Genomic DNA, 288,358 nt, shown 5'->3' with positions numbered 1-288,358 from the left:
TCATTTTACTGAGTGTTTATAGACTAGAGATGACATGGACCCAGGTGTTAGACTGGGTATAGGATATAGTAAGGTCTTAAGAGTTGAAATGACGAAAAGATCATATATTTCACCTTCAGTTTTGAAATAACGAAATCAGGCCATAGTGAAGTCTGTTATCTGTAACAGACTTACCAAAATGAGTGCATAGCCTACTGCTTTTTTCCATACCAAGTTGTAAGATCTTTAAAGTACCCGAATTGTGGGGGCACCTTGGTGGCTCAAGTCAGTTGAGCATCTGACTTCTGCTCAGGTCATGAACTCGCAGTTCGTGAGTTTGAGCCCCGTGTTGGGCTCTGTGCTGACAGCTCAGAGATGGAGCTGCTTTGGATTCTGTGTCTTCCTCTCTCTATATTCCTCCCCTGCTCGTACTCTTTCGCTCGCGTGCTTGCTCTCTCTCTCAGTCTCTCTCTCTCTGTCAAAAATAAATAAAGATTTAAAAAAAATTTTTTTTTAATATTTGAGTTATAGAACACATTGTGAAGTGATCAATACTTATATATTCTCATCTGTAAAATGGGCATAATACTTTCCTCACTGAGCTGTTGGAAAGATTAAGTATGATCTCACACATTGCACACATGTATATGTTCTCTTCAGAAAATGAAATCTCTCATTTCAGTTTTGTGGGGTTTTGTCCTTGACTAGAGTCTGAAAGATTAGTGAAGCCACATGTTTGTCTTTGTCACACATAAGTCCACCTGATGCCTTTTCCTGGCATTTGGTCCCATAGGGGCTTCAGTTATTAAAGCTGGTGGGAAATTTTTTATATCTTTTAGATTAGCAAAAAATCAGTAGAGTTGATAGTACACAGTGCTGGGAGGACACAGTGAGATATGTAAAAAAAAAAAATTTAAATCCATGTAATCTTTGATTCACAAATTCTAATTCTAAAAGTTCTTCCTGTAGATATAAACCTTGAATTGTGCAAAAAGACATTGATACAGAGATCATCATTGCAGCCTTGTTTACAGTAGTGAAAGACTGGAAATAAGTGTCCATTAAACAGATGAGATAAGTAAATCATGGTACATCCAAAAAGTGAATGACTTGTTATGTGTTCTTTAAGGAGGCAAGAGTGATATATAGATATAGTTATTGGTATCAACATGGGTCAGTCTCCATGGTATAATGCTAAATGAAAAATGCAACATGCAGAATAGCATATATTGTATGCATAAAATTTCTGGAAAGATGTAAATAAGAAATAGGCTGCTATTAAAACCCTCGAGGAGAAAGCAGGCAAAAACCTCTTTGACCTTGGCTGCAGCAACTTTTTACTCAACGCTCTCTGGAGGCAAGGGAAACAAAAGCAAAAATGAACTGTTGGGACCTCATCAAAATAAAAAGCTGCAAAGCGAAGGAAACAATCAGCAAAACTAAAAGGCAACCGATGGAATGGGAGAAGATATTTGCAAATGACATATCAGATAAAGGGTTAGTATCCAAGATCTATAAAGAACCTATCAAACTCAACACCCAAAAAACAAATAATCCAGTGAAGAAATGGGCAAAAGATATGAACAGACACTTCTCCAAAGAAGACATCCAGATGGCCAACAGACACATGAAAAATGCTCAACATCACTCATCATCTGGGAAATACAGATCAAAACCTCAATGCGATATACTACCTCATACCTGTCAGAATGGCTAACATTAACAATTCAGGCAACCACAGATGTTGGCGAGGAGCAGAGAAAGGATCTCTTTTGCCCTGCTTGTGGGAATGCAAACTAGTGCACCCACTCTGGAAAACAGTACGGAGTTTCCTCAAAAAATTAAAAATAGAACTACTCTACAACCCAGCAGTTGCACTACTAAGTATTTATCCAAGGGATACAGGTGTGCTGTTTCGAAGGGGCACATGCACCCCAATGTTTACAGCAGCACTATTGACAATAGCCAAAGTATGGAAAGAGCCCAAATGCCCATCGATGGATGAATGGATAAAGAAGGTGTGGTATAGGGGCGCCTGGGTGGCGCAGTCGGTTAAGCGTCCGACTTCAGCCAGGTCACGATCTCGCGGTCTGTGAGTTCGAGCCCCACGTCAGACTCTGGGCTGATGGCTCAGAGCCTGGAGCCTGTTTCTGATTCTGTGTCTCCCTCTCTCTCTGCCCCTCCCCCGTTCATGCTCTGTCTCTCTCTGTCCCAAAAATAAATAAACGTTGAAAAAAAAAAAAAGTTTAAAAAAAAAAAAAAAGAAGGTGTGGTATATATACACAATGGAGCATTACTCGGCAATCAAAAAGAATGAAATCTTGCCATTTGCAACTACATGGATGGAACTAGAGGGTATTATGCTAAGTGAAATTAGAGAAAGACAAATATCATACAACTTCACTCATATGAGGACTTTAAGATACAAAACAGATGAACATAAGGGAAGGGGCAAAAATAATATCAAAACAGGGCAGGGGACCAAAACATAAGAGACTCTTAAATATGGAGAACAAACAAGGTTGCTAGAGGGGTTGTGGGAGGGGGGATGGGCTAAATGGGTAAGGGGCATTAAGGAATCTACTCCTGAAATCATTGTTGCACTATATGCTAACTAGGATGTAAATTAAAAAAATTTTTAAACAGAAATAGGCTGCTTTTGGGGCACCTGGGTGGCTCAGTCTGTAAAGCATTGGACTCTCGATTTCAGCTCAGGTCATGATCTCTTGGTTTGAGAGTTTGAGCCCCACTCTGCACTGTCAGTGCAGATCCTGCTTGGGATTCTCTCTCTCTGCACCTCCCCTGCTTGCTCTCTTTCTCTCCCAAAATAAATAAACTTTAAAAAGAACAAAATAGACTTGGGAGATGGGAGATGTCAAGATGACAGGGTGACTTTTCACTGTAAACCTTTCTGTGCTATTTTGTTTACTGTGCCATAGTTTACCTTAAAAATGTTTTACTTAAAAACAGTAGAAAGCATAAAGCTGAGCATGATATAGTCAGGTTTTGTATAGATATTTTCTGATTAGGAATGAGAGATACCCTTCCAGGTTTTCTGGGTACTAGTCTGCATTTCTCCTGTATCGTATCCTTTCTCAGGTATTTGAGTACAGCATCCCAGACAAACAGTATACAGAGTGGAGCCGGACCATCCAGAAGCAAGGGTTTCATTACCTTTGGCTCCAAAGGGACACTCCCATCACACACATCAGTTTTCATCCCAAGAGACCAATGCACATCCTTCTCCATGATGCCTATATGTTCTGCATCATAGACAAGTCATTGGTGAGTTCTCCACTACTACTACCTGTGCTCACACTGATTCATCTGTACTTAGGAATTTTCAAGTTCTAAAAGCAACAAGTATGAGTTAAGAGAAGGAAGAATCAATAAAATGTATTGACATATTCTTTGGATGAGAGGAACTTCTGTTTTGCAGAGTTCTTTATTTTCATTCTGAGGTCTGTGAGCCTCCCAGGGTAGAAGGAGGCCTTTGTGCACTGGTTTTTGCTGACTTTGACCATTTCTCTGCTTTGTGTATGAACATATAAACCTAAGGAGGAAAGTGATTAGGTCAGTGTTCAGAAGGTAACTGTCATGGGGAATACCATTGATTTGGCTGAATCACTTACACCTTTGCACCCTGGGGTGAGTGAATAAATAGCACAGTTTTATTAAAGGAGACACAGGCTGAGGTCTTGACCACTTTTACCCCTTGCCTGAATGTGCTGAAACACTGTAAGCTTGAAGAGTTGGTCTTAATGTCTTGAAAAAAGTCCATCCAGGAAAATTCTGTTCTTTATGGCTAGGATGCAGGTGGGATGTGAGCATTTTTTTCAGTTCTAGATTCCACCCTCTGCCAGCTGCTATTTTGATTCACCCCAAATTTAAATATCTTCTCTGGGCAGATACTTTATTCCTAGGAGCCCTATGAGCTGTGGCCATGCCTGTAATGCACTTTGGGCCTAGGTTACACCTAACGCACAGTGTTTTGGTGTATCTGTAAAGGTGGGGGTGGAAGGAACCATGGGGAAAGCAACAGATGGCTCTAAAGGAGATGTGCATGATGTGTCACTGGAACTCATTTCGTGGACCCTGTATCCTCTGGGCGTGGGAAACAGAGCTGGCTGACAAGTGCCTTCTGCAGGATGAGTGATACAGGAAGGGCCTCTCCCACTCACTTGCCTCTTTGTAACTCAGCCCAGGGCTGTCCATATTTTTTGTCAAGCATTGGTGATAAGTCCATCACTTCCTCATGCTGGGCAGAGCTATTTCCCAAGGAAGTCAGAGATGAAATATCACTTGCTTGGCCAGACACCATCTCTTGAGGTGTCCGTGACATCAGGGGTGGGTGGTTTGTGTTTCAGTTTTGGCCTGGGGAGAACTTTAGTCACTTGGCCTGTCCATGATCTGGTTGGGGGAAGAGTCTAGAAAGCAGAGCCTGTATGGGCTGAGCTCCTGTACATGCCAGTTTGTTCCTGTCTCACAAAGTGTTATTGACAAGACTGGCCAGAATCCCCAGCTGGGCCCTTTGATCTTGCTGGTATAGAATACCATGCTCTTTGCTTCATACTCCCACCCTCTACAGTATACCTGGAAGAGTGGCTACAGCTTTCTTACTGAAGTAAGGAGAGCCAGGAAGGTAGAAAATGTCTAATATAAAGGTTGGGAGGTGGTGTTTTCCTGAAAAGTCACTATAGTCCTTTGTTCTGTAGAAGCCCAATAAAATGACGATTTAAACAGTATGTCTTTGTCTTTTTAGCCTCTTCCAAATGACAAAACCTTACTGTACAATCCTCTTCCTCCCACGAACGAATCAGATGTCATCAGGAGGCGTACCGCCCATGCCTTTAAAATTTCTAAGATATATAAGGTAAAACATCTTGCATTATATTGTAGACGGTTGGTTCCTTGTGATATTATCAAAATGTAATAAGCTCCACATTAAGCAGACAAGAGCACCTTCATTTTATATGCAGAATACCTGATTTGGGGAGACAGGTACCTTTCTGAGGGTGTCTGTTCCTTACGTTTGTATTTCATTATCTTTGAGGTGATTAGAGGCATGCACATCATACTTCCCCAAAATGAAATACGTAGGTGGTGAAAAATTATGTTGAATCTTAGGTGGTGTTTTTGTGTTAAAGCTGGCCTTGAAAGGTTGTTACTACTACTCCTTCTTCTCAGTTTCCTTCTCCCTGTCCCGCTCCCTCCCCCCTCCTCCTCCCTCTCCCCCCCCCCCTTCTTTTTCTTCTTCTTCTAATGTGACTTCTAATTGGAGAATGATCCACAAGATAAATTTCAGGCAAGTGGAAGTCATTGAATTTAGTCATCGTGACTTTTACTTTCTGGGCTAAGCTTTTCACTGTATATGAAACAAATATTCATTGAACTTACGATACTACAACTATTTGTGCCAACTCCAAAGTTCCATTTTCATGCTTCTCAGATTAGAGTTCCTTGGGTGTCCTGGAACATTTTCTCAGGGGTCTGTAGGAATTTTTTTTTAAGAGGGACATCTGTAAATTATTTAAGTATGATTAGTTTCTTGATGCATTTGTAACTTGCTGTTTGCCAAGACTCTAGGCTCCAAAGCCGTCGCTTAACATTGATTCCTAAGAAATTATGGAACAGATGTTCTGTATAGAAAAACATGAAAAATCTTGTTGAAGTCTTTTATTATTAACAAACTCAGTTAAAAGTTCCCAACCTTGGTGTGCCTAGCTGGCTCAGTCAGAAGAGCATATGACTCTTGATCTTGAGGTCGTGAGTTGGAACCCCACGTTGGGTATAGAGATTACTTTTAAAAAATAAAAAATAAAGTTCCCAACTTCACCAACTACTTTGAGTCCTAAGGCAGGAAGGATTGTCAGAGATTTCAATTACTCCAGCCTTGAACGAGGCTGACCTTTTACCTCTAGTTAGTCTGTTCAGGACTAGCCCTGGTGCCTAACTCCTGGTAGAGTCATTGTCATCTCTCTACAGCCTCTGCTCTTCATGGATCTTTTGGATGAAAGAACACTGGTGGCAGTAGAACGGCCTCTGGATGACATCATCGCTCAGCTCCCACCACCCATCAAAAAGAAGAAATTTGGGACCTAAAATAGGGCACGGTCTGTGCCCTTCCTTGAACTGTCTGCCCTGTTTGTTTTCACAAATCATGATAATAAAGCAAAGTTATTCTTTAGGACTAGTCATTATGAATGTTATCTTCCAAAATAATGGACAGTAATTTCCCTTCATTGACTCAAGTGAATGGGAATTCCAAGGTATTTGTAGTTGGGATAATGTTCTAAGCAGCTACAACTTCGTCCTGTTTGTTCTTTAGACCACAATCTCAGGGAAAAAAGATGGTTCTTATCTTCTCTTTCCTAACGCCTGCCTGAGGCTTGCTTCAGAGGGCTGATGACCTTCACTGTCTGCCAGCCTCCTGCCTGCAGCCAATGCAGAGGTGTGGGGACCTGCCCAGCATTGCCCTAGAGGGCAGGGGAGCTATGCGTGTTTGCTCAAGATAGCTTAACTACCGATAGTGATAATCAGCCTTATGTTTCAAGGAAGAATTTTAACGCAATGCCCCATCTCAAAAACTGATGCCTTTGGCCTCTGACAGTCAGCCATTTATTTTATTTAAAGGGAAAAAAATCAGGGGTGCCTGGGCGGCTCATTCAGTTAAGCGTCCTACTTGGGATCAGGTCACGGTCTCACAGTTCATGGGTTTGAACCCACACTGGGCTTGCTGCTGTCAACACAGAGCCCGCTTTGGATCCTTTGCACCCCCTCCCTTGCACCTCCCCCACTCTCTCTTGCTGTCCCTCAAAAAAAAAAAAATACCAATAAAGGGAAAAAAATCAGGCTTGGGATACTAATTTCATTAACCATCTTTCACCTGATAAATACACATATGTAAATGTATATAATATAGATATACATACATAATATGTATACAAAAATGTATACATATATATCATATACTGTATTTTATATGTTAAAATTAATATATACTGTATACATTTATATGTTAATATTTATATATTAATATGGACTGTATTTTCTGTTAATGTTAATAATTTTAAATGTTAATATTAGTGTTAATATGTTGATATTAAATTAACATATAAATATTAATATTTTATGTTAATATTTATATATTAATGTTGATGTTTACATATTAAAATTAATATGTAATATGTTAATATGCCAGTTTCAAAGATTAAGGAAACACTGGGCAGGGATTTTTGTTGAGAGTAGATGTGGAGGGTGGGACCAGAAAGCTTGCCATATATCTTACCTTTTCCATCTTCTACTGCTTTCACATTGTTACTCCCATGGGTATTATCAACTGACTAGTTTTAATGTCTTTTAAACTAGAAAGTGAAGAACTCACGTTAACCTGAACTGAGCAGATCGATTTCCTTCCCATCTCAGTGGATGTATTCTGTTGCATGCTTGTGGAAATCCAGAATGTGTGGTTTTGTTTGTTTGGTTTTTGGTTGGAGGGTTGTGGTACAGGCAGAGAAGGATATGGGTTCTGATGACATCACGAATAAAATGCTGGTGAGAAACATTTTTGTTAAGATGAAGCCCATCCTCCACCCTGGAAAGGGAAATTAAAAAAGTGAGAATTTGGGGCGCCTGGGTGGCGCAGTCGGTTAAGCCTCCGACTTCAGCCAGGTCACGATCTCGCAGTCCGTGAGTTCGAGCCCCGCGTTGGGCTCTGGGCTGATGGCTCAGAGCCTGGAGCCTGTTTCCGATTCTGTGTCTCCCTCTCTGTCTCTGCCCCTCCCCCGTTCATGCTCTGTCTCTCTCTGTCCCAAAAAAATAAATAAATGTTGAAAAAAAAATTAAAAAAAAAAAAGTGAGAATTTAAGGTAGATAGGTGGGAAGAGAATTAATAGAGAAGTAATAAGAGAGAAGCAAAGCCCAGTACTTTATACCATAAAGGACAGCCTATTTCAGGTTTGCTAAGAGGAAGTAGATAAAACAGGTTTATAATGGATGCCACTTCTCTGCCTGTTCAGGTTTTTTTGGTTTTACAGAAATAGGAGTTCTTTATTTTTTAGCAAGAGAAAATCACATTAAGTAGCAGATACACAGGGAATCCACATAGACATGGAAATTCCCACAATAGTAATTTTTTTTCAGTTTTTTTAATATGTATTTATTTTTGAGAGAGAGAAACAGAGTGCAAACAGGGGAGGGGCAGAGAGAGAGAGATACACAGAATCTGAAGCAGGCTCCAAGCTCTGAGCTGTCAGCACAGAGCCTGACGTGGGGCTCGAACCCATGAACAGTGAGATCATGACCTGAGCTGAAGTCAGACGCTTAACTGACTGAGCCACCCAGGTGCCCCTAGAAGTAATTTAAACAAATACCTGCAAGCTTTTAGGCCCTCTGTATAAAATAATTTTCCTTTCTTCTTACTTGAATAGATTTCCTGAGGCATCCTGTCTTGGTCTGCTTTAGACTGGATCAGTAGACTGTAAGATCCTGCCCTTCTTAAGAAGTGTTCAGGTCTTCTTTTGTGTGGTTGAAACCAAAGTTCCAGTCACTGGTGTTCATTGAGTATGACCAGAAGGAGGCTAGGATGCCTTAAATATTAACTCACTTGCTTTTCACTGACTCTAGAGCTGTAAATTCAGAGAGTATGAACTGGAGTCTAGTTTAAGACTTGATTTAGTTAACCTTAAACATATTCTGGAATCTCGTAAGGATTATGGAGGGTGTAATTCTGACAGAAAGGGCTCACAGATCATGAGTGAAGAAGTAAAAGTTTTGAAAGTAGAAAGCATTCCTTTGCAACATTTCCAGTCAGTGATTTGGATTTCCATAAATGGTATGGGAAGTAAGATCTTTGGGTCTTGAAATTCTTCCTAAGTAGAGAACTTTGAATACCAATGAAGCAGAAACTGATTGGGGCAAGTTAAGAGAAATCAGGGGAAGGGAAGGCAAAGCAGTTTTAAATAAGAGGAACACTTCAGTGCATGTGTGGTGTTCCAGGGTGACTCTATCTTCAGGGATCTGTGAAACCTAGAAGCAGCCTGTTTCTGTTCTGGGCATTTTGCAGACTATGGCTCCTACTTGGATTCTACAGAAAAATTTTTATCTGAGAACTAACCTAGAAAAGGTCTTTTTTGCCAACTTAAATGCTTTAAAAGTTCACTTTTCTTACATAGTTGGTAATCTGATCTCTAGATGGATAATGTACCCTTTAGCCTGGAGATTTATAGCAAATTAGACAGAAACTAAAATCTTGGAATATTGGAGGCAAGAAGCATAGCGTGGAGGTTTTTTTAAGCTTTTTTTTTTTAAGCATCAAAACTTTTTTCAAACAGTACTCTGAACCATAATATACAGATAAAAGTGAAGCTGTTCTGACTGTTGTTACGGTTGAGGGTAGAAGAAACAAGCTTTGCGAAAGAAACTGCCTCATGGCCTCCTTTTTATACTTATGGAAATAGAGACCAAGAGGGGAAGTTATTTTTCCCATGGTGACACAACAGTTCATGAGAGGCCAAGGTGGCATCCTTACAGTTGTTACCCTACTGTCTCTTGGTTGTAGGGACCCAATTGTAAATATGATTAGCAAGCATGATACACCAAAGATTTTCCATCTCACAGGCTGCAGGGAAGGTGTTTAAGCACTTCTTGGTCTGAGTGAGTGCTTGATTTAGCTCGATTTAGCTTGATTTAACTTGATTTATTGAGTGCTTTGGGCAGTCTTGTGTGTAAATCATACAGAGTGTTGTAGTGGGGTAGTGTTCCTTGGGGGTGTTTCTCTGGGGAGTGAAATGGCTAGCTCATATAGTGTTCGTTTTCTTTCACTTTTCATTGCCCTTTGGAGTGGCTAGATTTCTATCCACAGTGTTTTAAAGTACTCATTTCTTTACACTCTGCCAGTGTAGTGAAAGACTTCAGTTTCAGTTCATCTAATTGATGAAAAATCATATCTCATTTTATTTTGCATTTGTTTACTAAAGAGATTGCTCACTTTTTTAAAATGTGTTTTGGCTGTTGAGCTAACTAAATTACATATTCATAACCTCTTCTTTTTCCCTAATGTGTTGGGTTTTTTTCTTTCATATTCTAAGGTGTTTTAAGGTACAGATCAGTTATCTGTGGTGGTGGAAATGTTCTGTTTGTGCCGTACAATAAGATAGTTACTATCCCATGTGGCTATTGAGCACTTCAAAAAAAAAATATATATATATATATATATTTTAAATATTTATTTTTGAGAGAGAGAGCACACGCAGGGAAGGGGCAGGGGCGGGGGGGGGGGGGGGCGGGGCAGAGGATCCAAAGTGGGCTCTGTGTTGACAGCAGCAAGCCCAATGTGGGGCATGAACCCATGAACCATGAGATCATGACCTGAGCCGAAGTTGGATGCCCAACCAATTGAGCCACCTACTATTGAGCACTTAAAAATGTAGCTAGTGCAGCAAAGGGACAGAATTTTTATTTTTATTTGATTTTTAATTTAAATAGCCGCATGTGGCTAGTAGCTTTCATATATGGACAGCAAAGATGCAGATATGAAGGCTTAGCTTTGTGTCCTTTGTCTTTAGGAAGTTACAGAACTGAAATTTTATTGAGTGCCTACTATATGATGTCTACCCATAACAGATAAAAGATGTTCTCAGCTCTCAAGAACATCATAGCCTAGCTGGAAGGGGATAAACAAGTAAATCAACAATGCTACATTAGAGATGAGCACAGATAAGGGGCACCTAACTAGTAGAGTTAGCAGGTCAGGTGAAGGTAGCAGATGGTCCTTGAGCTAATAACTCTTGGAATTGGGTGGTAATGATTAAGGGGGAAGAGAGAAGAAAAGAGGCATTCCTAGATCATTCTCAGTACAAAGGCATGAAGCAAGAGAGAGCATAGCCTGGTTCAGGGACTACCAGTAGTTCCACATGGTTGAAACACAGCGTATATATTGGGAATGGAGAAAAATAAGGCCAAAATGGCAGGCAGACCCTACCAAAGTAATGAGAGCATGCATGTCTTATTTAGGAAAGCTTGCCCCGTAGGGTGACAGCTTCCCTTGCGTATGGTAGCTAAGAAGCAGGTGAGGTTCCTATAAAAGCTAAGAGTAGAGCAATTTCCACAGAGGAAAGCTAAGCAGTTTAGAAAAGTGTGTAGAAAAGATAAATAAACTTTGGATAAAGAACCCTTAAGCCAACAGGTAGTGAGAAATAAGACCAGGTATGAGTGGGCCTTGAAGTCTGTAGTTAAGAATTTTCATCCAGAGGCCCCTGGGTGGCTCAGTCGGTTGAGTATTCAACTCTTGGTTTTGGCTCAGGTCATAGTCTCACGGTTTGTGAGTTCAGGCCCTATGTTGGGCTCTGTGCCGACAGTGCGGAGCCTGCGTGGGATTGTCTTTCCCCCTCCCCCCATCTCAAATAAATAAAAAGAATTTTCATTCAGTAGAAAACACAGTTGTGAACTACTCAAATTCAAAGTAATGACACAGTAAACATGCCCATTTGTGTAAGTAAGGGCCAGAAGAGACTGGCAGTTAGGGAGGCAAAAAACCAGGCTATTGTGTAGGTTCTTAATGTGGGTTCTGTATGTGTCCTCTGAAGTTGCCATAAAAGTAATACAGGCTGGGGGGCCTAAACAACAGAGATTTATTTTCTCACAGTTCTGGAGGCCAGAAGTCTGAGATCAAGGTATTATTAGCAGCATTGTTTCCTTCTAAGGCCTTTTCTTGGCTTGTGGATGCCCATCTTTTTGACTTCCCTATGTATGTGTATGTGTCCTGTCCTCCTCATAAGGACAACAGTCATGTTGGATTAGGGTCCACCCTAATGACCTCATTTCAACTTAATTACCTCTTTAAAACTCTATCTCCAAATACACTCACAGTCTGAGGTACTGTGGGTTCACCTCAACCTATCAACCTTGAGGGGACACAATTCAGCCCATGAAAGAGTCCATGGAAGGGCTTTAGAGGCTTCCTGAGCCCCTGAGCTTGAATGCTGTATTTTGCCTTAGTGAATACTTGTCTGAGGTGTGTCCACGGCATACAGCTGATTTTCAAAGGGGTCTAGGATCCCTCTAATGGGCCATTGTGTTAACTGACTGAAGAAGGAATTGAAGCTGTGAGATGAAAGCCTAAATACACCATGTGCCTCAGTAAACATGATATGGAGCTCGGTGACCTAGCAAAGAAGAGGTGAAGCTGACTGCAAGACTTATGGTGAGGCACTGGAAATTCTGTTGGAACTGGTATTGAGGGAATGGGGATTTTTATTTGAGGAACTTACTTAAATTTCATGGCAAATTGTGCAATTTCTATGACTGTCACTTAAAAACACTGGTGATTTTCCAGGGCGCTTGGGTGGCTCAGTCGACTGGTCAAGTGCCTGACTCTTGATATCAGCTCAGGTCATGATCTCACGGTTCATGAAATGGAGCCCTGTGTTGGGCTCTGCGTGGACAGCATGGAGCCTGCTTGGGATTCTTTCTCCCCCTCTCTCTCCCCCTTCCCTGCTTGCGCTCTCTCTCTCTCTCAAAATAAACTCTTCCCCCTTCCTGCTTGCTCTCTCTCTCAAAATAAACATTAAACAACAACAACAAAAAACTACTGATGATTTTCCATAAGTAAGTGGATTCAATGAAACTAACCTTCTGCTTAGTATGTCCTTACGAATATTTTCCTAAAAAGAAAGTCACAGAGCTACAAAACTGTCACCAGCTGCTGCTCATTAAGAATGTGGTTAGCAGATGTGGGTTTTCATAGTCATAACGCATGAGATAGTTAATACATTTTTGTGGGTTTCAGATAAATAGTGGTTTATCTTGGTGGGATGAATTTTAAAATGTGCTTGCATCAGCTAAAGGATATATGCACCTTTCCCTCTTTTCACATCATGTTTGTGCTGGAAAGAAAAACACATTTTAGGATATTTCTCCTGGAAGGCAAAGGAGTACTGCCTATTGAAAGGGACAATTGATCTCACTGTCTTATAACTGGGAAAGAGTTACGCATGGATAAATTTTCAAAGTTGCATGTTGGATTGGTTTTCTTACAAGCTTCATTCTTCCTTTGGTCTCTTCTTTAGTAGTAATTGAGCAGCTCTTGTTTTTGCTCCTCTGGCATCTGGCCGCCTTTGTGGTGGTGACCTTCAGGCTTGCTAAGGGCTGCAATTTTGCCTGGGGCCCTCCTTCCTTATGAAATTACACAACACTCAAACCTTGGAACAAACCCCAGATCCACTAATTCTTTCCTTTGACGGACTCTTGGCAATATGTACTCCCTTTCAACCAAACTGTAGCTTTATACAAGATCTGTTTGTCACCAAAATTAATTTGGCCATTTGTTTTTTAATCCTGGAATCAAATGGTATTATGGCAGACACATTCCTAGATAAAGTATAGACTCTTAATTTGAGACTTCTTACCAAAGGCTGTATTTTTGCTGCTGCTTAAGGTCAACAGGTAACAATATCAGGAGCAGGTACTTTTTATGGAATTCTTAAAGGGTGGAAGGTACAGTATTGTAAAACAGCATACGACATCCCAGTTAACCCTTACAACCCCCAGTAGAGGCAGAAGGTATCTGAATTTTTCTGAATAGGAAACAGGTTCATGGGGCGCCTGGGTGCTCAGTCGGTTAAGTGTCCAACTTCGACTCAGGTCACGATCTCACGGTCAACTGGCTCAACTGAGCCACCCAGGCGCCCCTTAACCCCCTCATTTTAAAGGAGTAATAAAAAATAGGGGTGCCTGGATGGCTCAGTCGGTTAAGTGTCCGACTTCAGCTCAGGTCATGACCACTCTGTTTGTGAGTTCCAGCCCCACGTCAGGCTTTGCACTGATAGTGCGGAGCCTGCTTAGGATTCTCTGTCTCCCTCTCTTTCTGTTCCACCTATGCCTCTCTCTCCCTCTCTCTCTCTCTCTCTCTCTCTCTAAGATAAACATTAGAAAAATATATAAAGGAGTAATAAAAAATAAAGTAGCAATGATCCATTCCTTGTTCTGAGAAACAGAATAGTAATAACAGCCTGTTATTACATATTGATAGGTGACAGGAATGAAAGCTTATTAGGAATTATCTCAGCCATTTCCTTTTTTAGAGGTAGATAAAATAACATATTCAAAGAATTATCTAATCTTGTCTCACTGTCCCTAAGAAACCGTGGAAACAGATGTGTACTCTTTTTGTTTCAGATTTCATTATCCACAGTAAGTAGATTCCCACTACTTGAGATTTCCTAGATGGTAATTTTCACTCTGCAAGGAACCAGTAAACCTTCAGAGGGATTATTTGAAATGACTACAGCACAGGAGGCACTGAATTTCAATCAATCACATATTTAATGAGTTTCTTCTCAGCAAGGCAATATTTTTGGAATAGAAGGAAATGAAGTCAGTGGGTGGTCCCTGCCCTTCTGTATTTTATAACCTACTTGGGCAAAACAGGCAGGTATACAACAAAATTGTTTAGAGGAAAAATCCCCCCAAAATTGGGTAGACAGTGAAAACTACGATGAGATCTTGCTAGGTGGGAAAGTAGTTGAGAGAGGCAAGGAGGTGTTTGGAAGGATGCCTCAGTGGGGAACATGCAGGACATCATTGGGAGACACTGACTGGATGAGTTTGGCTAATCTGAAAGTAGTGATGAGAGAGAACACTGAAATTTAGATTCTGATGGAGGACCTTGTGAAAGCAGTTCAATAAATTTGGAATTTTAAATGGATATATTTACAAATAATTTTTTAAATGTTTATTTTGAAAGAGCACCAGCAGGGGAGGGGCAGAGAAAGAGGGACATAGAGAATCCCAAGCGGGTTCCATGCTGTTTTTGCAAAACCCTACTCTGGGCTAGATCTCAGATCATGACCTGAGGCAAAATCAAGAGTCAGAGGCTTAACCCACTGAGCCACCCAGGTGTCCCTAAAAATACCTTAAGTAAAAACTCCCAAATAATCCAAATAGCAATCTTCATTACCTTCTCTGTTCCTAGAGCTAAATATTTTGTTACATAACTTACTATCTTATGTAAGTGCCTTTACTATTTAGTTGGAAGATCTATGACTTCCTCCAGCTCTATTGATCAAAAGGTATTGATACTTTTAGAAATAATTTATAGCACTTCTCTTTTGCTAATAAAGGTGTCTTCAAGTGCCCAACCTCTGGATAATTATGCATGTAAAAGTGTTCAAAATAATGCTTATACTCTAAGGAATCAGCTGTCAAGTGCTCTCTCAAAAGCAGAAATTTCATGTAACTCAGGCCTCTGGGGGCTCACACCTCAGCTGGAGCAAAGCCAGAAACGTCTGTGACTGCAGATGCACTTAGGCACATTGGGACCTGCTGGAACGGGGAACTGGCCTCACTACAATTGATTTAGGAGAGGATTGGAGGTTTGAGCTTCTGCTGACATTTGCAGCTTGGAAAATCCTGCTCCACTAATTGCAAAGAGGATTCTGCTGTAACGATTTTTTTAGTAAGATACTTTTATCATTTGGAATTCTTTCTTCATTTGGGCTCTGGGTACTTTCCAGTCTCCATTTTTATTGTTTTAACTCCTGGTATAGGAGGCTCTTTGAAAGTTCCTGCCCACACATGAATGTGCATTCATAGAGAGGTGCAAGAACATGGCTCACGAGCTGCAACATGTACTTCATGAGCAAGCAGGTATACAGACCCTTTTACAGGAATCGGTGCACATTCCCTCTGCTTGTAGCCCTACTCCCAACAAGTGAAAACATGGGGATTGTGCTTTTAGGGCTGAAGGGAAGTTAGAGGGCACCTTGACCTCATGTTTTTGCTGAGATCTGTCTCAGCAGTGTGATTTCTGGATCCTCATTTTCGAGGCTTGAGGTATGTAGTCATGCCCAGGAATCTGGGAGACCTGAGTTTTTTCTCCTTCCTCACTGTGGACTTCGGACCAGAGTCTTTGGCTCTCTGGGCCTCAGTTTCCTCAGCTCTCCCAGCCCATGAAGCTGCAAGGGGGTGGACTACACCACCTTTATCTTTGGATAAAAGCCACTGCAGGCTCTGCAGTGTGCATACAGTTTCTGGGGACACCCACCAACATTTGCCACAGCAAAAGGCCATGACCTCCAGGGCAAGAAGGTTAGATCTATAAGCCAAGTCCAAACTCTTCCATGTTTAATTATATGAAACTTTTCACAGTCCTATCCTTTTACCTCCACTGACCCTATGCTCTGTTCACATTGGATTTCTGACATCTTCCTAAGTAACCATCATCCTGTAAATATCTTTGAGGCCTACCTGTAGTGGCTGCAGGGCTGAAAAAGAAACCTGTCACTCTAGGCAAGCAAATGGGTGATTACAAAGCAGAGTAACAAATGCCTGTATTCTTGTCTCCAGACCTTTCCTTATACAATTCCCTCTGCTACATCTACTCACCTTCTATACCTCTGTGAAGCTGACCCCAAGGCCAAACGAATGTTTCTTTTACTCTGCTCTCAGGGCGTTTTCTACATGTTACTTAACAACACAGTATCACACCAGGATGGTTGGTTCTCCACTCTCCTCCCCCACTAGACCGCCAGCTCTCAACTGTGGTACATTTTATTCAGCTCATCTCCAGGCATCAAAAGGAGCACAGGGCTGAGCACTCAGTAAATACATAATGAACCAATCAATGCAAGAGTGAACGTGCAACCCAGTCTTGCAGATTTGCAAAGTGCTTCTTGAAGCTGATTTTGCTCTCCATGCCGGGGCTGCTCCCTTGAGCTACGCGGTGGAGGTCAGGAGCTTCGGGGGTGGCCCTTGGAGACGAAACGAAGGAGGAGAACCTGAGATGGAGCCCCAAAGCGCTCAGGCTGTCCACATCCAGCGAGCTGCAAAGAACCAGCCTAGGCGCTGCAACTTAACCTTCCGGAAGCAGCTCCGCCCGCCGCTCCCCGCCCCTCCGGACGATGGGCGTGGCCCCTCATGAATAATAAACGACCGCGGGTCGGGGGGGGGGGGGCCGGGCCCGCCCCCTCGGGCGGGAAGGGGGAAGCGCCGAGGCTGCCTGACTGGAATGAGGGTAGCTGCGGCGACTGCGGCGGCGGGAGCGGGGCAGGCCATGGCGGTGTGGACGCGGGCCACCAAAGCGGGGCTTGTGGAGCTGCTCCTAAGGGAGCGCTGGGTTCGGGTGGTGGCCGAGCTCAGCGGAGAGAGCCTAAGCCTCACCGGCGACGCAGCGGCGGCTGAGTCCGAGCCCTCTCTAGGGCCGGCGGCGGCCGCCTTCAACGGCCTCCCGAACGGCGGTGGCGCCGGCGACTCGCTGCCTGGGAGTCCCAGCCGCGGCCTGGGTCCCCCGAGCCCGCCCGCGCCGCCGCGGGGCCCGGCGGGCGAGGCGGGCGCGTCGCCGCCCGTGCGCCGGGTGCGGGTAGTGAAGCAGGAGGCGGGCGGCCTGGGCATCAGCATCAAGGGCGGCCGCGAGAACCGGATGCCCATCCTCATCTCCAAGATCTTCCCGGGGCTGGCGGCCGACCAGAGCCGAGCGTTGCGGCTGGGCGACGCCATCCTGTCGGTGAACGGCACCGACCTGCGCCAGGCCACCCACGACCAGGCCGTGCAGGCGCTGAAGCGCGCGGGCAAGGAGGTGCTGCTGGAGGGTGAGCGGGGCCGACGGGCGGCGGGCGGGCGGCCGGGCGGGCGGCGCTGGGCCGGCCGGCGCTCACTTTGTTTCTTCTATCCTGCCCTTTACGGAGCGGGTCCGGTCCCTCCCCCTCCGCGTCCTCGGCTCCTTGCGCTAGTGGCCCGGCTCCTCCTTGACTCTGCTTGCTAGGGCTTTGAGTATGGAAAAACTGATGGTCCTTGCAGGAGAAGTTGGCTTTCAGTCCCTAAGGAAGACTCGGTTGAGATTTAGTAAAAAGCAGCCGCGCTTGAAGCCCCGCCTCTGCACGATAAGCTGACACTAAGAACTAGGGGGAAACTGAAGGGCTCGAGTCCTGGAGGTCTCGGTTTGCCTCCCGAGAAGTGCCCGGTTGGCGCTTTCTTCATTCACATCTGGCTTCCTCGGGCGAGAGGGTCTGTTAAAATAAATAAATAAATCACCCACACCCATGCCAGTGGTATGCTTGGGCAAACCACCAAAACTACTGGTTAATTTATGGGAATTTAACCCATCATTGGCTCTCAACAATAACCAAAAGAGATCATAGCACTTCATTGAAGACGGAAAGCTGAAACAGCAAGTTCGTGTGGCTAATGAGCCTTGTTTAACAGTGGAGGCTCACGTGTTTGAACATTTACTGCCAACTAGAGTTTTGCCCCTTTTGCACGAGACCGGTGCCAGCTTCCTACCATTCACAGGCATGCTGCTTCAAGGCTTTAAATGAAGCCTGAAATGTTAAATCTCAAGATAGGTTTGAATAGCCACTACTTTTACTTTAAGTGTATAGTGATCCATAACCTGGATCCTTCGTGATGATTTATGGCAGGCCAAATTAAATCTCATTTCTTTGAAGGACCCATGCATATTGGAGGTGGTGGAGTATTGTAAATGTGATCTGAAAAGCCAGTTGGCTTACTTCAGAAATTGGTGAGCAATTGGCTTTCTTTCACTGGTGATTCAGTCATTCAAGAAGCATTTATTACTGGCTATGTAGATGAGGATATAACAGATAATGTTTCTGTATTTGGTCTCTAGTTGGGGACATGATGGAAAAATGCAAAACAACTTACAAGTTACTGATTATGTAATGCAAACTATATATAAATGCCAAGGAAATGCAAAGTTAGGAAGCAGTGGAAATCAGGATTCGTCAGGGAGGCCTTTTTCAAGGAGCTGAATCTTGAGCCAGGTCTCCAAGGAAGTAATGGACATAGACGGGCAGAGATGAGTCAGGAGGGTATTCCTGGCAGAGGAAGAACAGAAGGGACTTGGGGAATGGGAGGCCAGTCACAAACTGAGAGGTCAGAAGTCCAGCTTGGCAAAGTGATTTTCACTTTTTTTTTTTTTTTTCCAAATCTGCTTGTAAATATTTGGGAAAATGTTAGTTTGTATGTGCTCCAAGTGTGAAATTTCCGTGTCCCATCTTTATAATATTCTATTTACAAGTATTATTTATATCTCACTATAGGTGGGACCAGACACTTCTCAGAAATTAGTGTTAATAAATGGAGTAAAATTGTAGACTGTGGCTTGGGTAGTGGGTATATTAAAAAAAAAATTGTAACCGGGATGCCTGGGTGGCTCAGTTGGTTAAGCGGTCAAGTCTTGATTTCAGCTCGGGTCATGCATGATCTCATGGTTGGTGAGTTTGAGCCCCATATCGGGCTCCATGCTGACAATGTGGAGCCTGCTTTGGATTCTGTCTCTGCCCCTCCTGTGCTCTCTGTTTCTCAAAATGAGTAAAAGGAACTTAAAAAAATTATTTTAAAAATTGTAACCTTAAATATGTACCTTGAAATTGGTCTCGATGTGCATTTGGTTATAAATTCTTAGAGCCAGAATTTTTTTTAATGTTTATTTTAGTTTTGAGGGGGGGAGGGGCAGAAAGAGAGGAAGACACAGAATACAAACCAGGCTCCAGGGTCTGAGCTGTCAGCAGAGAGCCGGACTCGGGGCTGGAACCCACAAACCATGAGATCGTGACCTGAGCCAAAGTCAGCGCTCAACTGAGTCAGCCAGGAGCCCCAGAGCCAGAATATTGAAGTAGTACTGTTTATGTAGTACTCGGTGGTAACGGACAGATATTTCATCTCTTTACACCACATATTTTTATTTTTTATTTTATTTTGTAGACAGAAAGCACGAGCTGGGGAGGGTCAGAGAGAGAGGGAGACAGGAAGCAAAAGTGGACCTCACACTGACAGCAGAAGGCCGGCCGAAGCAGGGCTCAAACTCAGGAGCAGTGAGGTCGTGACCTGAGCTGAAGTCAGAGGCTTAGCCGACTGAGCCACCCAGGTGCCCCTACACCATATATTTTTTTAAAAACACAGCTTTTGTTTAGGTATATTTTGAACCTGGTATTCATACCAGTTAAATGAAAATCATCTAGTAAATGTTTCCCAGTATTCATTAGTCTAAAATAGGCCACATGTGTTTTTAGAAGGAGGATTTACAAACAGCAGCATAATAACATATTTATTGAGTGCCTTTTTACCTAACACACAGGTTCTACTTTATTTTCCTAATTTGTAAAAGACAAGTAGTTTTTGGAAAAAAAAAAAAAAAAAGGGCAAGTAGTTTTTGTCCTTATATGTGTGTGGAAGTATGCAATTGCACTTTCAAGACAAAGAGATATAAAAATAAAATTATTTAGAATATGCAAAATCACTGAAAACAGTCATTTAATTGAAGCAAACATTATTTAAAATCGAGAGCTATTGTTCCATCCAGGTAGGCCACTTCTAAAAGATAGATTTTATGCTTAGCCCTTCCAAGTTTTGGAACCGTAGCGTTCCTCCATTAGATGTCTCAAAACTTGAAAAGCTGTCTTAAGCAGCACGGTGATACTCTTTTGTGGTGTGGGCAGGGAATCTTAGGCATGCCCTTGCCACCCCCTGGTAAAGGAAAGCAGTAGTCTCTGGTTGCCTGTGGTTAGGGAACTGAGCTAAAGGGCTCCTTATTATCCCATGGATTTGTCAGGATTATTCATTCATACATCAAACATTACTCAACTCTGCCATGTGTCAGAGGCGCTTGAAGTTCCCTGATTCCTGCCCTCAGGAAGTTTGGAGTTGACATAAGAAAGAGAGGGGAGAAATAACCGCAGCAAAGGGCTAAAGTGATGTTATAATAGAACTCTGGAGAGGACACAAAGGAAGGAGAGATGTATAGAAGACCTTAATGGGGATCAGAGGTTGAGGATGCCTGGAAAAAGGTTGATGGTGAAGCTAAAGTTTCCCCTAAGAGAAAGCTGCCACCAGAAAATACACACAAATGAGAAACATTAGGAAGTTATTCTGCCCGGTGAGGGTAAATACAAGTGAGGACTTTGTGGTCAGACAGACGTGGGTCTGTTTCTGAGTAGTGGTTTGTAACCCCTAGGCAAGTTACTCAACCTTGCTAAGCCTTGGTTTCCTCATGTGAAAAACCAGGATGATAATACCTCCTTCAAAGGGTTGTTATTCATTTGATAGTTTTTGTGCTGGATGCTTTTTTGGGGACTGGGAATATGGCAGTAATCTACAATAACAAAAACAAAACTCTGAATGAGGAAGGTAGGACTGGGTCATGAAGGTATGCTCTGAATTAACATGAGCACTCTCAGAGTAGCCAGGATAACAAGTTAAAATCCAAGGTTCCATTTTACTTGAAAAGAAAAACATGGTAAGAAAAAGAATTACTTTAGGCGAACAGGTTAAGAAATGAGTTTGCGGGGCACCTGTGTGGCTCGGTTGGTTAAGCGTCCAGCTTCGGCTCAGGCCATGATCTCATGGTTCATGGGTTCGAGCCCCGTGTCGGGCTCTATGCTGGCAGCTCGGAGCCTGGAGCCTGCTTCGGATTCTGTGTCTCCCTCTCCCTCTCTGTCCTTCCCCTGCTTGCTTTCTGTCTCTCTCTCAAAAATAAATAGACATTAAAAAAAAAAAAAAGAACGAAAGAAAGAAATGAGTTTGCATTTCTTAGAAGCAAAGATTCTTGTTTTCCTATTTTCCTAACATCTCTTGTATAGGCCAACATTTTTATTTTTAAATTTGCATTTAGGGGCACCTAGGTGGCTCAGTCGGTTAAGTGTCCAGCTCTTGATTTCAGCTCAGGTCATGATATCATGGCTCTTGAATTTGTGCCCCGCACTGAGCTCCGCCCTGGGCTCTGCGCTGGCAGCGCGGAGACCGATTGAGATTCTTTATCTTTTCTGCCTCTCTCTCCGTCCTTCCTCTGCTCATCTTTTCTCCCTCTCTCTCTATCCCTCCTCTGCTCATGTGTTCTCTCTCTTAAAGTAAATAAATAAACTTAAAAAATTTTGCATTTAGTTTCCTCTTCCTCTGATTTTTTCTTCTTCACATTTACCATTCAGAACATTACCCTTGATTTTTTTCTAATTTTTTTGTTTTCTTTTTCTTTTTTATTTTATTTATTGTTATTGTATATATTTATTTATCGTAGAATCTTACCCTTGATTTTAAATTTTTTTTATTGTTTTATTTTTGAGACAGCATGAGTGGGGAAGGGGCAGGGAGAGGGGAGACATAGAATCCTTAGAAGGCTCCAAGCTCTGAGCTGTCAGCACAGAGTTCGACGCGGGGCTCAAACCCACAAACCGTGAGATCATGACCTGAGCTGAAGTTGGACACTTAACCAACAGAACCGCCCAGGCACCCCCATACCTTACCCTTGATTTTAGCCAAAAGGTCAAGAAGTGATTTTATCACTCAGAACCTTAAAATTTGCTACTCACTGTGTACTTGCAGTTTTAGCTAGTGACTGTTAGCATTGATACTAAGATATGCCATGCAGAGTTATTCAGATTTTAAGCATAAAGAGGTGACTACTCACCTGTCAGATATTAGATGTTGAATTTAGTGTATCCTGAGTGCTAAAAATAGGGTCTAAGTAGCTTCTAGCATTTATATTTTTTAGGGCTATGAAATAAACTAAGTGAACATAAATTAGACTATACATTGGAAAATGTTCCAGAAGAGGTTAGGGAAGACAGTTTTAAAGTGTTCAACTTAAGGTTTGATATTTTAAGGATGCCTAGATAGCTCACTTGGTTAAGAATGTGACTTTTGATTTCAGTTCAGGTCATGATCTCAGGATTTGTGAGTTTGAGCCCCACCTAAGTCTCTGTGCTGACAGCACAGAGCCTGCTTAGGATTCTCTCTCTCCCTCTCTCTGCCCCTTCCCTGCTGGCATACACACACTCTCCTGCACTCAAAATAAATAAACATTAAAAAAAAGTTTGATAATTTGAGAAATGATCAGTACTTTTGAAGCAATTCTCGTTGGAATATTGTTGGAAAGTCATTTATTGCCTAAATGTAATTCTAAGTTTTGTTATCAAATCTACTGAAAAGAAAATGGTTAAGTGTATAGAGGAAGTGGACTGGCATGAAACGTATCTTGAAAATTGAAAATAATTTTTGTATCCAGAATGGCTTGAGATTTTCAGTGTTCTATATAATATGGTTCTTTGTGTGTGTTAGGGGACATGTAACATATTGCTGACATTACTAGGCTGCTAAGTTAAAGAAGCTAGTTTGGATTCCTATACTGCCAGTTTCTTCAGTGTATGTTGGACAAGTTGGGAGTCTTCTAAGGAAAACATTCTACATTTTCTTTGAGATTTTGTGTGTGTAGTCATTAATTTATCTCTACAAGAACATCTAAATTGTCAGGAAGTTTGTGTTTCTGTGTTCCTTTCTTTTTGTTTAACTAGCCTCATCATGTTTCACTTGAATGATTAGACATGTTTATATGAGAAACTATGTTTTTGTAACCAGTTTACTTCTCATAGAGTCTCGTGCTAAAATATGTCCCCCAAATTATTATCAAAATATGAGAATTTTATTGATTCTAACATAGAGTGGTTATGAAAATTCTAAGAACATTTTTAGAAACCAAAACCAGGCTTTAATTTAGATCTTAACTGATAACTCAGTAACTTTAATATATTACCTGCTGTGTAATTCTTCCGGGATAAAGGTTGCTTTACTTTGTGATCAAATGTGTGTCTTTGTACATAAGGAATGAGGTACAGCCTGTGGCTGTGGAAGTGTCCAGCTGTTCTGAGCTGACTGACTATTCAAGGATCCTGGTTAGGTTTACATCCTATCCTAATTGAACAACAAATAATGCCACTTGCTTGCATTTTCCCCTAAATAATATAACAGTGCCTTACGTTTTTATTAACATTTTTAAATTATCTATGCACTTTTATCTGTATTTTCTCATTTGACCTTTACACAGTCCTTGGAAGTGATGGGCATTTTATCTTTGTTCTACAAATGATTACGCTAAAGTTCATTAAAGTTAAGTGAGTTACTAAAGGTCTCAGAATTTCCCTTGATTTTTAGAGGAAAAATTTTAATGTTCTTTGGGCAAAAGGAAAAATCTTACCAGGATTTTTTAAAGTTGTAAAGTCTCATCTTCTGGATGAGGAATTAATGACCAGAGAAGTTAAACGACACGTTTGAGGTCAACCAGCTAATTAGTGGTGGAACTTGGACTAAAACCCAGGTCATTGCTTTCTGCCTTGTTCTGTGCTACGTACAGCCAGTCACTCAGGTCTCTTAGGATCTCCTGAACATTATCATGTTGCAATGTGTTGTGAGAGGTCAGCGTGCAAAATAAGTTGAAGGTAGTCCCTGGTGTCTAAGAGCTGACACTGAAACTGGAAAGAGAAAACTGCCACACAGAAATTGATCAAATGGGTAGTACTCCCTCTTCAAGAGTTCCCTGAGGGGAATGATCAGTTATAGGGTGGAAGAGCAGAGTGTGCTGTCATGGGGAAAGGACCATTTGATCTGAGGCTTGAGGGACAGGTTGCTTCCCTGTAGATGGAAGTCCTTCCAAATTGAGGGGATAACCTGAGCAAAAGCCAAAATGAACTTGACACGTGATAGGAAGTGAGGAGAATAGGATTGAACTTGGAAGAAAATAAAGCTGGGAAGATAAATTGGAGCCAGATTATGCAAGGCCTTGAAAGCCAGCCAGAGGAACTTGGACCTTTTTCATTCTGTCAGTCAACATTTATTAAGTACCTACTGCAAACAAGGTGTTGTGGTAGATGCCGGGAATTAAAAATTGGGAGTAATCCCCACCCTTTAGGCTAGGAAGGAAATAGTTATAATAGGTTTGTGATAAGTGCTTTAAAAGAGGTGAGAATTTGGTGCCCTAGAGGAGAGAAAGAAGTGCAAAGGAGACAGCGTGTCAAAGGTTGGAAAGTGATAAGTAGCTGGTGTGTTGGGAGAAGTAAAGCGTGGTAAGTAAGGTACGGAAAGTGTGTACTTGGGAAGATGGGCGGAGGCCAGAGATCATCAAGTGCCTTGTGTGCAGTGCAAGCAATGGTCTCTCAGTGGGGCTTATATTTGCTTTTCAACCCGAAAAAAGAATTTGAGCTTTATTAATATTTAATGTATTGGTGACACTTGTTCTCTTAGTCTTACAAGACAGGGCCATTACACATTTGGTACACAAGGTGAAATCTCAAGGGAAGAGTGGAAGCTTCACAAAGCAAAGGGATTGCTAGTGGCGACCTTACTAATTTGTCTGCTCTTGTTTTATTTGTTTGTTTGTTTGTTTGTTTGTTTAGTCTGCTATTATACCGCGACTTACTGCAGTTTTCTTGAGCATGATTGAATGTATATATTGCATGTGCTTTTAACTAAATTAGTCTTCACAAAATAAATGCCTTAAGATTTGCACAAAGAAACCATGGATTGAAGGCAATTATAACACTATAAACAATAACAAAAAGGCAAAGCCAACATTTCTCCTAATAGGAGCTCTTTGTCACATCTCAAGGTAACCGTATTGTCAAGAAGTCAGCCTAAAAAATGAAATTGCCAAGAAGACTTATTTGAAATGTGGATTAATACATTGTCATTATTAATGAACTTGACCCTAAGAGTATATTCTAGTTTGAATAATGTAGTAACAATGATAGTATGACATCATCAGAAATATGTTAGTGTTTTTATTTCATCTTCATCTCATTCTTTCTTGATTTCTGTATTTTATGGATGTTTAATAATATGCATGTATTAGACAATATTCACAGATTGAGAGTGTAGGCTCACGCTTTTCCTAATGGTGTGTGCTGTCAGAAGTTTTAGGCCTAGGAGCCACCAGGTTAATTTAAAGGGCTTTAAATGAGGTAGTGATGGGGTGCCTTGGTAGCCCAGTCATTTAAGTGTCCGACTCTTGATTTCAGCTCAGGCCATGATGTCACGTTCATGTGTTTGAGCCCCACATCAGGCTCTGTATTGACAGTGTGGAGCCTGCTTGGAGTCTCTCTCTCTGCCCCTCCCCATTCATGTTTTTTTCCTCTCTTTCTCTCAAAATAAATAAACATTAAATAGAAAATACTAAAAATAAGTGAGGGAGTGATGTCTTAGGAAGTTCAGAGGGGCAGATGGAGTGTAGGCGCTCAAGACATGAGGTAAGGGAAAGCAGTTAGGAAGCTGTTGTGACACCATAAGGATATTGAGACTGAAAAATATTGAGATAGAAACAGCAGGTCTAAATGATCGGTTTGGGGACCGAGGGAAAAAGGGAAGTGGAGGAAACTCCTAGATTTCTGGCTTAGGAAACCAGATAACAAAATTGACAGGGGAGGAACTCTGTTTTGGGTGAAGATAAGTTTGGTTTTGGACGTGTTGAATTTGAGTTACCTGTGTGACATTCTGGCACAAAAGTCCAATAGCAGGTCTGGAGTGTGGTCTATAGTGAAGAGAAATGTGAGAACTGAATGAAGACTTAGGAGATGTTAGGGTAAGGTGGTAATTGATGCCATGAGGATAGATATAATCATCAAGAGAGGATGCAAATAAAAAAGGGAGGTAGAACCAGGATGGAACCCTGCAGAACCCCTACATTTGAAGCAAGGAGTGGGAGGAGAAGAATCTGGAAAGAAATGGTCCAGGAGGTAGGGAGAGAGCCAGGAGAAAATGGTGCTGTGGAAGTCAGTGAGGCAAGAATCTGAAAAGGAGGATGTGATCAGCATCAGAAGCCAAGAAAGTAAAGAACAAAAATGAAATCTGTTGGATTTGGTAATTAGAGAACCGGATCATTAAAGTTCTCATAAGAGCAATTTCAGCAGAATGACAGGAGCAGAAGGCAGTGAATAGACTATGCTTTTTAAAAGTTCTCAGAAAAATCAAAGAAGCAAAGATGGTAACTAGAGTTGAATGAAGTGTCCAAAGAACGTTTTAGTTTTGTAGTTGGTTGTTCTTTATTTTGTTTCACATGGGAAATAATTGGGACATATTTGTAGAGCAAGGAAACAAGGCCAACAGGCAAGGGAAGAGGCTGAAGAGATAGAAGGGGTGGGGAACTGATGCAATCCATTTTTGAGCCAGGAAGTGACATGATGGGAACAGAATTTTGGGTTGGCAGCAGTGGATGATCTGGATCCAATGCAAAGAGGAAAGACAAAAGGTAGGGAAAACTACAGCTGTTAGAGTAAAAAGCAACCCAAAGCAGAGATGATAATCATTGAATGGGGTAGTGGTGGTAGCAGGGAATAGATACAAAGATGCAATTCAGGAAACATATTAAAGCAGATGATTTTTGCCAGGGGTCAGCAGAATCCGCCGGGGACCAGAAAGCCTCCTTCTCACTGCCTGTGCTCCCAAAGATTTGACACGTGTGGAGAATCTCTGGCAGTGCGCTTCTGTTGCTAGCCAGGCATTTGATCCATCAGAGACGTTGGGTGGAAAATTGAGAGCCACTGTTTTCAAGGATGAAATGATGGGCTGCGGGTACAGATTGGATATCATCAATTAGCCCTGAGATTTCTCTCCGGGGATAATAGGAAAATGGTTGTTGACAGTGGGAAAAAATGGAATACTTTGGGAGGGTGTTAAGCTTATACCATTTAGCTTTGTGATAAAGCACTTAGGTGATATAACTGCTGGCTCTGGGCACTGAGAAGAAAAATTTTAGTTTTATAAACAGTACTTTACATCTGGTCACACAGCATGAGAGCATATTCTTCCTTTAAAGGTTTCCCCCATAGATTAGAGAAAGGAGCTTTTAGCTTCAGAGAAATGATTGTATGTTCTGGTACACTTAATGTTTTGTGTCTGGAGAAATAGAGTTGATTTAGTCACTTTATGTGAGTGCCATTCTAAGGAAGCTACGCTGATTTCTTCATACAATTTGTGTTTGATTTCATTTTAAAAACAAATCTCATGAAATGATGTTGTATAGGAACAAAGTGCCAGTGATTATGGTGTCAGTAGATTGGCTTTTTGGAAAGAGTAAAATAGTTACTAAACTCCAACTTGGTTTTTGTTTCTGTAATCTGGCTCGCTAGAAGTTGCTAGAATGCTTTGACATATAACTACAGTTAAGAATAATCTGTCATGTATATAAAATGTTATACTTCACACTCAGAAAATGGGAAGCTTTGATTTGAAAGGGATTCAGAAAAGTCATAGACTGGGGCACCTGGGTGTCTCAGTTAGTTAAGTGTCTGAATCTTGATTTAGGCTCGGGTCACGATTTCATAGTTTGTGAGATCAAGCCCCACAGGGGCCATCATTGCAGAGTGTGTTTGGGATTCTCTCTCTCCCTGTTTCTCTGCCCCTCCCCTGCTCATGCATGCTCTCTTTCTTTCTCTCACTCTCTCATTTAAAATTTTTTAAGTGTTTATTTTTGCGAGACAGAGCATGAGTGGGAGATGGGGAGAGAGAAGGAGACACAGAATCTGAAGCAGGTTCAGGCTCTAAGCTGTCAGCACAGAGCCCAACACGGGGCTCTGTGTTTTGGAACACAAGATCACAACCTGAGCTGAAGTTGGACACTCAATCAACTGAGCCACCCAGGTGCCCTCTTATTTAAAAAAAAAAAATCATAAACTTCTTTATTAGTAGTAAAAGGAGTTGATCAACAAAAAAATTTCTGAAAGAAAGTATATATGCCTTATTTAATGTGCTTTTGGTTTTAAAGCACAGAAGGCTATTTAAACTAGTTTAAGTAAAATGGTGGTGGTATAGATACAGACAAGTCTCAGGACTCCAGAAAAAACTAAGCAGCCCTGCGTCAGTGATGTCAAGAACCAAGGCATTGCTGAGGACCACTGCTCCATCACTCCCTCTCACATTTCCTCATCTCAGAGCTTATGCTTCTCTCTGAGAATATCTTTTGCAAAAGCTTTGTTCTAGTCTTTTTATGGTCTCATTTTTTTACATTTAACTCTAATCTACGTAGAATTTATTTTGGCATATGGTCTGCCATAGAGGTTTAACTTTATTTTTCCAAACAGTTAACTGATTATCTTAGCATTATTTGTCAAATAATGCTCTTGCATGAGTTGTCTAATAGATTGATGGGGCTGCCTGGAGTGCCATGTAGGGAAAGATTCCAAAGCCATACCTGGGTCCAGCAGGAAAGCATGCTCTGCTTAATTAGTGATGTCTGCAATGAGTGTGCCGCACGGGTGAGGTATAGTACACATGCTGTGTATCTGTCACCGTAGGCATGACCTGGCCTTTCCTCATTGATTTGAAATGGACCCTTTTATATAATTAATTTGTTGTATTCTGCAGTCTGATTCTGGATTTTGTATTATATTCTATTTGAGTGTTTTGTAACATACTAAACTATAACATACTAAACCTTTTAACATTTAATATCTGATCATTCAAGTGAGCTATACCAGTCAAGAAAATTTTGAAAAATAACAGTAAACAATTGCAGGGTGGGATGAGAGTATACTTAATTCTCTGGGTAAATTTTAGAATGATTTTATCATTAAAAAATCCTTTAGGATTTTGATTAAAATTGTATTAAATTCATAAATTCATTTGAAGAAAACTAATGTCTTTGTAACACCTATTTCCCAATCATTCTGCCAGGAGTACTGGACCTCACTCATCCATGTTCCAGTCATGTGCAAGGAGTTCTGATTGGCCAGGCCCAGATCATGTACTCACCTTGGAGTCAGGGAATAGGGTAATTCCCCTGGTTCTATGTGGACTGAAAGTGGGGTGTCTCCAAGGATAGTCAACATGGTGTTACTAGAAGAAAGGAAAATGGATACCAGGCAGACATAAACAACAGTGATCTACTATGATGTTCTAAAAACATCAGAAGATGGTCTTAATTACTCTGTTAGTTGAGGGATTTAGAAACTTTATAGACAGATATAAAAGGAACACAAGAAGAATACACTTGGGTACAGATGAGCTAGTTGGAAATTTTCAAAAACTTTTGACACTCTGAAGTGACTAATAAATCATTCCCAGCATTTATTTGAGTTTTTGAACATTACTTTTGTATGAATTTCAAACAACTTCACAAGTATGCATCATGACTGCATTATAACAGGGACAACAAAAATGTATAGCTAGAGCTTAGGGGCAGGCCTTGAAGGTAGAGGTAGGTTGGGATAGAGAAAAATCTTTGTCTATCGAAATAGATGCATACAGTTTTTAGTAAGAAGTATTTTTGTTGCAGAAATCCACACCAAACTGAGCAGAAGTGGAACGTATTGCCTCACATAGTTCTTAAGACTGGGGGCGGATCTAGGTTTAGGTCCAGAGGGATCCAAAGGCTCAGATTATCTTGGCTGCAACATCTCCTGCTGTGGAGTCTGATTCTGCCTAGTCAGCTAAAATGGCATTGGCAGTCTAGGAATATATCACCCTAACTTAATAACCCCTGTTAAAAAAGAAACATTTTTCTTCTGGCACCTGCATTTCAGTCTCTGGCAAGGACTCTGATTAGCTCTGCTTTGTCCACCTCTTCAAACTAGCACTATTTCTAAGGTGATGGAGACTGTGATCTAGACCTGGGTCATGTGCCCAACGCTGTTATATCGAGATTGGCATCCTCGCCATACTGAAATGTGGAATGGGGTGGTTTCTAGGCAAACTTGCTTCTCCTATTACAGTGCAGATGTTGAAGCTATAGAGTTAAAAAACATTTTTTTTTTTAAGGTATCTGTATGCCCAGCGCAGGGCTCGAATTTATGACCCCTTAGATCAAGAGTCATATGCTGTACTGACTGAGCCAGCCAGGTGCCTCAAAATATTTTATAACTAAATTGTAAATTAAAAATTAAAACAATGGAAATAATAATGATGTTATTGAGAGCTCACTCTGCTAAGCTCTTTTAATTTTTTTTAAGTTTATTTATTTATTTTTTAGACAGATATGGGGCTCGAATTCATGAACCATGAGATCGTGACCTGAGCCGAAATCAGATGCTCAACCAACTGAGCCACCCAGGCACCCCGTAGCCAAACTTTTTTGGTGCTCTTCCATTTTTGGTATATTACTATGTTAGTTTACTGTTGTTGTTGTTGTTGTTGTTTTAAGTGTTTATTTATTCTTGAGACAGAGACAGCGTGTGAACAGGGGAGGGGCAGAGAGAGAGAGGGAGACACAGAATCTGAAACAGCCTCCAGGCGCTGAGCTGTCAGCATGAGCCTGACACGGGGCTCAAACCCACGAACTGTGAGATCATGACCTGAGCTGAAGTCGGACACTTAACCGACTGAGCCACCCAGGCGCCCCTATGTTAGTTTACTTTTGAAAAACATCTCTAAACCATATTTACTTTTACAAATAAATATTTGCCCAAATGAAATACAATCTGTTTCACTGAACACTAAGCGTCTTGGATTTACCTCCTTATTCTGCTGTAATTGGTGGACAGTAGAAGTATTTAAATTGTTAGCTGTTTTCATTGCAATAAGGGCTATCTATATTTTTAAAGACCCTAGTAAACAGGACTATATTTTAGGTGCTAAGGATAAATGTTTGCCATTAGTCTCTTCAAAGATTATTAATTACATTGTAGAATAAAACTGCATTTGTTTTTCAATGAACATAAAGTAAAAGTAATTGAAAAAAATTAAGCTGGCTCTGGGCAAATATAAATTCTGCCAAAAAATAAGACAAAGACTAAAGTGATATTTCTGAAAGTCACCGCTTACCACAGATGTTCTAATATTGATCTGCTTTGTCTACTAGAGTTGATTTTTGTACTTGTTAATTTCATTTCTGGATATGGAGTAATAATATTACAAGATTAGTCTATGGCATTGATATTGGTAAATAAAGAAATAAAATAATTTTAAATGCTGCCGAGATGTTTTTTAGTAGCCAGGTCTGGCAGATTTATAAATATATTCATATATATTTGTATATATATTTTCATATGTATATTTTGACAAGAAAAATGTTTTCCCTCTGCTTCTCTCTAGGGAGATTGTGGTTGCGAGAAGGATCTGGTCCACTCTTGTTATTCTTCAGCCAACCAGTTTCCTCCCGCTCTTATCTTTTTGTTTTGGGGTTTTTTTCTTATATTTTCTTCTATTTCTTTTGTGCTTGGGTCTCAAAAGAAGTCTTTGGGATCTTTAAGATATCTCCAGTCCTTGGGACGTGATCGTTACAGAAACTACCTGAGTCTTCTGACACCAAAAATACTTCTAAACCCAAGCACAAGAGGACAAGATACTTGGGAGAAAAATAAAGCAAAGCATTTCTGATAGCCATTAGCATTCTATGTAACCTTGGAAAAAATAATTTCAGTATTACAGGCATTATATTTCTTATCTATTAAAAATAGGATGCCTTCTAGTTCTCATATTTTATCACTCTAAATATAAGATAGAGAATGAAGAGTTGTTGTTAAAATAAGCTGATTGTAGGGGGCGCCTGGGTGGCTCAGTTGGTTGAGCGTCTGACTTTGGCTCAGGTCATGATCTCGCAGTTCGTGGGTTCGAGTCCCACAGCAGGCTCTGTGCTGACAGCTTGGAGCCTGGAGCCTGCTTCAGATTCTGTGTCTCCCTCTCTCTCTCTCCCCCTCCCCCACTTGTGCTCTGTCTCTCAAGAATAAATAAATGTAAAAAGAATTTTTTTTAAATAAACTGATTGTGTACAAATACATCATGGATTGTCAGAGAGTTAAAATATAATCAAATTATTCTTAACACTAAAAATACCCTAAATACAATTTAATCTCTTTTTGATCATTCAGATGGAGCCTCAGGATTTGTAATACCTTATTGTGAACTTTATTGTTGTGATAGAGATAAACACAAGTGTCAGATAAGAGATTTTATGTTGTAGATCTGCAGATAAATCAGCCTTTGCTTTTCCATCTTTCATTGTAACTAATCTCCTTTGGACCAACACAGGCAGCATTTATAAAGCTGTCTTCTTCAAGCAGAAAAGAATCACTTAGGAAGAAGGAATATTGAGTGATCTAGATTGCAATTAATTTTGCCACTGATTATTGTGTAACTTGAGATTTCTTCATTGTTCTTTAGTGAATGAGGGCAAGACTCTCTTAATGAATTTTGGCAAAGAAAGACCAAACTCTAGGACTTAGATGCCAAATAATTCCTTTCTCTTTGCCCTGTTTAGTGTGAAAAATCAAGAGAAAGGGGGAAATTATTTGCAATAAATATTACATTTGTGTTGGCCTTTGTTGTCAAGCAAATCTACTCATAATGATTTAGATGTTTGGAATATTTTGATTAGGTAAGGAATCAACATCTTTTGAAAAAGTTTTATGTATTCTCTATTAGCATTAGCACACTGGCATGAAATTATTTTTATGCCAGGCATTCTCCTGTAGACTGTGTCCTTGGCACCTAGCAAAACATCACTCATATCACTGTTACCATGTATGTTTGCTAAATGAAAGAAGGATGGAATATACAGAGCATCAGATCTCAAATATAAAAAGGTTATTTAAAATACAGGTCCCTAAACATGCTCTTTCAGTGAAGTTTATTTTTTAGGTCTCTGGAGTTGAAATAAAAGAAAAATAATGAACTTGTTATACACCAAATTCAGGATATGATTACTACTAGGGCATGAGAAGATGAATGGAGTCAAAGAGAGGTTCATGGGGCTTTTTGTGAGGAAATAAACCTGAACAAATATGACAGAATGTTTAAGATTGATCAAGTTGAGTTATATGAATGTTCATGATATTGACACTACATTTTTTTAGCATATTTTTTTCAATTTTTTTAATTCTTTATTTATTTTTGAGAGAGAGACAGAGCATGTGCAGGGGAGGGGCAGAGAGAGAGGGAGACACAGAAGCAGAAGCAGGCTCCAGGCTCTGAGCTGTCAGCACAGAGCCCAACGCAGGGCTCGAACTCACGAACCGTGAGATCATGACCTGAGCCGAAGTCAGATGCCTAACCGACTGAGCCACCCAGGCGCCCCTTTAGCATATTTTAAATATTTCACAGTCTTGAAAATTCAGATGAAATTAAAAAGCTGTCAGATTTTTCTTTGTGCTGGACTATTTAAGTATCACTTGGATTAATTCTGATTCCTTAACATTTTTGAAAATTGGAATATAATGAATACAATAATATGTTCTTAGGTGTTCAGCTCAATGAGTTGTGGCAATTATATATACCTGTGTAACCACAACAGAAGCTGTTGAACATTTCTATCACCCCCAGAAGGTTCTCTTTGCTCTTTCAAATCAATTTCTTTCCCTATCTTCAGCCCAGATAACTACTTTCTGATTTCTTTTACCAGTTTTGTTCTTGAAATTTATGTGGGAATGGAGCCATACAGTAGGCACTGTCTTGCATAAGGCTTCTTTCACTTGTCATCATGCTTTTGAGATTCATAGTTTTTATCTGTATCAATTTTTTTTTTTAGTAAGCTCTATGCCCAACGTGGGGCACGATCTTATGACCCCCAAGATCAAGAGTCATATGCCCTAGGGGTGTCTGGATGGCTTAGTTGGTTAAGCATCTCACTCTTGGTTTCAGCTCAGGTCATGATCTCATGGTTTGTGAAATTGAGGAAGTGAGGCTCTGCACTGCTTGGGATTCTTTCTCTCCCCCTCTCTCTGCTCCTCCCCTGCTCTCACTCTCTCTCAAAATAAATAAACGTGAAAAAAAAAAAAACATTAAAAGAAACTGCAGAACAATCCCCTAGAGTAAATGTACCATCTTACACTCCTAACAACAATGTATGAGAGTTCCAATTGCTTCATATCCTTGCTAACATCAGATGTTATTCATCTTACTATTTTAGCCCTTGTAATAGTTATGAAATGGTATTTTGTTGTGGTTTTTAATTTCCATTTCCCTGGTGAATAAAGAAAAAGCACCTTTCCACGTGTTTATTGACCATTCATGTATCTTTAAAAGTGTCTGTTCAAGTCTTTTAGATATATTTTTTACTCGGTTGTTTAGTTATTCTTATAGAACTCTGTATTCCAGGTACAAGTTGGTTGTCAGAAGAGTGTGTTGTGAATTTTTTTTCTAATCTGTAGCTTGTCTACTTGTTTCCATTAAGGATATTTAGCTGAGCTGCAATTTTTTCTTCACGGTTGGTGTTGTGTGTCCTGTCTAAGAAATCTTTGCTGACTTCAAGGTCACGAAGATATTCCGTGTTTTCTCCTAGAAGTTTTATGGTGGCATTTCAAGTTTAGACCTATGATCCATCCTGAAATAATTTTTTCATATTGACTGTTTTTCTTTGCTATCACTTTGTCCTCAACTGATTGACAAGGTTCTTTTACCCTAAAGATCTTCATTCTTTCTCTTTGTGGGATGATGGCAGAAGACTGCTGTGTAACTTTTAGCAAACACTTTGCTCTACACTGCTGACCTATTTATGTGTGTTTCCTCTTCAGCAACGTATCACTGAAATATCAGACAAATGGAGTCCTCTCTCTCTGTTTTATTATAATTACTCCCTATCACACTTGTAGGGTCTGGTTTTGAAGCGGAATATTCAGGAAAGCCATAGGAAAACAGCATCCTGGCCTAGAAGTTGCTACCTGGAATAATGAAGTATTATCTGTGAATGCATGATTATTTAAAAGATCTTGATGCCTCCTTTACCTTTTGTTTAAGCATCTTGTACAGTTGTAGCATTGTAATGGTATTAATGCCACAAAACTAGGAGGACTACTCATTAACGCGAATAAATGGGAGAGAATGCAGTGAGCCAAAAGTTGCAGTCTTGAACTTGTAAGACTGTCTCAAATGCAGGTCTGTACTTAAAATACCAGGCTAACTTATTTTTGCCAAGTTGATATGCTGAATGGGGAGGGGAGGATGTGGTGAAATAGGAAGGATTAAAAAGGCATGGACATAAAACCCTTTAATACTGCTTAGTAAGGTATTCATTATATCCATTTGAAGAAATCTAAAATTATTTATGGGAGAAATGTATTTTTAGGTTGGGGGCGGGGACTGTTAGTAAATCATTGGGTATTAACCAGTTTGGGAACAAAGTGCATCTGAAAGGAATGTTTAACCCTGTTAGATTGTGTTTTTGTGTTTATTGTCAACAGCAACACATCTCCTTCTCTGCCTCCCAGGAGACTCCCCTGAGAAGCTATTCCCAGATTTTCGGAAAAAAGTTTGAAAAGTTATTTTGGATTTCTTATTTAGGGGATAATAATCTTAAATTTGGTTAAAACATTCTCTTTCTTTTTTCCTTCTTGTGTTTTAAGTTTTATTTTTCATATTTAAGTTTGTACTGCACCCGGAATTTATTTTTGTATAAATTGGTTTTGTTTTGTTTTATGTTTGGTTAAAACGTTTTCTGTGAGCAATCAGCTCTTAATGATTCTTTAAGATGGATCAGTTTTGCTACTTATTTTCCTAGAATATTTCATCTCCATCAGGTTTCTTTTGTCCTGTTTCCGGGTGGAGCGTTGAATTGCCACAATCTGCTGCATTTACTCTGAGACAGAAGATGAATTTTAATATTTGCTTGAGCACAGTGTAATTAGAGAGGTAAAGCTGCTGCTACAAAACAACAACAAATAGTGAAGATTTAAATTATTTGTGAAATATCCACTATTGTGGACTGTTTCCTTATCCTTTCCACTAGTGAGAATGATAGAATTAGAAGTCTTGACCCTGGTAGAATTCTGCTTCTTACGTGTTTTTTAACTTACCAGCAGTTCACGCATGCCTTTTCCATGACATTGTCTCTGCAGCATCTCCTCAGCAGTAGGAGTAAGCTGAACAGCTGTCATGAACCAGTCGAGGCACAGCCTGAGAGCCATAATTAAGGCAAGAGCTAGAGAATCAGTGGCTTATTATGACCCAGTAAGGTGACGAGAACAGGCCAGGGCTGCCTCTCTTCCAGGGAAAGAGAAAGTACTGTTGAGCAGAATATACCCAAGTGAATTTGTGCTGATGATTGTGTTATATTATAGAAATAGCATTGGCTTTGGAGCCAAGGAGACCTAGTGTTCTGCATGATGTCAGGAAAATAACTTTAAGCCTCAGTTTCTTTCTCAGTCAAATGATTGTGAAGGTTATGTCAAGTTTTTTTTATATAACCTAGCACATGATAGGTGTTCAAAAAATGTTAACCTCACTTCCTTTCTGTACTTCATATCTGGATGGAAAATTGTTTCAGGATCTCATTCTGCCGAGAAACTGGTGCTGGCTAGTTTAGGAGGTCACTGAAGCAGTAGAAGGTGATAGGATCCCCATTCATCTCCTTTGTATACAACCTATGTTTAGGTCATTTGCTCCTATAATTTCAGCTATTACCTGAGTATCTGTGATGTTTAGTTACATCTTTTTGTTACCAGCCTTTCTGTGATCCCTTACAGGCATATCAAATTTAACCTTGAGCGAGGCACACTTTTTTGCAGCTTCATATTATACGATCAAGGGGCTACAGCCTCTGGCCCTGTCTCCTCTGTTCTCTTTGGCTAGGAGGCTTTTTCATTGTTTTTGTCCTTGCCAATTTTCACTCAAGGCTAATGAAGAAAGCAGGAGTAACTCCTCACATCTTCCCAGTTAGAAGGCATTATTTTGAACAAACAAAAGTTCGTACCTTTTTTTTTTTTTTTTTTTTTTTTTTTTTTATTATTAAAATTTTTTTTTTTTTTCAAAGTTTATTCATTTTTGGGACAGACAGAGACAGAGCATGAACAGGGGAGGGGCAGAGAGAGAGGGAGACACAGAATCGGAAACAGGCTCCAGGCTCTGAGCCATCAGCCCAGAGCCTGACGCGGGGCTCGAACTCACGGACCGCAAGATCGTGACCTGGCTGAAGTCGGACGCTTAACCGACTGCGCCACCCAGGCGCCCCAAAAGTTCGTACCTTTAAAGAGCTTATGGGGTACCTGGGGGCTCAGTCAGTTGAGTGTCCAACTCTTGATTTCAGCTCAGGTCATAATCTCAGGGTCATGGGTTCAAGCCCTACGTTGGGCTCTGGACTGAGCCTGGAGTCCGCTTAAGATTTTCTCTGTCTCTCTCCCCTGCTTGCACTTTCTGTCTCTCTGAATTAAAGATAGATAGATAGATAGATAGATAGATAGATAGATAGATAGAGCTTATAACAAATATAATATGATGGTTGCTATTCATACTAAATGCAGGTCGTGAATTTTATGCACTATTTTTTAAAATAATTTTACTTTTAAAAATAATGTTCATCTTTGGATTTTTGCTGTTTCTTTTCCATTTAAAGCAGCTTCCTTAAGTCCTTTCCTTCCCTTTTTGGGGGAAGTTGGTTGGGCATCCGACTTTGGCTAAGGTCATGATCTCACGGTTTGTGAGTTCAAGCCCTGTGTCAGACTCTGTGCTGAGCCTGCTTCAGATTCTGTGTCTCCTCCCCTCTCTGTCCATCCCATGCTTGTGCTCTGTCTCTGTCTCTCAATAATAAATAAATGTTAAAAAAAAGTTTTAAAGTTTTTACTTTTTTATTTGGAATAGTATTTTTTTAATGTTTTTGAGAGAGAGAGAGAGACAGAGCATGAGCAGGGGAGGGGCAAACAGAGAGGGAGACAGAATCTGAAGCAGGCTCCAGGCTCCTAGCTGTCAGCACAGAACCTGATGCTGGGATCAAACCCACAAAGCATGGGTTCATGACCTGAGCCGAAGGTGGGACACTTAACCAACTGAGCCACCCAAGCACCCCTTTAATTTATGTATTTTGAAAAAGAGAGAGAAAGCAGGGGAGGTGCAGAGAGAGGGAGAGAGAGAGAATCCCAAGCAGGCTCTGCAGTGTCAGCATGGAGTCCAGTGCGAGGCTCAAACTCACCAACCATGAGATGATCATGACTTGAGCCAAAATCAAGAGTCAGACACTTAAATGACTGAGCCACCCAGGCATCTCACATCAAGTCTTATATCATATATGGAATTTTATTGCTCCTAAGAAGAAAAACATGTTGAGACAGCAGTTTCTAAGAAGTGAGACTTTGCCACAATTCCTCCTTTTAGACCTACTACCTCAGGCCTTTCCTAACATAGATTTAAAATTCTTTCAGAAGCACAAATTCTTTACAGGACAGATGATTGATTAATTTTGGTTTGTGGAAAGAAAGGATCTTAAGTTAGTGCATTGCCCACAAACTAAATGAACTGACTGCTGATTTAAGCTTTGGGAAACTTAAAACATTTAAGAATATCCTGTTTTAAACCGAAGCCAGATATTTTCAGATGATATACCAGCATAAGGAAATCTACAGCATGGGCCCCTTCAATGATCCATCTCAGATGAATAGTCTGTGGCTTAAGCAAGTATTTTTCCACTCTCCAGTTTACCACATCTTTCTTGGCATCAAATTACCTTTCTGCTTAATTTAAATTGTTTAACTGTTGAGTTGAATTCAGTTATGGAAGTAGTAATGGAAATTATTCAGTGATGTTACCCCTGCATCATTCACATATGTTCAGTTTTTATGTACTGATAATCTTGTTTTGTTTCCCTGAAGTTGTATTTTAAATTGGCTGTGTACAGAGTGGCACCCTTAGCAAAGGGGAATCCACATATGCATGACCCAGTTTACTCTCAAGGGAAGAAATATTCAATAATTTCTCTGTAATTGCCCTCAGTTCTATCCCAGGGAAGAGGTCGTTACTGGAATTCAAATTTCACAGATAATTCTTGTGATCCCTCATAAGGCAGGGAGAAAGACCAGCAGTTTTGTCTTCCTTCTTTCCTTCTCCCTCTCCCCATTGATCCTTGGGTGTGTGTTGTGGCATCTTGTTTGGTGTGTGTGACATAATGGCTTTTTCTTTTTTCTTTTTTTTTTTAAAGTTCTATTTTAATTCCAGTTAGTTAACATACGGTGTAATATTAGTTTCAGGTGTATAATATAGTAATTCAACAATTTCATACTTCACTCGGTGCTCACTACATCCCCAACACTTATTTAACCCATCTCCCCCCACCCCCCACCCCCCCTGCTCCTGATACCTCCCTTCTGTTAACCATCAGTTTATTCTATATAATTAAGGATCTACAGGGGCCTCTGGGTGCTCAGTTGATTAAGGGTCTGACTTTGGGTCAGGTCATGATCTCACAGTCCGTGGGTTTGAGTCCCACATCAGGCTCTGTGCTAACAGCTCAGAGCCTGGAGCCTGCTTGGGATTCTGTGTCTCCCTCTCTCTCTGCCCCTCCCCCATTCGTGAGCACTCTATCTCTCTCAAAAATAAATAAACATTAAAAAAAAAAGAATCTACATCTTGATTTCTCTCTCTCATATGTTTTTCCCTTTGTCTGTTTGTTTCTTAAATTCCACATATGAGTGAAATCATATGGTATTTGGCTTTCTCTAACTTATTTCACTTAGCATTATACTCTCTAGCTCCATTCATGTTATTGCAAATGGCAAGATTTCATTTTTTTTTATGGCTGAATAATATTCCGTTACATGTGTGTGTGTGTGTGCCATATCTTCAATGACCCTTGAGTTGCTTCCATATCTTGGCTAATGTAAATAATGCTGCTATAAACATAGGGGTGCATGTATCCCTTTGAATTAGTGGGCTTTTTCTTTTAATTGGATAATACTATCTTTCCCATTTTTTCTTTCCTACATCTAACATTTACAGTCTACTACTTTGACATTTCACACACATGATCCCCTAGTGATCCCAAACACAATTTCAGGGTTCTGGTAACTTTAGATGAACTTGAGAGAGGAAAAAGGTAAGTAACTTTTCCTCAAATAAAAAGATTTTATTGTAGAGGCGCCTGAGTGGCTCAGTAGGTTAAGTGTCTGCTCCTAATTCCAACTTGGGTCATGATCCCAGAGTTGTGGGATTGAGCCCTGTGTCAGGCTCTGCACTGAGTGTGGAGCCTGCTTAAGATTCTTTCTCCCTCCCTTTGCCCCTCTGCTCTCTCTCTCTCTAACAAAACAAAACAAAACAAAAAAAGAGAGAATCTGTTGTATATTCATGAAATCCTGCCTTTCTATTCAGGCCCTTTGCATAGTTATGCTATTAGGAAGTGTTAATGAATATGGGAAGCCACTCTTGGCTCCTACCTTTTAACTTTTTGTTTAGCTGTCATTACTCATGTCTCCAGTAAATACACTATTTGGGCAAAATGTAGGTAATTAATCTCCAGTTTCCCTGCAAGAGGAATACCTTCTGTGAGCCGTATTTATTTATTTATTCATTCATTCATTCATTTAAATTTTACTTATTTTGAGAGAGAGAGCACGAGTGGGGAGGGGCAGAGAGAAAGGAGAGAGAATCCCAAGCAGTCTCTGCACTGTCAGTGTGGAGGCCGATGTGAGGCTCTATCTCACGAACCAAACCATGAGATCTTGACCTAAACTGAAATCAAGAGTCAGACACTTAACCGACTGAGCCACCCAGTCACCCCAATATCTGGCATATTTTTAAAAAATTAATACTACTACTGTTAAGAGAATGGGTAGCAATTATAATAGCTAACATTTATTGAGCAATTACAGTGTTCCAGATACTGTTCTAAGTGCTTTGCCTCATTTAACTAATTAGCATAACAACTCCATGAAGGAGGGACTGTTTTCCCTTATTTTAAGGGTAACTAACTTGAAGTATTGAGATATGCCCAAGTATGAATAGCTAGCAAGTAGAGAAGGTGTGATAGGAACCCAGGCTATCTGGCTCCAGAGCCTACAGTTTTACTAATTATGATCAAAATTCATTCCAAATGTTGATTCTTATGTAACTAGATAGTTACGTAACTAGGAAAATGTACAACTTTAGAGGACAAACCCTAAAAGTTTAGCAAGATAGTTATATACACAGATATACACAGCAAAATTCTGGAGATCTCTATTTTGTAATTTCCTCAGTTTTTGGTAAATTCGACATTTTCATTAATTAAAAAAATTTTTTTTAATGTTTATTTATTTTAGAGACAGAGAGACAGAGCACAAGCCAGGGGCGGGGGTGGGGGTGGGGGGTGGGGGTGGGGTTTGCCGCAGGGAGAGCCCGAGACAGAATTTGAAGCAGGCTGCAGGCTCTGGGCCATCAGCACAGAGCCCGATGCAGGGCTTGAACCCATGAGCCATGAGATCATGACCTGAGCCGAAGTCGAACACTCAATCAACTGAGCCACCCAGGTGCCCCATTATTTAATTTTTTTTTTTATATGCAATATACGCTCAGAGGGGAATGTTCTGTTTCCCCCACAGCATCTGCATTTTATTATTTTTTTAAAAAATTTTTTTCAACGTTTATTTATTTTTGGGACAGAGAGAGACAGAGCATGAACAGGGGAGGGGCAGAGAGAGAGGGAGACACAGAATCGGAAACAGGCTCCAGGCTCTGAGCCATCAGCCCAGAGCCTGACGCGGGGCTCGAACTCACGGACTGCGAGATCGTGACCTGGCTGAAGTCGGACGCTTAACCGACTGCGCCACCCAGGCGCCCCTAATTTTTAAAAATAACTTTGTCACAACATAATTGAGTATTTTTAAAAATGCAATCAATAGGAAAGTGTATAAATTAAAGATTCCCCTTTCCCCAGATTTCTTCTGTTTATAGTTTATTTTGGATCATTTTATAAGATAAGAGAATATATTATTCTTATAGATGGACCTACATGATTTATTATAATAGTGGTAAGCAGTTTGTGTTCTCACGATGATCGTTTAGGGAAGTTTCACAGAGCCATCTCATCTACTATATTATGTGCTTCTGTGATATTAAAATGTTTACAGGGTGACCAATTACTTTTGTGATTCAAAAAAAGGGGGGAGATGAAATTGTAAAGCAATGAAAGGAAAAAGGAAATCTTATATTTATTGGACTGAGGCTTAGGGCAAAATTCCGTAGTACTTTTGGGCATGTACTTAAAAAAACTTGTGTTGTGTGTATATATTTAAGGCTGCTTAATTAACCATTATAAATGTCAAGATTCTAATGCTATTTAATCATTCTTTAGCTATTCTTCAGTATAAACTTGAAATAAAAAAGAAGCAAGTTATATTGAAAAGGTTTTCCCATGTAGCCTCTGTTGTTGGGGTTTGTTTTACTTGGATTTGTGGATTAAGGCTAAAGCTAAATTTGGGATAACCTGTGCAGGTATCTTTGGAGTGCACAGAGACAATCCCTTTACCTGATTATATGTTATTACTTGAGGGCAGGAACACTGTAGTATGTGTCTTATAATGTCCTGCTCACAACTCATGTGACATGTTTGATGCATGATTAAAATCTATTTGTGGACTTTCTTTAACTCACTTATTTTTAAATTTTAATTTTTTAGGGGCGCCTGGGTGGCGCAGTCGGTTAAGCGTCCGACTTCAGCCGGGTCACGATCTCGCGGTCCGTGAGTTCGAGCCCCGCGTCGGGCTCTGGGCTGATGGCTCGGAGCCTGGAGCCTGTTTCCGATTCTTGTCTCCCTCTCTCTCTGCCCCTCCCCTGTTCATGCTCTGTCTCTCTCTGTCCCAAAAATAAATAAACGTTGAAAAAAAAATTTAATTTTTTATTAGAGAGAGAGAGAAAAAAAAAAAAAACTAGCAGGAGAGGGGCAGAGGGGAAGTGAGAAGAGAATCTTAAGCAGGCTTCATGTTCACCTCAGTGCCAAACCCCACTCAGGGCTGGATCCCATGAACCTGGGAGCCAAAATCAAGAGTCAGACTCTTAACTGACTGAGCCACCCAGACATACCTAACTTAATTCTTATAAAATATACATTTATGCATTATCTGAGGAAGTTTGTGATCTGTGTTTTTGTAGTGATCTCAGACTCTGCTTTGAAAGAAAATTCTTTTGTAGTTTTTAGAGCCCTTCTTTCCTTTTGTACACTTGCCTTGGTAGCTCTTTAAGGAGGAATAATCCTTAACAGCCAGGACTACGTTTCATGGTGGCTGATAACCCTTAACCAATCTTTTTCTTTCTTTCTTTCTTTCTTTCTTTCTTTCTTTCTTTCTTTCTTTCTTTCTTTCTATTTATTTAATGTTTTTTAAAAAAAATTTTTAATGTTTATTCATTTTTGAAAGACAGAGAGAGAACACAAGCAGGGTTGGGGCGGAGAGAGAGGGGGACACAGAATCTGAAGCAGGCTCCAGGCTCTGAGCTGTCAGCACAGAGCCCGACATGGGGCTTGAACTCACGAACCACGAGATCATGACCTGAGCTGAAGTCAGACGCTCAACCGGTGGAGCCGCCCAGGTGCCCCTAATGTTTATTTATTTATTTTTGAGAGAGAGAGAGAGAGAGAGAGAGAGAGTGAGTGCAAAGCAGGGGAGGGGCAGAGAGAGAGGAAGACACAGAATCCGCAGGCTCCAGGCTCCGAGCTGTCAGCATAGAGCCCCACAACAGGGCCCTAATCCACAAGCTGTGAGATCATGACCTGAGCTGAAGTCAGATGCTTAACTGACTGAACCACCCAGGCGCCCCTAACCAATCTTTCTTTCTTTCTTTCTTTTTTTTTTAACCAGGGGAAAGCGCGAGCGCAGTCCCTAGCCAATCTTTCAATAGCAGATCACTGCTTTCCACCTTGAAGCCTCTACTCTAGCCTTTCCTACCTACTTACATTTCTCTGAATGTTTCATGTTCCTCCTTGCCTCTATGCTGTAACCCCAGCCATGATCACTCATTTCTACCCTGTCTGCCTGAGGCATTTCTGCTTATCTTTCAGAGATCAAAGTGTCCTATGTGAAACCTTTCCTGACTGGCTCCATCCTATCTTCTGTCTTCAAAGTAAAGTGTTCTTTTAGGTTACCTTTTTTACTTTGTATAATACATTTTATATATATTTCTATAATCATGCTTAATTATTTGTTCATTGGTAAAATATAAGAGTACTAACTAGTTATGTGCTTGGTCTTTCTTTCCATCTTTGCTATTTAATGGCAGAGTGGCATGTTGTTTTGTTTTGTTTTACCTTCTCTAAGATGTTGGTTTCCATTTGTAAAGTGGGGGTAATGTGACCCCAACTTGTTGTGAGATTAAATGAGATTATACACATAAAACACGTAACTCTTTTTGGCACATACAACATAGATGAGTAGTGAGGATGGTGATTGTGTAATTATGTCTTCTATTGTATTTTGAGCTTCTTGAAGACATGGAATGTCATGTTTCATCTTATGTTTCCCAGTATTTTGCCTCTAATAGGTTTGATCTGTAAATGCTGAGTCAGTGAGAAACTAACACCATGAGAGCTTTATATCTATTTTCTTTTATATTCCTACTTATGTACTTCTTGTCTTCTTCCTTATTCCAATAGGCTATACTATGAGAAATACTATTATTTTAAGATTTTTGTACAGTGTGTTGTGCCTTCAGCACAAATAAAACTCTAAAAAAATATTGATTTTAACCCTTAGTAAGAATTACTTACCAATAATTATAAATTCAAATATGCTTCAGAGGCCTTGGGTGGCTCAGTTAAGCGTCTGACTTCGCTCAGGTCATTATCTCGAGGTTCAGGAGTTTGAGCCCCACATCAGGCTCTCTGCTGACAGCTCAGAGCCTGGAGCCTGCTTTGGATTCTGTATCTCCCTCTCTCTTTGCCCCTCCCCCACTCACACTCTGTTTCCATCTCTCACTCTCAAAAAAATAAACATTAAACCATTTTTAAAAAATAAATTCAAATATGCTGTGTTCAGGGTTAGAATAGGATTTCATGACCTCAGGGTCTCAGGAGTTCAGTATTTTACCACAGTTTTGGATCTATGAAGTGCATTTGTAAGTTCTTGTAGAGTGAGGGTTATTTTATGTGAGAACAAGGAGCCACATTATTGTCTCTTGGGGAGGGTGCAGATTATTGAGAAAGAAGACAAGAGAAAAGTAACTGGACACTTCTAATTTTACATGAGGCTGGGGAGCCCGACATATGTGTTGTCAGAGATTTCCAGGTTATTTTTTTTTATTTAAAAACGAGTTAGTTAACATACAGCGTAATTTTAGTTTCAGGTATACAAAATAGTTATTCAACCCCTCCATACATCACCTGTGCTCCGCACAAGTGCCCTCCTTAATCCCCATCCCCTGTTTAACCCATCCCCCCACCCACCTCCGCTCTGCTAACCATCAGTTTGTTCTCTATAGTTAAGAGTCTGTTTCTTGGTTGCCTCTCTCTTTTCCCTTTGCTTGTTTATTTTCTTTCTTAAATTCCACATATGAGTGAAATCATATGGTATTTCTCTTTCACTGACTTATTTCGCTTAGCATAATACTGTAGCTCCATCCATGTTGTTGGAAATGGCAAAATTTCATTCTTTTTTTATGGCTGAGTAATATTGTCGTGTGTGTGTGTGTGTGTGTGTGTGTGTGTGTGTGTGTGTGTGCGTGCGTGTGTGTGTGTGTGTAACACGTCTTCTTTATCCATTAATCAATCAATGGACCCTTGGCTGTTTCAGAATTTGGCTCTTGTAAATAATGCTGCTATGGACATCAGGGTGCATATATCCTTTTGAGTTAGTATTTTTGTATTCTTCCAGTTCTTATTTTTAACCCACATAAAAAAGGGAGACATTTCCTATTAAAGATCCCATTATGGTTCATATGTGTATGCTTTCCTACTCATTCTAGGCATCCTCTTTGCATTATTGCTGAGATAATATTTCACACTTTGTACTTTTGGGATTTCTACCAACAGAAAATAAAAATATAATTGTAAAATTAGAGCACTGAGGCATTTTTAAAAATTAGTATGTATGGTATCAAAACATTTTATCCAGTCACTGAACATTTCAGCAGAATAATCCAAGTTTAAGAATTATTCAATTTTGTCTTCTTTTAAGAGGCTTGTATTCCACTTAAATTTTCAGCTTTATTTTGCTCTATGTCCTTTGTGTGATGTGATGGGCTTATACATTCAAGAACACAGGTACTGAGAGGACCCTTTTTTTCTCAGAGCCCTAGTCTCCTTTGTGAACTTTATCTCCTTAGCTCTCACAGTTCTCTGATGTGTATAGGTCAGACTCAGAAAGGCACTGCGGTCATTGTTCTGAATTCCCATCACATGTAATCCATTATGTTCTATGATAATGCCCTTGGGAGGAGGTCTTAGCCAGGTTTGTTCACTATTCATTTAATAAACACTGAGCACCTGCATTTTGCCAGATACCATGCTAACTTCTGAACCTGGTGGAAATGATTGTCAAGTTCTGTATTAGGTAATAACAGTAATTTCTCAAATTTGTGTGGCTTTTATAATTTCTGAAATCATTTTCCATACTTTAATTTACTTAATCTTCACAATAACCCCTTAAGGATAGGCTTTACAGGGGCGCCTGGGTGGCTCAGTCGGTTAAGCGTCCGACTTTGGCTCAGGTCATGATCTCACGGTCCGTGAGTTCGAGCCCCGCGTCTGGCTCTGTGCTGACAGCTCAGAGCCTGGTACCCATTTCAGATTCTGTGTCTCCCTCTCTCTCTGCCCCTCCCCTGTTCATGCTCTGTCTCTCTTTGTCTTAAAAATAAATAAACGTTAAAAGAAAAAAAGGATAGGTTTTACATATAAAGAAACTGAAATCTAAAGAAACGTCATTAAGACACTTATGGAGATATAGGTTCTAAAGGGATGGTCACGTGGAAGCACAATCTTTTCCAAAAAGGAATAGCTTTCTTTTGAAAACTTGTATTATTTTTTGTTAATGTTTATTTATTTTTGAGAGGGAGAGCACGCACAAGCAGGGGAGGGGCAGAGAGAGAGAGGGAGAGAGAGAATCCCAAACAGCCTTGTCTGAGCTATCAGCACAGAGCCCGACATGGGGCTTGAACTCACAAACTGTGAGATCATGACCTGAGCCGAAATCAAGAGCTGGATGCTTTTAACCGACTGAGCCACCCAGGTGCCCCTGAAAAATTGTATTCTTACCTCATGATTTTTATTTAGTTTTCACTTGGCTGGGGCTACTGTGCCACTATTCTAACTACCCTCTCCCCTGCCATTGCTGCCATGGTCATGACAAGGAAGGAGACAGTGTCTGTGACTCTTCCAGCCCCACTGTGCTTCTGATGGCTCAGAAAGCACCATTTGTATCAGAGTGGGTGTACTAGTGAGTTAAACATTGATCTCTGATTATTTTTTTTAAAGTCTTATGTCTCATGTAGAAAAGGTGAATTATAACAAGGTGAAAGGACTCTGGCTGAATCTTTAAAATATATTAACGGTAAAGTAGTAGTAATAAAATTACCTTTCTGCAAGATTGTTAGCCAGCTAGTTATGATTTTACACTATCTAAAAAACCAGAGGCGCCTGGATGGCTCAGTTGGTTGCATGTCCAACCTCAGCTCAGTCATGATCTCCCAGTTCGTGAGTTCTAGCGACCAAATGGGCTTGCTGCTCTCAGCACAGAACCTGCTTCAGATCTTCTGTTGCCTTCTCTCTCTCTCTGCTCCTCCCCCACGTGCACTCTCTCTCTTTTTATGTGCACTCTCTCTTAAAAAAACAAAACAAAACATTAAACAAAAATTTAAAAAAATAAAAATAAAAAGATAAAAAGGCAAACTGAAAGCTGAGGATATATTCGGGAAAAGATGACATGGGTTTTTAGCCATGGCTTTGCCACAGATTGTATGTCTTTGAAGAAGTTTTCTTTTTTCTCAGCCTCATTTTTCTAGGCTTTTAGTTTAATTCAACTAATTACAATTAATTTTAATTTTAGTTTAAAAATGAACAGGTTGGACTGAATTATCACTAAGGTGTCTGCTAGCCCTACAATTTGTAAGTTATCTATTTTTAGATTAGTATTTGTCCCCAAGACACTGGACAAATGTGAGTGAGTGAGTAAGAAAGACAGAGAGAGAGAGAGAAGGGGCCAAACATAATACACTTGAAATTGATAGCTATTTCATTAATCTCTAAGTATAGTAATTTATTTAGGCTATATTGAGTGTACCTCTGTAATTCATGTGTACTTACACTGGTGAGTCTTTCTTCTTTCCTAGCATAATCTCCAGGAGAGAGAGAGAGAGAGAGAGAGAGAGAGAGAGAGAGAGAGAGGAGGATTTAGCATGCATAAAGATAAATATAATCTCAAGATAAGCCCTCTTACTGATTATAGGAACCTACTATTAACACAGATTGACTGTCAGTTGCAAGGGCAAACCCTCAAATGTCCAAAGCTGCTCTGTAATAGTACCTTAATGGAATTTTGGAATTAAATATAGATGCCTTTAGAATGACGGTATTTTTTGCTTTTGTCATTATTCTCACACCTCAAATTTACTCTGGCTCATTAAGAATGAAGTAAAAGTGGGTGGGGGGAATGGGAAAATGTTGATCAAAGGCTACAAACTTCCAACTATAAGGTGAATAAGTTCTGGGGATCTATTATTCAGCATGAGGACTATAGTTAACAATACTGTGTTATATATACTTGAAATGTGCCATGAGAGTAGATCTTAAATTTTCTCACCACACAAAAAAATTCTAATTATGTAAGATGATAGATTTGCTAACTAACCCTATGTGGTATTCAGTTTCAAATCATTTAAGTCATTTTGTAGAATGTCAATTTCAATTTGTCTGGTTTTATCATGAATAGACTGAGCTTATTAGGTGTTTATAGCAAGAATGCCACAGAGGTGATACTTCCTTTTCAGTGTATATGAGAACATAGGGCCCATGACATCAATATGTCTCAATACCAGTGTTGTAAATTTTGATTACTGTCAGGTTTCTCCACATAATGTTACATTTTCCCCTGTGTAATTAACAGATATCTTGGGGGAGATTAATTGAAACTGCAAATATCCTGTTACTCTTTAAACTTTCACCCTTTACTCTCTTTAAACTTTTCAGTAATTTTAGCATTCATCAACGGGTCATGCCTGTCACAATTATTATTATAGTGGTCTAATGATGATTTTCCATTTCTCTCATTCTTTTACACTTATTAATTGGAATTGTTCTCTAGGAGCTGTCCCTTCTCCCCCCATTTATTTATTTGTTCAATTATTTATATCAATATGGACTCATGGCTATTTTCTTTATTTTATAGGTTATAATTCCATGCCACTATGATTTATTTTGATGTTCAAGTGTTCCAGCTTTTGTCTTCATTACTTTTTAATTTAAAAAATTAGTAAAAAATTATCAGGGAATACATTTGTTTGATGTGGACTGAGTAATGGATTGCACTTCAGCTCAGCGTTCACCAGTTGATTCCTATGAACTCTGACAATTCTCAGGCTACTAAAACCGACTCCTTAGCTGTTTGTTACATAAGAATGAGGGGGAAGAGAACATGAACACATCTTTGTCTCTTCTCCTCTTCCTGAACTCAGTTAATTCTGCCAATTTGGTCAGAAAATCCCTAATGACAACAAAAGCTTGGCAGTTACGGATAGCAGTTCTTTTGTACAATAAAAAAAATTACCAAGTGTTTAAAGATATGGAAACTTGGATGGCATTCTCCTTCCCCACTGGTAACTCTGACTGGATGTGCAGGATGGAGTGCTTGCTGACCCCTTGAACACAGCTATTGTGCTTGCTTAATATTGTGTTTCCGTCTATAGTTATCACTTAGGTGCTGATCTAAACGAACCATCCGGTGTGTCCAGCTAGTCCAGGACACATCCACTTAGCAACAAAAATAAGGATAAGGATTTCCTTGAAGCTTAAACAGCTAAAAAAAAATTTTTTGGTCTAATGGGAAAATGTTACTCTATTAGCATTTTTATTAAGTATTTTTCAATTGTTTTATTTGCTTTTGTTATATCCAATTGTATATAACATTTTATTTCTATTTCTCTTATAGCATTTATCACATTTTGTCTTTTTTTTTTTTAAGTTTTTTTAACGTTTATTTATTTTTGAGACAGAGAGAGACAGAGCATGAACGGGGGAGGGGCAGAGAGAGAGAGGGAGACACAGAATTGGAAGCAGGCTCCAGGCTCTGAGCCATCAGCCCAGAGTCCCACATGGGGCTCGAACTCATGGACCGTGAGATCGTGACCTGAGCTGAAGTTGGACGCTTAACCGACTGAGCCACCCAGGCGCCCCACATTTTGTCTTTTATAATTTCTACTTTATTACTTGGTCTTTTTGAGGGTACATGTTTTCTTTTTCCTTCTCAACTACACAACATGAGGACAGAATATATATATCAGACATTGTAAATATCCTATATGCTTAATACATAAGAGAGAGTTCTTTGTTGATGAAAGAGGGAAACATAGTTTTTAAGAGTAAGAAATTATTTCTTATCATTTATGTTAGGAATAGATGAAAGCCTACTGAGTTTATTGAGGAAAGGATTTTCTTATAAAGGAATTTTTTAATCCATTACTGACCTCTCGTAATAGGATTAAATTTTTATGTCACTGCGAGAACTGTGTATCCATAAGCCATGTGTTTAAGTAGATAATAGTTTATTAAGGAGAGTTTTGTTCTAATGGCAGATTTGTTCAAATAGCAAATTTAGCTGAGGAGAACCTCAACAAAGATGATACATACAGAAGTTATGTGATAACCTATAGTATATGGAAGGAGTGACCTGGTCCCACATATCCAAAAGGCACCTAACAGTGTTGAGCAATAATCCTTTATCCAAATATTTGCAAAAACTTTATATCTATTAACAACCTTTATTTATTTATTTTTTTTGTGTGTGAGAGAGAGAATGTGTGTGAGCAGGGGGCAGGGGCAGAGGGAAAGAGAGAGAGAATCCCAAGCAGGCTCCGCTCACAGAGCCCCCACCTGGGGCTTGACCTCATGAACTGTGAGATCATGATCTGAGCTGAAATCTCGAGTCAGACGCTTAACTGACTGAGCCACTCAGGTGCCCTGCAACTTTTTTTTTTTTTTTTTAAGTAATCTCTCTATCCATCACAGGTCTTGAACTCGCAGCCCTGAGATTAAGAGTTACATGCCTCATCAAATGAGCCAGCCAGACGACCCATTATTAGCAACACTTTTTAACTGGATTTTATTACTCATGCCATAAATACTTTTCATGATTCACCAGGACAGGGAAATTAGGACTACAAAAATATATCTATATTTGTGACAGAATTTCTCATACTTCATCTAACCACTATTTACAGCACATCTTCTGTGTGTTAGTGATCGCTGCTACGAACACTATTGATAATATTGCCAAATTTTGACTAATGGATAAAATTCATTTGTGTAGTAACTAAGCATACATATATTTTTTTAACATTTATTTATTTTTGAAAGGCAGAGACAGAGCATGAATGGGGTAGAGGCAGAGAGAGAGGCAGACACAGGAGCAGGCTCCAGGCTCCAATCTGTCAGCACAGAGCCCGATACGGGGCTCGAACTCATGGACTGCGAGATCATGACCTGAGCTGAAGTCGGCTGCTTCTGAGCCACCCAGGCGCCCTCTAAGCATGCATATTGTTATAATGATGTCATATGGAGTGGGGTACAACTTACTCTAAAGGGTTAGAAGCAAATGTAATGTCAAGCCAGGGTCACAAGAAAGATTGTGTGCATACTAGAAAAACACATGGATTTTGCCTCATGAATGTGCAAGAGAATGTATTCAGGGCCCTAAATAGTCCTGCACAAATTGCAACATAGCTCTGACAAGTGACTAGAAGGAAAAAGTAAAAGAACCACAGATAGATAAACACTATAGAAGCGATGTATTGTAATTATGGTGGACTTTTATGGTGTCTTGAGTTTAATCCCTTCAGTGTACCTTGGTCAAGTGGAAGAGATGGGCAAAACAGAAACTGTTGACACATGACAAGTACCATTACAGTGATAAGGGGAGTGTTACAGGAATATAAATGAAGAAGGCTATGTGCTGTCAAAATTGGTCTTTTTGTGAAAGGGGAGACAAAGAACAATTGCTGTTTTTCTGGAGATATCGTCACTACCATCTCCAGATTTTCATTAAATAATTAACATTAAAGTTGCATGATAATCCCATTCTGTAAATCATTTTTGTTCAACACCTACTATTTTCCAGGCTCTCAAACAGTTTACTTTTATTTTATTAGTTAACCTTATTTAATCCTCTCATTTACTCAGTAAAACTGGCATTAGGATTAATATTAGAGTTTTATAGATTAGAAATTGGAAAAATGAAATTATTTGTCCAAATCACAAAGTTTGTAATTGGCAGAACTGAACTTCGAATCTGGTCAGTTCAAACTCAAATCTTAGACTCTATCTACTATACTCCTTTCAAAGTATGTTGTAATAATTGCACGCACACGTACACACTAGTATTCAGTACCTACGACACTCAAGCACAGGCCTAGGTACCTTTCGTCCATTATCTCATTTAATACCTACAATAGCCCTTTAGGAATGGTATTTTATGTTTTATAAATGAGGAAACTGAGGCTCAGAGAGGTTAATTTGTGCTTCAAACGTCCCCGAAAGCAAATGTGATATCAAGACTTGAACTGAGAGTCACTTGACTTTAAAGTTTGTTGCTCTGCTTTTATACTTTAATGATTTTATAAAAATGATGCAAAGGGCATCGATTATAGGTTAATGCAAGTACATTATAGGATGTGAGCTGTGGGTCTAAGACAGTTCGATACTGATACTCCATTTTTTTCAGCATTTATTGAATAGTGACTTTCCTGCCACTATTGCCTAATTTCTGCTATTGAATCTATTTCTGAAATTACTTTTCTAATTCATTTTTATTAACTGGCAGCATGTGTTTTAAAGTTAACTTTAATAGAACATGTGCTTATTATAAAAAGCTTAAACATTATAGGAACAGTTAACTTCAAAAATAGAAGTCCCCGGAGCACCTGGGTGGCTTAGTTGGTTAAACATCTGATTCTTAATTTTGGCTCAAACCATGATCTCACCTTGGTGAGATTGAGGCCTGTGTCCAGCTCCTCACTGGGCGTGGAGTCTACTTAAGCTATTCTCTCTCTCTCTTTCTGTCTCTCTCTCTCTCTCTCTCTCTCTCTCTCTCTCAAAAACAAAACAAAAATAGAAGTCCCTATAATTGCAGTGCAAATATAACTGCTATTAGCAAATTGGCATATTTTCTTGGTCACCGTATGGACATACTAACTATATAATTTTGGGGGGGATGTAAAACTGAGAACTCGCTTTTGGCACTTGGAAACTCTGATACCCTTAGTCTGGTCCTTAGTTTTATAGTGTATGAGTCATTTTATGGTATTTTATAAAATATGGTAGGGTTCATTTTTTTCCCACAAAAAACTAGCCTCTATTTTAATATTTCAGCAGGAGACTAAGAAGCAGTATCAATTATTCCTAACCAGTCTCCTCCTTCTTATGCAGCTTACTTTTCAAATTGCCTCTGCTTCAATGAAAATGAAATTAAATGAAGTCCTATCTTTCTATTTTTTCTAATCCTGTTAGGTGGTCAAGACTTTTCTACTGTTGTCAATTTTCCTCCCTCTCTGCTTTGTACGTTTTGAAGTAAGCAGAATGGTCTGAAACAGATTGGAAGGCTGTTTCTCATAAAGTGATACTTCTTTTTATTAGGAGAAAGAGAAGTACTAAAAGTGGAATTGACTCATAACAACAGAGATAGAACATAGAAAATAAATACAAATCTCAACACCAAAAGGAAAAGAGAAATATGTGCTACACTTGATGTTAGCCAAAAGGCCGAGAAGCAATTAGGAAAAGAAAAATATGTAATTTGAAGTCATTTTTCAGATGCAGTGTTTCTCAGTTGTTGGATTAGTTATATATAGGATTTTAAACACACATACTTAACGTATGGCACTTTCCACAGGGAAGTTTGCTGGTAGCTGTCTTCCTTACAGAAACATTTAAAAATGCAAACCTAAGATGTTTAAAACTTTTTTTAATAAAAAGTTGAAAAGCTTGCATGTTTTTTCCAGTTTGAGGAAACATGCTAAAGAAAATCACCTTTTAAATTCACTTAAAATATATTTACTTTATAAATGACCCACAGCTAATTTTACCATGTAAGATTAGTAGTTAAAGACTACCAAGAAGAAATTATACAGTAAAGAGTCCAAAGACCCAAATTATTTCAATCTAGCGTTTTGTTCTATGCTTGTACATATCAAAGTGTGAAAGCTAATACTTTTGTACAAAAGTAATAGATATCCATGTTAGAATTTGATTGAGGCCTAAAAACTATATCATTTTTTTTGCCAGTTTGCATACGTGTATTATAAAAGGCTATACTTCAAAAATCCTGAAATTTTAATTACTGGGAACAAATGTCAGAGCTACCTTGTTTCTGTCTTATTTAGACTCATCCCACTATTGCTCAGAGTAGTTTCCAAAAGAAACTTGATTCTCCTTGTCTTTCTAAGAGTAATTTGAGATGCTTGAAAAGGATATATCTCCTATTTTTATTGACTTAGAAAGGGCTTGGATTGAATGGAGAAGGAAAGATGGGTAATGAAATGAATTGAAAATCGCAGGACCAACATGAACTATAGTTATTTGTTTTAACTTGAATGTAGAAATTGTATCTTACAAGCACATGAACTGCTTCTGAGGACATGCTTGGGTTCTGTACTGGGAATTTTTCCCTCCTGGTGACTAGCAAGAAGGAATGAGCTAACTTCACAGGGTTAAATGATAAGGCAATAATGAGAAAGTAAGTATGACTTTGGAAATGATGGTACAGCAAATCCAAAGTATTATAAATCAAATTTGTATTAGATCTGAGGTTCAGGTGATCATCTTGTTATTCCTCACTGTTACAGCCTCACAAATCATTCCTCCCATGTCTTCAGACAAAGAAAATATAAAGAAACATGAATTTCCTGCCTTTTTCTCTTTTATTTCTTTAATGTTTATTTATTTTTTTTTTTTTGAAAGAGAGAGACAGAGCACCAGTGGGGCAGGGCAGAGAGAGAAGGAGACACAGAATCCCATGCAGGCTCTAGGCTCTGAGCTGTCAGCACAGAGCCGGACATGGGGCTTGAATCCACGAACTGTGAGATCATGACCTGAGCCGAAATCGGACACTCAACCGACTGAGTCACCCAGATGCCCCTATTTTTTTATTTAGTTTTTGGAAATGTTTATTTATTTTTGAGAAAGAGGGGGAGGGACAGAGAGAGAGGGAGAGAGAGGATCCCAAGTAGGCTCTGCGCTATCAGCTCAGAGCCCGATGCAGGGCTCGAACCCGAGAACTGTGAGATCATGATCTGAGCCGAAGTTGGATGTTTAACCAACTGAGTCACCCAGGTGCCCCTCATATTTTCTTTATCCATTCATCTATCAATGGACATTTGGGTTGCTTCCATATCTTAGCGATTGTAAATAATGCTGCAGTAAAAATGGGGGTGCATATATCTTTTCAAATTAGTGTTTTTACTGTTTTAGTTTTCTTTGGTAAATAGTAGTGGAATTATTGGATCATACGGTATTTCTGTTTTTAAATTTTTGAGGAACCTCCATACTGTTTTCCACAGTGGCTATACTAATTTACATTACTTCCAGTAGTGCCTGAGGGTTCCTTTTTCTGCACGGTCTCGCCAACACTTGTTATTTCTTGTCCTTTTGATTCTAGCCATTCTGATGGGTGTAAGGTGTTATCTCACTCTGGTGTTGATTTGCATTTTCCTGATGATAAGTGCTGTTGAGCATCTTATCATGTGGCTGTTGGCCATCTATATGTCTTCTTTGGAAAAATGTCTATTCAGGTCCTCTGCCCGTTTTTAATTGGATTATTTGGGGTGTGTGTGTGTGTGTGTGTTGAGTTTTGTAAGTTCTTTATATGTCTCCTATATTAACCCCTTATTAAATATATCAGTTGGAAATATCTTCTCCCCTCCCATTCAGTAGGTTGCTTTTTCATTTTGTTAATTGTTTCCTTCACTGTGCAAAAACTTTCAATTTTGGTGTAATCCCAGTAGTTTATTTTTGCTTTTGTTTCCCTAGCCTCAGGAGACATAGCTAGAAAATTGTTGCTTTGGTTGATGTCAAAGAAATAACTTCTTACGTTCTTCTAGGAGTTTTATGGTTTCAGGTCTCACATTTAGGTCTTTAATCCAAAATAAGATACAGATTATTGGGCTTTAACTAAACTTTCTATACTACTGGTTTAGATACTGGATGGCTAGAAAAATGCTTATGCTAATGCTAGCAATGAAAACAATGCACACAGGAGAGGATTAAGGATAATGAAGATTAGTTCACAGTTGGATATGTTGTTGTTGAAGGGCTGGGACAGCATCCAAGTGGCAGGAATTGGGACCAACAAGAGAAACTGGTTCTAGAGATCCATGTTAAATTTGGGGATCTAGCATTGAAAGTTGCTAGGGACTAGAGGACAAAGTGCGAACAATGCGCTAAAATTGGAGCCTTGGGGAGCAGCTACATTGCAGGTATGTGAGGAGAAACAAGGCTTTTGAAAATAAAGGCATAGAAAGGAGGAATAAAAACAGTTGATGGAGCACACCGTCACATGTTGAAATGGGCAAGATTAAGGATTGAGAAATTTGGATTGAGTGAGTAAGAAAACATTAGTAACTCTTTCAAATGCAGTTTTATTCAGGAAAGGTTAAAGAGCAAAAGGAGAAAATAGAAACAAGCATAAACTTTTTTTTTTTTTTTTTTTTCCCAAAAGGTGGTAAAGAGAGGAAGGAACCAAGTCAGGGCTAGTAAGATCAGAGCATGGCTTTTTCAGTTTGGGTGAACTTGGAACTATTGTAGGCCAGTATTTTCATGGAGTTCTTTTGTCTCACCAGTCTCCTGTCTCTTTTGCTGCTCATTCTCTTCTCCCTCGTCCTTTAATAGTAGAGAGTCCTCTTCCACATCTATGCTTACTTCCTTGGTGGTCGTGCTGGAAGTCTTCCATTTGCCCCTCTGGGTTCACTCTTCCTTCTCTACCTGCTTTCTTTCCCAGGAGGCTGACCTGCATGAATTACATCAACAAGCTGCTTTGCCCTTTGGCTTTTGTTGAGTTTGGTCAATGTAGAGTCCCAACAGGAGGGCCTGGAGGGAAAGAAGGATGAAAGTGAAATTGGAGCATTTATCCCCTTGGCTCCCAATCTAGCTGAATTGACTGAAGGTCACTTAGTCAGCCCCCTACAGTACTCCCTGGGTCTGGTAACCACTTCCACTCCTGGTTCCTTTAGGCCTAGGTATGTAAACAAGATATCACACTCTGTTTTCCCTTGTGTTTTCCTGAACTCTTGCCCACAACTTTATAAAATTGTCTCTTTATTAAATCCTGTGCCATTCATTCATTTGCTGCTGGGACCCTGACTTATACTGTAATCTTTTCCAGTTTTATGACTTAAAGTATCAGCCATATGCCAGTTGTCCCCAAATTTAGAGCTCGGGTTTACATCTCTCTCCTGAACTTCAGACTCATGTATCTGGCTGCTAGTTAGATTTGGTTGTTTAATACAGGTATCAACTCACTAATCTTTCTTCCTGAACCTGCTGATGGCAACTCTGTCCTTCCAGTTGTTTAGGGCAAAAATCTGAAAATTATTCTCCATTTCTCCCTTTTTCTCACCCCCCCCCCCCCCGACTCCTGCCCCATCCTATCTGTCACGATATGTAAGTAGGTCTACCTTTAGTAGAGAATCTCACCATTTCTCACCACATTCATTCCTGTCCCCTGGGTCCCCCTACCATAATCTTTCACTTTTTTTTTTAATGTTTATTTATTTTTGAGAGACATAGAATCTGAAGCAGGCCCTAGGCTCCAAGCTGTCAGCACAGAGCCTGAGGTGGGGCTTGAACTCACAGACCACGAGATCATGACCTGAGCCAAAGTTGGATGCTCAACCGACTGAGCCACCCAGGCGCCCCATTCCTTCCTTCCTTCCTTCCTTCCTTCCTTCCTTCCTTCCTTCCTTCCTTCCGTCCCTCCTTCCCTCCCTCCTTCCTTCCTTCCTTCCTTCCTTCCTTTTTCTTTCTTTCTTTTTTTCTTTCTTTCTTTCTTTCTGAGAGAGAGAGAGAGAGAGTGTGAGTAGGGGAGAGGGTCAGAGAAAGAAAGAGAGTGAATCTCAAGCAGGCTCCACACCCAGCACAAGCCTGTTGCGGGGCTCAATCTCATGGCCGCAAGATCACAACCTGAGCCGATATCAAGTCAATGCTTAACTGGGTGAGCCACTCAGGTGCCTCGGTAATCTGTCACTAATAATTGATCTCCCTCCTTTTGCCTTTTTCCTCTTTCATTCTATTTTCAGTATACTAGTGAGAACGATTAAAATACAAGTTAAATCATGTCACTCCTTTGCTTCAAACCTCCCTATGCATTACCATTTCAGAATAAAAGCCAAAAGTACTTACAGTGAACCTAAAAGTCACTACATGATCTGCCTCCCACTCCCACTGTCTCTGTGACCCCAGTTTCTACTCTTTCTCCCTCCATTACCCTGTACTAGTCACACTGACTTTCCTTACTGCTTTGACACTGTTCTCCCTATGAAATGCTTCTCCCAGATATCTGCATAACTAACTCCCCCACCTCCTTTAAGTCTTTGTTCAAATGTCTTCTTAATGAGGCTTACCCTAACCACCTTATTTAAAATTGCAAATTGAAAAAAATAAAATAAAATTGCAAATGGACCCCCCTTGCAGCATTCCTGATCTGCCTTCTCTTACTGTTTTTTTTCCCCGTAACACCTAACATCTTAAAACATACTATATAATTTACTTTTTTTTCTTATCTTTTAATTATCATGCAGTAAAACTGCCTTTTTTCCCCCTCTCATGGTATACAGTTCTGAGTTTTAACACACGTGTAAATTATAATGACCACCACAGTCATAATACAGAACAGTTCCATCCTCCAAAAAATGAATCACATCTTTCCCATTCCTAACCCTGGCAACCACTCATCTGTTCTTAGTCACATATTTTTGTCTTTTCAATAATGGGAACATTAGAATGTAACCTTTCAACACTGGCTTCTTTTACTCAGCATAATATCTTTGCGATTCATCTAAGTTGCTCAGTGTATCACTAGTTCATTACTTTTTATCACCAAGTAGTATTCTACTTATTAATTACATTTATCCTTTTTTTTTTTTTGTATGTCTTGTTCATGGATTTATTATTCTAAGTTGCTAAAACAGTTCCTGGCATATACCAGGAGTGCAGTGAATTAGTGAATATGCAATGTTGCTTTAAAATAGAAAGGTATAGTGGAACCATTATCACTCAATATGTTTAGGGTTTATAGTGCCAATCCCTAGATTGTGCAGTCTACTCAAACCCCAGATGACAGGATACTTGAGCTGAAAGACACCAGCAAGTTGAGAATGTAAAAGACTTTTTACTGAAAGTAAATAATTCCTCCCTAATGTTTCCGGTGGCCATCTAGGAAAATAATGGCACCATTCTGCCCGCATTGTCTGATTCATTGGTTTCACTTAAACTCATAGTAAAGGTCACCAGGTTAGGTAAGAAAAGGATAAGTGTTAGAGATAAAGAGGAAGATAATTACGGTATGAGAGATGTTTGGAAGAAAAGGTGTTTGGAGGAGAAGGTGATTGATTTACTAGAACACTGGTGTTTACAGAGGTAAGTTATGTCTGTATTATGAAAAAAAAATAATAAAATGGCATTCAGCTCGAAATCTGATGTTGCCTAATGCCCCAAAGCAGGAAAGCAGAGTACCTCATTAAAATACATGGGCCTCCTTTAAACCCGAGCATGGAATTAAGTAAGAATCAGTTGGATCTTGGATCCCATCCAATGCATTATAGTTTTTGAAGCTCATCAAGATTTTAATTTAAGGTGGTTCCATGTTTAAAGTTTGAGCCAAGTTTCAGAATAAATTATCTTCATTTCTTAAGTTTTATAAATTATATGGATTCATAAGAATGTCAAATATATAGAACTATATTATAAAAAGAAGGCAGTCTTACACCTATATATAAGCACTGTTTGTATTTTGATGAAAATCTTTCCAGACATCTCTCCAGAGGCATATACAGTACATGTATATGTTTTTGTCACTCTAATGACAAAAGGGTTATAATGATGCTCTTAGGGTGCAGGGAAGCCTCTTTCATTTTCAGTAAGTGTGATAAACATCTAAACACCTAAAACACTACAAATAGTGTTTAATCAAACATTTTGAGGATGATTTTCAGCTATCAGGCAAAATGAGATAATTGTGAAATATATTGAGTTCTGAGTCGACCTGACTGCCATGAAGGGGTGTAGAGTCTTTACTTATCTAGCCAGGTGTCCATTTTATTTTTTTTTTAATTTTTTTTAAACGTTTATTTATTTTTGGGACAGAGAGAGACAGAGCATGAACGGGGGAAGGGCAGAGAGAGAGGGAGACACAGAATCGGAAGCAGGCTCCAGGCTCTGAGCCGTCAGCCCAGAGCCCGATGCGGGGCTCGAACTCACGGACCGCGAGATCGTGACCTGAGCTGAAGTCGGACGCTTAACCGACTGAGCCACCCAGGCGCCCCCAGGTGTCCATTTTAAAGTACTGTGGTAACTGGAGAGGTCTAATAAGACTAAAACAGAACACTGTTAACTCCCCACCTTTCCCAAATCTCAGGTAAATTAGAAACAGATGTCTAGGGGTACATGTTTGGCTCTGTCTGTTAAGTGTCCAACTCTTGATTTTGGCTCAGGTCATGGTCTCACAGTTGGTAAGATCAAGCCCTGCGTCAGGTTCCGTGCTGTTAATGCTTGGGATTCTCTTTCTTTCCCCCTCTCTTTCTACCCCTCCCCCTCCTAAGTAAATAAATAAACTTAAAAAAAAAAAAAGAAAGAAAGAAAAGAAACAGTTCTTTACCCATTATGGATGACCAGTTAGATTGGGATATGGGCATGATTGTCATCAACTCAAGTGAAACTACTGCTCTTTCATAAGGCCATGAAATAGGCTCTTTACGTATGTCAGTTTAAACATACGTGCAGTCATCAGTTCAGTGATCGACTGTGTTACTGAATAAACTTCTGAGTATATCGTGAAGGGTCCTTTTCCAGCCACTATAATATTCAAGAGTAGTCATTTAGAATGCCTATAATTTCCTTTCATTGGTAGCCCAATAGTGGTTATACTGTCTTAAATGTTCAGAAAACAAGTCTCTACCATTGGCAGTGACTGGAAACTTAGGAATTTCTGCTAAAGTTCTTGTGATCTAATTCTTTCTTGAAAGCATAAAACTAAAAAATGTACTGAAATGCCTGAGTCAGCCACTCAAGGGATATACTGGCTGCACCTCTGCTCATTTTTCTAGGATGAAAAAATCTCCTTGGTGACCCGAGGCAGCTAGCTTTTACCTTCTCCACCTGGAAATGCACATATTATAACTATGCATAGAAAGCACCCACACACATACAGAAACACCCATAAACTATATCTACCTGCTGGCATTAACATTGTTACATTTTCTAGGATTATGCTTAATTTCAGCAGATCTTGTTTAATAATTTACAAGAAAATAATTTCATTTTTCTACTGATGGCTGTTACAATTTTTTAACTTTTCTAACTGTTCAATTTAGAGAAGGAAAAGAAAGGCATGTATTATTTATTGAATTTTTAGTATATGCCTGAAGTTTTTACTTGTTTAGTGTTGCTTCCATTTTATAGGTGAGGACCTTAGAACAGTCAAGTGAAGTCTAGTAACTGAGTTGGAAAACACAGTTGGTATTTGATCCAGGTCCATCTGAGTCCAAAGCATGCTGTAGAATGAGCTGTAGAATGGGCTTATAGAAGACTTACCAATATTATTAAATGAAAAAAGCAAGGCGCAGAACAGTAGTTATTATACACTACCATTATGTGAAGTAATGTACACGTGTGTGTGTTTATTTTTACATACGCTTAGCATATCTAGCATATCCCTCAAAGACCATATGGTTGCCTCAAGGGATGGGAACTGGGCTGCTAGAAATCTAGACTTTTTACTATAAAACCTTTTATACTTTTTGAATTTTGTTTTGTGTGTGTATATTGTTCAAAAAACAAAATATTTTAAATACTGTTAAGCATGTTTTTAGAAACATCTGAAATTATTTTTGAGGTTTAGTAATCTATTTGTTATTAGTTTCTTAGGCTTGTAAAGCTTCTAATGCTGTAGAATATTAATACTGACTATTATGATATTGATAAACATTGATAATGATCATCTTTCTAGTTTTTTGATTCCCATGATACTACTTTGATGACCTACCACATTAGAATTTGAGAGGGAAGTAGAATACTGATAGATCGTGATAGCAGAGGTAATGATAACTGATGCGTCTGCATTCAACTATTTACATTTTTAATGCGATTTGAAATTTTAATAAACTGCGGTTTATCTGGTTTTTGAAACAAGAACCCTATGCCTCAAATGACAGCAGTCGCCAGTCATGACTGAGGTAAAAGAAGTATTTTATGAGTCCTAAAAATGAACTTAAAAAGAAAAAAGTTTTCCATCTACTAAAAGCTGTGTTTTAATTTGGGGCTACCATTAATCAAAATACCTTATCTTGAATACACTTTATTTTTGTACTTGTTTGTACTTGTTTTCAAATCTGTAGTGATGTTTACATAGCTGTCTCCCTTACTAGATGGGGCATTCTGTGAGGGCAGGGTTCTTGCTTCATTTGTTACTGTATTTTTTAGTGGCTAGCCTAATTACTGACACATGGTACGTAGCTAAAGATATTCATTGTGTTGAATTGAATTGAACTAGAGATACTTAACTTAGTTGGGAGAAGAGAGAGAAAAATAATCTCAGTCTTTAGATAATTGAAGGATCCTCATGTGGAAGAGATTAGGTTTTTTTCTTTTAAAAAAAAAATTTTTTTTAATGTTTATTTTTGACAGAAAGAGAGAGAGAGAGAGACAGAGCATGAGCGGGGGAGGGGAAGAGAGAGAGGGAGACACAGAATCTGAAACAGGCTCCAGGCTTCGAGCTGTCAGCACAGAGCCCGACACGGGGATCAAACTCACAGACCGCGAGATCATGACCTGAGCCGAAGTCGGACGCTCAACCGACTGAGCCACCCAGGCGCCCCAAGATTAAGTTTTTTTCTGTATGGCTTCAGTGGGTAGGCAAACCAATGGTGGAAGTTTCAAGAAGTTTGTAAATGTTGAGTTGTCTAAAGCTAGGTAGCACTGTCTCAGGAGGTACTGAATCTATCACCAGAAGATTCATTTGTGGCTGGTTAACTATGGAAATAATTCAAGTATTTAATTGTTCATTTATTTCTTTACTTATTTATTCAAACATATATTGAGCACACACTGCTCTAGGTGTTGGATATTAAGACAGAATAAATCATAATTCCGCCCTTAGGGAACTCAGACCCAGCAAGCAAACGGAAGTATTAGCAAGGATTACAACCCAGGGTGCCAAGAGGTTGTTATAGAGGTGTAATGGTAATACCCTGCAGAGAGTTGACAGGAAAGGTTGCCGAGGAGGTGACTTTGGAGTAGAGTTGACCAGACAGACAGAAAGAGAGGAGTCCTAAGCAGAAGGAACAATACATGCAAAAGCTCAAAAGTTAAACTTTTTAGAACACAGTAGTGGTATTTCATTTGGATTATGTGGCCTCAAAATACCCTCCAATCCTAAGATTCTGTGTGCTAGCTCTTTAACTTAGTGTTTTTTTTTCACTTTCTGGCAGATATTATGTGTATGTGTGTGTTTCAGTTGTCAAAAAACAGTAACCTTCTTCTTTGATTTTTGTTCATAGTCAAGTTCATCCGAGAAGTAACACCATATATCAAGAAGCCATCATTAGTATCAGATCTACCGTGGGAAGGTGCATCTCCTCAGTCACCAAGCTTTAGTGGCAGTGAGGACTCTGGTTCTCCAAAACACCAGAACAGCACCAAGGACAGGAAGGTCATCCCTCTCAAAATGTGCTTTGCTGCTAGAAACCTAAGCATGCCGGATCTGGAAAACAGGTGAGCTGTACCTAAGAAGAACATCATTTACAGCTTTATAAACTTAAGGACATGTTGCAATATAACTTATGTATATTTTTAATAATATGACTGTTGACTAAATTATACAGAGGAAAACATCAGCCTGAGATGAGTGAATAATCTTTGGAGTTCCATATTTAAATTACTTCACACACATTATGTACATGTACTTATATAGAAATATTTTGGAAAAACAGGCAGGAAATTTAATGGTGGTTACTACCAGGGAGTGAAATAGGATTAGAAGGTAGGAGAGGAAGGGCTTCTGCTCTTCATTTTATATTTTCTGGAGTGTTAGTACTTCTCTCACTATGAAATTACTTTATAATTTTAAAAAATCTTGTTAAATTTTTTTAAATGTCCCCTTAGATGGAAACTCCTTTTATAGTGGCTAGTGTATAGAGTCAGAGATCTGATCATAGGTATGGCTGCATCAACTAGCAATGTCACCCTGGCAAGTTAATGTCTCTTCAGTTTCCATATTATTTTTTTAAAGTTTATTTATTTTTGAGAGAGAGAGAGTGCAATTGAGGGAGGGACAGAGAGAGAGGGAGACAGAGGATGCAGAGCTGGCTCTGTGTTGATAGCACAGAGCCTGATGTGGGGCTCGAACTCATGAACTGAACTGTGAGATCATGATGTGAGCTGAAGTTGGATACCCAACTGACTGAGCCACCCAGGCGCCCCTTGAGTTTCCTTATTTGTAAAAAGAGAGAGCTGGATTGAATAATTTTTTTTAAGATTTTATTTTCAGGTAATCTCCACACCAAATGTGGGGCTCACACAGCCCCAAGACCAAGAGTTACATGCTTCACTGCCCAAGCCAGTCAGTGCCCCCAATCTAATTTTAAAGCAACCAATGTAATTACTGATTCAGTATCAATGTTAATTTATTTATTTTTTGAGAGAGAGAGAGAGAGCAGAGGAGTGGTGGGGGGGGGGGGGTGGACAGAGGATCTGAAGCAAGCTCTGTTCCACACTGATGGCAGAGAACCCCATATGGGGCTCGAACTCACAAACTGTGAGATCATGACCTGAGCTGAGGTTGGACGCTTAACAGACTGAGCCACCCAGGCACCTCTGGATTGGATAATTTCTTTTTTCTTTTTTTTAAATTTATTTATTTTTAAGAGAAAGAGAGAGAGAACAAGGGGGGGAGGGACAGAGAGAAAGGGGGACAGAGGATCCTAAGCAGACTCTGCACAGACCGCAGAGAGGCCTGATGGGGAGCTTGAACCCACAAACTGTGAAATCATGACCTGAGCCGAAGGCAGCTGCTTAACCGACTGAGCCACCCAGGCTCAGTTTGCTTTCTCTTAAAAGTTCAAGATATTATAGAAATTGTTTCGAGTTACATATAGGTTTATTTTTGAAAGATTGTGTGCATGTTAAATCATATCTAAATACAGTAAACGTTAGTCTCTACTGAAATGCTCTATTTTTTTCATAAAGTAAGAATTTAATTTGTAAAGAATCACTTCTGCCTCTTAAGCCAAAATTAATTTTTTTCTTCAAATGAGATATACTTATATAGAGCCTTTGGTTAATCATGGACCTAAAAAAATTAGTAGGGACCACAAAGAAGGAACTAGAATAGAGAAACATTGTGATAAAGAGCGAACAGCAACTAAATTTATCAACTGGTTGTCAGGCTGACCAAAGTTTTCAGGCTAAGTCTCTTCATTGTAAATCGTTTCTGAGAATGAGAATAGACATTTGTTGTCTTAGTCTGTTTTGGCTGCTGTAACAAAATACCATAGACTGAATGGCTTATAAACAACAGAAATTTATTTTTCACATTTCTGGGACAGGATAGGAATCTAAGATAAGGCGCTGGCAGATTCAGTGTCTGGTGAGGGCCAGCTTCCTGATTCATAGGTGGCTATCTTCCTGCTATGTCCTCACACGGCGGAAGAGTCTAGAGAGCTCTCTGGGTTCTCTCTTATAAGAACACTTATCCCATTCGTGAAGTCTCTGCTGTCATGAACTTATCACCTCCCAAAGGCCCCAAGTCCTAATATTATCACATTGAGGGTTACGGTATTAACATATGAATGTGGGGGGCACAAGCATTCAGTCTATAGCACCCTTAGTGCTGCTGATATAGCTGGATATTAGAGAAAAAAATAAAGTATTATAAAGTTTCTGTAGAACTCTGTGGTGTCGGGAGTGGGGAGAAAAAGAAGGAGGAAGGTGATGTGACTTGGCTGTATTATTGAAGGTTGTGCTACTTTATCTTCTACCTAGACATCTTTTTTTTTTAAATTTTTTTTTCAATGTTTATTTATTTTTTTTTGGGACAGAGAGAGACAGAGCATGAACGGGGGAGGGGCAGAGAGAGAGGGAGACACAGAATCGGAAACAGGCTCCAGGCTCTGAGCCATCAGCCCAGAGCCTGACGCGGGGCTCGAACTCACGGACCGCGAGATCATGACCTGGCTGAAGTCGGACGCTTAACCGACTGCGCCACCCAGGCACCCCTACCTAGACATCTTTTAGAGCTCATTAAAACTTGGGGCTACATTCTCTGTAGCATAAATGGTAAATGCTAAAGACATTGGGTGCATGATCAAGTTTGAAATAGGCCTTCAGAACCAATTGGAGAGGGCAGTTTGGGATACAAGAATTGTATTACACCTTGCTCTTCAGTAAAATGTGTCAGTCTTCTGAACCGTGTTATAAAATACAAGGAAAGGTCTTAAAAGATTCAGGCGATTGCAGATTCTCAGTCTTAATGCTGCAAAGTAATTTGTTTTTCATATTACTTGAAATACTAAAATTTGTAGATAGTTTGCTTTTTATAAAATATAAATTGGAAGAGATTCAAAGTTATTTCTATATCACTCTTACTTGCATTTCAGTGTGTGCTGTCTAGACAAAAAGAGAAGAAGTAGAATTACAAGTACCTGGCAAGATTATGCATAACTTCAGTTATGTCCACAAGAATGTGAACATCTATCTTGTATGTCTTAGCAGTCAGAACTGCTAAGTGTTCAGAACCCATTAACTAATTAGATAGAAGTTAGGATGATGGGCTTTGTAACTTTAGCCAAGCTATTTGTTTTCTGTAAACCTTGGTTTCCTCCTATATAAAATGAAAGCTTATGTGCAGATTAAATAAGAGAATGATTGTAAAATTGACATAGTAAGCTTTCAGTATACTATTATTATAGGGGCCATGTCCTTAGGACCTTAAATACATCCCTTAATTCCCCTGTCTTGTTTTCTCTGTCTGTAAAATTGACATAATAACGCTTGCTCAACTAGAGTCTTTTAGAACTACTTCAAGGATAAATAAGATAATATCTATAAAATCACTTGAAGCCCTTTGATCCTTAAGTTTATCTTAGCTCTGTCACAGGAAAATGTCATGACAAGTAACATAGCTGCAACATTTAAAGGCATGTTAAAAAATAGTCCATTGTGGTAACAGTAAAAACAGGTCTCGTTAGGACATCTGTGAGCAAAACATTTATCAAGTTGCAGTTTTATATAACTGACCATATTTCTGTTTGAAAACTTTAATCTTCAACACAGTCTCTTGTAAAACTCAGAGCAAGAAATAGGCCTGAATGTTCCTAATGTGGAAAATACTTAATATGGTTTTTAAACCCTTGGTAGGAATGTGGTTTCCCATCTTTTTTTTTTTTTTTTTTTTTTTTTTTTTTTTTTACTAACATTTTATTGTGGAAAATCTTCCAGCATGTAGCAAGGTCAGAAGAATTCTATAGTCAACATTCATTTTCCCACCACCTAGATTCTCCATGAACATTTTACTATACTTGCTTTAGCACAGATTGACCCATCTATCCATCTATTACTCCCTCTTACTTTTTTTTGGATACACTTCAAAGTGAATTGCAGATAATATATTTCCCTCCTAAATACTGAAGCATGAATATAAATAAGTAGTTGGGTGATTCATTGTAGTTTTTTTTTTCCTTTTGAGGAAATATTTACATATAATAAAAGGCACAAGTCATAAACTTTGACAAGTGGATATAGTTTTGTAACCCAAGCATATCAGGATAAAGAACATCGCCATCACCCTGGAAAGTCTTCTTGTGCCCCTTCTCAGTCAATTCTTTCTCCTACCTTTGAAGGTTACCACTGTTCTGACTTTCTAGTATAGATCAGTTTTAACTATTCTAAAACTTTGTATAAATGTAATTATATGTACTCTTGTGGTAGAATTATTTTACTCAGCCTAAAGTTTTTGAGATTCATTTATCGTGTTGCATATATCAAAAATTTTTTATCCTTTATTGCTGAATGATATGGTGTTATATGAATATATCACAGTTTCGTTGTCTATTTTCCCATTGATGGGAGTTAATGTTAATAAAGTTAGAGTTTAGCAGTTAACTCCAGTTCAGAGTTAATGTTAATTAATATTAATAGTTACTGTGAATATTTTTGTACACCCCTTTATAGACGTATATTTTCATTTTTCTTGAGTAAATTCCTAGGTGTGGAATTGCAGGGTCTAAGAGTTTAGTTTTGGGGGTGCCTGGCTAGCTCAGATGGTAGAGCATACGACTCTTGGTCTTGGGGTTATAGGTTCAAGTGTCACACTGGGTGTAGAGATTATTAAAAATAAAATCTTTAAAAGAAACAGGTTTAGTTTTCTAAGAACTGCTAGACTTTTTTCCCAAAGTGATTGTGCCATTTAAATGAATACTATTATCAATAAATTAATACTGTATTAACAAATTAAATACACCAGCAGTATATGAGAGGTTTTGTTGTTCCACATCCTCACCAACATTGGTGGAGTCAGTCTTTTTAATATTAACTGTTCTGGTGGTATGTAGTGGAATCTCTTTTTGGATCATCTTTCATTTCGGCATAAAGTTTATTTGACATGAGAGGGGAAACATCCTTTTTTTCTGTTTTACTACCTTGATTTAGTTTCAACATCTAGACCTGAAAAAAGTGCTGATCATCAGAATGAGTAAATAAGGAGGAGGAAGTTTGTTCTCAAGACCTCACTAGATGCTTCTGATAGTTTTAGGCAGTTCATTTTGGGAAGTGAAAGCTAAATAAATAATGATAAAGTCCAGAGAGAGAACACGAGCCCATTCTTTCACAAACGGCATTGTGGGCAGTACGGAGTTCAGCACGGACAAGATGTTCTCAAATGCTGCTCTTCAGGGAACCTGGGTGGCTCAATCAGTTGAGCGTCCAACTCTGGGTTTTGGCTCAGGTCACAGTTCTTGAGTTCAAGCCCCGTGTGGGGCTCTGTGCTGGCAGTGTGGAGCCTGCTTGGGATTCTCGGTCTTCCTCTTTTCTGCCCCTCCCCCACTTGCGCTTGCTCTTTCTCTCTGAAAAATAAAATAAAATAAACATTTTTTTTAAATGCTACTTTTCAGAAATATAAATCTTTAACCTTGAGTTGTTTCACAAAGTCTTGGTCATCTTCACATTGGCTATTTTCCATGTAAAAGCTAAATTTTGGCTTTATGACCTATAAAACAATATGATTGTTACTGAATAAAATATGTTATCTCCAAGACTTTACTAAAAGAAGAAATAGGCAGGCTAGACTTACAGAATCCTATGTTCCGGTGTACCTAAACATTGATTTGATTCATCTGATCGAAATGTACTTGCATTTCTCAGGAAATCCTCAGTGGTTTGATTAGAAGCCAAAACTTTTCACACTGTAGCTGTCTCCTCCTCTCTCCTGCAGGCTGAACAATTACTGGCAGACTGCCTTCAAATTTTTATTAGCAGAGTTTTCATTCGAGTTTTTCTTTTCTTTTTTTTTTTTTTAAATTTGTTTTTTTCCAACGTTTATTTATTTTTGGGACAGAGAGAGACAGAGCATGAACGGGGGAGGGGCAGAGAGAGAGGGAGACACAGAATCGGAAACAGGCTCCAGGCTCTGAGCCATCAGCCCAGAGCCCAGAGCCCGCGGGGCTCAAACTCACGGACTGCGAGATCGTGACCTGGCTGAAGTCGGACACTTAACCGACTGCACCACCCAGGCGCCCCTCGAGTTTTTCTTTTAAAACAGTAGTAGACTTTCTGAAATACTTTGTCTCCTTTATCAGTTCTGGGGCTCCTTTTCCAAAGACAAAGTCTTCTGCATCCTAGAATCCTCAGTCCTGTTTTGGAGTCTCTTTTCAGTTTCTTGTAAGTTAATTTTCTATTTCACAATCTGTTCTTAAGAAACACTTAGGTTTCAGGGACACCTGGGTGGCTCAGTCAGTTGAGTGTCTGACTTTGGCTCAGGTCATGAACTTGCGGTTTGTGGGTTTGAGCCCCACATTGGGCTCTCTGCTCACAGCTCAGAGCCTGGAGCCTGCTTCAGATTCTGTGTCTCCCTTTCTCTCTGCCACTCCCCTCCCCTGCTCGCTCTCTCTCTCTCTCTCTCTCTCTCTCTCTCCAAAATAAATAAACATTTAAAAAAATACAAAAAAAAAAAAACCCCACTTAGATTTCTCTTTTCATGAAAAATTGGTGCTCCTGCCTTATAAACTAATGTACTGTCTGTTTTCATCTTTTTCCAGCCTAGTGGGCCTAGTATCTTATCCTGTTTAATCAGGTTTAGTTTTATTTTATAACAGATTTATTTTCCATTCTTCCAGTTATTAATAACTAGGATCTTTGGCATCAGGATTTTTAGAGTTTAGACTGTGTCGAAGGAGTCTGAGAGACTGTCCCAGAAACAGTATGAAGTGTAAAGGCTTTTTCAGAAGGTGAACATTTTGTGCCTAGAGAAGGATGAACAGATTCCTATCTTTAGTACTAAGTAGGTCAGTAGGAGGAGTGAAATTTCTCGTCATGGTTTTGCGACCAAACTTTTTAGCATGTGTTTAAAGGATGTTAAGCTGGTTACAGTGTCAAAGCAGCCAGGTGGAAATAAATGGCCCTGAACAACCGACCTGACAGAAGGACTGAATTAGGGACATCACTGGCTCTTCTACCAGTTGAGTGGGATGAGAGCGGATATGAATCTTTTGCTGGGTTGAGGGTGGGGCAGTCACTGGCTGCTGGGTGTGGGAAATGCTGGAAGAGACTTTCAGCCAGCCTCTTCATTTTAGTTGTGTGTTTTACTCCCACTCCCAGAGGTAACTGGTGCCTCTAATTTGTTCCTCCTCTTCAGTGTTCTGTAATATGGATTGGCTGGGATTTTACTCTCCCCATTTTTCTTAAGTCTGCTAAGTCATTTCACTCCTCTTTCTGTTTGCCAGCCTCCAAAATTTTGTTGTAGTTGCTCTTCCCTGTTCTTTCTTGTAGGATTATGCTCTTTATTTTTATTTATTTTTATTTTTAAGTGTATTTATTTACTTGAGAGAGACAGAGACAGCATGAGTAGGGGAGGGGCAGAGAGGGAGAGAGAGAGAATCCCAAGGACGCTCCGTACTGCTAGTACAGAGCCTGACGCAGGGCTTGAACTCACGAAACCATGAGATCATGACATGAGCCAAAACCCAAGAGTCAGACGCATAACTGACTGAGCCACTCAGGCACCCCAGGATTATGCTTTTTATTTATTAAAAACATTTTTAATGTTTGTTTATTTACTATTAAAATTTTTTTTAATGTTTATTTTTGAGAGAGAGAGAGAGAGAGAGAGAGAGAGAGAGACGGAGTGTGAGTGGACAAGGGGCAGAGAGAGAGGGAGACGCAGAATCTGAAGCAGGCTCCAGGCTCTGAGATGTCAGCACAGAGCCCGATGTGGGGCTTGAACCCACGAACCGTGAGATTATGACCTGAGCCAAAGTCAGATGCTTAACTGACTGAGCCACCCCGGTGCTCCTCTTTATTTATTTTGAGAGAGAGAGAGAGAGAGAGAGAGAGAGAGAGAGTGCACACAAGCAGGGGAGGGGCAGAGACAGAGAGAAGGACAGAGAGAATCCCAAGTAGGCTCCACACAGTCAGCGCACACCCTGACATGGGGCTTGAACCCATGAAATATGAGATCATGACCTAAGCTGAAACCAAGAGTTGGATGCTCAACTGACTGAGCCACCCAGGTGCCCCAGGATTATGCTGTTTAAAAGTCCCCTTTAGAGTCTCCTGGCTGGCTCAGTCAGTAGAGCATGTGACTCTTGATCTTGGGGTCGTGAGTTCGAGCCCCACAGTGGGGGTAGAGATTACTTACAATCAGTCTATCAATCACTCCCCTTTAAAGTTTGCTGATGACTTCTTAGATACAGCACCAAGAGCACAATACAGAAAACAAAAAAAATTGATAAGTTGAACTGCATGAAAATTAAAAACTTCTGCTCTGAAAAAAGACACTTGTAATCGGGTCTCCAGGAAAACAGAAATAGTAGGATAGATGATGGGTGGATAGATGGATAGGTAGATGGATGGATGGTTGGGTGGTTGGTTAGATGAATGGATGGTTGGATGGATAGAGAGGTAGATAGATTATAGGAATTGGCTTAGTGCACTATGAAGGCCAGTCCTATGATCTGGTGTCTACAAGCTGAAGAACCAGGAAAGCCATTGGTGTAATTCAGTCTGAGTCCAAAGGCCCAAGAACCCAGAGTGCAAGTGTGCAAGAGCAGGAGAAGATGGATGTCCCAATTCAAGCAGAAAGCAAATTCACCCTTCTTCCACATTTTTGTTCTATTCATGCCCTGACTGGATTGGATGATGCCTACTCATGTTAGTAAGGGCCATTTTCTTTCTTTTTTAAAAAATATTTATTTATTTATTAATGTTTATTTTATTTATTTATTTTTTTTTTTGAGAAACAGAGACAGGGCGTGAGTGGGGGAGGGACAGAGAGAGAGGCAGACACAGAATCCGAAGTAGGTTCCAGGCTCTTAAGCCATCAGTACAGAGCCTGATGTGGGGCTCAAACCCATGAACTGAGATCATGACTTGAGCCAAAGTCAGATGCTTAACCAACTGAACCCCCCAGTCACCCCTTATTTTTTTTAAGAGAGCACAAGCAGGGGAGGGACAGGGAACGTAAGGACAGAAGCTCCAAAGTGGGCTCTGTGCTGACATCAGACAGCCTGATGCAGGGCTCAAACTCATGAACCACAAGATTATGACATAAGTTGAAATTGGACACTTAACCCACTGAGTTACCCAGGCACCCAAGGCCATTTTCTATTGATAATGCTACTTTCTTCCAGAAAAATCCTCACAGACACACCCAGAAATAATGTTTTGCCAGAAATCTGGGCATCCTTTAGCCCAGTTAAGGTGACACATAAAACTAATCTTCACCCACTGTTAAGAGAATGAAAAGATAAGCCACAGATTAGGAGAAAATCTTTTGTGAAATACGTATCAGATAAAGGACTGGTATCCAAAATATACAAATAATTCTTTTTTTTAATGTTTTTTATTTATTTTGAGAGAGAGAGAGAGAGAGAGAGAGAGAGAGAGAGAGAGAGAATGTACAAGCAGGGGAAGGGCAGAGAGAGAGAGAGGGAGAATCCTAGGCAGGCTCCACGCATCAGACGTGGGGCTTGAACTCACAAATCATGAGATCATGACCTGAGCCAAAATCAAGAGTCAGACTCTAACTGACTGAGCCACCCATGTGCCCCTCAAAGAATTCTTAGAACTCAACAGTAAGAAACCAACCCAATTAAAAATGGGCAACAGATCTGAACAGACACCTCACAAAGAAAAAATGCAGATGGCAAATAAGAATATGAAAGGTGCTGGGGCTCCTGGGTGGCTCAGCTGGTTGAGCATCCAACTTTGTCTCAGGTCACAATCTCACAGTTCATGGGTTCAAGCCCTGCATCAGGCTCTGTGCTGACAGCTCAGAGACTGGAGCCTGCTTCATATTCGGTGTCTCCCTCTCTCACTGCCCCTCCCTCTCTCTCTCTCTGTCTCTTTCTCTCAAAATAAATAAACATGGGGGCGCCTGGGTGGCGCAGTCGGTTAAGTGTCCGACTTCAGCCAGGTCACGATCTCGCGGTCCGTGAGTTCGAGCCCCGCGTCAGGCTCTGGGCTGATGGCTCAGAGCCTGGAGCCTGTTTCCGATTCTGTGTCTCCCTCTCTCTCTGCCCCTCCCCTGTTCATGCTCTGTCTCTCTCTGTCCCAAAAATAAATAAACGTTGAAAAAAAAAATTAAAAAAAATAAATAAATAAACATGAAAAAAATTTTTTTAAAGAATATGAAAGGTGCTCAACTTCCTATGTGATCAGGGAATTGCAAATTAAAACAAGGAGATACCACAATACGCATAAAATCCGAAACACTGACCAGTACCAAATGCTGGAGAGAAATGTAGAGCAATGGGAACTCATTCATTGTTGGCAGGAATAAAAAATGGTACAGAGACTTTGGAAGACAGTTGGCAGTTTTGTACAAAGCTAAACATAGTCTTACTCTATGACCTAGCAGTTGTGCTCCTTGGTATTTACCCAAAGGAGTTGAAAACTTATGTTCTCACAAAGACCTGCACACAGATGTTTATAGAAACTTTATTCATAATTGCCAAAACTTGAAAGCAACCAAGAAGTCTTTCAGTAAGTGAATGGATAAAAAAAATTGTGGTACATCCAGACATTGAAATATTATTCAGCAATAAAACAAAAACAATAAGCCCTTAAGCCAAAAAAGACATGGTGAAACCTTAAATGCATATTGCTAAGTGAAAGAAGCCAGTCTGAAAAAGCAACATACTGTGTGATTCCATGGAGATGGTAAAATGATTAGTGGTTGCTGGAAGTCAGGGCCAGGGCCTGAATGATGGAGGAATCAATAGGTGGAGCAAAGGGGATTTTTAGAGGAGTGAAATTATTCTCTATCAGTAATGGTAGAGATATGCCATACATTTGTCAAAACTCACAATATACAACACAAGGAGTGAACTGGGATTTTAGTTCCTAATATTGTATCTGTATTGAGGGGCGCCTAACTAACAATTCTTAGGGGCACCTGGGTGGTCCAGTCAGTTGAATGTCTGATTTTGGTTTAGGTCATGATCTCATGGTCTGTGAATTCAAGTCAAGTCCCTCCTCGGGCTCTGTGCTGACAGCTCAGAACCTGGAGCCTGCTTCGGATTTTGTATCTCCCTCTTTCTCTGCCCCTCCCCCTCTTGTGCTTTGTTTCTCTGTCTCTCTCTTTCTCAAAAAATAAATAACATTAAAAAAATTTTTTTGAAGGAATATTGTATCAGAATTGACTCATCATTTGTAACAAACGTACCCTACTAATGCAAGATGTTAATATTAAGGTATATTATGGAGAGGCAAAGAGGGGTATTTGGGAGTTCTCTATACTTCTTATTCATTTTTTTATGTAAACCTACTACTGCTAAAAGAAAAAGTCCGTTAAGTTTTTCAGAAATCCCCTTTAATTGTATTTAGTGGGATTTCAGGAAGGAATAGACTAAATGTGTGTGCTGCTCAATTGCTGTGGTATATAGGGAGTTCTAGAAATACTGGAAATACTTTTTTTTTTTTAAGATTAGTATAAGTAATAAAGAAAATATAAAACAGCTTGCTTTGCATTTATATTCACACATTAATAATCTAGGATTGTATTTTATAGATAACTACTTGTCATTAAGTAAATTTACTCTAAAATAAGTTTGGCTACTTTAATGATTAGACGAGCAGTTTCTCTGAATAATACAATTATTAACTCATCCAAAGAAGTAAAATAGAAATTATTCTACCTTTTAGTGTAATAGTTTATTGCTATTGAGTATAATGTACTGTTTTAGATCTTCGTCCCATAACAGATGTATAGCTATTTTTCTTCTAGAGAATATAATCCATTTTTTAGACAATAAATATCTTGAAGGGGTCCCTGGGTGGGTCAGTCGGTTGAGCGTCCGACTTCGGCTCATGTCATGATCTCGTGGTTCGTGAGTTCAAGCCCCATGTTGGGCTCTGTGCTGACAGCTGGGAGCCTGGAGCCTGCTTCAGATTCGGTGTCTTCCTCTCTCTGCCCCTCCCTGCTTGTGCTCTCTCTCTCTCTCTCTCTCAAAAATGAAGAAACATTAAAAAAACATTTTTTTAATAAAAAATAAATAAATACCTTAAATACCATGACAGCAACAATTGATATCGTGAAAAATAACATCAAAAATAATAAATAATAAATAATAAATATGATAAAATAACGTGAAGTACTAGATAAAGGTCAATATGAATACTAAGGTATTTGTTTATCTTCCTCTTTCTACTTTTGCTGCCTTTTAGGATGGATGAATTCCTCCTATCTAGGAGTCTGTCCTCCTGGTGAGCTCTGTGTAGATTTTCTTGGGTCCAGTTAAATCTCCCCAGGCCATTTCTCTCTCTACTGTAATCCATCTTACATGCTACCATAAGATTATTTCTGATTAATTTATTTTACAGTTTTTAATTGTGGGAAAATACACATAACATAAAATTTACCATCTTAACCATTTTTTTGAAGTTTATTTATTTTTGAGAGAGAAAGAATATGAGTGGGGGAGGGGCAGAGAAAGAGAGGGGAGAGAGGGGATCCCAAGGAGGCTCCACACTGTCAGCATGGAGCTGTACATGGGGCTCGAACTCAAGAACCACGAGATCATGACTTGAGCTGAAATCAAGAGTTGGACTCTTAACTGACTGAGCCTCCCAAACTCCTCCCCTCTTAACCATTTTAAGTGTATATATAGTACCACAATCTCAAGAACTTTTTCATCTTGCAAAACTAAAACTCTATACCTATTAATTAGACAACAACTTCCTATTCCCCCCTCTTCTAGCAACTACCATTCTAGTTTTTGTTTCTATGAGTTTGACTACTATAGATACTTCATATAAAGTGCACTCATACAATGTTTCTCCCGTAGTGGCTGGCATATTTCATTTAGCACAATGTCCTCAAGGTTCACCCATGTGGTAGCTTATGTCAGAAGTTCCTTCCTTTTTCAGGCTGCATAATATTCCATTGTTTATATAATACCACATTTTGTTTATCCTTCCCATCGGTGGACATTTGGGTTGTTTTTACCTTTTGGCTATATGAATGATGCTGCTATAAACATGGATGTACAGATACCTCATAAAATTATTTTTTAATTGTTTTGATATGTTGAGGATTCCACATTGTTTACCTATTAGTATCCAGACTTAACCTACTACTCAAACCCCCTAAATTTTGGTCTCAAGCTACTTCTCACTGTATGTAGTTATAGGATAGGAAATCAAATAAATAAATTCATTAAAACTGTAACTAAAAGAAAAGCAAATAGCTTATGACTTGCTATCTAAAGATTTTTTTTCTGACGAGTATGAAGTTTCTAGTATGGGCTTAAGTGAAGTTTTGATTGTTCCCAGATTTTATGTTGTGGCTATTTTCTAGAACTTCTTGGTCTTTTGGCTATTGCCCTAGAACTTTGAAGGCATATAAAACATGGATAGACTGATAACTAGATGACTAACTCTAGTGGGAGGGCAAGTGAATAGATAGGTGAATAGGTAATATAAGGTAGATGTGTTTAAAACCTGCTTCAGGGGCACCTGGGTGGCTCAGGCGATTAAGCACCCAACTTCAGCTCGGGTCATGACCTCATGGTCAGTGAGTTCGAGCCCCATGTTGGGCTCTGTGCTGACAGCTCAGAGCCTGGAGCCTGCTTCAGATTCTGTGTCTCCCTCTCTCTCCTCTCCTCTCCTCTCCCGCTCACACTCTGTCTGTCTCTCTCTCTCTCTCAAAAATAAATAAACATTAAAAAAAATAATAAACAAATAAAACCTGCTTCAAAGCAGGACACTAGCTCAGTAAGTGTGCCTCAGAGGTATAGAGTCCTCCCCTGCAGTCCTGTTTCACCCCTACCATCTTGCCTCTTTTAAACAAGAACTTCATAGTAATCACAGTCCTTTATAGGAGCACTTTTTGTAACCTGTAATTTCTACCTTCCCCATTAGACAATAAGTCCAACGAGGATAGAGACTATTTTTTTTCTTTTTCACCACTGTGTCTCCAATGTCAGTGTCTCACACTAACTGACATATAGTAGGTGCTCAATAAATGTTTACTTAAGAAAGGACAGACTGACCAATTGACAGTGAATATTTGCCATATTAACTATGTCAAATTAAAATATTTGTAATCATAAAGGGTTTAGAAATGTGGCAAAAGAGAGGGGCGCAAACTTCAAGGCAGGAATGCTAGTATCATGTAAACTGCTTATCTTTGACAGGTGGTGTAGGATCTCATGACAGTGCTTCAAGGCAGGAAAAACTGTCTTCAGAAAGATGAAAGAATAAAAAGATCTGTCCTTGGTCAGTAGCAGTTGGTCAGTTTCTAACCCACCAAGAAGAACACTCCTAAGAGCTTTTTCTTTTTCCCATTTTGAAAGGTACATATGTTCCCCCATTAGAGCACAACGTTTATTTGGCTTTTAAAACTCATCTTGGCAAAAACTTTGACCAAACAGAAGAAAGCACTCAATAAGTTGCTTTCTAAGAAATTTGACCAATGTACTTGTAAAAAAATTTAGCAAATTCCTAAAGGTTACTTTTGAAGTATAGACTGTTCTCAGTTGAGCACTGACAAGTAATAGTCGTAGAGTTGAAGATATCTTAACTGGTTTTCTACTATGACTCAGTGGCTGATTTAATCATATAGTGTTACCCAGACACTAAAAAACAGTTTCAGATTTTCATAAAGATTCATATTCTTCAGTTATTTTCTCTTTTCTTTATTCCACATGGTGGAAATTTCAGTTCACTATTTGGCAGTCAGATGTATTTACCAAGCAATACCTTATACCAGAATTTTCTACATATTTAAAAAAATATCAATTCCTTCTTTACAATGTGCCTATGACATTCAACAAGCATGGTTTCCATTTCTTTGACATGGAAATTAAAGCAAAGTGAGGTGTTTTACTATAGGCCATACAATAGATTCCTTCATTTTAGGTCATTACGTTAACACACTAAAACAACAGACCCAGCAGTTAGTCTTTCTGATGATTATCTTTCCATATGTAGTTTTCTCTGGAATTGGGCCCTAAGGAATTAAGAGAAAGTATCTTTATTCTGGGATTTAAAATTAAAATAGATTTCCAGTTATGTATTTTGCACTCTGGCAGGTTTGATGACTTCTGATCTAGCTTACTGTTTGTTTTTTTTTTTCTTTTTCCACACAGATTGATAGAACTACATTCTCCTGATAGCAGGAACACGTTGATCCTACGCTGCAAGGATACAGCCACGGCACACTCCTGGTTCGTAGCTATCCACACCAACATAATGGCTCTCCTCCCACAGGTATTGGCTGAACTCAATGCCATGCTTGGTGCAACCAGTACAGCAGGAGGCAGCAAGGAGGTCAAGCACATTGCCTGGCTGGCAGAACAGGTGGGTTGACAGGCAGGGCAGGGTCGCCCTGGGTCACCATTCGGAGCCAAAGTATTTCCCCCATTTCATATATCTGTAATATTTATCATGCAGTCAGGTCCTGGATATCTAGCTTGCAGATCTTTTGTTTGTAGGTCTTGTGTTTCTCCTCCCTATCATTTAGTTATTTGTTGCTAATTATCACCTGCACCAGAAGAACTGACTGTCATGATAATCATCATTACAACATAACTAAAAAGATAGTCTTATTACCATCTCTGTCCTTAATGACAGAGGGTAATTTTCATGATTTTAGAGTAGGATCAGCAAAATTTTTCTGCAAAGGGCCAGACAATGTCACAACTACTTGACTCTGCAGTTGCAGCAAGAAAACAGTAGTAGACAGTATGAAAATGGAGAGGTGTGGCTCTGTTTCAATAAAACTTTATTTACAGAAACAGGTACTCAGCTGCATTTGGCCCATAGGCCCTAGTTTCACAACCCCTGTTCTAGTCTACTATCAGAGTTTCAGGGCCAGGAAGCTTACTCCCCTGATCTGAGAAAAGCATAAAATATGCAAATTATCTTATAAGCCATTCGACACAAATGTACAGTTGTCTTCCACAACTGCAAAATGAAAAAAGGAGAAACAAAACCTAAGGGGACATTGAGTAAAGGGAAAGGAAAAACTTAATCCAAGTTAGATTAAATCCCATTTTGACAAAAGGGAGACTCTGAGTATACATGATGTTACAGTACATCCTTCTTCTTTTGAGTCTTTCACTGTCAGCTGGGGCAAAAGTTGTTGAAAAAGGAAGACTGGACTAAGGGTTCCAAGATGAGTGTTCAAGTGGTAGTTCTGGCTTTCACTGGTTTTAGATCTTTTTAAAGGTTTCTTCATCACTTTGAATCCTAAATCCCTCATGTGTGTCCAGGGGGGCAGGGATTATGTCAATATCAGCCCAGGAATATTTTGTTCTTTTGTTTTTGTTTTGTTTTAACTACAGTTTGTGAGGTCTGGCTTTCCACCTCAACAGGGTTCTGATTTGATAGATCTTTGGTGGGGCCTAGCAGTCTTGTTTGATAGCTTCCCAGGAGATTGTATAGAGACCAACTTTGGACTCTACTAATCTGTTTTTCTTATGACTCTAAAATTTTATAAACATTTCAGATAATAATTTATAATATATTAGAACACAGAATTAACACCGTGATAATTTTGAGGAAGTATAATTAGGATAACTAAGAAGAGAAGAAACTAATGAAAGTCATGGTATAAGTACTTTTGACTTTGAAAGTTTTAGTATTTTAGTTATGTTTATCATTGTTTCTAAAATTTTTTTAAGTTTTTTATTTTAATTTCAGTATAGTTAACATACAGTGTTATATTAGTTTCAGGTGTACAATATGGTGATTCAGCAATTCTATACATTACTCACTGCTCTTCATGGTAAGTGTACCCTTTAAACCCCATCACCTATTTCACCCATACCTCCATCTACCTCCTTTCTGATAACCATCAGTTTGTTCTCTATAGTTAAGAGTCTGTTTCTTGGAAAATTAATACCTACTCTTCTTAAATTATTCCAAAAAAGAGAAAAGGAAGGAAAACTTCCAAATTCATTCTATGAGATCAGCATTACCCTGATACCAAAACCAGATAAAGACACCATTAAAAAAGAGAACTGCAGGCCAATATCCCTGATGAGCATAGATGCAAAACTTCTTAATGAAATACTAGCAAACCAAATTCAACAATATTATTAAAAAAAATTATTCCCCACAGTCAAGTGGGATTTATTCTGGGGTTTTAAGATGATTCAGTATTTGCCGAAAATCAATCAATGTGATACATCACATCAGTAAGAGAAAGAATAAGAACCATACGATCATTTTAGTAGATGCAGAAAAAGCGCTTGACAGGTACAACATCCATTCATGATAAAAGCCCTCAACAAAGTGGTTTTAGAAGGAACATACCTCAACATGATAAAGGCTGTATATGAAAAACCCACACTGAACGTCATACTCAATGGGGAAAAACTGAAAGCTTTCCCCCTGAGGTCAGGAACAAGATGAGGATGTGCACTCTCACCACTTTTATTCAACATAGTACTGGAAGTCCTAGCCATAGACATAAGACAACAAAAAGAAATAAAGGCATCCAAATTGGTAAGGAAAAATAAAACTGTCACTGTTTCCAGATGACGTGATACTCTATGTAGAAAACACAAAAGACTCCACCAAAAAACTGCTAGAATAAGCGAATTCAGTAAAATCGCGGTCTACAAAATCAACGTGCAGAAATCTGTTGCATTTTGGGGAGCCTGGGTGGCTCAGTCGGTTGGACATCCAACTTCGGCTCAGGTCATTATCTCACAGCCCCACGTCAAGCTCTGTGTGGGCAGCTCAGAGCCTGGAGTCTGCTTCAGATTCTTTGTCTCTCTCTTTCTCTCTCTCTCTCTGCCCGCTCATGCTCGCTCACTCTCTCTTGCTCTCAAAAATAAACATTAGGGGCGCCTGGGTGGCGCAGTCGGTTAAGCCTCCGACTTCAGCCAGGTCACGATCTCGCGGTCCGTGAGTTCGAGCCCCGCGTCAGGCTCTGGGCTGATGGCTCAGAGCCTGGAGCCTGTTTCCGATTCTGTGTCTCCCTCTCTCTCTGCCCCTCCCCCGTTCATGCTCTGTCTCTCTCTGTCCCAAATAAATAAATAAACGTTGAAAAAAAAAATAAAATAAATAAAATTAAAAAATAAACATTAAAAAAAAGTTATAGAAATCTATTGTATTTCTATACACTAAACAATCCCATTTATACTTGCACCCAAAGTAATAAGATACCTAGGAATAAACCTAACCAAAGAGGTCAAGGACCTGTACTCTGAAAACTTTAAAACACTGATGAAAGATTGAAGATGACACCAAGATATGGAAAGACGTTCCATGCTTGTGGATTGGAAGAACAAATATTGTTAAAATGTCTATACTACCCAAGACAGTCTACACATTTAATGTAATCCCTATCAAAATATCAACATCATTTTTCACAGAACTCAAACAAAGAAAACTAAAATATGTATGGAACTGCAAAAGACCCCAAATAGCCAAAACAGTCTTGAAAAAGAAAAGCAAAGCTGGAGGCATCACAATTCCGGACTTCAAGTTATAATGCAAAGCTGTAGTCATCAAAACAGTATGGTACTGGGACAAAAGTAGACCTATAGATCAATGGAACAGAAGTGAAAAATCAGAAATAAACCCACAATTATATGGCCAATTAATCTTCACCAAAGGCAGAAAGAATGTCCAGCGGGAAAGAGAATGTCTTTTCAATAAACGGTGCTGGGAAAACTGGACAGCAACATGAAAAAAATGAAACTGGACTACTTTATTACACCATACACAAAAATAAATTCAAAATGGATTAAAGACCTAAATGTGAGACATGAAACCATAGAAGTCCTAGAAGAGAGCACAGGCAGTAATTTCTCTGACATTGACCATAGCAACACCTTTCTAAATATGTCTCCTGAAGCAAGGGAAGCAAAAAGAAAAACAAACTCTTGGGACTATATCAAAATAAAAAGCTTCTGCACTGGGGCACCTGGGTGGCTCAGTCAGTTAGGTATCTGACTGCTGATTTCAGCTTAGGTCATGATCTCACTGTTGGTGAGATTGAGCCCCACATTGGGCTTCATGCTGACAGTATAGAGCCTGCTTGGGATCCTCTCTCCTTCTTTCTCTGCCCTTCCCCTGTTCATGCTCGCTCGCATGCTCTCTCTCTCTCTCTCAAAATAAATAAATAAAGTTAAAAAAAATAGCTTCCGTACAGCAGAGTAAACAATCAACAAATCTAAAAAGTAGCCAAATGGGAGAAGGTATTTGCAAATGACATATTTGATAAAGGGTTAGTATCCAAAATATAAAGGAACTTCTAAAACTCAACACCCAAAAAGCAAATAATCCAATTTAAAAATGGAGAGAAGACATGATCGGTCGTTTCTCCAAAGACCAACAGCAGACACATGAAAAGATGGTCAACATCACTCAACACCAGGGAAATGCAAATCAAAGCTACAATGAGATATAACACCCACACCTGTCAGAATGGCTAAAATAAAAAACGTAGGAAACAACAGGTGTTGGCAAGGGTGTGGAGAGAAAGGGGACCACTTGTGCAGTTGGTAGGAATGCAAACTGGTGCAGCCACTGTGGAAAACAGTATGGAGGTTCCTCATAAAGTTAAAAATAGAACTACCTTATGATCAGACTACTGGGTATTTACCCAAAGAATACAAAAACACTAATTCAAAAGTATACATGCACTGTTATGTTTATAGCAGCATTATTGACAGTAGCCAAGGTATGGAAGCAGCCCAAGCATCCATCAATAGATGAATGTCTGAAGAAAATGTGGTATATAGATACAGTGGAATATTATTGAGCCATAAAAAAGAATGAAACCTTACCATTTACAATGACATGAATGGGGCTAGAGAGTATAAGGCTAAGTGAAATAAGCCAGTTAGAGAAAGACAAATCACCATATAATTTCATTCATGTGGAATTTAAGAAACAAAATAAACAAGCAAAGGAAAAAAACTAAGAGAAATCAAGAAACAGACTCTTAACTATAGAGAACAAACTGATGGTTACTGGAGGGAAAGTGAGGGAGGGGTGGGTAAAATAAGTAATGAGGATTAACGAGTGCACTGGTTGTAATGACCACAGGGGTCATGTATGAAATTGTTTGAATTACACCTGAAACATAATACTGTTTGTTAACTAACTGGAATTAAAATAAAAACTTTAAAAAAAAATAAAATGCGCTTTTTATCCTCAAAAAAAAAAGTGTTTCTTGATTTGTCTCTCTCTTTTTTTTCCCCTTTGTTTATTTGTTTTATTTTTTAAATTCCACATATGAGTGAAATCCTATGGTATTTGTCTTTTTCTGACTTATTTCACCTAGCATAGTAATATACTCAGGGTCCATCCATGTCATTGCAAATGGCATGATTTCATTGTTTTTATGGCTGAATAATATTCCGTGTGTGTGTGTGTGTGTGTACACATATGTATATGTATATATATGTATGTGTATACATGTGTGTGTGTGTGTATATATATATATATATATATATATATATATATATACACACAACATCTGTTTTTTTAAGATTTTATTTTTAAGTAATCTCTACACCCAGCGTGGGGCTCAAACCACTAGATCAAGAGTTGTACACTTTACTGACTGAGCCAGTCAGGCACCCCTGTACCACATCTTCTTTAATCAGTTATCTGTCAATGGACACTTGGGCTGCTTCCATAGATTGGCTATTGTAAATAATGCTGCTGTAAACATAGGGGTGTGTGTATCTTTTTGAATTAGGATTTTTGTATTCTTTGGGTAAATACCCAGTAGTATTACAATCCTACTGGATTGTGGGGTAGTTCTATTTTTAATTTTTTTAAGACCCTCCATACTTTTCCACAGTGGCTTCACCAGTTTGCATTTCCACCAACAGTGCATGAAGGTTCCTTTCTCCCCCACATCCTTGCCAACACTTGTTGTTTCTTGTGTTTTTTATTTTAGCCATTCTGACAGGTATGAGGTGATATCTCATTGTAGTTTTGATTTGCACTCTCCTGATAATGAGTGATGTTGAGCATCTTTTTTATGTCTGTTGGCGATCTGAATGTCTTCTTTGGAGAAGTGTCTGTTCATGTCTTCTCTCCATTTTTTAATTGAGTTATTTGTTTTTTGGGTGTTGAGTTACATAAGTTCATTGCTTCTAAATTTTTATATGCTGAGGGGCGCCTGGGTGGCTCAGTCGTTGAGCGTCCGACTTCGGCTCAGGTCATCATCTCACAGTTCGTGGGTTTGAGCCCCGCGTCGGGCTCTGTGCTGACAGCCCGGAGCCTGCTTCAGATTCTCTGTCTCCCTCTCTCTCTGCCCCTTCCCCACTCTCATTCTGTCTGAATATCTCTCAAAAATAAATAAACATTTTAAATAAATAAATAAATAAATAAATAAATAAATAAATAAATAAAATTTTATATGCTGATTGAAAAACTCAATTGAGTAGTAATTGTGCTGTGCTTTCAGCCATGTTAGAAATGTTCATGATTTTAAAAGGTAATACATTCACATGGTTCAAAGGTCAGAATAAAAAGTTAATAGGTGAAAAGTCTTACTTTCCTTTCTGTCCCCCATCTAGCCAACTCCCACCCTTTTCCCCTAGAGAGGTAATCACTTTCATTCCCTTCCAGACAATCACTTGAGAGTGTCTTTATGCAAATAAAAGCAAATATGAACACATATTCTTTTTTTCTATAAAAGAAGACAACATATTATGCATACTACTTTATACCTTGTTTTTTTTTTTCATTAATATATCATGGCAATCTTTCCGTATCAATGCAGAGAGAGCATTCTTTCTCATAACTGTATAGTTTTCTATTGTGTGGCCATAATTAAACAAGCACTCCTCCCAGTTTTGTTACAATCTTTTGCCATTATAGACGATGGTACTGTGAATGACCTTGTAGTTTATCCTTCCATATGCGATCCATGGTCTTTGGTTTCCAAGTTCATATATACCAGATAATAAGGGAACCTGTATTATCTGAATATATTTGGTTCTTAAGTTTACAGTGAGTAGTAAAACTTTAGTTAGTAAGGGATTTATCCAAAAATGTAACTGATGCAACAGTTCCTGTATTTGGATATTGAGAGCTTAGAAATTAGGGGATATTTCTATACCTGGAGAAGAAATCTCCAGAAGTGCTGGGTCCCAGGGTGTGTGAATTATCTATCACTGTATGAAAAATGACTCCAAAACTTAGTGGCTTTAAAATAAATATTTACTTCATATAGTTTCTAAAAATCAGGAATAGGGGAGTGGTATAACTGGGTGATTTTGGCTTGGGATCCCTTGTGACATTGCAGTCAAACTGTTAGTGAGGGAGCAGTCATCTGACAGCTTGACTGGGGTGTTGGCAGGTCCGCTTCTAGTATGATTCATTCACGTGGCTGTTGGCAGAAGGCCTCAGTTATCTGCCATGGAGGCCTTGGTGCAGGGCCTCCTGAGTGTCCTTAAGACATAGCTACTAGTTTTCCTCAGAGTGAGTGATCTGAGAGAAAGAACAAGATAGAAGCCACAGTGCCATTTTTTGACCTAGTTTCTTCTGCTTTTTTTCTTTTCATTAGCAGCGAGTTACTAAGTTCACTCTACACCCAAAGTTTCCACCTCTTAAAGGGAAGAGTAGTAAGGAATTTGCGGATGTAATGTTTTAAAAAGGGTATATGCATTTGTAATTTTGATAAATGTTGCCAAATTGCCTTCCATCAGATTCCCACCAGCAATACATGAGAGCTGTCAGACTTTCAAAGTGAAATTAATTTAGTTTATGCTACACAAAGACTAGTAGAAAGGAGAAAAATAAAGCCACCAGTTCATTACAGTATGTACTTTATGGGCCGTATTTATGTGGTGAGTCTTCCGATCAATTTTGAGCTCTTAGAACACAGGAGCACATTTTTTCCCCAAATCTTTCCTGCTTCCAAAGAACTTAGCCTAATGCTATGTATACTGTAGATGCTCAGTAATTTTTTTGTGTATGTTTATACATATGTATAAGAAAAGCAGAGAAGTCACTAACTATAAAATATTATCCAAGAACACAAGCTCAGGTTTGGGAAATAATACTAAGTGAGAAAGTTTAATCACTTTGAAAAATCGTACCACTGAACTAATTCCAAGTACTATTTCTAAAATACTCTTGATTTTTACTTTTTTGGGGGGTTACCCAAATCAGAGTATAGGGTGTTCAAGCAAGACTGGATACGTTTCTCAGAAGTGTTATTGAGTTTATGTATCTGATAAAGGTTGGACTAAGCAAGTGCCAAAACTTTTCTAATTGGAACATTGTTTAATTCTTTGAGTGTGAAAATGGTCAAAATAATTTTATATTATATAATCTTTTCAATATAGATAAGCATTTCTTTTGGCATGAGATATATTTATTGAAAATCTTGTATACATGAAGTTGTTCCAGTTGTACTTAGAAAAGATAGTCATTTTACAGGGATAAATTTAGGAAGGATCATTAATTTAACTTTAAATAGTCTCTCATTTATCTGTTTTGTTATTTCACATTGTTAAAAACTCGGTTTGCTTAAAACAGGGAAAACCTATAATACAGGTAGTTGATAACCGATAAGCTCTTCTCTGCATAGGGACTTCTGTCTCTTCATTGATACTGATTTTTATGTGACTGATAGTTTACTTTTAAGTTGGTTATAGTCTTAAAAGAGAATTTTATTTAAGTCCACCAAATGGGGGACGTATTAACCTTTAAGACCAGTAGTTTTTAGGCTTTTGAGTATTCATTAGAAAAGACAAGACAGCCAAAGAAAGCTTTGTTTCCACAGCTTTGTTCCTGATCATTCTCAAAATGTGTAAAGACTCAAATTAGAGCATACACACTAAATCAGCATTACTGGAATGGTTTATTTAGTTTCTTCTCTGTTTTCTATCCTAATAACAAAATAAAGAACAGAAGTACATCACCTGTCAAAAAGATTGATTTATAAGATTAAGGATTTAGGGAATGAATAGTAACCATTAGTTTTTCATGTTAGTGCTCTACAACTTTATTAAAAAATAAAATCTGGAGAAGGCGGTTGTTTGGCCAGGTGTGTGTATGTGTGGGTGCTGAAACCCAAACAGACCAGAACCCTAACATTAGTATCCCTTTTTTCTCTGGCCAAAACCTTATTAGTGGAGCCCCAAGGCTGCTTGGACTGCTACCACAACAAAAATACATGCTGTCTATAGCAGGCAGCATTTTGACTCCAGTGAGAGCAAATAGTATCCTTATAACTTCAGGCAAATAGGCAAACAGAATGACTTAAATTGACGTTTCTTTTTTCTACAATGGTAAGTAGAAGAGGAAAAAGAAGTTCTCCAAACACTGACTCCAAAGGTCCAAAGAATAGTTTTGAAAAATTGTGGGTCTTTTAAAATATTTTTTTAATGCTTATTCATTTTTTGAGAGAGAGAGAGACAGAGAGGGAAACAGAATCCAAAGCAGGTTCCAAGCTCTGAGCTGTCAGCACAGAGCCCAAGGCGGGGCTCGCGCTCACAAACCATGAGATCATGACCTGAGCCAAAGTCAGACACTTAACCGCCTGAGCCACCCAGGTGCCCCTAAAAGTTGTTAGTTGAACAAAAAGTTCTATCTTAAAAGTGGATATTGTTTCTATTGATAATAGCGATTTTCCTTTATTGCCTAAAATATCTTCTATGGGAAGAAATGCATTTAATTTGGGTTTTCCAGCTGCATATACTCTGATCGAGCCTTTAAAATCTCTCTTGTAACTGAGAGGAAAAGTTAATTTTAAAAAGGTTGCTATTTTAACCTCTTTGAAAGATAGATTTTATGTTATAGTAGTTCCCCTTCTGTATGGGGGATATATTTCTTCTTTTTTTTATGTTAATGTTTATTTATTTTTGAGAGAGAGAGAGCACACAAGCTGGGAAGGGGCAAAGAGAGGGAGACAGTGGATCTGAAGTGGGCTCTACACTGACAGCACAGAGCCTGCTGTGGGACTTGAACTCATGAACTGTGAGATCAGGACCTGAGCCAAAGTCAGACACTTAACAGACTGAGCCACCCAGGCACCCCAGGTGAGGGGATCTGTTTCAGGACCCCCAGTGGATGGCTGAAACCACAGGTAGCACTGAATGTAAAATATATATAATGTTTTTTCCTATTCTTATGTACATGTAATAAAATTTAATTTATAAATTAGGCACAGTAAGAGGTTAACAATAGCTAATAATGAAAAAGAAGAATTATAACAGTATACTATAATAAAGGCTATATGAATGTGGTTTCTTTCTCTCACAATATCTCATTGTACTGTATTAGCCCTTTTTGTGATGATGTGAGATGATAAAATGCCTGTGTGATGAGGTGAAGTGAGGTGAATGATGTAGGCATCATGACATAGCATTAGGCAATGATTGACCTTCTGACCATACATCAGAAGGAGGATTATCTGTTTCCTGACCATGGTTGACTGTAGGTTTTGAAATCGTGAAAAGCAAAACCATGCCTAGGGAAGACTACCATATCTTTCCTACTGCAGTATTATCCATAACAATCTCAGAGACAAAGACTTAGAAATCCCTTTGGGTTATCTTGACCCAAAAATGTAAGAATCCAAGACAACCTCTTTAGAACTGATATTTTCCCTTCAGAATTACCCATAGACTAAATATAGAATCTTAGAAAGCTTGGGTTCACTGTCCAGAGAAGTATAACTATTTCTACAGTACTTTGCTGGAATCTCAGAGTTGGGTCATACCTTTTGTGCTTTCAGCACATCCAAGAACATGAGGCATTTCCCTGGATAGAATTCATTTCCAACTCCTGGAATTAGCTGATGGCTGTAACTATGAGGGGAAATTTCTGGTAAATAGATGTTATAACACAGAACCGAACCACTCAGGCCACTTTTCAGATTATAGATACATTCTTAAGGTGCTCTGACATGTCCAAATTACCTTCAGAAATCATTAAGGAAGAAAAAATAAGAAGTAGCTTTAAAGATAACTCTTTGAGAGATAAGTGATTCATCAGTTCGATATCTCCTTGAAGCCACCAGTGATAGCTGAAGGATCGTTGTTAAAATAACACTATCATTAAGCATTCACTGTTCCTCATCTCATGGGGGAAATTTTTTGATATACCAGGGCTTTTCTTGAGCATCGTCTTTTGCTTTTTGGCTTTGGGTCCTTGACAGTATGGATAAAGAGTAGTTGTTTTCCCACATTTTTAAGCCCTCACAGAGTTAACTGAACTTTATGTACGTAAATGCAATGGTACATTTAAAACAGAAACAGAAACTTCCTAAAATATAATGGGCAACTCTGTAAAAACAGAGTCCTATCACTAGATAATGTCTGTAACTCTGGGAGAGCTTTTTTCAGATTGCATAGTCCACCTCACACTCCTATTGGAGAATCCCAGCCAGTGGAAAGGAACCTGATGGGATGTTTCCTGTTCCTCAAGTCTGTTAGGATCAGGGAACAAAATGGAGACCCACAATGTTAGACTATCACTGAAGGGACTTTTACAGCTATATATCATTATAGTTAGCTCTGCTTTCTGGATTTTACCATTGTAACAGGCAAAGCTAGATGGTGGAAGACAACAGTGGAGACCTGTCCTTATGGCTGTGACTGAGAAGGATTTGCTGCTTTATGACTGTATGCCATGGACAAGGGATGCCTGGGCATCACCATGTCATAGCTACCCCCTTGTTGCTACAAGGTAAGTCTGATGACAAAAAAAAAAAAAAAAAAAATAGCTATCCTACTCTAAATCTAAAAAAAAAATGTAAGGTGAATTCTATTATCTTCGTTATTTAAAATAGCATTTAAGTTGTTGGTTGAGATATAGTTGGTTGAGACAAAAACTTATCTTTCACAACCTTATTATTTTGCGGCTCCTAGCTCAGAATACATGTTTTCTTTCATTAGCATTTTTTTTAAGTTGTTGAAGCAGATTCCTAATTGCTCCCTTCAAATCTTGCTTAGTCATGAAGATAAATAGTAGGGTTTTTTTCTTCCTTTACTTTATTGACTGTGACTAGAAAACCACTGAAATTGTGGCAGCCTTTTGACTGAGTGATGAAATCATTTAAACCAGAATGTGGTACTGTGGATAAACCACATAACTCAGCCAAAATATTCTTCAATTCTGTCTCTGGCATAAGAGCACACAGTTTTGGTGCCAGCAAATAAACATTGATTTGACCTGAAGCAACAGGATGTTTCTAGCATGCCAGATGTGGAAGTTGGAAGGGAAAAGAATAGAGATATGTAGATTCGGGGGCCAAGATATCTTCAGATGTAACTGGAAACTAGTGTGAGACTAGAAAACATATTCACATTCAGCTTTATTTGGGCTTAAAAAAAATAATCCAGTTTTGAAGTAACTCAAAAATTACACATTAAGAAGGAGCTCCACAGAAAAGTATTGGGTAGAAAAAAAAAAAAAAGCTAAATGATAGAGTCACCCCTGGTATGTCCCCCAGGGAGCAGTGTGGTTGTGGGGTCAGGGGGATGATGGGGTTCCTGCTTTGAGTAGACAAAGATTCATGTGAAGAAGAATATTCTTTAAATTATAGGAAGACTTGCACGTTTTATAGGATTTCCTTCAATTTGCCAAGTTCTTTTATATATGCCATTTTCATAAAAATATAATTAAAAAAATTTTTTTTAACATTTATTTATTTTTGAGAGACAGAGACAGACAGAGCATGAGCAGGGGAGGGGCAAAGAGAGAGAAGGAGACACAGAATCTGAAGCAGGCTGCAGGCTCTGAGCAAGCTGTCAGCACAGAGCCTGATGCAGGGCTCGAACCCACAAACTGTGAGATCATGACCTGAGCCGAAGTCGGATGCTCAACCTATTGAGCCACCCAGGTGCCCCTCATAAAAATATAATTTTTATATAGCTTTTAGGAATTTCTCTGTAATTTAGAGCTGGAGCACCTAGATCACAGAATAGTGATAAAAGATTTGTTGAGCCTCAGAATTAGGCAGGTGCGCCCTCATTAATTCCTTGAGGACATAAGAGTCCTGCAGAAAGACTGAATTTATCAGTTTCTCTGGTTTTGTTCTCCCCCCTCCAGATTTTTTTAATCCCCACTAAATTATACCTTTTGAGGTCAAGAAGTATGACTTTGTCATCTCAGCACTCCCATGATGCTTTGCATATAGTGGGCCCTCAATAAATCTTAATTGAGTTCAATTCTATTACTTAAATTATAGTTTCTTGGTCATGGTTACATTGGGAGTCTGACAGGAATCCTATGAAAACATGTAGACCTATCAGTAGTTATAATTATATCAATTAAATCTGTATTTCCCAAAATTTAGAGTTTATGAATATGACTATCAAGATTTCTTAAGTTTAAATTTTATGGAAGAAGCTTCTACTTCAGTTATGATCATGCAACGCAAGGAGGGTAGCTTTATCCTTACACATTTCCCTAATTATGTGTCACTGGAGGCATGGAGCAGAAATCTGTGACATCCCATAGATGAGTTCAATACTAGAAGGTACAGTCCTATAAACAGATAAGTTCTGGCCATTGACATACAGGGCCTAGATCCCCAAAGTACTTCGTACTAAAGAAGGAAATGGGGTGGTTCTGTGTATACTATCAGTGTGGCATTAACTTGCCAATAGGGAAAAGAGATAAGTAAGTTTTAAGAGCTAAAACTCTAAAACTCTTAGGAGAAAATACAGGAGTATATCTTCATGACCTTGGTTTAGGCAGAGCCTTCTTGGATAGGACACCGAAAGCATAAGGAACAAGAGAAAAAATAAATTGGTCTTAATTAAAATTAGAAACTTTTGTGCTTCAAATGTCACCATCAAGAAAGTGAAAAAACCCACAGAATGGGGGAAAATATTTGTAAATCATCTAATTTGGGACTTGTATCTAGAAAATAAAAGGATGGTTACAACTCAATAATAAAAATGTAAATTACCAATTAAAAATGGGGAAAGGATGCGAATAGACATTTGTCCAAAGAAAATATTCAAATGGGCAATAAGCACATGAAAAGATGCTCAACATGAGGGAAATGCAAATTGAAACTACATTGAGATACCACTTCCTACCCACAAGATGGCTATAATTATAAAACAAGTGTAGACCAGGCTGTGGAGAAAATGGAACCCTCATACACTGCTGATGGGATTGTAAGATGGTGCAATTGATGTAGAAAACAGTCTGACAGTTCCTCGCAAGGCTAAACATTGAGTCACCAAAAGGAATGAAAACTTATGTCCACTCAAAAACTTATACAGGAATGTTCATAACAGCATTATACATACCACCCAAACAATGAAAATGACCCAAGTGTCTACCAAGTGGTAAACAAACGTGGTATACCCATACAATGAAATATTATTCATCAGTAAAAAAGAATACACTGCAATGTGGATGAACCTTGAAAACATGCTAAGTGAAAGTAGCCAGACACAAAAGACCACATATTGCATGACTTAGTTTATATGAAATGGCCCAAATAGGCAAATCTATAGAAACAGAAAGTTGATTATTCATTACCAGGGAAGGGGCAGGGGTTGGGAGAAATAGGAAGTGATGGCTAATGGGTATAGGACTTCTTTTTGGGGTAACGAAAATGTGCTAAAACTTGAGTGTGGTGATGACTGCACAATTCTGAAAATACTGAAAGCCATTGATTATATCTCAGTAAAGCTGTTATAATTAAAACAACTCCTCCCCCTGCCCCCCAAATCCAAAGATGTAATAGAAGAGACTAAGACCAATCCTTAATAAATTGAGTTTGAGTCCCTATTCTGCCATGTATAGTGGGTAATTGGCAGCGTGTTACTTAACCTTTTTGTGCTGTAGAATTTTAATTTATTAAGTGAATCCTAATGAGATAGGGTAGGTGTGAGTATTAGATGAGTTAATACTTGTAAAATGCCTACAATGGTACCTGACACATTGTAAATGCTCAAGTCAATGTTAGCTGCTTTAATTATAATTATTATTTATTATTGAGTGAAAATCTGTCAAAGAGAAATTCTGTGTAAAATGTATAAATGGTTTCTTTCCATTGTTAAAAGAGGAACTTAGTTTGTGTAAGTAGTGAAAGTTTCATGTTAAACTTAAGGAACTAAAATGTATTATTTGGATCAACCTAGACATGCAAATTGAACTTGGCCATCATTTAAATGGGTGGAGCCTGTAGCTCTCTGAACATGTTGTTTCTTAAGAGGTTTAATTAATTTAACAGTAGGGATTCTTTCCTCCTTGTTCAGGAGGTACCAGGGGATTAGGAACTAAGATGGCAGGCAGATGAGAGGTTTATTTTTTCCATGTGGCCTTGTCAGCCAGGTGGAACTGGTTGAAGTCACTGCAAGATAGAATTAAGTGGGGCTTAATCATCCTCTGCCTCCCAGAGCGGGTAGAATTTGGCCACTGAGAGAAACCAAAGGCTGGAACCAGACCAGGAGGTATCCCGCAGAGAGAAGCAAGGCCAGAAAGTGGTATGTTTATGTCTTTTTAGTGTGGGGGGAAAGAGAGGGTTTGAGATTTATGAGTAATGAGAAAGGGCTGAATATTCACTTTCACTAATTCTAATACTTTGGAAAATGTTCTTATGAGTAGATGAGACAAAGAAAAAAAGATAGTATAAAGACATAGGACAGGAAAAGAAATCAAGGACCTTGATTACCCACAAAGGTAGGTGGTCCCTGATAAGAGTTAATTGTGGTTTAAAAATCAAAGAATGTTGCTAGAGTAATATAAATTAACATCATTTATTGGCTTGCACATTTACAGATTCCTAGAAACCAAGGTGTGTGTATGTGTATTGTGTACCTAATAGCTAGTACTTCACATTGGTGACGAATTAAATAAAATATGAGAGTGATAAATGAAGAGAATTTTTATTTAATTTATTTAATTTTATTTTACTTATTTCTAGAGAGTAAGTCAGAAACGTGACACAGGTAGAAAAACACAATGGTTTTAAAAAGGCTGTGGATTTTGCAGGATGTGCATTTTGTAGTCTTTTCCTATAAACTTTGATCTTTGACTGAAAGAGAAAAAGATCCAAAGAAAGTGTGGCTACTTTACAGTGTGGAAAATTGAAGTGGTGTTGTGCTTATGGGACTTAGGGGACAAAAGCTGCTAAAACGCCTTTGCATGAGCTCATCTGGCCTCCCCACTAAAGGGGGCCTTTTGGCAGTATGTTCTAACCAACTGCTGCTCAGCAAGAGTCCGCAGCTGGTTTGAATTAGATTTCTTCTGCCAGATATTTCATAATCAAAACCTGTAGGAAAATTTCTCCTAGACTTTATATTTTTTAACGTCTGTCATGGGATTAACAATCAAACTGAATGTGGTAGAATCCACCCTGGCACTTTCCCCATGCTCTATCTTACTTGGATCATATGTGGAGTAATTTTGAAACCTACGTAACTCTTGCTGAGATAATTCATGTTTAATTGGCATGTTGGTTCTATAGGAACCACTCAGGGAGGCAGCTCTCTAAGCATATTTTCATGGACCTCTAAGGATCCCCTCTTCAGGGGGTCTGTGAGTTGAAAACTGTTTTCATAGTAATACTAAGATATTATTTGCTTTTTTCCCTGTTGATATTTGTACTGAGAGTTGGTAAAATTGCTGGTGTCTTAGCATGAATCAAGGCAGTTGGCACCAAACTGTATAGATTTGCGGGAGGAGATGGGGAATGCCAGTTTAACCTCAAAGTGCCTTTGTTGGAGCAGTATGAATTATGAGTTTATTTAATCTTAACCCTTGAATATTCATATTTTTAATATTCTGTAAGATGAGGTGGGAAGTACTCACAAAGCACCTCTGCTGTGTACTGTAGTATGATAGTTGTCTCAAAGAAAAACAAGCGTGTGGTGGAGTTGCTGGTTTAAGTACCTATGTTTTTTCATGGACTGCCATTTTTTACTTGAAAAAAACAACTTATGGAGAGATGGCAGAGTGGGAGTATCCTAAGCTTACCTCATCCCACAGATACAACTAGATAACACATCAATGTAGATAACACAGAAAACGACCCAAGGGCTTGCAGAACAAACCCCACAACTAAAGGTAGAGAAGAGGCTACACTGAAGAGAGTAGAAAGGGCAGAGACATGGTGGGGAGCTAAAAGGACCCTGGCTGTCTGCAGTAGAGAGGGAGCCACAGGCACAGAGAAGGGCAAGAAACAGACTATCACGTCAGGAAGCCTGCACAGGAAAGGCAAATCCCCGTAACATTTGGCTTTGAAACTGAGGGGCTAAATTTCACGAGTTCTTATAACCAGCCGTGCTTAAAGTCTGGAATTTTGAAAATCTGTGGGCTTGGCTCTGGGAGAGCCCCAAGGGCTGTAGGAAGCTGAGACCCCACCCTTATAGAGACAGCACAAGAAACACCCAAGGAGATCCAGTGTAGAAGCAGCAGTTTGAAAAACACCTGGGTCATATGGGAGGGAGAGTAATTTACTTATCTCCAAGCAGGTCCCAGAGAGGCAGGGATTGCAGAGAGACCCCCTCCAGGAACAAAGGAGCTTATAGGTGCCATTTCTCCATTTCCTTCCCCTGCCCCTCAGCATAAACACACGGCCATCACTACTCACTACCTAACTTGCTTATAACAAGCCACCCCTTCACCCTGTGCTTCGGTGGATCCACCCTTTTCTTTTTTAATAAAAAGAATTTTTGAGAGGGAGAGAGAGTGTGAGCCGCAGAGAGGCAGGGAGAGAGAGAGGGAGAGAAAGAATCCCAAACAAGCTCTGCACTGTTAGCATGGAGTCCAATGGAGGGCTCAATCTCATGAACTAAATCATGAGATCATGACCTGAGCCAAAATCAAGAGTCAGACACAACTGACTGAGCCACCTATCCACCCTTTCCTGTCACACTTGCCTTTGGGTCCCCTTCTGTAGAAGACCTGCATAAACTTCAACACCATGTCTCCCAACCTGCTCATTTTATTGGGCCTTGGTCCTGGTGGTGGCAGTTGGCCACCTTCCAGGGAGGTTGCATGCACCTTGTTAAACCTTAATCCTCCAACCACACAGGCTTGAGGTGGCCCCCACTGGCCCCAGTGTCCTCAATGGCTGCACATCCTCTGTGGAAGAGGACTGGTGCCACCTTGTTAAATGTACATGCCCCACCCACTACTTTGAAGAGCATCTCTGGCTTTTCTAACACAGAGAAACAGACCCAGAGAGTTAGACAAAATGAGGAGACTTAGGGGGGCACCTGGGTGGCTCAGTCGGTTAAGCATCTGACTTCGGCTCAGGTCATGATCTCGTGGTTCATGGGTTGGAGCCCTGCATCAGGCTCTATGCTACAGCTCAGAACCTGGAGACTGCTTCAGAGTCTGTGTTTCCCTCTCTCTCTCTCCCCCTCCCCTGCTCACACTCTGTCTCTGTCTCTCAAAAATGAATAAACATTAAAAAAAAAAATGAGACTGAGGATTATGTCCCCAATGAAAGAACAGGACAAAATCACAGCAAGACAGTTAAATGAAATGGAGATCAATAATATGCCTCATAGAGAATTTAAGGTAATGGTCATAAAGATAGACAATGGACTTGAGAAAAGAGTGGAGGACATGAGTGAGACCATTAACAAAGAGATAAAAAAGAACCAGAGTTGAAGAACACAATAAATGAAATGAAAATTCATTAGATGGAATAAACAGCAAGCTAGAGGAAGCAGAGGAACAAATGAATGACCGTGAAGACAGAGTAATGAATGTAATCAAGTTGAGCAGGTTAGAGAAAAAAAAAAGATTATGTAAAATGAGAATAGACTTAGGGAATTCAGTGATTCCATCAAGCACAATAGCATTCACATTATAGTGATCCCAGAAGAAGAGAAAGAAAAGGGTGCAGAAAGTTTATTTGAACAAATAATAGCTAAAAACTTACCAGACCTGGGGAAGGAAACAGATATGGAGATCCAGGAGCCACAGAGATCCCCCAACAAAATCAACCCAATGAGGTTCATGCAAAACACATAGTAATTAAAGTGGCAAAAAGTAATGATAAAGAAAAAAATTTTTAAAGCAATAAGAGAAAAGAAGATAGTTACATACTAGGGGACACCCCATTTTTCAGCAGAAACTTTGCTAGCTAGAAAGGAGTGGCATGATATATTCAAAGTCCTGAAAGGGAAAAATCTGCAGCCACAATACTCTATCCAGGAAGGCTATCATTCAGAATAGAAGGAGAGATAAACAGTTTCTCAGACAAACAAAAACTAAAGGAGGTCATGACCACTAAACCAGCCCTCAAGAAATGTTAAAGGGGATTCTTTGAGAGGAAAGGAAAGACTATGAATATGAAAAGTAAGAAACACAAAAGCAGTAAAAATAGGTATATCTGTAAAAATCGGTCAAGGCATTCACAAAATAAAAGGATGTAAAAAAATATGTCACCATATACCTAACACGTTGCAGTGGGAGTCAAGAGTGTGGTCAAGCTTAAGTGACAATCAACTTAATATAGACTGCTATATACAGAAGATATTATATACAAATTGAATGGTAACCACAAATCAAAAACCAGTAATTGATATGTAAAGAATAAAGAGAAAGAAATCCAAGTATATCACCAAAGAAAGCCAGCAAACCATGAAAGAGAGCAAGAGAAGAAAAGATCAGGGAAAAACTATCAGAACAACCACAAAACAAGTGACAAAATGGCAGTAAATACGTATCTATCAATTATTACTTTGGTTTTTTTTAATATAGAATTTATTGTCAAATTGGGTTCCATATAACACCCAGTGCTTATCCCAACAGGTGCCCTTCTCAATGCCCATCACCCACTTTACTTTGAATGTAAGGGGACTAAATGCCTCATTCCAAAAACATAGCATGACAGAATAAGTAAAAAAAACAAGACCCATCTATATGCTGCCTACAAGAGACTCATTTCAGACCTAAAGATATCTACAAATTAAAAGCGACAGGTTGGAGAAACACTTGTTGAGCAAATGGATGTCAAAATAAAGCCAGGGTAGCAATACTTATATTGGATGCAATAGACTCTAAAACAAAGATTGTAGCAAGAGACAAGTCTGTCAGTATATTAACAAAGTATATAACAAAGTATATGCTATATAATAATAAAGAGGACAATCCAACAAGAAGAAATAACGGTTGTAAATATTTATGCACCCAACATGGAAGCATGCAAACACATAAAATAGTTAATAACAAACATAAAGAACTAATCAACAGTAACACTATAATAGTAGGGAGCTTTAATACCCTACTTATATCAATGGACAGATCATCCAAACAGAAAATCAATAAGGAAAGAGTGACTTTGAATGATATACTGGACCAGATTGATGTAACATTTATATTTGGAACATTTCATCCTAAAACAACAGAATACACATTATTTTCAAGTACACATAGACCATTTCCAGATTAGATCGCATATTAGGCCACAAAACAAGACTCAACAAATTAAAAAAATCACAGTCATACCATGAATCTTTAATGATCACACTGGTATGAAACTACAACCACAGGAAAATATCTGGAAAGAGCACAAGCAAATGGAGGTTAAATAACATGGTACTAAACAATGAATGGGTCAGCCAGGAAATTAAAGAAGAAATAAAAAATTACATGGTGACAAATGAAAATGAAAACACGATGGTCCAGAATCTCTGGGATGCAGCAAAAGTGGTTCTAAGAGGGAGGTTTATAGCAAGAAAAATCTCAAACAACCTAACCTTACAGTCAGAGGAACTAGAAAAAGAAGAACAAACAAAACCTTAAATCAGCAGAAGAGCAAACAAAACCTTAAATCAGAAATAATAAAGATTAGAGCAGAAATAAGTGATATAGAAACCAAAAAACAACAGAACACATCGATGAAACTAGGAGCGATTTGTTAAAAAGATCAACAAAATTGATAAACCTCTAGCCAGACTTATAAAAAGAGAGAAAGGACTCAAACAAAATCACAAATGAAAGAGGAGAAATAACAACCAACACCACAGCAATACAAATAATTGTAAGAGAATATAAGAAAAACTATATGCTAAAAAAATTAGACAACCTAGAAGAAATGGATAAATTTCCAGAAACACATAACCTACCAAAACTGAAGGAAGAAGAAATGGAAAAATTGAACAGACCAGTTACCAGCAAGGAGACTGAATCAGTAATCAAAAACTCCCAACAAACAAAAGTCCAAGACCAGATGCCTTCCTGGACGATTTCTAGCAGACATTTAAAAAAGAGTTAATAACTGTTATTCTCAAACTATTCCAAGAAATAGAAGAAAAAAAACTTCCAAATTTATTCTATGAATCCATTATCACCCTGATATCAAAACCAGACAGGGGCGCCTGGGTGGCTCAGTCAGTTGGGCATCCGACTTCAGCTCAGGTCATGATCTCGTGGGTTGTGAGTTCGAGCCCTGTGTCGGGTTCTGTGCTGACAGCTTAGAGCCTGGAGCCTGCTTTGGATTCTCTGTCTCCCTCTCTCTCTGCCCCTCCCCTGCTCATTCTCTGTCTCTCTCTGTCTCAAAAATAAATAAAACATTAAAAAAAATTAAAAAAAGAACAAAGACACCACACACACACGCCCACACACACACACACACACACACACACACACACACACACAAAGTAATGCAGGCCAATATCTCTGATGAACAAAGATGGATAAATCCTCAACAACATACTAGCAATCCAACTTAAACAATACATTTTTAAAAATCACTCACCATGATCAAATGGGATTTATTCCTGGGTTGCTAGGGTGTTTCAACATTTGCAAGTCAATCAATATGATACATCACGTCTGTAAGAGGAAGGATGAAAGCCATATGATCATTTTAGTAGATGCAGAAAAAGCACTGGACAAAGTATAACATCCATTCGTGATAAAAGCCGTCAACAGAGTAGTTTTAGAGGGAACATACCTCAACATAATAAGACTTTATGTGAAAAACACACAGCGAACATCATACTCAATGGGGAAAAACTGAAAGCTTTCCCCTAAGGTCAGGAACAAGAGAAGGATGTTCATTCTCACCACTTTTATTTGACATAGTATTGAAAGTCCTAGCCATAGCAATAAGAACAAAAAGAAATAAAGGCATCCAAATTGGTAAGAAAGATGTAAAACTTTCACTGTTTGCAGATGATGTGCTACTCTATGCAGCCAACCCAAAAGACTCCACCAAAAAACTGCTAGAACTAATAAACGAATTTAGTAAAATCACAGTCCACAAAAATCAATGTGCAGAAATCTGTTGCATTTCTATATACTAATAATGAAGTAGCAGAAAGAGAAATTAAGAAAACAGTCCCATTTACACTTGCAACCAAAACAATAAGATACCTAGGAATAAACCTAACCAAAAAGGTCAAAGACCTGTACTCTAAAAACTGTAAAACACTGATGAAAGAGATTGAAGACGATACCAAGAAATGGAAAGATGTTCCATGCTTGTGGATTGGAAGAACAAATATTGTTAAAATGTCTATACTACTCAAATAATCTACACATTTAATGCAATCCCTATCAAAATATCAACAGCATCTTTTACAGAACTAGAAGAAAGAATACTAAAATATGTATGGAACTGTAAAAGACCCCAAATAGCCAAAGCAGTCTTGAAAAAGAAAAGCAAAGCTGAAGGCATCACAGTTCTGGATTTCAAGTTATATTATAAAGCTGTAGTAATCAAAACAGTATGGTATTGGGATAAAAGTAGACTTATAGATCAATGGAACAGAAGAGAAAAATCAGAAATAAACCCACAATTATTTGGCCAATTAATCTTCAACAAGGTGGAAAGAATATCCAGTGGGAAAAAGAATGTCTTTTCAACAAATGGTGATGGAAAAACTGGAGAGCAACACACAAGAAGAATGAAACTGGATCACTTTATTACACCATACACAAAAATAAATTCAAAATGGATTAAAGACCTAAATGTGAGACATGAAACCACTTAGAGTAGAATTCAGTGATTAACCACTTATATACAACACCCAGTGCTCATCACAAGTGCCCTTTTTATTTTATGTCATTTTATTTTGTTTTATTTTATTTATTTTTTAGTGTTTATTTACTTTTGAGAGAAAGAGAGACACAGAGGCGTGAGTGGGGTAAGGGCAGAGAGAGGGAGACACAGAATCTGAAGCAGGCTCCAGGCTCTGAGCTGTCAGCACAGATCCCAATGTGGGGCTGGAACTCACAGACTGCTAGACCATGACCTGAGCTCAAGTCAGATGCTTAACCGACTGAGCCACCCAGGCACCCCAACAAGTGCCCTTTTTATTTTTATTTATTTAAAAAAATTTTAATGTTTTTATTTAGTTTTGAGAGAGAGAGCAGGCAGAGGAGGGGCAGAGAGAGAGGGAGACACAGAATCCAAAGCAGGCTCCAGGCTCCGAGCCATCAGCACAGAGCCTGATGCAGGGCTCAAACCCACGAACCGTGAGATCATGACCTGAGCCAAAGTCGGACACCTAACCAACTGAGCCACCCAGGCACCCCAACAGTGCCTGTTTTAATACCCATCACCCATCTAGCCCATCTCCCACCCATCTCCCTCTGTCAACCCTCAGTTTATTCTCCATCCTTAAGAGTCTCTTGGGGTTTGTTTCCCTCTCTTCTCTCCCCCCCCTTTCCCATGTGTTCTTCCGTTCTGTTTCTTAAATTCCATATATGAGTGGAATCATATGGTATTTGTCTTTCTCTGATTGACTTATTTCGCTTAGCATGATACATTGTAGCTCATCCTCATGGTTTTAAGTTGCATTTCCCTAATAGCTAATGATGTTGAGCATCTTTTCATGTACTTATTGGGCATGTGTGTATTTTATTTGGGGTAATATCTATTCAAATCCTTGATCCTCTAACTGGGTTGCTTTTTTATTATTCATTTGTAAGAATTCTTTATATATTCTGTAGACAAATACCTTATTAAATATATGACTTGCAAATGTTTTTCCCATTCGGTGGGTTGTCTTTCACTTTCTTGATAGTGTCATTTGAAACACAAAAGCTTTTGGTGCACCTGGGTGACTCAGTTGGTTAAGCGTCTGACTTTGGCTCAGGTCATGATCTTGCGCTTTGTGAGTTCAGGCCGTGCATTGGGCTCTGTGCTGACAGCTCAGAGCCTGGAGCCTGCTTCAGATTCTGTGTCTCCCTCTCTCTGCCCTTACCCCACTCATGCCTCAGTGTCTCTCTCTCTTTCTCTCATAAGTAAATAAACATTTTAAAAAAATGTTGAAGCAGAAAAACTTTTAACTTTGATAAAGTCCAATTTCTCAGTCTTCTCATATGTTGTGTCTCATTGTTGTGTCTTAATCTGAGAAGGCTTTCCCTAATCCAGGGTTACAAAAATTTACTCGTTTGTGTTCTTCTAAAAGCTTTATAACTCTTACACTTAATTCTTAGAGTCAATTTTTGTGTATAGTATGAAGTAGTGGTCAAATATCATTGTTTTGCTTGGGAATATCCAGTTATCATAGTACCATTTGTTGAAAAGACTATTCTTTTTCCATTGCACTCTCTTGGCAAAAATCAATTGATCATAACTGTAAGTGTTTTTTTTTTTTTCTGGACTATCAGTTATATACCTGTGGTAAGTTTTGAAATCAGAAGTATGAATCCTTCAATTTTGTTTTTTCAAAATTATTTTGGTGATTGTGAATCCCTTGCATTTTAATTTGGATGTTAGTATCAGCTTGTTAATTTCTGCAAAAAAGAAGACATGGAATTTGGTAGAGATCACATTGAATCTGTTCATCAATTTAGGGAATATTGCCATCTTAAAAATATTATCTTCTAGTCTGTGACACAGTGTATCTTTTTATTTATTTAGGTTTTTAATTTCTTTTAGCAATGCTTTGTAGTTTTCTGAGTATAAGTTTTATATTTCATTTGCTAAATTTATTTCCTAAATGGATTGTTTCTTTTAAAATTTTTTAAGTTTATTTATTTATTTTTGAGAGAGAGACACAGAGTCTACAACCATACCACCCTGAACGCACCCGATCTTATCTGATCTCAGAAGCTAAGCAGGGTTGGACCTGATTAGTACTTGGATGGGAGAAAGAGAGAGAAAGACTGGGGTGGGGGGGCGTGGGGAGGGAGGGAGGCTAAGAGAGAGAGAGAGAGAGAGAGAGAGAGAGAGAGAGAGAGAATCCCAAGCAGGCTCCACACAGTGGCACAGAGCCCAATGTGGGGCTCGAACTCTAACCATGAGAGCGTGACCTGAGCCAAAACCAAGAGTCAGACACTTAATCAACTGAGTCACCCAGGCACCTCGGATTGTTTTGTTAATTTCCTTTTTAGATTGTTTGGTGGTAGTGTATATAATCAAGACATTAATTTTTATATCTTGATCTGCATTCTTGTTCAACTTATTAGCTTAATAGGTTTTTAGTGGATTCCTTGGGACTTTCTATGTACAAGATCATATCATCTTCAAATAAGAGGTAGTTGTACTACTTTCTATTCTGGGTGCCTGTTATTTCATTTTCTTGCCTCGTTGCTCTGGCTAAAATCTCCAGTAAATGTTGAATAGAAGTGGCAAAAACAGACATCTTTGTTTCCCAATCTTAATGGGAAAGCATTCAGTCTTTTACCATTAAGTGTGATGTTAGCTATGGGCTTTTCATAGATGCCCTTTATCAGGTTGAATAAATTCTCTTCCATGTTTTTGGGGTATTTTCTTCATGAAAGGGTTTGGGGTTTGTCAAATGCTTTTTCCATGTCTAATAACAATGATCATGTGGGTTTGTCCTTTATCTGTTTATATGGTATATTATTACCATATTGATTTTCAGGTGTTAAACCAACCTTGCACTTACAGGATAGATCTTACTTGGTTATGCTAGATTGAATTTGCTAGTATTTTAATGAGGATATTTGCATGGTATTGGAGTACTACTGGCTTCATAGAATGAGTTGGGAAGTGTTCCTTTGTCTTTTTTTTTTTTTTTTGAAGAGTTCATAAAGATTGGCATTAATTATTATTATTATTTTTTTAATATTTGGTAGAATTCACCAGCAATGCCATCTGGGCTTGAGATTTTTTCTTCATGGGAAGTTTTTCACTGTTAGTTGAAGGGATTTTTAAAATATATTTTGTTAACACTCAGTACTTTCTTAGACAATATTCTGCTCTTTCCCTTGTATCTAAAAATAGTTTTTAGTTCATGAATGTTACATGTCTTTGTCCTTGAAACTCTGTTCTTAAGAAATCTCATGGGGGGCACCTGGGTGGCTCAATCAGTTGAGTGTCCGACTTCAGCTCAGGTCATGATCTCACTGTTCATGGGTTCAAGCCCCACATCAGGCTCTGTACTGACAGCTCAGAGCCTGGAGCCTGCTTTGGATTCTTTGTCTCCCTCTCTCTCTGCCCCTCCCCACTTGCAGTCTGTCTCTCTTTCAAAAATAAACATTAAAAAAAAAAAGTATGGGACAGAGTATATACAATGTATGATAGAAACTCTAGGGTTTTTTGCTAATTGTTTCTCCGTATTTTCTCTTCTGTACTTTGTTTCATTGCTGCCTCATACTTGATTTGAACCTTCTCCCCAAAACATTAGTTAAGGCTCTCATTTTGTTACATCTAAAAGTATTTCAAGAGCATCACTACCTAGCCCCCCACAAATGAGTTTGAACTCACTTTTTAAAGCAAAAAGATGGGGGCAGCTAGGTGGCTCAGTTGGTTAAGCATCCAGCTTAACCAGGTCATGATCACATGGTTGGTGAGTTCAAGCCCCACATTACTATCAGCACAGAGCTTACTTTGGATCCTCTGTCTCCCTTTCTCTCTCCCCTCTCCACCCCCCCCCCGCCCCCACTGCTCACACTCACACTCTCTCTCAAAAAGAAATAAACATTTAAAAACAAACAAAAAGGTGTGTCTGGGTGACTCAGTCAGTTAAGCGTCCAACTTTGGCTCGGGTCACGATCTCATGGTTCATAGGTTCGAGCCCCACGTCGGGCTCTGTGCTGACAGCTCAGAGCCTGGAGCCTGCTTTGGATTCTATGTCTCCCTCTCTGTCTCTGTCCCTCCCCTGCTGTGCTCTCTCTCTCTCTCTCTCTCTCTCTCTCTTTCAAAAGTAAATAAACATTTTAAAAAATAATAAAAATAAAAACAAGCAAAAAAGTAAAAAGATGGCACATCATTTTTTTGTTTTTTTAATATAATGGAACAGTATCACATTTCAAGTGAATGGAAGTGAAGAGTTATAGTCGAGTAGCTTCAAAATTTAGAAAATCAGTTTTCACTGGCTATTTACTTTAGGAACAGAAATTAATTATGTCTCATTCTTATCATAATGTGCACAGCCTAAAAAATATACGCTCTCTGAACAGACTGAAGTTCAAAGTCCCCAGGCACAACATTTATCAGAAATAATGGTCCCTGCTCCAGTCAACCAGGAGTTAGATGAAGAAATGTTCACGTAAGCATTTCATTGAAACCCTTGAGATGCACAGTAGTTGATACGACTTACTGGCTTCAACTCACCATTCTACTTTGTTTCTGAGTTGTACCCCTTTAGATACCTAATGTAAGTAGAGTCAGGCAGTATTTGTCTTTTTGTGACTAGCTTATTTCACTTAGTATAATATCTAAAAGGTTCTTGTGTGTTATAGTATATGACAGGATTTCCTTCTTCTTAAGGCTGAATAATAATCTATTGTATGTAAATGCCACATTTTTCTTCAGTCATTCATCTGTCAGTAAACATTTAGGTTGCTTCCACCTCTTGGCTATTATGGATAATGTTGCAGTGAACATAGATGTAAAATATCTCAGGAATCTGATTTCACTTCTTTTGGATATATACTAAGAAGTGAGTCTTTTGCCCATTTTTCACCTGGGTTTTTTTGTTTTCTTATTGTTGAATTTTAAGAGTTCATTGTTTATTGTGGATATTAGTCCTTTATCAGGTATTTGTTTTCCATATATTTTTTCCTACTCTGGCTTGTCTTTTCATTCTTTTAGCAGTGTCTTTCAAAGAGCAGTTTTTAATTTATGAAGTCAAACTTAACACCTTTTTTCTTTTGTGGATCATGTTTTTGGTGTTGTATCTTTTAAAGTTTTTTTTTTTTAATGTTTATTCATTTTGAGAGAGAGAGAGGCAGAGAGAGAGGGAGACACAGAATCCGAAGCAGGCTCCAGGGTCCAAGCTGTCAGCACAGAGCCCAACGCAGGGCTCGAAATCATGAATCGTGAGATCGTGACCTGAGCCGAAGTCGGACACTCAACCAACTGAGCCACCCAGGCGCCCCTGGTGTTGTATCTTTTTAGATCACCTAGATTTTCTCTTTTAATGTCTTCTGGAAATTTTATACTTTTACATTTCACATTTAGATCTAACATCCATTTTTAATTAATATTTGTGAAAGGTGTAGGGTCTTCCAAACAGAAAGCACCAAGCCTACATGGGTTCATTGATAAATTCTACCAAACATTTAAGAAAGAAATTCCGGGGCACATGGGTGGTTCAGTCGGTTGAGTGTCCTGACTTCAGCTCAGGTCATGATCTTGCAGTTTGTGAGTTCGAGCCCCACATCGGGCTCACTGCTGTCAGCCTGTCAGTGCAGAGCCTGCTTCAGATCCTCTGTCCCCCCCACCTGCCCCTCCCCCACTTATGCGCCTTCCCAAAATAAATAAATATAAAAAAAAAATTCCCTACAATCCCTTTCCGAGTATAGAAGCAGAGGGAATACTTCCTAACTCATTCTGTGAGGCTCACATTACCCTAATATCAACACCAGACAAAGATATTATAAGAAAACTGTAGACCAGTATCTCTCATGAACATAAATGCAAAAGTCCTCAACAAAATATTAGCAAAATGAATTAAAAAAAGTATAAAAAAAATTATACACCATGACCAAATGAGATTTATCCCACATATGCAAGACTGATTCATTATTCGAAAATCAATTAAAGTAATCCATCATATCAACAAGGTAAATAAGAAAAATCATATGACTCTATCAAGAGATGCAGAAAAGGCATTTGACAAAATCCAACACCCACTCATAGTAAAAAAAGTAAACTAGGAATAGAGAAGAACATTCTCTACTTGATAAAGACTATCTACAAAAAATCTATTGCTAACATCATACTTAATGGGAAGAAACAGGAAGTTTCCCCACTAAGGTCAGGAACATGGCAAGGATGTCCTGTCCCCTCTTGCCACTCCTTTTCAACATCACACCGGCAATGCTTAGTTGCTAATGCAACTAAGAAAGGAAGGTAAAAGGTATACAGATAAGTGATTGCCAGGAGGAGAGGTGGATGAATAGGCATAGCACAGAGGATTTTTAGAGCATTGAAAATACTCTGCATATTATAATGATGGATATATGTCATTACACATTTGTCCAAACCTATAGAATGTACAACACCAAGAGTCACCCCTAAAGTAAACTGTGGACTTTGGATGATTATGATGTGTTAGTGCAGGTTCATTCTTGGTTTAAAAAAAAAAATTACCGTCAAGTGAGTGATGGTAATAGGGGAGGCTGTGCATGTGTGGGGCTTAACACTTCCTAACCAAAACTGAATCTTTTTTTTTTTTTTTTTGGTATGTATAGCCTTTTGAGAGCATAAAAAAGCCAGTGGAAAATTGGGCATTAGCCCATCCAGCCCAGTGTTCTGCCTGTGACAATAGGGGTCATTTTATGGGAAAACAGAATAGTATATACTTCAAAGACTATATAATATTGTTTTGAAATGTACTTTTCCAATAACTCCTGAGGGCTTTTATAATTTTTTGCTTATTTTTCAGTATAAATTGCTGACATGTTCCTGTAACGATACATTAATTACTTTTTGATGTTTGCCCTTTTTGTGATCCTAGGTTGGTTCATTCTGGCTCTGGATGTCGATCACCCTCACTTGGATCTGACCTGACATTTGCTACTCGGACGGGCTCTCGGCAGGGCATTGAGATGCATCTCTTCAGAGTGGAGACACATCGGGATCTGTCAACCTGGACCAGGATACTTGTTCAGGGTTGTCATGCTGCTGCTGAACTAATTAAGGAAGTCTCTCTAGGTATAGATCCTGATGTATCACTTCTAGCAGTAGTTAAATGGAACTGTTATACTTTATTTTAAAGTAAAAACTATTAACATATGTGCCAGACTTAAAAATATTCCAAAATATGGCAGCTTAAAATTATCATGATAGAAAGAAACCTGGTTTTTCTGTTTCAGTAGTAGCCTTGTACGTGGCTCATTCATAACACCGTATGTACAACATGGCAGTTTTGCTGTTCCTCATATTAATCTGTATGTGATAGTATAAAGATTCATTAATGAAGTACTAGATGCACTAACCCTCTATTTCAGAAGATTTGGTGTCTAAGATATGGATAGACATCCTTAAAATATAAGCATCTGGCAAAGCCTACGGCTGTAGAAAAATGAGGAATTTTAAGTAGGAATTTGTCTTCAAAAGTTTGAAAGTGTGTGCTCAGTACTTACTGAACTAAGCATCTAAAGGAAAGAAGCCTGGTGGTGTCTTTTCATTGTTGAAACGCCCTCTTGTGGCTAGTCTATATGGTTTCTTTTTTTTAATGTTTTTGACAGAAAGAGAGAGAGAGAGAGAGAAAACGAGGGAGGGGCAGAGAGAGAGGGAGACAGAGGATCCAAAGCAGGTTCTGCACTGATGAGCAGAGACCCTGATGTGGGGCTCAAACTTAACAAACTGTGAGATCACGACCTAAGCCAAAGTTGGATGCTTGACTGACTGAGCCACCTAGGCACCCTCATGGTTTCATTTGTATATATTTGTGTGTATGTACACATATACATCTGTATAGATATTTCCAGATTACTTTCCATTTTAGCAAGAACAAAGAATAGTCAAAATGTTTGAGTTTCTAATAGGGTTTGAATTACTTTGATTATCTTGACTGCAAAGTCAGTTTATTTGATTTTGCCCCTCTTCTCTATGCATTTTATTTTATAAACATAGCTTTATAGGATTTTTTAGAAAGAGAAAATGTGTGAAGAGCAGAATGTCTTGTGATACTTATCTTTCTTTCCATTGCTTTTGGAAAGTGAGGGATCTCCATGGCTTTAGAATTTGCATAGGCAGCATTTCTGTGGGTCATCTTCTAAAACTGGCACAGCGACAGTTTTTTAAGTGTTGTCAAAATGACCTAATTCTTCAACTCTTTAGGACCTGCTTGGTACTTTCCTCACAACCACAATGATGATTCAAGTAATGACTAGTAAGACCCCACATTGGATTTTGACGAAGGCTACCATATCCACATTGTGTTTCTCACTTGTCTGTCTCCTGCCCATTTTCTCTTTGGAGATGTTAGTCACCCCATTAAGGGCTGCAGGACTCTGGTTTTTGTCTTGGCCACAGAATGTGCTTTCTGGGTTGTGTCCTCAGTGTGAAGGTCTACAATGCCCCGTGTTCCTTTGGGGAGCCCAAGAACACTCTTTAGGCCCTTGACTGGCATCTGGGATCACCATATCCTCTTCAAGGATCCAGAGAGATATGTTTCCCAAAACAAAGAATGCAACTTGGATTTTTAACATTTTTTTTAGTTTCATGTTGTTTTGTGTCTGACAGCTAAACTTGTGGCAGGAAATAAAAATCTGTCCAGTCCCTGGCTCACAGTTGTTTAAATGCAGATGGCTTGGGGAGAGAGAATAAGGACTGGTTGGGTCCTTATACTTTAAAATAGACAAAAGAAACATTTTTTGGTAATCTTGAACTTTTTTATTCTCATTCACAGCTGTATTTTAATCTTACCTTGGTAATACTTTCATTTCCACAATTCAGGTCAACAAACGTACTTGTTCATTACTGTATTTAGAGCTCTGTCAGATATATTAAACTGGCTGAAGGTGAACTGCTTTGATGAGAGCCCGAATTCCTTTCAGATGTGTTTTTGTATGTGCGTGCATGCACACACCTGATCTGTTATGTCTTAATATGTGTATGCTTACTGTGCACATCCACCTTCACGTATACACACACATACATACGTAAGCCAGCATGTCCTTCAGATGCACGTTACCCCTTTATGTTAAATTGTTGGGAGATTCAGAAAGGTTTATTTAAAATTATAATTATGGAACATTGTACTACATATTCAGATATCTGTGGCCTAAAGAAAGGAAGTTGACAAGAAGAAATCATTTAAGTTCTGTTTCTTTGTCTCATGTGTTTCATTATGTTTTATTTATTTATTTATTATATGGTTTACTCATTTAGGAAAATGTTAGGGACTACCTATGAGATTTTACTAGTGAATGCAATACATGAACTTCATAATGTTCATTTAGCTTTAAACCTTTATTAGATTACAGTAGAATTGACCAGTAATCCTTCTGATACACAAAGACTTTCTCCTTCTAGCAAATGTGAACTTCAGGATCACTAGGCAGAGCACACAGTTATTTCCCTCGGGTGCATTAAGCTTTATCATTTTCCATCCTGTGAATTCCACAGGAATTCAAAATATGAAAATACATATATGTGTATAATTGTTTGAGCTTTAAGAAGTATGCTTTTATTTTATTTTATTTTTTTTAATTTTTTTTTTCAACGTTTATTTATTTTTGGGACAGAGAGAGACAGAGCATGAACGGGGGAGGGGCAGAGAGAGAGGGAGACACAGAATCGGAAACAGGCTCCAGGCCCTGAGCCATCAGCCCAGAGCCTGACGCGGGGCTCGAACTCATGGACCGCGAGATCGTGACCTGGCTGAAGTCAGACGCTTAACCGACTGCGCCACCCAGGCGCCCCAGAAGTATTCTTTTAAAGGCTAATTTCATCATACGAATTACCTAAGCTTATTAAAATTTTTAAATCAAACAAGAACTACTAAGAAGTAGTAGACGTGGGAAGAGTTGCATTAGTAAATATGTAGAAAATCTGCAAGAGGAGAAGAAAAATGAGCATAAAAAATGTTTTATTTATTTTTAAATAAATAGAGAGCAGATAGAACAGACAGAGGGGGACAGAGGATCCAAAGCAGGCTCCATGCTGACAGCAGAGAGCCTGATGTGGGGCTCAAACTCACAAACCATGAGATCATGACCTGACCCGAAGTCGAACGCTCAACCGACTGAGCCACCCAGGCGCCCCAGAAAAATGAGCATTTTAAAGTATTTATATTGTTAGGACATATGACCAAAGAGTTTGCTTTATCCATGTTCTCAGTTTTATAAAATCGTCTTGAATCCCTTTTTATTCATCTACTGGGTAAATACTGATTGAGTATATACTCTGCTTTTACTGGCTATACTAAAATGGATACTGTAGGCATAGCCCCTGCCTGTGAATAATGAGAAGCAGAAAGAATAATGAGTACATATCAGAGTTGTTAGAAGTCATGAGTGGAATGCATGTTTCCTGTAACCCTAACACACACCCTTCTAAGGCAAGTTTTATCACCTCCATTTTTAAGATGAAGGAACTGGAGGGGTGCCTGGATGGTTCAGTTGGTTAAGCGGTTAAACCTTTGACTCTTGATTTCAGCTCAGGTCATGATCTCACAGTTCGTGGGTTCGAGCCCCACATTAGGCTCTGTGCCGACCGTGTGGAGCCTGCTTGGGATTCTCTCTCTGCCTCCCTGTCTCTCTTTTTGACCCTTCCCTACTTGTGCACATGCTCTCTCTCAAAATAAACTTAAAAAAGATGAAGAACTGGGGTTAATGTAGGTAGGGCTTGAATTGGGTCTCTTCTGACTCCAAAACCAGTGCCTTAAGCCCCTGAATTTCCCCCCTCAATGACTCGTTCTTATGCCCAGATTAAACTCCTGGGGGACATATACAGTATCAGTTTCTCTTAATTCGCTAAATCAACAAATATTTACTGTTTTATTAATTACAAAGTGCTATGTTTTGTAATGAGAGAAATAAAAATAAGTAAGACCTACTTCATGCCTTTGACCAAATAGCTATAAGAAAGGAACAAGGGGCACCTGGTTGGCTCAGTCCATGAAGCATGCAACTCTTGATCTTGGGATTGTGAATTCGAGCCCCACACTGGGTGTAGAGATTACTTAAAAAGAAAATCTTTTAAAAAGAGAGAGAGAAAGAGGAAGGTAAGGAGTCAAGTGATGGCATTTCTTCCAATAATGAGAGAAACCTGAAGTTTTAAAAAGGTTAATGGGAGAGATCTAGTTTAAAGGGAAATGTTGAAAATGCAGAGGAAGAAGGAATAATCAACCTTGGACAGTTTCTGAGAAGGTGGGAGTGGATGGGATCCAAAGCACAGATGGAGGGATTGGCCTTGTCCCTGGAAGAGGGACAAACGGACAGAGAGAGGAGAGAATGGGTGGGTGTGTACATCCACATCCTAGCTGTTGAGGAAGATACTGTCTTATACACCTGACATCCCTGACTTTTACTCCATACCTAACTCCAAGTGCAACAATAGGCTACTTTTATGTCTCACTTCTTAAAGTTATATCATACTTGTATAATAATGGGAAAAAAACAGTAATTTTTATTTTTTTTCCTAAGGAGCCATGAGTTAACCTCATCACCACAACATCACTTTAAAGAATTTTACAATATAATATTCACCGAGAAGCTAGAAGAAACATTAGAATTTTAGTTTGAGGATTTTCTGTGAAGTCTAGGACTGAGAATAATGGAGTATTACTGGCCCTCTCGTCCCAATCCCAATGTCTTATATTTACTTATTTAAATAAGGTTAGCCTAATCATCAGGAATTGTGCCCAAAAAACAGTATTAATGCTCTGTGCACAGTGGAATAGCTGGAGAGTTGTGCTTTTTTTAAGTTTATTTATTTATTTTGAGAGAACATGTGCAAGTGGGAAAGGGGCAGAGAGAGGGGGTGAGACAGAATCTCAAGCAGGTTCCATGCTGTCAGCGCAGAGCCCAAAGCAGGGCCTGATCTCAAGAACCCAAGAGATCATGACCCGAGCCAAAATCAAGAATCAGATGCTTAACCCATTGAGCCTCCCAGGTGCCCCCAGGAGAGTTTTTTTTAACAATACTGATGCCCAAGTTCTACCTCCAGAGATTATTTTTCTTAGTTGATTTATTTTTTTGAGAGAGAGAGCAGGGGAGGGGCAGAGAGAGAGGGACACAGAGAATCCTAAGCAAGCTCTGTACTGTCAGTGCAGAGTCTGACTCGGGACTTGAACTGACAAACTGCTATGTGAATTCCCAGGTCTCAGAGGGCCTCACGCTTGTAGCACCAACAACACTGCACTAACAACAAAACTGTGCTCAGGTGTTAATGGAACAGAAACTTTACCAGTGTTGAGAGAAGACATTTATTTGCCAATCTTGATGACCAAAATTTTTTTTGTCCTGTCAATTCAGATCAACCCTTTGAATTTTATCTTTGATAGGTCCGACTGTATGACTTTTGCCAACTATAGCCTTTGCCTTTGATAATACACACTATCTTTGTCCTCTTCCTAGATACCAACCAAACCATGTTACTGCCCCTGAAAGGCATTTCTGCCTTTGCTCCTTTGGTGGTTCCTTCTTGCTCACTTGAAACCTTCCCATACTTCACTGCCTATGCAGTTTGACCTATTCTTTTTTTTTTTTTTTTAATTTTTTTTTTTAACGTTTATTTATTCTTGAGACAGAGAGAGACAGAGCATGAACGGGGGAGGGGCAGAGAGAGAGGGAGACACAGAATTGGAAGCAGGCTCCAGGCTCTGAGCCCTCAGCCCAGAGCCTGATGCGGGGCTTGAACTCACAGACTGCGAGTTCGTGACCCGGGCTGAAGTCGGACGCTTAACCGACTGAGCCACCCAGGCGCCCCAAGTTTGACCTATTCTTTAGGGTCTATCTGAAGTGCCATCTCCTCCAGGAAACATTTCCTTGACTTTGGCCTTATTCATTCTATTGTTAGTCGTGTTCTATCTATTCTACCTCATGTGGTTAGGGATTTCATGTTTATGCCTTTCATTTATGAAGTCCTGGAGAGCAGGGACCATGCTTGTTACTTCTCCGGTACCTCACACAGCCTACTTTCAGCACAGGTGTTTAATTGATACTCTCACTGAATTAAACTGAATCAAATCAGATGTCGTGGAGAGTTATGGCCATCTCTTTCTCATCTCCATCAAGATGTGGATGCAAGCAACCAGAAAAAGATTTACTTGACGGAGTTCCAAGTAGGTTAGGTATTGCACATTCTCAAAAGAAGATTCTTTTTCCTTTTTTTTGCAGTCAGAAGAATTCTTTTCCACTTGATAACTGAAGCAGTAACTTTACTAATGATGGCTTTTGCTTGTCTTCAACAGGCTGCACATTAAATGGCCAAGAAGTAAGACTCACTGTCCACTATGAAAATGGGTTCACTGTCTCCAAGGAAAATGGAGGTTCCAGCAGCATACTGTACCGTTACCCCTTTGAAAGGCTGAAAATGTCTGCTGATGATGGCATCAGAAATCTGTATTTGGATTTTGGTGGTCCTGAGGGAGAACTGGTAAGAGTGTCACAGAAAACCATGTCTACTCTAATAGATATTCTTTTGTTTTCTCATTGCTTCTTACCTTTTGTATAGAAAATTATGGACTGATAGTCCATTTGCAATCAGAAAATTGTTCTTCAAGATGTGTTGGGTTTGGGCTTGGGGGGTTGTGTGTGTGTGTTTTCTGTTCCCCACATTAGGAAATCATTCCCTTTTTAAAAAAAATTTTTTTAACATTTATTTATTTTTGAGAGAGAGAGAGAGAGACAGTGTGAGCAGAGGAGGGGCAGAGAGAGAGAGAGACACAGAATCCAAAACAGGTTCCAGGCTCTGAGCTGTCAGCACAGAGCCCGATGCGGGGCTCGAACCCATGAAACATGAGACGATGACCTGAGACGAAGTTGGATGCTTAACCGACTGAGCCACCCAGGTGCCCAAAAATCATTCCCTTTTTAAAAAGTTTTGTTTGGGGGAAGCTGGGTGGCTCAGTTACTTTAGCATCTGACTCTTGATTTTGGTTCAGGTCATGATGTCATGGTTTGTGGGTTTGAACCCTGTGCTGGGCTCACTGTTGCCAGCATGGAGCCTGCTTGAGATGGTCTCTCTCCCTGTCTCTCTGCCCCTCACTCATATTCTCTCTCTCTCTCTCTCAAAATAATAAACTTAAAAGAAAAAAGTTTTGTTTGAATGGTATAAAAAAAATACAGCCCTTTTAAGAAACAGGCTTTTATCGAATATGAGATATAAAGTGCAAAAGCTGGTAAACTATAATAAATAAATTCTATCCATTGCTATTATTAGCAGTTGGTTGAGATAAGAGTTAAAAGTAACAGAGTGACTTGGTCGCTACAGAAATTGTGATGATCAGAAAAAAAGATACATGGGTATCTCCATACAGTTATGCTCTTTTTTTGATATCCTTGTCTTTAAAAAAAAAAAATGTCAATAGGAATTCATGATTTCCCTTAGTGAACTACAGAGTGTGTTGAGTATACTTCAGAAATCATAAGTTAATATAAAGGAGTAAAATAATACCTTGTCTCTCTTATCAGTTTTCAGCCAGTAGTTCAGATTTTATACATGAACTATTATGTCTCTTGACACAATCACCATAGGTGGAAATTTGCAAAACAGAATCTTGAAATTTTATAACTGAAAGAGATCTTAGAGATAATGTAGTTCAATCTCCAAATAAGAAATTATGTCTAAAAATCTTATTTTCAAAGATAAACCTTTAGGAGACTATGATTGGGGCGTGGACCAGGGCTTTTCAAAAGCCTGAAGCATTAGAGAAAGTTAAATGCTTCTATTAAATTAACCTATTAAATTATTATTAGCAGTTGTCATTTAGCAAGCCAGGTGTTAGAGCAATCCTGGCTATATAGTTTGAAATTTTTTTTTAATGTTTATTTATTTTTGAGACAGAGAGGGACAGAGCATGAGCAGGGAAGGGGCAGAGAGAGAGGGAGACACAGAATGTGAAGCAGGCTCCAGGCTCCGAGCTGTCAGCACAGAGCCCGACGTGGGGCTCTAACTCACGAACTGTGAGATCATGACCTGAGCCGAAGTCGGACACTCAACCGACTGAGTCACCCAGGCGCCCCTGGCTATATAGTTTTAATTCCTGTTTTATACTTCATATATACAAAGTTTAATGATGAAATTAGTGCTCTGTAATTTATATTTTGAATCAGGTTTTACTTTTCTTTAAAAGGCATAGTTAACGAGGTCCAATTCCTAGTCTATGTATCAGCGCCAATGATTGACGAATCACTCGTTTCACTCAGCCTGACGCCAGGTCTCCTTGTTCATCTGGTGTCAGCCATCCAGATTAGACACTTGTGCTTAGGAGGGTATAGCTAGCCCTTCTAACGAGCCTTGGGAGCTCTCATTCCCATTACAAACCTATGAGGGATGTCAAAAATCATACCCATCCATAGTCACATTTCAGTTGAGTTCACCGTGATTTCCTCCTGGGAATATAACCATAATGAATGGTTTCCATATAGGATATTCCTCTTTCTTTTACATCTTCTACTTTTTGGTTCTCTCTACCAGGCATAGTGGGATCTGGTACACCACCAGTTGTATTCTAATTGTGATGTGGGAGCTCACACCAGTATTTAATTCCTCCACTGAATGATCTTACTTCAGAGTATACTTGCATTTGTGGCTTTAAGAAACTCCCAAGAATTTCTATAGATCTGGGACATTCTTAATCCAAATTCTTTTTAAAAAGTAGAACATCACGTCCAAATTTGCTTATTTTGTGTCTGTTTATTAAAGCTTTTGGGTAGGAGCGGCTAGGTGGCGCGGTCAGTTAAACATCCGACCCTTGGTTTCTGCTTGGGTTATGATCTCACAGTTTGTGGGATCGAGTCCTGTGTCAGGCTCTGCGTTGACATTGCAGAGCCTGCTTGGGATTCTGTCTTTCCCTCTCTCTGCCCCTCCCCCAACACACACTGTCTCTGAAAATAAACCTTAAATTTTTTTTTTTTTTTCAAATAAAGCTTCTGTGTATGGTAGTGCTAACTGATGCGCTTTCTCCACAGACCATGGACCTGCACTCTTGTCCCAAGCCGATTGTATTTGTGTTGCACACGTTCTTGTCAGCCAAAGTCACTCGTATGGGACTGCTTGTATGAGCAGCAAAAAATCAGAAAAGAGTCTTGAATGTCACAAGAAGTATTTCCACCTCAAAAAAAAAGAAAAAAAGAAAAAAAGCACAAAAAGAAAGCTCTCTCTCCTCCAGCACAGTGCCTTGACAAGGACCTGCAAATCACTGCTGAACAGTAACCATGTTTAAAGAAGAGCCTGCCTTTCACAAGCTACCTTGGCCAGAAATTCTAGTACTCTAATAAGCTCCAACATGAAGCTGTTGATTGACTGTATAGTTTCCTAATGTGGTTTCTAAGTAACTAGGTTTATTTCCCCTGTTAAGAAGGATGGCTCATTGTGGGGTTTCTTTTGGGACGTAATCAAATATCGAAGAGTTGTTTTCGTTTTCTTCTTCCTACAGGATTTGTTTCAAGCTTAGCCTTGGTCTCTTGCTTTACTTGACCATCTCTTCCCAGGTGCTAGTTGGCAGCAGCCTGTGCTTCTTGGCCATTCCAGATAGGTCGTACATTCTGTTGGAGCTGGCTGTCATTTATTCCTTCCACCCTAGGAAGTCCTGGAATTGCACACCCAAGTGTTCTTCCATGTGTCCTGGCTCTCCTGCATCCCACCCTGGCCATCACTTCCCACCACATCACAAGCTTTGCCACTCATAAGTGCTAACTTTAGGACTTAGAACTTGCAAATTTTTATTTGCCTTGCCTTCCACTTCTTTTCTAGTGGTAACCAAGTTGGAAGCCACTGATTTGAAAGAAGAGTTTTGCTTGTTTTAGATTTTTCTGATTTATCTTTGGTAGGAGCCAGGGAATAAGATTTATTTTAAAAGAAAGTCCTCATTTTAGCCTAAGCCATTTTTTATTGCTTACCAAATGTGCCTTTGGTTAGGGTTAGTGGAGCTTTATTAGTCACTATATGAATAACTGGATATCACTGCCATTCCAGGGAGATAATCCATCCTAGTTTTGAGGAATAGTCTTTAAGATGGATTTCCTGAGTAGTATCTTTTCTAGTGGGCAGATCTCATTGGGGAAGATAAATTCTGGAGAGCCTGCTTGTTTAAAGAGTAGACTATAAAGGCAGCTCTTCACAAACATCATGTTGAGTTGCTTTGGGTTTTGTGAGCCCATGCAGGGCCCTGGCCCTGGCCCTTTGTGGAAGCAGATTGGTACAGACAGGCAGCTGCTAATTCAAGACTCACTGTTGGTGTAGTAATGTGTTCGACAGCGGGCAGGGTGACGAGACCATGGAATAGCTACCTGGGTTTTGCTAAGCATTGCCAGACATCATCTTTAGGACATAGTAGCAGTAAGATTGCTGATTTTGTAGTATTAGAGAAACACATTCAGCTTGTTTTTCCTAATTATGAAGGAGGTATATATCTGAAAACATTCAAAATAATATAAGAGCTGTCTAAAATGTCAAGATTACCACAGTCCCCAGATCTGAAAGAGAAGGTAATATTGACTTGGATGTTCTCTGTGTTCTCCGAAGAAAAGTCTATGCCGAGCTCTCACTAGATTTATGAGGTATGCCGTAAGAGGGTGTGAGCTCTTTGGAGAGTGGAGGAAGGTAGCACTCCAAATAGGAAGGAAAAAAACCCCACAATCGTATGGAAAACACAAGCTATTTGGTGTGAGTGCCGACTGACCTAGGTAGGACATTTGAAAGAGCAGACTCATGAACAGAGTTTGAGTTAGACATTGTAACCCCACTGTTTTCCCTGTGCCCATAAGTCGGTCCTCCTTCCCCTTGTGTACGGTGAGAATAACCACATGCACAGGCTGGGGAGAGAGAACTGTTCTCCCCCCAGCTACAGTTCCAACAATGAATGATGTGGTCCACTTAAAACTGGAAATTGACATCTACACTAGAATATGTGTTTCAAGGGCTTTTTTTTTTTACGTTTTAAAGGTTCATAAACCTGTATTTGGCTCCAGCTGAAGTAAATTTGCAAATAGGGAAGGAAAAAAAATATCTTGAAGGTCCAGCTATGATTTCTGGAAGCAGAATTTCAACACATAATACCCTCAGATAAGGGAGCTTAGACACTTTGCAGTGAGAGCATTATTAATCTGAAACGTTGCACATGCAGTCACAGACTTTGCAGCGAAGCCATTTGGTGGAGGTTTTCTTTGTTAGTGTGAAAGGCTAAGCCACTGAGAATATTTTCAGGGGGAACTTCTGAGCCACCCTGCTCATCACTTACATGAAAAAGAACTCTAAAAAAGGTGTGATGAAAATGTGGGCAGGAGAAGGAAAAGCATGTGAGCCATTTTGGCTCATTTTGTTCCAGCTTAAATTGTCACCAAGGTCCATAAGGTTTTTAAATCTTTTGAGTCTTAATGTGAAATGAAAATGTGTGGGAGATTTCCTTTGACCACTAGCACCCCCGAGAGCAAGAGCCTTTAAGCTGCTTGTTTAACATCAGCAGCTTTCCACTGTGTGTTTGTGGAACTTTCAAACCACAGATGAAGAGCTTTTTACGGATGGGACAGCCTTGATTAATATGTATTTTGTATTAAGATGCCAAAACATGGCAAATTATTTTCAAATGATAACTAAAAATGGGCATTTTTGATATTTCACATCTTTTATAGAACAGCTTTTCATTTCTTTTTCATTTCGAATTAGGAAAATTGTTGAGAATGTTGTGGGCTTGCCTGTGTAGAACGGAAAGGAACCTGCAGAGTAGTGTGTGCGCCTTGTTCCAGTGGATCGCTTCCTGTGCCCCTCGACCCCCCGCCTCCCCCCCCCCCCCCAGACCTGGGGCTTAGACGTCTTCTCCATATTCCACACAGAAGCCTAGAAGTAGCCACCTGGTGTGTGAAAATTCTTCCTTCTCATTCCTTAAAATTTCTCCCTTTCCTCTCCAAAAAACGAAAGAAAAGGAAAGAAAAAGAAAAGGCTCAGTCATTCTTATTCTGAAAAAGGTAAGTCCTTTCCTGAAGTTACCGAACAAACCTTACCTAGAAATTAGTATCTGTTATTTTATATGAAGTAATACTTAAATGTATGTTTATACAGTATTTATTAGATAGTTCGAACTGCAAACTCACCTACCTAGTAGACAGGTTCAGATTACATATTGGGACCTGTACAGGCAATCAAAAATATTACCTTGTTTGTCATTCACCTATTTTAAAGCCATGTTTGAGCACTTTTTAGGCTAGGTGAAGTCTGATAGTGCATGTTTTTATCAGCTATACCCTCACAGACTTTGTTATTGAACATTATTGGATGGCAGGAGAGATTGAATTATTTATTTCTTCTCTAATCTAACCTACCAATCTAATCTAACCAACAAATGATTAAAGTTGTCCCTGATTGTTTTCCTAATTTATCTTCCTAGGCAGGATGGTAACCAAGCTTTTTTCAGTTGATTAGATGCACTTAGCTAATAAACTAGAATTTATTCTTAAAAATAAAATTAAGCTGTGTGGAATCTGGACAAGATTATGTTTCTCCCAGAAGAAGTTTTCGCTGTAAATGGTTTTGATGGACAAAAGTGTGACCACTTTGAGAAAAGGTTATGATGAACTTTTTTTTTTAATTTTGTGAGAACCTCCAGGTCTTCTTGTTTATTAATTTATATGCACGTGGATATATTTGTATGTTTTCAGAAACATGGAAGAATCTCCATATTTTTTAATGCAAATTTTATTGTACGCTGCTATGCAAATTCTATTAAAAGCCCTACCTACTTAAAAGTTAAACATTTTTGAAGCTTTCAGGGAAGACCTGTAGACTTAAGCACTTTCTCTGCTGTTTTGTATCTTGGACACTTACGCTGAACTGTTCTTATTTTCACTGGTTATAAGCTATTGATTGTACATAATATTTAAACTGTCCAAATATCCAGCATACATTTCCTTGTCGCTGCCATCCACCATTGATGGCATGAATGAATGGCTGGTTAGAAAGCCAAAGGTCATCTTTTTTCAGTTGATCATGAAGAAGTGAAATGTCAGATCTCTTTGGTCTCAAAGCAAATTGCTCCGGTCAGATCAAACATCTACCCAAGGAAAAAAGACTTCTTTAAATTGGGGATTCTGCTTAAACTTTAAGTTCAATTTGACCATAATCCGATTCATTCTTTTTGTATGTAGATCTCGATCAGGTCTATAATATGCCAGGTGCTATTATATTTTATCTTAAGTTGGGAAATCTCTTTGAGTTAAATTTAAGATGTTATTGCGGTTTCCCCCCAACCCCCTCCTGAAGATGAAAGCATAAGAATCTGCCATTTGCTGCTGTTCTCTCTCTCGAGATTGCTTGGTAATCTAGAATTAGTTTGACTTTCTGCATGCTGTCTTTTAATACTGACAGCAGCAGTCCCCCCCTCCCTCTTTTTTAAAGCTGTCTCCTTCCCTGTGCTGGGTGTATAGACAATAAATGTGTGATGGCAGACAGTTATAAAATAATCATGTTGTATTTCAGGATTCTGTGGTTTTGAGCAATTTAGCTACTCCTATGGTGTACTGATAACTGAAATTTACTTTATGCTGGTAATAGACTACTTAGTGGCAGATTTGAAACCATTTCTCTACAACACACACAACACATCTGGCAGATCAATGATACAAGTTCATTCTATCAAAGATAGAATTTCAAGTTAAAGTAAGGTAACCAAAACTAGGCTCATGGGGCACACCTGTACATCTGTTGTCTTTTTTTTTTTTTTTTTACACTAGCTAAACCACCAACTAGAAGAATGGTTGTTATATATTAACTCAACAAAATATGTTAACGAGATTTCTTCTTTTGTTTCAAACTGATAAACTTGAACATAAACTTCTTGCCACCTCTTATTCTTCCCACTTCAGGTGACTGAACCAAAGTATATTTAAGTTTTAAAAGTGAATCTAAATTTGATGTAATTCATAAAGAAGGCCGTTTGCAAATGATTGCTTGCTCTCTAATGAATATTTGATTATATTCAACAAAATCCACCATCTGAATTATAATTCTTGAATTGCTCCAAAATAGATTGGTTGAAGCTAAAAAGGTATGCTAGAGAAGCAATACTTTATTATATTGTAAGATTAGCTACCCTGATAGATTTCTAACTTCTGAGTCCTCTAAGTACCTTACTCAGTTCTGTTGTAATCTTAGCTCCATGCGGTTGACGCAAATGCTTTGTTTTAGTTTTTGAGCCCCTCTTTATGCCAGTCACATATACACCTTTGGAACCTGAATGTTCTGTCACTTCTTCCAAAGTAATAGAAGTCTTTTATGCATAGACAAAAGGTTCTTTGGGGGCCTAGGGAAATTCTGACACTGCAAGGCTAATTAACGACACATTAATTCACGTATTCCATGTACTAAGCAGTTATTAACACACAACTCTTCACAGGCTCTCTTCAGGGTCCAAAAGAAAGTTCCTGCCTGCAAGTAGCACATAATCCATTATTTCTCAATTACACCCTGCCATCTGTTTATCAATCAGTGGTTAAGTAATTAACCACTTCATACTTTTACCAAAGTACATCTGCAGTCCAGCTACTCTGGCTAACTGGAAAATGTTTAAAATGATGCTTGGTCTTTGGTCCATGCCAACATGAAAGAACTCCAAGCACACTTAAGTAGGTTAGTCTTTTCATTATGCCTAGTTTTTTAATGCAAAATTAGACTTTAGTGGGGCGCCTGGCTGGATCATTCAGTGGAACATGCTACTCTGAATCTCGGAGTTGTGAGTTTGAACCCCATGTTGGGTGTAGAGATTACTTAAAAATAAAAATCTTAAAAAAAAATAGACTTTAGTTTGGGAAGAACAGTGTAGAACATCCTTAGGAAGATAAATCTCAACAACAACAACAATTAAGCTCTATTACCCAAAGTGGATCAACAGGAAAGCCTTTTTAAAGAAATGCTTCTTGGGGCACCAGCGTGACTTAGTTGGTTAAGCATCTGACTGTTGATCTGGGCTCAGGTCATAATAATCTCACGGTTCGTGAGTTCAAACCCCACGTCACGCTCTGCACTGATGGTGTGGAGCCTGCTTGAGATTCTGTCTCTCCCCATATCTGCGCCTCTCTCTCTCTCTCTCTCTCTCTCTCTCAAAATAAACTTTAAAGAAATGTTTCTTTTAACTATAAATAGCAAAGCTGAATATCTATTTCATCTACCCCTATTTCTAAATTGTGCTGACCCATTCATTTCCACACTTACACCCTTTAAATGTCTCATTTGTTGGAAGTCCTTACACATGGTAGATGGTGTGTCCAATTGAAGATATTTTAAACCTGGCAAAATTCCACTTATTCTAGAACACTCTGGCATTCAAACTCAATAAAAAGGACACCTTAAGGAAACGAGAGGTTAATTGAATTTTTTCATAATTTTCATACAGTAACAGTCCCTTCCATCCAGCTTGCCTTCAGTGTGATGGCCTTTACTCTAAACCTACACTTCGACAATCAGGTGCTAACGATTATATGGAATTGGAACCAGCACATAAGTATTGTGGTGTAAGGGTCTATTCCTCCTAAGTTGGAAGAATTGCTTGCCTTCTATCTTAGTCCTGTTCTAATGGGTGTCGGTTATGTTTTTCACCTCTGTTTTGTGAATTACCTGAATTTGGGAGAGAGGAAATGATTTCAACTAAGTTTTGGGTTTGGCACAATCATCATTCTCAGTGATATTCTTCACACCTATAGCAAATCTACCCTTATTACAAGAACCCATTTTAGTTTTGTACTTTTTTCTCCGGCATAAGACTCCAGTATTATGTTTACAATCTGTTGGATGTCTTCAGCATGATAAGACCTTGGTGCCCAAAGAATATTTCCCTTTTGGTACCGGATCCAAGATCTTCTAGAAGATAATGTGGCAAACCACTACCTATGAAGGCCTATTATGGCTAATCTGTGCAAATTCTGATTATACTCCCTTGTGTGTATTTTGTTCCACACAACTTTAATTTTTGTTAAGTATTAAGACTTAGAAGGCTCGAGTAATGCTTCTACAAAAAATTAAAAGTATGTGATATTCTGTTTTTTTCTTCTTTTTAGAACACTGTATTTAAACAGGACTTCTTTTTAAGTGTTGTTTAAGATTTAGTTCTCAAATCATCTGGTATCACCAGGCTACCAAATCAAAACTTATGGCATAAAACAGGGCAGTATTTGTGTTCTTAATAATAATTAAAAAAGCTTTATGTGTACTCAATAAATATAAATGCATAGACAACACTTCCCCTTGAGTTGCACATCAACATATATAGCGTTGTACATTACAATGAAAATTTGTAACTTAAGGGTATTATATATATAAATACATATATACCTTTGTAACCTTTATACTGTAAATAAAAAATGCTTTTAGACTTGTATTTTTTTTTTTCTGTTTTATGTTAAAATGGTTTCAAACCTACAGGAACATTTCAAGAGCGGTACGAAACAAAGATCTACATCCTCTTCACCCAAATTTCCCAATTGTTAACATTTTATATTTGTTCCATTATCATCTCTTGTCTTTTCTGACATGATGCTCTATCACCCTTAAATTCTCAGTGTGTACCTCCCAAACATAATGACACCGTCCTGTATTGCCACCGTCCAACCCTCCCCACCAGGAAATCAACACTGGCACAACACTACCCCCCAATCCGCAGACCCCATTCACATTGTGCCCATCGTCCCAGCAACCTCTCCTTTTCCTTTCTGGCAAAGGATCCTATCCAGTATCACATGTGGCGTTTGATGGTCATGTCTCATCAGTCTCTTCTGGTGCCATTTTTAAGCAGATTTAGGGCAACTCCAAATTCCTAAAAACCTAGTTGTGGTTCTAGTTCCATCACTGACTTTCACTGACAGGAGCTTAATCATTGGATCAGTCTGAGCTTTATTATACTTGGAGTCACACAGAGGAGGGGAGATGGTTTCGCAGGAATCATATTAGGAATCATCAGTGCTCCATTTATTTGGGTGTCCATTACTCACTTTGCTTGAGATTTTGGCCTGGCCCTACCTTCCCAAACTGTTATTCACCTGAACTCAGTGTTTGTTCCTCTTCTTCCACACCACTCTCGGCCCCCATCCAAGGGCTCCTTAACCAAGTTAAGAATCTACTCCTTGGCATGAGCCCTAGAATGCTGACGTTTGTATAGTCTGATCTTACTAGGCTGTATTAGCTAAGCAAAGTTGACTCACTGGTCCAAGCTCAGGTTTACCACAAGGGCCACATTGTCAGCATCAGCAGAATCCTATCTGGAAAAGTGCTGTGCAAGAAAGTGGAACTGTGTATTTGCAAGTCAATGACTCTCTACCTGAAGTGTGGGAGCTCTAATGTGTGGGAGCTGAGAATCTGATTTCTGCTCTAGGGAGAAAGTTAGAATAGGAAGTTCTTGATCTGATTCAGATTTAGGAAGCCTCAACATCTTCCATGTGCCAGCCCACAAATAAATGTAATGCCTTTATTTCCCCTTTCCCTCTTCCACTGACTCCCCCAGCCCCAGCAATGGCCACACCACTGCAGCACTGAGGGGTTCTCAGAGTCTGTTTTCAAGGTATCCTTTAAGGAGAAATGGGTGACCAAGCTGCCGTTGGAAGCAGCTTCCCTCCAGGATGGGGAGCTTCCCCTGAGAAACTCTGCTTTGTCGGCAGGGTCAGTCTGTGTACTTCAGGCTCTTGGAACACAGCAGCTAAGCAAGAGTCCCAAGAAAGCTGAGTAGGCAGAGCAAAGAGAACGTGAGCACAGAGCCAGTGGGTCTCAAACCCAGCTCTTGCCATGGGCTGAATGTGTCCCACCAAATTCAAATGCTGAACCCAACCCCCCACGCCTCAGAATGTGACTGTAGTTGGAGATAGGGCCTTGAAAGAGGTGATTCGGTTAAAATTAGGCCGTTGGGGTGGGCCCTAGTCCAATCTGACTGGTGTCCTTATAAAAAAAGGGAAGCTTGGCCAAAGATAAGGGATGCCTGTGCATACAGTAAAGACCATGCAAGGACACAACAAAAGCATCGCCATCCATAAGCCAAGAAAAAAGACCTCAGAAGAAGCCAACCCTGCTAACACCTTGATCTTGGACTTCCAGCCTCCAGAACCATGGAGAAAATGAGTTTTTATTGTTTAAGCCACCCGCCCTGTGGTATTTTGTTATGGCAGCCTTAGCAGACTAACACGGCCCTCCTTAATTGTAGGGACTTGTGTTTTGATTCTGTCTTCCAACTTGTGCAGCCCTGTCTAGTGTGGGAGGTTAGTATGTTCTCAACTCTGCCTCACTCTCATCTGTCAGTTAGGGTCCCTTATTTCTTCTTAATGAATTCATTATTAATACATCCAGCAAATATGAAGTGAGTCCCCTATCAAGCCCTGAAAAAGACCCAGCCCTGCCCTCTCAATGATTTATTTTATTTTTTTAAAATTTTTTTTCAACGTTTATTTATTTTTGGGACAGAGAGAGACAGAGCATGAACGGGGGAGGGGCAGAGAGAGAGGGAGACACAGAATCGGAAACAGGCTCCAGGCTCTGAGCCATCAGCCCAGAGCCCGACGCGGGGCTCGAACTCCCGGACCGCGAGATCGTGACCTGGCTGAAGTCGGACGCCTAACCGACTGCGCCACCCAGGCGCCCCTCTCAATGATTTAAAAAGTCTGGGCCTTGGGGCACCTGGATGGCTCAGTCGGTTAAGCCTCCAACTGCTGGTTTCGTCTCAGGTCACGATCTTACGGTTTGTGGGTTCGAGCCCAACATTGGGCTCTGTGCTGACAGCACGGTGCCTGCTTGGGATTCTCTCCCTCTCTGTCTACTTCCCAGCTCATGTGCGCATTCTCTCTAAATAAACAAACTTTTAAAAATTTAAATAAATAAAAGGGCAGTGCCTTTGTCAGGTGCATATCAGCAAATAAAAGCCTCCTCACTCAGCTCTGTTAGTGTCTGAAAGAGCAGTGTTCAGGGTAGAAGCTGAGGAGCCATGACTTGTACGTGTGTGTGTCTCCCTGTGTCACCCAGGCTCACCAAACCCTGTCCTGCCACTCCTGCCATTATCCTGACTCCACCGTCCACAGACACGCTCAGCACCTTGCTTGGCCTTTTGGTTCCTCAACCTCCTCGTGTATGACGATGGCCCTTTCACCCCAGCTCACCCATCCTCCCACTCCCACCGCCGCCCCCTAGACTGTTAGTGCTGGAACAGAGCATCTTCCGAAATCACTAACTGAAGCATCTCTCTCCAGTGCGTCCCCACTGTGACAACCCTTCAGTCTATTGGGTCCTTAATTAGTCTACCCACTCTTTCACCTTCTTGTCGGTCCCGCACCTTTCCCAGCTCTGATTCCGCAGCCTACCATTGCGGCACCACCCTCACCAAAACCTGTGAATCCCTTGCTCCTCTGTCTTCATAGCAGCCACCTGGGGGAACCCAGCTCTCTTCCTGCATCTGCCCGAGCAGCTGACTCCTGGGGAGAAAAATCCAAGGCAAATTGGTACCTCTATACATTTGTAGAGGTTGCCAGCCTTTACCAGGTATGCCCTTAACACCGCTCACTTTGGGTTCACTTGACAGGGTTTCAAACCGTCTTCACTCTGCTCAAACCCCAGGCCTCCCACCTCTGTCTCTGTCCCTCTCGCAACAGATTCTCTTTCCTCCTAGCTCCCTGAGAAAACCACAGCCACCCAGAAGTACCCTCCCAATTTGTTGTCTTCTGGCTGACCTAGGTAGGCATCTGTTTATCTTCTTCCCTGCACCTATCATGTCTAAAGCTACTCGTCTTACATCTGTTTTGATCCCATTCCCGTTCATTAGCCTCCTCAACTAGATTCCTCCTATTGGATTTTTAAATATGCTGAACTCTTCTCCCATTAAAAACCACCACAAATTCCTTCCTGGACCCCTCAGCTCCTGCAGCTAATGCTCTAGGGCTCCCTTCCTTTCCTCACTTCTTGAAAGAGTTGTGCCCCCTGGTGACCCGCTCTCACCCGGCCCACTGTGGTATGGTTTCCGCCCCCGTCACTTGACTGAAACATCTCTGGCTGAGGTGGTTGGTGTCTTCGCATTACCGTCTGTCTTCTCAGCTGCGTTAGACACTGTGCTCCCCGCTCCGCATCCAGCACTCCTTCCCTGGCTCTCAAGACACTCTTGTGGCTATCCTCTCTCTCCAGCTGTCTTTCTGAGCTGCTTTTGCAGGCGCATCCTCCTCTCCTTAGTCGATAAACTTCCAAGCTCTGTCCTAGGCTCTCCCCTCACCTCCCCCTGCACTCTGCTCTTCCCTAGGAGATCTCATTCCCACCTATACCCGCAGATGTACATCTCCCACCTCTTTTTTCTGACTTCCAGAGGCATATGCCTAACTGACCCTTGATGTTTCAAATGCACCTCAAATTTGTGATCTTCCTCACTCTTCCACCCCCCTGAGCCTGGTCTTTGTTCAATATAGTCTCTATTTCAGTGTTGTCACTATCTACTCAGGCTCTGAGGCCAGCAACCCAGGTGTCATCTCCGTCCCTTCCTGCCCCTCACCATACCCCAAATCCAACCCATTTGTGTGCTTATGATCTGCCTTCCAAAATCTCTCTATTCTGTGCATGTCTCTCCATGGCCCTGCCCCTAGTCCAGGCTTCCCTCATTCTTCTGGACTATAGCAACAGCTTCACATGCTATAGTCACTCCATCCTTGCAATCTCTTCTGCATACTAGAGCTACAGTTACCTTTTCTTAAACGGAACCTTTCTTGACCACCTATCTTATGTAGGTTGCCTGTTAGACACTCAGGAGCTTTCACACATGGGCCTCAACACACTTACTACATCATTTTTCCTGATGAACATCATCTTCTCAAACTGTAGGCTGCCCTCGACCTGTTTTGATCATTGCTGTATCCCCAGAAACTATACTAAAGTTTACCAGGCTAAAGCCCCCAGCTTTGGAGGTTTACGAAAGCCACGTTCCCAGGGCGCCTGATTGGCTCGGTTGGTAGAATATGTGACTTCTGATCTCGGGGTTTTAAGTTCAAACCCCACATTGGGTGTCGAGATTACTTTAAAAAAATAAAAATCTGAAGAAGAAGAAGAAGAAGAAGAAGAAGAAGAAGAAGGAGAAGAAACCCGCTTTCCTAAAGAGAAAAGTAGAAGGGCTAATATTAAAAAACAAAAACAGGGGCACCTGGGTGGCTCAGTTGGTTGAGCATCTGACTCTTGATTTAGGCACAGGTCGTGGTCTCATGGTTGGTGAGTTCAAGCCCCATGTGGGGCTCTGAGCTGACAGTGTGGGTCCGTTTGGGGTTCTCTGTCTCTCTGCCTCTTTCACTCAAAAATAAATACACAAACATTTAAAAAGAGGAAAAAGTCTAAAATCAAACAAGAATAAAAACAGGGGTGCCAGGCTGGCTTAGTAAGTGGAACTTGGAGCTCTTGACATTGGGGTCGTGAATTTGAGCCCCACGTTAGGTGTAGAAATTACTTAAAAAAATAAAATCTTTTAAAAAATAAATAAAATAATAAAGATAAAAAAATAAAATAAAATAATAAAATAAAATAAAATAAAATAAAATAAAATAAAAAGCTGGCTTTAGACAGAGCCACCAGCATTATAATAATACTTAACAGGCTGAATCCCCCCAGCGTGGGGTACGCTGTGTTTACATTAGTTAGCTCATTCATTCCCCCCAAAAGCCAGACAAGATACTAATTTTAGTACATCCTCTTAAATATCAGAAACCCGAAGCTCTGGGAAATTAGGCTTATACTGTGCAAGAAAAACTGAACTACAGGCGCTATTTCACAGCAATGGGGTCTAGGACTTGAGGTTTCTATTCGGTCCTGACTCTGGCCACGCCCCGCACCCAACCCCACCCCAGCCCTCGCTGGGCTCCCCGCCCCTAACACACCCCTAACACGCCCTCCGCCCGGCCCCACCCCGGACCTCGCCGGCACAGACCCCCGGCCGCCGGGAGGGCTGCATGCAGTGCCGGCTGTGGCCGCTGGGGGGAAGTCGCGCGGCTCGGGCCCGACCGCTCTGGGCCGTGCTCCTCGCTCGCCCTCCGACTCCGCTCCCCCTGCGAGCGGCTGCCCTGCCCGCGCCCAGCGCCAACCCGCCGGGGTCCCCGCGCCGGACCCAGCAGCTCGGCTACCCGGGGCCGGACCGAGGCCGCAAGAAGCGCCGCGGGGTGTGGGGCGGACCCAGGAGATGAAATGACAACGTCAACCCTCCAGGTACCTCGGCGCGGCCGGGCTCGGCTTCCGGAGGCCGGAGGAGGCGCGGCGGGGCCTGCGAGCCAGCACTCGGGCGGGCGGCCTGCTCGGAGCCCCGGCCCCGTGGCTCCCGCCCCGCCGCCCTGTCGCCGCCTCCGCCCGTTTGTTTTCACGCGCTCGGAGCCACGGGCCGCCTCCTGTCCAGAACGCCCGCGCCCCCGCCCCCCGGCCGAGTCGGGCCGAGCCCCGAGGCCGCCGAGTGCAGCCGGCGGCGCCCAGGTACCGCCGCGGGGATCAGCCTCTCGCGGACCGCACCGGCGCCGCCCGGGAAGCTCGGCCCCGCAGTCGGGCTACTTGCCCTCCCTCCCTGCCTCCCTGAAGACGAGTCCCCGCTCCTTCCCCGGGCCCCGATTTCTTCCCGTCGGCCGGCGACCCTTCATTCATTCCCTAGATCTTGCCTGGTAGTGCTGGGGTGGCGCCACCTGGACGCATGACTGACCCACCCTCCAGGTGCCGCCGGTCCTGCTGTGCCGGCCAACAGAAACATGCTCAGGCCTCGACCTGGGCTTCGGTCTTGGCTTTGCCGCTCATTGGCGTGTGACCTTGGGCCAGTTGCTTGATCTTGGAATTTCGCGTTTCCTGTCAGTAAAATGGGGTAGTACCCTGTAGGGTTGTTGTGACAGTGGCTCCGGATTGAGTAATTCAGGTAGAGCGTTCTTGGCACAGTGTGTGCTACATAGTAAGTGCTCAGTAAGTCATGACAGATAAAGCGTGTGAGGGAGTTAGGCAAGACTTCGTAGAAGAAGGGGCGTTTGGCTGGATCAGGACAGGATGGGTGGCATTCAGATTCCTGAAGGCGGAGGAAAAGGTGGGAACAGGCCTGGAATAAATCGGGGTACTAGGCCAGGAATTAGTTAGGGTCCAAAGCCAGACACCACCGTCCACCAGCACAAGCTGTGATCTGTTAGCGCAGGGGGTTGTAAATTTTCGCCTGTAGATCCCACCTGCTCAGACATTTTTTTGTCTTTGAGCTAAGAGTGTTTTTACGTTTGTTTTTTTTTTTTTAAAAAAACCCTAAGATCTAACTCACCACATAAACCACATTCAAAGTGTATCATTCAGTGGCTTTTAGTATATTCAGAGTTGTGCGACCGTCACCACACTTTAAAACATCTTCATCCCCCCAGAAACTCCACACCCTTTACTGTCATCCCCCAAACCCTCTATCTCTCCCAACCCTAGGCAGCACTAATCTACTTTCCCTATGGATTTGCCTATTCTGGGCATTTTCTATAACTGGAATCATACAATATGTGGTTCTTTGTGACTGACTGGCTTCCCTCACTTATCATAATGTCGTAGGTTTTTATATTTTTAAAATGCTGGGAAAAGATACCTCATGACACGTGAAAATCATGAAATTCAAATTTCAGTGTCTATAAATAAAGTTTTATCGGAACTTTTGGGCTGCTTTTGGGCTACAAAGGCAGAGTTGAGTAGCCAGCTGCTAACAGAGATTGTATGGCCAGGAAAGTCTGACATTTACCGTCCGCTCCTTTATGGAAAGTTTGCCAGCCCCTGTGTTCACACATCTTCCTTACCCTTGTCTTTCTTCCTCATCCTCTGCCATCTGTGTTACTAGAGCTGTGGCAGGCTGGCAGTTTTATCTATCACCTCACCGTTGTGTTAGGCAAAACTACTCCTTCTCACATTGCACCAGCGGCTTCTTGCACATGAAACACTATGCAGATGCCAAAAAGACCTAATGTGCTCTTAGGCGCATTAATTAATAAAGTATCTAGAAGCGGGGGGCGGTGGGCAGAGCATGCCTGGATTATTTTTTGAACTCTGCCTTTCAAAAGGACAGACCCAAACAAGAATGCATACAGAGCGAAAAAGTCCAAGGAGATGGGCATATTGGTTCTGGAGAAGAGAAGCCATCAGGGACAGGAGGACTCGTTTCATGTCTTAGCTCAAGAGCCACTGTCTGGGGAGAGTAGACCCAAGAAGCTTGTGTTTAAATGAATCATTCCAGGGAGCGCCTGGGTGGCTCAGTCAGTTCAGCGTCCAACTCTTAGTTTTCAGCTCAGGTCGTGGTCTCATGGTTTGCGAGTCTGAGCCCCGCATTGAGCTCTGCACTGACAGTGTGGAGCCTGCTTGGGATTCTCTCTCTCCCCCCTCTCTCTGCCCCTCCCCCACTAGCTCTCTCTCAAAATAAATAAATAAACGTAAAAAAATTGTTTAAGCTAATCATTCCAGAAGGTTCTGGGCTCCTGGTCATTCTCTATTTTTAGGTAGTGGAGGTAGCAGAGCTTGAAAATAGTAGCCAACACTCCCTTCACCTTATCTCATCTTTTCAACCTGGTGAGTTCAGTTTTCATCAATCTGGCCTAACCTACTCCAGTCTGTTAGTTTTGTAGGACTAGCTGTGTCCTTCGGAGACCTCTTACTTTCAGATGAGGAAGGGCTGCACAAAGCCTGGGCCCTGCCAAGAGCTGATCAGGAGGTTTATTGTTTGCTGTGGATGGAACTTTGTGTTTACAGTGGGATCTGCCCGCCTCGTGTCTAGTGCTCATCAGCTTGGGGAAGATAATTCTGGTGATGCTTCCTGGGTTGGTGAAGCCATGGTTTCTAAAACTGGATATGTAGGTGTGGGGCAGCTGCCTGAAAGTTCCAGCGTGTTTTAGGTTCAGTCTAGAGCACAGGCTGACAGGGTTTTGTGAGATTCACAGAGACGCTTTCAAGGGTTCTTACAAGACTCCAGAGGACCGTTCCCCTTAATTGGTAGCACATATCTGGGTCTGGGGTAAGCAAGCACTTTTCTCACTGAAGCTACTGCTATACTGACCCATGTGTCCAAGCATCCCTTCCCTAAGTAGTAAATTTAGGAAAACTGTCTCCCCTTTTCACCCTAGAGAAGCAAGTTGGGCCAGTAGAAGGAAGTAGAGATCCCTTTTGTCCGTCTCATAAAACTCAGGGCTGGCTCTTCTCTGGCTTTCGAGGTCAAATGCAGTTTCTGGCCTTCATGCTGAGCAGCGCAGCAGTCAGTTCGTTCTGGTGTTTCCCCTGTTCCAGGCACTGGGTCCGGGTCCGGGTCCGGGTCCACCTTTCTTTCCCTTGAGGCACGGAATAGAAAGTGGATTCTCCCTTTGAGCTCTAACCTGAGATATTTGATCAGGTTTCCACTTGCTGAAATCCAGAGTGAAATTGAGAAGGAAGTTGCTTTTCACTCTATGAGCGCATTGTGAAGAGGGATGGCTGTCATTTAAAGCTTCCTCTTAAGGCCTTTCTGGTTGATGTTGGAAATAGAGGCCGACATAATGGTGTGCGACCCACAATCCACAGGATTCCTGCTGCCTGGGACCCCAAGGGCTTTTTGGGTCTCTTGGGAAGCACTGAGGTACTTGCTTTGCCTTTCCAGAAAGCCATTGACCTGGTGACAAAAGCCACAGAAGAGGATAAAGCCAAGAATTACGAGGAGGCACTCCGGCTCTACCAGCATGCCGTGGAGTATTTCCTACACGCTATCAAATGTGAGTCAAAGCAGGGCCCTCCCTGGCTGCAGAACCCCTGCAAGAGCAGAGCGGGTACCCCCTCTCTGATTCCCCTTTTGCAGATGAGGCACACAGCGACAAGGCCAAGGAGAGCATTCGAGCCAAGTGCATGCAGTACCTAGACCGAGCGGAGAAGCTGAAGGATTATTTACGAAACAAAGAGAAGCATGGCAAGAAGCCAGTCAAAGAAAATCAGAGTGAGAGCAAGGGGTGAGCACGGAGGAGGGGAGGACCCGGCCGGGACCGGAGCCCCCGTGAGCACCTCCCTGCCATTCTTGGTGCTCATGATGCCTTCGACTTCTGTAGCGCCTTCCTCCTGGGGAATTGCACTCATCTAGTGACAAGGCCCCTAGCTGCTCTCCGCAGGTGCTTTGCAGAATACTTCTGTGGGCGGTGCCTCAGCTGTGAGTGAAACAGGGAGCCAGCGTGGAGGTCACCGGCCTTGGATTCTGCAGTCAGACTCTCAGGCTCTATCTTGGCTCTGCCACTTCCTAGCCAAGTGACCGTGGACAAGTGCCATGACCCCTGTGGCTCCAGGCTCCTCCTCTATAGAAGGGGGATAACGGGCCTGCCCGCCCAGTGTTGCTCTAAGGAGCAAATGAGAGGACACGGGGAAAGTCCCGAGAGCTCTGCCTGCAGTCAGGATGAAAAAGTATCTGCCGCTGTTACAGTCAGAGTTCTTGTCTTCATCTGACCGATGAGGCAACACACTCAAGTTCAGAGATACGGTCTAGGTCACTGAGCCGGTACTTGATGGAGTCTGGACCCACACCCAGGGCTTCTGTTTCCAGCTACAAAGCCAGTGCTCGCCCTGCAGCCTCTCTCCTCATATCTGTGGTTTACCTACCACAGAGATCCCAGGTAGCTGAGCATCAAGGCCAGTGGTGTCCTGGAGGCGACGGGGAGGGTCCCAGGCAGGAGTGTCACGGAGCGGGAGACAGGCAGGTGATGTGTCAGCTGCCCCACCAGAGCTGAGAGGCGTGGCTCCCGGGTGGACGGGCTTGCCCAGGCCAGGGAACGCGCTCTCGGAAGAGAGGGAGAGGGCCAGGGGGTGAGGCATCTTGGGGGGGCTGGAAGAGTTTTGAGAAGGGCCAACCACTTATGTCCCATTAGGGGACTGGCCCTGGGGTGAGGCCAGTGACTATGTTCCCTTCCTGAGTGCTCCCCTTTAGACTTAAACTTCACTTCTTCTCTGAGTCACAGCCACTTGCCATCTGGCTGTAAGTCTGTGCGAAAGGCCGGGGACAGCTCCAGCTGCCTCCCCAGCTGCTCCAGCCAAAGCACACGTCCCTCATCGGCCTTCTAGAGAGGGCACACATCTCTATTCTTGCTCCCTTAATGAAGAAACAAGGATGGGTGACGGGAGTATTTCCTGGAGGATGTGGAGGGAGTGTCGAGAACAGGCGGCCCGAATGTTCTTGAGTTACCTGCTTGTGGGTCTCTACTGTTGAGCAGGACAGGCGTCTCTGCCACTGGGCCAGCAGCCAGAGCCTGACTTTGCTCTCAATGCCTCCTTGCCCAACCGCCTCTCGCTTTAGATGTCCTCTTCTGTCTCCTTTCCCAGCAGCGATAGTGACAGTGAAGGGGATAATCCAGAGAAAAAGAAACTGCAGGAACAACTGATGGGTAAGAGGCCCGAGGCCCTGCAGCAATGGGAGGGGGACATGGTGAGGGCCCCTGAAGGGTCGGCTCAGGCTCCACAGTCAGCCTCCAGGTCAAAGGCTCCGCTTGCCTCTTGTAGGTGCTGTTGTGATGGAGAAGCCCAACATTCGGTGGAATGATGTGGCCGGGCTCGAGGGGGCCAAGGAGGCCCTCAAAGAAGCTGTCATTTTGCCAATTAAATTCCCACATTTGTTCACAGGTAAGAGTTGAGCTACTTTAGGCCCAGATAGTAAAAGCAGCAGGTTTTTGAGGAAGCCAGCTCAGGGCTTCCACGCTGAAGGTGTCCAGGAGCAGGCAGCGACTCGGCTCTCTTGGCCGTCAGCGGGTGAGGGCCTGACCTTCCCACGGGCTCTGAGTCGGCAGAGGCTCCGGGACCTGCTCATCGCCGTCATCTGGCTCCTCCCTGGTGTCAGAAACACCTTTGCGACTAGAACTTTGACTTGACCACCCCAGTGAGTAATCAGGGTCAGGAACTAGTGCCGGCCAGTGTCACTTTGCAAGGTCTTGGGGGTCACGAGCCGGGGCTGGGAGCAAGTTCTCAGCAGGCTGTTCAGTTCCCTTTATTCCTTCGTTTCTAGAATCTGTTGTCTTGTAGAACTTTTCTCTCCCGCCTTAAGTCTCCTCTTTTTCTCTGTTCCCTTTCCCTAGTCGGGAAGAAGCTCACCTCAGTTTGTTCTTTCTCGTAGGCAAGCGTACGCCTTGGCGAGGGATACTGCTCTTTGGACCCCCTGGCACCGGCAAATCCTACCTGGCCAAAGCGGTGGCGACAGAGGCCAACAACTCCACCTTCTTCTCTGTGTCCTCCTCAGACTTGATGTCTAAGTGGTTGGGGGAGAGTGAGAAGTAAGTCAGCTGCCAGGCCCTGCTGCCCTGCCCTCACGGCACCTCCCAGAGGAGCCGCTGTTGGGTGTCAGGGAGAAGTAGCCAGCAGAGGGGGATCTTGCTAGCTTGTTGCACGGGACGCTGTCCTGACGAAGAGTGCTGACGTTGACTGGGAACTTGGGAGAGAGGAGCCCTCGTGAAGGGAAGGGAAATAAATGCGCTCGCAGTCTCTGGGTATCAGGTGGGTGTCCCCTGTTGGGGACTTCGTGTGGTTCAGTTATTTCCCACACCGACTCCCATTTTGCAGAAGATCGCACTGAGGCTGAGCGGAGGGGAAGGGACTTGTCCTAAATCCAGAGCTAATGAGTGAGGCTGTCCCCAAGGCAGGCTGTTCCCCCTGGTACAGTGCTGCCAGTGGATTTGTGATGACTTTTTCTGAAATCCAAGCATGACTGGAGTCTTGACCTGCCTGTGGGAAGGGCGAGAGAAGCAGTGACTGGGCCCCTGGCCGAGCATGTGTGTGGGTGTCCCGATCCCAGACCCGCTTGTCACCTTCACAGGCTAGTCAAGAACCTGTTTGAGCTGGCCAGGCAGCACAAGCCTTCCATCATCTTCATCGATGAGGTGGATTCCCTCTGCGGGTCCCGCAATGAGAATGAGAGCGAAGCTGCTCGAAGGATCAAAACGGAGTTCTTGGTCCAGATGCAGGGTGCGTGCCAGTGCCGGGTGCCCTCCCTGGTTCTCGGTCTACCTAGAGCCAGCCCCGGGCTTCATCGTTTAGCCGCGGCTGGATCTGATTGTTCTTAGGGAGGAGAGAAAATGTCCGGGGAGCGGTTCTCAGCTCCATCTCCCCAGGCCTTCAGTGAGGTCACCGTGGCCTCCGCTGCCGGCCCTCTGCCCTCCCCGAGCCAGGCAGGGTTCGGGGCTCTGGGCCCCGCAGAGCTGCTGGTGGCCCTGCCGGTGGTGGCACAGGGATGGCCCTGCATCGGGTGCTTCCCACGGATTCTGCCTGGTCCTTGCGGGTGTTCTGGGTCAGCATCTGTGTTCTCTCTCCCCAGGGGTGGGGAATAACAACGATGGGACCCTGGTTCTCGGTGCCACAAACATCCCGTGGGTGTTGGATTCAGCCATTAGAAGGAGGTGAGTCTTCCCCAGTAGGAGCCAGGGGCTGAGGCCTTTCTCCACCTGTGGTCAGTCCTGCCGCTGGCAGCCGTGGGTGCAACCCGACCCCATTTCCCTGGAGGCTTCTTTGTGTCTGCGTGGCGAGGCCAGCTTCGGGAGGACCCCGACGCCCTTCTCCATGAAGACCGTTGTACCATCTGCTCTCAAGTCCTGCCCTGTGCTTGGCTCTCTAGGTTTGAAAAGCGGATTTACATCCCGCTGCCCGAGGAGGCTGCCCGTGCCCAGATGTTCCGGTTGCATCTGGGGAGCACCCCCCACAACCTCACTGATGCCAACATCCACGAGCTGGCCCGGAAGACGGAAGGCTACTCAGGTGCTGACATCAGCATCATTGTGCGGGACTCCCTCATGCAGCCTGTTCGAAAAGTACAGTCGGCAACACACTTCAAAAAGGTGAGTGGCCGGCAGGGAGTCGCTTAGGGAGTGTCATAGGAACACGGATATCCGTTTTCTTGGCCCGCAGCTTGGCTGCTCAGGTGATGATACATCTTTGGTCTCATGGAGAATCAAGGGCAAGTACAAAATGAGCCCTCTGGCTCCAGGGGCTGTGGTTGCCCCTGCTCCGTCCTTTCCTGTAGTTCTTGCTTGAGTGTGACTACCTCAGACTGTGAAGCCAGAGGCCATGGCAGCTACCTCTGCCACCCCCGGCTGTGCCACCACGTGTGGGGCCCCACTCGATGTCTGAAAAGTGTTGGGCACAAAATCACACGCTCGAAGGAGGATCTCGTTTCACACAGCACATCTCTGCCCAGTGTCGGCCAACGGTCCTGCTCTGCGTTTGGTGCTGTTCTAGGAGCCAGGGAGACATTTGTGACCAGAGCAGAATAAATCTCTGCCTTGTAGGAGCCTCCTGTCTAGTTGGGGTGAAATTTGTCTCTGAGGGTGATGAGGGGAAGGACAGAGCAGGGGAGGGCGTCTGGTGTTTTGGAGTTTGGAGCGTGGTGGGCAGGTTGTACTCTTTTTTTTTTTAATTTTTTTTTTTAACGTTTATTTATTTATTTATTTATTTATTTATTTATTTATTTTTTAAGAATTTTTTTTTTTTTTAACGTTTATTTATTTTTGAGGCAGAGAGAGACAGAACATGAACGGGGGAGGAGCAGAGAGAGAGGGAGACACAGAATCGGAACCAGGCTCCAGGCTCTGGGCCATCAGCCCAGAGCCCGACGTGGGGCTCGAACCCACAGACCGCGAGATCGTGACCTGGCTGAAGTCGGACGCTTAACCGACTGCGCCACCCAGGCGCCCCACGTTTATTTATTTTTGAGACAGAGAGAGACGGAGCATGAACGGGGGAGGGGCAGAGAGAGAGGGAGACACAGAATCGGAAACAGGCTCCAGGCTCTGAGCCATCAGCCTAGAGCCTGACGCAGGGCTCGAACTCATGGACCGCGAGATCGTGACCTGAGCTGAAGTCTGACGCCCAACCGACTGAGCCACCCAGGCGCCCCTATTATTATTTTTTTTAATGTTTATTTATTTCTGAGACAGAGAGAGACAGAGCATGAGTGGCGGAGAGGCAGAGAGAGAGGGGGACACAGAATCTGAAGCAGGCTCCAGGCTCTGAGCTATCAGCACAGAGCCCGACGCGGGGCTCGAACTCATGGACTGAGAGATCATGACCTGAGCCGAAGCCGGACGCTCAACCGACTGAGTCACCCAGGCGCCCCCAGGTTGTACTCTTAAGGGGTACATCACCCCAGGTGACATTTGAGTCAACAGTTGAAGGAAGGAGGGACTTAGCCTCGGGGATATTCAGGGGGATGTTGCCAATAAAGCAGACTGGTTGGAAAGACATTTCTGATGTCACTGCATTTGTGGTGAGATCTGACGGAGTGGATGAGCAAGAGGAAGATATCAGGGCACTCTGGACCCCAAACTGAGATTCTGGAGAACAGTGCCTGGAATAGCAGGCTAATCACAAACCTCTGAGATCCTACTTTGAGCTACTTTGACTACCAACCCGAGTTTTGAAGGAGTCATTGCCTTCTCAGACTGATGACCTCGAAACCCAGGTGTGCGTTCATTCCCTACCATTCCCTTCTCTTCGTGACTCAGAACCTGAGGCATCCTGTCTCTTCCCCAAGCGCTGAGGGGCAACCCCTCCAGCCAGACTCCTCTTTGATTTCAGGTCTGTGGCCCTTCCCGCACCAACCCTAGCGTCATGATCGATGACCTCCTGACCCCATGTTCCCCAGGGGACCCAGAGGCCATGGAGATGACTTGGATGGATGTCCCTGGTGACAAACTCTTAGAGCCTGTGGTTTGCATGGTAAGCAGCCGGCTGGGCCAGGGATTGCACAGAGACCAGAAAATTGGGGCCTTGGGTCTGAAAATAAGCTCTGCTTCTCTGTCCTGGGCTGTTGTGCCTCCTCCCAAACAGAATGGCTGATGGGGCTCTGGGTACCTGGAGCTCCTGCCATTAGACTTACTGCGGGCCCAGGATGAGGCCATAGTGTTAGCATTTTACTTTCTTCAGCAAGAAAAAAGGCCAGCTGGTGTGACTGCATCATTCCACGGGTTTGGCTTGCTTTGTGCCCAGAAGGAAGCAGTGTCTTTCAGCAGTTTGCTTTGATGCTGTTGCACAGGCAGCCTCATGGGACTAGTCTGGCCCTTTCCTCATCCTGGTCTTGTTGACGGTCTTGCCCGTTGCGTGTGGCAGGTGTCCTGCCAGTGCGGCTGGTGCGGTGGGTGTGGAGTCAGAAAGAGCTTCTCGTGGGAGTTAAGAGATGAGGGGAGCTTGGATTCTCTCAGATGAGAAGTGGGCCTGTTTGGAAACGACATGAGCCGCCTCAGGAGGGAAGAGCTGTCCTGTCACAGGAGACATTCAAGCAGAAGCTGGGCAACCAAGGGGAGCTTTGCACTTGGGGCTGGGAGTGACCACGAGGGGAGGCCTCTTCCTGCCCTGGACCACATGGCTCTGTGACACGGGGAGGCCGAGGACCTGGAGCCTGGCTCCTTAGCTTCGTGCCCTTGTCTTTGCAGTCGGACATGCTCCGGTCTCTGGCTACCACTCGGCCCACCGTGAATGCAGAGGACCTCCTGAAAGTGAAGAAATTCTCAGAGGACTTTGGACAGGAGAGTTAAAAATTTCTTCACTCGGTGATGGTGAAGGTGGGAGGAATTGATTGGGGTAAAAAAAATCCACGGCACCCCCCATGTCAGCAGCCAGACAGGGCCCCGGGGCTCATCTTCACGTCACTCTGGCGTCCCCTCTGCTGTCTGGCCACCAGCCGGGGAGTGGGAAGGAAGGGCCTCCGGGGCCGCAGAGACACAGAAGCACATTCGGCACTGGGTGGAATACTGGTTCTTCCTACTTCTTCCTACTGGTTCTCCTCCTCTTCTGGATGCTCATCAACTCCTTGTCCTGCCCCTCCACGTTTTGTTTTGTTTTTTGAACCTTTCTTTGTTCCCCTAAATTAATGCTGCTTGGATTTTTGTCTTCTTTATAAATAAAGTTAAAATCTCCCAGAAGCGTCAAGGAGTAGGAGCAGCCCACACTGTGGGGCTGGTGCAGACCGTCAGAATGGCTTGCCAGCTCCCTCCGCCCTTTCCTTCTAACCCAAGTTTTACTCCTTGTGCACACAATGGCGAATGCCCTGGGTCGCCAGCCCAAGCCCTGCCTGTAAAGGTTGAGAGTAAAGCCAAGCCATTCCCAACCCCTACGTCAGCATCCCCGGCCCTGTGTCCTCCCTGCAGGAGGAGAGGATGGTTTTTGTGAGCACAAAGCTATGTAGATCAGAATGAGTGAGGGCAGTCAGGTAGGGTTTCACTGCTGCCTTCTCTTCCCTCTGAATGTGAGAACGCTGAACCCAGCCACTGCCCCTGGCACCCCGCCCTGGAAATGGGCTAATAAATCCTTTTCCCTCTTGAGCCACCTGAGTCATCTCATCTTTGATTCCTGTCTGGGGCTTCTTGAAGGCCACGCTTGCTTCCAGTAGAAAGACCCTCTGGTTTTCTCTCCGTGCTCTTCTCGTCAGCAGAGGAGGGCATTGCCAGCTGTCACAGTTCCGCAGCCTGTTCTCCGGTCAGGTCGGCCAGAACTTTTTTCGCCTTAAGGCCTTGCAAATGTGGGACCTGGACAGTTCTCCCTGCAAACCGGGGGGCCTGTGGGCCAGACACGGCCTGCAGCTGTGTTTGCTTTGGTCTGCTGCCAGCATTGAAAAAGCAAGAGAGTTGATGTGGAAATTCAGAGTTCTGGCTTTGGGGACATCGGGCAACTCTGGGCCTGCGTCCCCGTGAGACATCCTGTCAGCCGCAGCCGAGCAGGGGCTGCGCTGTTCAGGAGGAGAACACGCTGTCCGGCGCAGCCATCCCCACATGGACTGCTTCTTTCCCTTGCGTTGCCTGCCCAGCCCCTGTGGACATTTGGATTTGTGACTCCTGATCATGAGACGCCCGAGGCTCCAGAGTGGGCAGCCCTAGAAATGCCGTCTGTCGAGGAGGCTGTCGCATTTTGACCACGCGCATGTGAACATACAGAAGGCCCGGCATCGGGTTGTTCCAGCCCTCCTCCCCCTCAAGAAGCCGGTATTATTGTTCTATATCTTAGTAAGACCCGAATTGTCCAGAATGGATTACGTGGCCCACCTTAGATCACGTTAGCCTTGCCACTGTGGTGTTCTTTGATTTGGTTAGGAATGGCTGCTGAATTGAGCCAGCTTTTGATGGGTTCCTTGAAGGCTCGGGCCCAAGCGCTCCTCTCCACTTGGGTGCGTTAGCCCTGCCTCGATAACCTGCTGCCTCGGCCACCAGTTACTGTTTGTAAGTGCTGGACTAGAAGCCAGCATAGGACACTGCCTCTGCTTGTGCGGTTTCCTTTTAGCCTTTTGTGTTTTCTTATTTTGCCTCCAGTCACCTTTACTTGAATCAGGAGCTCCTCACTTTATTTTTTAATCTTCCTTTCTACTGCTTAAACACCTTGACAAGTCACAGGGGTTAACGGAAACTGGGGCTGCTGTGGCTCATCACAGCACGCCATGCCTCTCCATTCCTGTCTCCACCACCAGTGACTCGGAGCAGGGTGACGAATGTCCTATTCACATTTGGGGCTGAACCGATGCGGTGGCTTCACCATCTATGTTAAACATGGCTAATATGTGCAGAGGAATTTCCTCCCCTAAATGCTAACCATGAAATTCCTTCTTCCCTACTTGGGAATTCTATCCTAAACCTTCTGTCTACCTTGGCTTTCACTTTGGTAGTTGACCTCTAAAACTTTCCTTAGCTCAAGATGCTGATTGCTGGCTGATGTATCTGCCTGAGATGGGAGAGATTTTATTACAAATCCAGATTTGTTGCCTTTGGTCTACAGTATTTAGTTGAACAGATCCTTCCTCTAAGTGGATTTGGTTACAATAGTAAACTTCAAGTTGTCAGCAATATAGACAGTTTCAAGCTTTCTCTAAGGTCCACTCTGAGCTACCATATATTCTTGGGCCCCCAGGTCAGGAAGCTTCAGTCAAATGTTACAGACCTACATTACAAAGGCATCAGTAAGAACTGTTAACCTCAGAGCACTGTAAGGTGTAAGGAAACATTAGAATATTCTGATGCCTGGGGCACCTGGGTAGCTCAGTTGGTTGAGCTTCCAACTCCGGCTCAGGTCATGATCTCACAGTCTGTGAGTCCAAGCCCCGCGTCAGGCTCTGTGCTGTCAGCTCAGAGCCTGGAGCCTGCTTCAGATTCTGTGTCTCCTTCTCTGACTCTCCCCCGTTCATGCTCTGTCTCTGTCTCAGAAATAAATAAACATTAAAAAAATTTTTAGAATATTCTGATGCCACCCTGCAGGAGGTTATAAACATTGTCCAAGGGAATGGAGGCTCATTGAATTCTAATTTCATAAGGATCCATGTTTTTAGTATGAATAAGAGTTTTCTATAGACTTCCCCGGGGGCTGAGTATCTAACCTTGGAGCAATGCTGGCACCTGTTCCCTTCCAAAGTTTCATGCACAGAGAGCCAGTTCCCTTTTGCTTGGCCTCATAGTATGACCCCCAGACGGCCTGTTTAGAGAAAGCCGTACAGGAGAGTGGATCTTTCCTGGGTTTGTTTAGCTAACTGCTGTTTAAAACATGCTGTTTTCTGGGGCACCTGCGTGACTCAGCGGGTTAAGTGTTTGACTCTTGGTTTCGGCTCAGGCCGTGATCTCATGGTTTGTGAGGTCAAGCCCCATGTTGGGCTCTGCACTGACAGCGTGGAGCCTGCTTGGGATTCTCTCTCTCTCCTCCTTTCTCTGCCCCTCCTCCTTCCCCTCTTCACCCAGCTCACACTGTCTCTCAAAATAAATAAATAAACATTAAATAAAACACGTTTTTTTCTAAATAACTTACTGGACTTACTGCATGGGTACTTGGATTTTGAGGGCTCTGTTTGGTAAGGGTACCTGCCTTGTAAAACACTCAACATAAAAATGAGGCAAAACCAGTATCTTGAGAAACAAGTTCCTTCACCTCCTGACAAAGCTTTTACTCATTGGTCAACGTGATGCTAATTTATTTTTTCAAAACAAGTGTGGTGACCAGGAAGCACATTTTGCTTTCTAACCGTGACAGGAAGAGGTTCATTGCTCCGTCTCAACTATCATCCTTCCCCTAGCCATGCTCCATGACCTCCACCCAAAGAGTACCAGCTGCCCAAGAGATCTCAGCAGGAAAATCATCCCCAAATCTGCTAAAGGTAGAAGGCAGAAGGTGGAGATCAAAACTGTGTAAACCTGGTAAAATGTGTGGGTACTCATTTACGTTAATATTGTCATTAAACACTTCTGTGAACTGTGGCCATCCTGTTTCACTTACACATGCACACTGGTGTCCGAGGCAAAGAAGGATTCCGCAGGTATGATCCACAAGCCCTTTGTAAAAAGAACTCTGTGAAGGTGGTCAACCACAGCCTTAACCTGCATTTTTAAGCAAAGCTTTCAGATATTTTGGGACTATGTTATTATCAATTCTTGGCGTTGGGATAGATTATACAGGTCTATGAAATCATGTCTACTAAGAGTGGTTATTTATTTTGCCTCACGTTTTACCATACAAAATCATCAGGAAATGTTCTCTCTTTGGAGAAATTTATTTTCTTCTCAAGTTGGAGGCAGTATTTTGTCCATGGCCGATTTCAGGGCAAACATTTTGAACATATTTCTCCAGTTTGGTTTGGCAATCCATTGTTTTCTGTCAGAGCCAAGCCAATATCAAGTTGATGTCAAGCAAGCCAGTCCCAGCTCAGAGCCCAGGTGTTTGTGTTTTGGCTTCCAGAATCCTCAGGTGCAGCAGGAAAACTAATCATTCACCTCCATCCAGTGGATGTTTGTAAATGTCTTGCTGTCCATTTTGTCGATGAACAGGCAGCCCTGCAAGTGGTCCATCTCATGCTGGATGATACGGGCTGCCCATCCACTCGCCTGCCACACCACCTGCTCCCCTCTGGGGTCCAGCCCTGCAAAGTAATTTACAGCCTGGTAAGAATACGCCGAACTGCATTGTTTTTAATCTCCCTACTTTTCCCAGCCCTTGGCTGTTCCTGTTCACAAGAGGCAACATGAGAAGGGAATGTAGACAGCAACCCCTATCCTTCCCAGAAAAGATGCCTTAACTTTGCCCATTACCAGGTATTCACTGTGGCTCTAACGCTGACAATTAGGTTGCTGGGCTTACTATGGGGCTGAAATGAGAAAATGATCTTCGTAAGGTGCTTCCTTTCTGAACATTCCTCTCATTTCTGAAATACTGTTTGATTTCAATTCCTAAAAGCATTTCAACTCGGTACATTATAAAATAAAGGGATACCATTTACCTTCTGACCTGGACCAAGTGGCTTGCTTAAAAGGAACAATCCTAATCCCAGCAACGAATTCCATTTCAGAAAACATCCTGTACTACGACAGACCAGGAATGGCATATCACCCTGGACTGGGCAAAGCTGGGTCCCACTATTTCCACTCGACCATGACAGATGCAACTGAGGCAAAAGTCTGTGTGTGGGACAGCGAACTAGAGGGCACAGAGCAGAGGACCTGGTGTGAGGTACCATCGAATTAGGTCACCTTCTTAGCCCCAATACATTTTCCCAGCGAGCTGGCTCAGCTGCTACACGAGCCTCTTCCCCTATCCCAATTGGTTAGTCTTGAATCAAATCCACTCCCCGGTCCTGCTCTTAGTTCCTGACGAAAGGCTTCATTGAGCCTGCCCTTCCACTTTTAACTGGAGTTTTGACAAAACCGTTTCGTGGGGCCCGAGGTCGCCGCCTCCATGGGCTGGGGGAGGGACGCAACCGTTTATCCAACCGCCTCACGGCCACTGCCCACCCCCTGCACCTGAGATCTGCACGGCCTGGAAGCGGGGCACGCAGGCCAGGAAGCCGACGACGCTCTCGCAGCCCTCAGGGAAGGTGACCAGGCGGCTGTCCAGCACCCGCAGGCTGGGGTTCACGAACACGCGCAAGGGGAAGGGCTCCATCTGGCGGGCCTCGCGCAGGCGCGGCGCGCAGGCGCGGAAGAGTGCCTCGGGGAACTCCAGGGCCAACACCTGTAGGGGCACCCCGAGCTGCGGAGCGCTCAGGCCTACGCAGCGCCGGCGTCGCATCACTTGCACCAGCCGCTGCACCAGCCGCTGCAGCTCGGGCCCCGCCAGCTGCGCGGGCTCTACCGGGGCCGCCACGGCCCGCAGCGCCGGGTCCCCGACCTGACACACGCGCGGGTACGGCGGCTCGGGCACTCCCCGCACCAGGCGCCGCACGTAGCGCCAGTAAGACCGCTGGCGCGCCGGGCCCTCGAGGCCGTCCGGGGCGGACGCGGAGCTACAGGCCCGGGCGCTGCGGCCCCCCGTCCCCTCTCCCCACGGCGGTGTCGGCCCCAAGCAGTGACGCGACCGCCCCAGCAGCGGCCCCAGCAGCAGTCCGGCCCCCATCCGGCCCCCGGTGCGCCGAGCACAGCTGCCCAGCCGCCGCGGTCCTCCCCGGCCCCCGTAGGAGAGCGCTCCGGTCGCGGGGGACGCCGGGAAGCGCAGTTTCCGCGCGCCTTGAGAGCGCAGCCGGCCTCCGTGACGTCAGTCAACTTTATTGTTTAATTCCGTTTTTTACAGTATCGCCAACCATTTGCAAAAGTGACCGGGAGGTCCCCCCTTTCACGGGCTGTGATGAATGCCCTCGCAGCCTGTCCTCCGGGGCTGTCCCCAGCTTTCACCGGCCTCCCCCCACCCCCGCGCCGGCGCGAGTTAGGTGTCCGCACCCGGCACCTCGGCCTGCAGCGGCTCGGCCGTGTCAGCCTGCTCCTGCGCACCCTCGGGGAAAGCCGCAGCGACCGACTCGACGCCTGACTCCTCGGGGGGGACTTCCGGTGCTGGAGCTGGGAGCTCGGGCACCAGCTCCTTTTCGTCTAGACACAGGACCAGCTCTCTCTTCGGCAGGATGAAGGCGAGAGGCTCCTGGACGACGTCGATGTTCACATGCCCAAGGTTGCCGTACTTGGAGAGCTGAGTGGGAGGGATGCCTGAGCCAAAAGGTAAAGAAAGTGAAATAGAAAAAAACGTACAATAAATTTAAATTTTTATATCACAGGGGGAAAAAACACTTGGAGGGAGGGAGTGACAGATACAATTTCCATTCTTCAATACAGTAAAAGTCATCTTTGTGATATGGGACAGGAAGCTTTACTGTAAAGAGAGACTTTGAAAGTAATCTGGAACAGCACAGTGTAGGTGGGTGGAGTTAACAGTCAAGAGAACGTCAGAAGGCACTGGCTTCCTTGTGGAAGGAAAAGGCTGGGGGAAAGTGCCCAACAGCTACTCCGCTGGTGTGGTCATCACCGGCCCACTGCCCCTCGGGAAGCTCTGTCTCCTCCATGCCCCATCCCCAGCACAGAGAGAGTGGGCACAGGCAAGTGAAGACAGATCCGGAAAAATCTTTTTAAAACACCTTCTCTGGATATTCACACAATATGTGATTCTTTTCTAATCTCTTCCACTTAGCCAAATAAACACATATTGTAGGATTCCATTTACATGAAATGTCCAGAAAAGGCAAATCTGCAACAGAAAGCAGATTACTGGTTGCCAGGGGCTAACGGTGGGATTGGGGAATGACTGCATTGGGCACGAGGGATCTTTTGGGGGTGAGGGAAACGTCCTAACATTGGATAGTGGTAATGGTTGTACATGTCTGTGTATTTACTAAAAAAACATCGAATTTTACAAATGGGTGAATTATTTAGTATGTGAATTATATCAGTAAAGTACTGTCGTTTTAAAGATCTTTCCCCTCCTTTGTCTTACCTAAGGTCTGTGCTATCTGAGCTGGTGGAAAAAGGACTTGGAGACAGCGATTTAAATATGGAACAAGGTCTTCCACGAAGACGGTGCAGAACTGGATGAAGAGCTCTTGCTCCCCACTGCTGAAAGCAGCCTCTTCTGCACGATGGAAGGCCAGGATTATATTAGTTACCTAGGGGACAAGGCATAAAGAAAGTCTTTCCAAACAGTACATTACTGTCTTGTTTAAATTCAGAATTGTGGTCACTCTCCACAATTCTGTCACTTCGTTGATCTGTTTCTGACTCAACATGTTTCATTACTGGCACAGGTTCCAGTTCCAGTGGAAGAGCATCAAGAGGTTCTTGACTCCTTCAGGAGATGGACCAGAACTATATCGGATTCAGAAAAATGAAGCAAAACTATAAAAGGTTTTTACTGAGTAAGACCTTTGAGGTTCCAGGAAGCTAGACCACTAGAAAACTGGAAAGGAAGACAGACCTGGAAAAGAAGTTCCACACACAAATAACAGAGCTACACTTTCTTGTTCAAGTCCTAGCTGTGCTGCTTGCTGGTTTTGTGGCTTCCAGGTGATTAAACACTTCATGCCCTCTGCTCCTCAGTTTCCGTACCTTTCCTTCCTTCCTCTTAGGGTTGTGAGGATCAAGTCTTAATAGGTATAAAGTATGATGAACACTACCTGGCATGCATTAAGTTCTGTATAAACATTAGCAGATAACTATTACCTGAATTTCACTGACAAAAAAGTTTCATTGCTCATGCTTGCTTCCTCTTACAGGAGGCCATTAACAGTTGTATCAAAGATATGAGAGCAGGCAAGCTCAAGAGAGAGAGAGAGCTGGGCCCACAAAGACTTTAATTTTTTTTTTTTTATGTTTATTTACTTTTGAGAGACAAAGAGTGTGAGCAGGGGAGGGGCAGAGAGAGGGGGACACAGAATCCAAAGCAGGCTCCAGGCTCTGTCAGCACAGAGCTTGATACGGGGCTCGAACTCACGAACCTGAGATCATGACCTGAGCTGAGGTCAGATGCTTAACTGACTAAGCCACCCAGGCGCCCCGGCCCAGAAAGATTTTATATAATCATGTCACAACTGCCATCTGGCTGACAGCAATTATAAGATGCCGTAAGTTTTAAGAAGCACCTCAATATCTTAAGGTTTAAATATGTAAAAAATGTGTAGGAAAGGATTGGTGCTAGTATTTATTGTGTTCTATAGAATTCTAAGATGGCTCTTCTGAATCCCACCCCCCCTGGTGTCCACTCCTTTGTGTAATCCCTTCCCCTTGATTGCAGGCAGAATGTGTGTCTTGTTTCTAACCAATATAATATGACAAATATGAACAATTTTGCAGAGGTAATTAAAGCCCTTATCAGCTGACTTTGAATTAATCAAGGGATATCCTGGGTGGACCTGACTTAATCAGACGAATCTTTTAAAAAAGGGTTGAGGACTTCCTTAACAGAAGAGACTCATGCAGGAGAGATGCTCTTCCACTGGCCTTGAAGAATCAGAAAGCCCCACTGTGAACGGGCTTATGGAGTGAGGTGGCCTCTAGGCCTTAGACCTATAATTGCAAAGAACAGAAATCTGCCAACATGAATGAGCTCGAAAGGGGATGTCAAGCTTCAGATGAGACTGCAGCCTGGCCAACACCTTGACTGCAACCTTGGGAGAGATCCTAAGCAGAGGACCCAGGACTCCCAATCTACAGAGAGTGGGAAATGATACACATATGTTGTTTTAGGCTGCTATGGAGTTTGTTATGCAACAACAGAAAACAAATGCAACATTACTGAATCATTATTGCAGGTAAGCCACTTCATGAATTGTTCTAGGTCCCATGAGGGGGAGCTCACCAGAGCTGCTCAATCAGAAAAACCTCTAAAACCCCACTAAACCTAAGTCTGCAACCACCTAACACATGGACTGGTTTATATTTTATAAAAGTCTGGCCACCTACTACCAAAGAAAGCCCCAGTAGAGAGCCAGCAGTATGTGCTCACCTTGGCAAGGGCATTCTCCAGGGCCCCAGTCACATCCTGTGCCAGGGCCACAGGGCAGCAGAGGCGCAGATCATTGAAGGCAACCAGAATACTGTTCAGGAAGCAGGCAAGGGGTGGGAAATCTAAGAGTACCATGGGTGGCTGCAAGGTCCCTGGCTGAGTGACTGGCACAGCAGCAGGCAGGTTACTGCTGCCCAGGATGGCTGGAGCGGAGATGAGGGTGTAGGAATTCATTTCATCCTGGAACTTTTCCACTGCTTCCTGAATTGCTTTCTGGAAAGTGCTGATGGCCACCTGCTGGAAAACAGGAGCCAACTGGCCCCGGAAATCAGCCCCCACCCGGCTGAAGGACAGCCCAAAGTACATGCACTGACCCAGCAGAGAGTCTAGGCGGCCACCTATCCCCCGGTTAAGGTCGGTCTCCAGCACCTGCAGGAATTGCGAGACCCTCTGTAGCACCCAGCCATGGAAGATGGCGCTCTCGTTCACAGTGTGCTCACCCATGGCAGGCGGCAACAATGGGTCCTCATCTGAGAATATGGCACGGTACTGGGTGATGATATCAAACAGATGGACACGGCAAGCCTCAATGGTTTTTGTGATGTGGAAATAGGGATCATCATTGGGGATGGCAGTCAGGATGGAACGGAGCCAAGCATCTCGGGCCTGAAGAAACTTCACCCTCAACTCAGCCTCAGTGAAGATATCCATGCGCCGCAGGAAGCCAATGACACGGAGGCAGGCAGGGAGCTGGATATTGGTCCTCAGTTGCTGGATCAGCTGGCTCAACATCAGCTGCATGGACTGGCGCACTTCATTCACAATGCCCTGACAATAAAGGGGGTCAGTCATACCACAATGGGAAAAATACTTTCTGGAACCCATTCCACTACCCCTGAATGTTGCAGACTAGAGAGGCAGACCACTGCTTTCCTGACTTACAAAGATTTCCTAAAGCTGATGTGTACAGGGTTACCAACAAAAGTCTGGTTCACTGTGGCCTACAGGCCCTGTGTGGTTCTCCTGCCACACCCACTTCCTAATACTGTCCCCCTGCTCACTGCAATCCAGGCACACTGTTTGTGGTTTTTTTTTCCTATCTTTGTATTTCTTAAATACTCCTAACGTGTTCCCTCCTGAACCTGCTATACTTATTTTTTCCACTTTGTGGTTTGCGCCTTCCCCACATCTTCCTGTGGCGGGCTCCTTCTCATCATCTGGGTCTCAGCTTAAATATTATTTCTCCAACAGAGCCTTTCCTGACCACTCTACCTAGGGTACCTCATCTAGTCTCCTATCCATTCCCTGGTTTATTTTCTTCATTTACCACTATCTGAAAGGATCATTTATTTACCAACTATCAGCTTTCATTCATGAAAGCCAGGGCCTTGTCTGCCTTGTCTCGTTTCTCCCTAGCACCTAGATTAGTGCCTGGCACATGATTAGTATTTATCACTTGAATGAATGAATGAATGAATGAATGAATGAATATTTTATGTTCAAGCCTGCCTGACTGGCAGAAATTGATATAAAACTTGCAGTTTCCCTAAGGTGTCTGCCTAAAGGTTCAGCGATGACCACACAATTACTGATTATAAGAACATCAGCTTGAGTCCTTTTGGGACAGTTTGGCTACCTGGATGACAGGGATGGAGGAGTATTTCCTTTCCAGTCGGCGTACGTAGGCCGCAAGCTCCAGGGCCTCTTCATAGTAGCTGTTCCGGACACAAGTGTCCATGAGCTGGGGGATCTCCAGGATTTCCAGGATTTCTGTGTGCCGGTTTAGGGTCAGGGTGTTCATCCGGCGGTTGGAACTGATCTCTTCAGCCTCTTTCACAAAGTTTCTGGTAAGAGAATTTCGGTCACTCACTGCTCCACACCCACAACTCAGCTACATTTACCAAGTGATTACTATGGACTGGGCACTGAGCTGCATGGTTTATGACTTAATCTTCACACCAAACCTTTGAGGTAAGTACTACTACCCTTGAGGAAACTCTAATCCCAGAGAGGCTAAGCAACTTGTCCCAAATCACACGATTATTTATCATATGTGAACCCAGATCTGCCACTTAACTGTGACAAGGTACTTAGGCTCTCTGAACTCTTTCACATTAGTAAAATAGTAATAGGACCCACCTCACAAGGAGGTGAGGATTAAATGAGATGTGTGTAACAAACAACACAGAACCTTACACACGGTAAATGTTCCTTTAATAGCTATGCTTTTCATAAAAATGCACTAACTAGCTTGGAAGCTACAACCTTAACCTTAAATTCCCTCAGCCCTTTTAATTTTTCTCTTCTGCTGTTGTTCAACTTTAATTCTTAGCAGTTTTCACTCCTCCGTAATTGCAGTGACCTGCTTTATGAGGTCCCCTACCTATTCTGGAAGGCGGAAGGGTACAGGAGCTATTGTCAAATATCCAAAGACTCAAAAGAAAGGTGAAAAATTGAAAGGCAGAATTAGGGATAATAGACTGAGGATCTAGAGAGGCAAATTACGGCTTAAAGGATTTTTTGATAATTTTTGCCTCCAACTGGAAGGATTTCCTTGTCAGCCTTCTATCCATTAGAAGTTTTGGACGGTCTCAGCTGGTGTGTGTGTGTGTGTGTGTGTGTGTGTGTGTGTGTGTGTGTGTAGACTGTTGCTGACGACCGTAGAGTGTTAACTATGTCAGACCCAATAATAAGCGCTTGGCATGGAATCTATTTAGTACTCCCAACAGTCCTGTCAGGGAGGGACGTGCTGCTGGTTTCCAATTCTGACTTCGAAACTTACTAGCTGTGCCCACTGAACAATCAATCACTAAGCTCCCTGTCTCAACTTCCTCATACATAAAATGGGAATAACAGTACCTACCTCGAAAGTTGTTGTGGAATTTAAACGGATTTTTAAAATGCTCAAAGGAGAGCCTGACGCATGGTAAGTGCTATGTAAGCGTTAGCTATTTCTATCATCACAAACGTCAGCTATTACAGTTGCTAAAAGCCCCTTTATAGTGCCGGGCCCGCCACACCTGCAGCTCTGCTGGAAGCTGGGCAAGCGGTCGAGCAGGCGGCCGAGCGACGCCTCCACGTCGCCAAAGAGGCGGTGGATGCGCTCGGTGCACTCGGCGCCGCGGATGAAGGTCTTATAATTGGCGAAGGCCAAGTCGCGCGTCTGCTGCAGCAGCTGCGCCCGCTCCTCCGCCAAGCGCTCGGGCTCGCGCCTCAGCCGCTCCAGCCCGGAGCCGCTCAACTCCCGGAGGTAGCGGCCCACGTCGGGCCGCTCCCGCCACTGGGCCTCGGGGAAGCGGTCCCGGAACAGCGATGCCAGGAGTCCTTCATCCTCCACCTCCCCGAGAGCCGCCGCAGTGGCGGTCGCTGCGGCCGAGGCCGACGCCGACGCCGTGGCGGTGGTTGACGAAGCAAGAGTCTCCGTCGCCGCCATCTTCTGGCAGCAGCGTCACTTCACCTCCCGCCCGGCAAGGGCGCTGGCTCGGAATCTAGGACCGGAAGCAGCGGGGGCACTCTTCCGATCGCTGTGGTTTCGTATCCGTCCGGCTTTCTTTCCCCGACGGTCCTCCACGCTGCGGGGCGCTAGCGCGGGGGAACAAACCGAATGCGGCTAGAGAGGCAGGCTTTGGGGTTGCCAGGGAGCGGCTGGCGGCCGACTTCCGTTTCCGGACGCTGAGGCACGCGGATTCGGTGTTGCAACCCAGCGGGAAAATGCGGCCTTTGACTGAAGAAGAGACCCGCGTAATGTTTGAGAAGATAGCGAAATAGTAAGAACGCGCCGAGGGGAAGGGGAAATGTGTTTGTGGCAGGGAAGGGCGTGGGTGGAGTGGGGGCGCGGCCCTGGGAGGAGTCTTTTGGGGCGCCGTCTCCAGTCCTCTTTTTGCCTTCAGCATCGGGGAGAACCTTCAGCTGCTGGTCGACAGGCCCGACGGCACCTACTGTTTCAGGCTGCACAACGACCGGGTGTACTACGTGAGGTGAGGCGGTGCCGGGTGGACCAACGTGGACGGGGGGAGGACTGGGTCCCGCCGGCTTCCCGCAGCTGACACCTTCTTTCTCCTTACCCTTTAAGCGAGAAGATCCTGAAGTTGGCCGCCAACATCTCTGGGGACAAGCTGGTGTCTCTGGGGACCTGCTTCGGAAAATTCACGAAGACTCACAAGTTCCGGTTGCACATCACAGCTCTGGATTACCTTGCACCCTATGCCAAGGTTTGTGTGAGTGGCGGGGGGGGGGGGGGGGGGGGACACAAGAGCGGGGTGGTATTCAGTCGGCAACTGGGGATGAAGGAAGTCAAAGATGAGGGCCACGTCAGAAGGCAGATAATTGGGCGGCTTCTCTGCCTCGGAGTCCCCGACAGTGCTTAGGTCAGTACCACACGTAGAGATGTTTGTGGGACTTGCTGCTTGGGCACGGTTCGGGCTCTGGCATAGGAATGCTGTGTGGCTGCATAGTCGTGGTCACGTTCAGCAAAGTAGAAAAGCCTCTGCAGACCCCACTCAAGAAAAGCCAGCAGGTGACTTTGGTGAGGAGCACAGAGGGATCCAGAAAAAGAGTTCTTAAACTATCCGTGAGAGAGATTGTAGAGTCGAATAAAGAACCTCCTGGGAGTTCTGTTCGGAGAATGAGCAGTTTGAGATAGCCATCCAGTCTTTCTGTTTTCCTTAAAATGCTTTCAAGAAATTAATCACAAAGCGGCACCTGGGCGGCTCAGTCAGTTAAGCATCCAACTCTTAATATCGGCCCAGGTCATAATCTTGGGGTTGTGAGATCAGCCCTGAGTTGGGCACTGCGCTGAGGGTGGAGCCTGCTTGAGAGTCTCTCTCTCTCTGCCCTTCCCCACATGCTCACCCTCTCTCTGTCTCGAAATAAGTAAACATATATATTTTCTAAAGACAAAGTCCTTTTCTTATTAAAAGAAAATTAATCCGTGGACCAAATGAAAACAAAGCTTTCTCGCAGCAAAATAAATAAATAAATAAATAAATAAATAAATAAATAAATAAATAAATAATAAATAAATAAGTAAATCTTAATCATATATCCAACAGGTGGCTAATCTATGGGATATAATTATTAGCATTTTAATGTCTCTTAGATTTAATTGTGGGGTGTTTGTTGTTGTTGTTGTTGTTTTATAGTATAAAGTCTGGATAAAGCCTGGAGCAGAGCAGTCCTTCCTGTATGGGAACCATGTGTTGAAATCTGGACTGGGTCGAATCACTGAAAATACCTGTCAGTACCAGGGAGTGGTGGTGTACTCCATGGCAGACGTCCCTTTGGTGAGTAGAGATGGTAGCTGTTAGAAAAATCAAGTATCTTTTTTAATTCAGAAGGCTGTATTTTCCATCTGTGCGCTTCAGAGACTAAATTCTCAGCACCTTTTGAATTTCTCAAAGATAAGAACTGCATTTTTTTCATCTTCGTTATTTCCACCCCTCGATGCATGCTTGTTGAATGACTTGAGTGAATCAGTGTCTCTTCTTTTGAATCCCAGGGTTTTGGGGTGGCAGCAAAGTCTACACAAGACTGCAGGAAAGTAGACCCCATGGCGATTGTGGTATTTCATCAAGCAGACATTGGGGAATATGTGCGGCATGAAGAGACATTGACTTAAAACGAAATCATCGCAAGGACTTGTGGCTGTGTGGAAGGGCCTAGCTTTGTTTCCCGTGTCTGTGTAGGCTCCATCATCATGTTGAATTTTGTCAACACTGACTTCTTCAGGGACTTCTTAGTTTAATATTCTCTCTATTGCGATTGAATGCAGGCTGGATTCTTAAGTGAAGATGGTTCAAAAATGGCATTTCAGATCTTTGTGTTTGTGACTAAATAGAATGCTGTGTTTTATATTTGAATCAGAAGGCTTCTTGTCTTGAGTAACAGGTTCTAAGTCGTTGGAACTGAGGACAAGAATAGCTAGCTTATTGTTATCTGTGATAACGCCGTTTTCAAACTCATGATAAGAACACAAAGGATTTTTTCATTGTTTGTACGATGAAAGTTAGATATTGCCATATGAGAATGGTAGGCCATGTGTTGGATTTTATGAATGAAATTTGGATAAAATAATAAGAGCAATTTGTCCTGCCAGTTTTCTATATAGTGGGTGTTGTGTGGTATGGAAGAAAATCTTGGATCTAAACCCCAGTTCTGACACCTACCAGCTGTATGGCCTTAGAAGTCATTAAACTTTAATAAGCTTAATTTTCTTCTTCAAAAAAACCCAGCTTTAACCTGAAGATGGTTTTTCGGATTAGAAATCACGTTTGTAAAGCACTTAAGCACAGTGCCTGGCAAATGATAGGTGTTAAATAAATGGTAACATTATTTTTATATTGCATATACTGGGTATTTCTATTACTAAGGATAGGATCTTATGAATACAGCTTGATTATATATCTTCGTTCTTGATCTTTCTTTTTCTGAGATGGTATGATCCCAGGCTAATGGTATTTTCATCACCTTGATTTCTTAAAATGTGATTTCCCATGGGAGCCTTTACTTAACTGGACTAGACAGCACTAATCAGAGACCTTGATATAATTCAGCTCTTCCCATGCTTCCTAAAATTATTTTTGGAATTATTAAAATTTTTTTTTAATGAAAAAATTCCACTAAGTTTTTTTAAACTGCCTGTTTTAAATCTGCTTTTCTTTTTTTTCCTGCTTATTTTAAATTCCAAAGGTGACATCTCTAAAAATAAAACATTTTTCAACTACAAAACAGTCTGCCAATTCCTGTTTTTGTATGCAATGCATAAAACTGAGATGTGTATGTTTTTGTCCCATTTTTTTCAACTCTTCTCCCTCCCATGGTTCTCAACCCTCTAGATAAACTTAGAGTTAAGGGACTGCTGTATGATGAACAGTATTTTGATGGTAGCATCACTTAGTGCACACTTTTGTAATAGCCAATATCAATACTTATACATTTTTATTATTTTATTGCCATTTTGAGGCAATAGGAAAGGAGAGCAATAGACTAAAATGTTCTAACAAGTTGATTTTTTTTCCCAATAATTTTACAAAGCTCATGACCCAGAAGAAAAGGACTAGGGTGCTGTAGTCATTTTGGCTTAGCATCTTGGCTTTTTTGTGTCTGTAACCTTTGGGACATTAAAGAGACGCTTCAAGAAATACAGCTGCAGGATTCCAGAAAGAACAATAACAAAGCTCTGGGCTGTCGACCACCAGTTCACGTAGTTATAGTTTGATTGGAGAAGGAAAAAGTCAGCCATTTTCCTCATGCGGGCAAAGTTGTAATACCGCCACATGTGAAAGATATTGTTCTGCATCTTCCGTGTACTCTCCTGTGAGACAGAAAATGAAATTAAAAGAGTCCTCCCTACCACCCATCTAGTCTCACCCCGTTGCTCAGAAGCACTAACCTAAGTTATCTGGAGGCTGAGTAACTTACTTCTATAATTTTATGATACATACAATAAGTTGGTTATTGTAGTTGTTAGTAAAGCTGGTTTTGCTCTCTATGAAAACATCGCCTGGACTTCGGTTTAAAAAACAAAATTTTTTGGGGCGCCTGGGTGGCGCAGTCGGTTAAGCGTCCGACTTCAGCCAGGTCACGATCTCGCGGTCCCTGAGTTCGAGCCCCGCGTCAGGCTCTGGGCTGATGGCTCGGAGCCTGGAGCCTGTTTCAGATTCTGTGTCTCCCTCTCTCTCTGCCCCTCCCCTGTTCATGCTCTGTCTCTCTCTGTCCCAAAAATAAATAAACGTTGGAAAAAAAATTAAAAAAAAAATAAATAAATAAAATAAAAAACAAAATTTTTATAATGAAAAATTTCAGTTCTAAAACTCTTTCAGAGTATCTCTAGATTTAGACATGTACTCAGTACATCATTGCCCCTCTGGCTGATGTTTTCTGTTTTTTGTAGATGGTAGAAGATGGGGGCTGGTCTGCAAACTTTTTTTTTTTTTTTTTTTTTTTTTTTTTTTTTTTAGTATTTATTTATCTAAGTAATTTCTATACTCAACGTGGGGCTGAAACCCATGAACCTGAAATCAAGAGTTACATTCTGTACTGACGCACCCAGCCAGGTGTCCCTGCAAACTTTTTATTAAAGGACCAGATAGTAAATCGTTTAGGCTTTGTAGGTGATACAGTCTCTGTTGCAACTACTGAACTCTGCTCTTGTTAGCATAAAAGCAGCCATATATAATTGTCAAACGAGCATAGTTGTGTTTCAGTGAAACTTCATTTACAGAAATACACAGTGGGATTTTGTACATTGAAAAATACTATGAAGAAAGTGAAAAGACATCCCACAGAATAGGGAAAATGTTTACAAATCATTTATCTGATAAGGAACTTCTATCCAGAATATATAAAAAACTTAAAACTCAACCATAAAAAGACAGCCCTATTTTATTTTATTTCATTATTTTTGTGTGTGTGTGTGTGTGATGTGGACTTTTAATTCATACCTCCCCTCTCTCCCAACTGTGGCAGCTGAATAGGGAATGATCCCTCAGAACTCCCTGAGAAGACTAAAAAAGGGGGTTTGCATTCTTCTGGGTAGATAGGGGATGCGGTCAGAGTTGTCTGTAATAAAGCCAACTACCTTCATCCTTTTCAAAAAGCATCAAGGAGGGGCGCCTGGGTGGCGCAGTCGGTTAAGCGTCCGACTTCAGCCAGGTCACGATCTCGCGGTCCGTGAGTTCGAGCCCCGCGTCGGGCTCTGGGCTGATGGCTCAGAGCCTGGAGCCTGTTTCCGATTCTGTGTCTCCCTCTCTCTCTGCCCCTCCCCCGTTCATGCTCTGTCTCTCCCTGTCCCAAAAATAAATAAACGTTGAAAAAAAAAAAATTAAAAAGCATCAAGGAGTTCCTGGAATCTGAGTCAAGAATCCCTGCTCCTTGGGCAGACCCTGTGCTCTGGCCTGGGTTTCAGGTCAGCCCGGGAAAGACAGCCCAATTTTAATATGGGAAAATGATTTGAATAGACAGTTCTCCACAGAAGGTATACAGATGGCCAAAAAACATGGAAAGATGCTCAATGTCATTAGTCATTAGGGACACATACCTCAAAACCACAAGATACAACTTCACACCCACTAGAGTAGCTTTAGTAAAAGACACAGTAACCTGTTGGCAGGGATGTGGAAAAATTGAAACCCTCAGATACTGCTGGTGAGAGTATAAGATGGTTTAGGCACTGGAAAACAGTTACTCATAAAGTTAAACAGAGTTACCATATGACCCACCAGAGTATCCTACTAACTGGTATACAGAAATGAAAACATGTTCACACAAAAACTTCATGCAAATGTTCATACTTGCGTTATTCCTAATAGCCAAAAAGTGGATGACCCAAATGTCATCAGCTGATGAGTGGATAAGAAACTGATACATTCATAAAAGAGGATATTCATCCATAAAAGGGAATGAAGTATTAATACCTGCTATAATGTGGATGACTCTTGAAAACATGCTAAGTGAAAGAAGTCAGAAACAAAAGGCCACATTGTATGATTACACTCATGTGAAGTGCATAGAATAGGCAAATTTAAAGAAACAGTTGATTAGTGAGTGATTGCCCAGGACTGGGGAGGGGGGTATGGGGAAGGAGGAGGGAGTAATGGGTATGGAGTTCTTTTTGGGCTGATGAAACTTGTGAAATTAGATGCTGGCAATAGTTGCATGACCTTGGGAATGTACTAAAAACCACAGAATTGTACATTTTAAAATAGTGAATTCTATCTAAAATTTTAAAAAACGGGCGTCCAGGTGGCTTAGTCGGTTAAGCATCCAACTGTTGGTTTTGGCTCAGGTCATGATCTTAGGGGTTCATGGGATCAAGCCCTGTGTCAGGCTCTGTGCTGACAACGCAGAACCTGGTTGGGATTCTCTCTCTCCCTCTCAAAATAAATAAATAAACTTTAAAAAAAGAAACAGGCACTGGGCCAGATTTGGCCTGTGCACCATATTTTGTCAACTCCTGTTATAAACAAGTGAGGAATTTTAAGAGCTGTAAGTTATAAAAATTGAAGGTTGCAAATCCTCTTGCCTGTTTGGTTTCTCCCCAAATGAGCCCTCAGATGATATTACTGATTTTCAAGGATGTTTCCACAGATGTTTCTCTCACAAAACAGTTACCTCAATTGCATCCAGAGTATCATTCAGTTGTTTTCTTTCATTCTTCTGTTTGTGGTCCATCTCAGGCCCCTCATAGAAAACTCCAAAATTGAGGTAAACTTGCACAGAACCAAAGTGATTTTGCTGATTTTTTAGACAAAGCTGATAAAAACCTGTAGGAATCCCTAGATCATTACCAAGTCTTGGCCTCCACCCTTTGTTGAACTCCCACCCTCTAGATTTCCCTGGAGATACCTGTTTACCAGTGTTAAATGTGCTACTTAATACCTTCTTTTCACTTAGGAAGTACAAAGATAGAATGTTTAAGGTCGAAGGCCTTACGTGATCTTCCATGAAACTTACTTTACTGAGTATCAGTTATGATATTGTTTTGCCAAATATTAGTAACTGAGTTCTATAAAATAGTCAATTTATAAAAAGTAAATTTATTAAGTAAATTGGTTCTATACTAGATAGGAAACCATGTTTTCTCCTTTGTCACCTGTATTTCCCACATCTCTTACTGAAGTTCTTCTCAACAAAACGAGTTGAAATTAAGAGCATGCTATTTGCCTTCTTGTACACCATTACTGGGGGATACCGTCTTGAACTTGAAACTAGAGAAAAAATTGATGTGTTGTGAATGAAAGAAGCTATCCTGCGGATGGAGTAACTTCTGCAAGGTGATTTGTACAGGAGCTAATGGTTTGGGGTATGAACTAGTATGAACTAGTGCTGGTTCTCAACTGGGATCCTCCCTTTTGTGTGTGCCTCCCTTTGTGTGTGTGTGTGGGAGCAGGGAAGAGCGGGATTAGAAGGGCGTGGCAGTTATTTGATTGGTCTAATGGTTAGAAGGCACTGCTGGGGCCAAAGATGCCAGATACCATATGGTGCTGAAAATCCTGTGCTACACAGTGAAGGATTGTTTTATGCCCCGATTCAGAAACACTGTTGTGTTTTTTTTTTCTGTACACCTGGCTAGTAGAGAGGGCAATTAAAACTGACCGGTGTTGTCCAGGGTGGGGATAGGCTCAATCTGGCTGTAGGAAATTTCTGATGACTGGGGAAGTGTTTTGTTGTTTGTGGATATTTTCATGGCCATGCATTTCCTTTTGTTCTGAGTCTGCTATTTCATAACTGGCTCAAGTATTCTGGTGACTGGAAAGGAATGTTATCATGTAATAAATTTATTAGTTGGAATTCTGTATTGTAAATGGGTCTCTCTTTTGGTCACTTTCCCATAACCTTATCAGTTGGAGATGATGAGATAAAATTGAGCTTCTGGACCCTGGAGTTACAGTAATTAGTCACCTGGAGACCCTGCCCTGAATCTGACAGCAACTGCCTGCTGCTTAATGTCCTCCACTACAGGCAGTCTCCGGGAAAGATTTGATATTGGTGTTGAAGGCTGGTTTTTGGTGTTGAAAACTGGGTTCTTCCCCCTACTGTTTGATCATCCCTGTGTGAAAAAGCCAGGGCTAATATATCTCAGGTTGTTCTAATTTCAGGGGCGCCTGGGTGGCTCAGTTGGTTGAGCATCCAGATCTTGATTTTGGCTCAGGTCATGATCTCACGGGTTCATGAGATCGAGCTCCACGTCAGGCTCCACACTGATTGTGTGGAGCCTACTTGGTATATTCTCTCTCTCTCTCTCTCTCTCTCTCTCTCTCTCTCTCTCTCTCTCGGTCTCCTTCCCCCACCCCTCCTCCACTAACGTGCTCACTGGCCCTCTCTCAAACTGAAAAAAGTAATTTCAGTACTTCTCATTATTTACCCAATTTCAAAGAAATTTAGAATTATTACAGTAGCTGTGGTGATAAAAACAGACCTGTCTCTTTGATAGAGAAGTTAATCTGGCCCCGAACATCCTGAGAGGAGTCTATGAGGAAACCCTGTGGGGTATGTGCTGTGGCAGCAACATGCCGGTCATGTGACATTCCCAGTGTCCGCTGCACCTGCCAAGACACATTAAAGAGGGAGAAAAGCCCCTGCTACATCACCAAGAGCTAGCTAAATAGTAAGGTTGACATTCATGATCATCAGCACAGTGGTTCTCTGGGAATCTGGATGGAGACAACAGTGCTGTTGGGGAGATAGGAAGGGACAGCAATGCTGAACATTCTGCTGTGTTAGAAACAGTATTGCAGGACAAAGAATTGCCCAAAATGCCAATAGCACTCCAGTTAAGAAGACATGTCTCAGACCATACATTGTGTATCAACTGATGTGTATGTTTTGGCTATGGAGTTCTTGACTGAACTTGCTTGGTTTTGACTTCCCTAGTGTCCTTGATTTGGGCTTATTTGCTGCTTGACAGCAAATAAATAAGGCATTCAGTAGGAACTTGTCCCCAAGCTGTGTCTTGATAAGCCCAGGCTACAGTGAGCTGATTAGTAGCTACTGTTCCAAATTCAGAGGTAAGAAAAGGCTCTGATAAGCTAACTTAAAATAAGCTTTGAGTTACAGTGGAATGGAATGAGATCAATAGAGTCTATTACTATGTAAATAAAATTTAGAAAGTTAACAGGTTTCTAAGATAAAGAACAAGGAAATGAACAGCTTCTGACTTTACTATTGAGTTCACCATCCTTGGGCAGTGTGGTGTAAGACCACAGGATGGATAAATGTACTTGGCCTGTGAACAGACAACTTTTAAACATATACCTTCCTAAAGAAACAAGACTGGCCAAATGGAGCAATCTTGAGTCAGTGATTCTTTAATTTGCCAGAATTACCCCTAAAAGCAAGAGAATAAATGTTGGCTCCCTTAGCCCCGTAAAGAAGCATCTTTCTTTGAAATCTCAGGGTCTGTTGCCAAAGTTCATGTAGGTTTTCATTTTACTTTGTACCATATCCATATTATTTTAATGTTTTAAAAAATGGATTCTCTCCCCTTTCATCTCCAAATCTGAGTTAACATATGATTACCTCTCTGGGAAGAGGCAGCTTGTTTGTCCCATGGCTTTGAGCACACCTCCATTTCCCCCATTTTGATTAGTCAATCCATATGTTTTAGCGATTGTTCATTCACGGAGAGTTTCCATCTTAACTGCAGGTCCATTTCATTAACAGGTAGGGAATCACAGCATAAGAAAGACAACCAGAATCTTGTATTCGAGTAAAACCTGACCCACTTAACAAAAGGAAACAAACAAAAAAAACAAGTCCCCAGTATGGCTAGAGGAGCCCTTGTACTTACCTCATAACTGAAATAGAAGTATCCAGTCTGGTAGGCAAATTGCCAGAAGCACTCTGTGCCTCCTGGAGGGATCATGATGGCAAAGTCAGATCGATCTGCTCCATGGAAGAGGGGCTGGTCCCCAGAACCAATAAAGGGTTCTGTCTTCAGGCTCCTAGCAGAGGTCACTAGGTTCAGAACCACCAGTCCAGCTCCAGAGAGCAAAGGGAACATGCTTCTTTCTGAAGATTCCTCTGTAGGTGAACTGTTTGCACAAGCCCAGTGAAACCAAGCAGTTTAAGACATCTGCTAGGGCAATCATTAACTCGCAAGTCACACACAGGCCAGTTTCAGGGCCACACATGGATATTCCATAATAGAAGTGGCTTGATACCTCCATCCTTGGCTCACAGGAAGAGGTTTTGTTTTTACCTCAAAAACTCACTGCAGGGTGCCTGGGTGGCTCAGTCAATTGAGCATCTGACTTCGGCTCAGGTTATGATCTCACTGTTCATGGGGTAGAGCCGAGTTGGGCTCTGTGCTGACAGCTCAGAGCCTGGAGCCTCCTTCAGATTCTGTCTCCCTCCCTCTCTATCTGCTCCTCCCCTGCTTGCACTCTCTCTCTCTCCCTCTCCCTCTCTCAAAAATAAGCAAACAGTAAAAAAAAAAAAACAAAAACAAAAACAAAAATACCTCAGTGGTTTACCAAACCTACTTCATGGCTGCTAGATAGAATCTGCTACTTCAGAAGAGGTATTTCTCTCCTTCCTTTGGGCTATGGTTTTTCATACCTGCTTCTTGGGGGTAAACATTTGGTAAGTTTATTTACAACCATCTGAATATACTGACAAGGTTTGGCCGGGGAGATTCTTTCTCTTATTCATATCTAATTGCTAAATGATACCTATTGCCCCAGTAGGACATATGGGGCAGATCTGTTTCAACAGAATTTGTTCTGTCCAAGGCTAGAGGTTAGAGAGCAAAAAGCACAGCATGGGAGTATGTGCAAAAATTTTATGGATAAAGTGAGCGAGAGGCAGTGGTGAAACCCCTCCACTGATAATCCTTGTTCTTTCTCCCACCTGACTGATACATTCATCTAAAACTATACAAAAACCCCTTAAAAGACTATTTCTATTATTCAAACTCTTGATCTTTCTTCTTTTATTTATCACTTCTTCACTCACAGCGGGGGAAAAAGGCTCACTGATCCACTGACCTCATGGCTGACATTGAGCTAAGAGATTTACTTGCTTATTTATTCTCTCAACAGCCCTGCAAGCAAGAGAGGTACCATTACCTACTGACTTATAGATAAGGAAATGTTCATTCAGAGATTGAGGTGGCCGGCTCACTGTCCCAGAAGCGCGGCTGGTGCAGCTGGGGCTTTGAGTGAGCCTCACCCTCTTACCTACCAGGACAGTGTTTCTGGACAGTCTTTGAGTGCTGACAGTGTATAATGTTTTTATTTCAGCCATAATCTTAAAAAAAAAAAAAACAAAAAAAAGCATTAGCACCTTCTAACCAAGTATTGCTTCAGAATTCAGTGCATTGACTCCAAGTGGTGATATCTTAAGTGTCACAAAGCTAATAGGCAAAGAGCAGACTTCATAATAGTGTTCAGGTCTAGCAAAGGCTACGTGACATCGCCGTACCCTTCAGGCACAGTGGTTTGCAGCAGTCTTGCTAAGGTGAAGGTGCGAGAGATTGGGATCACTTCTCAGTGCATGGTGGCACAGGCACCCCCACCCACATCCTGTCACGGCTATAGTCCCAACACTACCCATGTCATGAGCAGTGACTTAAATTCAGCAAAAGAATCATCAGTTCACAGTACATTTCATAGTTCTATGGAAGCTGTAGGCATAGTTTTATGTGTGTACTCATTTCAATAATACTATCATAAAAACACCTCTGAAGTTACATTAAAAAGTGTTAATGGACTTATGCATTTCTCAGTTTGAGAAACACTGATAAGGATACTCTGCTTCCCTGAATATATCCCACATCTCTCTTCTACCTAGAGAGCAGAGTCTAATAATGTGAGAGTGGAGGAGAGAAAAGCTTCTGGATCCTAACCCTGTTTAGGGGAACCAGATCAATGGGGATTTGGGTCTCACCTTTTCACTGTAGCTTCATTTGAGATTAACTGATAGGAAAACAGGATACTAAATTCCAAAACATGTAAATATATAAAAAAGCTCTGTAAAGTTTCTAACTTGTAGGTACAGGATGAATTTTAAAACTGTAGCATTTCTTTACAACTTGCCTTTCACTCAAATGTGAGAAAGGGGGAATTTTGTCCCAAAATATGTTATATGAAGAAATGGACAAATTAAAAGGAAGTTTCCACATCTCTGTTGGACATGGCTTTCAAGGATTGAAACACCCAATACAAGCTGACATCAGCTTCTTAACACAGTCAACATGGTTCAGCAAAGATTGTTCAACATGGTGCTACCTCCATCTGCTCATACGTGCTGTGCTAGAATTAAATCGCTACTTAACATTTGAGAGAAGCAAGACTTTAATGAAGAGTGCTACAAGTTATGGACAATAATTAGTTCTCATATTTTAAAAAAAGATTACAGAAAACACTTTACTGATTTTTTTTTTTTTTTTTTTTTTTGCCAAAAAGACAGTCTTTAAGGATGTCCGAGAGAGACAGCAAGCACAACAAGGTACAAAAGGAGAAGGGAATGTTGAGTTTCAGAGCAAGACACTAACACAGCACAATTAGGGAATCAGGCGGAAGCAACCATTTCACAAAGAATGTAATTAGGCATTTATATTCAGTCAAGATTTTTTTAAGCTTTAAAAGTCCAGCATAAGGAAGAGACTTGGGCAGGGGGACTGGGGTAAAGGGCTAAGCTTATCTACAATCACCATTTTACCAAAAAACACACTGGTTCAACCACAGGAGAGGTGGAGGTTAAACCTGCCTGCCTAGCCCAGCAAATACTGGGAGCAAATGCCAAGGCTGTCAGGTCTAGATGTTGATGTTACAACTGGCTAAAGAATTTTTAAAGAGACACTGATTCCACCAGGACTGGTCTCTCATCAGCCTGGGTTCATGACAGATGAAGGTCCTTTGCATTTGCATCAGAAGGCCAAAGCTTTACCTGGAACAAGTTCACTCCAAATAATGCTCACGTTGCTGGTTTTAACAGGTCAGAGTCATGAGTGGCTCCTAACAGACTCCACCATTTCCTAGGAGAAGGTTCTACTGATTACCAGGGATTTAAATTCAAGCAAACCACTAAAGAAGGGAAATACTAATGATATTCTGGCACTGTACAAGCTATGTGCCTGTCATCTCTGCCAAGGACATGGGGTGGACTTGGCTTTGTTTCTCAGCTCCATGATCTTCAACAGCAATGAAGTAGAACTGGTACCTCCCCCATGTTGGAGGAGGATGCCCAAAATTCTCATCCCAGCCCAGCTTCTGAAAGAAAAACAGACTATCAGGGGCTATTATTAGGAACCATGCTCCTGTGAATTCTGTGGAAATGAAAGCCTGTTTCAGTTCATGCCAAGTTTTTTCATGGTCCGCCAGCGATCCTTAATCATCACAGCTGTTCGGTTAACAAATGGATAATTTTTGGAAATGGCAGCCCAGTTTCCTTCTCCATATTTCTGCACTCCAGCCTTGACCCACTCGCTTTCTTCTACAGTCCACTTCTGCAAAAGAAAACCAAAATATTTATCACAACCTGTCTCTCCACTTATTCACATTTTCCTACAATGAAGAGGTAAACTCACGAATCGTAGGACAATAATCTGAACCCAAAAGAAGGGTTTATGTTTTTAAAACATGATATAGATAACACTGTGGATTTAGACATTTAATAATTTTCCGTGTCCTGCCATTTCATCGTCAACTAATAATCACTTCTGCATTAAAAACTTCAAACGTACGTTGTTCATAGTCAGGAAAATGTATCAGAGGTTTCTGTCCTCCTAGGTTTTTCTTCCAGAGAATTTCTTCCTTTAACTTACTTTGGATTATCTGGAATAATCCTGGATTATTTGGAAAATTAAAAGACCTTCTTCCAGGTGCATGGAAACATCCTATGTCCTATGCATGTTCCAGGTGCATGGAAATACACCGTATGCCGTGAGGTGTGCGTACTTATTTTACCTTTGTTCTATCCACACGACCAGAAAAGGTCAGAAAATGTCATTTTAAATTACCTGCTTTCTTGTTATACTGGTTGCACTCTCTTCATCTGGTGCTGCTGGAAAACATTAAAAGTAGATTCATTTCAGAGTTCACCTTTCTCTTGTGAACAAACCACAAGAAAAAGACATCAAATGTTCTTAAAAGGAAAACTTAATTGGAATTTCCCAACATTGAGAGAAGAAAGGCTGTCACTAAATGCTAATTTGTTTTTGTCCTTTGTTTACAAGATAACAGTCATTTCAGCCAATGAGAATCTCTACAGAGCAAATAGTTTACAGACAGACATTCAATAAAGACATTCAATTAAGGTTAATGATGGATTTCAGGCTTTTTAGTAAAACCTACATGACTTTTAAAATTACTGAGTGACTGTGTTAAAACTCTAATATATGCACATATACAAGTGACCCTTAAAGAATGTGGGGGGTTAGGAGCCCCAACCCACAATGTAGTCAAAAATCTACACTGACTCCCCAAAAACTTAATAGCCTACTGTTGACCAGAAGCATTACCAATAACATAAACAGTCAATTAACACATATTTTGCATGTTACATGTAATATATTCTATACTCTTACAGTAAGCTGGAGAAAAGGTTAAGAAAGTAAGAAATAAAATCCTAAGAAAAATACATTTACAGTATTATACTGTATTTATTTTTTAAAAATGCATGTCAGTGGACCCGTGCAGTTCAAACCTGTGTTCAAGTGAAGTGTATTATAATGTTGTGTGTATAATTTCTGCTTTACAACCCCTTGCTAACCACTGCTTTGAAATAACACAATTTTACTGTCGTAGGCCAGAATTTTCAAATCCCTGATCATTTTATGTACGTAAAGTGTGGTTCAAGATCTTAACAAGAACAGGATGGTAATTATTGTTCCCCACTCAGAGAGACCATGTGAGATCTGCTCAAGTTCCACATTCTCACCATAAGGAAGACATCAGGCCTCAAAAAAATGCACAAAGATAATTTTTTGAAAGGCCAGAGGGCTATAGGAGGGTATACTAGTATAAAAGGCATGCCGTTGCAAGCCAACAAGAGCCATTAAAAAGCTGCAAGAAAAGGCAAAATTGCACACAGATGAAACTTGCTAGAGGTCTGCTGCAGCAGATGCGACTGTCCCAGCAGTGCTTCCTACAGCAGTGGTGGTGGTTCAGGAAAAGGGATATTTACAGAGTCAGGTTATTTATTTTTAAATCGTGGAAGTACTTCATACTGTAGTGGAAGCAGATTTTAAAGCTGATAAATCTGGACTGCACTGGAAGTAGATGTTTTCTGGAACTTTTAGATCCTGTTGTTTTTAAATATTTTATGCCACTTTTATTGATTTTCTGTTACTTCCATTTCCTGTGTGATCTTGATCTTGCCAACTAAGATTGTGCCAATTAAGGTACTTTTTTAAGGATAAAATTGGGATTGGCAGGTTTACTGTTGTTGCTGTGTTACCAAAGTCTTTAGAATCTCCAAGATTATGTTTTAGTACTTACGATATTTCCATTAGAATGCAAAGTATGTGGTGGGAGATATTCTGATGCAAATGCTACAAGTTTTAATATTAATTATGGAAAAGTAAAGTTTCTTATTTTGGAAAAAAATAAACTGGTAAGAGATTTTTTTTTTACTTAAACAAGAAATGCAGGGAATGGCCACTTCTACCTTTAATTAAAAGACTTTAGGAAGAACATCAGCTAGAATTAAATATAGGATTTATTAAAACAAAACCATGGGGGGGCACGTGGGTGGCGCAGTCGGTTAAGCGTCCGACTTCAGCCAGGTCACGATCTCGCGATCCGTGAGTTCGAGCCCCGCGTCAGGCTCTGGGCTGATGGCTCGGAGCCTGGAGCCTGCTTCCGATTCTGTGTCTCCCTCTCTCTCTGCCCCTCCCCCGTTCATGCTCTGTCTCTCTCTGTCCCAAAAATAAATAAAAAACGAAAAAATTAAAAAAAAAAAAAACAAAAAACCATGGGGTGCCCGGCTGGCTCAGTCGGTGGAGCATGCTACTGTTGTTGATCTCAGGGCTGTGAGTTCAAGCCCTGAGAACTTGGGTGTGAAGCCTACTAAAAAAAAATTTTTTTTTAATTAAAAATTCTGTTTAAAGTGCTGCTTTGACAGTCTCCATCGTTTAATGGGAAAGGACATAAAACTGACTCCTCGTGAATCACAATGAGGAACTTACTAGACTTATACAAGTTTGGAGACAAGCAGTTTCTGGAACGTTAATGTGATAGTAACAGGCATCTATACTTCAGCTACTGTCAAGGAGACCAAGGAGAATGTCCTAGCTTACCCTGAACTTGAAACAGTTCATCCTCTTCCACCCATGTCTCTTTTTCTTCAACCCCATTAGAGCTGTTCCATTTGCCTTTGGGTACTCTGAGGGGAGATCAACAAGAGGACAAGATGTAAAACAGATTCATCAGGGTCATCCCATATTTTACCCTCGGCTCTCTCATGGCCTGTACTCCTCCCTGTTCTGTGACCACAGTGGAGATCCATTTACAATTCCCAAAGTCCTGACCTGGCCAGGCTTCTCCATGTCATTGTCCCGCAGGCTGCAGGATCAACCCTCAGACTCAGCAATGAATGAATACACCACTGTCCCCCTCAAAATCTGTTCATTTTCCTGTTCTTGGTTGGTTGGTTGGTTTGGATTCTCATTTTAAAGGTCTCATTCAGCATTGTTCTAACCCAGAACATGCAAACTGCTCCCAGTTCTTCAAAGACATGCCCTGGTCCTATCTCTGAACTGCATTCTTTTCCCTCTCCATTCCCCTTGTCCAAGCACTGGTACCTTTCACCAGTATCACTAGTCTCTTAACTGGAGTCTCTGTCCTCAGCCCCTTCCCCTTCCAAAACCACCTGAACATCAGTCTGAAATTACCTCATCTCTGTTCCATGATGGCTTCTCCCTGCCTCAACATTGAAGCCTGTTTGGGTGAATGAAGATCCTCCAGTCTGGCTCCAGACAATTTCTTGCTACCAAAGCCTCCTCTCTCCACCCACACCAGCACAAACGGCAGCCATGCCTTCTGCTCTTTTCCTTCTATAAGATCTGTTCTTTCCTCTCTACGCTTCCCTCTGCTTGGGATTCCCTTCCCTGCGAAGTAAAATTCTACCCATTTTTTAAGGCCATCATTCCCAATGAAGCTTACCCTAAGTCCTGGCCCCCAATACACACAAAAAGCCTCCACTTCTCTGCCCTGGTGGTTGTGCTTCCACTTTATTAAACAGCCAGTTCACAGCATACCCCTTAATCATAAGCACCTTGAAGGCAAGCTCGGTATCTTCATTTGTCTACCTCAAACATCTAGCACAGTAACACATAATCTAACAGGAGCTGGAGAAGTAAATGCTAGAGTAGTAACAGGATTATCAAAGAGCTGCAAATAAATTAAACCACTGAAGATCAGAGTGTAAGCAAATAAGAATCCTTCCTGTAAAAGTGAAATGTTAAGTACCTGAGTGTAATCAAAAAAAGTCCCAAAGCTAAAGAAATAATCCCAAACTTGAATTGTTGAATAAATGAAAATCGTAGTCAGTCTTTTCTATTCAACTTTAACTATGTTTACCTGATTAATAATAAATGGCCCTCGGAACATAACACAGAACAAATCTGATCTCAGAATTGTAACATCTTTTACAAAGCAAACATGTAAAGTATCTGATTTTAATTTTGAAGAATTTATATAGATCAAATGACTTGTAAAACTTGACCAACAGAGTACAGAGACAAACCTCTGCCTCCTTCCCCAACTATGAATGGAAATTTATTTTTAACACTGGCTAGGTATTTTGCAAATGAGTAATGAAAGCTGTTCACTTAAGAAGTACACAGACTTGGAAAAAATTCCTCGAGTTCCAGGAGTTTTCTATGAAATTGCCTACATGGCTGAGACAAATGGTAAACTATCTACTTTATTTTTAAGCTGGGTCATATCCCCAAAAATATTATTTCTGAGAATAATTTGCTTGAGACAAAGTGAAAAAAATTACATGATGTTTTTCCTTTTCAGGATATTAACTGTGTTAATTACTGTTTATAAATAAAAGTCAGGATTACAGCTTTAGTTTTCTGCCTGCTTATCCCCATGCTGGGATAAAACTGATTTTAACCTCTGGGACTGTCATTTTCACCCATGTGTCTGTTCACTCTGCCTGCAGACAATCTGCACAGACCACTATGGTAACCTCCTGCTCCTCCTTTGAACGCAACACTTATTCTGTGTACACACGTTTGGTTTTGCCTAACTTCTGTTGTGGAAGGGGCTGACATCGGTCCTCATCTCACTGTGAGGTGGCTGTGTAATCCTAGGCAAGTCACGTCACTTCCTGGTCCTTAAGCTCCTGTTGGTAAAGTTAGAACTTGATGAGCAGTGAATGGGCTAGAGGGGTCTGGTCTAGAGGGGTCGGCAAACTACAGCCTCTGGCTGCTGGTTTTTGTACAATCCTTGAGCTAAGAATGGTTTTTACATTTTCAACGGGTTGTAACAAAACCAAACCAAAAATAAGCAATAGAGACACAAGTGGCCAGGAAGCCTAAAATGTTAACCCTTTGCGGCCTTTTATGTAAGTTTTGGGTAGGACCCTTTAAATTGCAAGAAACCAAGAATTATTATTTTATTTGGTTAACAAATAGCTAATAAGCATTTGCCCTGTGCCAAGTGCCATTGGACATATAAAAATCTACTAGTTGTGACCCTGCCCTCCAGATAATATACCCTAATCCTGCCTTCAATTCCACCAGCCTAGCTTCCTCCAGATCCTGACGACTCATTCAGTAGCAGTCTCCAGCCACCTATCTGATCTCTTTGCCTCAGTGCCTATTTAGAAGCCATCCGTGGTAGTTCATCAGGCCCTCAGATTAGCTGTAGTAGAATTATCTGGGGTATAGTTAGAAAAGCAGATTACAGATCCTGCCCCTTCTAATTCAGTACTCAGGATCCTGGGATTATCTATTTTATTAAACATCCCACAGGTCACTGTGATAGGAAGCCCAGTTTAAGAACCTCTGACTGATAGAATACAAAAAGAATTCAAGACCTAGCCCATCTACCCATCCACACATTTCTTCCTTTCATCCTCCCTGTGCATTATATTCTTTTGCCATACAGAATACGTGATGTTTTCTGGAGCATACTAGGCTTTCTCATGACTATACAAGAGATCCCTGCTGTCTAGAACCCCCACCCCACAATATGCTTGATGACCTCTTATTCATCCTTCAAGGTCAGCTCAACATTTGCTCCTCTGCAAGGCTTGTTCCACCCACAACTTTGCTGAGCAGACTGAGCTCTTCTTCCCTAGAGCTCCCAGGTACCTCACGAGCAAATCCTTTAGCCAGGCTTTTACTGTAAAGTACCAGAGAGTACCTTCAGATTTGCAGGCCTTACTGTCTGTGTTGCAATTATTCAACTCAGTGTAGCATCAAGAGCAGCCACAAACAATACATATGTGATGTTTGTGGCTGAATTCCAGAAGTGGGTGCCAGACATATTTGGCCCAGGAGCTGTAGTTTGCCAACCTCTGCTTAGGATACCCTTCAAGCTTCACGTGCTTGACACATGAGAGAGGTAAACAGGTCTAAATCTTCACGGATCTTCCCATTTATGAAACCACTGTAATCATGCATTCTCTCCAGTTTCCTCATCTGTTCATAGCAGTAATATCTATGCTTTACAGGACTGCTGCAAGGAATAAAGGAGATCATGTATCAAATGAGAATAAAAGTGTGTTGAGCTCCATTTGCTTGCCCAGCCAATGACTCACTCACTTCCCAATGTAGGTAATGGTATGTATTGTGCAGATTTGTGCCTGAGTATTAATCATTTAGATGCCACAGCCTCTCTGGGCACCTAGCACATGCATGTCAGAGCAGTGGTAGAGATGGCAATGACCTTGGGTGACCAGTGAGATGATCACTTAAAGCAGGGTTGGCAGGGGAGATTCATGGAAGAAGCAGAATTTTAAGAAGCATCTTGGTGTAGGTGGTGTATGGGCCATTGACTTTTTGAGTCAAGACTGATTAGGGTTAAAAATCCCAAAGCCCAACTTTGCCACTTTTCAGCTTTGTGATTTCAGGCAAATTAATAACTTTTCTAAACCTTTGTCATCTAAAAGTGGGGCTAACATATCACTTACAGAGTGAGGATTCTAGAGATTCAGTAAAATAATATGTGAAAAGTGTTTGGCCCATGGAAAGTACTTCATCAATATCAGCTTCTCTTCCCTTTGAAGGAGGGATGGGATTCTCACAAGCAATAATGGAGGAATGAAAACCCAACTGTGAGGAATGAGAGGAAGCAAGAAGAGTACAGCAGTAGAAACAAAGAGAGTATGTTACAGACAGAATAAGCAAACCAGTTTGCTTAGAGGAAGGATCCACAAGACAGCACAAAGGGTAGCAAAACTTAAAAGCCAGCCCATGACAGGGAGCAAAATATAAGCATTCTAACCACTGCCCCACAGAGCCTAGCAGAATGTGAGAGATTAGGAGATATTTACTGAGTTTGCCAAGTCTTAAATACTCATAGAAGGTGCAAAACTATAAATATTCATAAATCTTTTTAAGGATCAAAGTCTAAAGTGGCCTAACTCAAATTTCTTTTAACAAGGAAGACTGATACTTAGTAGTCAAGGCACTCAGAAGTTTGCTAAAAATGAAAGCAGCAATGAGTAGGAGGCTCTGAAACCCTTCCATCCTCACTCACGCCTAGTGCAATGCCTCGAAGCCCACGGGTGGGGCTTCAGAACTGGCAGGGATGGCTATGTCGTCACTCCCCACTCCCAAGTCACATTCTAGCAGTCTGAGCAAGCCTTGGTGGTGAATAACTTAGCTGAAAGTTACTTCATTCATGGAAGCAATACCAGGCCCAACCAGGACCACCAACCAGCCCCCAAACTGCCACAAAGAACGTCTTCATACTTGGGATTCTTCTCCCCAGGGAGGGGTTGGTTGAGAACGGTGGGCTTGGATGGTGATGCCGGGATGACCTCCTGGGAGGAGTCGAGGCCTGTGCTCGGCTCAGTACTCTGGCTGTCCTCCTCCAAAACCAATCTGCTTATGGTCATGCGCTTGTTCTTGGGCTGCAGTTCAGAACCACCCTCACCCTCAGTAGGGGCTGAACTTTCATTTTCATCTTTTCTTGGTCTCTTGTTTTTGAGGGCTGGTGATGGCAGAGACACTTGATTAGGAAGTACCAGATCTTTCTGGTCCAGTTTTGAGAAGGCTGCCTCAGAATCTTGTGCACTGGACAGAGTCTTGAAAGCTGCTTTCAGGGTCATAATTCCAATGGTGGTTGGGGTACTCCGTAACTGCCTACACATGAAGCAGATATACAAAGATCAGTCTCACCATTACTGATGCTCATCCAAACAGCCACAACTTTTCCAAAGTGTGAAGCTTCAAATTAGAGGACTCCTCAAATTGAGGACACTTCATTTGGAAAAAAAAAAAAAAAAAAAAACGTTGTTCAAAACAACCTTTAATTATAAAGCTTCCATTTATAAGCATAAATAGAGGCTTTATATGATATAGAAGTTGAACTCTGGAGTTTAAACTCCCAAGTAAGAGAACCTTAAAGGACTAGGGCCAATGACACTCCTCTTCCAAGAGACCTCCTTAGCCAGCATGCTAATCCCTTTAGTCTGCATGAACTATAGCAACTACGTCAGAACTGTGTATAGTGCCGAATAGCTACGAGTCTGTCTGGGCAACCAAATGACAATTCAGCAATCTCACCTTGAAGTCTAAACTCTTCTTCCAGCTCTCCAGTTCAACCCTCATGTGAAAGAAGGAAAAGACTGGTCTCCATTCTGCCCCCTTTCTCCTACAGTACACTTATAAATGGGATTTTGAGAATTGTCAGAGTTAGAATTGTGCCAGTCTTGGAACAATGAGAAACTGCCTTTTCATAATAAAGTTAAGTTCAACTATGATTTGGAATAACTGGTATAATTAAATTAAAAACTGTTAGAAGAGGGCAAACGGGCACCCTACAAGCCAAACCCAGCTGACAGATATGTCTTGTTGCCTAACCTATGCAAGTTTTGTTTTCTTTAAATTGGACTAATTGCCTCCCCAAACTGGGAAAGGTCAAAAAACAAAACAAAAACAAAACTGGATGTCTCACATAAAAATTTGAACTGAAGTTTGGGCATCCTTGGACACTTCCACATTGCAACAATCACACGAAGCTGAAAAGCATGCCCTCTCTGGTTCACACTCACATGCTCTGAAATGCATTATCCTGTACTCACTCCTGTACATTTTCTACTGGGCCCCCAAAGGCATCTAAACCTGTAACCCCTGCTTTAACAACTTGTCTTGGGAATCTGATTCACAAGTCTGAACAGTGCATTAAGAGATCAGGTATCCACAAGGACGTAATGAGTGAATATGGGCAAGGCAAGGACAGGACAACAGAGAAGGAAAGAAACTTTGAGGAACAACCAGTCAGGAACTTCTGTCAGGGATATGACATCGCATCTTCAATATTCTCATTTTCCCGAGGTGTGCTCTGTAACTCCCACACTGCCTTGTATAAGTCACCAAATAACATGTCAGTACTAGGAGAAACTAACTGATTCTACTCTAAGGAGACTGCTTCCAACAGACTACCCTTATGTTTCACCCAAGATCGCAAAAGGGCATCCCTCTCACCTTGCAGGTTCTCTGAGTGGCTTCTGCACAGGCTCTGGTGCTGGCTGTTTATCTTCCTTCACTGTACCTGAGGCGACAGTCTCAGATTTCAAAGCTTTTTTGGCCATCTGGGAAAAGAAGGATGTCATCAGGAAGAGGAAGTCACAGAATTTCATTAAATCTCTTCTTTCACGAACGTACACACTCAACATGCAAACATGTTCACTTATAAATCCACTCAAGGCATAAACTAGAGGAGGACATACAAAGGGAAAGAATTCACAAGAACTATCTCAAATGTCTTGCTCTTTTCTTTCCTCAAAAGATGGCTCACAATTTTCTATACTAAAGGAGAACTCAATTTGAGTGGTGCTGACCATCTTGACACTGTAAGAATTCAACCTTTTGGACAACAAACAAGTATGTGATTTGACTCTACTTCCTCTTCCATTCTTCCAGTCTCATCTCTAATCTAGTTTCTGAATGCCAAATATACTTTTGGGGTCATGGACAAAAGTCAAACTTTTTTTTCCAAACTTGGAGTAACTAATGCTTATATTAATATCTTTTACTTTGTGTATAAATTTTTTTATAAAACATATTTCACAAATATGTTTTTCCTATTAACTCTGAAAATCCTTACTTATACCACATAAAGCCCTGAGTGGGCCAATCCTGCTCTAACAACAACTGCCCATTTGTCTCCCTCTGACTGAAGTTTTATACATTTCCAATTAGTCTAGTATCATTCTGTTTCAGATATGCATATCTGTAACAAGTGGTGTCTTAAGAACTGAGAGTTCTAAGGGTGTCTGGCTGGCTCAGTCAGTAGAGCGTGTGACTCTTGATCTCAGGGTCATGAGTTCAAACCCCATGTTGGGCGTGGAGCCTACTTAAAAAAAAAAAGAGGGGGCAGTGCCTAGATGGCTCAATCATCTGAGCATTTGACTCTTGATTTCGGCACAGGTCATGATTTCATGGTCCTGGGATCACACAGGCTTTGCGCTGGGCATGGAGCCTGCTTGGGATTCTCTCTCTCTCCCTCTGCCCCTCCCCCAGTCGCACATGCTCTCTCTTAAAAAAAAAAAAAAAAAAAAAAGAGAAAAAGAAAAAAAAAAGAACAAAGTTTTGTCCCCTGCCCCCCCCCCCCCCCCCCAACAGTAGAAGGTTATTTTTCCAGTTAATCTGGAATACAAAATAAAGGACCCCAGGCCAGGCTCAAGTATCCTGACACTTGCTCCCTGAATATTCCAAACTATCTGCTTTACAGATAATTTCACATCTGCCAAATGACTGCTAGGACACCTAACACTAGTCTAATATGGGCCTGGCAGATCTACTGTTATGAGCTAAGATATTTTCTTTCTTTCTTTCTTTTCAAGATTTTACTTTTAACTAATTTCTACACTCAACATGGGGCTTGAACTCACAGCCCCAAGATCAAGAGTCATGTGCTCTATTGACTGAATCAGCCAGCCTCCCTGAGCTAAGATATTCTCAGATGTTGGTGATTTAAAACCAAAATCAAACCAAACCAAAACCCTCTCACTCAGTTTTCCAATATCACAGGCCACCCTATAGGACACACTAGGTTCTTTTTCTTCCACATGCTGTCCTGAGCCTCACTCCTGCCATTCTTTATGTTGATCACTTTGATCCAATTAAAGAACGTCTTCATTTAGTTTATGCCTTATCATACTTCTCATCACACCTTTCTTCTCCAGTTATTCCTTCCTCCTCTTAACAACCCTATTATACTGTATCTACCAAACCACTCTTGCTCCCGAACTGAACTCAAATTTCATCTCCTTTGGGAACCACCACTCATTTCAAGTGTTCCCCTACTTTAACCACAACAGATTAATCACATGTAGGAGGTATAAATGGAAGGTGAAGGAAACCAGGTACGTTCCATGTACCTCTGTCAGAATCTCCGCTTCTGTATATTTAAGGCATTTAATTAAGGAAGACAGTGCATATAAATCAAAAGTCTTTTACACACATTTACTCTTTTCACTTCTAAAAAGAGCTGTCCTTTTCTAATTGCCTGCACATCCTCAAGGCCACATCACAGTTACGGGAAGAGAAGGCCAAGCCCCACCGTGAGGAGGTAGGGCTCTGCGTCATCCAGGTGACTCTCCAGGAAGCGCAGCATCTTCTGCTGGAAGGTCTCATAGGAAAAGTTCTGGATAACAGGGTGGGCCAAGTTCTTCTCACGGATAATGTTCAGGAGATCATTTCTCAGCTTCTACACAAAGGACCGATATTTGCAACATAAGAAAGGAGAACTCTAGTAAAAATTCAGTGATGGTGAGTTGAGACAACACTATCAACTTTCAAATGCTGTCAATGGCCATCAGTGTTCATATATAGGAAGGGGAGCCTACCACAAAGAACAGGGCAATAAATTATGGATCAGCCATAATGGGTTAGTATGTAGCTATAAAAAAATACGAAGAACTTAGGATCTAAAGTACCTTTACACATTTACATAAAGATTTTTAAACTTAAGGAAAAAAAGGATGAAGAAGCTCCTTACGTGCTAATATAGAATGACCTTCAAGATATATTAAGTGAAAAAAGCAATTTACAAAATGCTCAAATTAGTTTGTAGAATATGCTCACAGGTATATATGGGAAGAGCAGGAAGAATGGATATATATATGTATCTCTGTATACACACACATAGGCTTGTTTGCTTGCATATGCATAGGCTAGACTATCTCTGAAAGGATAAAAGAAAAAAAAAAAACACTGGTTGTCTATGAGGAGATGAATGAGGTGGCTAAGTCAAGAGATAAGAGAATTTTCACTAAGCTCTTTTGTTGTACTTTTTGAATTTTATTATGTACATGTATTACCTTTTCAAAAACTAAAATTTAGATTTACAAAGGAAAGAAAAAAAAAAAAAAGAGCAGGGCACCAACAGAGCTTTTGACACCAGAAAATAGAGGAGTTAAGTCCTCACCAAGGCTGGTTCTCAAGTCTGCAGAATCAGCATTTATGTAAATAAAGTTAGGAGCATTACCCGAAGTTGATAGCTTAATACCTGGTGCTGATCACTTAAATAAAGTTCTGCCACAAACCAGACAGAAATGGGCAAGAAAATAATTTAGGTAAATTTGTACAATACAAAATAAATTTTGAAAAGTCAATCTCACAATGTTTTTATCCCGTATATAAAAGACAACATGCTAAGGATGCCAAATATTTAAATTACATTCCTGACAAAGAACCCTTTCCCTGTTTCCCCACAAAAAACAATGAGATGGATTTAAGTCAGGGAAGCAAAAGTATATCAAATTTACCTGAGTTGTGGGGTCCTTGGACATATGTTTTTTCAAAATTTTTGAAGCCTTTTCAAATTCTTTGTTTTTGATACAAATAATGACAGCCTACAAAAGGGGAAAAAAACCTTTTTTTTTTAACTGTTGTAATAATGACAGGAGTAATCAGAAAATCAGGTACTAAAATAAACTACTAAAAAGTAAAAGTGAGCCTTATTTACCCAAGAAAATTTTCACAATCTATCAAATTCCTGTACTTAAGAGCTAACAGTCACTGCTCAGGCATTATGAACAACTGTAAGCACTCTTCTTTCATTGTGTAGGGTAGTAGATTTTCAACATTACAATAGATTTTTAAAAAATAGCTGATAAAGCAAAATCTGATCCTCTGGATTACAGACCATTTACCCAAATTGAATAGGGCCTCCCAAGGAAAAGCAAAATGGACAGGAGTCATTCCAGGTCCCCAGAACAATTGGATCTGTTCTTTTTGGACGCAAAGCTTTGATATAATGATGGGGACAGAGTGGGGATGATAGACTGTTGGGGGGGAAAAAGCCATTTGCTGACCATAGGGTTCGGCTCTCCATTCAGGAAAGGCCTGAGGCCATTTCTGTAGGAGAACCAACACAGCCTCTCACTACCGTAAAACCCCAGCTGGCAACTCCAGTTAAAAGTGTACAGGAAATTACCGAGATGAACAAATCCAATGCATCCACATGTAACACACAAAAGGGGCAAAATTCCCGGCAGAATGAAAAAGTCTCATCAGCTACAGAGAAAAAGAAGAGTCCTTTCATAAAGAAACCCCAAGAAAAGATATGCAGAGGTAAAATGACAGTGATCAACAATTTTTAGGGATTTTTTTTTTTAGATTTTATTTTTTAAGTAATCTTTACACCCAATGTGGGGCTCAAATTCACAACCCCGAGATCAAAAGTCACATGCTCCACTGACTGAGCCAGCCAGGCACCCCAAGGGATATTTTAAAAATATATGTGTACATTTTTTTTTTTTTTTAATTAGAAAAGCCAGGGGAAAGTTGGGAGCATTTGGAGTTATCTTACAGAATAAAATAGCTACTCTAAATCCTGTGTTAAAGAGAGGTATAAGAAACATATCACTCTCACACACACACACACACGGTAAGGAAAACTCATCCACAGATATTTTCAATCTTCATTTCAGAGAAAAACTGAAGGAGATACAGATGAAGACAAGGAGGAATAGCAAGGGGATTTCAGTATTAATCTCTGGTGATTCTGTCCTCAGCATACAAAGGAAACTGTATACATATACATATACTATATACGTACAAATTCAAATGCTCTTGAATAGCAGGCACAACCATATATAAATTCTTGCTGCCCAAGGAAGGTACAAAGTAGGTCTTTTCATTTTAGTCATGACCACATTTGCTTTTACATCATTTTCCGCAGAATAACTATACTTATCCTGAACTTTCTTGAAGAATTCAAAGGTTTTACTTTGTATAAAATCATTTAGATCCTATCATGTTTTTAAATTTTATTTAACATGCATACGGTAAAATGAACTTTTTGGGGGGGGTGTAGTGTTCTTAATTTAAAAACACCTACTGAATCCTGTAACGACCACAGAGGACACAAAAACCATGGATCCAAAAACCTCCCTTGTGCTACTTTTCTAGTCACCCCTCCCCATCCCTGACCCCTGGCAGCCAATGATCTTCTCAGTTTCATCTTTTCAAGAATGTCATAAATGGGTCGGGGGTGGGCTAGATGGGTGATGGGTATTAAAATGGGCACTCGTGATGAGCACTGGATGTTGTATGTAAGTGATGAATCAATGAATTCTACTGAAACTAATATTGTCTGGTATGTTAACTAAAATTTAATTTAAAAAAAAAGGTCATATAAATCGACTCATACAGTATGTGGCACTTATTTTTTAGAGGCTGTAGCCCTGAGACTGGCTTCTTTCCCTCTGTATAAATGCCTCTGAGATCCATCTATGTTGTTATAACATCTATATAGTTTTTTTCTTTCTTATGGCTGAGTGGTATTCCATTGTATGAATTTATTGTAGTCCTCCCTCCCCTTTCCTCTACATACTTACCTATGATAAGGTCTAATTTATAAATTAGGCATAGTAAGAGATTAACAACAATAAATGAGAACTGTAACAATATACTATAGTAAAAGTTATGTGAATGTGGTCTCTCAAAATATCTTATTGTACTGTATTCACCCTTCTTGTGATGTGAAATGGTAAGATGCCTATGTGAGGACATGAAATGAGGTGAATGATGTAAGTATCAAGACTTAGCCGTAGGCTACTACTGGCCTTCTGCCTTTTGACTATGTCAGGAGGATCATCTGCTTCCCAACCACAGTTGCCTGTGGGTAACGGAACTGCAGAAAGTGAAACTATGGATGCGGGGGGGGGGGGGGGGGGCGCTACTGTACTACATTTTGTTTATCCATTCACCCACTGAAGGATATTTGGGTTGTCTGCAAATTTTGGTGGTTATGAATAGATGCTAAAACCTTCATGTACAAGTTTTGGGGTAAACATAACATTTCTCTAAAGTAAATAACCACAAGTGGGATTGCTGGGTCATATAGAAAATGTATGTTTAACTTTATATGAGAAATGGCTAAACTGTTTTCCTGAGTGGGTATACCATTCTGCACTCCCGTTGGCAATGTGTGAGAGTTCCACTTGCTCCACATCATTAGTGTATTTTTTGAAGTTGAGCTATTCTAGTAGTATGTCCTGTATTCACTGATTTTAATTGGTATTTCTCTATTGACTAAATGATGTTGAACATCTTTTCATGTGTTTATGTGCCATTTGTACATTCTCTTTGAGGAGACTTTTGCCCATTTTTTAAATGGTGCTTTTTTTTTTTTTTTTTGAGGCTTCTTTATATATTTTGAACACAAGTCCTTTGTCAGATAGTGATTTGTAAATATTCCAGTCTATGGCTCGGAAAAAAAGTTTTAAATTCTTGTTAAGTCCAATTTACCAGTATTTCCTCTTATCAAAATTTCCTCTTAGCCCTGTGTTGGGCTCTGCACTTACAGCACAGAGCCTGCTTGGGATTCTCTCTCATTCTCTCTCTACCCCTCCCCCACTTGCACGGATGCTCTCTCAAAATAAAGTTAAAAAAAATTTTTTTTTAATGTTTATTTGAGAGACAGAGAGAGACAGAGTGCGAATAGGGGAGGGGCAGAGAGAGAGGGAGACACAAGAATCCCAAGCAGACTCCAGGCTCTGAGCTGTCAGCACAGAGCCCAACATGGGGCTCGAACCCACAAACCATGAGATTATGACCTGAGCTGAAGTCAGACACTTAACCAGCTGAGCCACCCAGGTGCCCTGAAATAAATATAGTTAAAAAAAAATTCCTCTTATGTATCATGCTCAGTGTCATAGCTAAGAATTTTTGTCCGAGTCCAGGACATAAAGATTTTCTTTCATGTTCTCCTCTAAGTTTTACAGCTTTACATTTTGCATTTATTTTAATTTTTTTATTTTGAGAGAGAGAGTGTATGCACATGAGTGAGGGAGAGGGGCAGAGGTTGAGAGTGAGGGAATCTTAAATAGGCTCTGCGCTCAGCACAGCTGGGCTCAATCCCAGGACCCGGGGATCCTGACCTGAGCTGAAATCAAGAGTTGGTTGCTCAACTGACTGAACTACCCAGGCACCTACATTTTACATTTAGATTATTTTGAATTAATTTTTGTAAGTTTTAGGTCAAGGTTCACTTTTTGCATGTGGACATCCAGCTGTTTCATATCATTTGTTGAAGACTATCCTTTTCCGTTGAATACCTTTTCCATTGCATTTCTTTCAAATTTTTGTCAAAAATCAAGGTCATATTTGTGTAGGCCTATTTCTGGACTCTTGTTCCATTAACCTATGTTTATAGTCCTGAACAGCTTTATAGTAAGTCTTAAAATTGTGTAGTGAGTCCTCCACTTTGTTCTTCTTTTACAAAATTGTTTTGGTTATTTAGTACTATAGTCATTGGGGTCTTCATTCCATTGCCTGGAGAGAATGGACCTCTTAACTATATTGTCTTCCAGTCCATGAACGTGGTGTGCCTTTCTATGTATTAGGTCTTGATTTCTCTCATTAGCATTTTGTGTTTTTCCACATAAAGATCCTACCCATGTTTTACTAGACATATACTTAAGTATTTATTTTTCTTCTTTTTGGGAGCTATTATAAGTGGCACTGTTTTGATAATTTCAAGTCATTCACTGCTAATATATACTGGACATATGAATAATTTTTGTATGTTGATTTTATATCCTCCAATCTTGCTATACTTACTTATAGACTTTTTAGTATATTGTATGGGATTTTCCATATAGACAGTCATACCATCTGCAAATAAGGATAGTTTTTTTCCTTCCTTTCCAGTCTGTTGTCTTTTATTTCTTTTTCTTGACTTACTGCACTGGCTAGGTCTTCCAGTATAACATGGAATGGAAACAGTGAGAATGGACATCCTTGCCTTGTTTTGGATTATAAGCACAAAGCATTCTATCCTCCACCATCTAGGATGATGTTAGCTATAGGTTTTCCGTAGATGTCTTTTATCAGGTTGAGAAAGTTCTATTCCTAGTTTGCTGAGTGTTCTTATCAGGAACTAATGAATTTTGTTAAATGCCTTTTCTGCATCAATTGAAAGATCATATGTTTTATTCTTCTTTAGACTAATAGAGTGGAGTACACTGATTGATTTTCAAGTTTCAAACCAGCCTTGCATTCCTGGGGTTTAGTTTCCCCACTGTGCTATACACTGCATCTGCATCCACAGCAAGCAGCAGGATAGACAGTAAAGAAGCAGTGGAATTTGCTCTGCATTCTAGGGATTACAGCTCCACTGCTAAAAGAGAAAGGGTTCTCTTCCTTCAGTTTTAGGTGCCAGCCCTGCTGCGTCATCACTGGGCCACTGCTGCCACCAGTGCAGTATTGCCTGGGTGCTGGGACAGGAGAGAAGGGAGAAAAAAAAGCCTGGGATTTTTCCCACCCTCCCTGGCCCTCAGGAGATCTCTTTCTTGCTCCTCAGGCCAGAGAAAGCCTTTCTTGGAGTTCTTTCTCTTCCCACCTAGAGTGCACTTCTAGGTTTCGAGAGCCTTCAAGTCCAGGCTAGGTGGTAACAGAGAAGGAAAAAGTGGTCAGCTACTCATCACCAGTTGGTGGACCTTCAAATTCTCGTCTTCTTCCCCACCTGCTTACTATCATTTACATTTCTGAATTGTCAGATAGGTGCTCCACACAATCTGTCCAGGACTTAGACTTGCATTAAGTAAGACAGAAGAGAATATGGTTACTCTGTCTTTTCCAGAATTAGAACCAGGTCCTACTATATTTACTTTGTAAAATAAGAAAGGAAATGTGAATGCTTTCAAAATCTAAATTAAAAGTCTGCCTCCAACATTTGTGCTATGAGCTTATCTTTTAAATCTATTTTTAATTTCCTGGAAAGTTTTTTGTTTGTTTGTTTTAAAGAAATGAACTCTTGCTTTTTCACTTGAAAGTTTTCAGAAAGCAGTATAATTTCTTTGCTTATGTATGTATCTCTAAGGTTCTTAGGGTGTAAGCAATAGCAATGGTCTCTGGCTAACTTAAATAAAAAGGAAATTCCAAGCACAGATTTTCAATACAGGCAAGATGAGTTTATATTGGGCAACAGCGGGGGGGGGGGGGGGGGGGGGGCGGGCAGTAAATCGCAGAAGGCACATAGAAAGAGAAAACCAAAACTCACAGAAGGGAAGAAAGGCTAAAGAAAAAAACTCAGAAAGAAACCAGGCTGTTGTGGGAAACAGGAATACTCAAAAAGCTCTGACAAAGCTTTTTATTTCAAAAATTAAGGTACTTAAAGAGTGTGTTTTATGCACCCAGCCCCCCCCCCCCAAATTGGGTAAGGCCTCAAAAGAAAAAGTGCTGTTACCAAAGGTGCAGGGGAGAATGATACACAGCAAAAAGCAACAAATAAATGCTTTCCCAGTAATATACCATACATGTTACTCTCTGCTGTTCTCCACAGAAACCTGAGGAATCTTTCAGTTATGAAGAGAAAACCAATTTAGCCTCAATACCATTAACAGCTTACAGAAGCAGTTCTCAAACTTTTTAGTCTCAGGATTCCTTTATACGTTTTTTTGTTTTAATCTTTATTTATTTTGAGAGAGAGACAGAGTGTGAGCAGGGGAGGAGCCAAGAGAGAGGGAGACAGAATCCGAAGCAGACTCCAGGCCCTGAGCTGTCATCACAGAGCCTGACGCAGGGCTTGAACTCACAAACCGTGAGATCATGGCCTGAGCCACCCAGGCGCCCCAGGACATTTAACCGACTGAGCCACCCAGGCGCCCCAGGATTCCTTTATACTTTTAAATGTTAATGAGGACCCCAAAGAACTTGTTTTTGTGGGTTATCGAAATATATTAGAAATATATTACAAATATAAAACAAAAATTTTAAATATTTATTAATTCATTAAAAACAACAAACTCATTGCAGGTTAATATAAATATCTTTATGAAAAATTACTGTATTTTCTAAGATAAAAGTCTAATGAGAAAGCTGGCCTTGTTTTACATTTTGGCAAATCTCCTTAATATCTGGCTTAATAGAAGAAAGTTGGATTCTCATATCTGCTTCTGCATTCATATTGATGTGATGTGTTGTTTTGGTTAAAATATACTAAAAAACTCCATCCTCACATAGATATGAAGTTGGAAAAGGGAGTAGTATTTTTAACAGACCTTTGAGAAAATTGTGGATATTCTTCTTTGATTCTACACCAAACTTGGGCAAGTGAACTTTTCATCATCTGTTACATTAAAATCTGTTAGTCTATCTTGCATTTTAAATGGATCTTTTACCCATGAATGATTTTATAGTATATTGCATTGGCCATTTGGAAAATATTTACTGAATTATGTAGATCTTCCAAATGTTGACACATTCATTAAAAATACCTTGAAAATAAGCGATATTAATAATCACCATCAATCTTATCAGAAAAATCTAAGAATTGGGAAACTGTCAGGCACATCAATACCAGTTTTCCAGAATTTTAATTTTTACTTGAAAGCGTCAGTTTTTATCAATGGCAACAAATACTATCAGTGTTTTCTCTGAAGTGACAAATTCCCTTTGCTCTTTTACAAGAAAATGACTGCCAAATGCCCACACCTAAACAGCCAAAATGTGTCAGTTCTTTTCAGTTAAAAAAAAGAAAGGTGTTCGTTCCATTAAAAAAGTGCTAGATCAGCATGCAACTCAAACAGTCACACAAGTGATTTCCTGAAGCCAACCATCAAGTTTTGGTATATGGCAGAAATGCTTCGAGCAAACTTCCTACTTTGTCACACAAAATACTGAAAAGAGCTTTGCTCAAGGGTCTAGATTTAATAAAATTAATAATTTTACTGCTTTATCAGTGATCTTCTAAATTGAAACTGGCTTTTATTTGTTATTTAAACTGCAAGAATGTGGCAATGAAGACTCCAATGGCTACTCTACAGGTTACCATCACCTTAGTCATGCCAAGATACCAGCAATTTTACCCATCACTGCTTTTACACCATTAGTGCAGTCAATGCACAGTCAACTAATGTTTTGGCATTGTTTACGAAAATAGTTTTTTGATTCCTGAAGGGGTACCAAAGACCTGTAGAAATGCCTACATCATACAATGAAAAGTTCTAACTTAACAAATAACCTATTTGATAAACTTGAACAAAAATTTAATAGACATTTAAATGAATGTTGTGAAACTTTACAAAAAGCTGAAAATGCATCAAAAAGCTTCAATGAGCCTAGGTACTCCATGGCATTTTCCCAAAGATGACCATTAACAGATTCTAGGAATCTAAATGAAAAATTTTTAATAAGAAATTAGGAGGCAAGTGATACAGTATCACTGAATAAGAGTTCAAGGTAATTGTGGCTATAGCCAGCCTCTAAAATGCCCTGCAGTGATGCCCACACCCTGCACAGTCCCATTACACACTAATCCATAGTTGGCCTGGTCTGTGTGACCAACAGCATATGGCACAAGTGATGATACTTGTGAAATTAGGTTATAAAAGACTGCAGCTTTTGTCTTGGGCTCTTGTTCTCCTGGATCACTTGCTCTAAAGGAAGCAAGCCATCACACCGTAAACAGCCCTGCAGAGAGGCGAGGAGCTGAAGTCTCTACCTAACAACCAGCAAGGAAGTGAGTCCTGCTAACAACCAACCACGTGAGTGAGCATGAGAATAGATCCTTCAACCCCAGATGAGTCTTGAGATGATTGCAATCCTAGCGGACAGCCTGACTATAATCTCATGAGAGACCTCAAGCCAAAAGCACTCAGCTGAACCACTATCAGATTCCTGACTCTTGGAAAATGAGAGATCATATTAACTGTTTTAAGCTGCTAAATTTTGCAGTATTTGGTCCACAGCAATAACAGTTTAATACAGTGAGTATAACAAGAAATCTGGTACCTGATGGAAAATGGAAAAGAACAAGGTCAACATAAGAGTATGGTTGACAGTTTTAAGGTCATTTGCATTTCGCTAATAGATTTTTCCTAAGGAAACCCCCAAATGTGATCTATAAACTTAAAAAAAATAATAATAAAACAACAAATATGCAGATGAAACCCACAAATACTCTTCCAGAAGAAGGGATAGAAATAAATCTATGTAGCTCTTGTGTTTTAAAGGAATTGCAGTTCTGAATCTGCTACCTAACTTAACAGGAATTACATGAATTATTTTGAACTGGTACCATTTCTTCCTTTTTTTTTTTTTTAAAGACTTTATTTTTAAGTAATCTCTATACCCAACATGGGGCTTGAACTCACAACCCTGAGATCAAAAGTCTCATGCTCTACTGACTGAGCCAGCCAGGCACGCAATGATGTACCATTTCTTCCCATTCAAAAGATCTTTAGCTATTCTGAAAGTAGGCATAGATTTCTCCTCCTTTGCTAATATGTCTTCTCTGACATTGTCCCTCCATCACAAACTTGACTTACCTATACTAAAAATCTATTCTTGGAATTATTCCTCTTTGGAATTTGGATTCTCTGAGCATTCTCTCCAAAACCAAAAGTAGCTCCTTAATTGAATAAGTATCTGTACCTCACACACACTAGTTGTCTTTTTTAACAGGGTACCTAAGTACCCAGCACACAGCCAAAGGACAGAAAGTCTTCCTTGCTTAAGCAAAGTTTTATCTCCACACCCCTACCTGAGATCCTGTGTTTTAAGGATCCTTTTCTTAACAGTTTCCTTACTTTCCACCACCAAGGCAATGCTCAGCTGTTAATTCTTCACTCCCCACCTCCACATCTGCTTCCACACCCCCCCCCCCCCACCCGCAGCCTTGGTTTTTTTCTGACTGGTTTCCACTGCCTGTTGTGTTTTAAGTAAGTTCTACTATCTGAAGCTAGCTGAGCCATGACACACACACTCAAATTCCTAGATACCCCAGTAGCTTTTTCCTTGTTAAGAACACTGGCTATGCCAGCCTTCTACCATTACTGGTTTTCTAACTGGCTGATTATCCCAGCACCTTTAATTCTGTTTGTTCAAAGGCAATGTTCCTCTTCAAAGTCAGTCCCACATTTCTCAAGGCCCCAGTTATCCTCTTTGGTTTATTATAAACAAGGATGACCAAATCCTAGGCCTGTTACTTCTAGCCCTTTCACGATGCTCCTGAATGGTGTAATAACCTCCAAAATGTCAGTCTTCAATGCCAACCCATTTCCTTTGTATTGCCTCTTCTGCCAAGGCCACAAGGAAAGCAACCAAAATTACAAAAGCAGCGTACCTGCCATTAACACTTTCCAAGCCTGACCTGGGAAGGGGTCACCTGAAGAGATATAACATATGTGTGTGTCTACATTTCAATATGTTCACTTGCTCTCTCCATCGTCACACAGAAAAGATAAGCATTGGTATGCTCAAAGACATCTGATTTTTGTCAAAAGAAAAAAAGAAATAAATACAGAGCCTTACAGCTTCCTTGACCAGTTTTCTACTGGATTCCACCACTGCCTCTGTCAGTGTAAATTCCGTTTTAATCATCTCCAGCACATTGATAGCTGATTCCAGTGGTGTGAGCTCAGCCTCCATATCAAAGGAACAGTCTAGGACAAAGAGCACAGTTTTCCCTTTAAGAGATTTTATAAGAAGCAGAAACAACATGTCCAAAATACATGTTTATCTGAAAAGACACATGTAAATATGGTAACATTTGCATTTAACTTGCTAACAGATTGGCTACAAGCTTACAAACATATTAAGAGTTCAAATTCAAGCCAATGAATTTGAAGTGACTATTTTTTAATTTTCAAGACAGGTAAAAATTTATTTTTTAACCCATGTATTTGCATCTCAAATTTCAGGGTACACACATCCTCCTCAGATACAAGCGACCAGAAACTGGAGACAGTTTTGCTAACAGCTCTCAAGTTCAATTAAAAAAAAAAAAAAAAGTGCTTATACTCTGGAAAACATTCTACCGGGAAAAATTTGGCCATCTTAACATAACTCATTAGATCGCAGCAAAGTTGGGGCAAGCAAGAAACAGGTGGGAGGAAATAAAAAATAGAAAAGCAGACAAGAGAATCTTAACTGGAGAAAACTAAACCCAGGGAATAGACTCATTTTAGAAGGAAAAAGATCACTGTGATCGAGACATAGTAGTGCACCTTCACCCCGAATCCTTCAGTTCTGGACATAAGTTGGAAAACAACAACGTAACCCTAAATTAGTATGCCCTGAGAACACAAAAATTGCCATACCTAAATTTTCCCCTTCTTCGATGCGCGACAGGCACTGCATAACCCGCAGCAGCCGAGAAACGGTATGCTCCTTCCCCAAGGGCCTGACAAGCAGAGCTAGGAAAGAAGACATCGTTGGCTCGGCGACCCCCAGCCCCGACACCCGGGCCCCACAAATCCCCTTCCCCGGCCAGCCTCCTTCCCTAGGTTCGGCCCTCACCCTGCATGATGTCCCGGATCTGCCTGAAGTCCCCGTACCGGCTACCCCGAAAGGCCCGCAGCGCCTCGTGGAAGTAGAACTTGAGCACCCAGCGGTTGACCGCCTCCTCCAGCCGTGCCTCCCCCGCGCCCCGCTCCGCGGCGCCCCCCAGCCCCGGCTCCTGGCGCCCCCGCCGAGCGCGCCCGCTGCTGCGGGATGCCCGCCGGCCTGCCGCCCGCCCGCTGCCGTCGCTGCTCCCGCCTCCTCCCGCCATCGCGTCCGATCGCCGCGCGCCCTCCCCGCCTTCCCGGCCGGGCCGCTTCTTCGACTGTGACGCCTCCGGGTCACGCACAACGCCCGGGCCGGAAGCGGGGCTTGCCGTCCCGGCTCCCGCGGCCATGACACGGACTGCGTTCCTAGCCGCCCGCGGGCTTCTGGGAGGGAAAAGACTATGGATCGCTAACTGCCTCTCGGACCCCGTAGTTCCCAGTATGCAGGCCGCAATGACTGATGGGGCTTGGAGTCCAAGCCGTCCAGGAGGGTAAACCAACGCAGTTTGCGGTCAAGTATCAACTTTGCTCCTAAATGATGGAATACAATAAGATACTGGGACTGCGTAAAAGATACTGAAAGAGGGGCGCCTGGGTGGCGCAGTCGGTTAAGCGTCCGACTTCAGCCAGGTCACGATCTCGCGGTCCGGGAGTTCGAGCCCCGCGTCAGGCTCTGGGCTGGTGGCTCAGAGCCTGGAGCCAGTTTCCGATTCTGTGTCTCCCTCTCTCTCTGCCCCTCCCCCGTTCATGCTCTGTCTCTCTCTGTCCCAAAAATAAATAAACGTTGAAAAAAAAATTAAAAAAAAAGATACTGAAAGATAAACACGTGCAGCTTATTTAGCACTTAAAATTGTGAAATGTAGCACACATTATGGAAATTTTATTAAATAGATTTACATTTTTTAACAATTTAAAGCAAAGTCCAGTGTAAACCCAATCGAGGTCAAGAATATGACCGGCACCCCAGAAACCTCTCGACATATAAGACATATAATTTTTCTTAATTACAAAAATAGTACCTGCTGTGGAACAATTTAAAAAAATAAGCAAAAGGGTTAAAATTTATTTTATTTTTTTTAACATTTATTTATTATTGAGAGAGAGGGAGAGACAGAGGATGAGCATGGGAGGGGCAGAGAGAGAGGGAGACACAGAATCCGAAGCAGGCTCCAGGCTCCGAGCTGTCAGCACAGAGCCCGACGCGGGGCTCGAACTCACAGACCGCGAGATCATGACCTGAGCTGAAGTCAGACGCTTAACCGACTGAGCAGGCGCCCCAAATGATTAACATTTAAATCACCCATAATCTCACAGGCAAGAATAAACTGACGTGCAGTTTAGGTTTATAGCCTATGTCCAATGTCTTTTGCATACCGTGTGTGTGTGTGTGTGTGTGTGTGTGTGTGTGTGTATTTACTAAAAATGGCATTATACTATATATATTTTATATAACCTTCATTTTTCATTTAATGCATAATCAACATCTTTCCATGCCATTACATTTTTTCCCCCTACAGCATCTTTAGCAGCTACTAATCTTTAGCATTCTAATATATGGGTGAACCAAAGTTTTCTTTATTTAAGCCCCTACTGTAAGATGTTTAGGAAATTTCAAATTTTTCTAATTTTAGACAGTCTCAATATTAGAAACATACTTTTAACAGTATAGTTGCACAAATTTAAAATTATTTCATTAAGATCATGTCCTTAAAGTAGAATTAGTGAGTTGAAGGATACACAGTAGAACACATATCCAAATATTTCACTTAATACTCTTTGACAGTTCCCTTTTGTTTTTGAACAAGTTGCAGACGCCTTAACTTTACATTTAAAGCCTGAAGAGATTGCCTATTTGCCAACCTCATTTTGAGCTCACGTTTGTAAAACTTCTTTTTATTTTTTTTAAGTGTTTGTTTACTTTTGGGAGAGAGAGAGAGAGAGAGAGAGAGAGAGAGAGAGAGAGAGACAGAGTGTGAGAGGGGAAGAGGCAGAGAGAGAGGGAGACACAGAATCTGAAGCAGGCTCCAGGCTCCGAACTGTCAGCACAGAGCCTGCGGTGGGATTTGAACCCACGAACCACAAGATCATGACCTGAAACAAAGTCAAATGCTTAACCTACTGAGCCACCCAGGCGCCCCACGTATGTGCAACTTGTAACATTTCCTTATCACCTGCTACTCAATCGCCCTGGAACCTTCATCTTGTCTATTCTAGCCTAACTAAGTCCTTCTTGTCAGTCAAGCCTCATTTAAGAGAATTTCAACCTTTCTTGGCTTTTTGGGCAGGGTTAAATAGCCCTGCTGCTTCCTCCTTAGCAGCTCATATATCATCCTTCCTGAAATACATTGTTTAGAGTTAGTTTCTTGTTCACTCTACATCCTGGAACCTAGCCCAGAGCCTGACACATTTCTTGAGGTTGGATCAAATTGACTAGGCACATGAGGAAGGCTTTTGATACACACTGAAAGACCATACCACCAGCAAATTATATTTATTGAAATGTAATTTCATGCCCACCAGCAAACTATATTTACCGAAACAGAGACATTCTTAGGACAAACTCCCAGTTCTTATGTGTTTGTGTTGTGATTTTCTAGATACAGAACAGCTGACTATGTAATTTTATGACTGCACAGGATACTTTCCCTGAGTTCTTTTCTCCCTTTTTGTCCTTGTAGATTGGCCTGGAGAGGACTTAAAAAAAATCATGGTCCTTCTCTCCTTCTCCAGGTTCTCTTCTTGTCCAACTCCAGTTCCAAATCCACTTGCAACCCTCACCTTGCTGGACACATTCCTGAACCTTACTTTTTTTTTTTTTTCCTGTGATGGGCTTGCCAATAGACCTTGGAGAGTCCATTCCCCATTTCTTCATTGGAAACATCATTATCCCTATCTTCCACAGCCAGGGGAATGAATGGGTAAGGAGTATTTCCAAAGAACTAAGTGGGCCTGGAGTCAATGTAGGAAGGAAGTGGGGACATAGGATGTGAGTCACCAATAGCTCTCTTTGATGCTCTTGGAATCTGCCAACCAGTACCCATACCAAATAGAGAAATACCAGTTGTAGTGAGTGGTGTGCCCCCTCCCTGAGAGGCCCAGCAACTGGTTGAGCTTCAAAGCCTCTTCTACCTGACCCTTTGGGTTAGTGCCAGCAAAGACCCAGTTTGGGACCACCGAAGGATAACTCAGGTGGGCAAGTGGCAGCATCATTGAGGTTGAGAAATCACATGCTAGACCCTTGAATTAGTTAGACATAGACCTGAATCTGTATAGTATCCTGGTCTTTCCAAGTTTCTGTGTTGTGGACATTCCAGAATAGGAAGAGGCCTCTAAGTGTGACAGATCTTTGGTGATTTGGACTACTTTGCCATCCCAGCCTGCCTGCCTTAACCAGGAGCCAATTTACCTATCTCACATTCTGACTCTTCTGCTTGTTAGTCACATAAGCTTGGGCAAATTACTTAACCATCTGTCTACCTCTGTTATATTATCTGTGAGGCACAAACAATAGACGTGCCTCATGGGGTTGTATGAAATTAAGTGAATTACTATTTCCAGTGCCCTTCACAGAGGGCTTGGCTCATTATTTGGGCTCAGTAAGCATAAAATATTTTTATTAACGCATCCAGTATTTTCCTGAAAAGTCTTTCCTCCTCTTCTCTACCAAAATTCTCATTTTTCCTTTCCTTTTTTTAAATTAAGCTATAACTTACATAAAATGTGTAAACATTAAGTGTAAAGCTTGTTTAGTTTTCTCCTCATTTTTCAAAGTCGCACCATCATATGGTTGTCTCTTCTTTACTCACCACAAATATTCAACTCTTATTTAAGGATTCTGCTTTGAGGAGCTTCAGTGCTTCCTGCCCTCCCTCTGGGCACCAGCAGGAGGCAGTGGGGTATAGGGGAAAAGCTACAGTCAGCAAGTTAATGATCAACAGGCTTCTCCTGGCCTAATAATTTACTGGCTTGAGTAAGAACTTAACCTCTAGTAGTCTTGTTTCTCCCCATCTGCTAAAGAGGACAGATTGCCAAATGGACACTTCACAGGATTGTAGTGAAGATGAAATGAGGTAAAGCCTGTAAAACAATGCCTGATACATGTCAATTAAGTTGGCAAGGTTAAAAAAAATAATAATACCCAGTGTCAGGGAGGGTGCTGTGAAACAGGTACTTTTGGCCAGTGCTGGTGAAACTGTAAATCTATAAAAACTTTCCAAAGAGCAATTCAGGGAAACCAAACCAAAACAAAACAAAAAACATAAACAAACAAACAAACAACAACAAATAGCAGAAGCCATAAAACTTCCATTGTTTAGAAATTCATTCTGTAGAAATACTTGTAAAAGTGCACTAAGATTTGAGTGCAAGCATTTTCATCTCAGCATTACTGATAGTGTACAAAAAATTAGAACTAGAAAGATCTAAAAATAAGGTTATTAAGTAACTCCTGGTGTGTTCATAGTAAGAAATTTTCTCTGTGATAAAAATTATGTCCCCCCATAAAAAACAAGAAAATAAATAAATATGTACCCAAAGATGATTTCATGCTCAAGATATAATAAGAAGAGAAAAATAATTGAAACATATAATGTGACCACAAATTTATGTCAGTTACAATCATGTACACTTTTTTTGTTAACATTTACTCTTTAGCATGTATTATGCTAGGGTAAATAAATGCTGTTATTTCATTTAATCTTCATCAAAATCCTACAAAAAATGGTATTATTATGCCAGTTTTACAGATGGATAAACTGAGGTTCCATGAGGCTCCATTCCCCAAGATGTTATAATGAATTTATGTCTGCCTCCTACTTTTATTTTTTGATTTGATTTGATTTGATTTTTGTTGTCTGAGTCCAATTTTAAATCCAGATCTATTTATATTAACCAAGATAGAATGACAAGAGATTTCAAATATTTTCTTCCTTAGACTTTTCTAATTTTTCCTAATTTTCTACAGGAGTAGAGGGAAAAGATCCCCAATAAATGTTATCCTTAATGAAGCCTTAGCATGATGCCTGACTCATGTATGAAGCTCAAGAAAAGCTTCAGAGCCTAATAACTTCCAGTCCAGGACAGGACATTTCCAGTCTTATATTAGGTAAGATTTTTTAGGTAGTATGCTGTGAGATCATAGAAAAAAAAATAGTCTAGTCCTCCATGGGCATTTGCTCAACATTTATTGAGGCCCTGCTTTGTGAGTTGAAGCTCAGTAGGTTCTAGGGCCACAAATATAGATAAAACACTAATTTTTCCCTGTGAGAGTTCAAGGTCTAGATGGAAGACCGACATGTAAAAATGATACTATATTTTAATTTTGAGCAATGGTAATGTATTCCTTCCATAGCTGCCCACCATCCCCCAAAAGGCAAATAAATATTCCTAAAATGGTTGTTTTAGGTCAAAGTGATAAGAAATAAAATAGGATTGTATGGCACAGTTGAAAGAATCTAGGCTGGTAGTCAGACATAGAATTCCATCTCCAGCACATTCTAAACTGGCCATCTTCAAACTGGAATTATACACATCCCTAAGCATGAAGACTTCTCAAGGGGGATCAACCTTCATGTGTTATCTTTCTTAAAACTGATCTGAGAATACTCCAAAGTCAGAGATCCTGCCAGTTTCTCTGTCCCAATCATCTGTCTCCCACCTTGCAAAAGGTAAGGCATATAATCTACATCCCACTCTGGTGTATATTATGTTGTAAGAAACTAAGTTTGGATACCAATACTGGCATAGTTCAAGACTAATTAAGGTCCTGGGGCACCTGGGTGGCTCAGTCGGTTAAGCGTTTGACTCTTGGTTTCAGCTCAGGTCATGATCTCATGGTTTGTTAGTTCCAGCCCTGGTTCTGGCTTCATGGTAAGAGCATGGGACCTGCTTAAGATTCTCTCCCTCCCTCTCTCTCTCTACCCCTCCCTGTATGTGCACATGTGCATTCTCTCTCTCTCTCTCTCAATAAATAAACTCAAAAAAAAAAAAAAAAGACTACTTAAGGTCCCATTAACTACTCCTTCATTCATTTCATTAAGAGATTAACTTTCAGTGGACATAACTTTATGCTGCTTTGATTGATATTATTAGTGTATAACTTATAATGTTAGCTTAAGTCCAAAGAAAATTAATATTTAAACCCTTGTGGTGATAGCGTATTTTTAAAGACTTTAAAATCTAAAAAAAGAAAAAATGTAAATACATGGTCATATGTTGTTGCAGAGAAATAGATGATGAATAAGGGACTTTCAAACATAAAAACATGTTACATTAGAGTAATATATGGTGGGAGACATGGATTTCAAGGATAAAAAGAATGATTTAAAATGAATGACTAGTCAAGAAGGGCTTGTCCATATTTTTAAATTTTTAAATGGATGATGGTGAATATCAAATCAGTATGGTACTTATATTTCATTGGATGTATTTATGGCAGTGATATCACAGTTTTATTTTTAAATGTTAAGATGCATAATGTGCCAGAAAGTACATATTTTGCATCTAGTTAAATGTGTGATGAATCACCCCAGAATGTTCCCTGATGCCCTCTTCAAGTCACTCCTCATCCACCAACCACTGTTTGGATTTCAAACATCTTAGTTTCGTCTGTTTCTGAATTTTATATAAACAGAATCATACAGCAGATACCCTTTATGTCTGACTTCATTTGCATAACAGCGTTTTTGAGATTCATCCATGTCATTCCTTTTTATTGCTGAGTGGTGTTGTATTTTATGAAAATCAACAATTTAGTCATTTTCCATAGATATTTGGGTTGTTTTCTATTTGGGACAATTAAACATAAGGCTTCTATAAGCATTGTTGTTCAAGTAATAAAAAGTAAGATGGAGGCTTAAAATTTTTTTAATGTTTATTTTTGAGAGAGAGAGTGCAAGTGGGGGAGGGGCAGAGACAGAGGGGGCCACAGAATCTGAAACAGGCTCTGGGCTCCGTGGGGCTCAAACTCACGAACCATGAGATCATGACCTGAGCCAAAGTCAGACACTTAACTGAATGAGCCACCCAGGTGCCCCAAGATGGAAACTTTTAGATGTCAACTTTAAAATATGGAAAGAGATACACATTGTTAGTCAGTGGTTTCTTTTCTTTTCTTTTTAATTGTGAACTACACTTGACCCTTGAACAATGCAGAATTTAGAGACACTGACCCCCATACAGTAAAAAATCTGCATGTAACTTTTGACTCCCCCAAAACTTAACTACTGTTGACCAAAAGCCTTACCGATAAACAGTTGATTAACACATATTTTGTATGTTATGTATATTATATACTATATGCTTACAATAAAATAAGCTAGAGAAAAGTAAATGTTATTACGGATATTCTAAGAGTCGGGGTGCCTGGGGGGCTCAGTCGGTTAAGCGGCCGACTTCGGCTCAGGTCATGATTTCGCGGTCCGTGAGTTCGAGCCCTGCGTCAGGCTCTGTGCTGACAGCTCAGAGCCTGGAGCCTGTTTCAGACTCTGTGTCTCCCTCTCTCTGACCCTCCCCTGTTCATGCTCTGTCTCTCTCTGTCTCGAAAATAAATAAACGTTAAAAAAATAAAAAAATAATAATATTCTAAGAGAAAGGGCACATGGCTGGTTCAGTCTGCAGAGCATGTGAATCTGGATCTCAGGGTTATGAGTTCCAGCCCCACATTGGATGTAGAACTTACTAAAAATAAAGAAAAGTATAAGAAAAAATATTAAGTGTATATCCATGTATAAGTGGACCTGTACAATTCACTCAAACCACCCATGTTGTTCAAGGAGCAACTGTATAACATTTGTACAAAAAGGATGCCAAACTGTTTTCCAAAGTAGTTGTACCATTTAACACTGTTGCCTTTGCCTAATGTTGCAACAAGCTGATGAGCATATGGTTACATTTGTTGCAATTATCTTCTCTTACTCTGTAGTTTATCTAGTATACTCTCTGTAGTATATTTGTGAACCACAATGTGTAACTTTAGTGTAATTGAATCATTCTCTTTATCATTCTTTTCCTTTATCTTGAGCAGTTAGTGGCTTGTTTAATAAACCCTTTCCTATTCAGAAGCCGAGAAAATATTTTCATATATTCTAAAAAGTCGTAGATTTTTGTCTTTCACATTTGTCTTTTATCCACCTGGATTTGATGTGTTCCCCATATGGGTATCTAGCTATTACAGCACCATTTAGTAAAAAATCCAGGAGCGCCTGGGCGCTCAGTCGGTTGAGCATCTGACTCTTGATTTCAGCTCGGGTCATGGTCCCAGGGCTGTGGGATTGAGGCCTTTGTTGGGCTCCTTGCTGAATGTGGAGTCTGCTTAAGATTCTCTCTCTTTCTCCCTCTGTCTCTCTGTCTCTCTCTCTCTCTCTCTCAAAAAACAAAATAAAACAAAACACCCCTGCTTTCTGTAGTGCCTCCTTTGTTATAAATTAAGTGGCTGTAGATGCATTTCAGACATAAATGTCTGTTTCTAGGGATACACAATTTTTCAAAATTATGTGATGAGATGTGCAAGCAAAAAGGATGTGAAGATCAATCTACTAAACAAGTTGTGTAGCCTTTGTCTGGTTATTTAACTTCTCTGAGTTCGCTACACTGTCGGGAGAATAAAATGGGGTCATACAGTAATGTGGTCAGAAGTTATGATACAGTAAGCCTTGGGGAATAGTAGTAGCAGTTTGTTTTCTGGTGGGGTTTTTTTTCCTTCTGTTGTTATATTTTAACTGCCATGGAGTACATGAAAACAACACCTGCTTGGGGCAGGAACTGCCAGGGAAAGAGCCCAGAGGACGTGACATTTGGGTGGGTCGTGAATGACGGTGGAATCTGTCATCTCTTTTTATGACTGCCATCTGTTGGCTGTCCATGGCACATTTCCCACATGTGTTGCATCTGCATGATATTTTATCTGGCTTACAAGGGCCCAGGGGGGAAAGGCTGTGCCCCGCCCCACTCCTCGGCTTTTGGCGACCCTCAGTAGCACTTGCCTAAGAAGAGCTAGAAGTTGCGCTGGCTCCATGTTTGTTAGACACACATACGTGTCACTGAGGGCAGGGCTGGGCCTTTAAAAAATTTCTGCCACTGTCGTGCTGCAGGATTCCCAAGTTTCACCCACACATTGCTCCCTCCCCAAACCCCAGCCACCGGCCAACACGTATACCGACAAACTCACCCGTTTGCCCCCAGCACCACCACCCATGGCAGTGGCGAAATCCATACCACACCCCCTGTACAATCTTGCGTGTGGTTGAGAGAGCATAGGGTCTTACACACAGTAGGCACTCGATAAGCATCAGGTGAATAACAAATGAGTTACCACATGAAGATTAGGATATAGGAGCACATTCCCATCTGCTGCAGTGTAGCAAGACATGGGTAGATGATGTGGCTATTGCCAGTTCTGAGTGTGCATGGGAATCACGCCGGGGGGCAGGGCATGTTAAATATTCTGTGCCACCCCACTACTGAATTAGAGCAGAAAAGGGATGTGCAGAAAACAGCTATGTTTCATTAATTCTCTGGGAGCTTCTGGTTTTGATGTCAAGTCAGTCATGGGAATGATAGAATTATTAAACATCTGGATCCATTCTTCATCAAAAGTGATAAATTTGGCAGTATCTGTCAAAACTTAAGATTCACATGCCTTTGAACCTGTACTTCCTCCTAGACTTTATCCAATGCACAAAAATATGGGCACAAAGGCATTCAGAACAGTGTTTTTAAACAGAAATTCTTAAAACTAGGAAAGTGTCCATTTACTTACTAAGCAAACTTTGTTGAGTATTTATTCTCATTACTGGAGACAGCGGTGAGTAACAACAACAAAATAGTAAATAAATTCCCTGCTCTTAGAGAGATGTACATTTTAGTCTATCAAAAGAAGACTGAATGAATAATTTATGGTACATCCAAGCAATGGACTATTATCCGCCCATAAAAAAGAATGAGTTGTCAATATACTGCTTTGAAAAGATGTTCAAGGGGCACCTCGGTGGCACAGGAGGTTGAGCATCTGACTCTTGATTTTGGCTCAGGTCATGATCCCAGTGTTGTGGGATCGAGTCCTGCATTGGGCTCTGTTCTGAGTGTGGAGTCTGTTTATGATTCTCTCTCTTTCTCTGCCCCTCCCCCATGTTCACAGGCATGCTTTTTCTCTCTCTAAAATACAATTTTTTTAAAAAGTTACTCAAGACAGGAGCACCTGGGAGTGCCTGGCCGGCTCAGTTGGAAGAGCATGTAACTCTTGATCTCTGGGTTGTGAGTTCAAGTCCCACATTGGGCATAGAGACTACTTTTTAAAAAATATTCAAGATATGTTTCTAAAAAAAAATTAGGAAGCTTTTAAATATCCAAAATAAAGAAAAATAAGCTATAAGGCATTGCATGGCATTTTCCTACATATCTATAAAATTATATACATGTGCACAGACATATACAAATATATAAGTCAAAAATTTGGAAAAATGTTCAATAAAATTGTTAATGGCAGTTATCACTGGGAAGTATTATTGAAGGGGGCAAGTATTGGCTTTCTCTTTATACCCTTCCATACTATTTAAACTTACTAACAGGAGGCACCTGAGTGACTCAGTTGGTTGAGCATCTGACTCTTGACTTCTGCTCAGGACATGGTCCCAGGGTTGTGGGATCCAGCCCTGCCACAGATCTGCATTGAGTATGGAGCCTGCTTGGGATTCTCTCTCTCTCTCTCTCTCTGTCTCTCTCTCCCTCCCTCCCTCCCTCCCTCCCTCTGTTCCTGCCCCATTCACATGCATGTGTTCTCTCTATCTTTATGAAATAAGTAAAATGAAAAAAATTTAAGCTTACCAACTTAAGGAAATATTACTTTTAGAATTTTTTTGACTTAAAAAATTACATAGAACCTTGAGAACCTGTGAGGTTTTAAATTTCCAGCAGGGGGCAGCAGTGCTTCTCAAATATCTCTGACGTCAGCACAAAGCTGAAGATTAGTGTCCACAGATTTCCAAATCCAGGCCCAAATACTGTATTTGGACCACCAGATTATAAAAGGAACAAAAAACAATAACCACAGTGCTGTAGGAATTATTATGACAAAATATTTTCTATATGATTCTTTCTTTATTAACATTTGTCCGTGAGTCTAAACTTTCCTCTCTGGAGTGCACAGTTTTCTCCTCCATTAAAATCAGAAGGCTTGACGAGATAATCTTAAAAGGTTTCTTTCCAGCTCTAACATTCTATGGCTTTGAGAATATAAATCAGTATTGGGAAGAAATAAGCCCCAGTGCCTTCTGGAATTAATTGGCTTATCAAAGAATCTGCTTTACAACCCTTTGCTGATCAGGATGAATTATTACCAATTTATCTTTAGTGTAGATCACAGAATACTTTTTCGGGGGGAAAGGGGAGGGTGTTGGTATTTATTCAATTCACTGACGGAGAAAAAAGAGAACTCTTCCACTCTATAAATGTTTAGCCTGTGTGTAAAGGTCGTAGGTCTGGTGTTTAGAAATTATGCACAAGTTTACCAAAGAATCTTCACTGGGTTGGCCAAATTAAACAGCCTGCAGTTGTAGAGAAATAAACACAAGTTAACATTTAACCACAGCAATTCCCTGTTCTTGCTTCTCCATCTTTCTCAGTAGGAGGAGCTGAGAGGGTCAGCAGGCTGCTGGCTACTGTAGCGAGACACTGAGCTCCTCTGAGAACCCACCTGTCTATCACTTTGATCAGGTACATATTTGTCATTACAGAATAACTGAAATACAATATCGTATTAGTTTCAGGTATACAACATAGTGATTCGATATTTATATACATCACCAGTGGTCACCACAGTAAGTCTAGTTACCATCTGTCACCATATGAAGTTGTTACAATATTATTTTCTATATTCCCTATGCTGGAAGTTTGCACTTCTTAACCTCCTTCCCCTATTCCGTCCATTCCTACATCCTACAGCCCTCGGGCGACCATCAGTTTTTTCTCTGTATCTATGAATCTGTTTCTGGTTTGTTTTGTTTGTTTATTTGTATTGCTTCTTTGGATTCCACATAGAGGTGAAATCATACATATTTTGTCTTTCTCTGAGAAATTTCACTTAGCATAATACCTTCTGGGTCCACCAGTGTTGTTATAAATGGCAAGATTTCTTTCTTTTTGTGGCTGAGTAATATTCCTTTGCAGGTACATAGCACTTGTTATCTATTAATCTACCAATAAGCATTTATGTTGCTTCCAAATCTTGGCTATGGCATATAATGCTGCAATGAACTTAGGGGTACAGATGTCTTTGCAAATTAGTGTTTTCATTTTTTTTTTGGATAAATAACGAGAAACGTGATTGCTGGATTGTACAGTAGTTCTGTTTTTAATTTTTTGAGGAACCCCAGACTGTTTTCCATAGTGACTGCACTAATTTACATTCCCACCAACAGTGCATGAGGATTGCCTTTTCTCCATAGCCTCACCAACACTTGCTATTTCTTTTTGATAGTAGCCATTCTGACAGGAGTGAGGTAGATATCTTATTATCGTTTCGATTTCCATTTACCTGATGATTAGGGATGTTGAGCGTCTTTTGACGTGCCTGTACACACAGATATATTTTTAAGCATTGGAATCATTAACTTTTCCAGTTATTTCTTCAGGACCCAAGAGCAGTGCTCTTTTTACAAATAACCCTTTATAAATTATAAACTTTTTTTTTAGACATAGAGAACTCAAGTTGGGGAGAGGGGCAAAGGGAGAGAGAGAGAGAGAGAGAGAGAGAGAGAGAGAGAATCTTAAGCAGGCTCCACACTCAGCATGGAGCCCAATGTGGGGCTTGATCCCACGACCCTGGGATCATGACCTGAACCGAAATCAAGAGTTGGACACTCAACCGACTGAGCCACCCAGGTGCCCCAAAACTTTTTTCTTTTAACATTTGCCCAAAGCTATACCATTAATAAGTGGCTGAGGCAGGATTCAAACCTGTAACTATCTGACTCTAAGACCCTCACACTTGACCATGGCAATATATGAAATGAGAGGACTCACATCATCAACTTGTTACCCAGAAGCTGTGACTATCTGCAAGAGTCATTGTGTATAAGTATATAAAGTGAATGAAGGGACCTGGGTGGCTCAGTTGGTTAAGTGGCCAACTTCAGCTCGGATCATGATTTCATGGTTCATGAGTTTGAGTCCTGTGTGGGTTCGGTGCTGACAGCTTAGAGCCTGCTTTGGATTCTGTGTCTCCCTCTCTCTCTCTGCCCCTCCCCAGCTCGCAGTCTGTCTCTGTCTCTCTAAAAAATAAATAAATATTTTTAAAAAATAGGGGCGCCTGGGTGGCGCAGTCGGTTAAGCGTCCGACTTCAGCCAGGTCACGATCTCGCGGTCCGTGAGTTCGAGCCCCGCGTCAGGCTCTGGGCTGATGGCTCAGAGCCTGGAGCCTGTTTCCGATTCTGTGTCTCCCTCTCTCTCTGCCCCTGCCTCGTTCATGCTCTGTCTCTCTCTGTCCCAAAAGTAAATAAACGTTGAAAAAAAAATAAAATAAAGTGGGGCACCTGGGTGGCTCAGTTGGTTGGGTGTCCGACTTCAGCTCAGGTCATGATCTCACAGTTTATGGGTTTGAGCCTCACATCAAGCTCTGTGCTGACAGCTCAGAGCCTGGAGCCTGCTTCAGATTCTCTGTCTCCTTCTATCTCTGCCCCTCCCCCACTTATGCTCTGTCTCTCTCTGTCTCTCAAAAATAAATAAATGTAAAAGAAAATTAAAAAAATAAAGTGAATGGTTATGTTATAAAGCTTTGTCTAACTCACACATATTAAGTAGTATGTGCTAGTCTTTGTCAGGTATTGGGGTTAAGGGTGTAAAAAGATGAGTCAGACTTAATCATCACATTTAAGAAACTTCTAGTCTTTGGAGGAGTGAAGGGCCAATGAGTAAACAAACATAACGTGTGAAAAATAATAGGGAAACACAAATAAGGATAAAGAAATCAAGGCAGCATAGCAGGATGGCTAAATCTATGGACTCCAGGGTCCAGTTCTTAGTTGTGGGACTTCTTAAGCCTCAGTTTCCTCACTGGTAAAATGGCAATATTAATTGCCTCTAGTATAGATAATTGTTGTGAGGGTTAAATCATATAAAGCAATATTAAATTGCTTAGCCTAAGACCAAGTAGATGGAAAGACTTGTTAGAATGTTGTTACTAATATTGTTTGATAAAACTTAAGTGAAGTAAGTAAGAAACACACATCCTAGTGCATTTCTGAGATGTTGACGCTGGTTTCTCAAATTATTCTGAACCTCCCAGCTCCAAGTGACCCATTTCCTTGAGATTTATTCTTCTGTCTGACATGGTTATCTTTTGATCCTACTAAAATGTCTCCTGGAAAGAATGACATGGCAGGGCGCCTGGGTGGCTCAGTCGGTTAAGCGACCGACTTCGGCTCAGGCCACGATCTCAGGCTTTGTGAGTTCGAGCCCCACGTGGGCTCTGTGCGGACAGCTCAGAGCCTGGAGCCTGGTTCGGATTCTGTGTCTCCCTCTCTCTGACCCAACTCTGTTCATGCTCTGTGTCTCTCTGTCTCAAAAATAAATAAAACGTTAAAAAAAAGGGGGGGCCCCAGCCCCCATGCACCAGAAGCTTGGGCTTTTTCACAGGGAAGGAGACATGGGACCGGGAGCAGCCATTGTGACAGGCAAATCAGGACAAATCGACTTGGAGTTTTAGAAAATTTCTGAGTCCCACTGAGATTTGAATTAATTGAATTTCAATATATACTCTATTAATATTTTAATATAGCTATAATCATAGGTAGGGTTTCATGTGATTTTATCCTGCAATCAGTTCCCTTCCCAACCAGCTTCTTTATTGTTTTCTCCTAAACACTGACCCACCTCCTTCCTCCTCAGGCAAGGACGTTGGTCTGATATGCTACAGTGGCTGCCCGCTTCAGCCCTGAGTCTTGGCGTGAGACACGTGAGTTCTTTCATCTGAAGCCTCTGCCTTCTGACAGATGTACGTAAGCTAACACTTCTCTAAAACCAACTGAAAACTCACCTCCGTCTGGAAGCCTTCCCTGCTGAGTTCTTTACTTTGCACTGCCCTCTGTGTCACAGATATAACTGGGGCTGTTGAAATGTAACCAAGAAAGTGTTCTTAGTCTTTGTCACGTGTGGGTAAGTTCTGGTTCTTCCCATTGGGGGCAGCACGGACTTGTGGAGAGCAGGGACTCTGGAATCTGGCATGGATCTGGCACCACTCCTGAGTTCTCAGATTCATTCTGGCTGTCCTTTGTCACCTTGGGACTGCTGCTTTCTTCTTGTGGGTTGTCATCTTCCATCCTGGCTTCTCCAGGCAGCTGTCCCTTCGGTGCTTCCTTTAGTTAGAGTGGACAGAGGGCTCCTTTAACTTGAAAAGCACAATTAAGATCATCCTATGAGTCCCACCATTTACCATAGTGTCCTCATCGGTCAAATGGGGATAATTATAGGGCCTTCCTCACTGAATTCTTGTAGGAATGAAATGAGATCAGACATGTTTACTGGACTTGGCACATGGCGAGTTGTGGCAGATACTTTAGACTGGTTCTTTCAAAATCCATTCCAATTTCTTTCTAGCTTAGGAAGCTAAATACTTGGTACATTTCTCAAACTCCCTTGCAGCTCCGATTTTGTTTGTGATTTAGATGCCATTTGTGTGAGACAAATGTGAACTCTGTGGAGTTCTGTAGAGTGAGAGCTCTGAACTCTGTTGAAGGAGAGGCAGGTGTGAAGCATCCATTTTGCTGGTGCTGCTCATGGCAAAGGCAACATTATTCTGGAGCCAGCAGCTGATGGTGGCAGCTTAGCAGTTCTGAATCTTCTGGATGGTGGCCGAGGCTGCAGCTTGCTTGTCAACCCCGTTCTCCAGTATAATTTTGGAAGTCATTCCTGGATGTTTAGTCTAGAGCATATTTCTTTTCTTTTTCTTTTTTTTTTTACATTTATTCATTTTTCAGAGACAGAGAGAGACAGAGCACAAGTGTGTGTGTGTGGGGGGGGAGGCAGAGAGAGAGGGAGACACAGAATCTGAAGCAGGCTCCAGACTCCGAGCTGTCAGCACAGAGTCCGATGTGGGGCTCGAACTTACAAACCGTGAGATCATGACCTGAGCCGAAGTCAGATGCTTAACCGACTGAGCCACCTGGGAGCCCCTAGAGCATATTTCTTAACTTTCCTAATGATTCTGTGAACTCTCCATACCCTTCAATAAATCTCTTTGTGCTTAAATTGATAAGAGTGAAACGTGTTGTCTGCCACTAAGAAAACTGACCAATATATAAGTATTCAATTAATATTAGCTGTTACATTTTAGCTGTTATATTTTTTTTAGCTGTTATTCAATGAATATTAGCTGTTACATTTAGCTGTTATATATATATTTTTTAAATTTTTTAAATTTATTTTTGAGACAGAGAGAGACAGTGCATGAACGGGGGAGGGTCAGAGAGAGAGGGAGACACAGAATCGGAAGCAAGCTCCAGGCTCTGAGCCATCAGCCCAGAGCCCGACGCGGGGCTCGAACTCACGGACCGCGAGATCGTGACCTGAACTGAAGTCGGACGCTTAACCGACTGAGCCACCCAGGCGACACATTAGCTGTTATATTTTTTTATATTCAAATCCAAGTTTGTTAACATACAGTGTAATAATGATTTCAGGAATAGAATTTACTGATTTAATCACTTACCAGTGCTCATCCCAACAAGTGTCCTCCTTAATGCCCCTCACCCATTTAGCCAATCCCCCCCACCAACACCTCATCAGCAACCCTCAGTTTGTTCTCTGTATTTAAGAGTCTCTTATGGTTTCTCTCCCTCTCTCTTTTTATACTATTTTTCCTTCCCTTATGTTTATCTGTTTTGTATCTTAAATTCCACATATGAGTGAAATCATATGATATTTGTCTTTCTCTGACTTACTTTGCTTAGCATAATACACTCTAGTTTCATCTACATTGCTGCCAATGGCAAGATTTCATTCTCTTTGATCGCCGAGTGATATTCCATTATATGTTACTGTATATGTATGCCACATCTTCTTTATCCATTCATCCATGGATGGACATTTGGGCTCTTTCCATACTTTGGCTATTGTGGATAGTGCTGCTATAAACATTGGGGTGCATGTGTCCCTTCGAAACAGCACACCGGTATCCCTTGGATAAATACCTAGTAGTGCAATCGCTGGGTCATGGGGTAGTTCTATTTTTAACTTTTTGAGGCACCTCCATACTGTTTCCAGAGTGGCTGCCCCAGTTTGCATTCCCACCAGCAGGGCAAAAGAGATCCTTTTTCTCCACATCCTCACCAACATCTGTGGTTGCCTGAGTTGTAAATGTTAGCCATTCTGACAGGTGTGAGATGGTATCTTATTGTGGTTGTGATTTGTATTTCCCTGATGATGAGTGATGTTGAGCATGTTTTCATGTGTCTATTAGCCATCTGATGTCTTCTTTGGAAAAATGTCTATTCATGTCTTTAAAACTTAGTTGAAGGCTTGGTAATAAAGCAAGTGATTACATTTCATGAATGAACATTTTTTTAAAATTTACATCCAATTTAGTCAGAATATAGTGCAACAATGATTTCAGGAGTATATTCCTTAGTGCCCCTTACCCATTTAACCCATCCCTCCTCCCACAACCCCTCCCGTAACCCTCAGTTTGTTCTCCGTATTTATGAGTCTCTTCTGTTTTGTCCCCCTCCCTGTTTTTATATTATTTTTGCTTCCCTTCCCTTATGTTCATCTGTTTTGCATCTTAAAGTCCTCATATGAGTGAAGTCATATGATTTTTGTCTTTCTCTGACTGACTAATTTCATTTAGCATAATACCCTCTAGTTTCATCCACATAGTTGCAAATGGCAAGATTTCATTCTTTTTGATTGCCAAGTAATCTCCATTGTATTTATATACCACATCTTCTTTATCCATTCATCCATGGATGGACATTTGGGCTCTTTCCATACTTTGGCTGTTGTTGATAGTGCTGCTATAAACATTGGGTTGCATGTGCTCCTTTGAAATAGCACTCCTGTATCCCTTGGATAAATGCCTAGTAGTGCAATTGCTGGGTCATAGGGTAGTTCTATTTTTAGTTTTTGGAGGAACCTCCACACTGTTTTCCAGAGTGGCTGCACCAGCTTGCATTCCCACCAACAATGCAAAAGAGATCCTCTTTCTCTGCATCCTCGCCAACATCTGTGGTTGCCTGAGTTGTTCATGTTAACCATTCTGATAGGTGTGAGGTGGTATCTCATTGTGGTTTTGCTTTGTATTTCCCTGATGATGAGAGATGTTGAGCATTTTTTAATGTGTCGGTTGGCCATCTGGATGTCTTCTTTGGAGAAGTGTCTATTCATGTCTTTTGCCCCTTTCTTCACTAGATTATTTGTTTTTTGGGTGTTGAGTTTGATAGGTTCTTTATAGATTTTGGATACTGACCCTTTATCTGATATGTCATTTGCAAATATCTTCTCCCATTCTGTCGGTTACCTTTTAATTTTGCTGATTGTTTCTTTGCTGTGCAGAAGTTTTTTATTTTGATGAGGTCCCAATAGTTCATTTTTGCATGAATGAACATTTAAAACTAGCTACTAGGTAAGACCACATACAATTATTTCTAGAGTAGCACTGTGCCATAGAGCTTTCTTTAATGAGGGAAATATTCTATACTTACATCCAATATGGTAACCACTAGTTATATGTGGCTATTGAGTGCTTGAAATGTGGCTAGCATGACTGAGGAACTTAACTTTTGATTTCATTTCAATTCACTTAAATTTAAGATTAAATAACCATGTGTGGTTGGTGGCTACCATGTTGGACAACACAGAACTTAAGAGTCTCAGCCTGACTCTTTCACAAGGGTCTTTTACAGCCCTCTCTTTCTCTAGCCAAGAAACTTCTTCAGTCAGTTCTTCCTCAATCCCCAGTCTCCAGCCACATCGTAATAATCTACAGAGGTGCAACATGCCCACAACAATGACAACTTTTATATGGTGAGTTTAGGGTCTCATTGTCCCCAGACTCTATTCTAGAAATGCATATTGGCTTTTTATTTACGCAGTGAAATTTTCTGCTAAAATGCAATCTATTTTGAAAGGCAAATCTCATCCTTCACTTAAAAAACGAAAACTATTTCTTGTATTTTTAAAAATATGTATTTCCCATCATGTCAGGGGGTTGAGTGTCCAAACATTGGAGTCCTAAATCAGTTAGACAAGTGATTCTCACACTTTGCTGCATATTAAAATCACTATGATAAAGTAATTATTTGCCAGCCATACTTGAGGCCAATTAAATTAGCATTATGGAAAATGATTAAAGAGAACCAAAACTTTATCTGCAACACTCTTTTTTTTTAAAAAAGAAGAAAGTACTACTTATTTTATTAAAAATAATTTAATGTTTATTCATTAAAGAGAGAGAGAGGGAGAGAGAGAATATGAGTAGGGAAGGGGCATAGAAAGAGGGAGACACAGAATCCCAAGCAGGTTCCAGGCTCTGAGCTGTCAGCACAGAGCCCGACGTGGGGCTCAAACTCACGAACTACAAGTTTATGATCTGAGCTGAAGTCAGACGTTTAATCGACTGAGCCATCCAGGCGCCCCAGAATGTATTCCTGTATTAACTAGTAATTAAAAGTTAATAAAAATATAAGAAAAATAATGGTAGGATTTTGAAAGAGGTAATTTATTGTGAGATAAGATAAATAATTACAAACTTGATATTCAAAGCAAAACTTTTTTTTTTTAAATCATTTTGGTTAACTAAAAACCACAAGGAGCCACAAAGCCACCTTCCAACAACTCTGTGAAGCTTCTGCAATACAAACATGCACAAAGAATGTATATCTCAGTGAAGCTCCTTTTCCAAATTGCCATTTTTTACATGTTATATGAATAAACTGAAATAATAACCAGAAACATTTTATAGACTTTCCTTCCCACACAACCAAACAAATGGATGTCCCAAGGGAAGCTGGGAAAAAAGACAATGATGTCCATGTTCAGTGTCAGATGGTTTCTTTATTGTGCTTCCCGTCTCCCCCACAGATGTTCCCTGTGAATGAACTTGGCTCTATGCGATTCATACCAGAGTGGGATGGTCCCAAAAAGTTTGAAGAGAGGAACTCATACTTCCTGAAATGATTCTCTTTTGACATTAATTCAAATTTAGGAAGGAGCTGCCTAAGGCTTTTATAAATACCCATGAAGCATATGTGACTGAAGACTGATTTTGTTTCCTTCTGTCCTCTCGGTGCCTCTTTTATCTTACCAGAGTGATGCCATGACTTGGTTCATGACTGCAGTGAGTGACAGCTGGGGGCCAGCCCTTTCCTCCTGCCGTGATTAAAAAGCCGTAAGGCATTTCCCACCACTTGAGGGCCCAGGTGCTGGGCAATGCTGCCAAACACTTCTTCCAACTTGATCAAAATATTGTAATTATATTCATTAATTCTGGATTAGATAACCCTTTCAATAATTTAAAGTCAGAAGATACACAGAACATTAAATGACATTTGTTCTGTCTTCATCCTGCAGCTTCCTAGCTCCCTTCCTCTGTCGTACCAGTTTCTGGCGTGTCTTTTCTGAGATAGATACTTTGTGCAGAATTAAAAGAACACATTTGTGGGGCACTTGGCTGGCTCAGTGGGTGGAGCTTGTGGCTCTTGATCTTGGAGTGATGAGTTGGGCCCCAGATTGAGTGTAGAGATTACTTAAAAATAAAATCTTAAAAAAAATAAGAAAAATACGGGGGTGCTTGAGTGGCTCAGGTGGTTAAGCGTCCTACTTCGGCTCAGGTCATGATCTCACAGCTCATGAGTTCAAGTCCTGTGTCGGGCTCTGTGCTGACAGCTCAGAGCCTGGAGCCTACATCAGGTTCTGACTCCGTCTCTCTCATCCCCTCCCCTGTTTGCGCTCTGTCTCTCTCTCTTTCTCAAATATAAATAAACATTAAAAATAAATAAATAAATAAATAAATAAATAAAATAAAAGAACACATTTAAGTTTTCTTCCCCCCCTTTCGTTCTTTCATTTTACATTAATGATAACACACTATACAAATACATTTTTCATTTGTTTATTTTTTTCTACCACCCCTGCCACTAGAAAGCAAGTTCCATGAGAGAAGGGATTTTATTCTTTTTTTTTTTAAGATTTTAATTTTTTTAAGTAAGCTCTACACCCAATGTAGGACTTGAACTCACAACCCTGAGATCAAGAGTTGCATGTTCTACTGACAGAGCCAGCCAGGCACCCTGGGATTTTATTCTGTATAATGTTGTATCTTCGGCATGTAGCATGGTGTCTGGAACATTGCAGTCTCTCCCTAAAAATCTGTTTAGTAAGCGAATGAGTACACATGCTCTTCTGCACCTGGCTATTTTCATTTTGGAGAGCATCTCGTTTCAGGACCTGAGGAAACTCCTCATTTTTTTCTCATGACCATTTAGTGTTCCATTGTCTGGATTACTTACTATTTACTTAATCAGATCCCTACGGATGTTTATAAGTTTGTTTCTAATCCTTGACAATGAAAAATAATCCTTTCATTCATACTCATCCACAAATATCATGTGACACATGTGTGAGGATATCTATCTGTAAGAGAAACTCCTAAATCCAGAATGGCTGGATCAAAGGGTGAGGTACATTTGCCAACCTTTTTTTTTTTTTTTTAATATTTATTTATTTTTGAGAAAGAGAGAGAGCACGAATGGGGGAGAAACAGAAAGAGAGAGAAACACAAAATCTGAACTAGACTCCAGGCTCTGAGCTGTCAGCATAGAGCCCAACGTGGGGCTCGAACCCGTGAACCGCGAGATCATGACCTGAGCCGAAGTTGGACGTTTAACCATGTGAGCAACCCAGGCTCCCTGTTGCCAACCTTTTTAAAATAAAAAGTGCCTTGCCACGTCTCAATGGCATTACTGTGGTCTATGACAGGTGACTTGAACCCATGCTAGGGAAATCTATCATTAATGAAGTTGTTCTGGTTAGGCTTGACCTTATCACCACATATTCCTGTAAATCCAACAGAAAAACACCATACAGATTGGAACTGTTGGAACAATCCAGATGATGTATTGTAGAAAGAAGTGCACACAAAAAAACACATACTGTATGATCCCATTTATATGCTGCTAAATCAAGGACAAACAAGTTAAATTTGTGGTGATAGAAATCAGAATAGCAGCTGCCCGAGGTTGGGGCATTGACTAGACAGGGGTACTAGGGAACTTTCTGAAGACTTGGAAAAGTTTGAATCTGGATTTGGGTGGCAGCGTTTGCAGTTGTCAAAACTCACTGATCTATACACTAAAATATTAGCATTTAATTTTAGGTAAAATATACCTCAATTTTAAAAAGTTCAAAGAACTGGGCTCTTGGAGCATAATGTGTTACTCTCTGTAGATTCTAGTCACATTGGCTTTTTAAAATTCCCAAAACACACTGCTTTTTCCTACCCAACAGCTTGCATATATGCTGTTCCTACTGCCTGGAACACTTTTTCTTCCCTTTTACTAATACACAACCACCCCCATTCTGTCTGTCTCTCTGTCTCTCTCTCTCTCTCTCTTTCTCTCTCTGTCACATACACACACACACACACACACACACACACACACACACCTATCTCTTTATAATTCACTGTGCATCAAAATGCATAAAGCATAGATAATATCTGGAATGATTCCATACTGATAGAACCTATTTTAATTACTTTGCAAATCTCAGGTAAAAGAAATTGCACATTTCTCGGTTTTTGGGAGACTCAAAATGAAACTCGATCTCTACCTTTCTAGGTGAAGGTAGTTGATACAATACCAATCATTTCTGGCCACATAGCCCACTTGGCCTCCTGAGATTAGAGAAGTATCATGGACTTAGAACATTCAGAAAAATTGGAGAAGGCTTTTAGTCCATGTGATGGTCAATGAGATGCTCATTGGTCTGTGTGGTTTACTCAAATTTGGAAGGCTTAGACTCAGAATCAGCTCAATCATTAGGACCCTTTTGCAGGATCCCAAGACCTAGCAGATGCTGAGGGCTCAGTCTTCCTAAGGCCACAGGCACCAACCCCTGTCCATTCCTGCTGCCTTCCAGGCTCCATGTGTCATTGGGATGCAGTTCCTGTGACTCTGGAACTTGCCCTCCCTTCATTCTCCCAGTGGATTTGCACTTGAAAGAAAGAGAGAGAAAGAGAGAGAGAGAGAGAGAGAGAGAGAGGAAGGAAGGAAGGAAGGAAGGAAGGAAGAAAAGTCCTGTGGAGGAGGACAGGTAGAGGGGGCTGGAGGAGATTTGAGGAGACCTGTTGAAGCTGGTAAGTCTCCAGGTTGGACTCAGCCTCAGCTCCCGTTAAATAGGAAATGGGAAAACTGGGAAAGGAGAAGAAATTTTTTCCCCCCAAGCTTCTAAGAGGTTTGCAAACAATTGGAGTAATTAAAAGTTCTCAGAAGTAGCCGATGGTGCCCTTTTCACCGAGGGAATGTGGGCCAAGCATGATATATTAAAAGAGAGGGAGCTGCTCTATTGAAGTTAAAAATAATCTTCTGTCACATGGCTAATTTGTTGGAATGCAGCAATTAAAGGGCTGTGGGCAGAGGGAGAGCTGGAAGCAGCTGGGGAGCTCACAGGCAGAGTGCACGCCCTGGGGACTATGTTTGCAGAGAGAGAAAACAGTGTCACAGCTGACTTAGGGCACCTTATCAGAAAACCCAGAAAAGGGGCAGGAAGAAGGAAAAGTGGGGTCAAGTTCAGAGCTATGACCTTTGGGCTTATCAGACAGTGAAGGGATGGGTCAGGACGCGTCACCTGTGCTCCCAGGATGCTGATTCATTCAGCAAGGATGAAGGCTTTTCAGCTCCCCCTGCACTTTGGAAATGCATGCCTTTGAATTTGTTTCAAAGGAATACATAACCCGAAGGAGCCCTTTGATCCTAAATCCATGGGAAAGCCAATCTATATGGTCTTGAGGGGAAAAGCTCATGCCAGCGGTACAAATCCTAATTTGGGGAGTTGGAGATTTTTTTTACATTCTTGAGATTTGGGGAAAGAATTTTGAAATTTTGCAGTTGAAAGAGATTTTTTTTTTTAAGTTATATAATACAGTACGAATTTTTCAGGTGAAGCTGGGCATGAGTCGCCAGTGTCTTCCTCTTCCTCCCAGAATCTCCTGCATTCCAACACACCCACACTGCCTGTTTTCTCTCCAGCTGTGTGCCCTCTGGCTGGTGCTTTCGGTGGGGTTTGGGGTTTTCGAGGCGCTGCGAGGCGGAAATGGAGCCAACATGAAGAAGGAAGTACTGCCTCCCCAAATGCAGTAATCTGATGTATCTGAATCTCTTACCTCACTTGATCAATTTTCAAATGTATAAGGGGTACCGCTAACAGGGCTCTGAATGGCCAGTGGAGGCCTGGGCTTCAGAGTCTGCCCACCCCTGGAAAGTGGAGGCCAAGTTCTATTATGTGGGCACATATGTTGCAAGGTACAGAAACCTACCTCACACACTAGCTTGAGGGGAAAGAAAAAAAAAAGGAAATTATGTGGTTCATTTATGTTTAGGTTTTCTTTGTGACTAGATTCAAGGGTTTAACACTGTCCTGAGGGCACCTTTCCACTTTGTTGGCCTCTATTCCTTTTTTTTTTTTTTTTTAAGATTTTTCATTTTTAAGTAATCTCTATACACCCACCCTGGGGCTAGAACTCACAACTGGGAGATCAAGAGTCCCATGCTTTTCAGACTGAGCCAGCCAGGCACCCCTTGTTGGCCTCCACTCTTGAGACTCCACTAGTCAGACAAAATAGCGATGGACAGCCCCAGGCTTTACTTTTCTCCACTTTAATATTCCTTTAATAACAAGGGGTCTTCCCCAACGTGCACCACCCCCCCGCCCCACCCCGTGCCACAGGGACATGAGCTTCTCTGATTGAATAGATTGGATCACATGTCCCACCTGTAAGCAAGGGGAGGTGGAACATACTGATTGACAGCTTGCATAGCTTCACATATACTAGAAGAGGAACAGTTCTTCTGAGGAAAATGGGGGTTCTAGAAGAAAGGGAAAGACAGGCAGATATAAACCATTACCAGCAAAGTCCAGGACATATGTGCACTTTTCTGAGGTGGTGGTTTATAGCTTGCTTCATATCCTCAAAGTGTTCTATAATCCAAGAAATAGTAAGAACTTTGGGAGAGGAGAATGCTTTCTTCCCACTCCACGTATTTCTTTCCTGTAGAGGGTCATCAGCACTCATGTCCAGGCCCCTCTTTTTGCCTCTCTCCTTCTGCACTTAGGGAAGGAGGAACACTAGGAGAAACCAGGCATGAGTCACCAGTGTATTCCTCTTCCTAGTGTCTTGGGACTATGATCCTGGGAGGGAGCACAAGTTCTTGTCTCACTCCTCACAGGGAGGGTGCCTTGTTCACTGCTGCCCGGGATTGGTAGGAAAGTCTGTTTCATTAGGGTACAAGGAATCCTACTGAGCCACATTCTCCAACCGAGCATCTAGCCATATTAGCAGATAATCCATCTCCTGACTACCTAGACCCCTAATTGACCAGAGCCTCCGTCGGTAGGAGGCATGTTGTCTTTTGAGGTCCCTTCTCGAAAGTCAGGAAGAACCACCAATTTAGAACATCAGAGAACCACAGATTCATCTTCTCGCTCTCTCTTTCCTAGACGCGTCCCCCATGGAGGAGCTGCTTGCCTTGGGAATCCACAGGGATGGTGGGGCGCTAGGAGCAGGCTCAGAGATGTACAACAGATTTACGACAACAGGTGAGAGGAACTGCGATTATTGCACATGGAGGGGGAAGAGAATGAAGGAGGGGTGACTTACTAGTGGCCTTCACCAGAGCCGTGCTGAGCGTGAGGCATCACTGGTATTTTTCCACAGCCTCGCCCTGACCCGGATTGCAGTCCCACTCGTGCCCTTCTATGCCCACCTCTTGGAAAATAAATTGCTCCGCTTCCACAGAGAGGTGCAGGAGGTCAGGGCGCACAAACCAACTTAAATAAAAGCACATTTTATTATTACTTCTTTTTAATCACAAAAGTAATGCACAATCTGTGAAAAGAACTAAAAAGATTCAGACGAGGACAAACGTGAAAATGAAAATAGACTCCAAGCCCTCAACCCTGATATAGCTATTGTTAGCCTTTTGGTCGATTATTGTCCAGCCTTGTTTTTTTTTTTTTTTTACATATTTTAGAATTTATTCTTTATTTACAAAAACATAAAAATACTTCAAATAAAACAGCAGTGTGGAGTGTAAAAGATGAATATAGTATACTCTGCTATTTCTCTTGGTATTATGCTCTATGAAATTGAATATTTTGAATTGAATACTATGAAATTGAATATTTTTAGTTGTTATCGCTGTCTTTTCTCTTTTCTGGCCTTAGGAATGGTTGACATTAAAGGCACTCGTTTGAGAGGAAAGTACTGATACTGTGACACCCAGTTTAGAGATGAGGGACTCCCTAACTCCTGCTAGATTCCCTGGGGACTGGAACACTTTTCTAATAGAATAGGCAGCTTTGTTAAGAAGAGGAGGTAAAAGCAGTGGCTTCCAGAGCCAGGGTTCTTGGGGCACCGGGGTGACTCAGTCGGTTAAACATCCTACTCTTGATTTCAGCTCAGGTCATGCTCTCACGGTTTGTGAGATTGAGCCCTACATGGGGCCCCACGCTGACAGCATGGAGCCTGCTTGGGATTCTCTCTCTCTCCTTCTCTCTCTGTCCCTTCTGAGCACGCTCTCTCTTTCTCTCTAGGAAAAAAAAAAAAAAAAAAAAGCCAGGATTCTTGGCCTTCCTTCTCTATTAGAAATATACACTGCTTCTACCCTTAGCCACTTTGGCCTCCCTAGCACTAAGATTTTGATTCTGGGAACATATAACTGCAAATGAACAAAGAGTCAAGGGAAAGTTCTTTATCAGCAAGAGAATTATTTTATTCAATTTGTTTCCTTACATGAATTGGGACAATAAAAGGAAAGAATGAGAAGAAATAAAAGGCCAGTTACTCAGGCCACTTTTAATGAATCACCCCCCAGTGTCATTACCCATCCCCAGTCAGGAAAAGCTTGAGTTTTTCCATGCCAAGAAAAACAGAGGGCAGGAAGAAACAAATTACGACCTTGTTTGTGTTTTGTGTCTTAACTATTTGATTTATAGGCCTTGATCCAGTGATTATGGATGAAAGAAAATATCCCAGTGTCCCAAACCTAACCTGAACTTAACCATGGGTGGGTCTCACGTCCACGGCTCAAAGTTAGCATGAAGTTAAAATGCTTTAAGAATAAAGTTCCAGGGTTAGGGGCTGCCTGTAGGCATTCTTAATCCAGTGGCAAGGCCAAATTCCTTTCCCACACTCAAGTTTCAGAAAACTCTATTTAGAAACTTAACCCCTTCTCCCTCATTCCAGAAGCTGGGCATTTATCTATTCAACAGATAGTTATTAAGCACCTACTATGTGCCAAAATAATGGGACAACCATGGTGTGCAAACAGATCAATCAACATATAAATCAGAAAAATATTATGTGTAGCCATGAGTTCTATGGAGAGAAAGAAAACAGGATGGATAGCCACTTATGATGAGGCAGCTCACATAAGCTTCACCAAGGGGGTGACATTTAACTTGAAATTAGAGAGATATAATCTGAATGTGAAATCAGAGTGGGAGACCATTCCAGGTAGAGGGAATATCCCCTAAGGTAGACTCATGCTTGGCATGTAGGAAATAAAATACCTCATCTCAAAAGAAATTCTTGGCTATTAGGATTATTTTTCAGGAGTTGATCTAGATAGAAAGTTGATAAATTCCTTTCTGAATCTTAACTATATAGATGTTCAACCTCACACATAAGAAGAGTAACACAAATCAAAACTATAGTGTGATATCATTTATTAAAATGCCAGATTTGTGGGGCACCTGGGTGGCTCAGTTAGTTAAGCATTTGACTCTTGGTTTCAGCTTAGGTCATGATCCCACCATTCATGAGATCGAGCCCCAAGTCAGGCTCTGTGTATGGGATTCTCTCTCTCCCTCTCCCTCTGCCCTTTCCCCACTCATGTTTACTCTCTCTCTCTCTCTCTCTCTCTCTCTCTCTCTCTCTCTCAAAATAAATAAATAAACTTAAAATTTTTATTTTTTCAAGTTAAATGTCAGGTTGGTAAAATTCAAACACTTTGATAACATACTCTATCTGTGGGTGTGTGAGGAAGCAGTCATTTACATCATTGCCAGTGAAAATATAAACTGGTGCAAATTGCTAACCCTACAAATGTGTATGCTTTTGACCTAGAAGTCCCATTTCTTCTTCTACATGTATATAATGATGTAAGATCTAGGTTATTAATTACAGCATTGTTTGTAATTTCAAAAGACTGGAAATCTAAATCTCCATCAGTAGGAGACCAGTTAAATTATGAAACATTCATATCAAACAATGAATATTAACTATGGAAAACTATCCAGCTTGTAAAAACAAATGAGGAAGCTATCTATGTATTAGTATGTAAAGATTTCTAAGATGTCATTAAGTCAAACAAACAAACAAAAAAACCAAGATACAGAACTGTATGTTTTTTTGCTACTCTTTCTATAAAAGTTAGTAAGCTAAGTGTAAATATTTATATTTACGAGCATTTTCATGGAGAAACTCAGGATGGTTACACACAAAAATTATTAAATAATAATCTGGGGTGGGTGGATGGAAAATGGGGAGAAAAGGTGGGCAGGAGACTTTTTATTGAGATGTTTACTTTTTTTTTTTTTAAGTTCTGAACTATGTGAACGTATTAGGGACTTAAAAAATTAAATTAAAAAATTGCCCCTTCTACTGTCCCTTATCTTAATTTTTTAATTTACCATTTAGGGGCTCCTGGCTGGCTTAGTTGGAATAGCATGTGACTCTTGATCTAGGGATTGTGAGTTCGGGCCTCATGTTGGGTGTAGAGATTACTCACAGAAATAAATAAATAGATCTTTTTTTTTTTTTTAATATTTTTTAACGTTTATTTATTTTTGAGACAGAGAGAGACAGAGCATGAACAGAGGAGGAGCAGAGAGAGGGAGACACAGAATCTGAAACAGGCTCCAGGCTCTGAGCTGTCAGCCTAGAGCCCGACGCGGGGCTCGAACCCACGGACCGTGAGATCATGACCTGAGCCGAAGTTGGACGCTTAACCGACCAAGCCACCCAGGCACCCCAATAAATAGATCTTAAAAAAAATTATCAGTTAATCCATAGCCATTGTTTACTTCTCCAGCCTCACCCATGAGAAAGTTTCTACTTAAATACATGTGGATGATGGTTAATACAAAGTATATTAGTGCACATAAATAATATCTTAATAAAGAGGATCTTAAAAATATATTAGCAGTTAATCTAATCACAAAGTAACTTTATGTGCCTTGCTACTCATCCTCAACAGACTGGATAAAGGCCATTGACCAAAGACAATTGGAGAATTCCTAGGGCAAAACCATCCTAAAGGAAATTGTGTTTATGGAAACATGATGATTTTTTTTTAATGTTTATTTATTTTTGAGAGAGAGAGAGACAGACAGAATGAGGGGCAGAGAGGGGCAGAGAGAGAGGGAGACATAGACTCCAAAGCAGGCACCAGGCTCTGAGCTGTCAGCACAGAGCCTGACATGGGGCTCGAACTCACAAACCGTAAGATCATGTGTCAAGATGAAGGCAGACGCTTAACCCACTGAGCCACCCAGGCTCCCCGATTGTCTTTTTTTTTTTTTTTTATTTCTTATGTTTAAATCTTTGATCGGGCTAGAGTTTCTCCTGCCAAATGGAAATGTAGCCAAATTATTATTTTCCAGAATTTTTTTTCTGGAAAAATTCCTGGAAAAACATTATTTAATTATTACTTTGTTTCAGCACTGTAAAAGCCCCCCCCGCCTTTTCCTCAGTGATTTAAGATAACATTTTTACCTCATCTTCTTTTTTTTTTTTAATTTTTTTAACATTTATTCATTTTTGAGAGACAGAGAGACAGCGCATGAATGGGGGAAGGGGAGAGAGAGGGGGACACAGAATCTGAAGCAGGATCCAGGCTCTGAGCTATCAGCATAGAGCCCCATGTGGGCCTCGAACTCATAAACCGTGAGATCATGAGCTGAGCCGAAGTCAGACATTTAACTGACTGAGACACCCAGGCGCCCCTTTACCTCATCTTCTATTCTTTTTTTTTTTAATTTTTTTTTAACGTTTATTTATTTTTGAGACAGAGAGAGACAGAGCATGAACAGGGGAGGGGCAGAGAGAGAGGGAGACACAGAATCTGAAACAGGCTCCAGGCTCTGAGCTGTCAGCACAGAGCCCGACGCGGGGCTCGAACTCACGGACCGTGAGATCATGACCTGAGCCGAAGTCGGCCGCTTAACTGACTGAACCACCCAGGCGCCCCTTCTATTCTTTTTTTAAAGTAATCCCTAGTCCCATCATGGGGTTTGAACTCATGAATCTGAGATCAAGAATCACATGTCTAAAAATGAACCAGCTGGACACTGCCCCTACAATACGTTGATTGTATTTTAAGACTCTGTTTTGTTTTATTGGTCTATTGATCACACACACTATTGGTAAGATTTTATAAAAGCGCACATCCTCACACATTGTGGGTAGGTGTGTAAATCAATACATCCCATATGAAGGGTAATTTGCTTATATTTATATACACATTATTATAAATAGACACACACATCTACTTATACACACATTTTTTTCTTTTTGAAACATGTGAATGCATTTATTACATGTTAAGAATAAATTAACATATACCAGCAGGAAAAAAAAAAAGTTGGTGTTCTGAGGCTAGGAAAATCAACCCAGGGTAGAAAAGCGTCCCTGTTAATGGCTATTTACACAGGGATTGTTTCTTTCGTTTCTAGAAATGAGACTGGGCTGGGCTGTTGGGGGTTGGGCCCCAATGGCATAAGACTGAGTAGGATGGTCCTGGGTAAGCTCCAGGAGGGTCCACCCAACAGGCCAGGGAGGTCTGGCTGAACTGAGGGTTGGAACAACTCTAGGATGCTTGCAAGCAAACCCTCCCCAAAACCATACCCTGGAGGATATGGGCTTCTAACTTTGCATCAACTTCCTGAAGCTTCCCTGACACTGGATGACCCAGGCTTGACCCTAGGAAGGGAAGAAGAGTGTTGGACTATGATGGCTTTAAGAGTTTGTCTTCCCTCTGGCAGGGAAACATAATACATCAAGAAGGGCAAGAACAAATTTGAGGGCCACCTCATCGTATTCCATGCCTGGAACAGGAAAGGGGACCCCTGCAGCCCCTGCAAGAAGGAATGAGAACACAGGAGGTATATTTGATGTCTGCAAAAAATGAGACAGAATCCTTGTTTCTTGCTCTATTCACATGGAGCACGCACAGTGTTTTCCTTGAGAATTTCCTGTTCCAATTCCACTATTTATACAAAAACAGTAGAATGAGCTTGCAAGGTAAATAAGGACTTCCCTGGAGCAGTACTCACACACTGATCCTACTGTTGTCTGTGATAAATTTTGGATCATGCCCCTGAAGAGCAGGGAGAAGATTTTCTAGTACATGACACAGCAAAAGTAAAATGTTAATGCTCAAAATGTTTTATGTGGTGGGGTGCCTGGATGGCTCAGTTAGTTAAGCATTCACCTCTTGATCCCAGCTCAGGCCTTGATCTCAGAGTTGTGAATTCAAGCCCTGCGTTGGGCTCCACTCTGGGCATGAGGCCTACTTAAAATAATAATAATAATAGTAATAATAAAAATATTTTTTAAATGTTTTATTTTATATTTGAGACAGAGCACAAGCAGAGAAGGGGCAGAGAGACGGAGACAGAATCTGAAGCAGGCTTCAGGCTTTGAGGTGTCAGTACAGAGCTGATGCGGGACTCCAACTCATGAGTAGTGAGATCATGACCTGAGCTGAAGTCGGATGCTTAACCAACTGAGCCACCCAGGAACCCCGATAATAATAAATAAAAATGTTTCATATGTGCCACCTTTCTCTTAGTAAGTTTCTTTAGAAGGTGGGTCTTATTTATAGCATCTAGAAACAATAACACCAAAATAGCCAGCATTTACTGAGGACTCTCTGTGGCAGGCACTGTGTTGAGTCTTTGTTTAATACTCATCTTGACACAGTACTTAGCTGTAGTAACTCAGTAAGTATCAAAAAGTTTGGAGAAAACTGTCAAGGGCATTCAAGAATAGAAAATTACAGCCAATATTCCTCATGAATATAGAGGGAAAGATTTTTTTTTTATGTTTATTTATTTTGAGAGAGAGGGAGAGAGAGAGAGAGAGAGAGAGAGAGAAAGAGAGAGAGAGAGAGAGAGAGAGAGAGAGAGAGAGAGAGAGAGAGAAAATCCCAAGCAGACTCCACACTCAGCGCCCATGAAGCCCAACATGGGGCTGAATCCCACGACTATGAGACATGACCTTAGCCAAAATCGAGAGTCGGATGCTTAACTGACTGAGCCACCCAGGCACTCCAGATGCAAAGATCTTTAAAAAATACTAGTGAATTAAATCCGGCAATATATAGAAAAGGCTAACGTCATAACCAAGTGGAGTTCATCCCAGGAATACAAAGATGGTTTTTTAACATTTTTTTAAATGCTTATTTATTTTTGAAAGACACAGAGAGAGAGGCAGAGAGTGAGCAGGGGAGGGGCAAAGAGAGAGGGAGACACAGAATCTGAAGGTGGCTCCAGGCTCTGAGCTGTCAGCACAGAGCCTGACGTGGGGCTCCAACTCATGAACCGTGAGATCATGAGCTGAGCCGAAGTCGAATGCTTAACCGACTGAGCCACCTAGGTGCCGCAAAGATGGTTAAATTTTTGAAAACCATTCAAAGTAATTCACCATATTAACACAATAAAGGAGGAAAAATCATATGATCATCCCAAAAGATGCAAAATATATGTATTTGACAGGATTCAATATCCTTTTATGATAAAAAAAAATAGGAAACTAGGAATCTAGGGGAATTCTGCCTTGTTCCTTCTGATGAAGGACATCAACTGAAAAACCTATAGACAATATCATATTTAATCATGGAAGACTTGAATGCTTTCCTCCTACATTTGGGAACAAGGCAAGGATGCTCATTTCACCGTTTTTATTTAATGTTGTACTAGAAGTCACAGCCAGTGAAATAAGGCAAGAAAAAAAATACACAGATTAGAAAGGAGGAAGTAAAATTGTCCCTATTAGCAGATAACATGATTGCTACATAAGTTATTCTAAGAAATACACAAAACAACCACTAGAACTCTAAGTGAATTTAGCAAGATCACAGGATACTAAGTCAATGTACAAAATCAATTATATTTCTCTGTTACAGCTGCAAACAATTGAAAACTGAAATAACTCCCATTTGTAAAACATTTAGGAATAAATTTAACAAAAGATGCAAAAGACCTTTATGCCAAAAACTACAAATTAAAATAAGATTCAAATAATGAAGCAGTATACCACGTTTGTGGATTGGGAGAGTCAAGGCTGTTAATATGTTTATCTCTATATGTTCGTCTATAAGCTGATTTATAGAATTAACAGGCTGATTTAAAAATAATTTTAGATTTACAAGAAAATTGCAAAAATAGTACAGAGTGTACTTGTATACCCCTCAGACAGCTTCCCATAATATTAACATCTTACATTTACTATCGTACATCTGTAAAAACTAAGAAATCAACACTGGTACATTAGTTACTTTACCTGGATTTCACTGTTTTTTTCTCTAATGTTCTTTTTTTTGTTCTACGATTCAATCCAGGATACTACATTGCATTTAGTTGTCATATATCCTTAGTCTACTTAGGTGTATGACAATTTCTAAGTGTTTCCTTGTTTTATTATGTTTTTAATAAGCTTGACAGTTTTGAGGAATACTGGTCAGGTATTTTGTTGAATGCCCCTCAATTTGGGCTTGCCTAATGTTTTTCCCATGCTTACACTGCGGTTATGGGTTTTTGGGAAGAATGTCATAGTGATAAAGTGGTCTCCTCATCACATACCATGCTATCAACATGATTTATCACTGGTGACATTAACTTTTTACTTGACTCAACAAACTGATTTTAAAATTTATATGGAAATACATAAGATTTAAAATAGCAGAAACAATTTTGAAAAATAAGAGCAAAACTGAAGGACTTACAAGTCTTACTACAAAACTATAGTAATCAAGACAGTGTGGAATTGGCATTAGGACAGACAAATCACTGGAACGGACTAGAAAGTTCAGTTAAAGACCTACACTTATATGGACAAGCCACTTTCAAGAAAGACAGGAAAACAATTCATTGGGGAATTATGTTTTCACCAAATGGTGTTGGAACAGTTGGGTATTCACTTGGGAAAAAAAGAGATCAAGAAAGCTGCCTAATATTACTAAGTTTGTGAGTGGCAGGGGCAGGGCTTCCAAGCTGGACTTTCTGGCTAACACATGGTAATTTTGAATATGAACTTATAATCAATACATTTAGGCCACAATATTTTTCTGAATCCAATTCAATCTCAGGTCATACTTGCAAAAAATGTCAGTGTCTTGGGGTGCCTGGGTGGCTTAGTTGATTGAGCATCTGACTCTTGGGTTTTGGCCCAGGTCATGATCCCAGGGTTGTGGGATCGAGCCCAACATTGGGTTCTGCACTGAGCATGGTGTCTGCTTAAGATTCTTGCTCTTTCCCTCTGCCCCCTCCCCTGCTCTCGCTGTCTCTCTAAAATAATTTTTAAAATTTAAAGTCAATGTTTTCAAAGTAAGAGACTGAAGAAATGTACCTGATTCAAGGACACTAAGGAGACATAAGTAAATACAATATATGATCCAGGATTTGTATGAATATTAATTCCCTGAATTTGAAAATCATACTAGGGTTACGTAAGAGTACATTCTTATTCTTAGGAGACATATAATTGTTTGAAGGTAAAGGGTCATATCATCTGCAACTTGTTCTGAAATGGTCTAACATTATTTATTTATTTATTTTTGGTCTAACATTATTAACAACAACATTATTAACATTATTTGATATGGAAGAAATCACATATGGAAAAATATTAACAATTAGTAGATCTAAGTTAAAAGTACGTGGGAGTTCATTTTATTATTCTTTCAATGCACCTGTTTGAAATTCTAAAATGGAAATTTAAATATTAATTTAAAAAACACTTTGTGGCAACTGGGTGGCTCTGTTGATTAAGTGTCCAACTCTTGATTTTAGCTCAGGTCATGAGCTAAATTGTGATCCTAATTCCTCTTGCCATGATAAATTTATGTAGATGTGAATATTTTTGTTTCTTTCGAAAGGCTTGTTTCTTATGTTATCTTCCTGTCACAGAGCCTATCACAGTACTTGTGGCACAGTAAATGTTCAGTAAATATCTCTGAAATGAATGTAAATATTAGAATGTAGTTTGTGGAATAGCCTGAGTCATATGGGATTTCTCTCATGATTCAGTCTCATTTGGGAGGTAACTATGGGAAGTTAAGATTTACAGATACAGGGGATTCCTGAAATAGTAATATGTTGAGGTACTGTAAGGAGATGGGACCACTGGAGCTTGGAATGGCAGGAGAATTTGTGGAAAAGAATCCCAGGAATTCAAAGTAAGTAGGCTTTGGAAGGAAGAAGGTGGGTGGATCTGGTCTGATCACAGAAATGGTTTTCTTACCAGCAGATTTAGGAGTCAGTGGCTGGCACACAAGTCTTATAAAAGGAATGGTGGAAAATATTAGTAAAAGAGGTTGGGATGGATTGTGGAGAGTCTGGGAGAGTGACATGATGAAACTGACATTACATGTCAGTTGTCATGGCAGTTAAAAAAGAATAGTTTAGGATAATGCACATCAACCAGGCTGGAACTCCAAAATGCTGGGACCTCTAGCTGGGAACAGTTGAGGTGAATTTTATTTTATAACACACGGGAACGAAAATAGCATAGCTATGTTCTGATCACCAAATAATTTGTTTAAAATTCAGATCCCCTGGGCGCCTGGGTGGCTCAGTCGTAAAGCTTCCGACTTCAGTTCTGGTGATCCCACGGTTCATGGGTTCGAGCCCCATGTCAGGGTTTGCCCTGACAGCGCTGAGCCTGCTTTGGATTCTGCGTCTTCCTCTGTCTCTCTGCCCCTCCTCCGCTTGTTCCTTCTCTTTTTCTCTCTCTCAAAAATAAACAAACGTTTAAAAAAAAAATCAGATCTCCTTTCCCAACTTTAAGATATAATTGATGTATAACAAAATCAGATTCTCAGTACTGTCAGAAACTTGGGATACGCCATACCCTACCTGTCCATGGCCTTAGGCCAATTATATGCCCCCCCCCCCTTTTTTCTAGCACTGTTATTTATGTTCTGATTACTGTGTCAAGCGCTGTAGAGATACACTCCCTCACTTAATCGGCCAAACTTCTCTGCAGGGATGAGGTTATCTTGCTCGTTTTATTGGTTAGGAAAATGAGACTTAGACGGGCAACAACAGATCACAGTCTGAAGACTGCAAACAAACATGTAAACCCGCCCTGAAATACAAGCCGCGCAAGAGGTGGGGGAAAACAAGCTTCGTGTGACTCAAGAGGTCCACGGCGAAAGGAAGGGAAGGGGAAGGAAACAGGAAAATGGAGACTTTGCCTCCTCTTCCCACACTGTGCAGGCGGCAACGCGGAGTGAAGGTGAAACCTCCCTTGCTTAACACCTGTCTATCCGTCTCCGTTAGGCGTCTTTGCAAAATCTCTGCATGTGATTGGTGAGATTGGAGGGATGGACGATTCTGATTGGTTAGTCGGACCTCGAACCAGGCCTACGCTCCAAGGATCGGGCGAGAGGTGGGTGGAACTTGAACCTGAATCCGTTGTTTCATTGGTGAAAAGAAAACGAACCAGGAACTATCCGGGAGCATGATTGGCTGTTGCCAGGAGCCCACCGACGGCCCTGGTTACGGAAGCCGGGGAGAGCTGAGCTCAGGGCCCGCCTCGAGGAAGTTAGCTTTGGAAACCGGGTTAGTGGTGGAGAAGAGGTGTCTCAGGCCCAATGGCGACTGTGGAAGCAAGCGGCAACGATGGGAAAGGGCAAGGGGTCGAGACCTCTGTCACCTATTATCGATTGGAGGAGGTGGCGAAGCACAACTCCATGAAGGAGATATGGCTGGTGATCCACGGGCGAGTCTACGATATCACCCGTTTCCTTAACGAGGTGGGGGCCCGGGAGGTGGGGCGCAGGCCCTGGGAACTGCACGGGAGAGGGGCGGTCTGGACTAGAGAAGCAGCAGGGTGGATATGTATAGAAGGGAAATGAAGCCTGGCGGAGGGCGATAAGTGGCCACGATTCCCCTAGACGAAAACCGAGGGGTCTTAGATCTGCATGCCAGCGCTAAATTCCGGTCTTCAGTAGTATCATGAATTGCATATCATACACTGAGCACTTAACTGTGCCCTAGGACAAACTCTTAAGCCATCATTATTCCCATTTTACAGAAAGGGAAACTGAGCCTCCAGACTGAGGGCTCTCAAGGTCACACGCTTAACAGCCTATAACCATTCTAACCTAGGTTTGAAGGGCTCCAAACCTGTGCTATTTCCGCTGTGTCTTCCTAACTAATAGCATTTTTGGTTTTTATAAGAAGCTGACATTTTTACCCCCTGATTATGCTGCTTTTATTTTTTTTTCTAATTTGAGTTAACCCTGAGGCCGGAAGGTCATGAGTTGACTCTTTTGGCCATTGACGTCCTCTTTGTTAAATCTTTAAACCTGTTGCAATAGATCTCATTATGCAAGTTCTTGAGACCATGGTGCAACTGAGTGATTTTTTTTTTTTTTTTTTTTTTTTTAGTTTAAGGGAATAGGATAGACTTTTAATGTATCTAACTTTATTGAGGTGTAATTGACATACAATATGTGCCATTTAAAATGTACAGTTTGATGAGTTTTGACAAATGCATTCACCCATGTGATCAAAATCCCAGTTAAGACAGAGCATTTCCATCATCCTAAAAAGTTCTCTCTTGCTCCTTGGCAGTCATTGCTCCCACCCCAATCCTTGACACTTTGAGGTATTTATATATATACATATTAACATATATATTTTTTTGATGTGTAACATGTTGAGTAATAGATTAATAATCTTGCGGTTAATTCCTTAGAAATTCTTGTGCAGTATAACCTTGTTGTAACTGAGAAAAACTTCATTTCTGTTAGTTGTTTTTGTGAAGCAAATATGCTAGTAAAATATATATTTTCTTAATTTGGAGCCTAGGGGAGAAATCACTAAATCCTGATTATTTATTTAATTAAAAAAAAATTTTTTTTAACAGAATCCAAAGCAGACTCCAGGCTCTGAGCTGACAGTATAGAGCCTGCTGTGGGGCTCGAACCCACAAACTGTGAGAGCATGACATGAGCCACAGTCAGTTGCTTAACTAACTGAGCCACCCAGATGCCCCTACATCCTGATTTATAAATCTATAAAAAGTTTTGAAATGTGAAGTTTCCCAAAAGGACGTTGTTTTTAATAAATCTTCTTAATGGCCAGTAAGTTAACATCTTAGAATTTAGTAACTTGTATTTGTATGGGGTATGGCCTTTTATGCTTTTAAAACAGTACTTTAAAAGTACTTTCCCATTACTTCATCCTTGGATGACTAGTTGAGAGTGACTTGGATGTAGTGATCCTTATGTTAACAGGGTGGGAAACAGGTTCACAGATTTTAGTCATACATTTGATTAGTGGCAGAATCTGGTTTAGATAGATCCCTTGATTTCTCTTGTCTACATAGCATTACTTCAAAATTCTGGCCTTAGGTCCTTAGGCATATGCCTCATTGTAAGTTTCAGTTGTGGGTGGTAGCGTGTTAAAGCATAATTCATAACGGTAGGTGATGTTTTTCATTTGTGGTTTCATTTCCCCCAAATTTCTCATTATGTATTATGTATGTAATCTCCACACCCAGCATGGAGCTCAAATGCACCACCCCAAGACCAAGAGTCGTGTGCTCCTCTGACTGAGCCAGCCAAGTGCTCCTCTCCCAAATTTCTTCTTGATTGACTTAGAATACATAATGAACTTGAAGAAGCATTCAGTGCTTGTAGTGGATGTTAGTTCAAGATTGAACGTTAGTTCAAGATTGAACATTAGTTCAACCTTGAGTAGTGGCTGCTGACTGGGTTCCCACGTGTTGATGGAGCCAGAAACATCACAGGTGAAGTTTGAGCCACAGATCTTTACCTGCAATTAACTCTTCTTACTTACCTGATCTGTCTTCTCTGTTCCTATTATCTTGCTCATTCCAAGCCTGTTCATTCATTTATTTTCTCATTCAAATATTTATCAGGTGTCTGTTATGTGCCAGATACTGTTGTAGGTGCTTAGGAGACAGCAGTGGATATGCCCTATTTATGCCCTCATGCAGATTAGTCGATGGGGAGTGGACAATAAGCAGAGTAAATACAATGTATGCTGTGTTAGGTAGTGGTAGGTTCTAAGAAGAAAAATAAAGCAGAGAAGAGGACTGTGGATGTATATGGAATGAAGGTGTGAGGGTGAGGGGTTGAAATTTTAGGTATGATGGCCAGAGTTGGTTTTATTAAGAGAATGACTAAAGGCCAGAAGGAAGTTTAAGGGAGCTAGCCATGTGGATATCTGCAGGAAGAGTGGGAGTGGCGGAGGGAGCAAGTTCAAAGGCCTTGAGGTGGGAGTATGTCTAGTGTTGGGAGGACAAGTGAGGGGAGGCTGTAGTGGCTGGAGAGTAGTAGATGAGGTCTGCATGATCAGGTGAGGGCAGATCAAGTACAGCTCTGTAGGCTTCATGAAAGGTTTTGACTTTTAGGAGAGGAACTCAAACTGGAGCAGAGGAGTGACATGATGTGACTTCATGGTTTAACAGTATCCCTCTGCAATGTTTAGAAGAGACTGAAGGAGGGCAAAAGCCACATTGAGGAGTCCAGTTAGGAAGGAGGCTATTGTAGTAATTTGGGCAAGGGGTGGTAGCTTGCACCAGGCTGGTGGCAATGGGGGATGGTGAGAAGTATCAGATTTGGGATGTATTTTGATGGTAGAGCCAATAGGATTTGATGATGCAATGGATTTGAGGAGTGAGAGAGGTCAAAGATGGCACCAAAGTTTTTGGCCTGCAGGTCTGGAAGAATAGGATTGCTATTAGGTGAGGTGGGAGGACCTGTATCAGCTCTCATCCTTCTTATAATTGAAATACTTCAGGGCTTCTCCTTAGAAAGAGGTCCCTAATCTGAATATCCTGTGTCTGTAGGTTGCTTTTTTTTTTTTTTTTAATGAATATGTTTATAATGTTATTCTGGAGTTTGAATGTGATGATTTAGAATTGGTAATGTAATTGAATTATCCTTCCCCTGACATTACTTTTGCATTTTTGAATTAGTGGTATGGGTTTGACTTACTGAAATCATTAATGAAAACCCAGAACCTTGCAGTAGTACACATCTTTGTCTTTGCGCTGTTTAGTAGTATAGAAAAGTCACAGAAAAATGGTTATACTGTCTTATGACTTGGGCTAGAAAATAACAAAGTACAACTCCCTTCGCAAGGGTCAGTATGATTTTGTGAGCCTTGGTTTCAGTCAGTATTCTAATTTTCGTACCGTGTATCGCAGGTAAGAAAAGTTTGGGCGCCATTGTCTTATGTATAAATAACCATTACTGAAAAGAATAACTTAAAATAACACATTGTGATATTTTGAGGTTTTGTATGTATTTTTTAGTGACCATGGTCATGAGTGGGAATACTGCCTTAGGACTTGCCTACAGATGGGATAGCATTTTACTCGTTCCACAGTGTAGGTGCTGACTGTCAGGTGCTGTGGTACTAGGTCCTGGTGGCATATAAAAGTAAACATGGTTCTGTCCTCTTGAAGCTCCTCTTCCACGGGAGACAAAACAAAAGGAGACAAACGTTCAATGATGGTGCTTTCTTTGAAGGAAACCAAATAGGAGTTGAGAAAGAAAATTGGGGGTGGTGGGGAGATGTACTTTAAAAAGAGCTTTCTGGAAAGCTTCTGTGAGGTAACTTTTGGGAGGTAACTGAGCTGAGGAGAAGGAACTAGTTGGGAAGACTAGAGAAAAGAGCATTCCCACAGTATTTGCAGAGGCAAGTGAGAGTTTGGTCCGTCAGTGGGACCGAAAGCAGCTGTGGCCATTGGGGTAGCCAATGAAGGGCGAGAACGGCCAGAGAGGTGGGTGGGAGCCGGGCCAGGCAGGGTAGGTAGAATTTGATCCTAAATGTATTGGAAAACCACTGAAGCCTTTTAAGATGGGGGTGACATTAAAGCACTTTCTTTTTCTTTTTCTTTTACTATAATTTATTGTCAAACTGGCTTATATACAACACCCAGTGCTCATCCCAACAAGAAAGCACTTTATTTTTCAAGTAGATGATTTTGGCCAAGAAGTCAAGAAAAGGTTGGAGGGAAAAGCAACACAGAATGGAAGAAAGTAAAACTTTCAATTCCAAGAATTTGTTCGAATTGTTCTACATCTTCTGTGCATATACCAATATATACAAATATGTACAAATAAGTACGGAAATAGAATTATAGTTTGAGACGCATGCTCCAACGGAGCTAGCTGCATGCCCCAATCGTAGTATTCCTTAACGAAATTATAGTATCTATTAATTGATCTGGGGTTTTTTGTGTGTGTGTGTGTGTCTTTTTACATTTATTTATTTTTGAGAGACAGAGTGAGTTGGGGAGGGGCAGAGAGAGGAGACACAGAATCTGAAGGAGGCTCCAGGCTCTGAGCTGTCAGCACAGAGCCCAACACAGAGCTCAAACCCACGAACCGTGAGATCATGACCTGAACTGAAGTCAGACGCTCAACCGAATGAGCCACCCGGGGCACCCCTGATCTGTGTATGCCTATTACATCAGGATTTGCCTCAGGCTGCTGAGTATGGAATTAGGTCTGTTTTATGCTACCTTCTTTCACATTTTAGATCTAATTTGGAATGAGATAAAGGGAAGTTTAGAGCAGGTACCTTTTTCTGGTGCCCAGGTAATTTTTTTTTTTAAATAGGGTATACAGGTACACTGTGAAAAAAGCCTTCTTTCCATCTGCCCAGTTCTACTGCCTCTTAAATTTAACTACCGTTGTTTGTGTATCCTTCCAGAGTTTTGTTTTGCATATACAAGCAAAAGTAAATGTGGTCACTCCCACTCTTTTTACCCCAAAGCTAACATAACATCCTCATTGATCTGTGCTTTGCCTTTCTCACTTAAGTGTAAATCTTCAGAATCTTTACATATCCCTTCCTGGAATACTTCCCTATTTATAGAATTTGTTGTATGGATTAGAATTTGTTTAAGCAGTCTCCTATTGATGAACATTTGGGTTATTAATATTTTTCTAGGTTTTTTTTCCCCCTCTCCTAAGGGAAGGAGATCGAATGTACATAGAATAAAATTACAGAATATAGGGGCTTCTGGGTGGCTCAGTCGTTTAAGCATCCAACTTTGGTTCAGGTCATGATCTCACGGCTTGTGAGTTCAAGCCCTGCGTCGGGCTCTGTGCTGACAGCTCAGAGCTTGGAGCCTGTTTTGGATTCTGTGTCCTTCTCTCCCTCTGCCCCTCCCTGCTCATCCTCTCTCCCTCTCTCCCTCTCTCCCTCTCTCCCTCTCTCTCAAGAATGAATAACCATTATAAAAAATGTACAGATTTTATATGTAGAGTTCAGTGAGTTTTGACAAATGTCTCACTTGTGAAATCACCATCACAGTATATAGAATGTATCTGTCACTCTGTTCTTGTACAACCATTGATTTGATTTCTAACATTCTAGAACAGTGGTATCACTTTTTTGTGTCTAGTGTTTTTGGCTTCACATATCTGTGTTTTTCTTCTGTATCAGCAGTTCCTATTTATTGCTTTTTATCTTAATTTTATGTGTTCATTTCATTGTATGATTGTACTGAAATTTATCTGTTCACCTGTGGATTGAAATTTGGGTTGTTTCTATTTTTTGGCTATTGTGAATAAAACTGCTGTGAGAGTTTATGTACCAGGCTTTGTGTGGACACGTATTTTCTTTCCTCTTGGTTAAATAAAAAGTGAGATTGCTGGGTCATACTTTTTTTTTTTTTTTTTAAACTTTTTAAGCAACGTCAGGCCTTTTCTCAAACTGTCTATATCACTTTATATTCCCACCAGCAATGTATGAATTTTCCAGTTTCTCCACACCCTCATTGACACATGGTATTTGTCATTTTACTTTAACCATTCTAATGGGTGTGTGCTAGTATAGAATTTGTGGTTTTAACTTACATTTCCTTGATGACTAATGATGTTGAGTGTCATCATGGTGTGATTGGCCATTTGTATGGGTTTTTGTAAGGTGTCTGTTCAATCTTGCCCATTTATAATTGGATTGTTTTCTTATTGACTTAAAAACATTCTTCATACATTCTGGATGCAAGTCCTTTCAGATACAGTTGACCTTTGAATAACGGATTTGAATTGCATGGGTCCATTTACACATGGTTGGTTTTTTTTTATATATATATAGTAATTTGTCTTATGATCTTTTTTTTTTTTTTTTTTGAAGTAGGCTGCATGCCCAGTGTGGGTCTTGAACTCATGACCCTGAGATCAAGAGTCACAAGCTCTACTACTGACTGAGCCAGCCAGGCACCCCATGATCTTCTTAATACACTTTCTTTTCTCTAGTTTACGTTATTGTAAGAACACAGTGTATAATACATATAACATACAGATTATGTGTTAATTGACTATCTTATTGGTAAAGCTTCTGGTGAACAGTAGGCTATTAGTAGTTAAGTATTTGGAGAGTCCAAAATTATATACAGATTTTCAGCTATGTGGGGGATGGGGTTTGACAGCACCCCAACCCCCACATCGTGTAAGGGTTAACCTTATACGTATCATGACTTTTTTCTCCCCATCTGTATTTTGCCATTTCATTTTTGTAACAGTGTTTTTTTGTTTTTTGTTTTTTTAAAGGAAATTTTGTTCTTTGTGTATATGAAATATAATTGTAATGTCTGGATGCTGGCTTTGGGGGCCAAGTGTCTGGTTCAGTTTTGTGCTTTACCTAATAGTTGTGTAACTGTGGGCAAATAGCTCTGCAAAGGCCCTTTCCCATCTGTAAGATAGAGATAACAGTACCTACTCCACAGAGTTAGGACAATTAATACACATATTGCATATGAAGACTTATGGTGCCTGGTATAAAGAGCTGAATGTTAAGGACCATTGGTTGGTTGATTGAGGTTCTTTTTATTAACAGTAAACTTATTTAAAAAAATAATAAAATGTATTTGTTCCTTGCAGCATCTTTTGGGTGCTAAGTGGCAGATGCTCTGAAGATGTAAAGGTGAATTAGATGTCTTGGATCTGGGGGCACCTGGTTGATTCGTTCGGTTGAACATCTGACTCTTGATTTTGGCTCAGGTCATGATCTCATAGTTCGTGGGTTTGAGCCCCATGACAACGGGCTTTGCAGTGATGGGCAGAGCCTGCTTGGGTTTTTCTCTCACTCTGTCTCTGTCTCTGTCTCTGTCTCTCTCTCTCGGTGTCTCTCTCTCAAAATAAATAAACTTAAAAAAAATGATGTCTTGGACTTGTAAGGGAGAATGAGATCTGTGCACAGGTAATTGTCACACAAGGTAGAGAGTAATCTTGCCTTAAAGACTGAGAATGCAGGCTTGGGGTGATAGCAGGGTACCGAGGGTATCCCTGAAAGCTTCAGAGCCTGACTAATACCAATTCTTACCAGAATTGGTTAAAAGAAAGTACAATTTGGTTGTCCTCTAACTTACGAAATGAACAAATCTATAGGAAGAATACTTTTCTTTCCTTGAGTAGTTTCAAGTGGTTAGTCCTAGGGAAAGCTAGAAATCAAATGAGGCAGAATTTAATCTCTAGCACTGTCCAGGTGAGATGCCCTGGATGAACAAATGGACTTTCATTTATTCGTTTGCCTGTGGGCATGGGTGTGGCATACATGCCCGAGAGGAAGAGAGGGGGAGAGGGGAAATGGGAGGGAAGGAGGACAGAGTGAGGGCTCTCTAGATCTCACTGTGTTCCAGGTATCCAATGTTCTAGAATACAGCCATGAAAAAGACAACTATGGTCCCTTTTCTTTTTTTTTTTTATTAAAAAATTTTTTAAAATTTTTATTTATTTTTGAGAGAGAGACAGATTGTGAGCAGGGGAGGAGCAGAGAGAGGGAGACACAGAGTCCGAAGCAGGCTCCAGGCCCTGAGCTGTCAGCATGGAGCCTGACACGGGGACGTGGGGCTCGAACTCACAAACCGTGAGATCATGACCTGAGCTGAAGTCAGATGCTGAACCAACTGAGCCACCCAGGCGCCCCACCATGGTTCTTTTTCTTATGGAGATTATAGTCTAACAGATGAACAAAGACATCAAATAAATAATTGCAATCGTAATAAACGAATATTATGAAGATACCTAAGGAATTTTGAGAATCTGTAGCAGTGAGATTTATTCTAGCGTGGATAAGTTATGTTTGGATCTGCAGACCTGAAATTTGGACCCTGGGTAGTGGTGATTGCCAGGGTTACACCCTTTCTGGCAACCATCAAGTTAGTCTCTCCTGGATGGCACCTCTGCCTTACTAGGTTCTTTCTAATCCAAATGCTGTGGACCGGCGCCATTTCCCCCTGTTCGCCATTCAGGTCTATCCTGTTTCTCTGCACTGTTAGACTGTTGTTCAGAAAGTGGTTATTGTCCTCTCCAAAATCTCAGCCTCCACATCTTATTTGGATCTTTTGGCTAGAGGTCCTTCTTCTCATCACCTGGCCTAATTTTGCAGCTTCTGAAATCTTAATGCTTCTGGTCAGGTGGTCCTTAGCATATCCCTATTGTTACATTTTTATGACATCATTAAGGGATTTCCACTCACAGAGAATTTGTGTAATTTCTTCCCATCATGATTTTTATTCCATTACTGTCATTATTCCCGTTCTCTTCTTTTCTACCATCTGTCCTCCATCCTTTGCATAGAATTAGTAATCCGGAAGTGCATTTTCTTTACTTTTTTATTTTTTTAAAGTTTATTGGGGCGCCTGGGTGGCTCAGTCGGTTGAGTGTCCAACTTCGGCTCAGGTCATGATCTCATGGTTCATGGTTTCAAGCCCCGCGTCAGGCTCTGTGCTGACAACTCAGATCCTGGAGCCTGGTTCAGATTCTGTGTCTCCCTCTCTCTCTGTCCCTCCCCCTCTTGCACTCTGTCTCTCTCTTTCAAAAAAATAAATAAACATTTAAAAAAATTTTTTTTTAAGTTTATTTACTTTGAGAGAGAGACAGAGACAGAGACAGAGACAGCATGAGTAGGGGAGGAGCAGAGAGAGAGGGAGAGAGTGAGAGAATCCCATCCAGGCTCTGCAGTGTCAGCACAGAGCCCAGCGCAGGACTTGAACCCATGAAAACGCGAGATAATGACCTGAGCTGAAACCAAAGGTCGGACACTTAACTGACTGAGCCACCCAGGTGCCCTAGAAGTGCATTTTCTGTTAGTAATTTGTTCTCTGTCTTTCGTGTATTACAACATAAATTTTCTGTCCTCTTTTCAGTAATACATAGGAAATGAACTTAAGGAAGATTCTTTGGACAAATGAACTGACTAAAATCCTTCACCAGAGGACTTCACAAAATTTCCTTTGTATCTTTGAAGTATTTCACTTGATTATTGCTGGATTGAGAGAGAAATGAATGGATCCCAGTCATTGTTTCATCCCTTTTGAAAGTTTGTGATTTTCATTGCTGTGTAGTATATTTAAAAAATTTTATTTGTAACCAGTGTAATTGCTTACATAATAAAAGCTGGGACAAGATCCATTAGTGTGAAAACTACAAAGGCTATCCAAGTCAAAATAATTTTTTGTAAATTCATATGAGATTCAAAAGTAAAGCAGGTCCTGGAAAAAACGGGAAATATGTACTGCCTTACATTAGCTACACTGAATAAAAATAGGGAGGAACTTATGATTGTCCAATAGATTTCAATAGTGTAGGCCACCAATCTAGATTATTCAAGTTAACCCTGGAACTCTTGGTTTCACTTGTTTTGTTTTGCTGTGATTCAGATGAAAGTAAATTTTTGGCTAATATTAATTATAGGTACGTAAACCTAGCCTTATTATTTTTTTATTGTGCCAAAATATATAGCATATAACATTTGCCATTTAACCATTTTCGTTGTACGATTCAGTGGCATTAATTTCATTCACAGTGTTGTGCAACTAATGCCTATATCGGTTTCTAAAACTTTTCATCACCCCAAGCAGAACCCTGTAACCATTAGGCAATAACTACCACCTCTTCACTCTTCCTCTGATAACTTTTAATCTGCTTTGTCTCTCTGGAATTGCTTAATTCTAGGTACTTTACATAAATAGAATCATACAATATTTGTCCTTTGGTGTCTGGATCCTTTCCACTTAACATAATGTTGGTTTTTAAAATTTTTCTTGTGGTAAAATCTACATAACATAAAACTGATTATTTTAACCATATTTAACTGTACACTTCAGTGACATTAAGTACATTCACACTGTTAGATGATTATCACCGCTACTTATTTTCAGACTTTTTCATCAGCCTGATCTCAAACTTTACCCATTAAACAATAACTCCATTGCCCCTGGTAATCACTGTTGTATTTTCTGTCTCTATGAATTTGACTATTCTAGGCAGCACATATAAATTGAATAATTCTATATCTGCCCTTTTGTATCTGGCTTCTTTCAGTTAGTATAATGTCTTAAAGGTTCATCCGTGTTGTAGCATATATCAGAATTTCCTTCCTTTTAAGGCCGAATAATACTCCCTTATATGTATATACCACATTTTGTTTGTCCATTCAACCATTCATCCATGGACACTTGGATTGTTTCCATCTTTTGGCTATTTGTGAACAATATTGCAGTGAACATTGACATACGAGTATCTGAGTCCTTGTTTTCAGTGCATATGGTTATATACCAGGAGTGGAATTGCTCAGTCATATGTCAATTCTGTGCTTTTTATGGAAACTCCAAACTGTTTTCCACAGCAGTGTTTTACATTTCCATCAGCAGTAGAACCAGAAAGTTCTAGTTTCTCCATATTGTCTTCAGCACTTACTATTTTTTTCTATTACAGCCATTCTAGCCAGGTGTAAAGTGGTATCTCATTGTGGTCTGATTTGCATTTCCCTAAAGACTAATGATGTTGAGCGTCTTTTCATGTACTTACTGGTCCTCTGTATCTTCTTTGAAGAAAAACCTAATCAGACTCTGCCCATTTTTAATTGAATTGTCTTTTTGCTTTTAAGTTGGATTTCTTTCTATATTCTGGACATCAATCCTTTGTTAGATATTTGATTTGCAAATATTTTCTCCCATTCCATAGCTTGTCATTTCACTATATTGATAATGTCTTTGATGTATGAAAGTTTTTAATTTTGAGAGAGTTAAGTCCCTCCTCATCAGTAATTTTTTTTTTAATTTTTTTTTTTAACGTTTATTTATTTTTGAGACAGAGAGAGGCAGAGCATGAATGGGGGAGGGACAGAGAGAGAGGGAGACACAAAATTGGAAGCAGGCTCCAGGCTCTGAGCCATCAGCCCAGAGCCCGACGCGGGGCTCAAACTCAAGGACCACGAGATCGTGACCTGAGCTGAAGTCGGACGCTTAACCGACTGAGCCACCCAGGTGCCCCATCAGTAATTACTTTAAATGTAAATGGATTAAGTTTTTAAATCAAAAGACAAGGATTGGCAGAATGGATAAAAATACAAGATCCAACAGTATGCTGTCTATAGGAGACTCACTTTATTATTTATTTACTTATTTATTTACTTACTTACTTACAGGAGACTCACTTTAGATCCAGACACGAATAGGTTGAAAGTGAAAGGATGGAAAAAGATACTCCGTGAAAATACTAACCAAAAGAGAGAGGTGGCTACATATTAATATCAGATGAAAGAGACCTTTTAAATCAAACAAAGATTGTTAATGTGCATAGAGTTTTTGTTTTACAAGATGTAAAGAATTCCGGAGATGGATATTGCTGGTGGTTGCAGCATTTTACTTTCCTGAGAATCCACAAGTATTCCTATATCTCCACATCCTTGTCAGCATTTGTTATTTTCTGGGTTTTCTGGGTTTCACCCAATGGTGGTGGTGGTTGTTTTGTTTGTGTGTTTTTATAATTAGCCTAGTGGGTGTGAGGTGGGATCTTATTGTGGTTTTAATTTGCATTTCCCCAGTGACTACTCATATTCACCATCTTTTCATATACTTGCTGGCCATCTGGAGATTATCTTCAGATAAATGTCTACTTAAGTCCATTGCTTGTTTTATAATCAGGTTATTTGATGTTTTTGTTGAATTTTAGGAGTTCTTTATATATTCTGGATATTAACCCTTGTGATTTACATATCTTTTCTCCCAGTCATTATGTTGGTTTTTCACTTTGGTGATCGTGTTCTTCAGTGCATAAAAGTTTTTAAATTTGATGTAGTCCCATTTGTCAATTTTTGCTTTTGTTGCCTATGCTTTTGATGTCATATCCAAGAAAGCATTATCAAATCAATGTCCTAAAGCTTTTCCTCTATATTTTCTTCTAGGAGTTTTATAGTTTTGGGTCTTTTGGTTAGGTCTCTAGTCCATCTGAATTAATTTTTGTCCATGATGTAAGATAAGAGTCCATTTTCATTCTTTTGTATGTGGATATCCAGTTTTCCCAGCATTATTTGTTGAAGAGAGTGCCCCTTCCCTATTGTGAGTGGTATTGCATCACTTATTGAAGATCATTTGACTATATATGCAAGGGTAGTTGTGTATATGATATTTTGGAGCTTATTTTCCCACTAGTTGTATATTCCTAAGTTTTAGCCATATGGTGTCACTCTAGTAAGTGAACATATTTGGATAACCACCATCTAGAACTGTATAGCATGCTAGAACCTCTCCTTGTGCCTCCTAATCACTGTTTTCTTCATCATCCCCAGAGGTACATGTTCTGTTGACTTTAAGATTATAGATTTGTTCTGTTTCTGAGCTTCCTACAAATGAGAGTGTCACAGTTTATATTGTTTTATGTTTGGTGTCTTTTATTCTCTGTCTATATTCTTTCATGTTGTGGATATTGCAGTGGTTTGTTCTTTTTCATTGCTGATTAGGATTCTACTGTAGAATTATACCTTAATTTATTCATACTGTGCTTATGGGCATTGGGTTTTCAAGTTCAGGGTCATAACAAATAATGCAGCTGTGATCATTTGTGTGTGTGTGTATGAGTTCATGTATGTATACACATTTCTTTTGGGTGTATAATTAGGGAATTCAACTTGAGTTTTTAATAGAAAATATTTTTGAAATAATTATAGATTCATATGTACTTATAAAAAATAATAGGGGCACCTGGGTGGCTCAGTCAGTTAAGCATCCAACTTCGGCTCAGGTCGTGATCTCATGGTCTATGGGTTCAAGCCCCACATCGGGCTCTGCGCTCTCAGCACAGAGCCTACTTCAAATCCTGTCTCTCTCTCTCTGCTCCTCCCCTACTTTTGCATGCTCTCTGTCTCTCTGTCTCTGTCTCTCTCTCAAAGTTAAATAAACATTAAAAAAGATAGATCCCTATACCTTTTACCCATTTTCTCCAATGGTAACATTTTGTAAAACTGTAGTACAGTATCACAACTAGCATATTGACATTAATTGGATCCACAGATTTTATTCTGACTTCCCCTGTTTTACTTCTATAAAACTGATTTGTCTTTTAATTTTTTTTTTAATATTTATTTATTTTTGAGAGAGAGAGGGACAGAGTCTGAGTTGGGGAGAGGGGTCGGCGGGTGGGCCGGGAGGGGGGGAGGGGGGACACAGAATGTGAAGCAGACTCCAGGCTCTGAGTTGTCAGCACAGAACCCAATGCAGGACTCGAACTCATGGACTGTGAGAACATGACCTGAGCCAAAGTCAGATGCTCAATGGACTGAACCACCCAGGAGCCCCTGATTTGTCTTTTTTTTTTTTCAACGTTTATTTATTTTTGGGACAGAGAGAGACAGAGCATGAATGGGCGAGGGGCAGAGAGAGAGGGAGACACAGAATTGGAAACAGGCTCCAGGCTCTGAGCCATCAGCCCAGAGCCCGACGCGGGGCTCGAACTCCCGGACCGCGAGATCGTGACCTGGCTGAAGTCGGCCGCTTAACCGACTGCGCCACCCAGGCGCCCCCTGATTTGTCTTTTAAAGAGAAAACAAAGTGGTTTAATTTATAGAGTCAAAAATAATTCACTTTTGATTACAGTACTCAACATGCAAATTACATTTACCTGTTGATACAGAAATGGCACCTTGCCACTTTCCTAGGACATTTAATCCAGGCAGTTATTCCTGGACATCCTTTCTCTTTGTATCTGCCAACATTTACCCTCTCTACCTTCTTATAATGATATGTAAACTCTTAGCCAGATAACTGGGTCTTAAGTTCAGTTGACTTACCAGACATTGATTTTTTTTTCAGTTGATTTGATCTATTCTGAACTCCACATGAAGAATATCCCATTATTTAACCTATAGAAGATCATTCCTAAAGGCACTTGAGAATCCATCAGTACCCCAGGGTCACCAATTTTCCCTGGACAGTATGAAGAGACATAGGAGGTTTGTTAAGTACGTCCCTGCCCTGAATATTCACTCTGAAAAAGAATTTGTTTGGATAAAGTTTTAATACATTTGCTCTTTATGTGATTCTGTAGGCTCACGATGAACAATATAGAGATACTTGTTTTGTTCATAAGTAGTTTCTAAATTTTTATTAATGAAAATGATTATGTTTGTGAAGGAAGTTATTAAAATACTAGTGCATAAATTAGATGTAAAAATTCAGGATATTTGGATCCCAAGGAAACAGGAGTTTACTGTGGTTTATATATCAGGCTGATTGTACGTGATAATTATTATAATTGGCAATGTTTCTTCCAAAGATTGAATTTTTGCTAAGTTTTTTGTATATTATTACTAGCTTGGATTTCTCCTTTCTCTGCCTTTCCTTTCTGTTATCACCCGAAGGAATTTTTTAAACATCTTAAAAATAATTCTTTCACTGTAAGTCACCCAGAATACAGTCATTTCCTCTAGTTTCAAACATAAAGGGGAACCTGGCTCAGACAAGAATGATCCTTGCTGCACGTCCACTAGCTCATTGTGTTCTCCTTTTTATTCTGAGAGGCCCCAGCTCAGTTTACAAGGTTAAGGGCTACAATGTGTGTTCACAACAGAGCTAATCCTGCTTCAATAAATATAGATGTACAATTCTTTTTTGAACATGCCTTCAAAGTGGAGATCTTTGGCCATGAGCTCCTCTTTGACATCATCTAGTGCCCACTGGTGATCCATTAGCTCCAAAACTTTCCACTTTGCTTTGAAAGCTCTGTTGCTGTCTGTGGGCATGGCCGTGGCTGCTCTAGTCATTTGTGCCTGCATTCTTCTTCTCTTTCTCCTTCTCCTTCTTTTTATTATTAGCGGTAACACGTAATCAGTTTATTATTGTTACTTATTTGTGCCTGTATTATTTTTGATTGGTCATTGGCATTATCTTGGCTCAGAAGGAGAGAGTAAATGCTCTAAAACCCAAATGCTTAGTAGAAGCACCATGATGTGGAATTCACCAGGATGCAGATAATGTGAATAGTTCAGTTCTTTACTGTAGCATAGGCTTAAAACAGGATCAGTGGACAGGGAGCCTGGGTGGTTCAGTTGGTTAAGCGTCCAACTTCACCTCAGGTCATGATCTCACAGTTCATGAGTTTGAGCCCTGCATCAGGCTTTGTGCTGACAGCTCAGAACCTGGACCCTGCTTTGGATTCTGTGTCTCTCCCTCTCCCTCCCCGTCCCCTGCTCACGCTTTATCTCTCTCTCTCAAAAAAAAACAAAAAAACAAAAAAACACAAGGTCAGTGGAAATAGGTCTTTGGTTGTAACAAAGCCTAAGCATGTCTGTCATGTTTATCCATTCACCACTAAGAATCATTGGGAGAACATTTGTTAAATTCCCTTTGACCATGTTTGTGAGCATAGTGGGATCATTCGTAGGAGAAGGTAGTACTATTTTCCCTTTAGTTTTTTTGAAAAATCCTTACTCTGGGTGGTTAGGAGTTGTATTTTCATGTCAGAAGGACTGTTTGGGAATATAATTTTCATTTCTGAGGATTATGCTTTGAATTAGGACTTCAGCTGTCAAATACTTGGTCCTGGGTGAGCTTCTTTTTTTTGTTTTATTAAGAAAATTTTTTAATTTTTTTTTTTTTTTTTTTTTTTTTTTTTTTTTTTAGAGAAAGACAGAGTACTAGTGAGAGATGGGCAGAGAGAGAGGGATACACAGAATCCGAAACAGGCTCCAGGCTCCTAGCTGTCAGCACAGAGCCTGATGTGGGGCTTGAACTCACAAACTGTGAGATCATGATCTGAGCTGAAGTTGGATGCTTAACCAACTGAGTCACCCAGGTGCCCCTCTCATTTTTAAAAGCAATTTTTTAAATGTTTTTATTTATTTTTGAGAGAGAATGAGACAGAGTACTAGTGAGGGATGGCCGGAGAGAGAGGGAGATGGACAATCTGAAGCAGGCCCCAGGCTCCTAGCTGTCAGCACAGAGCCCGATGGAGGGCTCGAACTCTTCTGGGTGAGCTTCTTGTCACTTTGGGGCTGGATGGACACATAGTGGTGGATCATGGCCACAGGGAGGGTGATGATGAACATGGGTAGGACCACCCAGAGCCATCCAGAGCCGTGGTGCCCGCCATCTTTTGGTTGGTTGGTTTGTTTGTTTGTTTTTAAGATACCATAAGCTACTATTTTTAAGTAATCTCCACACCCAACATGGAGCTTGAACTCAGAGATCAAGAGTCTCATACTCTACCAACTGAGCCAGCTGGGTGTCTCTCCTGCCATCTTTATTGAGAGCCAGTCTGGTTGGGGTTGCAGGCCAGACCCCGAACCTGCACGTTACCTTGGCTCAGGACTTGCCTGGGTTGTGCTGTGACCCCAGGCCTAGTGCACTGCCTCCAGCTGGCCTGCCATTTGATTTTAAATATTATCTGAAGTTTATAGAGTTCTAAAACAGTAACAAAGGTTCCTTGAAATCTTTTGCTTGTTCTAAACCGTGTGTATTAAGACCACATATTGGAGTGAGAGGCACTAAACCTAGGGTTGTTTTTTGTTTGTTTGTTTGTTTGTATGTTTGTTTTTACCTCTCCAACCTTCCTTGCCTCCATGAAAGAAAGGTTATAAGACAGTATATACTGGATGAATTTATCTTTATCACTGCCTACTGTATCAAATAAGTACTCAGTAAAAATTGTAGTGTAGTGATTAAAATGATCGAATATACAGGAGAGGGGCGCCTGAGTGGTTCAGTCAGTTAAGCATCTGACTTCAGCTCAGGTCGTGATCTCACGGTTCGTGAGTTCGAGTCCCGCGTCCAGCTCTGGGCCGACAGCTCAGAGCCTGGAGCCCACTTCAGATTCGGTGTCTTCCTCTGTCTGCCCCTCCGCTGCTTGCACTCTGTCTCTTGCATTGTCTCAAAAAATAAACGAACATTTAAAAAATTAAAATGAAAATAAAAAAAGAATATACAGGAGAAACAATGGATATGTATTATATATACATATTTAAGTGTGGCACTTTTTCATATTTATTTATAAGTGATGAGAGATTGGTGAAAGTGAAGACTTTGTCGCTCTAGAAAGAGCTGTGCAGAAAGCTGTGCAGGAATTCGTAAATTCAACCACTTCCTGAAATATCTCAAGCTGCTAAGAAATTTTGTCATCCTTTTGCTCCAAAAGGCAACATAATAGTTGGAATGTGTCATAGGGAAAGACCGTCTTAACATAGTTGAGGTATATAGGGCACATTGGGACACAATTCCAAAGCTAATGGCTTACTACAGCTGAGAGAGTTCAGTTGTAATGACAGGTGAGTGGTGTCTTTCTCAGTCTTGCTTTAAAACAGCTTGCTTATGCACTGGCATGGGGGACCCACTCACTGGATGGAGATCTTTTATGAGACAAAAATAGAAGTTATCCTTGTCCTCAGGGAGCTCATAGGCAAGTGACTTTGGGAGATTATACTTAGTTGAATTCATGTTTAAAATAAGGATGATAATACTCCTGCTTAAAAGGTTGTTACAAAAAGTAACTACTTAAAAACATTACTTGATATTTAAAAAATACAAATTTAGACATGTCATAAATGTAAATTCTAAATTTGCTCATTGTAAGTAAATGTTTATTGAACGTTTAAGGCAGGGACTGTGTTAAATGTAATTTTAAAATATTTTCTCGACAGATAGTACTTAATTTGGTAAAAGGATTTCCAAAAGGTGTACAGTGAAGTCTTCCTTTCACCTCATCTCCTGGCTCCCAGGTTCTTTTCATTGTTTTCAGAGAGTTTTTTTTTTTTAATTTCTTTTCTTTTTTTTAAAAAATCTTTATTTATTTTTGAGACAGAGAGAGACAGAGCACGGGGGAGGGCCAGAGAGAGAGGGAGACACAGAACCTGAAACAGGCTCCAGGCTCCGAGCTGTCAGCACAGAGCCTGATGCGGGGCTCAAACTCATGGGCCGCGAGATCATGACCCGAGCCGAAGTCGGACCCCTAACAGACTGAGCCACCCAGGCACCCCAAGATTTCTTTGTTTTGAAATAGTCTCTACACCTACCACAGGCTCCAGCTCACCACCCTAAGATCAAGAGTTGCACTTTCTAAGACTAAGCCAGTCCAGTGCCTCTGTTTTCAGAGATTTTATGTGTGTGTACACGTGTATGTATCTGTTTTTTAGAGTCACAGATGGTAGCGTCTTATACAAACTGTACCTTTCTCTGAGTACATAGTATTTCATATCCTGATCTGATTTGATACAATAATAATTAAGATACCTACTCATATTATCTCCATTTTATAAACAAGGAAACAAAGACATCTCAATTTCTTAGTAACTTGTCCAGGGTTGTATCGCTTGGAAGAACCTCCTTGGTACAGAGGCAGTTATTTTGGTACCACTTATTTAACTTATTATTTATTTATTTTGGAAATTTAAAACATTTTTAATTTTAATTTTTAAAAATTGTTTATTTGAGAGAGCGAGTGTGTGAGCAAGGGAGAGGAGACAGAGGGAGAATAAAGAATTCCGTACTTTGACCAGAGCGTCCATTCGAGTTTCTGCAGCCGTGTTGATAATGTTGGCAGAAAGAATCCAGCCAGGAGCACATGTTGTTCCTAGTTGTCCTATCTTGCCAGCCTCCTTCAATCCAGAACTGTTCTTTGGTCTTTCCTTAGCTTTTGTGACCTTGTTATTTTGGGTGAAGAGAGGCCACTCCTTTTGTAGACTCTCAGTTTGCTACTGTCCTAGGTTTCCTCACAATTCTACCAATTTTAGATACTTTTGGTATAAATATCACAGAAGTCATGTTTCGTTTTTCCCATTGCATCCTATCAGGTGGCATTCATTGTCAATTTGTCCCATTACTCCCATTAAGGGAAGAAAAGAGAAAAGAGCGGAAGAGGGGAAAGTAACTTCTATTAGCTTGCTTTTCAGAGGGCACTCTATTCAGCAAGTATCTTTTCCTTGTAGCATCCTGGGGGAGAAGAGGTCCTAATGGAACAAGCTGGTGCAGATGCAAGTGAAAGCTTTGAGGACGTAGGCCACTCCTCTGATGCCAGAGAAATGCTCAAGCAGTACTATATCGGTGATGTGCATCCGGTAAGAACTAACTGAACTGGGAGAGGAAGCTGCTGACTAGCCACAAAACACAAGGAGAGGGATGAATTAATAAAATGGAAAATGAACCCAGCTGTCAGGTTACATATTCCCCCAAATCATTTGGCCTACTGCGCTAAGATACAGCTTCTTGTATGTAAAACAACACATGTAGTATCTAAAAAGTTAACTGGTTTTGGATTTTTTGTTTTTTTGATTGATTTTTGTAATATCATTAATAACATCTCTTTCTAAAATAATGGTTTGATTGTTCTTGGCAATTTCTTGCAAACAGTGGTAACTATGAACATTCGAACAAGGCACCCTGGTAGGTTCATAGTTGGGAGTGTGGGGGCAAATACCCTTCCACAGACCTTGACGTCCCTCAGAGAATTCTCTACTACCAGAATGTAGTCTTCATGTTCTAAGGTTAGAGACAAGTATATAGTGAGATATGCCTTTGGATACGTCTTAAAATATTATTTGTTTTCCTTTTTTAACAGAATGACCTTAAACCTGAAAGTGGTAGCAAGGTAAGAAGAAATCATCTGTTTCTCTCATGTGTTTCAAGTGTTTATATTTCTATTTACTCAGGTAGAATGTTTTTTGTTTTTTGTTTTTTTTAATTATCTTAACAAGAGAAGTGTTCCTTTTTTTCCTAAGCAAAAATCCTATTTTTCAGGAGCTTGGACTCAGTGCCATCTCAGGAAAAAAAGAATAGCTGAGTCTTGAACAGTAGGAAACATTTTGTTCATGCTTGTACTTGCTTTAAAAAAAAAAAAAAAAAAAAAAGGAAATTCTAAAGCCATGCTCTGTACGGTTTTGAAGGAAATTAGTTTATGGGTTCAGTTGTAGAAAAGTATTTCTTATTCTTACATTAAGTACTGTGAGAATAATTCTGTGTTGGGAAAATAACTGGAAAGTTGATTTTCACTTGAAAGTCTTTGAAGGAGTTACAGACTGGAGTAATTACTAGAATGGGCCTTTCTGTCCCTATTACCCAGATTTAATCCTTGTGTCATGCAGTTTCAAATAGGCCTACATCCATTTCATTTACTCCGTGATACAGCAAAAACAAAAGATTAAATATTTGAAAACCTTAATGTGCGCTGCAGGACCTACCAGGAACAAAATCTGGAAGCCATTTTGCTTCCCACAAGCAGGGCTGTTCATTTCCTTGACTGCGTCACACATTTCTTGACTTCCGTCTGTTGCCCTCCCACTTAAAGGGACAGCAGTTTAGTTGCCACCTAGAACATCATGGAGGCAGCGCTCCTTCCCCTTTTCCTTCTGCTCGCTTCTTGCTTCCCTTTCCTCACTGGCCTGGAATCACTGAACACGTTTGATACGGCACTTGAAGTTGGCCTAGACACAGGAATTCTTTCAACTCGAGAGACTGCTTGACAGTGTCTGCCATCTGTTGCTCTGCCATCCAAAGTGTCTGTGGAAATTAACTCTTCCGTCTTGCTATACTCTGCTACTCTGAACTGGTGAATTGTTTATAAAGGGAGACGAAAGCGGTTTTTTAAATGCTACGTGAGCACTGGGGGTTGGTTTGTCTTCCCCTCGTAATGAAGGTGAAGATGGAGCTATGCATAGCCTTGCTGAGTATCTTGAACACGTCTGGAAAACATTGGTCTCAGTTACAGTAAACATTTAATTCAGGGGATATTCCCATTTGTATAAGAGATGCACCATGTATCTGGGAGCCATCACCCACTTTTACACAACAGTCATGAGAGCACCCTTTATTAAAGCAATAGAAAAAATTGTGGAATTATAATGTCTGAAATTCTACAAATTGCTTCTTGTTGCTGTTTTTCTTCCTTGCCAGTTCAGTATGTGATTAGGGATCATTCTTAGCAATGGAGAGTGGTGTTTTTCAAATTCCGTCCGGTGGGCCATCTGTGTTCAAATCCCTGGGCATGTGTCTGAAATGTCTATTTTCTGGGCTCCCACTACTACTGATTCATAATCTCTGGAGGTGGGACTTGGGAATTTGCACTTAAAGTAACCCAGGTAGCCAAGCACCAGACTTCTTGCTGAAAGATATGCCCATCTTTTCATTTGAAAAGTTTGGGAACTTGAATTCTCTTTTCTAGAAAGCACTGTCTGCCTTTTGTAGGCCAAAGAATTAATTAGAGATGTCTCAGCTAAATTAAAACTGTTGAGCCTTGGACTTTTTTGTAAGAAATACAGAAAAAGAAATCCTTTTAGCTCACTGAATTCTATAATAATTTAGAAGTTTCCAAATGTAGTTTGGCCCCTGCCTCGTATAAACAGTGAGTGACTAAAGGCAGTATTTTCAATGCTCTGTTTTTCGTTATGTCTCTTGTACCCAAAGGACAGTCTCCATTAAGTAGAGAGTAGGTTATTGAGTGTTTTCAGTCACACTGCTGTACTTCAGGCAGATCGGGCAAGGAAAACCTTTGGGGAAAATTTCAAGACCACACATAGGTTTTTATAGAGCTATATAGTCCAACCTGATTTCAGTTCCAGGAAGACATTCCTGGTCCCTCAGATTTATTTCTTACAAATTAAATAGGCACTTCTGTGTCTAAGATGTAGATGTCTCTTTTCTTAGTTTTTCTGTACTCCCCATGAAGAGAAGGATGTAAAATTCATTTCATTAATACTTTCTTTTGGTTAAGGGTTTCTGAACCTCTACAAAGAAGTGATTTTTTTTTTTAAGCCTAATTAAAAGATGTCTTCTGCTTTAGGAGACAAAGGTTTCATTTCCTTTCTCTTTCTTTTCCTTTCCTTCATTTTTCCACTTCTCTTCTCCCCCCAAAGTTTCCCATCTCTTCCCTCCCTGAAACTATCACCTCCAGCCTCCCCCTCAGCAAAATTAAAAAAAAAAAAAAAAAAAAAAAAAAAAAGCCACCCAGAATGTACTATTACACAATCTAAATCTGGAACCTTTCCTCAGTTTTTTTTTTTTTTTTTTTTTTCAACGTTTATTTATTTTTGGGACAGAGAGAGACAGAGCATGAACGGGGGAAGGGCAGAGAGAGAGGGAGACACAGAATCGGAAACAGGCTCCAGGCTCTGAGCCATCAGCCCAGAGCCCGACGCGGGGCTCGAACTCACGGACTGCAAGATCGTGACCTGGCTGAAGTCGGACGCTTAACCGACTGCGCCACCCAGGCGCCCCATCCTTTCCTCAGTTTTTTGCAAACTGCCTTTCATACTGCTTTTGCTTTAACATAGGTAAATAATTGATGCTCACCATTGTTTTCTTGTTTGGTTGATAATGCCCAAGGTCCATGGCCCTGAAATAGTACAATACTAAAATATAAAAGCTTAGAAACTACAAATCTGGGGACAGATATTTTTCTCACCTGTTTCAGTCTTCAGATAACAAACCAGACTTAAAAACCTTTCTGTCTCTTTGAATCTCTTCCTCCCTGGATTAGTCCCCATGCTGCAAGCCGTCAGTCTTCTATTTCTACTTGCGTTAACGTTTTTCTGGTATGCTTTGGGTTATAAAAACGCACCTTAGAAGTGCGTTGAGTTTTCTGTGCCGTTTGGCCTGCCCGTCTCCTGCACTTCAAGAAACCTAGGCACATCTGTGGTCAGTCACGTCTCCCTTTGGATTATGCGTTCACTGGTGGGGTAGCTGTTTGATGTGCCACCAGTTCAGGAGATGCAGTACACACGAACACGAACCTGACGAAAGGTTCACTGATTTCACTGATTTATTCCATAGATGTTATCTGGGCAACAGTTCAGCTGCTTCAGATATCATTGAAGTGAATAGATTCAATACCTGGACCATTTTCCATTTAAATTGTTGAATGGGTAGTACATGATGGTACACAGTGAAAAATTGAAATAGTGCAAAAAGGTATACTTTTTATGTATGCGTTATGTATGTATGTATATAAAATGACTCCCTTCCATCTCCAGCTCTCAGTCTCCGAGCTCCCTTCCCCAGAGGTAGTCAGCTACCATTTTCTTGTTTACTCTTCCAAAGAGACTCTATGCATTCATAAATATAAACAGATGGACGGACGGATCCGTCCATTGATTGATCAATTGATAGGCAGACCAATCATTTCTTCCTTTATTTTTTTTTTTTATTTTTTTTTATTTTTTTCAACGTTTTATTTATTTTTGGGACAGAGAGAGACAGAGCATGAACGGGGGAGGGGCAGAGAGAGAGGGAGACACAGAATCGGAAACTGGCTCCAGGCTCTGAGCCATCAGCCCAGAGCCTGACGCGGGGCTCGAACTCCCGGACCGCGAGATCGTGACCTGGCTGAAGTCGGACGCTTAACCGACTGCGCCACCCAGGCGCCCCTCATTTCTTCCTTTAAAAAAAAAATCTTGCTCTGTACTTTCTTTTTACTTAAAAATTTTATTGTGGTTGATTTTTCTTTATCGATATTCCATGGACAAAAATTTCAGTAAGATGGCATTTGCTGTAATAGGATTTGATGTATTTTTTTAAACAAATAATATCATCTCTATAAAGGCTTAACATGTTATTTAAACTTCATTTTTTAACTTAGGAAGTTTAACTTTTATGTTAGAAGCAATCTATAAGTTGCATTTAAAGGCAAATCTATTTTTTTACTCCTGATGCTACTGACTTTTGTTACACAACATTTTTCTCTTACATGCATATAGCATTCAGTTTACTTTCTCTTTTATGGAAGAGAATCTAAAAAGAATACATTGTTTGTAATTATGTAATGTAGTTACTTGGTTGCATAGTACCAAAAATTTCCTTGTAAGAATTGTTTAATATTCCTGTCATACCTACAACCTAATTTGTTAAAGTTTGGAATGGTTATGCCGATGCCCTTTAGATTACTCTTTACCAAATAATTTTGTAGGGTTGTTTCATTGTTCTGATTTCATCTAGGATTTGTTTTTTGTAACGTAATATTTTGAAATAAAGCATAGAATGTAATGGCAAAAGCCCTCTTGAAAGGCAAAATTCCCATTGCTGAGGCATCTCAAGGATTAATGCCTTCTCCCCATGATACTTTATTTAGAAATAATGTGTAGTTTTGCAAGAGAAGGTGTTAGGAGGACAAGGTAACATCGTTTTCAAATCAGCCCTCTAGTATAACAAGTTTTTCACTTCTTTGGTCCCAGTAGAAATTACTCTATGAATGTCCTGTATGTGTTATCACAGTGGGTTCTTGAGACGGTTCTACAGAAATTTGTCTGAAGGGTGTTTTTCATTTTTGAATTTTGCCCCCATATGCGGGGAAATATTTTTTACTTGACTGGACTGCCTCTAGGGATGGTACATACTTTATAAGACCGTAATTGTTAATACATTGGAGCTTTTGAGAAGGCTGTCCTCAAGATCCACACGTGGCCATAGGAGGGACTATAAAATGTTGAAGTCATGTATTTCAACAAACTTTTTGGGTTTTAAGAAACTAATAGTAAAATTCATATTGCGGCCAAAATTTCCAGAATTGTTTTTCATAAGTTGCTGGCTACATAGCTACCAAAATGTCTAAATAAAAAGCTGTATTCAAGCACTCAGATACTCATTAGCTTTACCGAAGGTGTCATGTGGTTTAAAGTCCACTTTTTCCAATTTTAAAACTTGGAATCCTCTTGGAATAGCAAGCATCCAATTTAAGAATTAAAACATAAGCTCCTTATATACCTTGCAATAGATTTCCCTTCCATTTAAAATCTAAATATGAACTATTGAGGTTGAAGGTACATTTTATAAATGCCCTATCTATACATACATACATACATACATACATACATATATATGTATGTATGTATTTTAATGCATCGTAATCCTAATTCTGGTGCATTGTTTCCAATATTTATGTCCTGGTGACAGAGTACACTATTCCTTAAGCATGTATTGTCTCATGTTTCATAAACAGTTTTCATAGTGAAACCATGCCCACTGACCCCCAAATAAATCCTTTCCCATGTTTGCCAATTATGACATTTCTTTGTCATTCTCTTAACCATATCAAAAAAAGTCCATACTTAGGGCACAGTGTCTCTTGGAAGAGTATCTAGAAAAATATATCTTTATATACCTGGTGTAAGATAAGAAAAGTCTACATGTGGGCCATGCTCTGTCAGTCTTTCCAGACATGGGAGAATAGTGTTTCCTTCTCTCTAACCTTTAGAAGGCTGCTAGTGTAGATTTTTTTTTTCTTCTGCTATTGTAGATTTTGCTAAAATACCCTTGGGTTAGAAAATTGTGTTAAGTCAATTAAATATGGCTTTAGAATTAAAATTGATCTGGTCCGAGCCTTTCATTTTGTAAGTGAGGAAACTGATTTAGCATTGAACTTGAAGGCAGTAGACAGTTTCAGTTATGAGTAGCTTTATTAAAAGGCTACTCAGATATCATGAAATATTCCCTTTTATCCTACAGAGTCCTTGTTTAGCTAGTTAGTTAGGTAGGTAGGTAGGTAGGTAGGTAGGTAGGTAGGTAGTTAGTTTGTTTGTGGAATTAAAGCCTTAATGAACCTTGACGTTTAGGAACCAGTTTATTTAAATAGTTCTTTTCTGTTAATTTTAAACTAAAATCAGAGTAGACTGAAAATAATTTAGTGGTTTGGAAGTGTATTCCAGAAACATGCATATTAATTACTTGGTAAGGCTTTTGGTAGAAGAACTCTGGATTCGATCTGCTCTGTTACAACTAAAATCAGAGTATTGCAATTGTAGCTTTCCATGCCAAAGACTGAGCAGTCCCCGTTCTCCTGACTAAGGATCTTGCATGTAAATTAAAATGTGGGCAAGAACGTAACCAGCCAGATATGTCTGAATACACAAAGGGAGAAGTTAAAGTCCATCATAAACTATGGGAATCTCATTTAAGCGTCCATTAGATTTAGCACCGAGCTTTGGAGTAGAAATGGGAATTGGTAAACAGCATGGAGAGAATGGTGGCGTGGGGGTGAAGGAAGGTTTTATGTTAACAGAACCTTTTTTTTTTAATTTTGTTAAATTAAAAATAACTTATTTGGCTTCTTTCCGAACTTGGCTGAGGTACTTGGCTTCTAAGAGCAGTGCCTTAAACAGTTCTTTCATTGTAGTTGATTAAAAGCGGAGTCACTGTAGTTTGACATTTACTTGGCTGTCAGAATCCCAAAGAGAAGGTACATTTCTTTCTCTTTGCTTTCCTCCAGTGGTAGAGAAGTTGGTCTTTTTGCCACCAGGGGTGGAATGATCTTAAAACAGGAGTTGAGGTACTTAGTTTAAAAAAAAAAAAATATATATATATATATATACATATATATATATATTTAAAGTTTTTTTATTGCTTATTAGAAACTGTTACACTAGGAGCATATTATGGTCTTCCTTCTGTCTGGTCTTTGCCTCTTTGTTTTCTCAGTTGGTTCCCGCACTGTTTGAGACTCACTCCACTTACCACACATTCCAGGCTTTTAGTTTTAAAAGATCCTAAAGGTTTGAAATCTAGAGAATCCATTTATGTGACCCATATGGCTTTTACTATGATTACAGATTAAACATAACACGTACATTTCTCCATAATGCTCTCCTATAAGCTTTTGAAATGGTCTCAAAGTTTTTTTATACTAACCATACATTTTTTGTTCTGCAAATCATTGGTATATATGTGGATAAAGCATAAAAGACCATGGACATTTTCCTGATGGAATTATTTCTTGATGGGAGTTATTTCATGGCTACTGTAGTGGAATCTTTTAAAAGGCAATATTATAAATTAATACACACTCTACCATTACTACTGAAACCACTACCTTCCAAATCTATAAGACATTGGTTGTATTTTCTCAAAGATTGGCTTGTAACACATTTTACTTAACCTGATTTTATGATATTCTAGTAGAAATGTCCCAGATAACAGTAATCATCGAGGTCTCAAAGAAGTGTAGTAGTATATTAACTTGATTTATCTGACACTTTTTATTAGAAGTTTTACTTGCCTATAGGCTAATTTCTTTTGGGTTTGGGGTATGTATTCATTTGCATGGCAGTGTTTTGGATACATGAAGTTAAAACTCATTTCACGATCTGCTCTGAAGTATCTAGGCCAGTATGTAGGGTTTTTCGAAATTGTTGGAGATTACTGAAAATTGTGGTTAAACACGGTTAATATTCTGTGTTCATATCTTAGCATACTTCTGCATATTGGCAAAGACGATGTTTTGGGCAGCAGTAACCTATGCAAATGGGCTTGTCCTCTGGCAGTGAGTTAGCAGTTCTTTTGTATATACAGCTAATTAATGGAATCAATGACTTCATTTTATTTACTTAAATTGAACTTTTTGATTTTAATGTTTATTTTATTTTTTGAGAGAGAGAGAGAGAGGCAGAGACAGAGTGTGAGCAGGGGAGGGGCCGAGAGAGAGGGAGACACAGAATCCAAAATCCAGGCTGACAGCACAGAGCCCGATACGGCGCTCAAACTCATGAACGGTGAGATCATGACCTGAGCCGAAGTTGGATGCTTAACCAACTGAGCCACCCAGGCACCCCACTTAAATTGAACTTAATAACACATTTATAAGATATAATTAATGTGCCATCCAATTCACCTATTTAAGATGAACAAGTTGGGTTTTTAGTATATTCACAGAGTTATGCAACCGTAATTACAATAATTTTGGAACATGTTCATCCCTCCAGAAAGAAACCCCATACCCATTATCAGTCATTTTCATTTCCCTTTAACTCCTCTTCCCCCACCCTGGGAAACCACAGATCTACTTTCTGCCACTAGATTTGCTTATGCCGAACCTTTCATATTGATACTCTTACGTAATATTTATATAATGTGTTGTGTGGTTTTTGTTTTACTTATTTATTTTTTTTTATGTTTATTTATTTTTGAGAGACAGAGTGTGAGTGGGAGAGGGTCAGAGGCGGAGGGAGACACAGAATCTGAAGCAAGCTCCAGGCTCTGAGCTGTCAGTGCAGAGCATGACACGGGGCTCGAACCCACAAACCACTTAACTGACTGAGCCACCCGTGCACCCCATTCATTTTATTTTCTAAGTAGGCTCCGTGCTGAGTGTGGAGCCCAGTGAGGGGCTTGAACTCACAATCCTGAGGTCAAGACCTGAGCTGAGATCAAGAGTTAGATGCTTAACCAACTGAGCCACCCAGGTGCCCCAATATGTTGTATTTTGTATCCAGTTTCTTTCACTTAGCATAATGTTTTCTAGGTTCATCCATGTTGAAGCATGTATCAGTCAGTACTTCCTTACTTTTTATTGCCAAAATTTTGTTTTTAAGGTTATTTTGGTATTCCCCCTCCCCCCTAATTCTGTTCTTCCCATTTCAATGTTGAATAAGCCCTAAGGTCTATAGTCATAATTATTATGATTTCATAGAGTAAACCAGTTCATTTCTGTAAGCCACAAAGCAGTCCTCGGCATGCTTTAGAGCATTTCACAGTTGACCTGTTTGTCACTAGAGTTTGTATTTTTTTTAAAATATGTGTTCAGAAAATGTGATCTTAACTACTGCCAGTGGCAAGCCCAGCTGAATGAGGCATATCATTGTGACTGCAATTAGTCCCTTTCAGTATAGTTTATATCAGTAGCTTTTTTTCCCTTTTTTTCTTTTTTTACATCTAAAAAACTTTAGGCCATTTCTCTATGCTTTCATTGGTTGTTCTTCACTAGGGAGTACCAGTATGTTACCAGAAATAGAATTCTTGGTGCTCCCATCACATTCGATTTGTAAATGTCAAATTGCATGAAAGATGAAGTTCTGTATGTAGATATTCTAGATTTACATACTTTATTAATCTTTCTTTTTGTTTGAAATTTTTTAATATGCGTCTTCTTCAGGACCCTTCGAAAGATGCCACGTGCAAAAGGTTAGTATACATTCCCTGGACTTCCTTATGCTCAACTTAATATCTGGCCAGAGGTTCTTCCATAAATATACATGTATAACATAACTTAAGAGTACGGTTTGACTCAGGAATGAAAGGTACATACAGCACAGCGAATACAGTCCGGAGGTATTGTGAAACCTTGTACGTTGTACGGAAACAGACGGCAGCTCCGCTGTGGGGAGCACAGTGGAAGTATAAACTTGTTGAGTCACTGTGTTGTGCATCTGAAACTAATGTAACATCGTGTTACTATATTTCAGGTACATGTTAACTATATTTCAATTAAGAAAAAGAGGACAGTTAACAACTATTTTTTGGCCAAAATTACTGCACATTCAGTAGTTCCTTACCATTAGCAAAATTAACTTTTACAGTTTCAGTCATTTAGAGTAATCTCAAAAGTTTGTGCCTTGAGTAATTTTTAAATCATGTTGTGACATAAATTGGGATCACATTCAGCGAGAGGCCAATATGCAAGGACAAGTAACTGCTGGTAAGTCAAGCCAACGGTCTGTGTTGCTCAGCCCAGCTATGCAACTTCTACTTGAAACTTAATCACATTTAATCCCCACAACCGCTCTGTAAGGTGGGTGCTATTATTGCATTTTATAGAAGAAAAAAATTATGTATTGCATGCATATTCAGGAATTTGGTTTCTTTCAAAGGATTACTTACGAATATCCCTTGCGGTCATTTTAGTAATATAATAGTATGAACTCTGAAAGGTATATTTTTGTCATCCCTTAAACGCCCTTGAAATGACTGGAATCCTTGGCTTGTAAAAAAATCTTTATAGAGATTATATAGATCTGTTTCATCTTTCTGAGCTTCCACTTAAAACATTTCAGAGAGAGAGAGAGAGATGTGGTTTTTTTCCCCCTATAAAAGTATTGCCTCTTTTTTATTTGTGGTGATGGACAAAGAATGTAAGAAATTTAAACTTAAAGGAAACTATTAGTAAATTCAGCTTCTTTAATATTAAGGTCTTATGCTCAGCCAGCTACTCTGTAGAGAATTTGAAAACACAAGCCATAAACTTGCAATCGATTTGGGCTACACATAACACTCGTTAAGAATTATTATGCAGAATACAAAAGGAATTCCTACAAATCAATTAAAAAATAATGTAGTAGAATATGAGAAAAAGGCTTAAGCAAGCACCTTAGAGAAGAGGAAACAAATGTAGACACACACAAAAAAAGGTTTAATTTCATTTGTTATCAGAGAGATACAAATTAAAATCTTAAGGTATGTATTTCACAGCTACCAGATTGGCAAAAATTGAGAATTCCGAAAATAAGAGGAGCTGTTGAGGAAGTGGATCACCAAGGTTCTTAGACCCTCTTAGGGGAGTGTAAGTGGGTACAGTCACTTTGGAAAAGAATTTGGCATTATCTAGTAAATTGGACAATATGAATAACTTTTGACCCAGCAATTCCATATCTAGGGATATACTCGAGAGAAATGTGTGCGCAAGTATACCAGGAAACACATAGTAGAATGTTCGTAAGGGCATTATTCAAGATAGTAATGTACTGGAAGCAACCCAAATAACCATTCCTTAATAAAATGAATGAATCCATTCTGGTATATTCATAAAGTGGAATACTACAAAGTAATAAAAACAAATGAGTCACAACTACATGCAGCAACCTGAGCGACTCTCCAAAAGAGAGTTCTGTCTTATGGCTAAGACGTTACTGTTGAACTCTTTGGGTTCAGCATAAATCCATTTCCTCTGCTTCTATGCCCAGTGACAGTTAAGTATTACAAAACATTATATGGGGATTGGCGGTCAACCATTTTCAGTCTTTTGTACTGAAGAATGTCTCTTCGGTGTTTTCTCAAGGAGCCTACTTTAAAACTTTTTTGTGTCCTGTGGTGGTTCTCCAAGATACCTGAACTGATTACCTTTGTGGGGACATGACTGCAGAGTCCCCACGTGCCATATTGCTGTTGTACATGCCAACTTGCTTGCTTTCCTTTTTTTACACAAAGCTACTCGGCCGACATTCTAAACTACTCTGGAGCAGCTTTGTGCCATTCTGAAGTGTACAAAGCACTAGGCATGTTTAGGCAAGGAGAGGCAGTTTTATTATTGAACCTCAGCTGGTTTTATTGGCTTAAAAACCTTTTAATACCAAGGCCGCATATGTCTTAGTAAGAGGGGCATGCAGGTCATTTGGATCGTGGAAGAACTACACCTTAAAAGTAAGAGTGCTAGTAAGCTGTACTAGAGAAGAATTATTTTAAGGAGAGTGATGACTGTCCTGAAATTCCTAAGGAAAGTCTCTTACAGGTCTTCTCAAGCCGACTGTCATTTAAAGTTTTTAGTTTCGTGTGGGTGTGTATCCTTATTAGTGTCCAGACTTAACTAGAGATTAAGTGCATTGATTGGAATCAGGAATCCATCACTAACTTCGCTTCGTGATTTTGGGTGCCAAGCTTGTATTTCCTACGTATACAGCGGGTCTAATAGTATCTATTTCTTCAGGCTGTCATGAGGATTAAATGTAGAAAATACAGATGAGATAGATATCACTTTGCCAATAGTTGTATTAGATGGTATTGCTTCTAAATTTATAGTTATATGTATAAAATGGTAGCTTTTTTCCTGTTGAAAAATGTTAATTGTAGAATATGTGAAAAACAAAATACAAATAAGGTATTTTTTTGAAGCTTTTATTTATTTTGAGAGAAACAGAGAGAGCATGAGCAGGGGAGAGGCAGAGAGAGAGGGAGAGAAGGAGAATCCCATGCAGGCTTTGCACTGTGGAGCTCGAACTCACGAACTGTGAGACCTGAGCTGAAATCAAGAGTCAGACGCTTAACCGACTGAGCTACTTAGGCACCCCCAAACAAGAAAAATTTAAGCCATCCCTAATCTCATAACCCAGAAATAAGTGCTATGTGTCTTTATAAAAACACATATAGAGGCGTGTATACAGGCATATATTTTTAGTATCACACTACACATTCTGGTTTTTATCTTTTAAAAATTGTTTAATATTGGGGCACGTGAGTGGCTCAGTCGGTGAAGCATCTGACTTCGGCTCAGGTCGTGATCTCGTGGTTCTTGGGTTCGAGCCCAGTGTCGGGCTCTGTGCTGACAGCTCAGAGCCTGGAGCCTGCTTCAGATTTATCTCCTTCTCTCTCTCTACTCCTCCCCTGCTCTCTGTCTCTTAAAAATAAATGTTAAAAAAATTTTTTTTAATTGTTTAATATTGTCATGCCAATGCAAATTTTTATTTATTTATTTATTTTGCTACTTGGGTGATAAAAGCAGTTAAACTTCAGAGAAAGACAAATATATGATTTCACTCATATGTGGAATTTGAGAAACAAAACATGAACATAGTGAAAAGGAAGGAAAAATAAGATAAAAAAAAGAGAAGCAAACCGTAGACTCTTTTTTTTTAAATTTTTTTTTTTAAATATTTATCCTTGAAGGAGAGAGAGACAGAGTGTGAGTGGGGCGGGGGCAGAGAGAGAGGGAAACACAGAATCTGAAGCAGGCTCCAGGCCCTGAGCTGTCAGCACAGAGCTTGACACGGGACTCGAACCCACAAACCATGAGATCATGACCTGAGCCGAAGTTGGATGCTCAACCGACTGAGCCACCCAGGCGCCCCATAAACCGTAGAGAGTCCTAATGATAGAGAACAAACTATGGCTTGATGGAGGGAGGTGGGTGGGGGATGGGCTGAATGGGTGATGGGGATTAAGGAGGGCACTTGTGATGAGCACTAGGTGTTACATGTTAGTGATAAATCACTAAATTCTACTCCTGAAACTGGTATTATACTATATGTTAACTAACTGGAACTTACATAAAATCTTGGAAGAAAAAAAAAGTAGTTAAACTTCCCAAAGTAAATCGAAATTCTTTGCTCATGAAAATATTAAAATGTGGATGTTGAAAGATAGCAAATATTTGGTATCAAGTGTTCACGGCTTCGTTGCTTTCCCCTCACTTCTAGTTGCTGGTCATACTGGATTTTGCCCATCATAGGCGCTATTGTCTTAGGTTTCCTGTATCGTTACTACACGTCGGAAAGCAAATCCTCCTGAGGAGACAGCGTGGAAGTTGGAAAGCATATCCATTGGGAGTGCGAGCTAGAGACTTGTTTGGAGGCCAAGCGATACCCTCTTCTCGAATCCTGCCGGATGTGTGCTTCCCCCTTGGAACCCAGATGGTTGGCTAGACATCCACCCCAGACCTGGGGCCAGTGTCCTTCATTTCCCAGAGCCTTACTCCCAAAGCACCTGCTCGTTGTCCTGTGTCCCTGCCGGTGGCCCTTCTCTCCACTGGCTTCCACCAGCCCCCTTTGCATTTCCAGACTTGGTTTTATAATTACAATCCAGATGTCCTTGTGACATTGTCCTTTGGTAAAAATGCCTGGTTTCCAATACTTTGAATGCACATTAGACATTCTTAACAGGGCAACACTCTGGTTTTGAAGCTTTTCTTTTTCCATTTTTCTTTGAAGTATATATATATATATATACTTATATATATATATACACACACATATATACGTATATATGTGTGTGTGTGTATATATATACTTAATTCTATTATTTATCATAAGGGATTTAATTAATGAAGTAAAGTTGTGCACCTATAGCATAAAACACAACTGCCAAATGATCTCGTTCCTTGTTTTTACTTATTAAAACTAGGAAGAACCATGAAATCCTCTTCTCCCTCCTAAGCTAGTCTAGCAGGTAACTCTCACCACCCCCCAAGTCCACGTGGTGCTGGGCAGAACTGTGCTTCCGTTGCATTTCTTGGGAGTGGAGAGAAAGAGGGGAGGGGAGAGATGAATTGGGGTGATAGGGTAAATTTGTAGTCCTCTTTCTTTTGAAAAATACTGAAAACACTACTTTAGGACAGGAGTTTAGGAAAAGCACCAAAGACTTCATTTTTTTTTTTCCACACTTCATTCTTTGCTTTGGTTTGACACCAGTTTCTAGCCATCTTTTTTCTTTTCTTTTCCCCCCAACCAACCATCTTTTATTGGTAAAATACAAATTTATAATTGTATCTGTAGAACTTCACTAGGGATTTCTGCTTTTCAGTGTATTGATTAGCAAATTTTTTCATTCCTTCCATTTTACAAAAGAGACTCCACTTGCTCTAAGATCCAGTATTTGATCTTTTGTTTGTTAGCCCCAGTAACATAACTTCCATAGTGCAGTGGCATTCGAAAGGGGGAGATCATGACAAAAGAATGTTTCCCATTTCATCTATATTTTATCTTCATGGCTCCAATTTGTGGTTTTATTGTTTTTCTGTTGAGGAAAAAAGAAAGAAAAAAACAACAACTAGTCGTTTTATCCCTTGGATGAATGTTTAATTGAATAGTAGGTCATTATTTAGAATTCTGTTAGGGTTTCTTCTTGGTTCAGGAATTTTCTCTGGCTTATTTGACCTAACTTTTTTCCCCCGTGGAATCACCTGAGGACACAGTACACTGGCTGTTTTCTGCCAACAACTGTTTGTGGTGATTTTTCTCCCAATCTTCTAAGGATTACCAGTTTGCTTCTGAGCCATTGTCCTATGTAGCAGGGAGCAACTTGGTTCCAGAAGGACCATGGATACTGCTGTCTCCTCCCCGCTTACAGCTTGCCATGGACAGGAAAGTGCCCTGCAAGGCAGTGTCTGCCCATGCAAACTAAGAAAAGGTTCAACCCAAGTCTTGCAGTTGAGTGTATTCAGAATTCATCAAAAGGATATTAACCTTGTATTTGTACACTTGGATATGATATTATGGAGAAATTTCAGGGGATTTTTGAGAGACTTTTATATATCAGGGATATGGGAATAGTCAAACTTTTATCTTTAGAAAATTTTGTATAAGATGCCACTTTTAGACAATTTATTGAAAAAAACCTTTGGTTATTATGGAACAGTAGTCGTGTGACTGTTGATGCTCCTGCCATTTGAAGGCATACGGAAGGGTTGCCTTGAATATGAATTGGTATCTAATTGCTGTAATAATTAAGCTGCATGATTACATGGGCCACATTGGGGTAGAAATAAAGAACAAAGGAGTATTGAGGAACTGGACGGGGAACATTTAGGCTGAAACTAAACCAGCAGATAAGTTGGATCAATTAGGAGTATGTTGGCAGTCTGTAAAATTAAATGAAAAACATCTGGCTTATAAGAAATGTTAAAGAGTGACAGCCTTAAGTAAAATTGGTGGGGGGTTTTTTTTTTTGGATATTTTGAGGGTGAACACCAACACAAAAGGTATGTTTTTCTATTTCATATTGGTTGTCTTTTCCTGTTTATATCTGGACTTGTTTTTACTCAGAGCCAGAGAAAAAGGTTTTCAGACCTTGTCTCTACCATCCATGAAATCCATCCAACACCCAGGGCTTCTTTTGATCTGCTGCTAATGTGATGTCACTTTGTATTATAAAAACCACTTTTGGGTCCATTTACTGTTATTCTGCTGCCTACATCAATAGGCAAAAGGTAAAGCTAGTGTGTGAGTTTGCAGAGGTTTTTCTAAACTATCAGATAATACAATATGTTAGCCAAACCCACCAGAAAAGCCTTGTTTGCAGAGGTAGGACTCAAATTCTCGAAACAGTTTCAACATTGGTAGGTGGTGCAAACCCCTTTGGAGAGCAAGTGGAGCCGGTCCCTGTCGGCTGAGGGTGCCCCCTAGAGCTGGTCTCTGGGGTGTTGGGTTGTTTATTCCCAGGGAAGATACAAGATGTCTGGAGGTCACGAAAGGAGAGGAGGGAAAATGGGTGCCACCAAAATAGGCATGTCGGTGCCAGGTCTCCAAAATTTCTTAGTCCCTGTCCCTCAGGAATCGGTTTTGGTTTCTAAATGACTCCACATTTGTAAGGACAAGAAAGTGGTGGTGACAAAATTGATAGTGTTTAGTTCTTATGCGACCCCTAAAGCAGAAGCAAAAATCCACGGGAACCTACAGTTTGAGCCTGTAAAGTTCTTTGGGCAATTGTCGTAAATGCCCAAGTTGTGAGATAAGAGCGTCGTTGAGTTTATGCTCATTTAGTCCCGGCGTGGAGCAACGAGAAATGCTCTGTGGGCCAGGCATATCATTACGCACGGTGTCTCGGGCTTCACATCTCAAGAGATTATCTGGTTAGATTCCATTTTAGGAGACTGAAATGCAGAACGTTAACGTTCATAACTTCCTTCCCTGGGAGAAGTGGATTCAGACATGTCTTGTCTCAACAAGAGATTGGTGTGTTTTTTTTTTTGTTTTGTTTTGTTTTTTTTAAGCCATCTCATTCTGTTGCCAAATATCACAGAACGAATGGGGAGTTTACTTCACATTTGGCTGTTATTCTCTGAAAGGGCCTGGTTTGGAATTTGTGGGGGTGATTTCAGAGGGAGATTCCGGTAACCCGAGTTACCAACCCAGTATCTAGCATCTTACTCATGAATTTTAGGAGCTGTACTTTTCCTGTACCTATATCCAACATGTGCTAGTTGGGTAAAATATGATTATTTAGCTTCCTTTCTTTTTACTTCACCCTCAACTGTGAATGAGTAATGTTAACATTCTTTTTGTGTATTCAATAATGGAGTTTGTTTATCTATTTTATTTCAGCATATTTTGAACAAAGATCTTTGTCTCTTTCTGCTGGAATGTGCACACAGTGAATGTTTGTTAGAACCACACACAATAAAGATACTGTTTTCCTTTTCTTGCCCTGACTATAGTTATTATTTTATTTTATTTTTTTTAAAGCAGAAGTGTTGGCTCTGTTATCCTAAGGTGTTCTGGAAGAAAAGATTCTGAGAAGCATAAAAGTCACCTGTATCTATGCAAATAATTGTGTTCAGTGTAACTTGATGGGGAGTTCTGTGGTTCTTCAGGATTCTTTCTGCTACTCTTTCTTTGAAGTGAGTTGCTCAGTTGATAATCACGAGAGGCAAACATGAAGACTTGTGCTGTATTAATGGATATGAAGTGGCAACCAGGTAGACCAGTTGGGAGTTCTGTTTTTACTGAAACCATCTGGTAAAGAGAAGCCAGTACAAGGTAATAATATTTTGTTATCTGCAACGCCAGTCTTCAAATGATTGTTTTTCTTGGAAATAGCTAAACTGTTGGGGAAAATTAAACACTGAGATTGAAGTTCTAGCAAGTGTGTTAATTAAACAAGGGAAATAAACAGTTTTTATAATTACCTCTAAAACATACTGATAGCCTTCTAACACTACTAATGAGACATCGTTCATTTGGGCTTGGTTATTTCACTCTCACGTGAATTAGTAACAGGAAAGGATAGTCCCATTCTTATTATTAGTGTTTGAATCTAATGTTTAATCTCCAATCCTAGTAATTCATATGACTGCAGTCTTCATGATGCTGAGTATTTGGCAGGTAATTGACAAATCCTGGTTGGTTCCTAAAAACCTGAAGTAGAAGATTGTGATTCCAATTATGTAAATTTAAGGTAAGAAATACCCACACAATCTACTAAACTGTTGGTAATTGTAGGTATTGTTGGTAACCTAACGTTAATTAGCTTAATAGGTGTCTGTATTTAAAGGAACACTCAGCTAAATCACATATTTTCTAGTGCTCAACAAACTTAATTTTTTTTTAAGATTTTTTTTTTTTTTAAAGTGGTTTCTGCACCCAACATGAGGCTTGAACTCAAAATCTTGAGACAAGAATTGCATGTTCCACCAACTGTGCCAGCCAGGTGCCCCTAAAAAACTTTCTTTTATAAAGCATCCAGGAGAGATGAGAGTTGCTGTCAGATAAAACATGAGGCTAGAGCTGTAATCCTATTTATCATTTATCTTCCATATACTGTGTGCCTTGCAGTACCTTTGATGGCATTTTGGATCCTTGCCCTTACAGTATCCTATCCTTACACCGTAGATGGGGATGTCCACATTTTACCAGTGACTTGACTTGCTTGAGGCCACACAGCCCTAAACTTTCCATGTTCTTTATTGAAGGTTCTCAGATAAAAATTCAGCTTCAGCTGTACCAAAATGAATAATGTGCTTGGTGTATCTGCTGCTAGTCTTTCTATACAGGTGTTTCTGTGTGTGCTCAATGAAATGCCATCAATAATAATCATTTTCTGAATTAGTAGATTACTAAAAAATGGGCATGGTCTTAGGAGTCCCTGAAAAATCTTGGTTGTTGAAGAGAATCCTGTTGCTTCAATGGAAACAATATATTTAAAATGATTCTCATATCCCTTGCAAAACAGCTTCTTTTTTTAATTTATTTTTATTTTTATTATTATTTTTTAATTTACATCCAATTTAGTTAGCATATAGTGCAACAGTGATTTCAGGAGTAGATTCCTTAGTGCCCCTTACCCATTTAGCCCATCCCCCCCCCCCCACACCCTCTCCAGTAACCCTCAGTTCTCCATATTTATGAGTCTCTTCTGTTTTGTCCCCCTCCCTGTTTTTATATTATTTTTGTTTCCCTTCACTTGTGTTCATCTGTTTTGTCTCTTAAGGTCCTCAAATGAGTGAAGTCATATGATTTTTGTCTTTCTCTGACTAATTTCACTTAGCATAATACCCTCCAGTTCCACCCACGTAGTTGCAAATGGCAGGATTTCATTCTTTTTGATTGTCGAGTAATACTCCATTGTATATATACACCACATCTTCTTTATCCATTCATCCATCGATGGACATTTGGGCTCTTTCCTTACTTTGGCTATTGTTGATAGTGCTGCTATAAACCTGGGGGTGCATGTGTCCCTTTGAAACAGCACACCTGTATCCCTTGGATAAATGCCTAGTAGTGCAATTGCTGGGTCATAGGGTAGTTCTATTTTTAGTTTTTGGAGGAACCTCCATACTGTTTTCCAGAGTGGCTCACCAGCTTGCATTCCCAGCAAAACAGCTTCTTGAAAGCAGTTAATGAGAATTTAGATTTTTACTATGTTACTAGAAAAAATTTGTTTTAATGTTTTATTTATTTTTTTGAGACAGAGTGCACGTGAGTGGGGAGAGGTAGGGAGAGGGGACAGAGGATCCCAAGGGGTCTCTGTGCTGACAGGCTGACAACACAGAGCCCAGGGCTCAAACTGACGAACTGCAACATCATGACCTGAGCTGGATGCTTAACTGACTGAGCCACCCAGGTGCCCCAGAAACAACTTTTGATCAAAGGCAATCAATAAAAGAAAGTTGAGGACTATTGATGAAATCTTTAGGTGGCATAGTTGAGAAGCTCTTGCATGACTTCACCTGTCCCATCACTCAGTCTAGGACCCTTGATAAGATTTAACCTGGAAACACATAGGTAAATTTATAGTTTTTAAATGAGAAGTGATTGGTAATTGGTTGGCTTGAACTTAGCCTCTTCTTATCTCTACAAATCATGTGGACATCTGAGAAGTGGAAATCCTGTACTTCGTGCCATGTACCATAAGATTTGGACACGGTCATTTCCAGTTTTTGAGATTGTTACATCCTAAAAAGATAATTCAAGCTGAAGTGTGATCAAAAGAGGCACAACATAGCGCAAATAACAAATGCTGTTTGCTACAAGTGTGACATGGCATTTTTTATTCATCAGTGCCAGCCCCTCGTTTGCTCCTGGCCCTAATCTCTGTACTCAAACACTGAGGTTAACTTTATTTTTTTTATTTTTTGTTTTAAAGTTTTATTTATTTAAGTATTTTCTACACGCCACACGGGGCTCGAGCCCACAACCCTGAAATCAAGAGTCGCACGTTCTTCCAACTGAGCCATCCAGGCGCCCCACGTTGGTGTTAACTTTAGCACTACGTGGACCCAGAAAGAGAAAAAAAAGTAAAAAACCAGGTGCTTGAATTTCACTTTTCCTTAGAGAATCTTGCTTTTGGGGTTTTGTTTTTCTAGTTTCCTCATCTGAGTTTTTCAGAAAGGAGAGGTGGCATCTCCTTACAGAAGAGCAGATGGTGTCCAGGGTAAAAATGAAGCTTCTCATGAATCTGCCCACTGATTTAACTACCCAAGAAGTCTGATAATCAGGAACAAATAGAGAAATGGGGGACGCTACATCCTGAACGGCACAGGAAACAGCTCTCCAAGACTCCATTTGACGCCCTTTCTTCCCTGAATCCTTTAAATTTGTTTTTTTGTTTTGTTTTTCTTTAGCTCTCATCCTAACCCCTGCCCTGCCCTCATTGAACTACTTTGCCTTATGTTTCACTGACAAATTACAAGATAACACTTCAACTATGCTTCTCTTCATTTTAAAGTATTGTGGTACAGGGGCGCCTGGATAACTCAGTCAGTTGAGTGTTCCATTCTTGATTTCAGCTCAGGTCATGATCCCAGGGTTGTGGGATCCAGCCCTGCATTGGGCTCCATGCTAAGCGTGGAACTTGCTTGGGATTCTTTCTCTGCTTCTCTTTCCCGTTCGCATGTATGCATGCACACTCTAAAAATAAATAAATAAATAAGTAAGTAAGTAAGTAACACAAAAATGTACCATTTAATCTTTCCTAGAAAACATTTGGAAGAAATAGAGGTGATTTGTTTATGATCTGTACCATCCACGTAAACTAGCGCAGATCTCTTTGAACATCTTTGTTGACCTTCGTTTAAGGCTAAATTCTACCTCTGGACCTTTTGTGTATGGGTCCATAAATTTTCTTTTTGTCTTAAGCTAGTTCAAATGTGTTTTGGTTTCTTTTGAAGATTTTATTTTTAAGTAATCTCTATACCCAATGTGGGGCCCACACTCATAACGCCGAGATGAAAGAGTTGCATGCTTTACTGACCACTATGGCCTCTGCGATTTATCTGACCTTAAATGCCTGCCTTGGTAATGTTGTCTTTGTAAGGATTCTGCCTCTCCACGTGTACCCAGGTTCCCCTAGGGCAGAAACTCACTTTTTATTCTGTGCTAAGTCTACATATTTTTACAAAGAAGAAATATTCCTCATTTAGATACACATTTTTTTTTTCCATAGAATAAGATAGAGAAACCGATTTAAGCTGACATAGGCAGAAGGGAACTTACTTGTTATGAATCAGTTACGAGTATTTGATGGAACTCAAGGTTGGAAGCATAGCTGGACCTCAGGAGGAACTAGGACTAGGAATCCAAAGACCAATAGGAATCAGGGTGGCTACGTTAGTTTCCAGTCCAAATGCCTAATGGGAATTAATTCCTAGAAGTGAGAATGTAGTCAGCCAGATAGTATCACAGTGTCTACTTCTAGTCCCATCAAGGGCATGGGGACACAGGGTTGAATGGGAGGGGGATCACAAGGGAAGCAGTTCCCCAAGGCAGACACTGTAATCACACACACTGTGTGTGTGTGTGTGTGTGTGTGTGTGTGTGTGTGTGTGTGTGTGTGTGTGTTTGTGAGCGTGCATTCAAGTTCTTTGGTAATGGACCATCTGTGCTCTGAAGGCAGGGTCTTCCGCATCCCTCAGGGTGCCCCGCATTAAGCCGGGCCATAGGGCGGGCTAAGTACATTGAGTATGATTTATCATGCTGTGTCTGAATGAACAACCATAGCCAAATTTGTTGAAGAACTATCTAGGACTCCCAAGTTGAGTTTTGAGGTGAATCCCAATGTTGCCTACGCCACTAACAACCAAAAACCCCGTTCACCCTGCATGCCCGCAAACCATCCTGTTTTCTCTGTAAATAGATTCAGCTGCCAGTATTTATTGGTTTCCTGTAAATATTTTAAGTTTTATTTTTTAGAACAGTTTTAAATTTACAGAAAAACTGTGCAGATAGTAATTAAAGTCCATACTTTATTCATATTTCCTCACTTTTTACGTGTCATTTTTAAATTTTAGAATAGCACATCACATTTAATTATCATGTTTTCCTTGGCTCCTCTTGACTGTGACAGTTTTGATGACCTTGACAATTTTGAGGAGTACTGGTTAGGTACGTTGTAAGATGCCCTCTATTGGAACTTGATATTTTTCTTAGACTGAGGTTATAGGGTTGGGGGTAGGAAGGAGTGGGAGGTGGGAGGAAGGCCACAGAGGTGAATTGCCATTTTTATCACATCAAGAGTATATACTATGAATATGACTTTGTGACTGTTGATGTTGACCTTGATCAACAGGCTGAAGTAGTGTTTTTTAGGTTTCTCTACTATAAAGTTATTCTTTGATTTTTTTTTTTTTTAACATTTTATTTTTAAGACAGGGAGAGACAGAGCATGAACAGGGGAGGGTCAGAGAGAGGGAGACACAGAATCTGAAACAGGCTCCAGGTTCTGAGCTGTCAGCACAGAGCCTGACGCGGGGCTCGAACTCACGGACTGCGAGATCATGACCTGAGCCGAAGTCGGCCGCTTAACTGACTGAGCCACCCAGGCGCCCCTATGAAGTTATTCTTCGGAAGGAACTTACATACTATTCCATATAGGAAGTCACTATGGGCAGCCCACATTTCAGGAATGGGGAGTTATGTTCCACCTCCTTGAGGGTGGAATATCTACATAAATTATTTGTAATTCTTACACATGGGAGTTTGGTTCACAGAATTTTATACTTGATTAATTTTTAGATTGCTTTAAAAAATTTTTTTTAGTGTTTATTTGGGGGAGGGGCAGAGAGAGAGGGAGACACAGAATTGGAAGCAGGCTCCGGGCTGCAAGCTGTCAGCACAGAGCCCAATGCAAGGCTCGAACCCACGAACCACAAGATCATGACCTGAACCAAAGTCGGACACTTAACCTACTGAGCCACCCAGGTGCCCCTAGGTTGCCTCTTTAAAAGTGTGTGTATGTATGTATGTATGTATGTATGTATGTATGTATATATGTATGTGTGTGAGTAACTAAGCAAGGAATCTCTACACTCACTGTGGGGCTTGAACTCATGACTCCAAGATCCAGAGTTGTGTGCTCTACTGACTGAGCCAGCTAGGGGCCCCTTTAGATTGTTTTTTGGGGTGCCTGGGTGCTCGAGTTGTTTGAGTGTCTGACTTTAGCTCAGGTCATGATCTCATGGTTTGTGGGTTTGAGCCCCACATTGGGTTTCATACTGATAGGGCAGAGCTTGCTTCAGTTTCTCTTCCTCCCTTTATCTCCTCTCATGCTCTTTCTCAAAAGTAAGTAAACATTAAAAAAAATTAAATATAGATTGTTTTTTGAGCACCCTAAAAAAAATAATAACAGGGAGTTCTGATTGAACATAGTAACTTGAGTAAACTTGTTTTTCTCTGCTCCCTTCCAAAAGCCACACAAATGAGAGTAAGGTATAAAGAGAGATCTAAATCCATAGACAGTGAATGAGAGAGTACACTTTAGTTGATGAAAGATCTCAAGAAATTTTCAGAAGAAGGAAGGCCAATAAACTTAGAAAAACAATTTAAATGCCTACAGGAAGAAAAGTCAACAGGAATGAAGTCACACCACAGATCCCTGAAAAACTCATAAATGGGAAGCACTGTTTAACTGTGAGTGTAGAAGGTGTGTAGCACCCTTGAAAACAGTGAGTTAAACTTCCCTCCCAATGCCCGCTCCACCAAACCTAGCCTGCACAGCAAGGCAACTGTTCCTCTCCTGACGAAAACTGGAGGCTTAATCCTGGGCAAAGTTGAACCTGAGATGATCCTGATGGGCGATCACAAGGCTGAGCCAAGGGCAGTGGCAAGTAGAGTGGAAAGTAGGACTTAAGTGGAAGTTCATACTAATTGCTGAGACCTCCGCCCTCACCCCTTGGCTCCTCGGATACAATAGGAATAAGGAAGATTCCTCTCGGGAGAAACTCATCAGTCCAAGAGAAGATCTACGGATAAGTGACATTTGGTGGCTTCCACATGCTCACCCTGTAGTGAAATCCTTCAGTCAACAAGCTTTGCTGTTGCAAAACATCCACAAAGGTGTATGGTGCCTTGCTTAACAGTTGAATACGAATGGAGAGCCAAGGACTGTCAACCATTCTTTGAAAGCCTTAACATGATAGAGATCAAAACAAATAGGGGAAAAGTCAGAGTAAAAGATAAGGCAGAAGAAAAGCAACCAGAAAAACACAAACTCCCTGATAACTTCAGCGAGATGATACTGTACCCACCTACTACAAACTGTACAAACCTAGGATGCTATTTACAAAGGAACATTCAAATAAAAATAAAATTGAACATTAAGAGAATGAGAATTATGAAAATTACAAATTTGAGTCCACCAATGAATGCTAAAATCAATGGGCAAAAGCTTAAGTAGAAACGGGATATTTACATTGCCTCTAAGTATCTCCCCCAAAGCATTTATTAGTCACAAGGACAAAAGCAGTAATTTTACAGTGAAGAAAGCTGGCAGGTGATTCAATTTAACGTCCCCAGCAATAAATAGCATCATGTACCCTTGAAATGATGCCTTGAGGATACATCACCCCCACTGCATTCCCCATAATTTATAACCTCTGTCTAATCATGAGAAAATATCAGTCTCAAGTTGGCAGACATTCTACCAAACCACTGACCGGTTTCTTCAAAAGTTGTCAAGCTCATGAGAGACAAGGAAAGACTGAAGACCCGTCACAGATTGGGGGTGGGGAAATTGACAAAGGAGGAATGACAACTAAATGCAATTGGGATCCTGGATTGGCTCCTGGAACAGAAAAGGAAATGTCTTTTTTCTTTGTCACCAGTGGAAAAACTGGTGACATTCAAAAAAAAAAGTCTGTACTTTTTTTTTTTTTTTTAATAAAGTCTGTACTTAATAGCACTTTTGCAATGTTAACTCTTTTCATTTTGGTAATTGTTCTTTGGTTATGTAACAGTTGACATTAGAGGACGCTCAGTGGTGAATATATGGGAACTCTATACTATCTTTGCAAATCTTTATAACCCTAGAATTATTTCAAAATAAAAGGTTTTTTCGTTTTGTTTTGGTTTTTTGTTTTGTTTAATTAAAGCAGGAATAAAAAGGACAGCAATAGCAGGATTGGAAAATAAAAATGAAGAAATCCTCCCACAAGGTAGAACAAAAAGGAAACAATGGAAAGTGAGAGGTTCACATAAGAAGATACCCTGCAGGAAATCTGGAGGTGGAAATGAAGAAATTGTCACAGAAATAATACAAGAAAACATCCCAGAACTAATAATTGTGATTTGGGGTCTGGAAAGGAGCCCTGAGTGCTCAGCACAATAATGAAAAAGGGACTCCTACAGAGGCCTGTCATTGTGGAATTCCAGAACACTTGAAGGGTTAAGAATAAAGTCCAAAATCACAGACCGTGGCAACACTTTGGATCACCTTGAAATCATGGTGAAACATGAAGAAATACCATCTGTGGCCATGCCACACATCAGTGAAAACAGAATCTCTGTTTCAGGGGAACCTGATTCATGGTGACAGTTGAGAACCACTGTCCCGTAAGCTTCCAAAGAGAAGCAACAGATCATTTACAAAGAATCAGGAAACCTGTATCCGTGACCAACAACACTGTAAACAAGAACACCAAGCAACAATGCCTTCTGAATGAATTTATCTTCTAACCTAGAATTCAGGACACTTAAGAAATCTCTTGTTCATGAGAATTAAGAATTATCACTTTTAGGGGCATCTGGGTGGCTCAGTCGGTTGAGCGTCCGACTTCTGCTCAGGTCATGATCTCACAGTCTGTGAGTTCGAGCCCTGCATCCGGCTCTGTGCTGACAGCTTGGAACCTGGATCCTGCTTCAGATTCTATGTCTCCCTCTGTCTCTGCCCCTCCCCTCTGTCTCTGTCTCTCTCGGTCTCAAAAATAAAAAAACATTAAAAAAATTAAAAAAAAATTTTTTTTCAACGTCTATTTTTTTGGGACAGAGAGAGACAGAGCATGAACGGGGAGGGGCAGAGAGAGAGGGAGACACAGAATCAGAAACAGGCTCCAGGCTCTGAGCCATCAGCCCAGAGCCTGACGTGGGGCTTGAACTCACGGACCGCGAGATCGTGACCTGGCTGAAGTCAGACGCTTAACCGACTGTGCCACCCAGGCGCCCCAAACATTAAAAAAATTTAAAGAACTATCACCTTTAAGTCTACCTAAGGTTTGGGCTTTTTCTCAAGACTTTTTTTTAAGTGGGTGCACCCATTTTTCTGTATTTGCTATGCCTATTCCTTCCAAGCTATTTTTTCTTTTTTTTTTCTTAGTTTTTAAAAATATTTTTTAATGTTCATTCATTTTTGAGAGAGAGAGAGAGACAGACAGAACATGAGCAGGGGAGGGGCAGGGAGGGAAACACAGGATCCGAAGTAGGCTCCAGGCTCCAAGTTGTCAGCACAGAGCCCAGCACAGGGCTCGAACCCATGAATGGCCATTATCATGACCTGAGCCAAAGTTGGACACTTAACCCACTGAGCCATCCAGGTGCACCCTAAGCTATTTGTTCTTAAACACATTCTTTATTCAAGAACTGCTTAGTTTTCAGTATCTTCTGTGATCGGACCCAATACCGCCTATCAGATTTTATTACCTAGATCTTCTGCTCCCCGCCAGTCACTCCCCGTACTATCTACTACGTCCACCTGCACTTTCCCACTTCTTGTATTCTTGAAAGTTCTTTTCCATGAGCCAGAATATCCACCTCCATCCTGTTCCTAATGCCAAGTGGGTTTTTTCATGACTTTTGATTCCTGTTGACCAGTCTGGGTTGCCAGTCGCACTGTGTCTGGTCTGACCTCGGCGGGAAGTGGAGCCACCCTGGCGTTCATAGCAGTGCCCGCCACAGGTACAAAGAGTGGCAGCAGATGGGAGGCACATTTACCATGCTGGATGAATCATACCCAGACTGCACAGTCAGATGCTGAGTCTCACTCTCTCTATGAAACCTCACATTACCCCAGTCCACTCACTTCTTCCTTCTCTAAGTGCCCATCACACTCATGACCATTTTCATTCTTTGGTGCCAGACTAGTTCCTTAGTTAATCTTTCCAACTAGACTGGAGTGTCCTTGAGAAAGAGGACTGAGCAGTATACTTCCTTTATTTCCTCCCTGTACAGGGTGCAATGTTCTACACATTGTAGGTGCTCGTTGCTCGGTTGGAGTAGGCATAGTCGTCCCTCACCTTCCCCGCGGGCTCTTTTTTGGCAGTTGCAGTTACCTGTGCCGGCTGTGGTGTGGGAGCAGATGATCCTGCTTCTGCGGTATGGTCAGAAGGTCAGTCGTAAGCTAACACCGTGTCACATTGACTATGTCATCCACCCCTCGCTTCATCTCCTCGTGGGGGCATTTTGTCATCTCACATCATCACAAGGAGAAGGGTGTGTACAGTACAATAAGATATTTTGAGAGAGGCACCACATTCACATAACTTTTATTATAGTTCGTTGTTAAAATGGATTTTTTTTAAGTTTGTGGAGAAGGAGAATGCGTGTGCGAGTGGGGGAGGGGCAGAGAGAGAATCCCAAGCAGGCTCCATGCTTTCAGCAGTGCGCCCCCCAGTGCATGGCTCGAACTCATGAACTGTGAGATCATGACCTGAGTTGAAATCAAGAGTCAGGAGCTTAACCGACTGAGCCACCCAGGTGCCCCAAAACTGTTTTTTTAATTATTAGTTATTGTTAATCTCTTACTGTGCCTAACTTAAAAATTAAACTATATCATAGATAAGTATGCATGGGAAAAACATACTTAGGGTTTTGTATTATCACTTGTTTCAAGAATCCTTTGGGGATCTTAAAACTGACTTACTGAGAAGGGGGACCCATTATATAGGGAGGTAAGGGGGTGCCTGGGTGGCTCAGTCGGTTAACCATTATATAGGGAGGTAGAAAATGTACCCTCTGCTGGTATGGAAGAAATGAGCATTCTTAAAATCTCTACAACCTTAATCTGACCTTTGTAGAGCAAATGAACAAGCTCTTCATACCATTTGGGAATCTTCATTATAATGAAGGTCTGTATCTTCTATTTTGACTCTGTTGGGTCTTGGCATTGTGCGATACTCAACTTCTTTCAAAAAGGTCTGACCTATACCAGAGAGCAAACTGGGGTTGTTTGGGATTATAAATAAAAGATAAATTCCCAGTTGATATACATAGAAATAGTAAAATATATATGCCTCATATGTTATTCATGAGAAAGAACTGGAATTCTAATAAGAACGAACATTCGAACATCCAGGAGTTAATTGGAAGTGTGCTGGTTATAAAAAAAACAACAACCCACAATTAAAATGATTGATGATGGGGCATCTGGCTGGCTCAGTTGGAAGAGAATGTGACTCTTCATCTTGGGGTCGGGAGTTCCAGCCCCGCGTTGGGTGCAGAGATGACATAAATAAAAAACTTAAAAAAATAAAATGATTGATGATCACAGGGTATTTGTTTTTACTTTGGTAAAAAGGAATACATTTTCTGAAACTGGGGGACAGGGGTTAGACCCGTTGGGATCAAATGTGTTTGAGGTACTTTCCCATATTAGAACTATACAGGTTTTTTTTTTTTTAATTAAAAGAACATTTTATTTCATTATTTTTTTTTTTAACATTTATTTATTTGAGAGGGAAAGAGAGAATCCCAAACAGGCTCCACACTGCCAGCAAAGGGCCTGATGTGGAGCTCAAACCCAAGAACCGCGAGATCATGACCTGAGCCGAAACCAAGAGTTGGCTGCCCAGATGACTGAGTCACCCAGGCACCACCCCTCCCCCCAAATCTTTTATTATAGAGAGAGCACAAGGAGGGAAGAGGGGCAGAGAGAGAGAGAGAGAGAGAGAGAGAGAGAGAGAGAGAGAGAGAGAGAATCTCAAATAAGCTCCACACTCAGTATGGAGCCTGATACAGGGCTCAATATCATGACCCTGGGATCATGACCCTCGCTGAAATCAAGAGTCAGAAGCTCAACTGACTTAGCCACCCAGGCGCCCCAGAACTGTACATTTAGATGTTATTGTGCTGATATTGTTGCCTTATAAATATAGTAGCAATTAAAATTAGAAACACTTACAGAGGTACCGGGGTGGCTCAGTCAGTTAAGTGTCCGACTTTGGCTCAGGTCATGACCTCACACGTCATGAGTTTGAGCCCCAGGTTGGGCTCTGTGCTGACAGTTCAGAGACTAGAGCCTACTTCAGATTCTGTGTCTCCCTCTCTATCTGCCCCTCTCCTATTCGTGGTCTGTCTCTCTCTCTTAAAAATAAATCAACATTTAAAAAGTTTGAGAAAAAGAAACACAGTAAAAAAATTCTTCAAGAGTAGTTTTGTGGTATGTATTTTTTTTGAAGGATATGCTGGATATTTTACACGTCCGTTGGAATTGCCCTTGTATTCATTTTTTCTTGGTGCTGAGAATAGTGTCAGTTGTGTATTTATCCACCATGAACGATTAAAGAGCCTTCTTTTCTTTACAAAATGTAAAATTATTGGTGCACATACACTCATATATGTAAAATTTATATGCATACACAGTGTGATACCTTATCTTTGAAACCTGTTTGCCATATCCACAGACATGCACATTTTACCATTTAATACCAAAATATGACTATTGTATATCATTTTTATGATGGTTTTCCACTGATGCATATAGCTTACCAACCCAGATCTTCTTTGATGATAGATTTCACCTCTGAGAGGTATTCACCAGTGCTCTCATAATATGTGACCAGCACATTGATAAAAAGGGATGTAAATATACTACATTTTGAACTAACTTATGCAAATGAATATTAATACAATAGACATGTATGACTGATATTTATCATATTTTTTATTTTAAAATTGGGATTTTAATGTGGAGAATATCCAAACCTCCAGAGGAATGAATGGCTGTTGGGTATTATCAAGGTAAGTGAAGGAATTGGAGTCCTTGAGGAGCCATGACTCCTGCACCTGGTAGCATTTTAATGGCATGTCCTTTGCTGCTTGCCATCATGTGACTTGTAAAGAAGTGGGATTTGTCCTAAGTGTATACTGAAACATGTCTTGTGATTAACATAACCGGTAACAGACACTATCCCAATAACTTTTAAAATGATGTTTATGACTCAGTGCCCAAACAGGCAACTCAGAGAGGAAAGATCACTGGCGTTCAGAGGAGAGAGAGAGGGCAAGAGCTGCTGTGTTTATTTTGCCACGGTCCATTTAGTCTTTCCTCACTGAGAGTTACTTACCTGTAACCTTGAATCTCCAGCAGTATGTTCAGCCACAAATCTCCACTGCTTATAACCCTTGTTACCATTTAGCATTATAAAGCGTGTTTATAGATGCATTGAGCCAGACATTTTCCATTTGTACTGTGTGGCGTTCCATAGGAAGCATTGGAGTGGACTTCTCAACATCCATCCCACCCCACATACTAAGTCTAAGACAGTTGGGTAGTCCTAGCCCCCTGGCCTGATCGGTTGTACATGAGACCTCTGTAAGAAGTTTCCTCTCCAAAGAGAGAGTCACAGAAAGAAGTGGTGTGGCTCTCCTGCTACCAGCCTGAGGAGGAAGCGTGCACTAAAATGGTCGAACGGAGAGATGGAAAGAACATGAGACTTTGTTGACTCCAGCCGCTGATTCAATGAATCCCGAAGCTCTCTCTACAGCAGGACTTCCATTTATGTGGAGATCATAAATTTTCTAATGTTGTTCAAGCCTTTTGAGTTGAGGTTTCTATTACTTGCAGCTGGAAGCATCCTCACTGATGAACTATTCTTAAGAAGAATGACTCATGGGGAAACAATCCTCCCAGCTTCTGATTAACTTTGGCCTCCAGAGATAATTATCTGGGCCATCAGATGCATAAAAAAATATGGAGGTCATAAGATTAAAATTTTAGTGGTTACATTTAGGGAGAGGAGTAGTGGCTGGAAGGGGGTCTGAGAGGGGCTTCTGGAATGCTAGTGTTTCTTGATCGGAGTTGTGGTTATATGGGTGTGTGTACTTTAAGATAAATTCATCAAACCGTATATCTGTGATTTGTGTACCTTTCTGCATGTAAGTTGTACTTCAATTTATTTTTTTTTTTAATTTTTTTTCCCCAACGTTTTTTATTTATTTTTGGGACAGAGAGAGACAGAGCATGAACGGGGGAGGGGCAGAGAGAGAGGGAGACACAGAATCGGAAACAGGCTCCAGGCTCTGAGCCATCAGCCCAGAGCCTGATGCGGGGCTCAAACTCACGGACCGCGAGATCGTGACCTGGCTGAAGTCGGACGCTTAACCGACTGCGCCACCCAGGTGCCCCTGTACTTCAATTTAAAAAGCTTGCTGAAAAATACTATATTGTAACCAGGCCTCCAAACAAGCTGTATCTTGACTGGAAGGATATGAATGGTATATTGTGGTCATTTTTTTTAGGCAGCTGAATTAAGCTAGAGACATGCTTTCTTTTATAAACTTCCAGAAGCTCACTGTAATGACCTTGGGTGTGACCAGCCCACTCTAATCTCAGCCAAAATGTTTTCCCTTTTGGTTAGGCTGGGAGAGCCTCAAAGCCTTGCAAAGGAAGGGCTTCATCATTTTTAGAATGCAGTCACAATGAATATTAAAAACCCAACTAAAAACTAACAGAGCAGAGTCAGTTCACGAAGGGCTTTGTCAAGCCGCATTCTCTGAGAGGTATTTTAGTTATAGGGGGTCCACTCCAAGGAAACCACTGGGTTTGGAAGAATGCAGTCACGGACCTCATGCAGCTCAGGTTGTTGAGAGTTTTAATTCATGGAGGAAGAGCTATAACATGCTTAGTCAGGTTTTTTGTTTGTTTGTTTGGAAGAAAAAATATATGGTCTTTGGGGACCCAATTATCTAGAGAAAGACTTGACTCCGCTACAAGAAAACTAGCTAAGGAAAGTTACCATAAATCATGGGTTAGATGGAGAGTGGAATTGAATAATGTGACAGCAAGACTCTGGGAATACCAATCTTCATGAGGGAGAGGATTTGAAGAGGGATCCCATCATGAAACTAAATGGGGAGTATGGTTGATTGGTGGTCAGGCCCTTGGAATTCAAATTCCTGAGGGATGTAGAGCCCTGTTCTGTTTGAGCAGCCACATCGATCTGCAGAACCGGAGGCTGACAAAAAGAATGTGGAGACAATGTATTTTATTATATTCCACCTATCTCTTCAGGGTGCTTTCACACCATTATATCCTCACTACCACCTGGTGATGTAGGTAAGTTAGAACTGATCCTAAGAGAGACAGTGACTAAGAGAACAGGTTCTAGAGTCACCAAGACCTGGGTTTGGTTCCTGTCTCTGTCTTGTTAGTGGAATGTTTGTGCAATCTACATAGCCTGTGTTTGTGGTTCTCTGCTTCAGAGGACATTAGGCAACGTGGAGATATTTTTGATTGTCACAACTGGAGGAGGGCCATTAGCATCTAGTGGGTAGAGGCCAGGGATACTGCTCAACATCCTACAATGCACAGAACAGCCCCCCACCACAAAGAATTGTTCAGTCCAAAATGTCAATAGTGCCACTGTTGAGAAACGCTGGGTCCTATCTGATTCTCAGTCTCTTTGTCTGTAGAATGGGGATATCAACATTATCTCATTGGGTTATTGTGAAGGGTAGATTAAATAACAGTTGACATTGGATTGTCTGTTCTTCCACCATCCCTTCCCCCTGTTCAAGGAACTGCCCTCACAGGACTTTACATCTCTACAGAATTAGATTTCTACGGGCTGAATGCCAATAACCTACAGTTCCATCTAGTTTCATGATGTTTGTCCCTAGCAGGCATTTTGCGTAGTATGACTCTGCCCCTTTGCCACAGTTGACTGGGTCAGGGGTGGACACTCATCCAAACCAAAGCAGTCAGAATTCTCTCCCCAGGAAACTTTGTAATTTGCACTGAGAGTCAAGTCTGCTAGGGTCTTGAATGGAGAAGATACAAACCTGGGAGTTGTGGGTGGCCATTTTCTCCCATGTGGTCGGGGGTGCAGTTTATAACAAAAGAGAAAATTGCAACAGTTATGGAGAGAAAGGCAGCCAGAAGAGACCCAGTTCCCAGAGTCTGTGTCCTGGCTGCTCCCTGCCCTTAGGCCCCGTAGCCCATTTCTACATCTTTGTAAGACTTTCTGCTTAACCTGGCTTCGGTTACGTGTCTCTCATGTCCAAGAGACACATAATAACCAGCGAGAACATATGTAACAGCACTTGGCATGGTGCCCAGGAATTAAGCCCCGAATAAGTGGCAATTATTATTATCATCCCATATTAGAGATAAAAAAGTTGACCCAGAGAGATTAAATAATTTGTCTCGTTGTCACACAGCTCTTTAGCAGTAAAGGTGATCTGAAATCCGGGTCTCCTCACATCTAGACTGAGGTTCTGTTCTGTCTGTTCTTTAAATTGTGAAATAAAACTTTCAGAATAGCGCATGGGTAGCTAAGTATCTAGGTGTAGTTAAAAATAACTCGCAGTGAACCTTGGTGTATCTCACCCAGGACAGGAACTAGAAAACTGGCTGTAGCTTGGAAGACTGTCCTGTGCCTCTCCCTGCCACGACTCCCTGCCAGAGGTAACCAATATCCTGTTTTTTGTTGAAATGGCTTTTAATAGTTTTTCCACCTACATGTGCACCCCTAAACTACATGATTTAGCTTTACTTGCTTTGGCATTTATAAAATGAGACTGTACATATTCTTTTGTAACGTTTTAAAAATTTCGACACTGTACTTGTGAAGTTCCTCTATGCTGTTATGCATAGTTGTAATCCATTTATTTTCTTTCTTCCACAGTGGATTTATCCAAGCTACTGGTGACGAGCATTAGGTGATTTCTGATTTTCAGCCAGTGGTATTACCAAGGGCATCCTGGTCTGTATATGCTGGTGCATGTGTGCAGGAATGTCTCCCGGGTACCTACTGGGAGTATACCTGTCGTACCTGAGACTTCCTCTGCTCCACATACTTGGGGGTTTGGGTTCTTTCGCAGGCACATGCCAGTACCGGGGCCAGAGGCTGAAGAAAGTATTGTGTAGTGCTGTAGGACACATAGAGATTTAAAACAAAGTATCTTTCCTCAAAAACTGAAACATAGGTTTACCACATGGCCCAGAAATTCCACTCCAAGGTATCTACCCAAGAGAACTAAAAACATATGTTCATGTTAAAACTTGTACATGAATATTTATAGCAGCACAATTCAGAATAGCCAAAAGGCCCATCAATTGGTGAATGGATAAACACGATGTGGTCTATCCATACAACGGGATATTGTTCAGCATGAAAAGGAATTAAATGCTGATACATGAGACCACGTTATGCTAAGTGAAAGAAGCAGGCACGGAAAACCATATATTACATAATTCTGCTTCCATGAAGTGTCCAGAATAGGCAAATTTATAGAGACAGGAAGTAGATTGTGGTTCCCAGGGGCTGGGCGAAGGGGTGAAGTGGGGAGTGACCCTTATGGGTACAGGGTTCCTTTAGGAAGTGATGAAAATGTTTTGGCATTAGTGATGTTGGTCTCACAGCTTGTGAATAAACTAAAAGCCACTGAACTATAGTCCTTAGAAGGGTAAGTTTTATGGTATATGAATTACATCTTAATGAAAATGTAACTAAAAACATAGTATCTTTGCTCATTCATTTACTCAAAACACGCGTATTATGTAAGTATTAAGTACCTAAGATATGCCAGACATCCCTCAGCACATTGTTGGGAGACATTGGTCAGTGAGTTAGACGCGGCCCCCATGTGGGTCAGAACCATTGTCAGAGAGCAAGTGACACATTCAAGAGTGGTCACTGAGCAGAGTTTAATGAAGGGACTGCTTGCAGAAGTATGGGCAGGGTTAAGAGGTCCCTGGGGAAGCGAGGCATTTCAGGGTTGGCAACAGATGGCAGCCATTACCGCCCCCCCCCCCAACAGGCCTGGAAAGGCAAGGGGAGAAAAGTGGTTCCCGGAACCCAGCAAGAGCTGCAGGAGAAGCTGCGTCACAGGGGCTGTGGCAGAGAGGGGGCCACCTACCCACGGCTCCCTCTCCCGTCTGCTGCTGGCGGGTATGGGAGTGTGGGCCACACAGACCCCATCGGTCAGCCTCCTCAGGCCTAGAGGACAGGGGAGAAGGCCGGAGAGGGACTCTGGAGAAGCAAATAGAGACTCTCTGTCCTCACGGACTTTCCATTTTCAGTGGAGAGACATACCAGAAAAAATAAAAGCAACAGAATGTGATAAGCAAACGGGCTGACATGAAAGAGAGCATCTTGGTGTGTGGGTGTGTGTGTGGGGCGCGGGAAGACGACACTAGATTTGCTGCCTGGGAAGGTCTTTCCAAGGGGAAGGAGGCGGTGCTGTTTAGCTGGGACCTGAAGAATGAGCGCCTAGGTGATTCAGGTATTATTTATTGAGATGGGGAAGCTTGGAGGAGAATCAGCTTTAGGGGAGGAAATCAAGAATGCCCTCTGGGATATATTAAAGACAGAACATACACCAACATCGAAAAATAACAACTCAAGTTGGAGTGTGAATCCACGGGCCTCGGGAGAGGCCACGGCTGCGGGCTGACACCCAGGGCTACCTCTCGGAACCAGGACTTGCGTGGACTGCGCCCTCCCTGGAGGTTACACCAAGTGCTGGCACAGCGCGCTGGCTCGGGGCCTCCCGCCTGCTCCCAGGCCTCCTCCCAGCATTTATTGGGGCTTTGCCACATCCCAGGTTCTTCCTTCACGAAGGTGAGAAGGGCCAGGGGAAGGGAGTATCCTTTCTGAACACCAGACGTGACACATCGCCTTGACCGGGCAGGAGCTTCAGTGTGATAGCTAGGGGGGCCACAGGTAGGCCTGCCGACCAGGAAGGGTCCAAAACCTACTTGGAAAGGCACCCAGGCCTGTGACTAACATGGTGGTGCTTCGGAGCACCCAGAGGGAAAAGCTGGCCCAACATCCTAGCTGGAGCCAAATCAAGAAAGACAGCAGGAGAGAAGTGAGTCTACAACTGGCACATTCTTCCTCACCCGGTGGGTCTTGTGGCATCAGCTGGAGTCCTCCTTCGGGTGCCTCTAGCCCGCACAACTTGGCACATCTCTGTATTTTCTTCCATAGAGGTCTCTCCTCTCTGGCTCCTGGCCCAGCCAGTTGCCCACAGACTGGAAAACAAAGGCTCACTGCCTTCCCTAGAGACCTGGGCTTAAGGGATGGGCCTTGAGCAGGCTGGGCGGATGCTCTGTTGATTTTTTTTCCAAGTGCAGAGAATGTGACAGCCAATTCCTGTTGGAAATGGCTTTTGTTTTCTTTGGAGCACAAAGCACTTTTCCTTTCTCGTGATTGTTTCAGTTCAGGTCATGTTTAGGATGGAGATGATTTGCTAACCTAATTGCCTGCCTTTTAGATCTGTGGTTCTTAAGCTTTGGGGGCACAGATCCTACTGCAACCCTGATAAAAACCATAGACCCTCTCCCTAAAACACACACACACACACACACACACACACACACACACACACACACCTCCCAAATTTAACATTTAACATCAATCCTAGCAGGTTAAGATCCCTTGGGTTAAGGAAGGTCAGTCCTTCCAACTCCCCCACTCCCAATCCCCTCTGCCCCCTCTTTCTTTTCAGTCAGGATCTCAAAATTCCCTTTCTTTAGCACTTCTCAGGGGCCAGCATTTCTTGCCTGCTTTCTGCCCGAATTAATCCCAGGTGCCCAGCCTCTGAGGAGCAGGGGCCTTCACTAGCCTCAAGCTGCTTTTGGCTCAGAGGCTCCAGTCTGGTGTTGCTCCAGTTTTTCGGGCAGCAGAATATTCCAGTGGGATTTGTAAAACTTTGGTCTCATCCGTGCCTAGCTGTTACGGAGGGGGCAGACAGCAAGAGTCTCTGCAGATTCTAGACGAGGGGGCACAGCTTTGGATGAGACTAGGGAGACAGGCGTTGTCTGGTTTTGTTAAATTCCAGAAGCAAGTCACTTTGCCAGAATTGCCAAAAATAAAGGGACTGTCTAGACACATATTAGAAGCTCTCCTATGAAGACAGACCATCCTGAAGATCATGGATTTATGCTTAAATGGTGAGACAAAGGGGGTCATTTAAGTAACAAACAGGTATTGTACCTGCTGGTGCTCTAGGCGGGTTCTAGGCGCCTGGGGCGGGGGGGGGGGGGGGTGGGGGGGGTGGGGGGGGGTGGGACGGGGGGGCACGTGGTGGATGAGACAGACAAGGCACCAGAGAACTTTAGGTAGAGTGACAAGTGCAAGTATGAAAACAGGACGAAGTGATAGATGTGACCGTGCGGCCGCCACGACGAGAGAAGATGTCTCTGAGCAGGTGGCACTGGAGCTCCAGCCTGATTATTGAGAAGGGAGCATCCACCGGGAGGAAGCGAGCTCCAGGTGGAGGCAGCGGCCGCCGCAGGGCCTTGAGGCTGGAACGAACTGGTGCGCGCGCAGAGGAAAAGAAAAGCGCTTGTGGACGGCGCGGTCCGAAGTGGGGAGGGAGGAGAGGGAAGGAGAGAGGTAGGCGGTGGGCAGATGGCTGTGTGCTTTGTCGGAAAGACGACGAAGGGTCTAGAGCAGACGTCTGATGTGATGTCATTTGCAGTTTGGGCACGGGCCTCCTGGAGAGAAGCACATTGGGAGAGAGCGAGAGCGAGCGGAAGTGGAGGCCGCGCGAGGCCGGTCGTGGGGGCCAGGTGAGGGGGGGCGGGGATGGCGGCTCAGGCCTCTCGGTGGCGCTACAGTCGGAGAGGAGGAGGCTGTTTTCCAGGTGAACGCACGGGGTGCATAGTATAACGCCTGGCCGTTAAGACTCCATGGAAACTTAAGTTTAATACATTTTCGAAGGGCCAGGGCTATGTTGTTCTCGCTCTTGGCCAGTCCAAGGCTTCCTGTTCGTGCCCTTCCAGGAAAAACAATGACAAAGATACAAATCCTCCAGAAGAGAAAGTTGCTTGGCTGTTCTTGTCTCTGCAGAATGTCAATGTGCTTGGCAGGCAAGAGGAGGGGAAGGACAGCGGATCTGTATTAAGTGCCGACTGCATACCTTGATCTCATTATCCAAGAACCCTGCAAGCCTCACTTTTTTTTTTTTTTTTGAGATGAGGAAACAAGTTCAGAGAGGTTAGTTTAATTGTCCAAGGTCACATAGCTAACAAGTGACAGGGCTGGGATCCAAACCCAGGTCTGTCTGACTCCAGTTCCTTCCACATCGGGCCCTGGGCTGGCGAGACCAGGTGAGCACACTGAGTAGGCTTGAATGGCCCCGAGGCTCCCCAGGGTTTTAGCTACTCCTCGGATGAAAGCTGGTCTCTGTTGGGGGTCTGCTGACTTTTCCAGACCCTGGGGGTGTGCTGGGTGCAGTGATGTTGAAGAGTCATGTTTTACGACAGTCCCAATGGTCGGAAGATTTCCCAATGCCAGCGAATCTAGTAAAGACAGGAGTTTGGGTCTTGAGACGAGCTCATTAGCACTCATTCCGTTTGGGTGAAATCAATTAGGGCTAACTGGAAGGTACAGCCTCTGCTCTCTGTTGACTCTTGAAATGAGAGACTGATGGTGGCTACCAGTTATCATGGAGGCGTGCTCAGGGGCAAAGACTCTGATGACAGAGTTTAGGCTGTGAATCCTGCCCCTGCTGCTCTGTGGCCAGTTGCTTGGTAGGAGGACTCCGCAGGGTTCTGGAGGGTGACTGTGTGTGTCACCTAAGACCCCTGTGGGTCTCAGGCAACTTAGAACGGACTGGGCCTTGCAGGTTCCACCCGGCCTGACTGCCCAGGCCTGCGCCAGAGAACGACCGGGCGACGTGCCCAGTGACGGCACAAAGGAAGAGCCTCACACCCCGGGTTACACCCAGGGTTACGCAGAGCAGCATGACACTGTGACCTTGTCTTCGGTGCTTTTACCATCTGCTGGGTGCTGCCTACTAGACTACAAGCTCAGTGCGGGAGACCTTTTTTTCTCTCTTCTTGTTTCCACTGTGCTTGAGTGGGTTACCTGAGGTTGGCTGACAGATATGTCTGGACCCTCCAGGACTGGACACGTCAGTGGGAGTTAGAAGCCCAGCAAGAGGAAACCAAGGCATTAGGAAGAGTACGTTTTAGGATCAGGTAAAAACTAGCTGCCAGCACAGGGAGGGAAGCCTTGATTTTCCCATCTGTGGAATGAGGCGATGAGGCATGAGGTCGTGCACCTAAGTGCTTAGCAGAATTCTCGGCACATAGCGCCCAGCCCACCGGAGTGAGTGCATAGCGCTTCTACAACCACCCCCGGCGCCTTGCGTGGTTCTTCATGTCTCGGTGGGAACTTTTACATTTTTTTTGACTGTGACCCACACCACAACCTTCTAATGTGTGTGCATGTCTCTTTAAATATAACCGAACTATAAATTTTGTGAACTAAGACCCTTAC

The 288,358-nt window shown here is 41.0% G+C and overlaps 8 protein-coding genes, 1 non-coding gene and 1 pseudogene across 16 annotated transcripts in view; 5 read left to right on the top strand and 5 right to left on the bottom strand.

The window, feature by feature from the left end:
* The window catches only part of UTP4 (UTP4 small subunit processome component), a 32,106-nt gene extending 25,940 nt beyond the window's left edge, over positions 1–6,166 (top strand). The window contains exons 15-17 of the mRNA XM_047834687.1: positions 3,079–3,264; positions 4,742–4,852; positions 5,965–6,166. Of these exons, the coding sequence (XP_047690643.1) occupies positions 3,079–3,264; positions 4,742–4,852; positions 5,965–6,081 (414 nt within the window). The 3' untranslated portion in view covers positions 6,082–6,166. The remainder of the gene's footprint in view (positions 1–3,078; positions 3,265–4,741; positions 4,853–5,964) is intronic.
* Positions 6,167–16,969: 10,803 nt separating this feature from the next.
* On the top strand, positions 16,970–125,548 carry SNTB2 (syntrophin beta 2). Its single transcript, XM_047835933.1, has 7 exons — positions 16,970–17,564; positions 64,312–64,525; positions 79,612–79,822; positions 90,999–91,141; positions 109,267–109,463; positions 115,675–115,859; positions 118,397–125,548. Exons 1-7 carry the CDS (start codon positions 16,985–16,987, stop codon positions 118,487–118,489), a joined length of 1,623 nt encoding a protein of 540 aa, XP_047691889.1. The 5' UTR covers positions 16,970–16,984; the 3' UTR covers positions 118,490–125,548.
* A 5,875-nt stretch (positions 125,549–131,423) lies between these two features.
* On the top strand, positions 131,424–142,681 carry VPS4A (vacuolar protein sorting 4 homolog A). Of its 2 annotated transcripts, none has more exons than XM_047835935.1 (11): positions 131,424–131,609; positions 135,010–135,121; positions 135,205–135,352; positions 136,710–136,768; positions 136,884–137,003; positions 137,491–137,647; positions 138,187–138,335; positions 138,685–138,766; positions 138,982–139,201; positions 140,940–141,080; positions 141,794–142,681. In XM_047835935.1, the coding sequence occupies exons 1-11, from the start codon at positions 131,589–131,591 to the stop codon at positions 141,893–141,895; spliced, it is 1,311 nt and encodes a 436-aa protein (XP_047691891.1). In that variant the 5' UTR covers positions 131,424–131,588; the 3' UTR covers positions 141,896–142,681. The 2 variants fall into 2 exon arrangements, with proteins under 2 accessions (XP_047691891.1, XP_047691890.1); XM_047835934.1 differs by having other exon boundaries at positions 131,425–131,609; positions 136,707–136,768.
* Positions 142,682–145,793: 3,112 nt separating this feature from the next.
* COG8 (component of oligomeric golgi complex 8) lies at positions 145,794–154,529 on the bottom strand. 2 transcript variants are annotated; one of them, XM_047835927.1, is made up of 6 exons: positions 154,100–154,529; positions 152,716–152,923; positions 151,080–151,907; positions 149,076–149,244; positions 148,118–148,294; positions 145,794–146,244 (listed from the first exon to the last, which is right to left on the bottom strand). In XM_047835927.1, exons 1-6 carry the CDS (start codon positions 154,510–154,512, stop codon positions 146,087–146,089), a joined length of 1,953 nt encoding a protein of 650 aa, XP_047691883.1. In that variant the 5' UTR covers positions 154,513–154,529; the 3' UTR covers positions 145,794–146,086. The 2 variants fall into 2 exon arrangements, with proteins under 2 accessions (XP_047691883.1, XP_047691882.1); XM_047835926.1 differs by lacking the exon at positions 145,794–146,244 and having other exon boundaries at positions 147,843–148,294.
* Positions 154,530–154,715: 186 nt separating this feature from the next.
* NIP7 (nucleolar pre-rRNA processing protein NIP7) lies at positions 154,716–228,349 on the top strand. 3 transcript variants are annotated; one of them, XR_007147387.1, is made up of 6 exons: positions 154,716–154,846; positions 154,970–155,056; positions 155,152–155,290; positions 156,221–156,361; positions 206,373–206,478; positions 217,194–217,291. XR_007147387.1 is itself a non-coding variant. In XM_047835938.1 (6 exons), exons 1-5 carry the CDS (start codon positions 154,791–154,793, stop codon positions 217,251–217,253), a joined length of 483 nt encoding a protein of 160 aa, XP_047691894.1. In that variant the 5' UTR covers positions 154,716–154,790; the 3' UTR covers positions 217,254–217,292; positions 228,261–228,349. The 3 variants fall into 3 exon arrangements, 2 of the variants coding, with proteins under 2 accessions (XP_047691894.1, XP_047691893.1); XM_047835938.1 differs by lacking the exon at positions 206,373–206,478 and adding an exon at positions 228,261–228,349 and having other exon boundaries at positions 217,194–217,292; XM_047835937.1 differs by lacking the exons at positions 206,373–206,478; positions 217,194–217,291 and adding an exon at positions 156,577–157,524.
* TMED6 (transmembrane p24 trafficking protein 6) lies at positions 158,010–164,848 on the bottom strand. Its single transcript, XM_047835936.1, has 4 exons — positions 164,368–164,848; positions 162,997–163,123; positions 161,190–161,341; positions 158,010–158,391 (listed from the first exon to the last, which is right to left on the bottom strand). The coding sequence occupies exons 1-4, from the start codon at positions 164,578–164,580 to the stop codon at positions 158,158–158,160; spliced, it is 726 nt and encodes a 241-aa protein (XP_047691892.1). The 5' UTR covers positions 164,581–164,848; the 3' UTR covers positions 158,010–158,157.
* TERF2 (telomeric repeat binding factor 2) lies at positions 166,856–192,009 on the bottom strand. Of its 4 annotated transcripts, none has more exons than XM_047835928.1 (10): positions 191,464–192,004; positions 191,265–191,360; positions 190,477–190,607; positions 180,480–180,566; positions 179,273–179,419; positions 177,193–177,299; positions 175,456–175,848; positions 170,821–170,906; positions 168,541–168,587; positions 166,856–168,027 (listed from the first exon to the last, which is right to left on the bottom strand). In XM_047835928.1, the coding sequence occupies exons 1-10, from the start codon at positions 191,840–191,842 to the stop codon at positions 167,869–167,871; spliced, it is 1,632 nt and encodes a 543-aa protein (XP_047691884.1). In that variant the 5' UTR covers positions 191,843–192,004; the 3' UTR covers positions 166,856–167,868. The 4 variants fall into 4 exon arrangements, with proteins under 4 accessions (XP_047691884.1, XP_047691886.1, XP_047691885.1 ...); XM_047835930.1 differs by having other exon boundaries at positions 168,541–168,581; positions 191,464–192,002; XM_047835929.1 differs by having other exon boundaries at positions 168,541–168,584; positions 191,464–191,998.
* On the bottom strand, positions 189,293–189,365 carry TRNAK-UUU (transfer RNA lysine (anticodon UUU)). Its single transcript has one exon. It is a non-coding gene; the product is annotated as a tRNA-Lys (tRNA).
* Positions 228,350–228,482: 133 nt separating the features above from the next.
* Positions 228,483–265,839, top strand: LOC125153190 (cytochrome b5 type B). Its single transcript, XM_047836096.1, has 5 exons — positions 228,483–228,736; positions 248,172–248,300; positions 248,801–248,830; positions 258,092–258,120; positions 262,122–265,839. Exons 1-5 carry the CDS (start codon positions 228,575–228,577, stop codon positions 262,210–262,212), a joined length of 441 nt encoding a protein of 146 aa, XP_047692052.1. The 5' UTR covers positions 228,483–228,574; the 3' UTR covers positions 262,213–265,839.
* Positions 243,837–247,809, bottom strand: LOC125153138 (ER membrane protein complex subunit 3-like; annotated as a pseudogene).
* Positions 265,840–288,358: the final 22,519 nt, after the last annotated feature.

Source organism: Prionailurus viverrinus, chromosome E2, assembly GCF_022837055.1.
Source record: "Prionailurus viverrinus isolate Anna chromosome E2, UM_Priviv_1.0, whole genome shotgun sequence".
Classification (NCBI taxonomy): domain Eukaryota; kingdom Metazoa; phylum Chordata; class Mammalia; order Carnivora; family Felidae; genus Prionailurus; species Prionailurus viverrinus.
This window is presented reverse-complemented; position numbering and strand designations above follow the sequence as displayed.

What these genes read in the sequence shown, in the direction of transcription:
- SNTB2 (XM_047835933.1), top strand. Translation starts at nt 16,985, where the DNA reads ATGAGGGTAGCTGCGGCGACTGCGGCGGCGGGAGCGGGGCAGGCCATG. An exon ending in AATTAAGGAAGTCTCTCTAG is followed by an intron (nt 109,464 to 115,674) that starts GTATAGATCCTG and finishes TGTCTTCAACAG; the next exon opens with GCTGCACATTAAATGGCCAA. An exon ending in GTGGTCCTGAGGGAGAACTG is followed by an intron (nt 115,860 to 118,396) that starts GTAAGAGTGTCA and finishes CTTTCTCCACAG; the next exon opens with ACCATGGACCTGCACTCTTG.
- VPS4A (XM_047835934.1), top strand. Translation starts at nt 131,589, where the DNA reads ATGACAACGTCAACCCTCCAG. An exon ending in AATCAGAGTGAGAGCAAGGG is followed by an intron (nt 135,353 to 136,706) that starts GTGAGCACGGAG and finishes CTCCTTTCCCAG; the next exon opens with CAGCGATAGTGACAGTGAAG. An exon ending in TAGAGCCTGTGGTTTGCATG is followed by an intron (nt 141,081 to 141,793) that starts GTAAGCAGCCGG and finishes TTGTCTTTGCAG; the next exon opens with TCGGACATGCTCCGGTCTCT.
- COG8 (XM_047835927.1), bottom strand. Translation starts at nt 154,512, where the DNA reads ATGGCGGCGACGGAGACTCTTGCTTCGTCAACCACCGCCACGGCGTCG. An exon ending in CCTCCATCCCTGTCATCCAG is followed by an intron (nt 151,908 to 152,715) that starts GTAGCCAAACTG and finishes CTTTATTGTCAG; the next exon opens with GGCATTGTGAATGAAGTGCG. An exon ending in AGTCCCCCCCGAGGAGTCAG is followed by an intron (nt 146,245 to 148,117) that starts GCGTCGAGTCGG and finishes ATTACTTTGCAG; the next exon opens with GGCTGGACCCCAGAGGGGAG.
- NIP7 (XM_047835937.1), top strand. Translation starts at nt 154,791, where the DNA reads ATGCGGCCTTTGACTGAAGAAGAGACCCGCGTAATGTTTGAGAAGATA. An exon ending in GACCGGGTGTACTACGTGAG is followed by an intron (nt 155,057 to 155,151) that starts GTGAGGCGGTGC and finishes TTACCCTTTAAG; the next exon opens with CGAGAAGATCCTGAAGTTGG. An exon ending in CCATGGCAGACGTCCCTTTG is followed by an intron (nt 156,362 to 156,576) that starts GTGAGTAGAGAT and finishes TTTGAATCCCAG; the next exon opens with GGTTTTGGGGTGGCAGCAAA.
- TMED6 (XM_047835936.1), bottom strand. Translation starts at nt 164,580, where the DNA reads ATGTTCCCTTTGCTCTCTGGAGCTGGACTGGTGGTTCTGAACCTAGTG. An exon ending in ACTTCTATTTCAGTTATGAG is followed by an intron (nt 163,124 to 164,367) that starts GTAAGTACAAGG and finishes GTGTCTTGGCAG; the next exon opens with GTGCAGCGGACACTGGGAAT. An exon ending in ATACTCTGGATGCAATTGAG is followed by an intron (nt 158,392 to 161,189) that starts GTAACTGTTTTG and finishes TCTGTCTCACAG; the next exon opens with GAGAGTACACGGAAGATGCA.
- TERF2 (XM_047835928.1), bottom strand. Translation starts at nt 191,842, where the DNA reads ATGGCCGCGGGAGCCGGGACGGCAAGCCCCGCTTCCGGCCCGGGCGTT. An exon ending in CCACTCAGAGAACCTGCAAG is followed by an intron (nt 175,849 to 177,192) that starts GTGAGAGGGATG and finishes CTTCATGTGTAG; the next exon opens with GCAGTTACGGAGTACCCCAA. An exon ending in CCAGTATAACAAGAAAGCAG is followed by an intron (nt 168,028 to 168,540) that starts GTAATTTAAAAT and finishes TTTCTTTTGCAG; the next exon opens with AAGTGGACTGTAGAAGAAAG.
- LOC125153190 (XM_047836096.1), top strand. Translation starts at nt 228,575, where the DNA reads ATGGCGACTGTGGAAGCAAGCGGCAACGATGGGAAAGGGCAAGGGGTC. An exon ending in ATATCGGTGATGTGCATCCG is followed by an intron (nt 248,301 to 248,800) that starts GTAAGAACTAAC and finishes CTTTTTTAACAG; the next exon opens with AATGACCTTAAACCTGAAAG. An exon ending in AAAGATGCCACGTGCAAAAG is followed by an intron (nt 258,121 to 262,121) that starts GTTAGTATACAT and finishes CCTCACTTCTAG; the next exon opens with TTGCTGGTCATACTGGATTT.